The sequence below is a fragment of the Sitophilus oryzae genome, unplaced genomic scaffold, assembly GCF_002938485.1.
Source record: "Sitophilus oryzae breed Bouriz unplaced genomic scaffold, Soryzae_2.0 scaffold_179_pilon_pilon, whole genome shotgun sequence".
NCBI lineage: Eukaryota > Metazoa > Arthropoda > Insecta > Coleoptera > Curculionidae > Sitophilus > Sitophilus oryzae.
Window position 1 is genome coordinate 9,570,023 of NW_022146501.1, and position 254,180 is coordinate 9,824,202.

Genomic DNA, 254,180 nt, shown 5'->3' on the forward strand with positions numbered 1-254,180 from the left:
GATGGAGATGAACGTGTACGGATTCATGAATGGTCACGATCACGGTCACGACACTATAGAAATGTGAGGTATGTGTGTATACATATATATATATAGGGTGGTCCTATAATAACTGTATTCCGGAAACTTCGGCGGCAAATTAAAATATAGTTCGACGATAATTTAGTTTGCAGCTTCTTTTCATCATACCTAGTAAAATCCCGTCACAACCACTACTCATAGTAAGTATACCTATGTATTTTTAAACATCATTATGATATTTAAGTCATAGGTGCCCATAATATGAGTAGCGGTATTGACGGTTTTTTGTTATGATGAAAATGTTGTGTGATATGAAAAAGCAACAAAATATATTATCGATTACAGCAACTATACCTAGTTTACATTCAGTATGCCCAATTAATATAGAACATTATACCTATGCATGATTTTAAAAATTTGCTACCATTATATTTTGATAGTTGAGTTTTTGAAATTATTTGTTAGCTTCTTAAACAAAACAGACCCATAATAATTCAAATCTTTATCATCCAAGACTTCCAAGAATTATAAAGTAATCTCATGTCAAAATTTTTTAAAATTATTGCATGCCTTAAATGTTTGCAAAGTTAACAAAAACATGTCTTTGATTACCTGCAATTAATATATTTGGTCCAATTTATCAGTTCTGCATCATATCCGAAATTCAGATTGTGTGTGACACAACGAAGAGTCAACGTGCAACGTGAACGAGAAGAAAATGGCAAGTAAAAAAAAATTGTAGTCTTAATTACTAATTGCACAGTCGTTCTCTTGAGTTCTCCTGCCTAAAATCTATATTGCCTTCCCTAAGATTTTAAATATAAATGATTGAAACTCATACAAGTTTACCACAATTTAAACTTAAGATAATTATTTAATTATTAAATTCATAATTATATTAAAATATAACACTTACGAAGTTACTAAATATTAACTATTTCTACTTAATCATACAATAATTCTGATAAAAACACTCTTGATTATTTATTTTAGAAATCGTACGGGCTATAATCATTAATATGACTATATTAACAATACTTAAATCAAAATTTATTTGAAGGAATGCTATTGTATTACAATAATTGTAAAACAAGTATGTAATAATAACTCGGAATAATTATTAAAAACTGCTCATCTTGTTATAGATGTCGGCGTCTTGTCTCTATTATTTTATTAGCCGTTTAGCTATAGTTTGATTTCAGATAATGCAGATTTTAATGTGCCATTTGTGTTTTTTTATTGGAATTATTATTTTTAGCATATTTGATATACTCTATGAAGTTATTTTTAAGTGCTCCTGTCCATTTTTCAATTATTAAAGTGCCTTTAGATACAATTAAAATTAATTAATTGGTGTATAGTATTTGTATTATGGGTTTGTTTATTTTTTATGAAATGAATTTTTTGCCTATTAAAATAAACAAAGCTTACTAAATCACTAGATAGCCATTTTTAAATACAGGATGTTAATTAAGTATCTGGCCAAACTTCAGGAGGTGATCCTTTGAATGTTTTTAAGGTAAAAAGTTCATATAAACATGTGCCCGGAAATGTATAATTTTAAAGATACAGGGGTGTCAAGGTGTTTTCTAATAGACCTATTAATATCTCAAAGATTTTGTTGTTGGCTGATTTTGTTGAAATTTCGCCATGTTGTAAAATTTAATAAGTTAGCACTAATTAAATGATAATTATTATTTACAACAATATTTAAACGATAAAAACTTATCCCAATAAATATTTGGCACCGCCTTGAATTCATTTGTTTTTACTGTTGACGGTGGAAACCATGCAAGCTTTTTCTTTGTCCTAAGTTGTTAATTAAAAAAATTAGTATCATATAAAAAATATAGGTCCTAATAGCCTAAATTTTATCAAAATATATCAGCAGATCCGATGAGACCCGAATTATTATATGTTTTGGAACTTAATGATTTAATTAATCATTCCCTTTAATGCATCCATTGTGCGCATTATCCTACGCGCCAAGAAAAAATATTGCATTAGTCTAAATTTATTATTTATGTTATTCCGCTCTTTCACGTATAATGTGCCCTCTGCTTTTCATACGGAAAGAGTTAGATTAAAATAGTCCCACTGTACCTAACAACCCATGCATGCCTTGACGCATATTCTTTTTATAAATAATATCGGCTTTCCCAGACTAATCATCCATATCCATAAAATAGTTGGCTCACACTAATAAGACCTCATTTCGGCACTAGGACGACCTTGGTCTATTCAGCTATCGACTTACGTGTTGACAAGTTGATTAGGCAGGTTATTGAACTCCATGTCGCCTCTAGCATGTCGTTTTTTCAAAGATGGGTCCCATATAAACGCGGCCAGAAGTATTTTCAATACTAATACTACACAATCATAAAACAGGTCCATATGATCAAAAATCAAAGTCAGCCGAAAACAACAAAACAAACGCGAAGAAATAATGAATAAGAAAGTAAACCAGACACCTTATCAAATCAAGAACAAATTATAAAACAATATAAACAATTAAAAACAAACAGAAAATTTTAAAATTAAATTAAATTAAAGTTCCATTTATTAATATCTATACAGTTTAGCTAAATTATTAAAAATAAAAAATAGTAAATATTTTGACAATAAACTTACGTTAAATTCCACATCGATTCAAAATAAATATGATACTACACAATCATAAAACAAGTCTATATGATCAAAAATCAGAGTCGGCCAAAAACAACAAAACAAACGCGATGAACTAAAAAATAATAAAACAGAAAAGTAAAAACAAGACACCTTGTCATATTAAGAACAAACAGTAAAACATTAAAAAAGATTTAAAAGAAAAACAAAAACAATAAAAGTTCCATTTGTTAATATATTATGAGTTTTGCTAAATCATTAACAATAATAAAAAAATTATTACAAACTTACATCAAATTTGATATCAATACAAATCCAATACAAAATCACACACTCACAAACCACCTTTCTATGATCAAAAATAAAGTCAGCCAAAAACAACTAAATAACAGCGAAGAAATAATGAATAAGAAATTAAACAAAACACCAAGAACAAATTATAAAACATTATAAACGATTAAAAACAAACAGAAAATTGAAAAAAAATAAAGCTCCATTTTTTAATATCTACAGTTTAACTAAATTATTACAAATAAGAAATAGTAATTGTTTTTGTTAACAATAAACTTACATCAAATTCCATATCGATACAAAACAAAAATACTACACAATCATAAAACAGGTCCATATGATCAAAAATCAAAGTCAGCCGAAAACAACAAAACAAACGCGAAGAAATAATGAATAAGAAAGTAAACCAGACACCTTATCAAATCAAGAACAAATTATAAAACAATATAAACAATTAAAAACAAACAGAAAATTTTAAAATTAAATTAAATTAAAGTTCCATTTTTTAATATCTATACAGTTTAGCTAAATTATTAAAAATAAAAAATAGTAAATGTTTTGACAATAAACTTACGTTAAATTCCACATCGATTCAAAATAAATATGATACTACACAATCATAAAACAAGTCTACATGATCAAAAATCAGAGTCGGTCAAAAACAACAAAACAAACGCGATGAACTAAAAAATAATAAGACAGAGAAAAGTAAAAACAAGACACCTTATCATATTAAGAACAAACAGTAAAACATTATAAAAGATTTAAAAGAAAAACAAAAACAATAAAAGTTCCATTTGTTAATATATTATGAGTTTTGCTAAATCATTAACAATAATAAAAAAATTATTACAAACTTACATCAAATTCAATATCAATACAAATCCAATACAAAATCACACACTCACAAAACTCCTTTCTATGATCAAAAATCACAGTCAGTCAAAAAAACGAAAACAAGCGCGACGAACCACGAACCAAAAGGAACCAGAACGTAAACAAGACACCTTATCGCAGCAATATAGCAGTGTAACAGCAAACTGCTCTCTTCGAACCGATGCACTTTGGTATTCGACCCGATGCGAGACACTGAGTAGTACTGAGTACTGAATTATGTGCGGTACGCGCGCGAGAAGGTCTTCTTCGTATAGGCCCGCTGCTTCATTCTAGAGATATCTTCAATAAGGGGTCATAAATGGCAAGCCGACGAGTTCGGACAGACGGAGAGCGCACAGGTTTTGTGCTATCTAGCAATAAATAAATAATTAACAACAAAAAGAATAATTTAAAAACATGATGATGAAAATCTTGTGAAAAATATGTTTCCATTATTTTACAATGTATTTTAACCCTAAACTGTTTGAATTTAATAATAATAATAGCTCCCGGTATATAGCGTTTAATGCCTTCGTATACTCTGTTTTTTTTTCTCAGGTAAGATTTCGACAGACGATGACAGAAGAAAAGCAGATGACTTCCCATACCAATCTATTTATTTTACTAAAAAAAGTTTCTAATATTTTTTTGAGTTAACTCTGGATGGGTTTAAATATAAATCCGTCATACGTCGTCTCTTGTTGTTTTTAACTAGTTTTATTGGTTTATTTCGAAGATGACAGATGCGTATGAACTCGCCTTTAGATTTTTGAGGCTTGTCAAAGTCTTGCCAAATTATAGGTTATAATTTTCTGTCAACTTATGTCAAATATCTGCGTTTTGGAAGATGATGCATTTTGATTCGTGTTATTACGTGTTTTGTGTCTTTTGAAGTCAAGTGGAGGAAAAATCGAGGAAAAATTAACTGTAGACCCAGAGCACAGTTTATGGTTAATACTCGGTGCCCAGGCAGAAAGTCTCTCTTAATATCCGCTAAATAACCGTAGTACAAATTATTTCAAGATGCTTCCAAAACCAATGCAAAAACAGGGATAGGAGTATTTGGGTTCATATCTAAACACTTTGAAACCATGGGCACCTACCTCATGGATACCCTAACGATATCCTTATAATTCTATTTCAGATGCTCAGACACATATCTAATGATTTTATCTAGTTATCTTTTCGAAAATAAATGTCTTTTAAAAATAAGCGGTTTGAGATCATGATTTTACTTTACTTGATAGAAAAAGGCGTACCGGAGAAATGTGGCAACGCCGCAACAGCACACCGTCGCATTTCTCTCACTCCGACTTAATAAGATCCCTATGCGATTTACTTCCACACATGTAAATACCGACCCAACAGTAAAAGTTGCCAGCACGGTAGAACCTACGCTAATCACTAACATCCTGTGGATATTCAAAAAGGCAAATTTAGCAACATTCACAAATTAAATATAATTGTGATGAAAAACTAACGGTTCCATTAGTTATATACAAAATTTAGATATTAGCAGAAACATGTTTCAAATTAGTGAATTCTTATCCTTTTATTTAGCCAATACTAATTTAGAACTTTTATCTGTTTAAGTCAAAGGGTATCTTCCGGCTATTTTTTCTCTTGTTCAAATATAATTATGTCGCCTTATTTCGTCAATTATATTTTATTTAATTTCCAAGAATTACCAATTTAATAGCACAGTAAATATTTTTTAAGAAATACAATGTCCAACAACGTCAAACACCAATGTCCAACAAAAATCATTTACAAACATCTTATCATACATTGGATAGAAAAAACTCGATACATTCACAAAAACACTTAAACAGATATAATAGTACACTACACATTAAACACGATACGCCTTAAGTCTATAGTGCTGTAAGCTACATTAAAGTCAGATATATCTCGACAAAAAGTCATTTAATGACTAAACCAGGTGTTATCCATTCTAACCATTAATCATTACTTTAAATATTTCTTTTTACAACCATTTAACGGTCACTTTGTAACAACTTATGGCAAAATATTTTATCAAAAGAATTCGTATTCATAGAGTGCGTGTAGAAACATAATAATACACTAGCATTACAAAATATCGAAGATTTTGTATATTTGCGTGTATAACCTTTGACTTTCTATTATTCAATAGTTAGTATTGTTTGGTATTATGCAAAGACATTATTAATGTTTTTATGCGAATTACCAAATAACAAAATTACTATAAATTGTTGTCATTTACTGACGATTTTTTTTTAATTTAATTAAATTAAATGTACACTACCTTAGAAGCAATAATTTTACTCAATATAAAAACAGCTACAACCTTCTTAAGGCAAACTGACAGTAAGTGCCATTAAAAAATTAAGAAGAGTACCAAGAAAAATCACGTCTAGGGCTTAACCTCGCCAAAATTATCATCGATTTTCATTCCCCAGCCGTCTTTGACGTCGTGTTTTTTGATACTATGGTATTTTCCTTCAACTTTAATAAGTCCCAATTTTAATAATTTTGTGGTTGAAATATTGTTTTTACTGTCGCTCCAAAGCCACTGTTTTTGTTTATTCCATGTAACCAAGGTCATAAATTTATCTATTTATCAATAGTTTACTATTAATAGAAATAGTTTTTAGGCTGTTTTGTATTGAGACATGAAGTAATATAAACAAAAGACCTCTTCCTTCAAGTGTGCATAACGGCATGAATATTTTGTTTCTTAATATTATTTTTAATTGAGGAATTCAATTCATGGTGGATGTTGATGGACGTGGAACGTATGATGGAAAAAACACGGCGTCATAGTGGCATTTGCCAATTGTATTTTTTAGACATTGTGAATGATCGTATAAACACACAAGTATGAAACAATTAAAACCACTAATTTAATCTATTAATTTCGAAGTCCTGAAATCGTGTCCTGAAAAAAGTGCAAATATTTTCAGGGCTGGTAGATCTCGATAAAAGAAGCATATTTTCTCTTTACCGTTTTTCATGTTTTTTTTCAAATAAATCCAAAATAACCAAGTTATTTTACTTTGAAAATTTCCAGAAAAAATTATTTTTTGTTTAAATTTTGAGAACCACTATAGATCTTTTCTGGGTTTTCTGTCTTGTAAATTTAATCTACTACGTATGTTGCCATATTATCAAGAAATTATGTTCTTCTTCTTTACGTGCCGTCTCTTTCATGGAGGTTGGCGATCACATTGGCAAAATCTTCACGATTCTCGGCTTTCCTCATGAGTTCTTCAAAAGTTAGATGAGTCCAATTTCTGATGTTCCTCAACCAAGATAGTTTCCGCAACCAAGATAGGTTTCTAAATATAGCACGAGGAAGCCAAGGAACAATCATGTTCATACAAAACCGGCTAGTAGAAGAACTACAGTCGGATGAGATTCTGGGAATGGTTTCGGATCTCACACCACCACTCCAACTCTTGAGGCGCACCTACAACGTCCTGTTTCCGAATAGGGACGAATGGGATAAGCTGGGAAACGGTTTATTACATGCGGAAATGTGTTGGTACACGGACGGATCCAAAAACGAAAAAGGATCTGGCGCAGGAATTTACTGCAGCAGTCCAAAGACTGAGATCTACCACAGTCTTGGAAAACACCCCACTATTTTCCAAGCTGAGCTAATATGCTATTGAAACCTGTGTGCAACTGCTGGTAGAACAGCAATACACCGGAAAAACAATATGCATATTTTCGAATAGTCAAGCCGCGCTGAAAGCACTTGAGGCAACGAAAAGCACGTCTATGACGATTCTTCATTGTAAGAAACTACTCAATATATTAGGAGATAGGAACAAAGTGTCGCTAATATGGATACCGGGACATGTCGGCCTAGAGGGAAATGAACGTGCTGATTCCCTTGCCAAAATTGGTGCAGGCTCGCCATTCGTGGGTCCAGAACCAACACAGCCTTCCTAAAAATCTCACAAGAGACAGGCTCTGTGAATGGGTTAGGGGTGCTACGTTCCGGGACTGGAATGACAGTCCCGGAATGGAACATGCCAAGAAAATCCTAGCAGGGCCATCCAAACATAGAACAGGAGAACTCCTAAAGGCCGGTAGGAATGGAGCGTGTACGCTCACTGCAGTGTACACGGGCCACTGCCGGCTGAGATCTCACCTACAGAGGATGGGACTGGTGGAAGACGCCGAATGCCGACTCTGTATGGAAGAAGACGAAACAATGAAGCACGTTATGTGTACCTGCCCCGCTGAGGGCAGGACCAGGTTTGAGATGTTTGGCAAACCCAGATACGTTTAAATTACCTATACGGAGGGTACCGCTTAAATTCCTGTCCCGATGTTAAAGGATGGCTATAGAATTTCAATGCATTTCTTACATAAGTCTATCCTTGTGTGGTAGGAGGTTTGACTAAACAAGGATGAACCTATGTCTTGAAACCATTCGACTCGATTTTCTGTCCTCCTTCAATACTGAGACATAAATTCTCTCATTGCTCTTATGGAGAGGCCGCGGTATAGGTAATTTAAACGTATTTGGGCAAACCCATATGCTAGACCTATCAGACCTAGGAGACATATTGCCCTCAGACATAACGGCCTATGTTAAAAGGCTGGGTCTTGAGAGTGAACTTTGACGCTCTCTGTATATTAGAGCTTATAGAAACTGAGCCACAATAGGCCCTCGCGGTCGCAGTGGAGGGTCCCATGGGACCCACTCTTAGTCAATACATACATACATACAAGATAGTTTCTTCCTGCCGAGACCTCTTTTTCCTTCAATTTTGCCCTTAACTATTAATTGTAAGACGTGGTATTTTTCATTTCTCAATATATGCCCTAATTACGATGTTTTTCTTATTTTTATTATATTGAGCACTTCTCTTTCTCTACCTATTCTGTTATAAACTTCGGTATTTGTGATATGGGCTGTCAATTGAATTTTAAGCATTCTTCGATATATCCATGTTTCGAACGATTCGTGGCGATTCATCTCTTGAACTTTCAGTATCCATGTTTCTGCTCCGTATAATAGGATTGACCAAACATAACACCTGACGAGCCTAGTTCTCAACTCAAGGTCCAATCTGGGGTTCTGGAAAACGTTCTTCATTTTTAAAAATGCATTTATCGCTTGTTCTGTTCTGGTTTTTATTTCCACCTCGTTGTTCAAGGTGTTAACTATCCAGGACCCAACTTGTAGACCTGTTCTAAAGTATTGCCCTCTATTTTAATAGGAATTGGTACATTTTTGTTCTTTCGAAATACCATGACTGGTTTTAGAGGAATTGATCTTCATCCCGTATTTCGTACAGGAGCATTCAAGTCGCTCTACTAAACTCTGGAGTCCAGTATCAGAGTCGGCGATAAGAACTGTGTCATCGGCAAATCTAATGTTGACTTCGCCGTTGACTTTAATGCCGCAATCTGTTGAAGAGAAAACTTGCCGAAAAATCTCCTCAGAATAAACATTAAACATCGAAGGAGACAGCACACATCCCTGTCTTACTCCTCTCTGTATATTGACTGGATTCGAATTGTCATTTTCAACATTCATGTGGGCTGTTTGTTGTCAATCAGAAGTGTAACATCTTTGCTGTCAACTCCTAAATCCCCATACTCACACACTTCGCTACTTCACTTCCTTCCTTGGTCGCGTCCCTTCGTCCAAAAATCCTATATTTGCTATGGGAAATTGTTGATTTTATGCGACTGTGTGTTTCTTCGTTCCTTCGTCAAAACGCTCCTTCGTCCGTTTACTTCCTCAAAACGCACCTTCCCCGTACAGTCGATTTTCGGACGAAGTAGCAAAGGAATTATCACGAACACAAAAAAATATTAAAATATATAAATCGATCTTGGATTTCATTCGTAGTTGATTTCTTGATTTGGCAGTACGTCTGTACTGGGTGTCCCATTTTCATGTGTTTGCAGGGTTTCTCGTTTATGAGTCGAGATACAAAGATGCGGTTTTCACATTACGATGTTACTTTTTTATGAAACTAAAGATGCTACATACAGACATGTTCTAGCTCTCGTACTATAAAATACAGGGCGAATCTGAAATTATTGCATTTTTCGATTCCCTTTGTATCTCGGTTATCTTATAACTTATTGAAAAGGTGAAAACGGTGTCCCGTACAGTTTTTCACGTAGAATGCAGTGACGTAACTAGTTCTTCGATGGAAGCTGTCTTTTTTAAATATGACTAAAACTTATATGTTTTTTAAATGCGATATTTTGTATATTATTTTATTTTCCTTGTTACGGGCTTTCTAAAATATGTACTTATTTTCATAAACGGGGTAAAAATGCATTATTTAACTTTATTACAAGTTTGAGTCATTTTTCGAAATAGACAGCTCCCAATGAAGAACTAGTTTTGTCACTGCATTCTACCTCAAAAACGACATACCAGCGGTGGGTAAGTACTCAATGGGTAGATCAAAACAAAATCGGGGTATCCGGTATTACCTGTACATTTAGATGAACAGTCTAATTTTATAAAAGGAATTTCTAACGACCGCATAGTAAATACCCGGTATAATACCAGAAATATACCAGTAATATCAGGAATATATCTACAATATTCCTAATATATATTGGTATATTCCTATTCCCGGTATTATACCGGGTATTTACTATGCGGTCGTCGGAAACTCCTTTTATAAAATTGAAACACAGATTTTATTTATCTACAAATTGAGTATTTACCCACCGCCCATCACTGACCCTTTTCACCTTTTCGATAAGGTATAAGATAATCGAGATACAAAGGTTATCGAAAAATGCAAAAATTTCTACTAATTAAAAAATAAAAAGTATAAAAGAGAGAAATAAGAAAATAAATTTGAACTAAGAAGGCTAGGATTAATCTGTGTGTAGCATATTTAGTTTCATAATAAGTAGCAAAATGATGTGAAAACGGCATCTTTATATACTCATAAACCAGAAACCCCATAAAACATACAAAAATGGGACACCCTGTACATCTAGCAATCGCCAGTCGATATAAAAATAGATATCATACACAATAGTCTTAAAAATTAAAAAAACAGAAAGGGAAAAGACAATATTGTCTTCATATTTGTGAAGAAATACATATTTATGTAATCGTAGGGACAAAAATAAAAAAATAGAAATATTGTGCATGATGCCTTTACAAAAATATCTGAAGAAATGGGGATTGACATCAACGTTTAATTAGTATGGCATATTGCATAGTTTCGTTATAAATGACATAATAAACCTTACTCTATTGTTGATTCCCCTTGTACATTCATACTGATATACCTTGTACATGATACTGAAATATTCGGATTTATTAAAAAAAATTATATTATTAAAATTCAATTTTTACTTTTGACACGACAAAGAATTGCAGTTCTATAAAATAAAAATTATGCGTTTTTCGGATTTTTCTAGATATTTCGTAATAAACATGTAGCTGCTATATTAAAAATATTTTGTGATGTGTTGTCACATAATCGACTCATTTCCAAGCATCGAAAGGACGAAGGAAGGAAACGAAGGGACGAAGGAACGAAGTGAAGTGAGGAAGGGAAGTAACGCGACGAAGGGACGAAAGAGCGAAGTGTGAGTATGGAGCTTAACTCATACAACATTTCGATAAGCCTCTCGATAAGTCTTTCGATAAGTTTTTTAACTAAAAACTCAAAAAATTTCCAAAAATGTTTACAAAAAATTCCAAATTTTTATTTTTTTTCGCGAGAAAAACCTCATAATCGTATTTCTGGGGTCGAAATATACTACCCCTAAAAATATTTGTACTTATTTAAGACAAACCCTGTATAATAGATATGTGTCATATAGTATCATACAGGAATTTTAGAAGAAACAGTGAAGTCTTAATAAAAATAACCCATCAACTTATAAGGATAAAAACTTAATTAGCTTATTTATTTAATTTAATCATTAAAATAAAGTGCACTAATTATTATAGTTAAAAATATACAGGGTTGTTCACCACATACGACACGGAGTATTGTAGCTAAACGATGAGATTTTTACAAATTGTAAGTTTGGGGTTCGTTGAAGGACTATTAGAGCTACAATTTAAAAATATTTTTACAAGATACAGAGTGTTCCAAATAAATAAAAAATATCAAAGTTGTATTTTTTTAAATGGAACACCCTGTATATTATTACATTTTTAGTTTCTACGATTAAAATAAAGGTAAATTTGATTAAGGTTTATTGCACTTAGAACTTACCGTTTTTGAAATATTTTCAATTTTGTGAAATTGCAGTAAAAACTTTAAGGCTTCATTTCTCCAAGGGTATCATAGTATTTAATACTAAATATTTACTGAAGTTTATTTACTGATCAGTTATTGTGTTGCAATAATAAAAATAATACTACCTTATACAGAGTGTCTAAAAATTTATTTTAAATAATTATTAGCTTCAAACGGCAATAACTTGTATAATTTAAATGGAACACCCTGTATATTTTACGAGAATCAGATGCACAATTTAATTGTCTATCAAATTATATTATACCATTTTTTACCTACCTCTTTAAGTTTCCGTAGAAAATGCATTTTCTTGTAATTTAGAACTTATTTATCAATATACCTTATTTAAAATAAATTTTTAGACACTCTGTATAAGGTAGTATTATTTTTATTATTGCAACACAATAACTGATCAATAAATAAACTTCATTAAATATTTAGTATTAAAAACATTGATACCCTTGGAGAAATGAAGCCTTAAAGTTTTTACTGCAATTTCACAAAATTGAAAATATTTCAAAAACGGTAAGTTCTAAGTGCAATAAACCTTAATCAAATTTACCTTTATTTTAATCGTAGAAACTAAAAATGTAATAATATACAGTGTGTTCCATTTAAAAAAATACAACTTTGATATTTTTTATTTATTTAGGACACTCTGTATTTTGTAAAAATATGTTTAAATTGTAGCTCTAATAGTCCTTCAACGAACCCAAAACTTACAATTTGTAAAAATATAATAATTTAGCTACAATACTCCGTGTCGTATGTGGTGAACAACCCTGTATATTTTTCAGAAGTGTTACATCTTTGCTGTCAACTCCTAACTCATACAACATTTCGATAAGTCTCTCGATAAGTCTTTCGATAAGTTTTTTAACTAAAAACTAAAAAAATTTCCAAAAATGTTTACAAAAAATTCCAAATTTTCATTTTTTTTTTCGCGAGAAAATCCTCATAATCGTATTTCTGGGATCGAAATATACTATCGCTAAAAATATTTGTACTTATTTAAGACAAACCCTGTATAATAGATATGTGTCATATAGTATCATACAGGAATTTTAGAAGTAACAGTGAAGTCTTAATAAAAATAACCCATCAACTTATAAGGATAAAAACTTAATTAGCTTATTTATTTAATTTAATCATTAAAATAAAGTGCACTAATTATTATAGTTAAAAATATACATTAAAGTAAACAAAATTAAATGATAACGATACGTCTGACTGAACAGTATACTCATACCAACCGTTTCAAATCGACTTCCAAAAAGAAAAAGTAAATAAATAAAAAGTAAATTCAGCAATTAAATTGGTAATTGCACTTAACCTCAGCAACATTTAACTAATATCAAGGTCAAATATTATCAAGAAGACGTATTGTAATAAGTGGTAATAATTTCTCTCGGTAGCCGAATAATGAAGTTAAAATTGGGAAGTCATTAGAGTTTTTGGAAAAGCTCATTAAATCTAATTACGATATTAAGTACGCAAGCACAAGAAAATTTAATGTATTACAATTAATCTTTGCAGCTATGTAAATAAATACTAACTAAGAAAAATAAGGAAATATAGAGGTCACTTAATATACAGGGTGGTCCGAACTGTATTCCGGAAACTTTAGCAGCATATTCTGCAGGTAAAAATAAGTAAAAAAGTTCGTATACATGTATGCTCTAAAATGATTAGTTTCGGAGATACAGGGTGTAGAAGTTTCAATTTTATTTCGATTTTTTCCAAATAATTTCTGAAGTGACGTAAATATTTGGATGAAAATTGGATTAATTTGACTACTACTTGTAGAGGGCGCCACCTACATATTTTTAACTAATTTGAGAGAAGAGTAATAAGTTTTCGTCCGTATCTGTCTAAAAATACTGAGTTAAAGAATACACGTTTGCGACTTTTTCTACGAAAAAAAGATCTCTTGGTAAAAATCGCTACGAGTAATGGTTCTCGAGATATTTTGAATCGAAATTACCAATACCTGTCATCATTGACATAAATTAAACATGCGTTGACTAAATAATTATTAGACTGAAATCATAAATTTGAAATGTTTTAGTCAAAAGTTCAACAGAAACTATTTGATCATCATTTTTTCACAGAAAATTTCACACCTCTACTTTTCAACCAATAACATGCTTTAATGTTGACTAGTTACCATGGCAACTGAAAAAATTTCCGGAAATTTTTTCGAGGCGCCACGAAACTTTAGTGGAAATTTTTTGACAGTTGAAAAGGTAAACATAAGATCTACAATCATAATGTGAATGAACTACAATGTCTATATATTGAAATATTACCCATTTGAGTTTTAGCATTTGATGTAACTAAGGTTGGTAATATTTTTATTTAAGGAAATATGTTAGATATACCTACATATGAATTTCTTCGAAATTGCCATGTTCTAAAAAATATAGTTCTGCCGCCTTTATTTAACTAAAGCTGGTATTTTTCTATTTAACGAAATATGATGGATATACACTTGATTTTGATTTTCGGTTTTATATTTTCAATTTCTTCTTTAATGACTTGTTGGTTTACTTTTCCAAATCGCGACATTTCGCTATACACTTCTTACTCTACGTACAGACGTTTTAAAACTAGTAATAGCTTAATGACAGAATCGCAAACAAAAATGACAAAACACATAATATGTCAAAAACATCAATACCTTGGCCAACTTAACAAATTGAAATTATTTTAAAATGTCATGTTGGATTAATATTTTTTTTTTTCAAATTTAGGTGTGAAATTTTCTTACCGAATACCACGCAAGCTTAAATTATTCCTGGAAATTTTCTTTCAGGCACGAATATTTAGGAAAATTATCCCTCGTCTTCGACTCGGGATAATTTTCAAAATATTCGTGCCCTCAAAAAAATTTCCGAAAATAATTTAAGCTCTTGTGATATTATAAGTGAAAATTTATGATTAATTTAAAAAAATAAAAATTTCCCAAATTTATTATTTCTAAATATAAACTATCTACTCAATGACATGTATTGACTATTTCCATTCTAAATATCTCGAGAATGGTTGCTCGTAAGGATCTTTACCAAGAGACATTTTTTACGTAAAAAATCACGGAAATGTGTATTTTTTCACTCGGTAGTTTTATACAGATACGAACGAAAAGTTATTACTCTTCAAAACAGTTAAAATACATGTAGGTGGCACCCCCTACAAATAGGAGTCATATTGACATCAAAGTCAAATTTCTCATGTCAAAAAACTCCCAGACACCAATTTTTATCCAAATATTGACGTTACTTCAGAAATTATTTGGAAAAAATCGAAATAAAAATAAAACTACTATACCCTGTATCTAAGCATTTTAAGCCATACATTTATACGAACTGTTTTACTTATTTTTATCTGCAAAATATGCTGCCGAAGTTTCCGGAATACAATTCGGACCACCCTGTATACTAACATACCATTAAATCTCGTTTTTTTATTTGAAAAAATAAAAAAGTTATAGGGGTGAGCCACTTTTGAGAAGCCCCCGGTATATCGGCACATAATAATTCTCTAAAATAAATTAAATTCGAAAATCATAAAAGTTACCATCAAGTGTTATACAGGGTTGTTCACCACATACGACACGGAGTATTGTAGCTAAACGATGAGATTTTTACAAATTGTAAGTTTTGGGTTCGATGAAGGACTATTAGAGGTACAATTTAAAAATAATTTTACAAGATACAGAGTGTCCCAAATAAGTAAAAAATATCAAAGTTGTATTTTTTTAAATGGAACACCCTGTATATTATTACATTTTTAGTTTCTACGATTAAAATAAAGGTAAATTTGATTAAGGTTTATTATACTTAAACCTTACCGTTTTTGAAATATTTTCAATTTTGTGAAATTGCAGTAAAAATTTTAAGGCTTCATTTCTCCAAGGGTATCAAAGTTTTTAATACTAAATATTTACTGAAGTTTATTTACTGATCAGTTATTGTGTTGCAATAATAAAAATAATACTACCTTATACAGAGTGTCTAAAAATTTATTTCAAATAATTATTAGCTTCAAACGGCAATAACTTGTTTAATTTAAATGGAACACCCTGTATATTTTACGAGAATCAGATGCACAATTTAATTGTCTATCAAATTATATTATACCATTTTTCTCTTTAATACCCAAATCTCTTTAAGTTTCCGTAGAAAATGCATTTTCTTGTAATTTAGAACTTATTTATCAATATACCCATGGACTATTAACATTTTAGATTATTTTTAAAGATGTACCAAATTTTTAAAGAGTACAGCTACTAATATTGTCGATATAATTCGTTTATTTCATTAAAAAATAAAAAAAAAAACTGTTTAAATATTTGTTAAAGAGGATCAATTAATATGATTCCAGTATTCAAACTACATTAACTGACTGTTTGCGTTGATTAATAATAATTGCTCCAAATACTAAAAAACTGAATTTTGTATGGGCATTAGACAGTGTGATAAAAAGTAACACCTTAAAAATGATATTTCATTTTTTAATAAATGCTTATTTATAACAACAGAGACTTTAATTTGATAACTTATTATTATATTGATTTCTGACTCAAATCCACATTTATTTATAATAATTTATTAATGAACACAATTAAGTATGTAATTAATTAGTATATGGGCGGAAACAATGGTGTCATATTTAATTAATGGTATACTCTTTTATAAAGATTTAAATAGTTTTCTTCTTTTTTGCATACAAATGGGCTAGTAATATTATCGTTTTGCTAAAAACGATAATATTACTAGTCTGTACATTTTGTACATTTGTTGCTTTAAAAACAATCTAAAATGTCAATATTCCATGGATATATTGATAAATGAGGTCTAAATTATAAGAAAATGCATTTTCTACAAAAACTTGAAGGGATAGGTAAAAAATGGTATAATACAATTTGATAGACAATTTAAGTGTGCATCTGATTCTCCTAAAATATACAGGGCATTCCATTTAAATTAAAGAAGTTATTGCCGTTTGAAGCTAATAATTATTTAAAATAAATTTTAGACACTCTGTATAAGGTAGTATTATTTTATTATTGCAACACAATAACTGATCAATAAATAAACTTCATTAAATATTTAGTATTAAAAACATTGATACCCTTGGAGAAATGAAGCTTTAAAATTTTTACTGCAATTTCACAAAATTGAAAATATTTCAAAAACGGTAAGGTTTAAGTATAATAAACCTTAATCAAATTTACCTTTATTTTAATCGTAGAAACTAAAAATGTAATAATATACAGCGTGTTCCATTTAAAAATACAACTTTGATATTTTTTATTTAGTTCGGACCACCCTGTATACTAACATACCATTAAATCTCGTTTTTTTATTTGAAAAAATAAAAAAGTTATAGGGGTGAGTCACTTTTGAGAAGCCCCCGGTATATCGGCACATAATAATTCTCTAAAATAAATTAAATCCGAAAATCATAAAAGTTACCATCGAGTGTTATATAATTTATGAAATAAGTTTATCTGTATTTAATGGATTTTGTTACTAATTTCCCGTTACTAATTTTAAGTGGACAGATTTTTTCCGAGTTTCTGTCTAGCAAATCAAAATATATTCATACTTCATAAATTTACGTGTTTTCATAATTAGGCAATTAACAATTATAAATAGAATTAAAATAAAAGATTTTCCGTGCAGGACCACACTAATCTGACTGCAAATAATAATTTTTATTTAAAATAATATTGTCTATATTTGACAACGATTCATTAATACTCATAACGTTGTTTTTCTAATAAAATACACAATATATGGAATTTTTTTGTCGGTGTGTTGAAGCTAAGTATAATTAACAAAGGAAATTAGCTGAACAACAATGATATTGTTGAAAAATGACACGTGATAATAGCAGATAAATACAGCAATTTTTTTACAAAAAGTGCCAATATTTCAAATTATGAATATGAATTTTTTGAAGGTCTTCCATTTGTGTATGTACCGAGTGATTCAGTATTTTAGTAACAAGATTTAACAGTCTAGAAAAAAGTATTTCAAGAAAACTAGCTAAAGGTTGTCGCCCACTAGACCGCGGCGCGACGCGGCGCGGCGCGATGTGGGAAATTCTTTTGTCTGCTTGCCATGTATTTAAATGGAGCAACGCACATTAGAGCGCGCAGCGTCGATGCGCGCCGCGGAGAGAGAAGTTTCTTCGGGACTAGAGAAGTCGGAAGACTTCTCTAGCAACTTTTATCCGTCTCCCGCGTTTCGGCGCGTTGCAGTGTGCGTACTCACAACGGAAATAATTTTGCATCTCGAGTCTCTTCACTGGCTTTTTGACTAGGAACTAGTGGTCCGTATCAATGGTAGAATTGCATTTTGAAAGGTAAATTAGGCAAACAGATTTTTAAAAAGGAATATGATATTTTTTTTAGTTTTCCCTCACTAGAGACAGATGGACGAAATGTTTTTCTATCAAAGATTTAATATAATTGAGGGGTGTAGAGTCACTTTTGGGACGCACCCGGTAAGACAGTACCGAGTTAAATAAATATAGTTTTCATTTTATCCACTTCCTATCACCTTCCTTGCTTCTTGCTTTAATGGAACAGATTTATGTTTTCTCTAATTTACATAATAAGACATCACTTAACCAGAAAAAAATTACAACAATCATATATTTCTTTTTCTATTATATCTGTGGAATAGATCCTGTTTTGATTAATATTAGGGGTTTTAAATGTTTGACTAAAATCAATAATGTATTATATTAATTTCAAAAATTACGTAATTTCGATTATAAAATTTCTTCTATAACATGTATTTTATTATTTTTATCCTTTTTGGACTCTAAGACGTTTTTTCTAAACTTTTATTTAAAAAAACCTGTCCTAAATCTTAATAAAATATAAAAAAGTTTAAATACGATATATTTTTAATTTAATTATAGCTTCATTAAAATAAAAAAAATACCCGGCTATGATATGGAGAGTTCAGGTGTACTTGAAAAACGAAAGACAGTGTTGTGTTTCTCGTCAGAGTCGTCAGGGAACGACCGTTACGACAGAGACAACCTATTTATCGCTCGAGTCGCACTCGTTATAACCTAAAACAATAACACAACAATAACAAGACATTGTCTGACCGCATGTTCCAGCTATTTATGAATGAGATGCTCAGTCTATATTTTATTTTAAGATTATGCAAATAACTCATTTTGAGTGAAATTATAAAAAACTTTTTTTTTGCCGATCTTAATAGCCTACCATACCTGTTGGTATGGTCGGCTAAAAATATGGTTCCAATTATCACGAGTACGCAGTCATTGTAATGCATTTCAATTAAGAGAAAAATCAATAAACTGATTAAAACAAAAATTATAATAATTGCAAAAACGGCTGTCATTATCTTACACCGAGATCAATTGTTGGTAAATGTTAATATACAGCATTCCATCTAACACTATGCAACAAACGATGCTAACAATAAAATAAATTAGTGAATCAAGGTTGAATGAGCACACAGGTGAAGAAATATTTATTCGTATATCCATATAAAACTCTTCTTCTGTAGTATGATAATTTTTTTATGTAAATAGATGAACGGAATTACTAGAATGACATGTTCAATGATGCTCTGCTGTAAAAGTAGGTATTTATTATCGATGCTAATGTTTAATAGGAAATGCCGTATAATCGAGAAAAAAAGGCGTAACGGTGACCTTTGGAATGGCCATCGATGATAATTTCTGTCGGGCCGATCCCTATATTATGTCATTTATTAATATCTGACTTCAAAAATGTTTATTTAATTTAGCAAAAAAGTAATAAGTTTATTTTGAAAAGTAGCTTCTAATGGATGAAAAATTGAATTATTAACGTGCTTAAACATATTTAGGTTTTTCTATTTAAAAATTGATTTTTGACAATTTTTTGACAAAACTTATGTTTTTTTAAACGGGATACATTAACCGGGTGCGTCTCAAAAGTGGTTTTTATTTTTTCAGATAAAAAAAAGAGATTTGGTATGTTAGTATAAGACATAAATTAGGATTGATTGACGTATTCAATTGTTTTAGGCCACTTCCTGTTTCACCGGAAATTACTACAACTTTTGATTTTTAAATAGCACCCACGGTATTTTTTTAATTTATTCGATAGAATATGAAATTCTGAATAGAATGACATATCATATGTCAATTTTTGACATTCTCGCTTAATAAAAAATCGTATTTCAAATTTCAATCTAGAGTATAGCCATGGCTATGTTAAAAACACTAATTCTTAATCAAGGAGTCTTGGAAAAATGGATTTGATGATCTAATGTTTTTAGTGTCTTGTCCTGGCCGGTTAAAAGATTGCCAAATCGTATTTTTAATCATACCTCAATTTTTAGCCGACCATACCAACAGGTATGGTAATCTCGTTTTTTATCTGATACAATAAAAAAGTTATTATAGGGGTGAGCCACTTTTGAGACGCACCCGGTATATCTTAGATTCTTTAGTTTTGTACAGTATTATATTTGTCTATTTATACTTTTAGGTGATTCCCAAAGTAGTCCATGGTACCCCAAAGTACACCAGGAGTCCATGGTACTACACAAATGTCTATCCTTAGGTCTAATCTTCACATTTTTTACGTGTTTTGATATGGTCGACATGAAGCAACAGGGGGGTCAACCGAAACCAGTAAAAAGGGGCCAGTTTGGGAAGTTCTGAACGTCTAAGGTACTAAATGATACACTTATAAAAAGCAGACATTTTGAATTTCATGATTTTGTTATTATGGTAATATCGCAAGAACATTCGTTGACCTTGTTAAATTATCTAAAAATTAAATTAAGCCACCTTATTCAATTATCTGAAAACTTATAAAAATATACAGGGTGGTCCAAACTGTATTACGGAAATTCGGCAGCATATTCTGCAGATAATATTAAGTAAAAAAGTTCGTATAAATGTATGTCCTAAAATGCCTAGTTTCGAAGATACCGGGTGTAGAAGTTTCATATTTATTTCGATTTTTTCCAAATAATTTCTGAAGTAACATCAATATATGAATGAAAATTGGTATCTGGGAGTTTTTTGACATGATAAATTTGATTTTGATGTCAATATGACTCCTATTTGTAGGGGGCGCCACCTACATGTGATTTAACTGCTTTGAAGAGTAATAGCTTTTTGTCCGTACCTGTATAAAACTACTGAGTAAAAAAATATACATTTACGAGATTTTCTACTTAAAAAAGGTCTCTTGGTAAAAATCGCTACGAGGAATGGTTCTCGAGATATTTGGAATCGAAATTATCAATACCTGTCATCATTGAGATAAATTGAATATGTTGATTAAATACTTATTAGACTAAAATCATCAATTTGAAATGTTTTTGTGCCAAAAGTTCAACAGAAACTGTTTTATCATCATTTTTTCAAATTTATCATTTCAGTGAAATAACAATAAACGGTTGCACGTAGCGATTTTTACCAAGAGACATTTTTTACGTGGAAGGTCACGGAAATGTATATTTTTTCACACAGTAGTTTTATACAGGTACGGTCAAAAAGTTATTATTCTTCAAAACAGTTAAAACACATGTAGGTGACGCCCCTTACAAATAGGAGTCATATTGATATCAAAATTAAATTTCTCACGTCAAGAAACTGTCAGACACCAATTTTCATCCAAATATTGACGTTACTTCAAAAATTATTGGGAAAAAATCGAAATAAAAATGAAAATTCTACACCCTGTTATCTGAACTTTTTTACTTATTTTTATCTGCAGAATATGCTGCCGACGTTTCCGGAAGACAGTTCGGACCACCCTGTATAATTCAAAACACACAAAAGGAGTAAAATATTTACCAAATATTTACCACTTACAATATTAGTATTCGAAAGTAATCCAATTTTTTTTGGCAAAAAGTAGTAACAATTTTATATCACAACTTTATCACAGCAGAAACGACACACACACAGACACTCAAATCACAGAGTGTTCTATACCGTTCGGCACTTAAAAACCCGTGCACCAAATACACCCGAGTAGTACCTGTCTTCGAGAAAAAGAAATCGACCTTACTTTAGTAAAAATCGTTATTATACTAGCGTGATATAACGGTGAACTGAAATCGAAACGAGGTGGTATGTCTTGAAAGGCGACAGACAAGGAACTGTCGCCTCAGAATGCAGACATTCCGAATGGGGGGCTTGAATGGTAGTAGTACTTTCTAAATCAAATTGGTACCACCTAAAGACACGGGGAGAATCACCACAGTCTGTCTCAGCACCAGAAAAAAAGGAAATAAACAAAAATGCACATTAAAATGTTCTTTGCAATTTCTTTTTATTTTAAATAGTCAAAAAAATCTACAAATTTCATTTCAAATAAGGGTAGTATCTGCCCACTTTGCTATTGTTTTAACAACATGGAAAAAAGAGTTTTTCCTTGTAGGTCCTCAAAGAATGCAAGAAATGGAAAATTTGAAAAATGTCTTTTTTAATATGCAATGCTTTTTCTGTTGGAATTGTCCGCTTTTCAAGGAAACAATAACGATTTACAGTAATGTTAGCATTCGGAGCATATAGTCTATAAAATGAATTACTTTGACCGATATTTTTTACCAACATGGCAAATATAAAATCCCTCTGTCAAAAAAGTTACTGATATTCTTTAAATTGAGTGCCTGAACGAATCAGATAGGTAACTCTTTTTACTTTCGTGAAATAGAAAAGGAAAATAATAAAACAAGTGACAGTTCTTCCTCTTCTGGCAGAAATCAACTCGAAATGACATAATTTGGGGAAAGACCAAGGGTAAGTTTATCTTTTTCTTAGGTAAACACTCAACCGTATTCCAGACAGAAATCTTCGCCATTCTACAATGTGCGAGAGAAAACAATAGAAGAGCTTATTCAGATAAGCTCATCAATATATTCTCAGACAGTCAGGCGGCACTTGGGGCGCTTATGAGCCCAAAGGTATCGTCGAGACTCGTCTGGGAATGCCTAGGTGAAATGGGAGCTCTGGCTCGAAGGAACAGAATTAAATTATTCTGGGTGCCGGACCACAGCGGCATCCAAGGCAACGAAAAAGCCGATGAGCTAGCTAGGCAAGGATCATCGGCATCCTATCTTGGTCCAGACCCAGTACTGGGAATACCCAAATGTATGGCCCGTAGTACACTAAAACTCTGGATCAGGGAAAAGCAGAATGTCCCCTGGAGAAACAGACAGGGGCACAGGCACAGCAAGGCTTTTATCCAAGGATCTAGCTCTAAAACCGCAAAAGAACTGCTAATGCTAAGCAGGAATAAATTGCGGATTACAACAGGCCTCTTGACAGGACACATAGCTGTCAAGTGTTACCTGAACAAGCTCAAACTGTATCAAGGAAGTATTTGCTGCAGACTCTGCGATAAAGAACCTGAAACAGCGGAGCACATAATATGTCACTGCGAGGCTCTGGATCGCAAGCGACACTTTATTTGGGAAAGCTAGGCTAGAACCGGAAGAACTATGCTCCCATCCTATCAAGGACCTGCATAAGTTAGTGCAGGGCACAGGGATAGGAGAATGGGTGCAGATATAGAAAGGGGACAAACACAATAGGCCTCACAGGTCGCAGTGTTTCCGGCAGAGGACGTTGTTGTGAAAAAAAACCGTTTTATTTCATATGGTTTTAATCTCATCTGTAATAATATGATCCTTAGTAAAAAAAGCTAATTGATAATACAAGAAAATTAATATCACAGAGAACATATTTAATATTAACATTTAACTACAAAAGGTACTTGAATTCTGGTTTTCTTGACTTGGGGGTAATTATATTCATTTAAGTCATTTTACTGACTTAACTTGCAGATCATCATGCTTTAAGTCAAAAATATAGACTTAAGTCATAAAAACGACTTAAATAACGTTATACTGATTTAAGTCTTTTCAAAAATGAATTGACTTGAAATAAAATGACTTAAGCCAAAGACTTAAGACTTAAATCATTTGAACTTCATGTTGAATTTGACTTAACATTTAAATCATTTTGATTTTAGAAATGACTTAAGATTACAGTTGAGGGTTGGAACCTTTGGTGTTACACAGCAAAATAAAAACACTAAATCACCACAATACACCAAAACACTTTTACTTTTACACTGGACGCGCGTTTCGCTAACCATGTTATCCAGTGTAAAAGTAAAAGTGTTTTGGTGTATTGTGGTGATTTAGTGTTTTTATTTTGCTGTGTAACACCAAAGGTCTTAAGTCATTGCTGTGTAACACACACAGTTTTTATTTTGCAATGACTTAAGACTTTGGGACGACCCCAGAAACACGATTATGAAGTGGTTTGGCAAAAAAAAATTTGAATTTTTTGGAATTTTTTTTAGTTTTTAGTTAAGAAATATAATTTGTTGATAATATGGCAACATAGGTAGTAGATTAAATTTACAAGAAAGAAAATCCAGAAAAGATCGAGTGGTTCTCAAAATTTTAGCAAAAAATTATTTTTTTTGGAAATTTTCAAAGTAAAATATCTGGGTTATTTTAGATTTATTTCAAAAACGGTAAAGAGAAAATATATTTCTTTTAAAAAAAATATTTGCACTTATTTAAGACTCAAGGTGCCCGGTGGAGTAGAGGTACAGGCTCTCATCTACCAATCTCAAGGTAGTGGGTTCGAATCCTACACCCGGCATTTCATCAGCCGACTATTTTTATTAAAATAAAAATAGTTTGGGTACCTAGGTCGACTCAGCCTTAAAAATGAGTACTTGAGATTCAAAATCCTGAGGTAATAATAGGCGGTTGAAGCGTAGAGTGCTAGCCACATTACCTTCCTTGTATACCGAACGGCTCTAGCATGGCAAACTGTACCTTGCTACTCCCAAGGCGTTAAACGCTATATACGGGAGCTATTATTATTATTATTTAAGACTCACCCTGTATATTATCTATCGTTACATCTAAATCATAAAAAGGCAGATAAAAATAATAATATAGGGAGCGTATCGTGTTAAGAAAAACCGTAACATATAAACCGTAGTGGGTATATAAATTGTACCATTAACATATACCATTGATGTAGTTAACGGCCGTTGGGTTGGGCCGAAACCCGTTTTTATTGAGAATAATAAAGATTAAAATGTCAGATTAACGCGAAATCTTCTTAAAAAGATTTCGTTATAATTTATAATTAATCTAGTGTAGGATTTTGATATTCAAATCTTCTTATCTTATAAGTATATATTTTTTATTAAAATTTATTCTTGATATTTTTACGTGCTGGATATTTAAAAATTTGAGCTTAATTTTGCTTTTTTATTTTTTTGTGAGTGGTTCACTCAAAGTTTAAGCAAAAAAAAGTTTTCACAGTAACGTAACTCGATACTCTATATACAGGGTGATCCGAACTGTATTCCGGAAACTTCGGCAGCATATTCTGCAGATAAAAATAAGTAAAAAAGTTCCTATGTCCTAAAATGCTTAATTCCTGAGATACAGGGTGTGGTTTTAGTTTCATTTTTATTTTGATTTTTTCCAAATAATTTCTGAACTAGCGTCAATATTTCGATGAAAATTGATGTCTGAGAGTTTTTTGATATGAAAAATTTGATTTTGATGTCAATATGATTCCTAATTGTAGGTGGTGTTACCTACATGTATTTTAACTGTTTTGAAGAGTAATAACTTTTCGTCCGTACCTGTATAAAACTACTGAGTAAGAAAATATACATTTTCGTGATTTTTTACGTAAAAAATGTCTCTTGGTAAAAATCGCTACGAGGAACCGTTCTCAAGATATTTAGAATGAAAATAGTCAGTACATGTCATTGACAAAAAATAAACATGTTGAGTAGATAGTAATTTGACTGAAATGATAAATTTGGGAACTTTTTATTTTTAAACGGTTTTATTTAGCTCGACCCGTACGGTATTTATTTATTTGTTTGTTTATTTGGGTCAAAATTAGAAATTGAAATTTAAGTACCTTCCTGTTGTCAGATTGATCTGAAATTTGGTACACACCTTTAGTTCCGATGACAATACAATATAGTAGTATCAATAACATTGGAAATCTAAGATGGCCGCCGGTACAAAATGGCGGATTTCATATTTTTCCACAACCCCCTCAATATGGGTATCAAATGAAAGGGCTACACTAGTAGAATACTGTGATTATGACAAAATTTAAAATCCAAGATGGACGTCGTTACAAAATGGCGTATTAGGTGAGGGCATGAGTACTCGTGTCCAGAACAGTTGTGTCCAAGATTGTGTGACGTTAGAAGGACAGATAAAAAAAATAGGTGATATTATTATTTTCTAGTTTTCAGTGCACATAAGATAAAACCGTTTAACTTAAAAGTTTTTTTACCGATTTTTTTTAAATTAATTATAAATGTTTCTTCGAAAAAATGATGATAAAACAGTTTCTGTTGAACTTTTGGTACAAAAACATTTAAAATTTATGATTTTAGTCTAATAACTATTTAGTCAACATATTAAATTTATGTCAATGATGACAGGTATTGATAATTTCGATTCCAAATTCTCGAAAACCATTGCTCATAGCGATATTCACTAAAAGACCTTTTTTACGTAGAAAACGTCGCGAATGTATATTTTTTAATCAGCAGTTTTATACAGGTACGAACGAAAAGTTATTAGTCTTCAAACCAGTTAAAAATATGTAGGTGGCGTCCTCTACAACTAGGAGTCATATTAACATCAAAATCAAATTTCTCATGTCAAAAAACTCTACCAGGTACCAATTATAATACTCTCAAAGGTACCAATTTTCATCCAAATATTAGCGTTACTTCAGATTTTATTTAAAAAAAATCGAAATAAAAATGAAACTTCTACATCCTGTATCTCAGAAACTAAGAATTTTAGGACATACATATATATGAACTTTTTACTTATTTTTTTTCTACAGAATATGCTGCTGAAGTTTCCGAAATACAATTGAGACCTCGATTTGGACCACCCTGTATACGTATGTACTAGTTGTGAGAAAACATTCAAACAGTGGAAGAATACATTAAAAATACTTAGCTAAAAGAGTGTTATATATAATAATATCTAATTTCTGCAGTTTTGTGATTTTTTCGTTTAAGACGATTTTTGGAGTACCAACATAGAGTTCGTACCAAGATGCTGAATTGGCACCAGAGCTGCAAGCTCACAGAAAAGTATTTTGTCTTTTTGATTTAAATCATTTGATTTTAAATCATTTTTTCGAAAGCTGAGTTAAGACTTAAAATTTAAGTCGTTTTCAAAATGACTTTTTTTGAGGTTTTATAATACAGGGTGAGTCTTAGATAAGTGCAAATATTTTTAGGGGTAGTATATTTCGACCCCCCAGAAACACGATTTTTTCGCGAATCTTTTTTTCAAAATTCGAAATTTTTTGGATTTTTTTTTAGTTTTTAGTTAAAACACATAATTTCTTGAAAATATGGCAACATAGGTAGCAGATTAAATTTACAAGAAAGAAAATCCAGAAAACATACAGTGGTTCTCAAAATTTTCGCAAAAAATCATTTGTTTGGAAATTTTCAAAGTAAAATGACTCAGTTATTTTGGATTTATTTGAAAAACGGTAAAGAGAAAATATGTTCCTTTTATCGAGATCTACCAGTCCCGAAAATATTTGCACTTATTTAAGCTTCACCCTGTATATGGGCAATTTATTCAGGAATTCCAAGTTGATGAATATGAAAAAAAACAAGTGATTTTGCTATGGTTTTGTGTTTTTACCACATTTTTTATATTCATAAATTCTATATATTATTACTTTAATACCATAACAACAGTACTATAAATAGATATTAATAAATAGATAATAAAATCAGATGCAAAATAACTTACCCCTTCAAATATCCCCTTATCCAAAATTCTTGAAATAAATATGATAAAACCAACTAACCCCATATCATTCACCAGCACCAAAAATCCCGAAAAAAAAACAAAAAATATAACTAAATGAAACACTTAAAAAACTAGGTATTCATAATTTCCGTAAAAAAGTAAAATTAAATTAATTTTCTCAAATAAATAAAAATAAAGGCATCTTCTTATTTACTAACTATCCATCCTAGTAGGCTAGGAATCGAAGCACGACTAACGTGTGAAAAACCGCAAAATAACCGTAAAAAATAACAAATGAAATTGCGAGTGACCATCGAACCAGTATTAACTGGAGCGACTTCTGCTAAATTATTAGTTGTAGTTCGATCACGGTACGCGATGTGCACAGCGGCAAAGATTAATTTGATGCGGGTGATGCGTTGCATCTCTTTAAAATATTGTAATAAGTTTTTATTTTAAAAAAATCACCAAGATCTCCTATAATAAATTAAAATTCTCTTCTTATTCTCTAGAGTAGAGCCGACAAATACAATGTTGCTAACGGAAGCAATTTATTATGTTAATAGAGAAGATAAGGAAAAATACAGTTGAGACTATTTTGGTATACAGGGTGGTCCGAACTATATTCCGGAAACTTCAGCAGGATATTCTACAGATAACAATAAGTAAAAATGTATGTCCTAAAATGCTTAGTTTCGAAGATACAGGGTGTAGAACTTTCATTTTTATTTCGATTTTTTCCAAATAATTTCTGAAGTAACTTCAATATTTGGATGAAAATTGGTGTCTGGAAGTTTTTTGACATGAGAAATTTGATTTTGATCACAATATGACTCCTACTTGTAGAGGGCGCCATTTGGGGACCTACATATTTTTAACTGGTTTGAAGAGTAATAAATGGTGGTTCTTCCGTACCAAACCAGTAAATGTTCTTCCAAACCAAACCAAGATGCCATCAAAAAAGTTTTAAAAATTTCAAGGATTGCTGAGTTTTTTGGAAAAAACGGACTTTTTTGAAAATCAATTTTATTTTTTCCTGGCGTTACTTTTTAGAAAATCAAAAAACTAATTGCACATTCTCATGGCTACTTTATTAGGGCTATCGGATAGTATTTTTATATTTTCAAATTAGCTGATAATTTGTGAGATACAGAGGCCGACTTAATTTTTTCAAAGACGGACCTGCATTTTTTATTCCAAGTTGAAAGGACTCGGTCTCCTGAGTACAATGATATGCCACACTTGAAACTTTTTTGTTTTAGGTACCTGAAGAATAACAAAACTATTTAATTATTATTTAAAATAATTTCAAGTCCGAACCTGGTTTTTTAAATTATTTAATCTGATTATATTCATCTCAACAATATGGATCAGCGCCAAAGACATTATAAAGATAGACCGAACATCTCATTCATAAATACTCGTTGGTAGTGTATCAAACATTCCAATGTGTCAAACAAGGACAGAAGAGACAGAGAAGTCTAAAATTTCCGACCCCGGCAACCAGGCGCATTTCGATTGTTCTAATGGCCAGTGGCGTATCGTTTTTTGGAACGAATTTTATTAGTAAAGTAAAAGTAAAGTAATTAGTAAAATTTTTACTCCATATTAATATACTACATTAACACTTTTTTCGTCAGATGAGTTTTGTTATAAGGTCTAATATAATAATACAATTAATATCCCACATATACTTATGTTGAAACGTTAATAGTTTTCGAAAATCACTCCAACGTCGATTTTCAATTTAAACTTTCAGTTACTTTTGAATATTTACAGGGTGACTCAGGCTTCCGAAACAGTTCTATATTAGGCTTGTGGTTGGTGACATTTCTTTCAATTTTTTTTCAGAATATGGAGGCATTTAGGCACATTTTTGACATTTTTGTAAACATAGGTGGCCGGAACATATTTTCAAACCAAAGTTGTAGATTTGCCATTAAATTTCCATTCCAGAAATACCTAGGGTTGCCACTTGTCCTTTTTTGAAAAGGACAGTCCTTTTTTGGAATAACTTGTCCCTTTGACTTTTTTTGACTTAAAAAGTCATTTTTATTTACGTATTTTCCCTGAGAAAATTACCTACAGCAAACAGAAATATTCTTTTCGCCCAAATTTAATTAGGAATGTTATAAAACTTACCTTATAAATAAATTTTTCTTGTTTAGAATAGGCGACATTATTTAGAACTTCCCGTTTAATCTCAAATGATAGTTTAGGTTTTAGTTTTACCTTTTTTTTTTCTTAAAAAGAGCTTTTCAAAATTAGTACCTAATTAGTAACGATTTAGTTAGTTCGCAATCGATAGCTTCCTGTGAAGTACTGTGTAATAGTTGTTTAATCTTGTATTATTAATAACTTCCTATACCTAAAATCAATATTTAATGAGAAAATTGTGTCTTTTTTTGAAAATATAAGACAAGATTTGACTTTCGGTCTTTTTCTTGTATTATGATGGCTCTGATACGAGGCAATTGCCTTTTAGTCTCGCAATAGAAGGCATTTATCATTAAAAGTATAAAATCTGTGTGCTACAGTAGATATGGGATTTCTGTCGCATAATAATGAATACCTATTACGTTTATTTACAAATCCATTACTTTTAAAGGTAGCTTCATCAGATAATCAAATTTTAGTTAAATGTCCTAATCTTCATGAACTGTATTAAGCATATGTATTGCGGTTTGAATCACCCTGTATGTTGACAAAAATATTTTGAAAATGTGCGTTACAATGGCCCCCATCTTATGTAAAAAAAAGAAATAAAAATCAAAAACCAAAAACGTAATAGGTAAAAAGCTTTTTTGGAGGCCTGGGTCACTCTCTATATAGGTATGTATAAAACTAGTAGCCTAAGAATTATTTACAGTTCGTCCCATTCTAAAAAAAGTTAAACACACCGTACAAATAACTCTAGGAAGATGTATTTGTACGGTGGTAAAAATTGTCTAAACAAGGCCGAAGGGGCAGATATAATAAAGCAATAAAATGTAAAAAAGGTCGGGTAAACACCTTTGTTTATTTGTTGAGCAAAATTCCTTTAGAATATCGTATATAATGACTAAAATACGACGCAATTTTAAGAAAAAAATGTCACTTTCTGGCTTATAATAAAGTTTCAAATGTAACGTTTATATTCAAATTTGTTATGATCTACATCAGTTAGGTAGTAATTGAGACGAATTATAATCCAATTACCGGCTACTACGTTCTTTTTTTAAGAGATCAAAATTCAACAAATATAATTAGAAATTATTTTAATTGTGAGAGGCTCCCTTGTGGGACGCCTATGTACGATTACGGCGCGGCGGAAACAATACCTACCTATGAAAAGACAAATTCGGGTAATTTGAGCTTATTTGTCCACACATTTGACACTGTCGTACCATATTGAAAATTCGCAGATTCAAAAGTACATTAAGCAAAAACAAGAACTACTGAAAAACACTGAAAAGTTCACTTCGGACTTGATTCCGACTTCAAACACACCGTAAGCTAAACGTAGTACGCTATAACGGACCATGGGCCGTCGCGAGGGGTGGTGGGACGGACGGCTCATTTCATTCTGGAAGACTAGCAGCGACGTTGCCAATAGTTCTAGACTTTTCAGCACATTAAACAGTAAACATGTCCTTTAATAGTAAATAAGTTAAAAATAAACTATTAATTTAATTAAGAAATTGAGATTTATTGATATCCGGTGAAGGTTTTAAAGTCACCTATTCTGCAAATCAAACTAAGTAGATAGGCGCAAATTTGATATGTAGCAATGTCGCCTTCTCTATCTCAGTTGGTTTTTACAGTACGTACTCAACCTCCGAATGTTTGATCGGGTTAAAATGCATAATGTGATATCTGTTCTTCCTAAATCTATGATCAGCGCTAATTAACATTGAATAAGGAAAATCTAGCCCATTGAAAGATTCAAATAAATAATATCCAGGTCAGCAATTTGAAAATATTATTTTTAACTTTTATTATTGTGAATTTGAAATCTCCGTGTGCGATCTAATAATATGCATAATATTAATCATAGTTATTATAAATAAATCAACTTCTACAAACTAGTTTCCAATGCTCTACAGGTTCGAAAGGGTTATCACCGTCCCTAATGCACAAATGTATTTTTCATTCAATCTGATTTATAGCTCTTTAAACATATCTTCTTATATTTCCGAATGCATTCTGTGCTCTGAAATGTATTGATATCACTTCAAGTAATGCCCAATAATTTTATATTATTTTATTGCATTTGATTTTCCGTATTCAATGTTTTACCTCACGTCATTGTTAAGTTTGAAAGCCTATCAATATTGTAACGATGAATAGATTAAATATTTAAAAAACCAGAGCCGGACTTGAAATTAGTTTAATTAAATTGTGTTCAAATGTCCGAAACAAAAAAAATATTAAGTGTGGCATATCATTGTACTCAGGAGACCGAGTTCTTTCAAAATCTGAAATAAAAAATGCAGGTCCGTATTTAAAAAAATCAAGTTGGCCTCTGTATCCCACAAATTATCAGATAATTTAAAAATCCAAAAATGCTATCAGTTAGCCCTAATAAAGTGGCTATGAGAATGTGCAATTAGTTTTTCGATTTTCTAAAAAGTAACGACAGGAAAAAATAAAATTGATTTTCAAAAAAATCCGTTTTTCCCAAAAAACTCACCAATCCTTGAAATTTTCAAAACTTTTTTGATGGCATCTTGGTGAACATCCCAAAGCGCAACTTTGCCCCAATTTAACCATCTTCGTATCTCTTACGGTTTCCGGGATACCAATGCTGGTACCTCGTATTTGTATACTACTACCCTGTATACTCAACATGCATGTTTATTTTTTGTCAATAATGACATTTATTGACTAAATCCATTCTAAATATCTTGAGAACGATCTTTGAGTTGAAACTGACATTTTTTACGTAAAATATCACGGAAAAGTATATTTTTTCATTTACAAATTTTATACGGGTACGGACAAAAAAAGTTATTACTCTTCTAAACAGTTAAGACACATGTAGGTGGCGCCCACAAATATGAGTCAGATTGACATCAAAATCATATTTTTCATATCAATAAAATCTCACACACCAATTTTCATGCAAATATTGACCTTACTTCAGCAATTAATTGGAAAAAATCGAAATAAAAATGAAACTTCTACACCCCCAACACTGTATCTCCGAAACTAAGCATTTTGGGACATACATTTATATGCACTTTTTTGCTTATTTTTATCTGCAGAATAAGCTGCCGAAGTTTCCGGAATACAGTTTGGACCACCCTGTATATTAATTGTAGTTCGATCACGATACGCGATGTGCACAGCGGCCAAGCTTCCATTGATGCGGGTGATGCGTCGCATGTCTTCAAAATATTATTACATCGTCCACTGACATTTCAAATTGACAATAAAAAAAATAAAAATAATATTTTTAAATTGCTAACCTGGATATTATTTATTTGAATCTTTCAATTGGCTCGATTTTCCTTATTCAATGTCAAATAGCGCTGATCAATATTGTTGCGATAAATATAATCAAATTAAATAATTTTAAAAAGCAGAGTCGGTCTTGAAATTATTTTAAATAATAATTAAATAGTTTTGTTGTTGTTAAAGTACCCAAAACAAAAAAAGTATAAGTGTGGCAAATCATTGTACTGGGGAGACCGAGTTCTTTCAAAACCTGAAATAAAAAATACAGGTCCGTATTGTCTCTCACAAATTATCAGCTAATTTGAAAATCGAAAAATACTATCAGATAGCCCCCCCCCCCTGAGAATGTGCAATTAGTTTTTTGATGTTCTATAAAGTAACGACAAGAAAAATAAAATTGATTTTCAAAAAAATCCGTTTTTTTTTTCTAAAACTCAGCAATCCTTGAGATTTTTAAAACTTTTTTGATGGCATCTTGGTGAACATGCGCTCAAAGCGCAACTTTGCCCCAATGGGCTCTTTCACTATATTTTGGAATTAGCATAATTGAATAAAACAACTAATTCTAGAATTTTCTGCTATCTCACTTTTGAAAAAGTTGAAGTCGTTCTTAAGAAAATAAATAAAAACAAAAAGCCCAGAATAAAAATTCGCACTTTATTTTTAATACGTCATACCTGGCATGTTGGAAAGCGGTAACACGGCCGCGGCCGGGCCACCATGCTGACCCACCACCTCCACACAAAGCCATTCAACCTTTTCCAATATGGCGGAGATAGAAGTTCTTTATTTGGCGCGTATTTTAAAACCTGTTTTATTTCCAAATAGACATTTTTCACACAAATGTCGGGTTAGATTACGTAATATTTCACTAATTTTTTAATATACAGGGAGTCTAAAGTTCTCCACATAAGTATGGAATTTTTTGTATTATTACTTTTATGAAAACTTCAGTTAGGTTTACGCTTAGTTTAGTTTTCTTTACTCTTTCTCTTTACATAGGGCATTATCTTTGTGGTAAAGACGTCATTCCTTTTTTTTGCATAGTTCTGCAATAAAATATTGGATATTCTAAACAAGATGGATTTAATAATAAATTCTGACGTATGTGAGGGGCAATTGTGACCTAAAAAAAGACTTACATCCAGGCCACTTATATTTTCAAATGTCAATGTTGTCAATATCTTTCTGTGATATTTTTGATGTAAAAAGCTTGATTCTTCGTAAAAAGCATTCTACAATATAATGTTAATACCTACCCTTTAATACCTATTTTTTGATTATTGTAAGTAACCATTATAAAGTACTATGCAGACTGGCGGCGAAGGCTTTTTACTGATTTAGATGTAATATCTTGATAATACTTCTAGTTCTTACCTTAAAATAATTAATAATAGAGGAGTACGACAAGCACAAAAGTTTGAAGTTCCCTATATGGAATGTCTGGTTTGGATTTTTATTACACTGTCATTTCATCACAATTTTCTGATCACAACATGCACTGATCACTAAGAACTAAACAAACGTGTTGCAGAAGCACAACAAACTAGAGATATTTTTATTCTTTACCGAGAATTAAATTCGAAGAATTCCTAGTCCCTACTTCTTTGCCAAATTCAATAGTCTCCGCCCCTTTTTACGTTTTAATTTCTGCCACCAGTTGGCAGCATCGACTTATACAGGCTCATTGACTAACTATTAATATATAAACAAGGCCCATATCATGTTGATTGGCCTTGAGTTGAGGTGGTGCTGGTCAAATCAAATCGCAATGTTGCCAGTTGTTGGCTGGCGCACGAGCACGGTTCTGCAATGTGATTGGGCGTATTTTTCATACGTTATCAATTGGCATTATTTCAAATTAAAGCAATTTTGAGAGCCTATAAAAAATTATTCAATGTCATGGAACTATTTTTTTTTGGATAAATATACTGAAAATAGTCTTCTATTTTAGATTTTATCCTTGAATTGGGTATTTTATTTTTTGTGAAAGAGCCCGAAACATGTTCGTATCTATTACGATTACCGAGATAGCAATGCTCGTACCTCGAATTTGTAGCAACCTGTATACCAAAATAATCTCAACTGTATTTTTCCTTATCTTCTATATTAACATAATAAATTGCTTCCATTAGCAACATTGTATTTGTTGGCTATACCCTATATTAATAAATTAATGCCATAAACAATGAACTATTAGAGTGGAAGTTATTATTGTGACATTTTAAAGTGATAAGTATTAGTCTAGAGCCTTGTACTGATTAAGTGTAGGATATTTTTATATCACTATAATAGAGGTAGTTAGGATGAAGTTAAATTCAAGTTTGGCTTCGTTTAAAAACTGAGTGGTATACCGGCCTATTAAAAGTATTCCAGTATCTATTTTTTTCTTCGGCTGGTTGACTATCCAGTGAGATTAGGTCTCTTATGAGCGATGATAGTGTTGACGCACTTTTATTGCTTTGATCTTACTACAGTGAGGAAAAATCTCTTTTAAATACCAATCAATAAAATAGATTAAAGGCTCTTTAGATGCAGACGTTGTTCAGAATTCAGACCATCGGATTGATAAAACTGCGAAAGAAAAAATCTCTCTTGCGCTGAGATCCGTTGATCTGGGTCAATGTCTATCGTATCACGAGGTTCTGAATTTCATTCAAAATCCACGGATAGGATGATTCGAGTTTATTTATTTCACTGTTGTCGTTTCATAGCAAACGATTAGCAGGCTTATTTATCTTTGTTAGGGAATTTTCGCCATTTTTGTTTGCAATGGAGGTGAGGAAAACTGTTATGTTGAAATAACAGTTATTTTTATTAAAAAATAACAAGTTACTGTTATTTATTATATTGTTAAACAAATACTACAAAGAAATGTGTATGCATATTTTAATTACGTTGTACTTAAACAGCCGTTAAACGGTAGCCTCCTAAAATGCCGTTAATAGATATTGTGACGTCGTTCATGTCGGCGGAAAGTAATGCCTAACCTTAAGCATTTTGCAAGAGCACCTGTGGGTCAGTGGCTGAGGCTATCGCTTCGTAAGCGAATGGTCCGAGGTTCAATTCTCACGCCGCCCATCACTTTTTTATATTTTTTTTGCTTATAAGCGTCATCTTATTGCATTGGTTTCACTCTTTTTGGTTGGATTGGTTTAGTTATTTGGCGGATTGGTTAGCGTGGTTATTTAGAGGGTGTTAATTCATTGGTTAGTTGGTTATTTGGTGGGGTTGGTTGATTTTTACTAATTTATATTTGTTTTTTATATTTTTTATCAGTGTCGAGGTTAGTTGCGTTGGTTAAGTTGGTTATTTGGAGGGGTGGATAGCGTTGGCTAGTCCTTATAAAATTCCTATATTTCATAAAGCCGTCAAGTGCGTCACATCAACGACGTCATACCTATTAACGGTATTTTAGTAAGCTACCGTTTAACGGCAGTTTAAATACAGCCTTTTAATTAATCTGTCCTCTTTATCTGCAAGTTTTTATCTATTTATGAACAATCATACAACAAAGATTCATATATGATTATTACCTCTATGACTTAATCTCTATACCGTGCTGGCAACTGTTACTTTTGGGTCGGTACTTACATGTGTGGAAGTAAATCGCATAGGCACAAATTAACTACAACAGATGCGAAAGAACACCGAATTAAGCCGGAGTCTCATGCATCCGAAATCCGATGACACGACGATCCGACGGTGCTCCTATTGGTCGAAATATTTTGACAACAATTTTTATCCGATAATTTTAACTAATCATCCGACGTCGTATAAAGTTAAATTTTGTTTAACTTTTGTACGATATCGTGTGTTTTTTAACCTCACTTTTTTTGAAAACATTTGTTTTTAAAAACAAGTTTAGTGGGAAGTGGGCAATTTCGGGATATTTGGCGAGGAAGTTATTTTTATAAGTGTTTCTCCAATAAAAATGACATGAATCTCAAGTGAATCTCTATTCAGCGCAGCAGAAAAATGTTAAAACTGTCAAATTTCGGAACGAACTTTCGGATGTATGTGACAGGCTTTTTTTATTTCACACGATAACTTCAAATTTCGGATGTCGTACCATCGGTTTCGGATGCATGAGACTCCGGCTTTACGCGTTCAGGTTTCTGGACCTTCAGAAAGAGTTCATAGACAATCCGCATCAATGTATAGTTTGGGTTATTATTTGTTTGGGTGAAAATAATCTGCACCAATATGTTATCGAGGCATATAATCTCACAGTAATTTAATAGATTGCTCGTCATATTATATCAGTTCGTAGGAGATTAGGAAAAAAAAGATATTTATAATATAAAAAATTAATTTATTTAACAAAATTTAATTAAAGATGTGACAAAATAGTTACTTTTCTATTGGTTCTATCGGACTTTTTTCGACTATATAAACCTTTATTTTTTGTAAACTTTAATGCATAAAATATTTTCAATTTAATAAATAATTTAATGATGTAAATAAGAGGAAATTTCTCACATGGGTGGTCAAATTCTATAGTTTTCATTATATCAAACAGCCTCTGAATGTTTTCAAAACTCATCAAAATTTAATATAAATATTTTTTCCATTTCCAGTAAATAAAATGAACAAATTTTTCCACTTTCATGATCAAAGGCTTTTAAATGGGTAAATAATTTCGAGTTATCCAGAGATTTGGATTCTTTTGCAAATTTTAGACAAATATCACATTGATGTATTTGAAGACCCTTTTAATTGATGTAGTCAAACATAATTTTGAGTTGAAAACATTTCGCAGAGGCTGTTTGATATAATGAAAACTATAGAATTTGACCACCCATGTGAGAAATTTCCTCTTATTCACATCATTAAATGATTTATTAGATTGAAAATATTTGATGTATTAAAGTTTACAAATATAGATTTATATAGTCGAAAAAAGTCCGATAGAACCAATAGAAAGGTACTATTTTGTCACATTTTTAATTAAATTTTGTTAAATAAATTAATTTTTTATACTATAGATATCTTTTTTTTCCTTATAACACATTTGTATCCCATTTTAAATAAGATATACAAATTACCAAAACTTAGAAATAACAGTTCAAAAGTTCAACAAAAATCCTACACCCGTTTTTAAAAAGAAACATATATAACCACGCACTATGTCATTCCAGCAAGCGAATACGACACAGCATAGATTTCCGGACTAAACGACTGGTGTATTTACACCACTCAATAGGCGTGTGGGGTTTGCCGAGCGGTTCCCGATGCAGTCGCTTTCTTTCGCATCTATTATAGGTAATTTGTGGCATAGGGATCTTATTAAGTCGGAGTGAGAGAAATGCGACCGTGTGCTGTTGCGGCGTTGCCGGTACGCCTTTCCCAATAAAATCAACGATCACAAGTAAAATCACGATCGCAAACCGCTGATTTTTAAACGACTTTTTTTTCAAAAAAGACAACTAGATAAAATCATTAGATATGTTTCTGAGCATCTGAGATGGAATTCTAAGGATATCATTAGGGTGTCCATTTTTTTTATAACGAGAAAATGTCAGTAATCGCGATAATATAAAAACTCGACTTTTTAACACATAACACGCGATAACCCAACAACTACTTTTGGATATTGAAACATTTGTTTTTATTTTGAAGATCGGATTTTTTACAAGATGATTAAATAAGAAAAATTCGATAGGCATTTTTTTCCATTCAAAATTTAAAAAAAAACATCCATTTACGTTTAGTGCATTGCAATTTTCAGCAATCGTGTAACTTTTTTATTTATAAGGATTTTGACATACTGTTTGCGAAGAAAATACATATAGCAGAAATATTAAGAAAGTTTTTGAAAAAAACTACAATCAATTATTTCTAATGGGTTTCGAGAAACCGATTTTTGAATTCAGAGTTCTAATAGCGCGACCACTGTCGAACACCAACTCAATTCTACTTTTTACCAAAAATGCAAGTGCTTGCACTACAACGACTCTTTAATAAAACAAATCAAGTATCACGAATCGTAATTAAATCGTGTAGATGTATGATGATTTAAAAAGATTTAAAAAATAGGTCAAACTTTATTTCAAAAAATATTTTCCACTGAATCAATTCATGTGTGCTATCCTGGAAACTTTTCTTTTTCATTTAAATAGAAGTTTTTATGTTTTAATTTTTAATAAAGCAACGCTGGTCATTTCAAAGGACACTGATCTGATTTTTAATATATAATCTAAATAATAAACCTTCAAAGTGAAATGTCACCATATAATACACTTCCACGTTCAAATTACAGTAACAACCCGGTATGCAGCAAAGAAAATACGAAATGCATATTATATTAGTTCAAACCGCAAAATGCAAATTCTTTTTATTTGAACAATTCCTTGCATAACTAGTCTGACAAAATGCATTAGTGAATGCACGCATACTAAATACTAAATACTACAGCATATACAACTAATCTCACATATACTTTTATTCAGTTTCGATTGCAAGGAGCTCTGGTTTTATTATTACTATATTTATTATTAAATTACACCATTATTAGATAAGTATTTATAATATTTAACCGTATAACTATGTGGTATTTATCGTTAAAAATGTGATTTTAAATTTAATCCGTTTCAAATTTAAATACTGTATAATATCCTAATATCCAGTATCCTGTTTAATAGCGTATATTTAAGACTCACCCTGTATGTATGGAGAGAAATATAAGCACAAATATTTTAACTGGTAGTATAGTTCAACCCCAGAAAAAACGCCTATGAGTTTCTTTTCGCAAAAAAAAAATTTGAAAAATCAGAATTTTTTGAAAAAAATTTTGGATTTTTTTTTTAGTTTTTGGTTATAAAAAAAATATTTCTTGATAATATGGCAACATTGGTAGTAGATTAAATTTACAAGAAAGAAAATCCAGGAAAGATCCAGTGGTTCTCAAAATTTTAGCAAAAAATCATTTTTTTTTGGAAATTGTCAAAGTAAAATAACTCCGTTAATTTGGACTTATTTGAAAAACGACAAAGAGAAAATTATGTTTATTTTATCGAGATCTACCACCCCTTAAAATACTTGCACTTATTTCTGGGACACCCTGTATATTTGTATACATTTTTTTGTCATTCTTCTGACACTTTTCTAATACATAATTCGTTATTTTTACAACTTGTATAGAATTGTATTAGATATTTGTTAGAGGATACTTGTATTCGTAAGTATATATGATCTAGGGTCGATACAAATAAACACCTAAAAATTTCTTTAGGGATAAAAAACATCTAAACTCTACGAAAAAAAAATTGGCGCCGGGAGGCACGTATAGCCGCCCATACTAAAATATGTTAATAAAAAGTTGGTAGGCAGTTCTTTTAGTTTCAATTATCTCATAAACTGCAACTTTGACTGATTTTGATGTTATTACTAATTTTGTTGCAAATATTATTCCTAAACTTAAATTGAAAACCGCATTTCGCTATCTACTGTAATTTTGAAGTTACGATTTTTTTAAATTTTTAAGGGAGGGGGGGTCCCATAAGGGGTAAGGGGGTCCCATACCCCCTTACCAACCCCCACCTCCACTAAAAACTAATAGCCAGATTCGGGTGCCACAGTATTTTTATGCCAAATCTGGTTAAAATCGGTTTAGCGGTTTTTGAGTTATCGTGTTACAGACAGACGGACAGACAGACAGACACCATGAGAAAATATTTTGTATTTAGGTCACATACTATCTATCATCTCATATAAAAATAGGAAAAATATATCACATTTTTTACGATGATGTAATTGAAATACTTTAAAGTGAAAAAAACTAACAAAACATGCAAAATAATGGGTACTTACATTTTCAATAAGTTAAACAAGACTTAAAAAACAGAATACACTCAAATAATGTACAGAAAAATTACTTTTTCTATCAAAAAATCAGAAAATTGCAATAGCGACATAACGACGTACTGCTGACATGCTACTGACAACAGAAAGTGTCGCACTGTCAACGTTGTCAGATTGAGCAGATGTAAAATAAAATAACCTAATATATATATTTTTTTTGTACATAAAATGCTGTGTCTAGATAAATATATATATGTATATGAAGAATATATAAACAAGGATATTATCTTATTCTGCTGAAATAATGTTTATATTATGTGTTCATGAGATTTATCATAATTTTGTAACGGTCCAATTCGTTTTATAGGTACTTAAAAAAATATTTATCCAGACTAGTTTCAGTATTTTGCTAATATTTTGGCAAGAATGGCAACACAGACGTAAAAAATCAAATGACAATTCTGAATTGACTGATCACAATCCATAATTTTGTCCATAATCCATTACCAAAAATAATTTATGTGAAACCTGTAGGAAACCTGTGGATTTAAAAAGAGCAATATTTATAATTTAAACAAAATATAAAGCTTAGAAACATTTCTATGAGCTTGTATCTTTGATTAAAATTTAAACAGGACTACAATCTGACAACATCCACGAGGAGCGTATGTCTGGTATCTATGAGTAAGTGCAGCAAATAGACGTCTCAAGGTAAGCCATTTAAAACAAGCCATTGCCTTATTAACTTATTATTATATACCCAAATTTTATATAAATAAACTCAAAGAAATATACAAATAATACTAATTAAAACAATAAACTAATTAATTACAAATCTTATATTTTAAATATTTTTATTGTTCCATTGTAAACCGGGCTCTCTTCTGTTGATAAACGCCAACATTACAAAATAAGAAGAAAACTTTTTGACAGTCACAAGTCGAAGTCCATTTAAAAACGATTTTAACGATTTTCTCAGCATTTGAAGACGCTAGAAAGTTTCTGAATATCTCTTATTTAATTCAGTACCGATTTAATATCATTTATTATCTATTTAGTGCAATACAATGAACAAAAACGGAATTAAACCGGTAAAATACGCCGTCCATTGGGAAACTCACCCACAAAACTTTGTTAAGAATGTTTGTGGTCTGATGGAGCACCAGAGTTTAGTGGATGTGGTTATTTGTTGTGGAAATAATACTATTCAGACTCATAAGTTTATTTTGGCAGCTAACAGTCCCTTATTCAGAGTAAGTTTTATATTTTATTTAGAAGTTTCAACAGCATAAAAATTTAGATCCTAGTAACTGGAAACCATATTCTTTTAGTAAGGCGAGAATGTCTATAATTTCTGTTACTCGTTATTTGCATTGTATATTTATTAAGTCCTTGATGTTTTTTACTTTTGTTTATAAATATTATAGGAAGAATTTGAGAAAAACCCTTCAATAGAACAGATTTTAATAAGAGGATGTGATTTTTCTGTTCTGAAAAGTGTTGTTGAAATGATGTACTGTGGGCAAACTGTAATAATGGAAGAAAACATCAAGTTTCTTGTTGCGATGGTAAAAATGCTTGAAATGAAAAATTTAGAAAACTTGTTCAAGGAGCACGCAAGTTGTGGTAAATATATTTATTATTTAAACATATATTTTATGTACAAACTCTTACTTAAAAAATTAAATTCAGGATTATTCGCCAATCACACAGTGTTGTCAGATTTAGAAAAATATAATATTTTATTCGCCATTTTGTCAAGTAACAGTACATTGTCACTCTGTAACAAAATGTACCCAGAAAGAAGGATAACATGATCTAAATACCTAATTGTTCTCAATATTTTTTGCTTTTTGTTCTAAATGTTCTTAAAATTCTAATTTTTCTTGAGAATAATAAGAAAAAATGAGAAAATTCAGGATATATTTTAAAAATGTAACTAATTACTTAATTTCTTTTCCAACCTATTTTCTTTGCACTAATTATAAACTTTCGACATTGGCTCATTCATTCCCGGGGAACTTTCTACAAAAATAATTTCTCAAACTCAACATTATAGTGTTTTAGTAACAAAATATGGAAAATTGCCAGAGAAAAGTTGTTCAACATTAAATTATTTTATATCTATAGTCTGTCCAGCAATAGGATCAATGACAGTTCTGTCTGACATTTTAATTTACAGGTAAATTGTATTCTCTGTCATATTTTAGTTGTCATTTGTCAAAATCTTCCCTACTCGTTGGACACTTACAGTTTGAAAAGTTTTTTTATTACTTTTTAAACCAGTTAGAAAATATATTGCGCCCCCTACAGGTAGGAGTCATATTGACATCGAGATCAAATTTTTCATGCCAAAAAACACCCAAACACCAATTTTGATCCAAATATCGACATTGCTAAAAAAATTATTTTGAAAAACTTGAAACGAAGCATTATAGAACATAAAATTATACGAATTTTTTACTAATTTTTATCTGCAGAATATGATGCCGAACTTTCCTGAATACAATTCGGACCACCCTGTATAATGTCGCGGTGATTAACTTCTCCCTCCCCTACAATCACCCTAAATATATATTGTATTTCATAATTCGGCTATTTTCTATAATTTTTAAACCAGCGTTACTGATAAGTTATTTATTCAATTTTTTTTTCGTAGCTGAAGAAGTATTCCTACCCAAACCTCAATTCCTAACCAAAAAACCGAAATACCCCGCCTTCACCTATCAACTCCCCACTACTACGGTTCCCCAGAACGGTTGCCTAGCATCTGTCAAAGTTCTCACTTCGGAACAGAACACCAGCGACATTGCCGTCATCGATCCCGAGGACGCAACCGCGGCCGTTGTGAGTACTGTTCAAAATGGCAACGCAGCGTTCAAACCTATCAATTTTGACGTCACGCTGCCCGATCCAGTGACGGCGGGATTTAAACAATTCCGAGGCAAAAGAACCTTAAAACAGCAGGTATTAGTGATATCAACATGAGTTTTAGTCATCCAAAATAGTTTATTTTTATTATTTTTGAGTGTTATTTTCTATCGAATAAAAGTAAAAAAATACGGAGGGTACCATTCATAGAAATATCAAAAGTTGTAGTCATTTCCGGTGAAACAGGAGTGACCGAAAAGAATTGAATGCGTCAATCAATCCTAATTTATGTCATATACTAAAATACCAAATCTCATTTTTTATTTGGAAAAATAAAAAAGTTTTAGGGGTGAGATGCACCCGGTATACCCGCACCACTTTTGAGATGCACCCGGTATAATATTTCCTAGGTGTCATTTATGGAACTCTTGTATTCTCTCGCTGCACTGAATATTTTATCTGACCGACTGACTGTTTTATCTCAGAGAAATCAGTAAGCCTAGACTCAGACTTAGTCAGACTAGTCAGACTTAAATCAAAACTTCTTCGTTATATTTTTTTGCTATACCATATTACATATTATAAATTTCTGTTAAAATGATTATACAACTCTATGTATATTTTCCTATACCGGATGCGTCTCAAAAGTGGCTCATCCTTATAACTTTTTTATTTTTTCAGACAAATAAACGAGATTTGGTATGTTAGTATATGACCTAAATTAGGATTGATTGACGTATTCAATTGTTTTCCTGTTTCACCGGAAATGACTACAACTTTTGATTTTTAAATGGCACCCTCGGTATTTTTTTCGTTTATTCGATAGAAAATGACACTCTGAATCGAATGATATATCATATGTCAACTTTTGACACATTTGCTCAAAAACAAATTGTATTTTAAATTTCAATCTAGAGTGCCATAGCTGTATTAAAAACACTAATTTTTCAATCAAGGAGCCTTGGAAAAATAGACTTAATCGTCGAATGTTTCTAGTGTCTTGTCCTGACCGGTTAAAAGATGTCTAAATCGTAGTTTTAATCATATCTCAATTTTTTCAAATGGAACGAGGGTGGCTCATTACCATATTTGGAAAAAGCATTTTTTTACGAATAATTTGATACCACACACTTGGTATTTTTAGTCAAATCGTCGTTATGAACCGCAGGTTACAATTTCAAATAAACCATATACGAAAATGTCAAAAGTTGACTATGATATGTCATTCTATTCAGACTGTCATTTTCTATCGAACAAAGTAAAAAAATACCACGAGTGCCATTTAAAGATCAAAAGTTGTAGTCATTTCCGGTGAAACAGGAAGTGACCGAAAACAATTGAATATGTCAATCAATCCTAATTTATGTCATATACTAACATACCAAATCTCGTTGTTTTATCTGAAAAAATAAAAAAGTTATAGGGGTGAGCCACTTTTGAAACGCACCCGGTATAGAAGGATGTGATTAATAAGTGATAATCATTTAAGTGATTATCGCTAGGTGGCCATATTGTAATTGTAATTTTTTGAAATATTAATTCAGAAGTCATTTCTGTCAGTTCCACAAAATATCCCGTCAATTCCTAATAATTATTATAATAAAAATGTTTAAGATAAGAAGGATATATGTACTTTATTTCGTTGTATAATCTTTTGAATACAACTCGATGTTTCGGGATTACCTAATACTTTTGCCTGACACTCAACGCGATACCGGCAACACTACTCCTCCTTCGGAGTGGTAGTGTTGCCGGGTAACGCATTTCGTGTCAGGTAAAAGTATTATTCGGTAATCCCGAAACATCTTGTAGTATTACATTCGATAATTCTGTAAAACATAGCAATATTAAAAAAGAGGAATCCGTGAATGAAAAAATATTAGTATAGGATTGGATATCCTATTACATGGCCGAATAGCCCTGGCAGCTCAGGCCGTTAAACTAAAATACTATTAAAACCTTTGAATAAGAAGACTAAGGAAGGAGCATATCAAAAATCTTAGGTACACCGCGATGGGCCTCAAATATGGCCGACTTAAATTCCGGTGTATCAATGTCGTTCTAATTTTATTTAAAAAATGTAAAACTAGGATGTAGGGTAGACGTGGGGTAGACTCAATAATTTGTTGTTTTATTTTACGTTGCGAATTAATGTTGGTAGTTATTAAAATTGTTATAAAAATATATAATTCTAATAAAAATAGATAAGTTATAATAAGTATTTATTAACACAAACATCCGATACGCTACTGAAGCAGGTAAGTCAAATTAACGTATCTAAATTCTTTGACATCTAATCTTTGACAAGTAATAAATAAAAGCTAAAATGCAAGAAAAATATATAATTTAGTTAATTTAAGTGAATTTCATAAATGATCGGTTTACTACACGTATGTATATTATATAGTCACTTACTAGCGAAAAGTTGTTCCATTATTTCACTCAATTTTTGCCGAGATCTCCCGCACGCTACACAACCAACTATTTTAGAGTCTTTTTCGATAAATCGCGATAGAGTCACTGTTAATTTAAGTTCTGCCACAATTTCCAACTAGATTTACTACCTTTATACAACTATCAGTAGTAGAATAAATAATAAATAACATAAAATCAGCTCCGTAAAGACTGACAAATCCACAAAATTTCAAATCAAATTCAAATGTGTCAAATGAATCGTCAAACAGAACTGTCAAGGATCCCCACCCTAGAGTGCTTTTTCCGCCCACCATGCATGAATACATGGATAGCATTATGCAGATTATGCTCCTTCCTTAGTCTTCTTATTCAAAGACTAAAACGTATCTAGATTTACTTATTTCACTTATATTTCTATCAACCGTCGCGTATCGTAATTTTGAATTTAGTCTCAATGTCACAAGCATAGACAAACTAACAAAAGCAAGACTTTTCAAAGGATTGAGAAAGTCGAATTATTGTTTTTGCGCTGGCCAGTTGAGTCAGAAATCATCGCGCAGTCGCACTCGTCAAACCTAACCTAAATAAAACGAAAAACGTTTTTGCCTTGAACGAACTGTTGAATTCCTGATTTTGCATTTTGTTTGGTTATTACTATTATTTTATTAGCGTACAAAACGAAAACAAATAATTTAATACATTTTACATTTATGAAGAACATAATAATTACTGTGATTATACATATTATTGTGATTACATCGCTAACGTAGACAAAACGAAGGTCCTACAAATTGACTGTAAGTTATAAGAATCTCTATCTTTTTAATCTTTTTATGATTTGAATTTTCGTGCTTTATATTTTATAATAGACTCGAAATGTTAATATTTTTGCAAATTCTTGTGAAAATGTGAAGTTTATGTTTTTGTTTTATATTTGAAAAAGTTGTATATTTTTAAGATGTTTCTTGTTGTTCCTATTATTAATATTATAACATACATAATTATTTTTTTGTACCTTTTGAAGAATGCTTTTATTTCGTTTACCATAACTGTTGTTTTTTTATCATCTTTTTTGTTATTTTAATAAGAGGAATACGTTTTCGTTTATTTAACTTTTGTTTTTATATCTGTTATATCCAGAAATTATTGTTTATTTTACCGAGATGGAAATAAATTTATTTGAGTTTAATTAACGCTTTTTAATTAAACATCCTTGTCTAAAAGGCTACTACAAAATACACAATCCATAAGTAAACCGTCCTCGTCTAAAAGGCCAGTTGACGCAAGCGCGGTAATAAACTCTTATCAAACTTGTTACCGTTTTGCAGTACAGCGTTGACGCGTCTTGCTTTTGTTAGTTTGTCTATGGTCACAAGGCACTACAAAACAATCTGTCTTGCATGTTTTACCTGTCTCGTACATACACGGAAATGCCATTGACTTTCCATTACACAAATTAAGTTAAACACCGTATATTACATGTAGAACCATAAATTTTACACCTTTTAGTAATTACACCAAGAACGACTTTTAAATTAAGTAAAATTCAACCAGAAGGTTTATAAACTATAGTAAATTAGCCCAGAACTTAATAAAATTGATACTAAAAAGATTTGAACTTAATTGAAGTGTTTGAAATAAAATTATGTTTCTTTTATTTTTCTCATTTTTTTAAAGGCTGAGCAGGCATGCGTTAAGGAAGCTCAGGCTTCTAGATTGGCCTTGGCTAGTTTGCAAAAGGAGATAGCAGTGGCACCACAGGTAAGTTCAAAACTAAAGGTCTATCTAAATCAATGAATCGTTATAGTCTGTCCAACGACAAGATCCTTGACAGTGATAGATGTGTCTGTCATTTTAATTTCAAAGTAGTTTATTTTATTTTACAAAGAAATAAGTTGGTACAAATGGAACGCATAGCAGAAAATTAATATATTTAAAATTTGACTAACAAGTGATTACTTCAAAATATTGTGAAAAAAATTGTATAAAACTGAAAAAAATGCAATCGAGTTATTTTATAAAAAAAATAGTATGTGTTAATACAAAACAAACAAGAACAAAACACCACATACCAAAAAACTATAAAAAAGAACTATCTCCTACTTTCAAGCTTCAAGAAACTTCCCGCATTTATTATTATATTTATCAATATAACTTATGTACAAATACAAATTTCTAATATTCCACAGGAATAAATAAAACAACATAAATAAAACAAACTATTTTATTAATAATAACACTTAGCAAATTTTATACCTTAAAGGTTGATTAATTAACTTTAATCTTAATTTTTTTAAACCAGTACCTTTTGACATTATTTTTCTGCAGTACTAAAATTCATTATTTACCTATCGTGTCGATATTTTACAGCTGCTCCAGTTTTTAGTATATGTTTAGTACGATCCTTGTACTATATACGAGATGCACTTATCTACGACGAGATGGTATACAAACTTTATTGATGGTAACTTTATTGATGTATAAGACTTTCTGCCTGGACATCGAATATTAACTACAGCGGCGTGCGGTCCATGGAAGCGGGGGAAGCACCGCTTCCCTAAACTTTTTAAAGATAAAAAAATAAATAGTTAAACGTTATAATACTGTTATTTTATAACAAAAGATTAATTTAATTTGTTAAAATTATTTATTTGAAACCTTACATAAACGTAGTAAATTTAATTAGCCTTTTACTGATGGATGTGCGCCTGGAATTTGTAGATATATTACGACTTTTCTTGGAACTTTAGTTTCGGAGATATAAATTTAATCGGACCTTTTTAAGAAAATTAATTTTATTTTTCAGAAACTATTTGAGACAGAGTTTACCAAAAATGCTTTTTATATCTACTAGTGGGTAAATGAATTTCTAGATATATTACAAATTTTTTTGGAATCTTAGTTTCGGAGATATTAATTTAATCGGACCTTTTTAAGAAAATTAATTTTATTTTCAGAAACTATTTGAGACAGAAGTTTACCAAAAATATACTAATTGGGTAAATGAATTTGTAGATATATTACGACTTTTCTTGGAACTTTAGTTTCGGAGATATAAATTTAATCGGACCTTTTTAAGAAAATTAATTTTATTTTAACTATTATAACTTTATGTGTTTTTGTTTGTTTAACAATTTTCGATATAATTTTAATCGAACAATGAAATTGGCCTCGGAATTTTTAAAGGTAAGTTTTTTCAAAAAATGTAAAAGTAATGTCTCGAAATAAGGTTTTTTACCGCTTCGCTTCCCCGTTTATAATTGTCACCGCACGCCGCTGATTAACTATATAGATACTGTGCTCTGGTGCTCTGGGTCTACAGTTAATTTTTCCTCCACTTGACTTCAAAACACAAAACACACGTAATAACACGAATCAAAATGCATAATTTTCCAAAACGCAGGGTATTTGACATAAGTTGACACAAAATTATAACCTATAATTTGACAAGCCTCAAAAAATCTAATGGCGAGTTCATACGCATCCGCGTCCGTTTGTCGTTCATCTTTCCGTCAAACCAATAAAATTGAAATATGATCTGCCATTTTTAAAATAAACCAATAAAACTGGTTAAAAACAACAAGAGACGACGCATGACGGCTTTATATTTAAATCCATCCATAGTTAACTTAAAAAATATTAGAAACTTTTTTTATTAAAATAAATATATTGCTATGAAAAAAAGAAAAAAAAAACAGAGTATAGTGTTATTTCCATAAAGCAATATTCTAATTATATAGAATATAGAAATACTCGTAAAGGGAAAAATGAAAGAAATAGTCAATATTAGGTACTTAGGTTGGACGCACAGGGAAAAAGCAAAAACAAGTTTAAAATTCACTCTTACCACTGGGATCTCTTTCAGGGCTGGGAGATCACGATGAAAGAAACATATTTTCTCTTTACCGTTTTTCCAAAAACAGTCGAGATATTTTACTTGGACTGTCTACTACCTCTGTTACCATATTATCAGGGTACTATATTTTTAATCTGAGAATTACATTTCCAGAAAAACTTTCGAGAAATACAAAATTTTCAAAAAAAAGTGTTCTTGGGAAATATACCATCCCTAATATACAGGGTAGCGCACCTCATTCGCCTCGGTTGATTATACGAAAACGAAAAGATGTAGAAACAAAATATTTTATTGGTATGTGGGGAGGCAATGTGCACAATTTAAAATTATTTTGAAATGTACAGGGTGTTTCAGAACCAAAGTTATATTTTTTCTTATGGAACACCCGGTATTTTATTTCATTTTTGGATTCTTGGGCCCAAAAAAGGCATTTATTATAAGTGTTAAATATGTTTAAAATCTTTAGTTTTTGAAATATTTAAAGATATTTCAATTTGCATGCAATAGAATAGACTATTAACACCTTGTACATTACTTTTCAGAATTAATTCTTATGCTGACTTTAAAGTTAGAGAAATAAACTTTACTGAAAAATGGTATTGGTTCGTTAAATTTATACAGGGCTATCAAAAGTTGCTGATCTATTTTACGGATATATTTTATATAAAATCTTCGTTATTTCAAATACAATACCCTGTGTTTTTGAATTAAAGTAGATTCAAATGCTCTTTTAAACTATATTAGGGTTTCCTATACCTATCTAGCTCAGATTTTGAATAAAAGCGATTTTTAAATAAAATTGCAATCAAGATGGCTGCTGTCGCTATGGCAATTTTCTAGTGACAGTTAGTAACTATTTTCAAAGTCGACATTAGTTTATGGACATTATTATTTATAATTTATAAGAATCTACTTAGATTTACCTACAATAGTTTAATGAATAAGTATTCATTATTTTATGAAGAAAAATAAAGCAGTATCTGCTGGTGGAACGAATGGATATGTTTCAAGTGATTTTATTTTCTGAGGAAAATTGCTTCTTGACCTCAAGAGCTTATGCTCAAAGGTATCCAAAAATAGGAATCATCCTGGTAAGCGTTCCTTTGACAAACTACTTGCCCTATTTCGCAGAGCTGAAAATGTGGTTTATAAAAAACCTGTTAGAGGCAGAAACCTGTCGTTCGAAGTGAAGAAAATTAATTTGTTGTAATTGTCTCTTTTATAGAAAATCCATATATCTACAAGTCATCGTAGAATAAATCAAAGAACTACTTCTTCGTTTTTCTTGATAGAATAATAAATACATATTTAATAAATATTATTTATTAAACTATTGTAGGTAAATTAAATAAAATTAAACTGGTATAAATTTAAATAAGTCCAGAAACTAATTTCGATTTTGAAAATAGCTACTAACTGGCAATAAAAAAACTGCCATGACGTCACTAGCCCTCTTGGTTGCCATTTTACTGAAAAATTGCTCTTTATTCAAAATTTGAGCTAGATAGGTATTGGAAACCCTAATATAGTTTGAAAGAGCATTTGAATCTGCTTCGATTTGTTATAAAAAATACAGGGTGTTGTATTTGAAATAACGAAGTTTTTATGTAAAATAAATCCTTAAATTAAATCAGCAATTTTTGATACCCCTGTATAAATTTAAGGAAGTAATAAGATTTTCCAGTAAAGTTTATTTCTTTATCTTTAAACTCAGCACAAGAATTAATTCTGAAAAGTAATGTACAGGGTGTTAATAATCTATTCTATAGTAACATGCAAATTTAAATATCTTTAAATATCTGAAAAACCAAAGATTTTCAACATATTTAACCCTTATAATAAATTTTTTTTTTGGGCCCACTAATCCAAAAATGAAATAATATACCGTGTGGTGTTCCATAAGAAAAAATATAACTTTGGTATGGATCTTAGTTCTGAAACACCCTGTATATTTCAAAATAATTTTAAATTGTGCACATTGCCTCCCCACATATACCCATAAAATATTTTGTTTCTATATCTTTCCGTTTTCGTATAATCAACCGAGGCGAATGAGGTGCGCCACCCTGTATATGGCACACACAAAAAGACTCCCTGTTGACTCTGTTTAATTTTTGGATATTCTTCACAAAAAAATACATGTTTTTGGATGTTTAAATTTTAATCAATGTTTCTATATTTCTTCTGCAGGCAAATAATTTTATCATAGAAGAAACATACGCTGAAACAACTGTCGAGAACTTTATACCACACCATGAACAAACCTATGGTGACGTGATGAACTACAGTAACAACATGCACAATAGAAGTTCTATGGAGAAGTCCATGTTTATTCCTGGGACTTTGCCTCAAAATAATTTGTCCAATCTTGGTAGGTTCACTGTAACGCAAAATGTCTCTAATAATAAAAATATCACAATTAAGGCGGGCGGCCACTGCGAGCGAAACTAAACTAAGCCAAGCGAAGATATGATTTGTAATAATCAGCTCCCATACTTTTAAACGCATCAGCGGCCACTTGAGCGAAACTAAACGAAAATATATGAACGAAGATACAAATCGTAGTTTAGTTTCGCTCGTTTTAGTTCGTGACAGGTTCCAGCGAATTTTTCGCAGCGATTATAGCAGTGACACAATACGAAAACGCAGCTAACTTAGCTGACTACTGAGCGAAAATCGTTCCCAGTGGTCGATGAAACTTATTTTCGTTTAGTTACCGTTTGTTTTTATATTCTTAGCTTAGTTTAGTTACGCTCGCAGTGGCCGCCTGTCTATATTGCAGACTTTTTTGCGGATACTGCATACAGGGTTTAAATGAATAAATGCGAAAAAATTAAAAAAGTAAAACCTGTTTTTTATACAGAGTGGTAACTGTATTCCGAAAACTTCGGCAGCATATTCTGCAGATAAAAATAAACAAAAAAGTTCGTATAAATGTATGTTCTAAAATGCTTAATTTCAGAGATACAGGGTTTAGAAGTTTCATTTGTGTTTCGATTTTTTCCAAATAATTTCTGAATTAACGTCAATAGTTGGATGAAAATTGGTGTTTGGGAGTTTTTTGACATGAGAAATTTGGTTTTGATGTCAATATGATTCCTACTTGTAGAGGGCAGCACCTACATATTTTTTTTGAAGAGTAATAATTTTTTGTCCGTACCTGTATAAAACTACTGAGTAAAAAATATACATTTAAGACATTTTTACGTAAAAAAGGTATCTTGGTAAAAATCGCTACGAGTAATGGTTCTCGAGATATTTTGAATCGAAATTATCAATACCTGTCATCATTGACATAAATTAAGCATGTTGAATAAATAGTTATTAGACTAAAATTATAAATTTGAAATGTTTTTGTGCCAAAAGTTCAACAGAAATCGTTTCATCATCACTTTTTCGAAGAAAAAATTATAATTAATTAAAAAAAAAGTTTCCAATTTTATCATTTGAGTCAAATAACTATCTACTCAACATTATTTTTGTCAATAATGACATCTATTGACTATTTCCATTCTAAATATCTTGAGAATGGTTGCTCGTAGCGAGAGACATTTTTTAAGTAGAAAATCACGAAAATGTATATTTTTTCACTTAGTAGTTTTATACAGGTACGGACGAAAAGTTATTACTCTTCAAAACAGTTAAAAACCATGTAGGTGAAGCGCCCTACCAATAGGAGTCATATTGACATCAAAATCAAATTTCTCATGTGAAAAAACTCCCAGACACCAATTTTCATCCAAATATTGATGTTAAATCAGAAATTATTTGAAAAAAATTGAAATAAAAATGAAAATTCTACACCCTGTATCTCCGAAACTAAACATTTTAAGACACACATTTACATGAACTTTTTTACTTATTTTTATCTGCAGAATATGCTGCCCAAGTTTCCGGAATACAGTTCATACCACCCTGTATATTTTCTTTTGATCGTTTGTTAATATGTTTTTTTTTTAAAGAAAATATATCTTATAATTTTTTCCATTTGTTTAATTTACACTCTGTATATGTGTTGCAAGGATTGTTACCTTTGTTACTATCACTATATTTCAATCAAATTATTTCCAGCTACCTATTCTAGTCTGATTCAGGGCGACAAAAAATCATCGTTCGCTAATGAAAAATTGAAGATGATTTTGGGCACGGACGTACCATCTAACGTAGAAATCATGTATAAAGATGCTCGCGGAAACTTTGTACCTGTCAACGAGGAAGTCTTGCAAAGTTTGGCAACCAAGGAAGGTATGGTTCTGTATCTAAGACTACTATTACACTAACCAATTTCTTTGTCAAAGATTTTATTTTGTCAAAGAATTTGACAGTGTAATATGTGTCATTGTATAAAATATTGTATTTTAAGACCAGGGCCCGAATTCTGTAACTTAGAATACGCTAAGCGCTTTTAGACGCTCAGCGTATATGACGTTAATTTTCGCTTAGCGCGCACTTAACTACCGATTTGAGTATTCTCATCTGATGCGCTTAGCGTTTTTAGCCATTGAGCTGAGCGATTTGAAAACGGCTACCTAAAGGATCGTTTTGTTTGTCGAACTGTCAGTAAAAATAGAAAAAATTGTGATTTCGTGCGTTCTCTTGCTCGCTAGTGAAAACTATTTCTTCTTCTACCAATTCCTCAATAAGTAAATGATAATTTACGACTTGGCAGCTATATAAAAACACTAAATCACCACAATACACCAAAACACTTACTTATACACTGGGCGCGCGTTTCGCTAACCATGTTAGCATCATCAGCAGATGATTATAAACTGGGTAAGTATATAAATATTGTTCAAAACATCGAAAATGCTGAGAAGGGTCTTCAACATTTCCCTCTTATAATAAGAATAATGACATCCATATAAAAATAGGTTGACATAACTCAACAATAGGTTATGAAATTCACGTAACATTGATATTTTTCATCGTCTTATCCACATTTGACTATTAGAATGGTATTAGTAAATTATCAGATATCTGAGAAATTGCGATGCTGCCAATATGTGCTCAACGCGTATCCAGAAAACGATTCGCACGACAAAAAGAATACCAAAATTGACTGCTTGGCTTTCCGCTAATCGAATACTTTCGCTTACCGCTTTGAAAGCGTAACGTTTTTATGTCAAACTTCCAGAATTCGGGCCCAGTATTATGCGGCTGCGGCATTATAGTGTGACCAACGGATCTGTAGCTACGGGGTATCGGCAGGGGAACGCAGTTGTAAACAAAACACGCCCAATTTCATTCATAAAATAGGCATGGGCGTACGGTGTTATATGAAAATAATGTGTATCATAAATATAATACTCAGATTAATAATTTTTTTCAAAAAACTTTATGCTGTTCACCAATATGTTATCGAGGCATATATTCTCACAGTAATTTAATAGATTGCTCGTCATATTTTATCAGTTCGTAGGAGATTAGGAAAAAAGATATTTATAGTATAAAAAAATTAATTTATTTAACAAAATTTAATTAAAGATGTGACAAAATAGTTACTTTTCTATTGGTTCTATCGGACTTTTTCGACTATATAAATCTTTATTTTTGTAAACTTTAATGCATAAAATATTTTCAATCTAATAAATAAATTGATGATGTAAATAAGAATTTCTCACATGGGTGGTCAAATTCTATAGTTTTATTATATCAAACAGCCTCTTAATGTTTTCTTCAGTGCAAAACTCATCAAAATTTAATATAAATAATTTTTCCATTTCCAGTAAATAAAATGAACAAATTTTTCCACTTTCATGATCAAAGGCTTTTAAATGGGTAAATAATTTCGAGTTCTCCAGAGATTCGGATTCTTTTGCAAATTTTAGACAAATATCACATTGATGTATTTGAAGACCCTTTTAATTGATGTAGTCAAACATAATTAAAGGCATTTTGAGTTGAAAACATTTCTCAGAGGCTGTTTGATATAATGCAAACTATAGAATTTGACCACCCATGTGAGAATTTTCCTCTTATTTACATCATTAAATGATTTATTACATTGAAAATATTTGATGTATTAAAGTTTACAAATAAAGATTTATATAGTCGAAAAAAGTCCGATAGAACCAATAGAAAGGTACTATTTTGTCACATTTTTAATTAAATTTTGTTAAATAAATTAATTTTATACTATAAATATCTTTTTTTTTTTCCTTATAAATAAACACATTTGTATCCCATTTTAAATAAGATATACAAATTACCAAAACTTAGAAATAACAGTTCAAAAGTTCAACAAAATCCTACACCCGTTTTTAAAAAGAAACATATAACCACGCACTATGTCATTCCAGCAAGCGAATACGACACAGCATAGGTTTCCGGACTAAACGACTGGTGTATTTACACCACTCAATAGGCGTGTGGAGTTTGCCGAGCGGTTTCCGATGCAGTCGCTTTCTTTCGCATCTGTTATAGGTAATTTGTGCTATTACACTATCAAATTTCTTTAATTCGATTTAATTTTATCAAATATTTCTTTGACAAAATAAAATCTTTGACAAAGAAATTTTATAGTGTAATACCCGCCTAAAGCAAAGATTAGGAATTTATTACTCTTTGTCTAAAGTGGTTATATTTGTGTGTTTCTGTATTATTTAACAGTGCCAGTTGTCCGTGATTTTATTTTCCGTCGTTTATATTGGATGTCATCTGTCGAAATATTCTCTGTCTCGTTGGGCAGACTATACCGTGCTGGCAACTGTTACTTTTGGATCGGTATTTACATGTGTGGAAGTAAATCGCATAGGGATCTTATTAAGTCGGAGTGAGAGAAATGCGACGGTGTGCTGTTGCGGCGTTGTCGGTACTCCTTTTCCTATCAAGTAATGTAAAATCACGATCGCAAACGGCTTATTTTTAAGACTTTTTTTTCGAAAAGGTAACTAGATAAAATCATTAGATATGTTTCTGAGCATCTGAAATGGAATTATCAGGATATATCGTTAGGGTGTTCATTTTTTTATAACGAGAAAACGTCAGTAATCGCGATAATTTAAAAACTTAACTTTTTTACGCATTACACGTCATAACTTAAGAACAACTTTAGATATTGAAGCTTTTTTTCGATAAGGTTGTTTTTTCCATTCTAAAATTTAAACAACCCGTCCATTTACTTTTAGTGCATAGCAGTTTTCAGCAATCGTGTAACTTTTTTATTTATAAAGATTTTTGCATATTGTCTGCGAAGAAAGTTTTTGAAAAACTACAATCAGTTATTTCTAATAGATTTCGAGATATCGATTTTTGAATTCAGAGTTCTAATAGCGCGACCACTGTCGAATACCAACTCCATTCCACTTATTTTTACCAAAAATGCAAGTGATTCAAACTTGCACTTAAAAATTTTCAAGCTATAGAGAAAATTACAACGACTCGTTAATAAATAAACAAATAAAGTATCACGAGACGTAATTAAATCGTGAAGCTGAACGCATGATGTACACTAGAGGTGGGAATTCTAGTTCCTTGGGAGGAACTAGTTCCTTACTTCTAGTTCCTCCAGAGGAATAGTTCCTTGAACTAGGTCTTTAGTTCACAATAGTTCCCGACTAACATTGACATCCCCCTTGCTTGCTAATGCGTTTCGTTGTCAGTTAGAACTATTCACAGTATGATCTGTATAATTTTTATAATGTACGGGAGATATAACGAGACGTGTTAAATATAAGATATTTCTTAATTTTAGGGGCCTAAAGTGAAACATTCCCATAAAATATTTAAAAAACAAACTAAAAATCAAAAACAGTATCCACGATAATTTTCTGTGGTAATTACGCCGGCTGTGGCAATAGACAAGGCCGAATCCATCGTCGTCGCCTTGTATTATATCTCGGATCTGCCGAATGAATAGATTCCCGTGAACTAGTCTTTTAATTAGTTCCTCTATGTCCGGATCCGATAACATACGGCTGGCACTCCCCACGCCTGCCTAACATCAATCGCGCTGGGCGCTGGCTGATCCATACGTAAACTAGTCTTTTATTGAGTTCCTCTAGTTCTATGCTCTAGTTCCTTTAGGTCCGGATCCGATAACATACGGCATAAGGCTGGCACTCCCCACTCCTGCCTAGCATCGATCGCGCTGGCCCGATCCGTACGTACGTAAACCATATACGTATTACTTTTTACAAATATACTCAGCCTAATCTCCAAAAAGTGAAGCCCAAACAGTGAAAGAACAATATGGAATTCTGCATAAGTCTATTTCACCCGGATATTCATTTAACTGAGCATGCCTCACCTGAAGAAGTTTTCATTGGTCGATGTTTTTAAAGGGAAGTGGTTGACTGACATTTCACCTAACCTTCAATTTTATTTATATTTTTATTATTTATAACACATTATCATGGAGTTGGAAAAATATCAAAAAATAGTTGGAAAGAATAAACTAAACAAAATCACTCTTTTACGCGCACAAATAAAAAGTAATCCAAACAGAACTAAAACAACAATCAATCGGAGTTTGGCGCAATCGCAGTTCAATCCATATCCGGGTGAAATAGACTTATGCAGTTTTAATATGGAGCTGGGTTATGTTGTCTTTTTCTTACGGCACAGAAATTGCACACGGGGTTAAATAGGGAACCCTGAGTATATTTGTAAATAATACGTATATAACGTAAACCTTAAGTCTGTATCTCTGACGTAAACTAGTCTTATTTAGTTCCTCTAGGTCCGGGTCCGATAACCTGCGACTGGCACTCCCCACTCCTACCTACCATCAGGCTACGCGCGCTGGCTGTTCCGTCGCCGTCGAATATTATTATATATCGGTAACAGTCTCGATCCCGGAATAGATCCTGAGGAACTAGTTCTTTTCATTCCGGGGTCGGAATAGTTAATTGGAATTAGTTCGTTCACGAACTACACACCTCTAATGTACACCTTTCCCTAGAACTTTAAGTATTGACAGAGGTACTGATTGGGGGATCAACCGGTCGACTGCGACAAATCTGCTATATCCCCTTCCACGTCTCTTAGCAATGTGCACAGTTTCTCGGTTTATTTCATGTTTGGCAACGTGTTTACTCTTCCCTCTTTGTTCAGTACATTATATAAACGCATTGTACTCTTCTTACATACGGAAATCTCGACCCAAGACTAACCTTTGCCAGTCCTTAGTCTGCTCATGCTTATATACAGGTATTTTCACGACAAATGCGAAAAAATCTTTAAGGGGTGATATTCCTTACAGACCTTATTTATTTATTTATTTCCTCTAATAACCAATAATTGTTCAGGCATTCAGTACCAAGTGGTGGACGAAGATGGACGAGTCAGCGAGTTACAAGAACTGCGAGTTTTAGACAAACTGATCAACAACGTACCGGAAAATCTGAGTTCGAACGAGGATATCATCGACATAACCAAGCCCAGCGTTGAGGTAGGCGATTTCTTGAAAGACACTCAAAGCGCTTTAAACGTTAAGGTATGTAACTTCACACATTGTGACACGGGCAGGAGAACGCCTTCAAATAATTTAAAGATGTAATATTTTTTTTGTTACCTCACTATGTTGTCACCATCACTCTTTAGAAGCTCTCTACATCTCTCTTTATCAGTTTCTTATTGTCCATCAAGTCCAGTTTTCACAATCTGCTCATTATAATCCTCCAAATGCCTGGTCCATACACCAACAACAAAACACATTTTTAATTTATATCTCTTAAGGATTTGTTTGTAAGTCCGGGTCCAGACCAAAGCGACAAAAAGTAAACACGATTTTGAGACAAAAACAAGACAAACTTGCGACAAATTGTCCACACCGCAAGGACAAAAGTACCGGGTGGCCAACTAAGAATGGACGCCGGCTGTATCTCTGAAATTACTTATCGTATAACTTTGGGAAAAAAATTCTAATAAGTAAATCGACCAAGAGAAATCGCTGGAAATTATTTACATGTTCAAAAAATGCCCGCTGGGGCGCGTTTCTCTAATAGCCAATCAGAAACCAGGGTTTTCTTAAAAAATATGCAGGTGAACAGATATTTTAACTATTGTATGTACTATTGTAATCATCGAGAAATTTGTAATTTTTTTGATATAGAGTATTTAGGAAGGTTAAATTTGCTTTTTATTAAAATAAGGATAACTATGGTTTGGGTTATGCGATTTAAACAAACTAGAGCTCGTTTAACAGAGCTTTTCTTCCTTAATGATCTACAGTATAAATTTTGTTTCCACAATTTTTTTCGTGGTAGCTAGAGGACGCTGTTTGACATCATAACAGATATTGCGCATTTGCGTAAAAAAAATAAATAGGAGGCTATATTTCTCTATGCTACGTTAAATAGAGCACAAAATTTCCAAAATATCAGCGCAAACCGCAACGTTCTATCTTCTCTCTAACCGAAGATATTAAGAGAACAAATCATGTTAGGCTCCCGCTTAGGATTATATAGCCTAAAAATTATAGTAGAAGGCTAGGAGACAAAAAGAGGTAAATTGGTTACGTCAAAATATCAAAACATATATTTTAATTTCATTTTACTACCTTTTAATTATTATTTACCCATGTTCGTTCTTGATTCGACCCCATAAATGAAAACCCAGACATATTGAACCGATGATCCAGCTGGCCATGGAAATATGCCGCTCCAACGTCTCTATCTACTAAAGTAAGTGGTATCCAAGAAGCTCCACACATTCATAGCTAAATAAGCGGCACCACTGCCTGAACTACACCAACTGCATTCATGCTGATGAAATTGCAACAAATGCAATTTCATTATTATGAACCCTCTAACAAAATTGGCAATTCATTTCTTAGAAATTATGGATAGTTCATTTCATTCAGATAATTAAAAAAGTCCAATCATTCGCCATCCTAGAATTCCTTCACAACCTAAACATTTACAGACCAACGGTCTTGGTGCTAAACTACTTGCATCAACGGTAGATTTGGACCAGTAGTGCATATTGTTAAGATTCGCACCTTCGTTCGGTGCTATATGAAAAGTAACCCAAACGACACAAACTTTATAATATAATAATAAATAACACAAATAACAGATAAAACACGAAAACAAGCGAAATCAAGGACGAACTTGGATTAATAACTAAATGGCGTTACATGAAATAAACCCCCAGTTTTCGACAATACGAAATTCGACCTTTTTCTGTTAAAAGCAATATGGCGGCACAAAATTCCTAGATATTTTAATAAAAATTAATGATCGTCCGACTTTCGGACATTTTAATCTGAGAACTAGTTACGTATAATTAACCAAGAAATTCGTAAAAATTAAATGGATGGATGATAATGTTACATAAACACGTTTAAATAATTATAACATTTTTTTTTTAAGAAAGCGCCCGAAATTCGGATGCATGAAATCTGAACTTAAACGTTTTGATATTTTGACGTAAACAATTTACTTCTTTTTGTTTCCTAGCCTACTACTGTAATTTTTAGAGTAAATAATGGTAAGCGGCAGTCTAACATGATTTGTTCTCTTAATAACTCCGGTTGGAGAGAAGATAGAAAGTTGCAGTTTGCGCTGATATTTTGGAAAATTTGTGCTCTATTTAACTGTGCAAAGAGAAGTATAGCCTCCTATTTAAATGTTTTACGCAAAAGCGCAATATCTATTATGATGTCAAACAGCGCCCTCTAGCTACCACGAAAAAAATTGTGGAAACAAAATTTATACTGTAGATTATTAAGCAAGAAAAGCTCTTTTAAACGAGCCCTAGTTCGTTTAAATCGCGTAACCTAAACCAGAGTTATCCTTATTTTAATAAAAGTAAGTTAAACCTTCCCCCACTACTTTATTTTATGAAATATAGTCTGTCCAACGAGAAGATCCTTGACATTGATAGATGTGTCTGTCATTTTAATTTCAAAGTAGTTATTTTATTTTACAAAGAAATAAGTTGGTACAACTGGAACGCATAGCAGGATATATTTAAAATTTGATTGACAAGATGACAAGTGATTACTTCAAAATATTGTGAAAAAAACTGTATAAAACTGAAAAAATGTAATTGAGTTATTTTATTTAAAAAACGGTATGTGTTAATACAAAACAAAAAAGAACAAGACACTACATACCAAAAAACATAAAAAAGAACCATTATTTACTTTCAAGCTTTATGAAACTACCCGCATTTATGATTATATTTATCAATATAACTTATGTACAAATACAAATTTGTAATATTCCACAGGAATAAATAAAACAACATAGGTAAATAAAACAAACTATTTTATTAATAATAACAACTACCAAATTTTATACCTTAAAAGTTGATTAATTAACTTATTAATTATTACTTATCTTAATTTTTTTAAACCAGTACCTTTTGACATTATTTTTCTGCACTACTAAAATCCATTATTTATAGCGATGGGAACTATCGAATGAATTAGACTATCGAATGGTTAATGAATGAATGATTTCAACTATCGAATGGTTTTATTCGAATAAAATCATTCATTCATTTGTAAACTAAAGCATATGTGACAACCTCGCCGTGCGACCAAATGGTTATCGTTGCGCCACGACTATCGAATGCTTTTGATAAATGAAATTTAGTATTCGTTTGATTTTTGTATGCGCCAGTGCATTATTAGTTCTTCCAAATTTTTATAACTTCGCCGTATAAATACTGTGCTATTTTTGCATTTATTAAAATAGTTAAAATACTAAAATAGTAGTTATTTTTTAATTTTATTTATTGACGATTGTGTGCATGTGCAGGTGGTCAAAATTTTTCCGAAAATTTGTGTTGTTTTCCGTAGTCCGATCTTTCAGTTATTTAATTTTATATGGTATATGGTCTATTTTTTAATGGGAAATTTTGAGAAGTAGCAATTTTTAAGAGGGATGAGATGAACTTACAATTAATTTTAAAAATACATATTTGCATTTTAGATGTTTTAATAATATGAATTAGTTGGAACTTAATAATCATATTTAAGTAATGTGGTTAAGTAAATGGGGGGTTATCGAACTCAAACTATGGGGTGAGAAAATTAAAATGAAAGTTTTACACGTGCCAATTTAAAAAAAAAGTTAACGATGTTTGTATTTTGTTTATGCTAATTCTCTAACATGTAGTTTTTTGCGAAGAAATATTTCATTTATTTTTTAAAGTAAATGCCAGTAAAAGTAAATATAATTTTTAAATAGTATATAAAAAGTAATATAAAGCACCTAATATAAATAATTTTGATTTCTAATTTTTTATTTATATTTTCCTTCCATTACACCGCTTGCTTAGAAAATTAATAAATGTTTATATTTCAGGATTTTAAAATTTGTTGTTAATATAACAAATTAGTTCTGTAATTATTATTATTTAATAAACCAACGTTGCCAAAAAAATTAGAGACTATATTATTTTTAAATAGGATCTAATATAAATAATTTTGACATCTAACTTGTTTATATTTTGCTACTACTTAAAAAAATATTTATATTAAATGATTTTAAAGTTTGTTGTTAATAGGTATCACAAATTATTACTGTTATTATTATTTATTAAACCAGTCTTTGCTTAAAAACATTAAAAATAAGTTTCCTACATCCAAAATAACAAGTATTATTGCAGTGTAACAACAGAATATTAATAAAAAATGCAGAATATATAGACATACTATCCCTAACTAACTAAAGCCAAACAATAATATTCTTTGCTAATATCAACTAATACAAAAATATGGCAACAGCGCCCTTCATAATGTATTTTCTGTGTAAATACTAGCACCTCGATAAAAAAATAATGTGTCCTTATCTATATATGACTCCGCAAAATCAAAGATGCCGGCTTCTTTCATAGCATTGCCACCGACCGCTTTCTCCGGAAAAAAAAACCTACGTCGCCGGGCGACAACTAAAATTCAGTTAATATTTTATTATAATCGATCCTGACGAATAAATGAATTTCATAAATGAATGAATTTTATAAATGAATGAATTTTATAAATGAATGAATTTTATAAATGAATGAATTTTATAAATGAATGGTTTTTGCTGCCTAATTACTAGAATACAATATTTCAAGGCAGATGACGGATCTATTCGATAATTTTTATTCGAATAGTTTTCAACGAATGTTTTCTTACTAACTATCGAATTATTCGAATGAATTGCAACTATCGAATGTTTCGATAGTATTCATTCGATAGTTCCCACTACTAATTATTTACCTATCGTGTGATGTCGATATTTTACAGCTACTCCAGTTTTTAGTATGTGTTTAGTTTGATCCTTCTACCATATACGAGATGCACTTATCTACGACGAAATGGTATACAAACTTTATCGATGGCAACTTCATTGGTGTATAAGACTTTCTGCCTGGACAGCAAGTATTAACCATAAACTGTGCTCTGGGTCTACAGTTAATTTTCACTCGATTTTTCCTCCACTTAACTTCAAAAGACACAAAACACACGTATTAATACGAATCAAAATGCATCATCTTCCAAAACGCAGGGTATTTAACAAAAGTTGACACAAAATTATAACCTACAATTTGGCAAGGCTTTGACAAGCGTCAAAAAATGACAAAAATCTAAAGGCGAGTTCATACGCATCGGCGTCCGTTTGTCGTTCATCGTTCCGTCAAACCAATAAAATTGAAATACGATCTGTCATTTTTTAAATAAACCAATAAAACTGGTTAAAAACAACAAGACACGACGTATGACGGATTTATATTTAAACCCATCCATAGATAACTTAAAAATTATTAGAAACTTTTTTTAGTAAAATAAATAGATTGGTATGGGACGTCATCTGTTTTTCTTCTGTCATCGTCTGTCGAAATCTTACCTGAGAAAAAAAACAGAGTATAGAGCAAAATACTTTATATGAAAAAAAATACAAATTTCTCGATGATTAGAATAGTAATATTTAAAATACCTGTTCACCTGCATATTTTTAAGAAAAACCCTGTTTTCTGATTTGCTCTTAGAGAAACGCCCCCTAGCGGGCATTTTTCGAACTTGAAAATAATTTCCAGCGATTTCTCTTGGTCGATTTACTCATTAGAATATTTTTCCCAAGGTTACACGACAAGTAGTTTATGAGATACAGCTGGCGTCCATTTTTAGTTGGCCACCCGGTACAACAAAGTCAAAAGTTTAGTTGTTGCGAATGAGTTTGATTAACCATGTGTGATTTCACTGGTCTCCTACTGTTGGCCGCACACGCCATCCACACTGCGCCGACAACTTGTCGTAAAATATACGAACAAAACATAGACACTTTGATCTCTACCGACACGAGACGGCACATTGAAAAGTCTCCGAGTTTTGAAACAAAACAAAAATTAGACAAAAATGTCGCAGAAATGTATTGGATTTGTCGCAATTTTGTCATAAAACATGAATGATTCTGTCTTGTTGTTTTGTCTGCTTGGTCTGGACCCGGCATAATGATCAATCTTATTCTACATAGGACGGCTTGTGCTCATTGGTTACCAAAAGCGGTAATGAAATCTCCCTATCCCAACCTATCAACATAATACCTCTGAGCGGTGAGATGCACCACAAAGCCACCATTAAAACTGACGTGGACTTTTCCCCGGACATATTTTTCGCAGATTTGGACACGGGAAATGTCCAGAACGAGATAACTATCGTTGGAGACAATTTCACGCCCCAACCGGAAACCAAGATGTCCTAAATGGTAATGTTAAATCTTATTATCTATTAGATATTATATTATTAATTGTTTAAAGTATAAATATTTTGTAATTGTTTAGAAATTTTAAATCATATTTTATAGAGAATTAATTGAATTTATTTATTGCAATTATTTGTGCAGCATTAACTCACACTTCTCGTTAACTCTATTTATTTTTTCGTTAATTTAGTTGTTTTGTATTAATTATGTTAAATATTTTAACTAAACGTGTTTTAAATGATCTCATATAGTATATTATTAGTCATTGTTAACTATAAATAAAATCTTCAGATAATAAATTTGTGACAAAATGTGACAATAGCATTTTTCCGTACATTAATAAAATATATAGGCTTGGTCTCCGCCGGTGCTGCCACCGCCGGAGAATATCGTAAATAACGAATACATCCAAATACACGGGTTTGAATGGCGAGTAAACGAAAAAAATTGTATATAATTATTCTAAAAATGTTAGAAAGTATAATATGTCGAAATTCCAAACAAAAAAATAAAAAGGTAAATATTTTGACATCTTCAGAAGGTCTAACTTGTATTATAATTTATTATTCCAGCTAAAAAAACTTTTTAGATGAGTTCAACTACGGTAGCGAGCATAGTTTTACGCACCGGATTTGCTACTGGGGTCATAATTGGGGCTATTTCGGCTATAATGACATTTTTTAAAGGTACATGATTATAATTTTAGAAGATGTTCATAAAACATTTAATCACTAGTTGAATAAAAAAAGTATACCATTAATATTACAAATTATATTTTATCTTCTCATATTATAGGCCTATTTAATTTTTTCATTATGTAGTGAGCACTTTGTTTACTCACTTGTTTCGTCGAACTGCTGGAATCCAGTTTTGCTTTTGATCATATCGGTGTGGGAAACTGTGAAGCTATAAAATGTTGTTTCGGGAGAATTTAATATCCGGGAAAGTTGAGTTAATGAATGTTATTGTACCCCACAACGCCCTAATTACGCTCTTTTTTAAGCGTTAACATTTTCTCGACAATTCTGTTAAAATTTTAAATTCGGGTTCTTTTTTACTTTTTTTTACTACCCGTAACAGCGTTACATCACACAAACCTCGTATCTGAGTGTTTTATAGTTTCAATAACTGCACTAGTAAAAAATCAATTATTATACCTAAATATTATGACAAATTTTTTTGGACACGATTTTAATATTATTTCAATGCGATCGACATACTGCGGTGGACTCTTAGGAATTCTAGTTTCTTGGGAGGAACTAGTTCCTTAGTTCTAGTTCCTCCATAGGAATAGTTCCTTGAACTAGGTCTTTAGTTCACATTAGTTCCCGACTAACATTGACATCCCCCTTGCTTGCTCATGATCTAAGAACTATAATTGCTAGTCTAAGAACTATTCATAGTATGATCTGTATAATTTTTATAATGTACGAAATATAACGATAAGTGTAATTGCGTGTGTTAAAAATATATAGGTAAGTTTTATTGCAGATAAAAACAAAAACTTAAAAGAGAACCTCAAATCAAAGTTTAAAAACTATATCACAAATCAATTGAAGCAAATAATAAAATACTTAATATTGGCACATGTGTAGGTGAAGCTAAATGATAAATATGAAGATAAAATTTCCTCTCTTATGTTACGAAAAATTGCATTTATACTCACTTCCAGCTTTTTGTTTTTGCCTAAAAATTCAGAATATCTACTTCTTTTTATTAGATATTTCTTAATTTTAAGGACCTAAAGTGAAACATTCCCATAAAATATTCTAAGAACAAACTAAAAATGAAAAACAGTGTCCATGACAATTTTCTGTGGTAATTACGCCGGCCGCGGTAATAGACAAGGCAGAATCCGTCGCGTCGTCGTTGCCTTGTATTCTAGCTCGGATCTGCGGACTGAATAGATTCCCGTGAACTAGTCTTTTAATTAGTTCCTCTCAGTCCTTTCGGTCCAGGACCGGTAACATACGGCTGGTACTCTCCACTCCCGACTTGCAACGGTCTACGATCGCGCTGGCCGATCCGTACGTAAACTAGTCTTTTATTTAGTTCCTCTAGTTCCATTCGGTCCGGGACCGATAAGATAACATACGGCTAGCACTCCCCACTCTTGCCTAGCATCGGGCTACGATCGCGCTGGCCGATAGGGCACCATCGCATATTATATATCGGTCACAGTCTCGATCCCCGGAATAGGTCCTAAGGAACTAGTTCTTTGAGATACCGGGAACTAGTTTCTTTCATTCCGGGGTGGGAATAGTTCATTGGAACTAGTTCGTTCACGAACTACACACCTCTAATCGTGAACCCACAAACAACAACGTGACTCATCACTGAATACAACCCTATTCCACTCCTGATTCCAGTGAGCCCGATTTTGACACCATGCCAGACTTAGCTGTCATGTCTTAATTTTGTTAATGGCAACACCGCACGCAAAACTGACAGGTAAAACGTTAGGTGTAGATGGAGGCTTTATAATTATTTTACTATTCTGTAGAGAAAAATAAAACAAGCAATATCTTCGTAATATTTATTGATGCATTCGTCCAAGCGTACAAAAATATAACATGTTTACACAGTAATTTAAATATTTATACAATTTTAAAATTCACAACAAACAGTAAAGTACAAGAAGTATTTCCGCTGTGGGACAAACCAAGATGACCAAACAACAGCCTTGCATTGTTACAGGTCTTTAAAACAAATTTAAGCTTTTCTTCAAACAAAATATACAAGAGAATTCTATAAACTTATTAAATAATTAAAGCAAAGCTGCCGTTTTTACATTCTATAACATTTTTTAAATCATTTTTATGTACAAAGTATCACTCATTTGCTATTTTTGATAAAATGTATTTCTTGAAATTTTTCTTATAACATAATTTTGATTATCCCTTTTTTTGTGATATATATCATCAAATATGTTATAATTTAAAGAAATAGCCCACAGAGAAATAGCATCGGACACAACAGTAATAACTGTGTAAAAACTATGTTTAGGGTCTGCTAGAAACAGATATTTTTATTTAGTTCGCTAAACAAAACGAAAAAATCAAAGATATTGCACATAATTTTGTAAAAAATTCGTCATTTTGAAAAGTAAATTTTTCAAGTGCATTGATAATAGCAAACCCTCTTTCTGTAGCAACATCAAAAACATACAACGTTAAAAAAATTAGTTGCGACATTTTGTTTTAAACTAATAATAAAAATTAAAAAAAAATATGTCTGTGGCTACAACACGTACAGTAGAGCAGCCTCAACTAATCAGACTTTTAGGTAATCATAGAGATTCGTTTTATTTTTTCTTTATTTTAGTTAAAAAAAACTCAAAAATTTTAAATCGAATTTTAGTCTTAACAAAAGTACAATATATAGATTTTTTTAGAAAACATTTAGTAGAGTATATTCTATATATTTAACATTTTATTATTAAAAATTATTGCTGAAATATACTAACCAATATTAATTAAAATTTTTGAGTTTTTTTTTCAGAAAAATATCAAACCGAAAAAAATATAATACAATCTCTACTATTGATTTCTATAAATAGATCATGCCCTGAGACACAAAAAACGAAAATATAAAAACTAGAGAACAAAAAAGATTCTTACGTATCACTAAAAAAATACAGATTAGGACAATTCAACTACAAACTAATTTTTCTTTAATAATGAGGTAGATGTTTGCGTTAAAATTAAAATAAGTATTTTCTATTTCTTTTTAACTATATACTTGCGTTACTTTAGAGCATATAAAACGCTTTTTTAGCAAAAAAGGCCACAAAAAAGTTATGGATATTGAAAAATATTTTTTTTGAAAAAATATAACAAAATTATTTAAAGCCCAAAAGTGTGTTGTGCCAATTTTTAATTTATTGTGGCAGTATTTTTTGTGACAATTTTTAATTGCCACAATGAGGAAGATGCATATATTTTATTTTTCGCCAGAAACTGTTCAATTTATTAGAATAAATAAATATGTGTAAATGCAAAAAAAAACTTTTTCTTGAAAGCAGTACCACAATTTTATAAAACGGGCCATTAAAATACTATGGACAACGAAAACGACGCCTCGCGAATTGAAACGATATTCTATTGGTCTGACGTCACCCGCCGTTCTCGTCGACGCGCGATGGCCAGCAGCAGCCAGACGTGTTCCGTTTACGTACGTATTTAGGTGGCGTACTAAGACATTTTTGTTGCTTTTAGCGTTTTTGATTGAAGGAGCTTTTTATGTTTTTTTGTGCAGTTATTATTTGTATGTGTTGTGTGTTCTGAGAATTTTTTAAGTAATGGCAGATTCCGGTTTTGTAAAAGCACAATCAGATAACTTGCCAAAAGTCGATGCTTTTATGTTGGCTGCTTTTATAAATACAAATTCCCAATTTATTGGTGCTGAATTACGAGGAAAAAAACAGAGAGGTATGTAACATTTATTCTTTGTAGTACTGAGGCATATTTAAGTATAAGTAGGTACCTATACTGTTACGAACTTTTATATAGTTATAAATATTAATGTTATAAACATTTTTCAGATCACGTAGGGAGACGTATGGAGATAATGCTGTAGGTTATGTAGAAGTGAAAAGAGACAAAAATATTTGTTTCGTACGTGGAAAAGTAACTCCAAAGCATAGCGTGAAAAAGAAAGTTTTTTTTTATATATTGGCACCCCCTTACCTTTGTTATTTTTAAAGATTGTTTTTTTTAAGAAATTATAGGAAATAAATTGTTTATCAGTAATGAAAATATTATACAAGGTGTCCCATAAGCAAACGCCAAAATTAAGTTACTTTTTAAGTGAAAAACCCTATATATTTTTGGATTCTTCGGAAATTTCTAGATATTCTAGATATTTTTCTAGATATTCTAGATAATTAGTATAACATCCTATACCTATCTTCAAATGTTTACGAAATATTGACAGTTGAAAAGCGAAAAATACCTACAATTTTCTGGACCACCTTTTTTAAGACACCCTGTATATCTACAATTAATTTTAAAAGAGAGTATATGAAAAACCATGCAACTTTTTTATTTAATGTTTTCTTCTAAAACTTGCAGTTAAGGCTGTATGTGGGTGTCAAAATATAATGAATAACCCTGTACACATTCAAATTTCATATACCTATGTAAGACAATATACATAAATATATGAACTTACATCAAAATGATCTTCACAACAATAAATCGTAAAAATAGAGGATAATTTAACGTTTTTCTTTTCATCTCTTCTCATGGCCTTGGACCATTTTTTTCTGTTTTCGCTCATCCATTACTATTTATAAATATCACTAATGACTAATTATGTATTAATTATCCCAAATAACTAAAATTTTGACTCGGATTCAACAGCGTTTAAAAGCAAACTGTGTAAAATAAACACGCGTCTGGCTCCACTGAACCAGAAGAACGGCGGGTGACGTCACAGCGGCAAGGCGCGGTAGAGAGCGTTTGCCCGGCCATTTAAATTAACAATATTTAATTATTTTATATTAGAGGCATTTCTTAACCGATATCAACGATTTTTTTTTGTTCAATTTGTAATTATATGAACTATTTTTTAAAACCATTATTTAAAAACATGCATTTTCCTCATTTGTCATGATAATTATAAAATTGCTTTATATTGTGGCAGTATTTTTCACAAAGTATAGTGGTTGTTTTTAATTGTCAGAATTCTTGTGGCTATTATTTTTAATTGTCATTAAAATGTGACAGTAATTGTCAAAAACTATTGTGGCTGTCTTCAATTGCAGTGGCAATGTTTAACAGGCATAAATTGTGGCAATATTGATCACAATTTTTTGTGGCAATGCTCAAATGTCAGAATATGATGTGGTGGTTGTTATGACAATATTTCATCACCACGACTTACTGTGGGATGTTTAAAAACGCCACAAAATTTCTTTATATTTTTGTGGCTGTCAGACGTCAAGAGACTGTCAGAGAATGTCTGTCAGAGAATCAGTCAGATATTTTTAGACTTTAAGAGTATTTTGGTAAGTTGGCGTCAAGTAATGATAATTATTGTGGCTACTTTTTAATACCACAACTTTTTTTCTAGAACAATTTCTTGCGAAATAAACGTTTCTTATGTTCTAAAGTAACCAAAAAAAATATTCGATAACACGTATTGTACAAAGGTGTGAGAAAAACAAAAAAAAGGTAACTGAAGAAGACATTTTACTACTATATATAATAGGAGGTGTGTGTGTCATGTGTATAGTTCGCGTGTACAAGTCGCCTACAGGCTTGAAAACATATTTAAATACCTTATTTAGCAACTTCACGCCATAATTCAAAAATCTCTGAAAACAACACAAAAACGAGCAAAGCCCAATAAATAGTTTATAAAAAATAACATTTAATTCATATTTTTCTTTAAAAAAATCAGATCTACGGTGAGGTATAACGGTTTTATTACAGGGTGTAAAAATATATAATGTTATTTTCTCATTGTATTTTCTACATCCTGTAATAAGTTCAATGGGATAAAATTAGTTTTTGTATTAAAAATACATTCAAAGTTTTTAAACGAATTTAATGAACATATAAATCTTTTATACGTATCATACAAATTGTTAACACTTTGTATATATTATTAACACAAAAAATTGACTATGGAAGCAAAACAACTTGTAATAAACATGTGTAACTTTCCTGATAAATTATAAAAAAATGTAAAAAACAAACCAAAATATATATTTATTTCACTGTGATATGTAGGGTTAAAAAATTCAACAAACGAAGTGATATATAAAACTCTCACATGTGTATCAACAACAATAGATAAGACATTAACTTTCAATACAGTGAACACCAAAAAATTCATAACAAATGAGATTTTTCTTATTGTCAACATAAATGTTAAGAGGACTCAATTCAACCTGTCTAATATCAAAAATACTCAATTTGACATCTGTCATGCAAACAAATATTTTTCTTTAAACAAGCAAAAATGTTTGGTTAAACTAACCTCACTTTTTACATGTTTAAAATGCAATTTTTATCCATGCTCAATTTATTCCACATAAACTTATTTTCAATCACAAAAATCCTATTTGTTATAAACTTTCTGGCGATCACTGTATACAGGGTGAGTCAAGATAAACTTCATCATCTGTCACGCCCAATATATAACCTATAGACGCTGCGTGTGGATTAAATGTATTTCTATTTTGTACAAGTAATATTTCTTGAGATTAACGGAATGTTGCATTGTTTATAAATAAATAAATAAATTATATTTACGAGGTTATGGTAAAAAAATTGGTCGATTTGTTTACGTATGTATATTGTAGAAAAACTGGATAAATATTAGAACGTTTTCGATTATTGTCAGATGAAACGTTTTTTTTATAGTAAAGGCTGGTGAATTTTATCTTGTTTATATAATTATACTGTTTAAATAGCTTACCAGTGTGAATTTAACTAACAAAAAATGGGTATAATATGAGAAGCAGCCCTTGGACTAATACTTTTCTATTAAGAAGGAATGTATTGATGAGGTAAAAGTTACTTAAATGACCCTGAAACATATGCTTAAGTATTTTCAACAGAGATGAGGGAATAAAATTAAATTTTACTTGGTGATCATTACAGACAAAAATTTCGGATGGGAAACATTACATTAGATTTTCACTATTTAATTTAAAAAAATAACTATTAAAATCAAAACTCTCTTGACCTTAAAACTTTTTGCTCAATATTCTTTTAATGATGTTGTATAATGTTCTTTTATATCTGTCATTTATATCTTGTATCTATGATATATTAAAATATGTGAAGAAAGTTTTCCTTTGTTGATAGTTTCGTAAAAAAATTAAAATACTCACTGACGGTAATGAACTACACACCAGAAATAATAATACTAATTAAAATTGAATATCTATTCTGTTCAAAGATAATATTTACATAACTGAGAGTAGAACAAACAATTAAGTTAAAAATGTATTATATAAGATTTTTATTCAAATTAAGTTTTGGTATGGTAAATAATATGGTTTGTAGAAAAGAAAATATTATGTATCATTTTCACAGTAAGTAATTAATATCAGCAGAAAGCAAATAACAAAAATTTACATAAGAAAACCCTAACCAAAACACTTTACTTTTAGAACTGGACGCTCATTTCGCTAACCATAAACATGAAGCTATAACCATCAGCTTTCATCATCTGCCGATGATGCTAAGCTGGTTAACGAAACGCGCGTCCATTGTTCAAATTAAAGTGTTTAATGGAAATTGGCGTTTTATTTTGCCAAAAAATGTTAATTTAAAAATCATTAAATAAACTAATAAAGCCAATTATACAGATTATACAGCTGAAACTTTTGGTTTTGTTTAGGTTTTGTTCTAGTTGTTTTAGATTTAATTGATTGTTTACTAATTTTGTTTTCAACTTTTAATTTTTTATTTTTACATAATTATTTATGAATTTCCAATAGTCGTTTTAAGTTAGCGCAAAAAGGCATAAAATATTGTTTCAAAATCCGATGGGCACATAAAATTTTACAGTTAAAAAAAAAGGTGGCAACTCTGAGCTTAAGGTAGCAAATATTTGCACAAAAACAAAAAAATCGTCTGATAATACCTTCAAGCCAATACATATTAAATATGGTAATAAAATACTGATAAAAGAAAAATACTAAAATAACAGAATTCCATTCATCTCTGTTGTCAAACCATTATTAGAAATCCATCATCTGATAACCGTAAAACATATAAGAAAACATAACACGTATAATTATAATAATCTTTTCTGAAAAGTGCATAATAATAATATGGGAAAATCTACTAAAGGGGAAACTAATAGATACTTTACTATTTGCTATATACAGTTACTTAGTTTATAATTATTTGAGCATTTTTAGTCTTAAATATGTTTCTTTAAACTTTCTTTTATTTTAAATAAAAATCAAAAATATTTCGCAGTGTTATTTTGATGAATTATTTATTCGAATGAGAGTATATTCAGAGTAGTGATAAAGCTAAATTAATATAAGTAATTGGTATAATAGATTGCTGATTAATATTGAAAATTAATATAATTAAGGAATCTTTGAAATAGATTTGAGAAAAGGTTAAATAATTTAGTTTTACTGCTAAAAACTAATTATTTTATTTTTCTCTTACTACCAATATGTTTTTAATTATACTAATGGCTGGCAAAGGTTAGTCTTGGGTCAAGATTTCCGTATGTAAGAACAGTACAATGCGTTTATAATGTACTGAACAAAGGGAGCCATTATTAGTAAGCACGTTGCCAAACGTATGAAATAAACCAAGAACTGTGCTCATTGCTAAGAGACGTGGAAGGGGATATAAGAGATTTGTCGCAGTTGACCAGTCGACAGTCGACCCATGTCAGTACTTAAAGTTCTAGAGAAAGGTGTACATCATGGTTCACGATTTAATTACGTCTCGTGATACTTTATTTATTTATCAACGAGTCGTTGTAATTTTTCCTATAACTTGAAAAATTTTAAGTGCGAGCTAGAAACACTTGCATTTTTGGTAAAAATAAGTGGAATTGAGCTGGTGTTCGACAGTGGTCGCGCTATTAGAACTCTGAATTCAAAATATCGATATCTCGAAATCTATTAGAAATAATTGATTGTAGGTTTTTCAAAAACTTGCTTAATATTTCTGCTGCATTTTCTTCGTAGATAGTATGTGAAAATCTTTATCAATAAAAAAATTACACGGTTGCTGAAAATTGCTATGCTCTAAAAGTAAACGGATGGGTTGTTTACAATTTTTGAATGAAAAAAAAACAACCTTATCGAATTTTTCTTATGTAAACATATTGTAAAAGATCCGATCTTCAAAATAAAAAAAAGTTTACATATCTAAAGTGGTTCTTGAGTTATGGCGTGTTACCTGTTAAAAAAGTTGAATTTTTAAATTATCGCGATTACTGACGTTTTCTCGTTATAAAAAAATGACACCTTAACGATATCCTTATAATTCCATTTCAGATGCTCAGAAACATGTCTAATGATTTTATCTAGTTATCTTTTCGAAAAAAAGTCTTTTAAAAATAAGCGGTTTGCGATCGTGATTTTACTTTACTTGATAGGGAAAGGCGTACCGGCAACGCCGCAACAGCACACCGTCGCAGTTCTCTCACTCCGACTTAATAAGATCCCTATGCGATTTACTTCCACACATGTAAATGCCGACCCAAAAGTAACAGTTGCCAACACGGTATGTGGTTCTTTTATTCATAGAATCTTTTATGATTTAAATAAGCTCTTGAAAGAAACTCATCACAGTAGGCATAGAAATGATGTTTCAGTTCATTCTTACCTACGTTTAATACATGTAGCTTTTAACAATGACATATTATATTGGTGATTTATTTGAAATCCTTGTCAAAACATTAAAAATATAGTTTTTTAGTTCGAACAACGACAATTTTTTAGTAACAAAAAACTGAATTGACATTTCTATGTTTACTATGCTGTCGTTTATATTCATAAGTATATCCAAATAAAATATATCGTTTTAAACTTAACGTGTTAAAATGACGAAGAACATAGTTTAATAAAATAAATTAATAGTTAGTTATATTACAGTTCATTATACTTTGAAATATTACATTACTTAGTTAAATTATTACAGATAACTTTATTTTAATAGTACAATAACAACTGTGGTTTCATAGTATTAGTTTTATGAGTTAGTTTAGTATAAATATCAGTTAAAACAAAGGAACTTTTACACTATATTAATTATTAAATTAAGTTACGTATTGTCTGTATCGTTGTAATGAGTTATGTTGTTCTTCAATCATTTTTTTCTTTAGAATTTACTCAAAAATTATTTTAGTCATTTTGGATTCAAATTTTCAACATGATAGGTTTGGTAGTTTCGAATGGTACTAAAAAAGAATACGTATGCCTTGATTTTTTTCACTTGCAGATTAAATTTTTCATTAATTCTATTTATTTTGGACTTTTCAATGTTTACACAAATACAAGTATTCCGTCTATATTAATTTAGCTAAAACACTAATCTGAATATACCGCATGTTTTTGAACCAAATTCTTGTCATGTCTCGAACTGTCAACGCAAAAAAAATATCAAATTATTTTCTGTTTCCTCTTAAAATAATACGAAATTAAACGAACTAAACCGATTAATGTTATTAACAATTAAATATGTACAAGGTAAATCGTTGTATCGTAGTATATTGTTTCTCATTTCATCATTAAATAATTTCTTTACTTTTGTACACTTACAGAAAAGGCACACCACACTCAACAATATTTCTTAAGTATTAATAGGCCGAGTTAGTGTTAAATCGGTGGATATGCAACCACCAGTACGCTCAGTCCTAACGAAATCAATATATTTAAAAGTAATATAATATAGCTTTAATGTATTCTTCACTTAAGGGTATTATTGACAAAACGCTACAATTTAAGTGTTTATTATGATCTATGAAAAAATGATTTTTATTAATTGTAAATAAAATATAAAAGAGCATTTTTGTACACTGTCAAAACACCTTAAAAGTAAAATATTAGGGTAGTGTATTTTTATTCTCAAAGTTATGTCGACAAGGCTTAGGGTTGAAATTAAGTAAACAGAACAATTATTGTTAGGACCTTGTGTAATGCTGGTTGTATATCTGGCGACCTAGTCACTAACCGACCCAATTGTTCAACGACTGTTAAGAAATAATAAAAAAATAATAAATATAGCGGTAAAAATATAAACAACTGATAAATAATAAATATTATGTTACTATATATGGGTATATGAAGAGAGTGCATTAAGTTAAAAAAGGAATTAAAAAAATATTGTAGGAATATCGCGGTTTTATCTTGCATTAATATTTTTATCGAAAAAAATGTTTTTATATGTGCCCAAAAAAATAAACTAGTTGTAATGAAACAAAAAAAACGAGATGCTAACGTTCTATCAAAATTTAAAGTTTATTTTTGATTTTTGTATCAAAAAAGTTATATGGAGCAGAGAATAATAAAAGACTCTAGAAACAGTAAAAAATCGTTTTCACAAAGAATTTAAAGATGATCGTTCATATCAAATATGTACGATAATAGATATATGATTTTGAACACATTTATTATAATTTTTTTAATGAATATTTGTTTCAATAAAAATAACAACCAATAAAAATCCTTTTTTTTTTCGGGCACATAAAGCAAACATTTTCTATTAGTTCGGTATTATAACAAGGAATATTGACAACAGTTCTATAGAAAATTTCGAATTCATATTTTGACAACTGCTAACAGTAATCTTTGGATACAGAGTTAATATAAAATATAATAATAAAAAAAACGTACATATATATATAGCTTTGTATATATACGTTGTGGTAACCCTTATATATACAAGAAAAGAACCTATCCGACGTACAAACGAATTACGTCGATGAATATACAGGGTGACGAATATTTAGCTGTCAAAAGGTTTATTTTCGTTTGATTATAAATTGTAGAAGGACCTAAAATTTTTTTTTTTAATTTCTATGTAAAATATTCATAATCGCACTATATTTAGAATAAAGCAAAATTAAAAATATATTCATAACTTATAATAAAATTATATTTTTTCGCCAAAATCTTTTAATGTAGAACTTATTACATCAAACTAAATTTACCATTTCAAATTAGAGAGGGTATTTTAGAAAAAATCGATATATTTTAGTTTCGTTCTTCAAAATATCTATATCAATTTAGATATATTGTCAAAAATAAAATATTCAACATTCTGTGTGAAATTTAGACATTCATTAATGAACTAGATATATACAAATAACTTCATAATATCGACTTCGATATATGGTCAACATTCCTATCAAAATAAACCCCTATTACTAATTTGTCGTGTAGTATCAAACTCATAGTGTAAAAAATCGATAATTGTAAAAACAATTATCGATATATCGATAATTTAATATATCGATATTTTTCGACATCCCTATTAAAACATCAATTTTTCACGTTTAATCGAACCAAAGACACCCTGTATATTCACGTGTGTGTCAGAACAACGAACACCATTACACTTAACATTTGTTTCCCAGACCGGAGTTGGCAGGTAAAACAAATATACTTCCCGGCTTAAAAATTGTAACTCAAAATCTGCATTCCGCCAACTCAGCTCTCGTACTTTTTGCCTCTAAACTCTAAAACCAATCTCTCTGTCATCAGTCACTCCCCAAAAGAACACTAAAATTATCATTAATAGTTTTTTCTTTTTCCTTACTTAAAGAGAATTTACTTTGCTAATTGTATATATGTTATGAAGGTCAGGTACATAATTGTATATATTATATTGTAATCGAAGTTTTTTGTTATGGGAACAAATATCTTTGAAAGGATACACTTTCTACCGTTCTAAGATAAAGAAAAGAACATGTTATTATTAGTATTTGGAACTTACAATAAGCTTTTTAAGTAGAATGTACTCATTATAACTATATTAGGGATGTACTACACGAATCGAATTTTCAAAATATCGATAGTTTAACTTTTGATACTTGCTAATTTTCTATCGATATTTTCAACGCGACACATTGCGCCGATCAATATGTTATGGTTGTATATCGATACAAATTTAACATATGTTTGATATCAGGATATTTAATAAGTGAAACAGTTCCGAGTATAGCAAATTTCTGTGCATGAAGAAAAAATATCGATAATTTAATATTTCGATATTTTTCAACATTTCTATTAAAATCACTAAAATCAATTTTTGCCTTGCTTTTCACATGATTTTATCCGAATTTTACTGCAAAACTAGAACAAATTTAATAATTTAATATCGATACTTTTCGACCATCCTATTAAAAACATTAGAATCGTTAATTTTAAATCAAAAAGCGTTTTTTTTCGTTTTTTTACTTAATGCCAATGGCACTGTTTTAAATGTCATAATAATTGTTATATATTTAAGATATGCCTGGGGCTTTTGTAAATCACTGGTATTTTCTATTGATATTTTCAATGCGACACATTGCACCATCAATATACCGTATGATCGAAAAAAACGGCGTCCAGTTGGGTTGGAAATGAACATAGTTGACATTCCCGTATAATTTTATATATAAAATGATAGCGTTCTTCATTTCATAGCCAACCCTGACGCCAGTTTTTTTCCGATCATATTGTATTATATTGTGTCTCAATACAAATTTAAAATGTTTTATTTGGGGTACTTAAATAAGCGAAACAGTTCTAGCCAATTTCTATAATATGAAGAACAAATATGGATAATTTAATATTTCGATATTTTTCAACATTTTTTCTATTAAAACTATTAAGAGTCCGGGTTTTCTTGTTTTTTTATATTGTTTTATTCGAAGTTTATTACAAATAAAGAACAAATAAAATGATTTAACAAAAATATTTTTCGACAATCCTAATATAAACATTAGAATCGTTTATTTAAAACCAAGAAGTATTTTTTACAGTGTATTTTTCTATAAATGTCTGGCTTTTCTAATCATATCTGGCTTTTATAAATAATCTTATACGAATGATTTCATTTTAAATCACTCTTTGTCTGTATTAAAAGTATCGATATTCCGAGTAACGATTTTTCACTGAATCGATTTACAACATCGAAATTATTGGCAGTATAGCACATCTCTATTTTTCAAAACGTTGGCAACACCCAAAAAAATCTTTTTTTCAAAACTCAATCAAAATTTAGTGAATTTTGATGGCTTGACTTGACTTTATGTAGAATGTTGAGAAATTTTCATGTAACTTGAACTTGCGAAAATTCTTGTATACTAAACTAGCTGAATAGTATACAAATCAGCCAATATTTATATCTATTTTAGATGAAATATGATTTTAGTTTGAATTCTTTCCAGTTAGTTTATAAACTAGTGAAGTAGGTAATTTAACGGTAAGATATACAAGGTTGAACACCCTGTACGTTAAAGATATCTGTGAATTTAAGGATTATTCTTACTTTTTTATGTTTAAAATGATATAATTTATGTGTATTCCTTTGGATCTTCTTTTGAGATAGACATTCCTTCGAGATACTAATTTTATAATATGTTCTCTTTCTTCAACTTAGAACAATAGATTTCACTCCTTGAAATCAATAACTATAATTTGCCGCCCCCTTACGCTTGAACACCCTTTTCCAGAGGGTGTGAAGCGAATCATTAAAAGGGTTCAAACAACGAAAGAGTCTCCTCAAAAAGAACCTATTGCGTAGTTGCATTATTTCGGAGTTTAAAACCAAAATTCGCGAATAATTTTTAAAGAAATCGTTTTTTCCTTAATGTTGAGCAATGTATATATTCTATGTGTATATAGTATTTATTTATTTAGAAAGTGTGGAAACCTTTGAGATGTGTGTTAAGATAGTATTTGTTGCATAACTCTATACAAGACTTTAAAATAACTAATATTTATAAAAATAAATCTATACATTAAATATAATCTTTTACATTAAATAAAAAAGTGTAGTTATTTTCTTGTCGATAAATATTAGAAAATATACTTAGATATACTTGAATGAATAGAAATGACGTCACAGTAGGAGTACAAATTTTTGACAGCGACAGCTGATTGGGAATTATTTAGCCATTGTTAAACGTTAACATCAAAAATTTAAAGTTTATAAATAAATAACAAGTATTTTAGAAAACATTTAATTTCGATGTTGGAGTTTAAATATTTGACAGGGATTTATATTTTACCACAAATAGCTGTCATTGTCAAAAGTATCAGCATTTGACATAGATAAGCTTAACCTAAAATTTTCTAAGCCTACTACGACGTTTTATATTAATTCGATGGTATATTATATTATACTACATAAAGTATTGTACTTATTTAGAAAATATTTCATAAATAATAGATAATGTTATTAATTACCAAAAAGTTGCTTCTGAATATGCATAAAAATGTTTTCTTTCTTTTTTAACTCAGAAATAATTATAAATACAAAATATTATAATCGTAATAAATTATAAATTTTGTTTATTATTAAATGGTGTTGAATATTGACATAAATATTGACAAAAAAATATAAAATTTTAAGAAATAAATCATATACCTAAATCATTTGTTTTAATGTTTCTTTTTCACTAATAAAACATATATTTAAAGAATTCAAAGTTTTGATCGATATTTAACCATATTTTGATATTCTCAAATTGATGAAGTATATTTTCTAATACTGAAATATAAATTGCCTTGATTCAAAAATTAAAAAAAAAGTTAAATCAAATTAAATAGCGTAAATACAAGTCATGCAACAAATAACAATGATTGGTTATTTAACCAAATATTCAAGAGATTTATTATAAACAGTTACTTAATTTGGATGTAACAATTTTTCTGATTGAAATCACATAGAGATTGTAGATGAATACTTTCGTTATACTGTTGTATAAGCAAATTGTTAACATTTCAGTTATTCAGATAAGATATAGAATATTTTCATTTATTTACCATTATAATTAAATGAAATCCACTTTTATATAGTAGGTACTAACTACTGTAGTGTTGTGTTTCTTCAACACTCAACACCACAGTTCCAAAACTATTTATTCTGTTCCTGTGATTCCAAAACCGTTAAAACCAGTATTAATCTACGACGTACGTGACACAATTCTGTACCAGTGGCACTAAAACTTTTTTAAAACTCGAATTAATCCAACACCTACGTGACACATCCTCAAGGTTTCCACACGAGAAACAAATCCGAATCAAAACATTATCCTATTGTAAAAATCAGTCGATGCGTTTCTTTATTCAATTTCATTAAACGTGTAAAATGCAATTACGTATGAACTACCTATGTTTATTTAAACTATTTTTTTTCCGTTTAAGGCAGCAGATGACTCGCGGTTGGTTGGTATTATAGTACTTGTTGCTCTCTTACAGTTTTTTTGTTCCCCTCCGTATACATCTAAATATTTTCGTTCTCCCCGATTATACGGAGGTGATTTTTTTTTGGAGTTTTGTAAAAACATTCACCTATATCCTGCGAACCCCATTCCTTTAACCGTTGGGCTCTAAAACTGGGGATAGTCTCCTGTGTGCCCCGTTATTGAGAGAGTCCTCCAGGATGGTAAGTTGGGTGGTGTTGGGGGAAAGCTCCCCGTTGGAGAGAATGCTCGCGCCTTCGTCCTGAATGGACGAGGGTTTGGGCTTGACAGCGTGGTCGAGAAGGTGGAGGAAGTCGTAGAACTTGGATGGCTTCACGCTGTTGGAGTTGGAGTCTTCCACGTAGTGCCTGAGGAGGGGTTCGGATTTGTTCTTGGCCATTTTGCCTCTACTTTCATAAGCGTAATACTGGAAAAAAGGACAAAAGTTGTTAGTACCACAGATTATAATCTTTGTTTTTTCTTTATTGTTTTTCGTGGTTCCAATTTTCGGAATCGGGCACTAGTTAGGTTACTAGTTTGCGCACATAGCACGCCCACTTATGGCCTCTAAAATTGTGCACAGCGCCTGACCGGCACAGTTATTAGAGAGATATCGGAGAACCGAATAGCGTCATCCAGTATTTACGCGTACCTTATCATGGTTACGAGATGCGCGAGTCAATTTTTAACGCAACACCCGCTAATAACGTTACCGCCTGACGTAATTTGCGGATCAATTACACCAAGCGCTCTTTCTAAATAACCTCTGATAACGTTTAAAAATTGCTTAAATGGGCATGTGCGGGTATTTGACAACCGGAGCGAGATCTTTTATTTTAGGTTATGTTTGAATTGTTTTGAATTATTGCTTTAGTTTTATTAGGTAATTTGATATTTAAGTAGCTTGGATTAGTTTTAATTAAATAAATATGGCCCAAAATATGGATTCCACCTCTTCCAATACTAAAGAACCTATAAAGAGTCTTAGGTTTACAGCAGATGACGACTTAGCCCTTCTAAGAGAATTTGTTGCTTGTTGCCCTATACCCACTGGCAGACGTTGAACAATAAAGCACTGGAAATAAGCACTTTAGCTCTTTAGTTAAAGTTAAAATACCTAGTAAACAAAACAATTTCAAAGTTAGGTTAAGTTTAAATAGCGGACGCGACGCGATCAGAATTCTTTCCGATCCGATAACTATAAATGAAGAGAGTTAATACCACCTCACGTAAAGGAAATAACACCTGGCCTTATTAACGTCCATGCACGCTATTCGGTTTAGCGATATCTCTCTATTACGCTGTTTATTGTTATTTTACGCGAGTTTATTTTTGCGCACAGGAAATTTGACTCGTTTGCACATCGTCATAAAAAACAATTTTCGTACCACGAATTAGGGACAAGATTTTTATCTGTATACTTATAGGATACCTAAACTGTGTTAGTACTGTCGGTTTGTACCGGGTGTTCCGCTAAGTATAGCTGACGGCTATATCTCGGAAAGTATTAAGCTTAATTTTCATGCGTCCATTATCCGGCGATACGATATTAATTTTATTGGGGAAATTTAAAGACTTCGATTGGTTAGAAAATTAGGCAGTTTTTAAATTTATTGCATTTTCATGCCTCCGTTCATCGGACATATGATTTGCTTGTGATTGGTGTCATTTTATATTTTCGTTTCCATAACGATTTCGCTGTTTTACTTATAGTCTAAGAGCTAGCAACGTTTTCGAGAGAGAATTTTAAGAAAGCTGGTTCTTTAATATATCTTTTGCTACGCTCTCCTGAACAGAGTGCGGACCGTCTGGCTGCCGATAGACGTTGCGTTCACTACTGCGCATCATATCTGTATTCAACATCTGTTCGCTACTGCGCATCGCATATTCGCCCAGTATTTCAGGAACTAAGGAGACTAGAACAAACCTATGTGTAGCATATTTAGTTTCATAAAAAAGTTGCAAAGTAATGTGAAAATTGCATCATTGTATCTCTACTCATAAACGAGAAATCCAATAAAACATACGAAAATGGAATATCCCGTGCAGATGTGATGCACAGTAGTGAACCGCAGTTGTCTACCGGCAGCCAGACAGCTCGCACTTTGGTCGGGAGACCATAGCAAAAGATATACTAAAGAACCAACTTTCTTCAAATTCTCGTTTTCCCGACGGTGCTAGCTCTTGTACTATTATATTTTTATTATGGTTAGATTAAACTTGTCAAAACGTCCGTTATTGTCTATGATTATCGTACGATCTTTCTCTGTTGAGGAACTGGACGGTGCTAACTCTTGTACTATTATATTTTTATTAAGGTTAGATTAAACTTGTCAAAACGTCCGTTATCGTCTATGATTATCGTACGATCTTTCTCTGTTGAGGAACTGGAGTAAAAAATTCGGATAAAAAGTGGCGAATAAGAATGACCAATCAGAGCGCCGTCGGACCATCATATCAACGAATAACGGACGCGTGAAAATCAAGCTTTAAGCCGGAGTCTCATGCATCCGAAATCCGATGGTACGACATCCGAAATTTGAAGTTATCCTGTGAAATAAAAAAAGCCTGTCACATACATCCGAAAGTTCGTTCCGAAATTTGACAGTTTTGACATTTAGACCTGTCATTCCTATCAACAGTATCAACATTATTACATGTATTATTGGAGAAAAACTTATAAAAATAACTTCCTCGCCAAATATCCCGAAATTGCTCACTTCCCACTAAACTTGTTTTTAAAAACCAATGTTTTCAAAAAAAGTGAGGTTAAAAAACACGATATCGTATAAAAGTTAAACAAAATTTAACTTTATACGACGTCGTAAGATTAGTTAAAAATATCCGATAAAAATTGGTGTCAAAATATTTCGACCAATAGGAGCACCGTCGGATCGTATCGGATTTCGGAGGCATGAGATTCCGGCTTTAGGCTAGAGCCTGCGGAAAAAAATTAGGACTAAATAGGCCATGAGAAATTGCTGAAAATTATTTTTAAGTTTGTAGAACAGCTGCTAAAGGGCGCAACTGCTATGGCAAATAAGAAAATGAAATTTTTAGAAAATTTTGCCTACACAAGGGGTACTATAAATAATAGCATAGTCATTTTCTAAGTCCGTATGTAAACTAAGAGATTTTCACTACCGAATAATAAAGAACAACAATGAAATGTTAAGAAAAAAACTTACCTGTGGATTCTCTGTTATATGAACGTTTCCATTAAGAACGGCACCGTTCATATGGGTACGTTTGTTGTTAGTCCCGTTCACGTGACCATTTGGGAAATCATTGGCACCCTGTGAATCAGAAGACTAGATAATACAATTAGTTATTTACCTTTTATACAAATTACTTGGCCTAAAATGATCAACAGCTAGAATTTTAGACCATAGTAGACAGTAAATTATTTAACTCGAAACATTTATCACAAACAAATTGTATAGGAATAAGACATAATATATACATAAGACCTGCATAGCCTATTTTTTATTCCTAAAAAATAAAATACCTTGGTATCCAAATGATCTGGTGTGATAGGAGGAATATGTGAGGTTTGTTCTTCAGGTACTAATTGTTCGATTTCGTGTTCGGTTGCGGTACACGGCTGTTCCATTCTGTAATCAAATTAAAAAGAGTAAATAATAAGTTAAAATCTTTGGTAAGTGAAAAAAAAACAGTTAAAGTTATAAAAATATAAAGCAAGAATACTGCAACAGTCAAGCATACTGTCAACCATCTATAGTTCAATGATTAGGGACAAACCCAAAAATGGAATAAAATACTACATACATACTATAATAAAACTGTATGAAAACAATATTTTTTCTTTTATTCAGTTTTTACAAAAAAGTTGCAGAATACACAATAACAAAAAAAACTGATATGTATCATGCGATAATTGTCATAGCGGTAAATCTGCTTAACATATGCAAAGAGACTTGTTGTGTCAGTCGTCGTGATAGAATCGTATGTCCGATGGCTGACAGTTTGAGAAATTTTTAGTAATCAATTAGTGTTTTCAGAAGATTTAACAGTGAAAGTGATTATAGTATTCATAAGAATTATATTTAGTGAATATTTTCATGTTTCACGTTGTCACGGAGGTATGGAGACCATATGCAGCCGAATGCTGCCAGCGTGAGAGGATAAAAAACTTGATTTGAAAGCTTGTGTATTGATTGCTATGTATAAAGAAGGAAAATAATAAAAATGTTAACTGATTTTTGTAAAAAAATATTACAGTTCATGTGAGTCCCGTGCTTGAGAAAAGAAGAAGAACATATGTAAAATGTGGGGTTAGGTGACAAAATATCGAAAAAACTCATCAAAATCTTAAGTTAAAAGTTGTGCAGATATTATGATATTACATCTTTGTAAGTTGCAAATTATAAATACAAGGACTATAGGAAAATATCAATTTTTTACTTATATTTTCGAAGGTTTTAAAAAATTGTGCTTTTTCCAAAAGTCGAAATTCTTAGCTCTGTTATCTATGACCATTATCAAGGTACTTACCTCACTTGAACAGTTCCAACGTGCGGCATGTAATGCGCAACCGCAGGGCGATAGTTGCTGGAAACGGCCAAGCGTTCCCTCGCCACCGCTCTTCTCTTTATACAACGCCTGCGCAGCAAGATGAACGCTATACAACACCAGATGCAGATCAGTGCCAATACAACACCCAATATGATACCTAGAAGAAAGATAGTTTTTTAAATATGCTCAGATTTGACTGTATACGTTTTAGCTAAATACATACATTTTAACAACATTTAAACGAACAATTTAAATATAATTTGTAGAAAATTAAAACAATATTTCTTTTAATTTGAATTAAGCCAGGCTCTATTTTTACTCATACTATGGAGTGTAGAGATGAGGAGAAATATCTCTTATGGGACTTTATTTGAAAAAGTGATCACAAAAATGGGAAGAATAAGGGTTCACCAAATAGCCACAGTGGCGCTAATGACGCATAAATCTAAAAAATAAAAAGTAACCATAGATAAGAGAATAAAAGTAACATAACCAAACATTACCCAAAAAAGCTTTGTTTTTATTTTTTAGAATGTAAAACAATTATTTTTATATATTGAGTCTATTGCTGCTGAATAAAAATCGATAATTTATTTCATGTGATATGAAAATAAAATTTATATTTTTTTGAAACCCGCGCCTTTTGGTTAAATATTTATCTCTTTTGAACCATTTCCAGTTCTAAAAATTTTCTGCGCATATTTTAAATTTTAGGTTTTTGCTACAGCAGCACCATCTTTGGTCTTCCCTTTTTAATGACCATTTTTAATGCACAAAGATATCTCTCCTCACCTCTACACTCTATAACTCGTACCAACTTATGTATATTAAAGAAAAATTAGGTGAGATGAACTATTATACAGGGTGGTCCAAGCTGTATTCCGGAAACTTCGGCAGCATATTTTGCAGATTTTGATGTCAATATGACTCTTATTTGTAGGGGGCACCACAAAGATATGTTTTTACTGTTTTGAAGAGTAATAACTTTTCGTTCGTACCTATATAAAACTACTGAGTGAAAAAATACACATTTCCGTGATTTTTTATGTAAAAATGTCTCTTGGTAAAAATCGCTACGAGCAACCGTTCTCAAGATATTAATGGAAATAGGCAATACATCTCATTACTGACAAAAAAAATAAACATTATGTTGAGTAGATAGTTATTTGATTGAAATGATTTGGAAACTTTTTATTTTTTTAAATTAATCAAACTTTTTTTCGAAATAACGATAAAACAGTTTCTGTTGAACTTTTGACACAAAAACATTTCAAACTTATGATTTTAGTCTAATAACTATTTAGTTATTTTTAACTTATGTCAATGATGACAGGTATTGATAATTTCGATTTCAAATATCTCGAGAACCATTACTAGTAGAGATTTTTGTTTACCAAGAGACGTTTTTTAAAGCTCATGCTATTTAGAGAATCAATTTAAAAAATGGAAAAAATATTTATAGAGAACGTTGTGCGTAACCTTCAATGAGGGTTGTATCATGATCCTAAAGGTTCACGAATGTTCGCGAACGTTTCCTCTTCACGAATAGGAACGTTTTGTATATTATAACACTACTAATGAGAATAAAACTTTGAAAATTTATGCCTTACCGACTTTTCTGTTATGTAAAGCTTCGTCTTGTTCAACCTCACTGGCTTTATTTGGTATGTCCAACCTAGTGACCAACGGCTGACCAACTCCAAAATCGTTGACAGCCCTGACCATCACCAAATATGTATGCTGAGTGGACAGGTTTGTCAGTAAAGTCGACCAAATCTCTACAAAATAGTAATATTACAGAGTGAGTTTGACGTTAGTACTTTTTGAAGTATTTTTCTAAGAATATAAAATATATTACCTCCGTTTTCGTCAGAGTCTTTCCAACAAAACTGTGACTTTCCATGACTAATGGAAACGTTGTATTCGATCAGGTTTTCCAGTGACAGGTTGGGATCGATCGTGTACGATATGACGTAGCTCTTTAAATTTCCGTAGTGGTTCTTTGGTGGTCGCCAATAAACACACGCAGCCGAAGAATTTATAGTTTTGTACTCTAGATCTTCTACTAAAGAAGGCACTGCAAACAAAAAAAAAACAACGCTAACTAAAGATGTATATTAATTATCGACAACTGATATAAATTATCATATTATCAGTGACAAAAATGAAGGCAACTTTGTATATAGGGTGTTTCAAAACAAATGCGAAAACCTTAAAGGGGCTATTCCTTGTTTAAAATAAAAAGTACTTTGATAAAGTACAGGGGTCAAAGGTTATTTGTTAGGAAGATATTACAGAAATGGCTGAAAAATAAAGTTTTTATAATAAATTTGGAGTTATTTTGAAACTTTTTAACCTATGGTATTTTTCTCAGTAAACTTACTGGTTGAAAAGTAAAAAATATAATGTAAATCTTTATATGTTTGAAAATATTTATTTTAATAAAAAAATCTAGCTGACTGCTGTCTCTTACTAGCGTTGTTCATATTACTTTATTTGACATTCTCAGTTAATTTAAATGCAATATATTGTGGTCAATTTAAACAAAAAATATTTTTAAGGATTATTTTGCAGATTTACATTTTAGTTAATTCTAAAATATGTTGTTTGTAAGAAAATTTAACATGTTTGAGGCAAGAAATCACTCCTTTGGTGTTTTTGGTGATATGTTTTAAACACCAAGTATAATCCGAACATTGGACTACAGAATACTTAATTATCATATATCGTCAGTGAAACGTGATAACCTGCTAACTCCATTTTTTACGTTAATAAGTTTTTTTATACCATTAGAAAGACAAAAAAATACTCTATAAGTAGGGAAAGCAAATACATTTTTTCCTATTAAAGAAAATTTGCAATTTTAACTCAATAATATCTGCTAACTCCCAGTGATCTGAAATAGCCACCGAAATGCTGCTAAGTCCTTAATTTCCGTTACGACCACGCTAAAGCAAACACACGGATTCTTACTCGTATATTTCTTTAGGACAGTACTTCGATCCAGGGTCGCACTAGGCCAAAGGGGCCCGGGTGGCAATGTAAGAAGGGGCCCATGTGGATTTTTTTTGCCTATTTTTTCGCCTTACGTTTTGGTCAATTTTTCCCTATTATATACAGGGTGAGCCTTAAATAAATGCAAATATTTTGAGGGGTAGTATATTTCGACCCAAGAAACACGATTATGAGGGTTTTTGGGCGAAATTTTTTTTCTTGAAAATTTGAAATTTAAAAAAAAAATTGAATTTTTTTTAATTTTTAGTTTAAAAACATACTTTGTTTGTAATATGGCAACATAGGTAGTAGATTAAATTTACAAGAAAGAAAATCCAATGATTCTCAAAATTATAGCAAAAAATTGGAAATTTTAAAAGTGAAATAACTCCATTGTTTTGGATTTATTTGAAAAAACCGTAAAGACAAAATATTATGCTTCTTTTAACGAGATTTACCAGCCCTGAAAATATTTGCACTTATTTAAGATACACCCTGTATAGAAATCAGGGAACCACCCAAATGCAAGGTAAACCAATGCAATGCAAATGCCATAATGCAATGCAAAAGCAAATATTGTTAAGAATAAATAAAGAACTATAGAGGGGGCCCGGGAAGGCTGGGGCCCCCCTATCGTAGTTATATATATAATATGGCCAGTTCGACCCTGTGTCGATCTGTTCTGTAAATACGGGGTATCCGTAAAGGGTAAGGGAAAAACAATATTCTCCATATACGAACAATTCATCGGCGTGCTATAAATAGTTTAAATAACATTGCTTACTTGTACAAGAATTTCCATAATACCTAATCAGTTTAATTTTTTTCAACGTTTTTCCACGTAAATGATACATAATTTTTATAAAAATTAAAAAAATAAGGAAAAAAGTAATACAAATTTAATAAAATCACGCACTGTTTTCCAAGCTCGGTCTACTACCGTTGTATAAAAATTAGGATAAGCATGGAAGGATTCTATCATATCTTCTAAGAATTATAAGTTTAATTTTTAAATGATTTTCATATTCATTAAATCCAAAATGCTGCTCTTTAAAAATGCATTAAAAAGTTATTCGTTTTTGGACTTGTATGTTTTGCTTCTAGACCGACGATATTACAAATATATGGTTATGAATATCATGTTTTTTAAATTTAATTGATTATTTCTAAATCTGTTTGGGTAATATTCAATTCCATTTTCAAAATTTCAAACAATAAAGGTTGCTATCTCCAGAAATATATTTTTATTTCTTATTTCTGCAAGACGAATATCTGCTATCTCCCTATTGTGTCTGAAAAAAATGATGTAACACGAAATATTGAGTTATATTGTTTCCCAGCAAATAAAATTCTTATCTCTTTATCATATTAACGCATGAAAATACTTCCTACATGTGTACATATTTTTTGTACCGTTTTTAGCTCTCCTGTAAAATTAGGAATAATGGAGTTAGCAGTTTATCACATTTCACCGACGATATAAGGTAATGAATGCTTTTAGTTGTAAGTTGTAATCCACAATAATACACTTACAAATAATCAATATGACGGGTAAAGGGAAAAAACAGAAAGATGTCACAAAACTGACTTTTACAAAGAAAACTGATTTGATGTTGTCAAATATAACGTTAAAGAAAAAAAACTATATGCGTTATTATTCGGATATCGTTTATTATATTCAATTAAAATTTAGCATGTATTTGAGACTTAGTCTCAACACAGATTAAGTTGATTACTACTAACCTAACCTTACCCTTCATATATGTGTGATAAAAACATGTTTTTTTTTTTCAATTTATTTTATCAATAATAACTGAGTATTATTCATAAAAATAAGTTACTTACCGTCAGCAAGTGTGTGAATTTTTAGCGAATTGGATATAGCACCGGAAACATTATTGGCATCGTGGGCTCTAACTTTGAACAGGTAGTCCGTATTTGGTGTCAGTTTTGAAACAGAGAATTTCGGAGAGTAACTGTAACAAAATAAACTACAGGGAATGACAATAATCAAATGACAGATTCTTTTTATTTTACTATACGCTTGGTGCATTTCAGTTGATTTCAAAAAATTCCGACCGCGGCGCTGTATACGGCAGAAATCAGAAATGTTCGCTATGTATTTCACGCCGTCCCGGTTACAGTTTATGTTGATCGCATTAAAATAATATTGAAATCGTGGTTTTGTCATAATATATAAGTATTTTAGTTTTTTGTTAGTGCAGTTATTGAGACTATAAAACACTCAGGTATGAGTTTTATGTGATGTAACACTGTTTCGGGAAGTAAAAAATAACTGAAAAAGAATCCGAACTAGACGTCGCGTCGTGTTGTGAAAATTTCAAATGTTAACGCGTAAAGGAGAGCGTAATTAGGGCGTTGTTGGGTGCAATAACATTCAATAACTCAACTTTCCCGGATATTCAACTCTCCCAAAACAACATTTTATAGCTTCACAGTTTCTCACACCGATTTGATCAAAAGCAAAAATGGATTCAAGCAGTTCGACGAAACAAGTGAGTAAACAAAGTGTCCGTTACATAATCAAATAATTAAATAGACCTACTGTGAGAGAATAAAATATAATTTGCAATATTAATGGTATACTTTTTTTAATCAACTAGTGATTAAATGTTTTATAAACATCTTCTAAAATTATAAGTATGTGCCTTTAAAAAATTTCGTTATAGCCGAAATACCCTATTATAACCCCACTAGCAAAACCGGTGATTAAAACTAGGCTCGCTACCATAGTTGAATTCATCTAAAAAGTTTTTTTAGCTGGAATAATAAATTATAATACAAGTTAGACTTTCTGAAGATATCAAAATATTAACTTTTTTACTTTTATTTTTAGAATTTTCACAAATAAATACTTCCTAACGCTTTTAGAATAATTATAAATTGTATAATACATTTTTCGTATACTCGCTATTTAAAACCGTGTATTTGTATATACTACTTGTTTACGATATTCTACGATGATGGCAGCACCAGCGGAGAATGCACCAAGCCTATATAAAAAAAAGTTGAAAACATATTCAATAACAGGAAAAAATTGAACACACCGATTAAAAAGAATAGAAATTGAAATAGAGACAGTAATAAGGATAAGTTATCAAGAAAATTGGCGAGATTGCAAGGAGGTTTCAATATGACTTTCATTTGATCAGTAGTTTTCGATTTTTATTGTGACTTAAGTGATATTAGTAAAAATACTGGCCCACCCTGTATATTGTTCCACTCACCTTCGAATAAAATCGTCCTCTTCGCAATCCCTATTCTCTTTGGCAGGTACGTAGCACACCGTGTAGAATTTAGCACCGGCAACCCGGTCCCAGGATATCTTGGTACTGGTAGACGTGGAGGATATCTCGTGGAGGTACTTGGGGGCGCGCAGCTCGCTGGAGGTGTCCGAGGAACCGTTCTCTGCGTCCTGGAGGTCGGGGATGATGTACATGGTCCAGGAGGCGTCGCGTTGACCGATGGCGTTGTTCTCGGTGGTTACCCTGAACTGGTAGTCGGTCGAGGGTATCAGATCTGTCATGGAAAAAAAAGGATTATTTTTAATGAAAAAGAATTTTTATATGGTAATCGCAAAATATTTTCCGATGCACGTCATCAATCATATCGAAATTGACACTAAAGCATATAAACCTGACAAATAAAATGTTGACAAAAATTTTTAAATTTGTTGTATAATTTAAGATTTAAGATACAGACCAACTCTTCATTTTATTTTATAGAGCAAATGATTGTAACAGGTATTTTATTTAGATTAAAGCTGCAAAAATTAGTTTAAAGCGATTTTTATGATCGCTATGTTGTTGGTCACATTGCGCAATCAGCAATGTTCATAAATAAATGCAACAAGTTTAGATTAGAAAGCCCGTAAAAATTTTAGGTCGCGACCGTTATACGCGATCTGGCACTGCTATAGCGGTTGCTAAGAACAACCGCAAACAAAAACAGAAATAATTTTCTCTTGTCAAAGTCACTCTTCAAAAATCATAAAATCTTTCAAAATCTAAACCGCTCTCATTGAAGAAATTCCGAAAAGTGTTTATAGCGTCCATTTTCAAAGTAATTATTGCTATCTTGTGAGTTTAATTCAAGTTTTATTTACTCCAACCCGTAATAATTGTGAAAAAGTGGCATTAAAAACTTAAAAAGCTGTGCTGTGAACTGTAAAAACCATCGTGGATCGTGACAAAACATAAAGTCGCCGTCGGCTTCCAATGTTTCATAGGTATTTCATACATGTCCGTATATAAAATAAAGTTTCTTGTATGCAACACACTGTATTTTATTAATAAAATTAAAAGAAAATAGTAATAAATTTGAATAAACAATATTTGGCGATATAATTCCGGAAAAAGCCGAACCGCTGCGAAATTTTCAAAAGCTTTGGGTCGCGACCGTTGCAAGAATAGCGCCAAATTGTGTTTACATTGTCCTTATGGGCACTTTCAAATCTAAACTTGTTTCATTTATCTATGGCAATGTTGTCGTTTATTATTTGACAATTATCATGTCAGTCGTTATTTTGTATAATATTGTGTTTAATAGTTTAATCTTTGGGAGTAATTTTCGTTTTTTTTTGCCGATTTTTAGTCTTTTTTAAAAATTGTACTTTTAAGCACAAAGAGTTCTTTTAAAAACTAAATTTACGAGTTTTTGTATTGCATTTCTTGAAATTGCGCATTGAAAATATGGCAAAGCATTTAAACAGTCGAAGCAAAGAGCTTGTAGCTTTTCTGAAACTATTTTGAACGAGAACGTGACAATAAAGGTCCTTATTACCCTTGACTGCAGTCAGAGAAGTAAGTTTGATTGATAAGCACATTATACCACTTTCAAAGTTATTTCTACTTATTTCGATTTGTAGCGGGTAGCTAGTTAATAAGTAAATTAATCATTCAGATATTAATTATTAAATTAAAAATAAAACATAAAAATCTTTTTGTAATAGAATCTTAGCAATTTGTCTTGAAAAGAACGCACAGAAACAAAAATAAAATGCATAGAGACATCCCCAAGGTTATTTTAGATTATTCGTCTCTGTTTTCATTATTTTTTTAATAGAAACATTAAATTTTACTAAGTTGTCAAATATTTTCAACGCATGGTTTAATAACTGGTAAACGTATGTGACTTCAGAACTTACCTGTTACAATTAGTTTTCTTTCCATTGTTATTTCTGAAGTTATCTGCTTTTCGTCGCCCTCCCTGTACCATTCCACTACATAAGGATCTTTGGTACCGTTGCACAAAACATCAGAACTCAGCTTGTTCCATTTCAGTACCAGGGTGGTACTATTAATGACGTCAATATCCAAATTTCGAGATTCTTTTAAACCTAATAGAAAAAATACCCTCCTGTTAGAATCTGTAAGTTCAAATTCATTATTGTATCCAAAATGGTATATTTTCAATTTCACCCTGTATCTTATAAACTAAATGGGGTATTGAATATTTAAAAAACACAATATTTTATCATCAACAGCGAAAATAGGGACACACTGTACAGGTTTTCTCATAGATACGGTTTTCGTGTGTTTTACAGGGTTTCTCGTTTATGAGTAGAGGTACAAAGATGCTGTTTTCACATTACTGTGCTATTTTTTTGATATTAAACATATGCTACACACAGATTTGTCCTAGTCCTCTTAGTTCCTGAAATACAGGGCAAATTTGAAATTGTTGCATTTTTCGACTACCCTCGTATCTCTGTTAATCTATAACTTCTCGAAAAGGTGAAACTGAGTCCCGTAGAGTTTTTCACATAGAATCCAGTGACGCAACTAGTTCTTCGCTGAGAGCTGTCATTCTTGCAATATAACCCAAACTTATGTTTTTTTTAAATGGGACACCCTGTACATTATTTTTTTATTATATTTACCCTGTTATGAGCTTTCTAAAAATAGATACTTTAAACTTATTTTCATAAGCAAGGTAAAAACATGCCTTATTTAACTTTTAACATAATTGGATTTAATTGGCCGGTTTAAATTGGGTAATCAAAACATTAAAATAATTTATTCGACGTCAAATTTTGGTTATTGGCTATTCCAAGTTAGTTTCTGTGTGTGAAATTACTGCACAAGTGCATCTCTGATTGACAGCATGCTGATATAAAAGTCTGACTGACAGTAACGTAGTAACAGTAGATTGATAGTAACAGTAGTGTAAAGTAAACGCCACGAATGTTTGGGAGTGATTCATCGCTTGATGAAATTATAATCGACACGCGCGCTATCATTTTTACATTAAAAACGTAAATTTTTACCGCAGACGTAGGTTTTTAAAGCCCGGTCTAATCATCTGCCTGCGCTCCTCCTACTTATTCTAAAATGTTAGCGTGATTGACAAAGACGATACTATATCGCGTTTCTTTGATTGATTCGTTTTTGTGCGTCAGTCCATTGGTGTGCTTGCAGTGCAACCAATGGGGCATTCCATTTTATATTTATAACCAAATATATGTTTTGACAAGACTTTGACAGTTAAAACAACAAATTACAACAGATTATATATTGATTATTATATGACTTGAAACACCACGGCACTGGAATTAATTTTTATGTGACCTTGAACAGATTAGTTCACATGGTAGCGACCGATGAATCACTCCCAAACATTCGTGGCGTTTACTATAGTTTATTAACATCATGGAAAGCAAAAATATCTGGTTAAATTAAACAAAATCTACATAATATATAAAATGGCAATGTTTATCTGTGTCGTCTCTACTGAAGTAACGACTTGCTCTAGAAAGTTGCTTTTTTTACTAAAAGATAGCTAATTGGCTCTTCTAAAAACTGCCGTCGCCGGATTTTTTGTTTTTCATTTAATTAAAAAATAAAAATAAAAAGTACTTTTTTTCCTGATGTCATGGCGGATGCGCCAGGCTTCAACTAGTAAAATAATAATACTTTTTTAAACAAGGTTGATTAATGTTAAAAACTTAAATAATGAATTAAATAAAAATAATATACAGGGTATCTCATTAAAAAAAATATAAGTTTGGGTCATATTTGAAGAATAACAGCTCTCAGCGAAAAACTATTTACGTCACTGGATTCTACATGAAAAACTTTCTAGTGGACACAGTTTTCAATTTTTCAAAAATGCAATATTTAAAACGCGCCCTGTATTTCAAGAACTATGAAGACTAGGACAAATCTGTATGTAGTATCGTTGATTGAACAAATTGGGAAGATGCGCAACTTAATGAGCAAATTCGTGACAAGACTGATTTGATTTCCCCTTACGTCTCAAGTGCTGTATGGTGAAGACACCAATCGTTCTGCGGTCAACGCATAAAACACTTATTTTCTCTAATTCGGCCAGTGAAAGCATATCGAAGACGATGTGGATCTGACAGCGATATTATTGCCATATTAAAATGTGTAATATTGGTAATACGTTTGACGAAAATATCTTGGGATGAAAAATCCGCCTTTATGTATTGTAAATTTATTCGTGTTAAACGTAGAATAAACAACAAAAATAAAGATTCTCTTATAGGTACTGAATAAGTTGTATGATCAAAAAATGTCGTTTAATTGACTTGGGAAATTGATATTTACCATGATATTTTACATATAAAATAACAGCGATCTTCATTTCCAAGCCAACTCTGACGCCGTTCTTTGTTTAATCATATAATATTATATTAAATTGTTTAACAATAGAAAATCTGTATTATTAACGTACTGTACCCAAAATCCGTAAATCTACGGATTAATCAGTAGTTCTGGCAATACTGTCTCCAGCAACCACTCACTCTGGCGACTGAAAGCAGAACTACGGTACAGTATTCTTTATCCGCTGTAAGGGACTACTAGCGCGAAGCGGCGCGCGGCGCAGACCTAAACTAAATCTCGGAATTTTCAGACAGGTCCTCTGACGGTAACGCCAGCTACATCTCGGACAGGTTTTGTGCCACGAAATAGCCCATAAGGTTGCGCATCTTCTTATTTTTTCAATCAACGGTAGTATCTTTAGTTCCATAAAAAATAGCATAATAATGTGAAAACCGCATCTTTGTATCTCTACTCATAAACGAGAAACCCCATAAAACACACGAAAATGGGACACACTGTAAATATCTTCTACTTAACTGTATACAATTATGCTAAGAGCACACGCGTCTTCGAAACAGTCAAAAAAAAAAAGTCGTTAACATAACCTTATTATTCTCATTACATAATTGGCGCGATAAAAATAAGAAATAATAACACTAAAAGGAGAATAATAAACTTTTAAGAGCGCCCGCCGCCTAATGCCGGGAGAACAACAAAATTATAAAATCAAATTAAGAATATTAATGAATGAAATTAATTATAAATGAAATTTTAATGTGTTCCCTGTGCCGCTTGTTTATAATTTAATATGCCTTGCGTAGCGTATCGAAAATAAGCTTTGAAAAAATTATAATCACGGTGATTATAAGAGGCAAATAATAATCTATAAGAATTTTAATACGGTAGTTCATTAATAATTGTTGTAAATTGGTATATTACTGCAAAATTATATCAGTAATTCATGAAATTTCTCTTTCTTTTTATATCGTAAAAAATAAATTTATAAATGGCGTAAATACAGTTAGTTTGTAATACGAAATACAGGGTGTTCCATTTGAAGTAATAGAGAAGATACATTTGATTTTGACTTATTCTGTATATCAAACAACACAGCAAATTTAAATAAGCCGAATTTTGAAGAAAACACTATTATACGGTAGTTTGGATTAAAAAGTATTAAACATTACGATTTTAAGATTTTGAGGAAGCTTGATAAAGGACAAATTTAGTTTAAAAATGTCAATATTTCAAAAAGCACTCAGCAGAGAATAAATTACTTTCATAATAATAAGTAATATTTCTATAAGGCTAATAACTTTAAGCATCAGCCAAGAGAGTGCGACGGCAACAACATAGGTAAGAGGTGGTATAGACAGGAAACTACCTAACTTAACACGAAACCTCTATTTTGCACCATCTCTCCGTTTGAAAGCATACTACACTGGATGATTTCAGCGGGATTTGTGACTTTATATTAGTAAGCCGCTTCTGACAATTAGTCTCCGTTGGATTAACGCCAGCAGTGGTTACAAAAAATAACTATTTTATCTTGTAGATTTTCTTACAGTGGCGAAATACCCATAGGACTTTTTTGGAGAAATAGACATAAGTGTATGTACCTGTTTGACAGGTGATCTTGTCCGAACGATCGCTGGCATGCTTCGAATATAACCTCACGTAAAAGGTGTAATTTGTACTAGTTTTCAGGCCTTCTGTCAGCAGAAACGTTTCGGTTACAAGAAATTCAGGTCCTGCCATTTCTTCACCATCTTCTGCAAAAAATAACGCAAATAGAGCTGTTTAACCAGGTTCATTACTTATAATAGCTGTCAAATTTATTATAGAAAAATGCCTGTATTATAGATACCATTATTCAACTGAAAATAAAAATACAGCACCTACATTATTTATTAAATTTATTTACAACAAAATTAAAAACAAATAACAAAATTAAAAACTTGTTATAAAACTACTAATCTACACTACTCAAAACAATTATCGCATTTTGGGGGGGGGGGCCCCCAATAAAAGTAATTATTACACATTTCTAAATGAATGCATTTTTCTGCCTTTCTCTTATGCGTTTTTTAAAGATAATTAGGGTACGCCATGACATGTAATTTTTAGTCGGCCGACTATTTAGTTGCAAAAGTGAAAACAATACATTCTTATGGAGCCGATCGGCCCAATATTTGATTGCAACCTCAGGCTATTCACTGACAGGCAATTTTTAATCGGCCGACTATTTAGTTGCATATTTGTAACCAATATATCCTGATGGAGCCGCGTTAACATGCAATCAAATAGTCGGCCGATAGACTTCATAAGTATGTATTGTTTTTACTTTTGCAACTAAATAGTCGGCCGACTAACAGGACAGCGCGTAGGCTTGCTGCTCAAATTTCCCTTCACAGTATCCATACTATTTAAAATCGTAAGAAAGGGAATTCAAAGTGTCTTGTTTTTCAAATTAATATTTATGTTTTAGAAAATATGCGATAATTGTTTTGAGTAGTTTATATGAGTAAATAATGTATATTACAAGTTTTGTCGAAAAAAACTGATGTTGCCAAATTTAACCATACAAAAGAAAAATTTCCCGGTATTACCTATACATTTAATATATTTATAGTTTGTTTCAACATTTATAATTATATATATGCTAAGAATTTTAACGTAGTCCCTGTTAGATGTATATTTATTAATTTAACTGATTTCCTTCATTCGGACTATTAGAAAAGGTAAATATTTCCTATACATATCATCCGCTTCGGACTAGCGGCAACGTTGAGAAAATTCATCATGGCACCCCGGTTTCATCAACCTGATTGGTGGAGATTCTCGCACGTTTCGTGGCCACGCGGTAGCCATGCTCATAACGTTTTCTTATTGGTCATTTGTAACTACAATTTTAGGTCTTCCCCAAAAATAGTAGAATTATTGACTAGTATTGAAATATCCAGTGGCGGCGTTGTTATATTTTATACACAAGCTTTAAAAACATGAAATTCACCCCAGATGAAAAAAAAAATCAAAAAAATAAAAAAAACTTACAATAATGTGGTAAATATTATACAACACGCACTAAGAAACCCTTTATTTTTTTTTCATCTGTAAACAAGGTTATAACTTACTTGTAAAATACGAATATACACTGTACGCTTGGGCTGATACGTTTGGAGGACTCTTCCACGTGATACAGACTCTTTCGCTGTCAAACGGACGACATTTGACGTTTTGAGGAGGACTGGGACTTTCAGAATTGTTAATCTCCACCTGAGCAGCTGTCGAAATTTTACCAACGGAATTCACTGCAACACACTGGTATATTCCTGCAAAAATAAATTAATATAACCCATTATCAGTTTTGCTTGCCAGTACGGAGGTAATGTAATGTTTGCTAAGAGAAAAAAAAACGATTTTGATGACATCCAAAAATTAGAAAATACACAATCTATTTACCCGAATCTGTGGTAAAAGTATGACTAAACACCAATCCCGTCCACTGTTTCTTGATCCTGCCCCCGATCGTGACAGGTTGACCGTCTTTCAGCCAATAGACTCGCGGTTGGGGCACGCCCTTCGCCTGGCAGTCCAGTCGGACCGTTTTGGCGGAGGGCAGTCGTTTGGAGGTGGGCGTGGCATTGAAGAAGGGTTTCTGATGCACTTCCAGGCTGAAACGTTGCCTGGCCTGGCCGTTAGGGTTCTTGGCCACGCAGGTGTAGTTGCCGGAATCTTTGGGATGGACTTTGCGAATGGTAAGTGTGGATGAGTTGCTTATAACTGCGTTGGAGCCTGAAAAATGTGTCAAATATAGTAAAGTTCTCGAGTTTGTATAAAAATATGGACAACTATGGCCTCTAACCACTAAAACATGGTCTGCAATCTCTGATTTTGAAGTATATCCTCTGATTTTATGAGTATAACGTCCTTTAAGTTAAATTTGGTCTTTGCAGTCTCCTAATGAAAGATTTTCCATAACAACATGGTACCTGATACGCATTCTCAATTCGCAAATTGGTCTAAGGCAATCCCAATCAATTTTTGATAAAATTCATCAATTTTTGAGAAAAAAAAACATCACGCCACCTTCACGCCACTGATAGAGCCATATGACAGAAAGATCGAAACTCAACCGTGTTGTCATATTTCGTTTACCAACTGTACCCATCTCCTTTTTATTCTCATAAAAGTGTCAAACCGTGTATGATTCAATTATTATAACAAATACTAAAATTATAATAAGATGTTTCATGACTCCGTATTGCGTTACAGATAACTTACAAGAAACGGTTTATCAGATCCAAACATTGTGAGAATATAATTTTTAGAAAGCCAAAATAAAATTAAAAAAACGTCATATTTTATTAATTTCTTAGGTATCAACCAAAGGTATCAACGATATCAGAACTATATCACAAGAAAACTTAAACTAAAATAAGATATTTCATATCTTATTTTAGTAGAACAATACAACTTACAAGAAACGGTTAATCACATCCAAACATATTATGAGAATATAATTTTTAGAAGGCCAAAATAAAATGATCAACATCATATTTTTTTAATTTCTTACGTATCATAAAAACCAATATCAGAACTATATCACAAGAAAACTAAAACTAAAACAAGATATTTCATATCTTCTTTTAGTTTTAGTTCTGTGACTCTCTGTTGTGTGTTAAAATTAACTTACAAGAAACTGTTGATCATATCCAAACATATTATAACAATATAATTTTCAGCAAGCTAAAATAAAACGGCAGGCTATATTTTAATAGTTTTTTAGGTAGGTAACATAAAAAATAACGTAATAAGAAAACTAAAACTAAAATAAGATATTTCATGACTATGTAGTGTCTTAAAGTTAACCTACAAGAAACTGTTTATCATATCCAAACATATTGCGACAATATAATTTTGAGGAAGCTAAAATAAAGCGACAGCTCATGTTTTATTAATGAAGTCTATGTACATTTTATAAAACCTATCAAATTATACATGTCGGAAATTTGGAAACCACTTCCTGTTTCATTTGACAGGCATAGTTAGATAATTTTCATATAAAATCAAGAGAGTTTATTACCACAAAAATATGATGGATAAATTAATCTACTTTAAAAATCTACGGGGATTTTTAGTTATATTTTATACAAGAAGATAAAATGGTCTTCCGAAATTAATTCACTCGCGATTTCATCGTTTGTGAATTAATCTTTTCGGTCGACGATTTTTCCATAGCGAGTTACGTTTTAAAAAATATTCAGACATTATTATTTCAAGGAATTTATTACGAGTAGAAAAAATATTGTGCTGGGTTGGCTTTGATTTCTATGTAATTTGACAAATAAATAAAGCTGTCTCTTTAGATGTCAGTTTTGAGTCAATATTTTTTAATTTTATTTCGTGTCGATTGCTGATTGAAATGGAACCAGAAATGGCTCAAAACGAAATAAGTAAATTACCAACAAACATTCAGGCTGAGGCGACAAACGCCATATCCAAACTACTTCCATTTAAATCCCGAATAACTTATGAAAAGGAATATAAAAATTTTCAAAAATGGAGGCAATTAAAAAAAGTGCGAGATGGAATAAAGTTTTTAACCTATCCTCGCTGTTAAAGTATCATTTAATCTACCCTTGCGGTTAAAGTACTATTTTATCTACTATTTTTGATAGATATCAGGCAATTTTAACAGTTGCTATGGAAAGAAAATAAAATTATGCAGTGGTATTTACAAAAAATTACTTTTTATTTTGTAGATTCTATTAGCGAAAAACCTAGAACTCTTTTCGAGGAATAAAAACATTATCGGTCCAAGATGTTTATTATAATTTACCACTTCCAAACAAACCAAAAATACTCACTATTCAGCCATTGTACTGTAGGTAGGGGATAACCGGAAGCGATGCAAATAAAATCGACCGCTTCGCCATCTAGCGCCGATTTGTTGACAGATGAATTAACTAGCATAATCGTGGGAGGTATACTGTCTACGGTTAAAGGTACAACACTAATTTCTACATCTTTACTGTATTTAGTTTTCTTGAGTATAATATTTTCTGCTATGCATCTGAAAAAAATACAAAAACAAGCCTTAGAAATGAGTCTTCTTGTAATGACATGCTCTGTATAGAGCGTAGGCTACCTCTCGTATATTTCATATCAATTAAACTTTTAGTTACGTAATCAAGGACGCGATTTTTAAATTCATTGTTGCCAACCATGGACATATTCGGTGCCGTGCTGACTAATTGGAATTTTAATTTCGCTGGGGATATTCAGGTGGTAGCTCTGCTGTAAAAAAATTCAAGTTGCCGCTTTTATTTATTTATTTCCTGACATTGTCATTCGTTTTGATACTTTAGTTTTGTATTACGAGTTTTTGGTTTAAATAAATAGTGTTGTAATACTTTAAGCTTGAAAATGTTTACTAGCAGACCTTGCAGTCGAACATTGTTCTTTTTAGAACCCCTTTTAGTGCGAAGATAGCTTAATAGCCGTAAAAAATTCATCGCAACTTTATTAGAATATTTTGAACGGGAAAGCGATAGTAATGGCCCTTTATGTCCCTTAAGTGCTGTTAAGAAGGTGAGTTTTGTTGATGTAAATAATAACTGTTGATATATTTATAATTTATTTATTTTTAAATAAACAAAAATACGCGTAGCAAAAAAAGGGGCCAAAAACCCTTGCTTATATGCTTATTCTCTGCATTAATTTCATCAGACCGAAGGGAACAGCCATTCGACGACCGGTTTCGGAGATTTTTCTCCATCATCAGGCCGACTCTGCTGTAACCCTCGATATTAACGTGGTAACGTGGATGAAGCAAGCATGTTTGTCCAGTAGGCCGCTGGTTTTATTTTGGCGGTACGATCTGTGATTGTCACAGCTACCGCTAGATGGCGTAGAGCGTCTAGCTTTAAGTCGAAAAAGATATATCAAATTAATAAGTAAATTATTAAATTACATTTCAATACCGTTTGTTAAGGAATTAATCAGACGTTTAAAAAAGATATTTAGGAATGTCTTGAGAAACATTCTTAATTTCTTCCTTTTCTTTTTAAAGGCAAAAAAATAGGAACTCACCTATAATTTCCTGTATCGGAAAGCTTGGTATTTCTTATTAATAAGGAGCCATCAGGCAAAGGAACATATCTGAAAAGAACCAAGAAAAGAGGCATTTATTACAGAAATCAATAGAAAATTAAGGAAAAATACCTATTTTAATAAAAAAAAAACAGAAAAACTAGAAAGTCATAAAAATTATAAAAAATAAATCCAAAAAAGAACAACTAAACAGTAAATACTAAATACATAGCATATAGAGTAAATTATAAAGCTTACCGTTTGTCTTTTGGTAGAGGTAGTTGGTTGAACTCCCACTGGATTTCAGCGGGAGGCGTCGAATGAACACTGCAGTGAAGAAGGATGGGCTGGGTTTCGTAAATAGTGAGGTTATAGGTAAGCGCGGTCACATCTTTATCCATTGCTGCAAAATAAAAACCAAAAAAATGTTAAAATAGAATAAAATAAATTCGTATATACAGTAGGGTACACCAACATTTTTTTTCTTTTTAGTTACCGTGAAGATATCGTTAAGGATGATGAAAAAAAATTCTGGTAAAGTTTCAATCGTCTTTTTCTATTTGCCATTTAAATAACACAATGAAACATTTTTTTTTCTTTGGAATTTTATTGATCATGCTGTTTTACTGCGAAAAAATTAACAGTTACTGTGATTTATAATCACAATAACCTTATTATAGTTTGGTAACAAATAATTAATTAAAACATATAAACAAAAACACTCACTTGCCAGTCTGACCCTCGCCGTCCTCGACATCACCGCTCCCACTTCGTTCCGCGCCAAACAAGCGTACTCCCCCGCGTTGCCCCCTCCGCTGCCACCCTGTCCCGCCCTCTTACCCCCTCCAGCTACGCGCAGCAGACGCAAGGCCACGCCCCCTTCCTCCAAACGCCAGCGGGCGAGGCCTGGCGCGAAGGCGGGACCGTCTTCGGCGAACAGCGACCGGCCCTCGTACAGCCACGTGACGGAGGCGTTGCCGCGGGTGGAAACGCAGGCGCAGCGAAGAGTGACGTCGCGGTTGCGGGGCGTGACCACGTCCGAAGGCTCTTCGACGAAGCGGAGGGAGACATCGGGAGAAGGCTGTTGCTGTTGGGGGCGGACGTACGAGGGGGCGTGCTGGGGGTAGTGGTTGTCGATGGGGAGGGACGGTCTGTTGGCGCCGAGTAGAGCTGTAAAGAGAAAGAAAGTTAGGTTAAATGAGGTATTATAACATATTATTATAATTTAGTAAAGTACTTATTATAATATAGAACAGTAATTTAAAAAAATGGCATAATGACATATATGTGTATAATAATATGCCACGCGCTAAAAATCGTCAGAAAATGTCTTTTATACTCCGTTACACTCAGGAAATTTTTAGAATTTTTTGAAGTGGTGGAACAATATGAAAAAAATTAAAAACTATTTTTTTCTAAAATCTTCTGTTTTAACTAACTTATTTTTTTTAGTTTAAAAAAGGTAGGTAGAAAATATTTTTTTACTTCAAATTCACAATGATATTATTACACATTTTCAATCATATTGCTACGCAATGAATTCGAACGAAAAATTCACGTCAAGCTGACGCATTATAACGCCATCTGCTGGGATTTTCAGTTTCAGTAACTAGCAATCATATTCCTCTAAAGTTTCAATATCATTGTGAATTTGAAGTAAAAAAATATTTTCTAAGCACTTTTTAAATTAAAAAAAATATAAGTTAGCTAGAACATTTAAAAAAAAATGATTTTTAATTTTTTTCATATTATTCCACCACTTCAAAAAATTCCCGAGTGTAAAGGAGTACAAAAAACATTTTCTGATGATTTTTAGTGTGTGATATTTCACAAAGGTTAAAAAAATGAAAATTTTAATTTTCTTTCCTCCGCTAAAAATCGGCTTTTCGTTTAAGAATCATGATCATATTATTTTTTCATGTCTTAGACTTATAAGAATTAGAAAAAAAATCATCATTAATTAATTTTGAATTTTACTATAAAAATAAAGATAAAATTGAAAAAACAGTTTTTTTTGAAAAGCTCGAAAACCGTTTGAGTTAAAGAGCTAAACATTTAGGTGAATTATTTTGATTCGACAACAAATCGATCCCCTGAGTACGAGTCAAAAAAGCCGCGGGACAGATTTCCTATATTAATCCGGCTATACACTTTGGTGGTTGAAGTGCATATTGTTGCGGACCCGTGTGGACTCGGCATAACCTAACTAGCTAAAATATTCCGCCCCCATATGACCTTAATATCGCATGAAAGAATAGAAACCATAATGAATCATTCGAACATTCGAGAACCATCGAGCTCCACTGAAATGGAGTAGTACATACGAAAACATTCGAAACCTTCTCTCTGTACCTAATGATCTATGGATTATTCGAAAACATTTTAGCTGTGGGTATAAAAGCCGACGGCCGAGGCCTGAAATAGACAGAAGTAAATAGACAAGTACAGTTGTCGCGCTAAATTCAAAAATAAATTCTTTCTAGATAAATAGTTGTAATGTATATAGTTCTTTAAGGCTTTTAATCGTTATTGTTTGTTACTTAGTGTAAATAAATTGTGACTTTCTATCCACACGGAACCGACGAAAAACGTAACAATATATTGAGAAACCGCCAGTGTATTATATATCGCTATTATAGTGTTTTTGTCCTCAATAACATATTATTTTAATAATTCTTAACACTTTCAAATCAAACCCCAATTCAAAACCTGCATTTTTTTCATAAAAATACAATAAAAAGTAATGATTCGGGTAAAAAAAATTATTTAAATACTGTCTTAAAGTCAATATTAAAAAAATAACTAAACAAAGAATTCTAACATGAATATAATTGTAAGGGCCAAAATTTTTTTTTTATTTCAGGCGGTCAACTCAAATTAAAAATAAAAACCATAAAACAAATTTAAAGGGCGTAAATGTTGTATAATAAAATACAACTAATAATATAAAATAAAAATAATACTAATAGACGGTACGTTACTAATGGTAATAGCCAACTTTGATCTGGGCGCTGCAAATGGACAAATGTTGTAAAGCAACAAAAGTCTTGTATGACCTGGCTACCGAGATGACCTACCTGCAATTAAAGAGAAAAAAACATGGTGTGAGCAACAATGTTACCAGTTATTATTAAAATAAAGTGAATTTAAAATTAAACAGGTACTTAATAATGATTTATCAATAGTCCAACTTAAAAATACAAGTTTAAATAAAATAATAAAATGCCACACAAGCTAGTCACACAGACTATTAAAAAAACATGCCACAGAGGCTATCAAAACGCCACACAGGCTAAAAAATGCCACACAGGCTATCAAAGTGCCACACAGGCTATCAAAGTGCCACACAGGCTATTAAAGTGCCACACAGGCTAGTCACACAGACTATTAAAAAAACATGCCACACAGGCTATCAAAATGCCATACAGGCTAAAAACATGCCACACAGGCTAGTCACACAGACTATTAAAAAAATCCTCCAAACGCCAGCGGGCGAGGCCTGGCGCGAAGGCGGGACCGTCTTCGGCGAACAGCGACCGGCCCTCGTACAGCCACGTGACGGAGGCGTTGCCGCGGGTGGAAACGCAGGCGCAGCGAAGAGTGACGTCGCGGTTGCGGGGCGTGACCACGTCCGAAGGCTCCTCGACGAAGCGGAGGGAGACATCGGGAGAAGGCTGTTGCTGTTGGGGGCGGACGTACGAGGGGGCGTGCTGGGGGTAGTGGTTGTCGATGGGGAGGGACGGTCTGTTGGCGCCGAGAAGAGCTGTAAGGAGAAAGAAAGTTAGGTTAGATGATGTTTATATTATTATAATACAGTAAAGTACTTATTATATTATAGAAGAGTAATTAAAAAAAAGGCATAATGACATATATGTGTATAATAAAATGCCACTCACTAAAAATCGTCAGAAAATATCTTTTATACTCCTTTACACTCAGGATTTTTTTGAAGTGATGGAACAAAATAAAGAATAGACACCGTAATGATTAATTCGAACATTCGAGTTCCACTGGAATGGAGTAGTACATACGAGAACATTCGAAACCTTCTCTATGCACCTAATGATCTATGGATTATTCGAGAACTTTTTAGCTGTGTGTACAAAAGCCGACGGTCGGGGCCTGAGGACAGAAATAAATAGACGAGTACAGTTGTGGCAGTAAATTCAAAAATAAATTCTTTCTAGAAAAATAGTTATAAATAGTTTGTATATAGTTCTTTAAGGCTTTTAATCGTTATTGTTTGTTACTTGTGTAAATAAATTGTGACTTTCTATCCACACGGAACCGACGAAAAAGGTAACAATATATTGAGAAACCGCCAGTGTATTATATATCGCTATTATAGTATTTTTGTCCTCAATAACATATTATTTTAATAATTCTTAATACTTTCAAATCAAACCCCAATTCAAAACCTGCATTTTTTTCATAAAAATACAATAAAAAGTAATGATTCGATTCAAAAAAAAGTTTAAATACTGTCTTGAAGTCGATATTAAAAAAAATAACTAAACAATGAACATGATCTAACATGAATATAATAAACCTACTTATAAAAAAATCAGTGAGTCAGAGTTATGACCACGGACTAAACGCACAATTTTTCTAATTGCGCACTATTTGACACTATACCGATTTCTTCCTGACGTCAGTTGTGTATGTGTCGTGTTTAAAAACGTAGTAGAAACTAAGTTTTTATTACCCTATTTCGAAAAATGTTGCGTGCTGGTCATTTACCTTATAATAAATTTCTCAGCTGCTTTTATTTAGTTTATGTTCCGTCAGAATTATAATATTTTTACCCAGAAATTTAATTAAAATAATTAACACGATGTTAATTATTAGGGTAGGGCAGTGGCGTCCCCATGGGGGTATTTCCGGGTTAGAACGCACCAGCCCATGATGAATCATGATTTTTAGAATAAAAACATTAAAACAAAAATTTTGTATTTATATTTGTAAGATAAAAAAATATATATTTTCACTTTTTATTTTGATCTGCTCAAAAAGCGTGTTTTTTTGTTTCTGGAAAATTATTAATTTTCAATTTCGTGTAATGCAGTAGAAATAGTACACTATACCGGGTGCGTCTCAAAAGTGGCTCACCCCTATAACTTTTTTATTTCTTCAGATAAAAAAACGAGATTTGGCATGTTAGTATATGACATAAATTAGGATTAATTGACGTATTCAATTGTTTTTGGTCACTTTCTGTTTCACTGGAAATGACTTACTACAACTTTTGATTTTTAAATGGCACCCTCGGTATATTTCTACTTTATTCCATAGAAATTATTGACACTCTGAATAGAGTGACATCATATGTCAACTTTTGACATTTTCGCATATGGTTTATTTGAAATTGTAGCATGCGGTTCATAACGACAATTTGACTCGAAATACCAAGTGTGTGGTACCAAATTATTCGTAAAAAAATTCGCTTTTTACAAATATTCTAACTTGTTCCGTTTGAAAAAATTGAGATATGATTAAAAATACGATATGGGCATTTTTTAACCGACCACGAAAAGACACGAAAAACATTAGACGATCAAATCTATCTTTCCAAGGCTCCTTTAGTTTAGGGTTCCATTAGTATTGTTAACTTAGCCATGGATGGCACTCTAGATTGAAATTTAAAATACAATTTTTTTTATGCGAGAATGTCAAAAGTTGACATATGGTATGCCATTCTACTCAGAGTGTTATTCTCTATCAAATAAAGTAGGAATATACCGAGGGTGCCATTTATAAATCAAAAGTTGTAGTCGTTTCCGGTGAAATAGGAAGTGACCAAAAACAATTGAATACGTCAATCAATCTTAATTTATATCGTATACTAACATACCAAATCTCGTTTTTTTATCTGAAAAAATTAAAGTTATAGGGGTGGGCCAGTTTCGAGACGCACCCGGTATAAAATATCAGAATTCGAAGAGAAATGCATTCAGCAGTTTCAAATTTCCGAATTTAATTTTGGTATTAAATATTTTATTAAATGAAAAATTATAATCAATTCGTTTGACTAAATTTAATAAAAATTATTATTTCCGAAATATTAAATATACATATTATATTAGTTTTTTGGATCAAAGTTTACATTTATTTTAGGAACAAAATCGAATACAATCAAACATGTAATAATAATAAATTAATTAATTATAAAGTTAGTACATTTATACGTAAATTCACCTGAATTCGTATCAATATTTAACCGTCATCAAAGGCTTATATTTGTTGTGTTACTATGTCAACAAAACTTTTTTGAATCTTTAAGTGAATAATATGCACAGTACCATAGTTTTTGGCTACGAATCATAATTATAATTAATAAATATAGATAATATTAATAATACCTTTATTAATAATTATAATTATTATTAATAAGGTTTAACTCACTTATTAGTAAAAAAATAACCTAAGGTTTTTTTTTCGTTTTTAAGTAATAAGAATAGAAAAAATGCCTTTCGTATGCTGATTAAGTAAGTATTACGTTTACGAGTTACGAGTGTAAAAAACACCAAAACCAAGGAAAAGCTTGATATTCTAATAAATAACACAACACTGGAAATAGTAGACGAATATACAGGGTGGTCCGAACTGTATTTCGGAAACTTCGTCAGCATATTCAGTAGATAAAAATAAGTAAAAAAGTTCGTATAAATGTAGAAAGATTCTAAAATGCTTAGTTTCGGAGACACAGGTTGTAGAAGTTTAATATTATTATTATATTATTACAACCAAAGACATTATAAAGATAGACCGAACATCTCATTCATAAATACTCGTTGGTAGTGTATCAAACATTCCAATGTGTCAAACAAGGACAGAAGAGACGTCTAAAATTTCCGACCCCGGCAACTAGGCACATTTGGATTGTTCTAATAGCCAGTGGCGTATCGTTTTATGGAACGAATTAGTAAAGTAAAAGTAAAGTAATTAGTAAAATTTTTACTCCATATTAATATACTACATTAACACTTTTTCGTCAGATGAGTTTTGTTATAAGGTCTAATATAATAATACAATTAATATCCCACATATACTTATGTTGAATCGCTCCAACGTCGATTTTCAATTCAAACTTTCAGTTACTTCTATATAAACTTTCAGTTACTTTTGAATATTTACAGGGTGACTCAGGCTTCCGAAACAGTTCTATATTAGGTTTGTGGTTGGTGACTTTTCTTTCAATTTTTTTTTAGAATATGGAGGCAATGGTAAAGCACATTTTAGACATTTTTGTAAACATAGGCGACCGGAACACATTTTCAAACCAAAGTTGTAGATTTGCCATTAAATTTCCATTCCAGAAATACCTAGGGTTGCCACTTGTCCTTTTTTGAAAATGACAGTCCTTTTTTAGAATAACTTGTCCTTTTGATTTTTTTTGACTTAAAAAGTCATTTTTATTTACGTATTTTCCCTGAGAAAATTACCTACAGCAAACAGAAATATCCTTTTCGCCCAAATTTAATTAGGAATGTTATAAAACTTAACTTATAAATAAATTTTTCTTGTTTAGAATAGGCAACATTATTTAGAACTTCCCGTTTTATCTCAAATTATAGTTTAGGTTTTAGTTTTACCTTTTTTTTATCTTAAAAAGAACTTTTCAAAATTAATGCCTAATTAGTAACGATTTAGTTAGTTCGCAATCGATAGCTTCCTGTGAAGTACTGTATAATAGTTGTTTAATCTTGTATTATTAATAACTTCCTATACCTAAAATCAATATTTAATGAGAAAATTGTGTTTTTTTGAAAAATAAGACAAGATTTGACTCTTTTGGTCTTCTTCTTGTATTATGATGGCTCTGATACGAGGCAATTGCCTTTTAGTTTCGCAATAGAAGGCATTTATCATTAAAAGTATAAAATCTGTGTATGGGATTTCTGTGGCATAATAATGAATACCTATTACGTTTATTTAGAAATCCATTACTTTTAAAGGTAGCTCCATCAGATAATCAAATTTTAGTTAAATGTCCTAATCTTCACGAACTGTATTAAGCATATGTATTGCGGTTTGAATCACCCTGTATGTTGACAAAAATATTTTGAAAATGTGCGTTACAATGGCCCCCATCTTATGTAAAAAATTGAAATAAAAATCACAAACCAAAAACGTAATAGGTGAAAAGCTTTTTTGGAGGCCTGGGTCACTCTCTATATAGGTATGTATAAAACTAGTAGCCTAAGAATTATTTACAGTTCATCCCATTCTAAAAAAAGTTAAACACACCGTACAAATAACTCTAGGAAGATGTATTTGTACGGAGGTAAAAAATTGTCTAAATAAGGCCGAAGGGGCAGATATAAAAAAGCAATAAAATGTAAAAAAGGTCGGGTAAACACCTTTGTTTATTTGTTGAGCCAAATTAATTAGAAATTATTTTAATTGTGAGAGGCTTCCTTGTGGGACGCCTATGTACGATTACGGCGCGGCGGAAACAATGCCTACCTGTGAAAAGACAAATTCGGGTAATTTGAGCTTATTTGTCCACACATTTGACACTGTCGTACCATATTGAAAATTCGCAGATTCAAAAGTACATTAAACAAAAATAAAAACTACTGAAAAACACTGAAAAGTTCACTTCGGACTTGATTCCGACTTCAAACACACCGAAAGCTAAACGTAGTACGCTATAACGGACCATTGGCCGTCGCGAGGGTTGGTGGGACGGACGGCTCATTTCATTCTGGAAGACTAGCAGCGACGTTGCCAATAGTTCTAGATGTTTCAGCACATTAAACAATAAACATGTCCTTTAATAGTAACGCATATATCCTCTGGTTAATAACATATTATTACGCATGCTTCTTTAAAAATAAACTATTAATTTAATTAAGAAATTGAGATTTATTGATATCCGGTGAAGGTTTTAAAGTCACCTTTTCTGCAAATCAAACTAAGTAGATAGGCGCAAATTTGATATGTGGCAATGTGGCCTTCTCTATCTCAGTTGGTTTTTACAGTACGTAGTCAACCTCCGATTGTTTGATTGGGTTAAAATGCATAATGTGATATCAGTTATTCCTAAATCTATGATTACAACCTAACCAAATAATTTCTGTAATAAATAACGTCAATATTTGGATAAAAATGGGTGTCTTGGAATTTATTGACATGAGAAATTTGATTTTGGTGTCAATAAGACTCCTATTTGTAGGGGGCGCCACCTACAGGTGTTTAACTGTTTTGAATAGTAATAACTTTTCGTCCGCACCTGTATAAAACTACTGAGTAAAAAATATGCATATCCGTGACTTTCTACGTAAAAATGCTTCTTAATAAAAATCGCTACGAGCAACCGTTTTTAAGATATTTAGAATGACATGACTATTGTTACCTTATTGACAAAAAACAAACACGTTGAGTAGATGGTTATTTGACTGAAATAATAAATTTGGGATTTTTTTTTAAATAATCACAATTTTTTTGCAGAAAATAAAACAGTTTTTGTTGAACTTTTGGCTCAAAAACATAATCGTAAATGTAAATTTGTTTACTCAGTAGTTTTATACAGGTACGGACGAAAAGTTATTACTCTTCAAACCAGTTAAAAAATATGTAGGGGTCATATTGACATCAAAATCAAATTTCTTATGTAAAAAAATATCGATGTAACTTCATAAATTATTTAGAAAAAATGGAAATAAAAATGAAACTTTTACACCGTTATATTGTATCTCCGAAACTTTTTTACTTATTTTTATTTGCTGAAATTTCCGGAATACATTTCGGGCCACCCTGTATATTTCGGACATTAAAAAACAGAGTTCAAGATCTCTACTACCAGAAATCAAAAGAAGAAATAAGTTAGAATGGGGTACATATGGAAGAAAGTCAATCCTATCCAAATCTAGAATACCACTTTATCTAAAGAAGAAAACCAATATATACTACCAGTAATAACCTAAACGCATGTTTAGGTTATTACTGGTAGATGTATATTGGTTTTTTTTTTATGTACTGGTACATGTTTTGCATAAAACATGGACATTTAAAACGGACATTGTAAGGAATCTGCAGGTCGTACAACGATCGATGGAATGAAATATGTGGGGAATAATACAAGAGATACCATAAAAAATAGAGTAGATACGACAAAAGACCCAGGTAATAGATGTCATCCACAGAATCAAATCGCTCAAGTGGCAATGGGCAGAACACCTAGCAAGAAGGACGAACCAAATGGGCTACAAAAATTACAGCATGTTACCCATGTGGAATTAAGAGACATACTAAGATGAGACTATGATATATAACGTGAGTTTATTTTCCCAATAATATTTCTTTTAACATAGGTTTTAAAACGACACATATTAAGAGTTTGTGCCTGCTAAGTATTTCTGCGTCTCAAGCATGTCAAGCCATATCTGATTTTTATGGGCGTCCTGCGCTCCGATTTAGGGGTAAAAGTATTCCTAGAAAAGCGTTCAAAATCGAACGATGATTGGTCGAAACAATTCTGTTTCGAAAAAGAAAGTTTGGGAATATTACCTAATGCAGAAAAATACACATATTCCGACGCACAGTATAGTTTTGAGTGCGGTGGCGTGAATAGTGTGTCAGTTAAAGTAAAGTTAATTAGTTAGTTAGTGCAGTGATATAAGCAGAAAGCAGGGTGAGTACATCTCACCAAGTGTCGTAGTTTATTAATTAATTAGATCATGCATATTTTGATAAATATATTGATACGTTTTAGATAGATATCATTTGCGTACACATATTAATAAATATTACATTAAATAACTGCGCCGTATACATGCTAGGTCAAAATATAGAACATGAAAGTTAGATAGGGTTAGCTATTAAGTAATGCGGCGGTATGCCGATGCGGCAGCTACGTGAGCTTTGTTTAGATAGGCTATTGAATCTCTTTACTCTGTAGAGTCGGTGCTGTCTAGTCAGGAGGAGCGCAAGGATAGGCCCGTTAATGTTGCTTGGCAGGATCTGGGATCCCGTAATGTCATAGTAGCAGGACGCGATTCCTCGTAATGTCGCAACGGTGTAGGGAGTAAAATCCTGGTTATCACCGGTTTTTATATTGTGCCTCTGGGCGTAACCAGATGCGGGAGCGGGACCCCGAGAGATTCAGCCGCTGTATCCGGGTCTTCTGGTTCGTCTAGACCGTGCCACGGGGGGGCGTGGACGGGGGCAAGACAGTACGTTAGTATTTGATGAGATAAGTAAATTTGTAATCAAGAGAGAGAGAGAGATTGGATAGTTCTTTTATAAAGTACCTAATTAGTTAATATGATAGCCACGTAAGCTTTAGGTGGATTAGTGAATTTCTGTTCTCAGTAGAGTTAGTACTGCTTAGCTTGAGGAAGCGCAAGGATAGGCCCGTTAATGTTGCTTGGCAGGATCTGGGATCCCGTAATGTCATAGTAGCAGGGACGCGAATCCTCGTAATGTCGCAACGTCGCACACGGCAGGGATCTGGGATTCCGTACGCCGTGTGACAACGGACATTATTATTATGTCTGGGACGGTACCTCCGGGTCTTCAGCGGCGGGAACAGGCCCCCAGGGTCCTCGAATCTCGGGATCGATATGTTGTGTTTATTCTGTTGCCCGTGCGGCTGATTACTCTGGAGTCCGCGCCATCAGGGGGTGCGTGGGCGGAAGGCCAAGCAGTGCATTTGCATAGATATGTTTGTAAATCTTGTATTGAGAGAGACAGAGATAAATTAGTCCATCTAGTAAGATAAATAAAAATAAATAATAGGTAGTTAGGGCAAAACAATATCGGCATATAGCAGTTAAGTAGGTCGGAATTATGAACTGGACACTTATCCTCACTTTTAATTGTGACAGGTATTAAAGTACGCCTCCGCTCAGGGTCAATGCTTCAGGGATTATTTGGTGAGTCTGTGATTTATTATTTATTTGTTTTCCTGACAATATAATACTTTGAAACATTTTAATTATCCTGTCACGAGTTATGGTTTTGTTAGTTGTTTAGATTGTTTATTATTTTATAAAGAAAGTAAACAAAAAAAAATTTTACAGATATTAGGAAATCAGCAGGGATAAATTGGACCCGCATAGCCCAATCTAAAAATATGTAAGGGAGACTACACCATAATTGGAAATAGTTGAATAAGCTGAAAATGATAACGATGGTTTGGAAACAAAAACTTTTTGCGACACGGTGTATCATAAATATACGCACAATTTTAATTTCGTGCCAATTTATTTAAAACTAATTTACGCGTCGTGTTATTTTTTTCCGTGCGTGTGTCATCGCAACTATAAATCGCGAGGTGTCATCGACTCCCGTACTACAAGGTGCGTATCACATACACACACCGACAAAATCTAACTGCTAATTTGAGAATTGCGTGGTTTATCAAGGCCGATGGATGGGGCTCCTATCGGTTCACTTCCAAAAAATATCGCGATCGCTAACAACGCACTTTATTTATTATTATAGGTCTATAGTTGTAATGGTATGATCGTAACTATAGGAATCGACTTTCAATTTTCGTCATTATTTTTAAACTGGGTTAATTTGGGTGACTCGATTCCGTCTTTAAAAGGTTTTATTTTAGAAGTATACGATCGAAAAAAAAACGGCGTCAAAGACGGCTGAGAATGACGATCGATAATAATTTTGGCGAGGTAAAGCTCTAGACGTAATTTACTTGGCCATCTTGGCCCGTTTTCTTACTTACCGCTATATTACCTTAAGAAGGGTGTAATTTATTTTTATTTGAGTAAAAACTATTTTATTTTTTTTTTAATTTTAAAATTGTGTAGCTTAAATTGTCAAACATACAGCCGAGGCACAAAAAGTCATTTTTACTCCGAATAGAACGTGCTATTTTTTTTCAAACGCCACAAATAAGTTTTTAAACAATTTCAAATTTTTCCAAATAATATAAAAATATTTAAAAGTCATACCTTCTATCTAATTATATGTATATCGAGAAACTATGGTTACGCTCGTTGAATTTGACACTTTATATGTCAATTTAGTAATATATTTTCGTAGTTTTATGCCTAGGCGTTAAAATGACTTTTTTATATTGTCAATCACGTCGCAAAAATTAATACTTCTGTGACGTTTGATTTTTTTTTTTGGAATAGATTTGTAAGTCTAGAAACGTAAAACGTTCTATTCGTTTTTAATCTTTCTATAATTACTATTTTTAAAAGTTTAATGTCAACTTTTAGAACATGACGTCTAGAGATTAACCTTGACAAAATGATCATCGATTGTCATTCTCCAGCCGTCTTTGACGCCGTGTTTTATCATTATCATTGTTTCCATCTTGTTCTGTTCGCTGCATTTTTTTGCTTCTTGCCATACTGTTCTTGACTTCGCTAGCTCTTCCATTACGGTTCTGCGTCAAAACTTTCAAAATCTAAAATAGAGTGTACCAGAGGATAAAATTAGGAATGTTCGGTCCTAAGATTTCAGTGCCGGTATCCGGTACCACTATGTACCGGTCCTACAACCAGTATACCGGTCCTACAACCAGTATACCGATACTGACCGTATACACACGGTATACCGGATGGATTTAAACCGGTCTTCCGGTATCAGTACCGAAACCGGTATACCGGTCTTGCAAAAGACGATACCGATACCGGAATATTTCAAAAGTACCGGTCTTGGTACCGGTATACCGGAAGACCCAACAAGCCTAGATAAAAAAGCCCCACAGGCAAAACATTCTTTGAAACCTCGACTAAATGTTGCCAAGAATTTACCCGAAAGTTATGTGAACATATTAATGGTCTTTCTTACTGCCTAAAAAATAATTGTACCCAAAACTTGTTAAAATAAAACCAAACGATTTTCTACAAAACTATTTATTTCAAAACATAAGCTTATTTATTTCAAAACATAAGCTAACAGTAAGTAAATGACAGAGATGCTAAACATGATAATATAGAGATATAATATAACCGAAAAAAAATGGCGTTAAAAAAGACACATTATTGTCAAATTAACAATTGCATTAAGCATTTTGACGATAGAGTTTTTTTTATATTTTCAGTTTGGTGTGTAAAAAAGAGGACTTTTTCAATACGTGAGAGAAAAGAGGAGAGTACGATCAAAAAGAGGACTGTCCTCTGGAATAGAGAACGGTTGGCAACCCTAGTTTTGGCCGTCCTCTTTTTCGCTATCCTTTCGCGATTCCAGTCAAGGGCATTTCTTGCGATATTATCTTCAGGTTGTCTTAGAGTATGCCCTATCCTTCCTCATTTCCGCCATGTGGTGGTATGACAGCTGGACATAAACGACATAAGAAGGCAGTTGACAGAATTGACAGAATCTCGTCGTATTACAAGAAGAACAAGGGAAAAGATGTAACCTGGAGTGCAAATATCTGGAATGGGACTCTTCCAACGGTCTAAGACACTCCAAGAAATTTCTCAGAACTTACGACAAAAAAAAAAAGATTTTCCTTAATTTAAGTAAGAACAATCTCCGGACTGTCACGGGATTTTTAACAGTTACAACACCTCATTGAAGCTAAAAAACAACGTCAAAAACAGATTCCGCTGGGAAAATGGGGAAACACCAGAACACATCACTGAGTGAGCCGGGACGACAACCATTCGTGCCATGAACTTTGGTACGACTTATATCGGAGATGAAGAACTAACCACTGTAAAACCGTCTCAGATACTGGCTTTTGTCAAAATCCTGAGTGTATGGAAAGGGAGCACAACAGAATTGTAAGGTCGCGGTGATTAATCTCCCATACATACTACATTATACTTCTCTTCTCTTCTGGTTTACGAGGTATCTGTACTGTGCATTCTTAATATGTATATTCTTATATATGGGGACACCGTGTATACCCACAGTACTTCTCTAGTACCTCTGTACGTAAGATCGTACCGTCCATGACTGGCTTATAGTAGTGGCGCGGTTGCCTTCTGATTAGTAGTGGGAACTATCGAATGAATACTATCGAAACATTCGATAGTTGCAATTCATTCGAATAATTCGATAGTTAGTAAGAAAACATTCGTTGAAAACTATTCGAATAAAAATTATCGAATATATCCGTCATCTGCCTTGAGATATTGTATTCTAGTAATTCGGCAGCAAAAACCATTCATTTATAAAATTCATTCATTTATGAAATTCATTTATTCGTCTGGATCGATTATAATAAAATATTAACTGAATTTTAGTTGTCGCACGGCGACGTAGGTTTCTTTCCGAGAAACCCGACAGCGGTCGGTGGCAATGCTATGAAAGAAGCCGGCATCTTTGATTTTTTGCGGAGTCAGATATAGATAAGGACACATTATTTTTTTTATTGAGGTGCTAGTATTTATACAGAAAATACATTATGAAGGGCGCTGTTGCCATATTTTGGTATAAGTTGATATTAGCAAAGAATATTATTGTTTGACTTTAGTTAGTTAGGGATAGTATGTCTATATATTCTGCATTTTTTTTTATTAATATTCTGTTGTTACACTGCAATAATACTTGTTATTTTGGATGTAGGAAAATGATTTTTAATGTTTTTAAGCAAAGACTGGTTTAATAAATAATAATAACAGTAATAATTTGTTATACCTATTAACACCATAATTTAAAATCATTTAATATAAATATTTTTTTTTAAGTAGTAGCAAAATATAAACAACAAATTAGATGTCAAAATTATTTATATTAGATCCTATTTAAAAATAATATAGTCTCTAAATTTTTTGTGTGTGGCAACGTTGGTTTATTAAATAATAATAATTACAGAACTAATTTGTTTTATTAACAACAAATTTTAAAATCATGAAATATAAACATTTATTAATTTTCTAAGCATGCAGTGTAATGGAAGGAAAATATAAATAAAAAATTAGAAATCAAAATTATTTATATTAGGTGCTTTATATTACTATTTAAAAATTATATTTAGTTTTACTGGCATTTACTTTAAAAATAAATGAAATCGCAAAAAACTACATGTAAGAGAATAGCATAAACAAAATACAAACATCGTTAACTTTTTTTTTAAATTGGCACGTGTAAAACTTTTATTTTAATTTTCTCACCCCATAGTTTGAGTTCGATAACCATTTACTTAACCACATTACTTAAATATGATTATTAAGTTCAACTAATTCATATTATTAAAACATCTAAAATACAAATACGTATTTTTAAAATTAATTGTAAGTTCATCTCATCTCTCTTAAAAATTGCTACTTCTCAAAATTTCCCATTAACAAATAGACCATATATCATATAAAATTAAATAATTGAAAGATCAGACTACGGAAAGCCACACAAATTTTCGGAAAAATTTTGACCACCTGCACATGCACACAATCGTCAATAAATAAAATTAAAAAATAACTACTATTTTAGTATTTTAACTATTTTAATAAACGCAAAAATAGTACAGTATTTATACGGCTAAGTTATAAAAATTTGGAAGAACTAATAATGCCACTGACGCATACAAAAATCAAACGAATACTAAATTTCATTTATCAAAAGCATTCGATAGTCGTGGCTCAACGATAACCATTTAGTCGCACGGCGAGGTTGTCACATATGCTTTAGTATACAAATGAATGAATGATTTTATTCGAATAAAACCATTCGATAGTTGAAATCATTCATTCATTAAACATTCGATAGTCTAATTCATTCGATAGTTCCCATCGCTACTTCTGATCGCCGGGTGATTGAACCTCCTTCCGAAAATATGATTTTACGCATCGATAGATCTAATACTGAATTCCTTGGAGAACGTACCTGTAGGAGGAGAAGCGGGGGGACTATCGCAGGGATTTAGGCCTCTCTCTATTTTGTGGTAATGAGAATATTGAAACACAGTGGCGTACACAGTTGTTTCGATCAATCAATTCGCTTAGTTGTATAGCTTGTGAAATTAATATTAATTAATAATAATTATTATATAAGATCCACCCCCACCAAAAGGGGTTGGTTAGGGGGTATGGGAGGAGGTTAAAATTTTTAAAAAATCGTCACTCCAAAATTACAGTAGCTAACGAAACGCGGTTTTCAATTTAAGATTAGGAATATTTGCAACAAAATTTGTAATGACATTAAAATCTATGCGCCTCCATAGATCGATGTGACAGCTTTGGATTTTTTTTTTCCTCAAAATGTGTTTATGTGTTTATTAAGTTTAGTGATGGGTTGTTATTTAACTATCTGTTATTTTATAACAATTATTTAGAAATAACATAACGCAACCGTTACTACTTTTAAAAAACAACAGATATAAAATAACGATACGCAGAGATCGACCGTTCGTGAAACGAAGTCGGCGCTCTGCACCGCCACGAAATTCGATGCTGATCGAAGCAATTCCAAAAAACAACTAGTATCTGCATCTGCTAGTATGGATTATGGATGGAAAACATGTTATTTCGATAACCATCGATACCTCATCATACGGACATACATCAACGGACAACGGAGTGGGGAATGCGCTACGGCGCGGCGCGGCGCGGCGAACGTAGCTGCATCGGTCGATGGTCGTGTGGGGCTCGCAACAGCTTAAAAATAATGGGATATAAAAGAAACAGCTTTTTTGAAACAGTTGCGGGCATAACGCCTGGCGGTCGAGATAACAGGAGTGGGAAAGGAACGCTGCTGCATCGGTCGATTGTCGATGGAGGCTCGCAACGGGTTGGAGAATAACGCATCAATTGTTTTAGATACATTGTTATTCAACCTGTTACGAGCATAACGGGCGGAGGTCGAGATATTATGGCGCTGTATGTTTCAGTACTTACTTATTAAGGTTCAATATTTAGGTATTTATTTATTCTGAAAAATTTCCAGAATAATATTTTTAGATTTTTTAAAAATGTATATAGGGTGTTTTGAAAAATCTGGTCATTGATTAATCACGATCCTGCAGCTTAAAGCCCTTGACGTAAAAAGCTGATTTTTGGAAAACGGATTGACTTTAGGGTGTAGAGGTTCGATAAGAAGGGATTTTTCGAAACTCGAATTCTAAGAGGGTGAAACCACCCCCAAATATTAGAATATTTTTTAAAAACCGGTGAGTTTTTCGGAAAAACTCTTAAAACACGTATATTTTATTTTGTTGTTTTACATATTTTAAGATTTTTTAAAAATATATACAGGGTGTTTCATAAAATATGACCATTGAGTAATCACTATTCTGCTTAAACTGCTTGACGTTTAAAGCTGATTTTTGGCAAACGGATTGACTGTGGGGTTGAGGTTCGATAAGGAGGGGTTTCTCGAATCTCAAATTCCAAGAGGGTGAAAACGCCCCCCAAATATTATTTAAATTTGGAAATTTTGTTTAAGTGTAAACGGTGCAAGCGAAATTTTGTTTAAGTGCAAGTTTAAGTGTATTTCAGGAAAAAACTTTAACATCTACAGGGTGGCTCAAAAAGTATGAATGGATCGGGATGATTTTTTTTTAAATATACACCCTGTATATTATTGAATTTTTGGCTACCTTTCAGATCACTTTACATAATCCTAAGATATGAGTTGATAAACTCATGAGAAAAAAATGAGACGAAAAAATGAGACGAAATAATATAAAGTAAAATTTTTAATTTACATTAATTATTATAAGTTATTAGTAAAATTTAATAAAAATTTTACTTTATATTTCGATAGTTTCGGAGATCCTAAAATCAAAACTATATTAGGTACCTATCTACTTTAGATGGTCTATACTTACTTAGCTGTAAATATCGTAATCTTAAATCATACAGGGCGTTCAAAATTCTACTCCAAACTTTCTAAAACATAAAATAATTTTTATTGGCTTTTGTAAATGAAACACCCTGTATATTATTTTTATTAGATGGATAATTAAAATAATATCATTTTTTCAGAGTATTTCAAAATTTTTAACAGTTTCGCATATACTCGCGGTATATTTCATATGGCTCTTTCAACGGTAAAATACGAGAGAAATCATTGTGTGGCTTTGACAAAAATTTACTGTAAGAGGTAAGGGTGGGGAAAAGTAAGGGTGGAGGAAAAGGCAAGGGTAAGACGAAAAACAGACGATGTCACAAAACTGACTTTCGCAGAGAAAACTTTAAATTAAAAATTTAATGTTACCAAATATCATGTTGACCCGTATGAAAGTTAGAATAAATCACACATAAAAATTATTACGTTATCATTTGGACATCGTTTGTTATATTCAATTACAATTTAGGATGTGTTTGGGATAAGATATCCACAACAGATTAAGTTGATTACTTACAAATTCCTATAAAATGGATATCGTTATTTTCCCCTACCTTTTATATTATGTATGTACATATATTTTAATTTATCACAATTAATAAATATGTATTAATTGGCTGTTCCCGCCTCTGGTTTGTGGCCATTTTGCCGCAAATAAACTCATTGCTTGACGGATAGGCACGAAGAGTTTTGATAGGCAATTTCGTTGTACGAAAGACCTTGATCCTTCAATCGGTCGCCGTACGACCCGTTAGCGGAAAGTACCGCGGACGACGAGAGATCGAATTCGCAGGGAATCGCTAGTACCGGGAAGAAAAAATTAGAATTTATAGTACCGATCTGGAGTACAGGGTGTCCCATTTTGGTTGAAATCATACGGTATCTCCGTTATTTGTGAAGATAGAAGGGTGCAGTTTGCACAAACCTGTGCCACTTTTTTTGTCAAACGAAAGATGCCGTTAACAAAATTTTCATAGCTCTCTTCGTTTTCTGAGCTACAGGGTCTTTTCGAAAATTTTGCAATTTGGGACAGCCCCGTATCTCCGTTATTGTAGATGATATGGAGAAGATGAAAACTGATTCTTGTAGAACTTTTATGTAGAATACAGTGGCGTAGTCTGTTTTTCTACGAAAAAATATTTTGAAAATATGAACTAAAGTTAGGCTTTTTTTTCAAATGGAACACCCTGTATATTTATAAGTCGTATGATCCGCTTTGCTATGAGCTTCTCAAATATATATATCACTTGATATTTATTTTCAATATTTACTGCAATATTTAAAATATATCATTTATTAATAGTAGGCCGTGATAAATAACAAAATCAAAATGGTATTTACTAAAATAGACATACACATATTAAAATTTTATTTGGGATTAATATATTTTACTTTTGAATTGTTACCACTGAACCTCTGAATATATTTTCCTCTTTTTTATAACGGAATTTATTATAATGGGATGGGTTTGCAAATATCTAAAAGCTTGCATTATTAAAGCATTTTCCAGGTGTTCGATATTGTATGTTTATATATTAGTTGCCACGATATATTTCATATTTCAAAAATCCCTAAAATCAGAAATCGAGAACGGACAAATCCGGGAATCAGGGAGGTCATCATATTGGTTCCAATTCATTGATTTGAGAAATAATAATTTACCAAATTCTACTATTTTCGTTGTAAGTTAAGTTGTGAGGGGAAGCCCCATCTTGCTGAAACTATATTTCACGTAAATTAGCTAAAGGGGATATTTAAAAGTTCCAATAAGATAGCTTCCAAGATTTACAAATAGCGGTAGAGATTTAAGTTTCCCTAATATACAAAGAATTAATTAGTGGTCTCAAAAAATAAAACAAGAGACAGATAGCAATATTACTTTTAATAATTCTTTAGTTTCTTTTATTATCAATCATGGCCTACTAATAAATATGATCTTTTAATATATTTTTTTAAATATTGCATTAAATAATGAAAATAAATATAGAGTGTTATATATTTTTGAGAAGCTTATGGCAAGTCCGATCATTTAATTCATAAATATACAGGGTGTTCCATTTAAGAAAACATAACTTTAGTTTATATCTTTAAAAATATTTTTTTCGTAGAAAAATAGACTACGCCACTGTATTCTACGTAAAGAGTTCTACAATAAACAGTTTTCACCTTCTCGATAGATTTAACAGTAACAGAGATACAGGAGGTGTCCCAAATTGCAAAATTTTCAAAAAAAACCTGTAGCTCGGAAACAAAGAGAGCTATGAAAATTTTGTTTACGGCATCTTCCGTTTGACAAAAAAGTGGGACAGGTTTGTGCAAACCGCACCCTTCTATCTTCACTAATAACGGAGATACCATATGATTTCAACCAAAATGGGACACCCTGTACATTAGATAAAGTCTAATAGGGTGGGTCAAAAAAATCGACTATTTTTTTTCACTTTATACTCTGAAAAAAAGTGTGTAGTATGGCATTTCCATATCTATAGTTACTGGTATCAGTGGTTGTTATGGCGCAAATCTTCAACAGCAAAACAAACAACTAAGTGACAGTTTTGAATTTCTCGTTCGCTTTTTCGAATATATATAACATAGAAAACCAGAATGTTGTCGGAAATTTCTTATAATGAAGACTACTTTAATATTGATACTCCACCAGAACTTACAGAAGCTGCAAAAAGAGCAGAAGCCAGTTTACTTCCAGAGAAAAGTAGGAGGCAATATAAAAGCATTGAAAGTATACGAAAAATGGTGTGCCGAAAGAAATGCTAAGAATATTGCTTCGGAGACAGTCTTGATGGCATATTTTAGCGACATGGCAAGGCAGAAAAAGCCATCTAGTCTTTGGGCTACGTACAGCATGATACGGACAATGCTAGAATTAAGGGAAAAGACTAACATATCAAAATATCACAAACTCGTCGCTTTTTTAAAACACCAGAATGTAGATTTTAAGCCAAAGAAGTCTAGCATTTTTACCTTCAACAAATAAATGTATCAAAATCTCCAATTATTATTGTTAATCTTCTTGTTTATTTTTGTAGATGTTAGATAAGTATTTAATAAAGATATTACAAGAATATTTTGCTTAATTAAATGAGGCGAGAAATAAGAAAAACTGAGTAAGGGAAATGGGTGAGGAAGATGGAAGAGGGAAGAAATGTAGATAATTTGACACTTTTAAATTTTTTAAAAGTCAGTATTACATATATGTGGTTGTAAATAAAATATATTTTACGGTAAGTTTTAAAAAAAATCATTTAAAATACAAACTGATGCCCTGATGTCAAAACAGCGCCGTGTTTCGAACGATTTTACTGGTACTTTATCATAAATATCATAATTCTAAATTATACATGGTGTTCAACAAAATGTTATTTCAAAATTGTTAAAATGTCAATTATTAACACAATAGGTACTTATACTAGATGTTTTTCTCCACCATCATTAAAATTCTTGAGGCAAAATTGTTTATTAGACATGCAGCACACTTTTTGAAAACGGCAAAACATGCGGAAACGCGGCTTCTTTATGCTATTAGACGAAATAATAATAATAGACTTTTTTGCAGCGGCGCTTCGGTACTACAAAGTTGTCGGCGGAGACTTTTGAAGTACTAATCAATACTTAGAAGTAACCATTTGAATATCAATGACTTAATAAATCATTACATTCAACAATGACAGTCTTTTGTCATCGGTACTATGCGCCGAAAATATATAATTATAACTATGATCTTTATAAAAAAAAATCGGTAAAGAAACTTTTAAGTTAAACGGTTTTATCTTATGTGCACTGAAAACTAGAAAATAATAATAACAATTAGGTATTTTGAACTTCTAGTTCAGAAATATTTTAGTACTAGGCAGAATAGCTTTTGGGCATATTAGACTAAAATAAAAACGTGGGGCCCATTAACTATTGCTGTAATACTTTCTTCTATACTAAGTGTGGATTGCATCGACTTACTATAATCGTAACTGGAGATTTTGACAATCAATAACCAGCCGTGGCAGCTTCACCAGCGAACGCCGAGCTCATGATCTACCAAAGTATAAAGATATGCTTTGCCATAGGTAGGATTTCAGAGGGGCCCCACGTTTTTATTTTAGTCTAATATGCCTAAAAGCTATTCTGCCTAGTACTAAAATATTTCTGAACTAGAAGTTCAAAATACCTAATTGTTATTATTATTTTCTAGTTTTCAGTGCACATAAGATAAAACCGTTGAACTTACAAGTTTTTTAACGATTTTTTATTTTTGTTTGTTTTTTTTTTATTTATTGTTTCCATGTTGTTCCCACGAGTAATGGACATTTTAACGGTCGACCCCCCCAGAGGTTCAGTAGAGGGGCAAGGCTATAGTATACAACAAGAGGCGCCCAATCTTGAGGGGAAAACGCTTGCGACATTACATTTTTAGCCACCCTAATGCCATACAGTCCTCAGCACGTTTTAACCTATTACCTTAACTTGGGTGGTAAAGCTACCGCTAACAACGTAGGTACATCTAATCACCTATTTTTTTTATCTGTCCTTCTAACGTCACACAATCTTGGAGACAACTGTTCTGGACACGACTACTCATGCCCTCACCTAATACGCCATTTTGTAACGACGTCCATCTTGGATTTGAAATTTTGTCATAATCACAGTATTCTACTAGTGTAGCCCTTTCATTTGATATCCATATTGAGGGCATTTTGTATATGCATTTTGTACCGGCGGCCATCTTAGATTTACAATGTTATTGATATTACTATATTGTATTGTCATCGGAACTAAAGGTGTGTACCAAATTTCAGATCAATCTGACAACAGGAAGGTACTTAAATTTCAATTTCTAATTTTGACCCAAACAAATAAATAAATACCGTACGGGTCGAGCTAAATAAAACCGTTTAATAACAATAGACAAAAAACAAAACCACTAATCCAATAAAATTGTCATTTGAAAAAAATATTACGGGCAAGCTGATTTTTTTTGATGTTCTTATGTACAATTTGCGTCTAATTATTTTGTTGTAGTACAGTTTTAAAAAAACCGCCCCTATTGCTCAAAAACCGCAAGGGAAAAATTTCCGATTTTATTAATTTTACACTCAGAAGACAGTCGCTGACAAACTCTGAAAAAATCAGCTTGCCCGTAATTGTTTTTTCACTCTCTATACGCGGCGATACAATTTTACTGGATTACACAGTAACCTTTGAAATGGTAATCGATGTTTGACATAAAAATATTTAAAATTGGAGTAAAAGCATGTAAAAAAAACAATATTAAATGGAAAAAGTAAATAGTATTTAGATAACATTTATAATTCAAAAAAGTATACAGAGTGAAACCAGCTGCTTCAACTCAATTGACTGCTCAATCGTTCGTTTGGAAAGCACTGATTGCCTGATTTGCTAGCAAATTCGAATGTTTCACACTTTGGAATTTCGTGAAACAAGCTGCTTCAACTCAATGGACTGCTCAATCGTTCATTTGAAAAGCACTGATTGCCTGATTTGCTAGCAAATTCGAATGTTTCACACTTTGGAATTTCATGAAACCAGCTGCTTCAACTCAATGGACTGCTCAATCGTTCGTTTGAAAAGCACTGATTGCCTGATTTGCTAGCAAATTCGAATGTTTCACACTTTGGAATTTCGTGAAACCAGCTGCTTCAACTCAATTGGCTGCTCAATCGTTCGTTTGAAAAGCACTGATTGCCTGATTTGTTAGCAAATTCGAATGTTTCACACTTTGGAATTTCGTGAAACCAGCTGCTTCAACTCAATTGGCTGCTCAATCGTTCGTTTGAAAAGCACTGATTGCCTGATTTGCTAGCAAATTCGAATGTTTCACACTTTGGAATTTCGTGAAACAAGCTGCTTCAACTCAATGGACTGCTCAATCGTTCGTTTGAAAAGCACTGATTGCCTGATTTGTTAGCAAATTCGAATGTTTCACACTTTGGAATTTCGTGAAACCAGCTGCTTCAACTCAATTGGCTGCTCAATCGTTCGTTTGAAAAGCACTTGATTGCCTGATTTGCTAGCAAATTCGAATGTTTCACACTTTGGAATTTCGTGAAACCAGCTGCTTCAACTCAATTGGCTGCTCAATCGTTCGTTTGAAAAGCACTGATTGCCTGATTTGTTAGCAAAATTCGAATGTTTCACACTTTGGAATTTCGTGAAACCAGCTGCTTCAACTCAATTGGCTGCTCAATCGTTCGTTTGAAAAGCACTGATTGCCTGATTTGTTAGCAAATTCGAATGTTTCACACTTTAGAATTTCGTGAAACCAGCTGCTTCAACTCAATTGACTGCTCAATCGTTCGTTTGAAAAGCACTGATTGCCTGATTTGATAGCAAATTCGAATGTTTCACACTTTGGAATTTCGTGAAACCAGCTGCTTCAACTCAATTGACTGCTCAATCGTTCGTTTGAAAAGCAATGATTGCCTGATTTGTTAGCAAATGCGAATGTTTCACACTTTAGAATTTCGTGAAACCAGCTGCTTCAACTCAATTGACTGCTCAATCGTTCGTTTGAAAAGCACTGATTGCCTGATTTGATAGCAAATTCGAATGTTTCACACTTTGGAATTTCGTGAAACCAGCTGCTTCAACTCAATTGACTGCTCAATCGTTCGTTTGAAAAGCAATGATTGCCTGATTTGTTAGCAAATGCGAATGTTTCACACTTTAGAATTTCGTGAAACCAGCTGCTTCAACTCAATTGACTGCTCAATCGTTCGTTTGAAAAGCACTGATTGCCTGATTTGATAGCAAATTCGAATGTTTCACACTTTGGAATTTCGTGAAACCAGCTGCTTCAACTCAATTGACTGCTCAATCGTTCGTTTGAAAAGCAATGATTGCCTGATTTGTTAGCAAATGCGAATGTTTCACACTTTAGAATTTCGTGAAACCAGCTGCTTCAACTCAATTGACTGCTCAATCGTTCGTTTGAAAAGCACTGATTGCCTGATTTGATAGCAAATTCGAATGTTTCACACTTTGGAATTTCGTGAAACCAGCTGCTTCAACTCAATTGACTGCTCATCGTTCGTTTGAAAAGCACTGATTGCCTGATTTGCTAGCAAATCTGAATGTTTCACACTTTGAATTTCGTGAAACCAGCTGTTTCAACTCAATTCTAAAAAATAACAGAGATAAAACAACGACACGGCTAGAGATCCGGCCATAGCTCTTTAAAACGCAAAGCGAATGTTTCACACTTTGGAATTTCGTGAAACCAGCTGCTTCAACTCAATTGGCTGCTCAATCGTTCGTTTGAAAAGCACTGATTGCCTGATTTGTTAGCAAATTCGAATGTTTCACACTTTGGAATTTCGTGAAACAAGCTGCTTCAACTCAATGGACTGCTCAATCGTTCGTTTGAAAAATACTGATTGCCTGATTTGTTAGCAAATTCGAATGTTTCACACTTTGGAATTTCGTGAAACCAGCTGCTTCAACTCAATTGGCTGCTCAATCGTTCGTTTGAAAAGCACTGATTGCCTGATTTGTTAGCAAATTCGAATGTTTCACACTTTGGAATTTCGTGAAACCAGCTGATTCAACTCAATTGACTGCTCAATCGTTCTCTAATACTATCAATACTAGTGATAGCTAAAAAAACATTTAAATAACCCAATGAAAGTTGGAAAAAAAGTTAAAACACTATACATACCAAACAAATAGGCGGAAAAAATGATAGTTTTTAATAAACAATGCAGACGAATAATTACTACTATTGTATTTTAGGTTTTTATTTTTTATGTTGTTTTTAGTTAATGTCTTAATGGTCTCCACTTCAGTTATTTTGTGTTGAAATAATATTTTGAAATACAAATAAATCAGCTTAAAATGAGTATTATATTATTCTATATCCCCTTACTTTGTTCTATATCCTAAAATCGGCCCAATGCACAGCTAATAGACACATTTGTTCTATATCCAAATCTAAAATCACTAATATCTTTTAAATAAAGCTTCTAAGAGTAAAATAAATACATGTTTGATAGGTTTTTATATTACCTTTAATTTATATGTTTAATAGAACCATTTTGGTATACATATAGTGTTCACGGATATCCAGTTTAAACTTTAAACCTTGTTTTCTCAGTTTCATCGAAATGGTCTATAGAACAACCTTATTCTCTGGTGACGATATGGCAACATAGGTAGTAGATTAAATATACAAGAAAAAAAAACCAGAAAAGATCCAGTGGTTCTCAAAATTTAAGCAAAAAATCATTTTTTTTTGTAAATCTTCATCTTCAAAGTAAAATAACTTTGTTATTTTGGACTTACTTGAAAAATGGTAAAGAGAAAATATGTTTCATTTGTCGAAATCTACCAGTCCTGAAAATATTTGCACTTATTTAAGACTCGCCCTGTACAAATAGAAAAAAATCATTCGAATGTATCTTTTTATTTACAAATCGAAAAATATAAAGGCTATAAATGAGAGAATTTAATAATAAAAAAAGAGAATATCGAAACATATCAAGAGAAGATTTTTAACCTTCTTTTCATCCTGGGTAAAAAAAACATCATTTCAAATGGAAATTTAAGAAAAACAGATTGTTTTTCTTGATTTTTCCGATATTCTTTGTATGAATTTCCTTTATTTGAGGTCACCATAAAAAAAATATTCTGATATAAAATATGTATATCAAAAGATCATCGATATACAGGTATTTTTTTAATAACTTCAGATATACAGGGTGCTACAAATTCGAGGTAGGAGCATTGGTATCTCTGTAACCGTAATAGATACGAACATGGTTAAATTGGGGCAAAGTTGCTCCTTGGGATGTTCCAAGATGCCATCAAAAAAGTTTTAAAAATTTCAAGGATTGCTGAGTTTTTTGGAAAAAAAAACGGATTTTTTTGAAAATCAATTTTATTTTTTCCTGTCGTTACTTTTTAGAAAATCAAAAAACTAGGTAATTATTGGGAAAAGTGGAAATCGTCCGATTTTCACCAAAATTGGTATATACCCTATTTTGAGGTCGTAGATTACGAATCTGAACTTGTTTCCTGGCGGTCTCTTACCGTACTAATTTCTCGTATTTTTAAGGTTTTTTCGCACATATTTTGTTAGGTATTCAATAAACAATCAGGTTTTTGCTATTTTCTGTTACTTTTTTAACCAATTCTATGCATAATAGAGGAAAATTTGCTAAAATAAATTTGTAAACAATCTGAAAACGCACGCGATAAATTTAGATTTCGTTGCACTAATACAGTGGATTTGTCTAAAAAAAGGGGACTAAATGTACGTTTAAAATTGGGGCAAAGAGGGGAACTTTTTTTGAGAAGGCGCATTTGGACATTCAGACAATTTGTAAGTTCGTGTTTTACTGGTTAGTCCATAATCACGGGCAGGAGTGGATGATGGTCGAGCTGCAATTGGCGTCCGATACTGTTGTCAACTGGACAAATTTCTGCAGGGAAGCTTGCTTAATTTGTCTGGTTGATAACTCCCAAAAGGTGGGGGGCCCAGGGGTTATTGTAGAGATCGATGAATATAAGATGGGCAACGAAAATATAATATAGAGGTAGTGTAATCGACGGTCAATGGATTTTCGGAGGAATCGAACGGGAATCAAAAAAGCTCTTTTTGGTACCCGTTGAAGAACGGTCGAAGGAGCATCTGCTGGCGGTTATTCAAAAATGGGTACTACCGAGTACTACAATAATATCGGATTGCTGGAAATCGTACAACTGCTTGGCAGATGAAGGTTTCCAATATCTGACGGTAAACCACTCCCAAAATTTTGTCGATCCAGACACTGGAGCACACACGCAAAATATTGAGAGAGCATGGAGGGATCTGCGCTGAAATGTTCCTAAATATGGCCGGGCAAACGATCATTTTCCCGGTTATTTGGCAGAACATTTATTTCGGAGGAAATTTCGAACACCCAAACATCAGGAGGATATCCCCCCTCTGCCAATATGGAGCAAAACGCTTAGGTGGATTACTATGCCTCTATTTTATTGTGAGAGTGGACGATTCAATGATGATTTACAAAAAAAACAAAAAAAAACAAAAAAAACTGTACCAAAACCCAAACCAACTTAACCTTAACCAAACCCAATTTATTATTCTATCCACAACTACTCTCATATATCCTAGAAAATGGCGAGCGAAATGATCCCACCCTCATCCCTTTCCTGGCAGAAATTTGTCCCGCCTCCACGTGGCCTCTGCTGGACTGCAACTTTTTTCTATTTGACATAATTACTATTAATTAATTAAGATATCTACTTAACATACACCTCCTATTATAATGTTAAAATTAATGTAAGCTTGAATATTATATATTGATAAACTTCTTAGAAAAATGTTGTTGACGAAGTTGGACAAAACCTACATTGAATGTTGGATTATTATTGTAGTTTAATTAAATATATATTTAGTTTATTAAAAAGTATATTAAATAAAACGTATTTTATTTAAACTCCCTAATCCCCCGAAAAAATATAACACATGGCAATGTTGCAAATTTTCAGATTTCTAGATCAGGTCTAGATTATATTTGTCTCTCTCGTTGCATAGGAGAGAGAAAGAAGGGTATATGAACGGTCAAGTGTCAATCTTGTCAGTTTTGGGTGGAAATTTTCTTTGTTTATTTTATTAAGAAAAATGTTTTTCAGTAAAATTTTGGGTATTTTTCTATCCAAAATCAAGAACAGCTCTTAGATTACTACTTTATACAGCGGTAATTAAGAAAAATTCAATGTTGACATAATTTTCCGTTTTTCTGAAAAACGATAAGAGACTGCCAGGAAACAAGTTCAGATTCGTAATCTACGACCTGAAAATAGAGTGTATACCAATTTTGGTGAAAATCGGACGATTTCCACTTTTCCCAATAATTACCAAAAACTAATTGCACATTCTCATAGCCATTTTATTATTTTTATATTTTCAAATCAGCTAATAATTTGTGAGATACAGAGGCAAACTTAATTTTTTTAAATACGGACCTGCATTTTTTTTCAGGTTTTGAAAGAACTCGGTCTCCTGAGAACACAATTTATTTAAACTAATTTCAAGTCCGGCTCTGTTTTTATAATATGGAAAATCGAATGCAATAAAATAACAAAAAAATGGCGCCGGGAGGCACGTATAGCCGCCCATACTAAAATATGTTAATAATCAATTATCTCAAAAACTGCGACTTTGGCGGATTTTGATTTTATTACAAATTTTGTTGCAAATATTATTCCTAAAACTTATCTTAAATTGAAAACCGCGTTTCGATAGCTACTGTAATTTTGGAGTTGATTTTTTCAATTTTAACCCCTCATACCCCTTAACAACCCCCCCACCAAAACTAATGGTCAGATTCTCGGGTGCCACAGTATTTTTTGTGCAAAATTTAGTTAAAATAGGTTTAGCGGTTTTTGAGTTATCGTGTTACAGACGGACGAACAGACAGACAGACACCAATGAAAATATTATTTGTATTTAAGGTCATTTATTAGCCAAATAACTAATTTTGAGTGAAATTAAAAGACTTTTTTTGTCGTTAATAGCCTACCACTTTATTGGTATGGTCGGCTAATAATATAAATAAATAACATAAGGGGGGTAATGTAAAATAAATAATATAATATATATATATATATATATATATATATATATATATATATATATATATAACCATATATATATATATATATATAAGATGTTTCCATCTGATCTATTCTGAGCTGTCTGTTGATCTCTCCCCATGTTTTCCCGACCTCTTGGGCTTCCAGAGGTTACTGTTCTGTTCTTCTCCAGGTATTCCTTGGTCTTCCCCTGGCACGGCTTCCCTGTGGATTCCATTCAAGTGCCTGTCTAGCGATATCTCTGTGGGGTCTGCGCAAAATGTGCCCAATCCAGCCCCACTTTCTTTTCTTAATTTCGATATCTATTCGATTTTGTCATGTTCTTCTCCACAGTTCTTCGTTGTTAATTTGATTGGGCCAGAAAATTCTCAATATTCTTCGAAGGCACTTGTTAACAAACACCTGTAGGCGATCTATGAGACCACGCGTAACCTTCCATGTTTCGCATCTATAAAGCAAAACAGATTTGACATTGCTATTGAAGAGCTGGACTTTTTGCTATATATAGATGAGTTCCACATATGTGTAAGCATGCCAAAAGCTCTTTGTGCCTTCAAAATCCTTTCCTCTATATCTTTCTCTGTGCCCCCATCGCTGTAAACCATACTTCCCAGGTACTGAAATTCATCAACTCTTTCGATGGCTCGGTTGGAGAGGTATAGATCTTGGTTGTTGGGAGTATTTGACCTCATTTCTTTGGTTTCGCCACGTTGATTTGAAGACCGACATTATTAGCTTCCTCTTGGAGTCTAAGAAGTTTTTGAGACATATCCGAATGTGAATGGGAAAAGATGCATAGATCGTCTGCGTAATCCAGGTCTTCTAGCCTGCTTAAGAGTCCCCATTGTATCCCTAGTGGTTCTTTAAATGCTCTATTTAGTGCTACATCCAGAACGATGTTAAAGAGTAGCGGCGAAAGTATACAGCCCTGTTTTACACCTACTGCAATAGAAATTTTCTCCCCGCTTGACTTTTATGTAATACACAGCTTGTAGCATCATGATAAAGCATTTTAATCATGCGGATTGTTTTTTCGGGTATTCCTTTTTCTCTCAAAGCTTTCCAGATGGCTATGTGTTTTATAGTATCGAATGCTCTTTGAAAATCCACAAACGCCATGTATAATGGCGATCTGAACTCTTGAGATTGCTCTATTATTATTCTGAGAGTATTAATTTGGTCGATACATGATCTTTCAGGCCTAAAGCCTGCTTGTTCTTTTCTCAAAGTCGGTTCAAGGGCATCTGATATTCTTTTTTGGATGACTATAGCAATTATCTTGTTAATGGTGTTAAGTAAGGTAATGCCTCGCCAGTTTTTACACTGGGATAAGTCGCCCTTCTTGGGGAGTTTTGCAATAAGTCCTTCTTTCCACGTTGACGGGATATGTTCTGTTTCCCAACTGCTTTTTATTATTGTCTCTAGTAGCTGTACAATGTTTTCTGGGTGTATCTTAAATAGTTCAGCGGGTATATTATCAGGACCTGCCGCTTTGCCAGTTTTAAGCTGTGATAATGCTTGCTTAATTTCTTGAATCGATGGAGCACGTGTTGCGATTCTAGATTTGCAGTTTTCTGTTGGAAACGTTGGTACCTCATCAATACATTTGTTACCTGTTGAGGCTCACTAAAAAATTCTGTCCATCTGTGCAGCGCAGTCCTCTTTGAGTCCAGTATATTTCCTTCTTTATCTTTCACTGTAGGACATTCCCAATAATGTTTTTTATTAGCAAGAAAGCGTTTGGTTTGGATAAAGTGTCCTGGTGCGATAAAGTGTCATGGAATCATTTATTTCAGCTGCCATTTGAGCTTTTTCTGCAAGTTCTTCTGTCCACAAGCAGCGTTTTAGCTCTAGGGGGGGGCATTACTTGGCGTCATTTGGTAAAAGTGAAATCAACACATCTCAGCATTTACAATAAAGAATACAAAATAGTTAAATATGATTTAGGTTAACATATGATCTCGTACTATTCCCAGATTATGTAAACAAACTAAGCGTGGTCCAACACCTATGCGGCGTTGTCAATTCTAGCGCATCCACGTGAAAACTACGTGTTTCTTGCGTGATAACGCTTAAAAGGAAAACCGAAAACGCAAAAAATATAAACAAGGTCTAAGTAAGCGGTTTAAAGTCTTAGACCATAACAAATCTTTTTAAGGCGGCCGACCTCAAATCCTATCGATTTTGCGAGATTCGCGTACAAGTAATCTATTGTTACACGCAGATTTTGCGTATATGCGCAATTTTTCAAGCTGCCAGCAGAAAATATTAATATATTATTATCCCTGACACACCGATTTCCAATAGAAAAAAAAATACAGAATTCAATAACATAATAATGATGCCTGTTCACTACTTTAAACGAGTGTGATTTTGAAGAGATTTTGAATTTCTCTAAGAAAATAGAAAAATGCAAATTTTAAGATAAAAAATTTTACGTTTTTTTAAACACAGAGGGGTATGTTTTTAACCCCGTCCACACGTAACGCTTTACCTGTCAATCTTACCTGTTCAGTCATGACGTATCAAGTAATTCCCGGTTCTTTTGAGACATCAAAGAACCGGGACTCGAAATTATTAATATCTCTTGTAGTAGTGGGAACTATCGAATGAATACTATCGAAACATTCGATAGTTGCAATTCATTCGAATAATTCGATAGTAAGAAAACATTCGTTGAAAACTATTCGAATAAAAATTATCGAATAGATCCCTCATCTGCCTTGAAATATTGTATTCTAGTAATTCGGCAGCAAAAACCATTCATTTATAAAATTTATTCATTTATGAAATTCATTTATTCGTGAGGATCGATTATAATAAAATATTAACTGGATTTTAGTTGTCGCCCGGCGACGTAGGTTTCTTTCCGAGAAACCCAACAGCGGTCGGTGGCAATACTATGAAAGAAGCCGGCATCACATTATTTTTTTTATTGAGGTGCTAGTATTTACACAGAAAATACATTATGAAGGGCGCTGTTGCCATATATTGGTATTAGTTGATATTAGCAAAGAATATAATTGTTTGGCTTTAGTTAGTTAGGGATAGTATGTCTATATATTTTGCATTTTTTTTATTAATGTTCTGTTGTTAGACTGCAATAATACTTGTTATTTTGGATGTAGGAAAATGATTTTTAATGTTTTTTAAACAAAGACAGGTTTAATAAAAAATAATAATAGCAGTAATAATTTGTTATACCTATTAACAACAATATTTAAAATAATTTAATATAAATATTTTTTTACGTAGTAGCAAAATATAAACAACAAATTAGATGTCAAGACTATTTATATTAGATCCTATTTAAAAATAATATAGTCTTTAAATTTTTTGTGGCAACGTTGGTTTATTAAATAATAATAATTACAGAACTAATTTGTTATATTAACAACAAACTTTAAAATCATGAAACATAAACATTTATTAATTTTCTAAGCATGCAGTGTAATGAAAGGAAAATATAAATAAAAAATTAGAAATCAAATTATTTATATTAGGTGCTTTATATTACTATTTAAAAATTATATTTACTTTTACTGGCATTTACTTTAAAAAATAAATGAAATATTTTTTCTTCGCAAAAAACTACATGTAAGAGAATTAGCATAAACAAAATATAAACATCGTTAACTTTTTTTTTAAATTGGCACATGTAAAACTTTCATTTTAATTTTCTCACCTCATAGTTTGAGTTATTACCATTACTTAAATATGATTATTAAGTTCAACTAATTCATATTACTAAAACATCTAAAATACAAATATGTATTTTTAAAATTAATTGTAAGTTCATCTCATCTCTCTTAAAAATTGCTACTTCTCAAAATTTCCCATTAAAAAATAGACCATATACCATATAAAATTAAATAATTGAAAGATCGGACTACGGAAAACCACACAAATTTTCGGAAAAATTTTGACCACCTGCACAAGCACACAATCGTCAATAAATAAAATTAAAAAATAACTACTATTTTAGTATTTTTACTATTTTAATAAACGCAAAAATAGCACAGTATTTATACGGCGAAGTTATAAACATTTGGAAGAACTAATAATGCACTGACGCATACAAAAATCAAACGAATACTAAATTTCATTTATCAAAAGCATTCGACAGTCGTGGCTCAACGATAACTATTTAGTCGCATGGCGAGGTTGTCACATATGCTTTAGTATACAAATGAATGAATGATTTTATTCGAATAAAACCATTCGATAGTTGAAATCATTCATTCATTAACCATTCGATAGTCTAATTCATTCGATAGTTCCCATCGCTAATTAATATATTATTATCCCTGACACACCGATTTCCAATAGAAAAAAAATACAGAGTTCAATAACATAATAATGATGCCTGTTCACTATTTTAAACGAGTATGATTTTGTTCCTTCTCTAAGAAAATAGAAAAATCTAAATTTTAATATAAAAAATTTTACGTTTTTTTAAACACAGAGGGGTATGTTTTTAACCCCGTCCACACGTAAGGCTTTACCTGTCAATCTTACCTGTTCAGTCATGACGTATCAAGTAATTCCCGGTTCTTTTGAGACATCAAAGAACCGGGACTCGAAATTATTAATTCCCGGTTCTTTCGGTACTTTCGGAACTCGTTAATAATAATTAAAAGATATAGATAAGTAGTGATGCTAGCTCTTGCTGTTCTTACTTCTGAAACTATTTTGAAGTTTCTATAATGCTTATTAGCATATGAAGGCTTCCCTCGAATAAGGGGCTACGTTACAAAAGTAAGTTTTAAGTAAATGAAGAAAAACGATTTTCTACAGTTTGCGTATTGATGATCATATTCAAGTGATACTAACATCAACTTTATTAACCCCCAGATACAGGGTGGTCCATCGAAAACGTTCCGCACGGCATAACGGCCAGGGTAATTTTTTTTCAGAAAATTAAAAAACGAGTCAATTTTGTTTGTGAGGGGGACAACTTTTGCCCCAAAAATGATTGCAAAATCTTCAACCCTCTAAGCGGGGGTGTCATCCCCCAATTTTTTTGAAATGGGAAGGGGGGTCAAGTGGTACCGCAATGAAAAGGGCTTTTTATTCTCTATACTTTCCCGCTTCGTTTTTGAAAATCGGACGAGTCATTAAGAAAATATGAAGGATTGAAATTTGAAAAGTTTATTTAAACATTTATCAGAGTAAATGATAAGGATAAATTCCTTCGACCTATTTGCTGTTTTTTCTTATTATTTCTAGATGTTTACGCATTTTTTCACTTGCCACAAGGTTGAACGGTCAGGTTAGGTAGAGTGTACTTTCTTTTTGAACGGTGTAGTTAATCGGCACAACTGTCGGTACTAGGCTGAGGACAACCCCAGGGTTTTTCACGAGGTGCACACACAAAACCCTCAGAAATTGAAAGTGTGGGGTGGTATTTTTAGAAATTCTATTGTGAGTCCTTTTTTTCTTCTTGGAAATCTACCATGTGATGTGTACTTGGATTTACTGGAAAATACCATCGACCCAGCCCTAACTGACATCATAGAGAACAATCCTGGATACGTTGAAGCAGAACTAATATTTCAACAAGACGGTGCACCTCCACATTACTCTCAAAATGTGCATAATTATTTAAACAATAACTTTCCCGTTCGGTGGATAAGACGAAGGGGTGCAATTGAGTGGCCTCCCCGGTCACCCGACTTGACTCCTTTAGACTTGACTCTTTTAGACTTTTTGGACTTTTTGCAAAAAGTACTTTTCAAATTTCAATCTTTCATATTTTCAAAATGACTAGACCGATTTTTAAAAACGAAGTGGGGAAATATAGAGAATAGAGAGCCCTTTTCATTGAGACGCCACTTGACCCCCCTTCCCATTTGAAAAAAGTTCCTATAGGTTGAAGATTTTGCAATCATTTTTGGGTCAAAAGTTGTCCCCCTCACAAACAAAATTGACTGTGTTTTTGGATTTTTTGAAAAAAAAAATACCTTGGCTGTTAAGCCTTGCGGAACGTTTTCGATGAGCCACCCTGTATAAAAAGTTGCACAACACAAATAATAATAAACCAGTATTAGAGATATATGTAAGAAGTATAGAGATGCATGTTGTTCATAGATGACGGCACATTATGGGGTATTTATTACTGTAAAAGGATGAACTTGTCTACAGAGTCCCTTTTTGTGCAAAAATCCCAATATCTGAAAAATGCAACATAAACCCTTATTCGAGGGAATGCTTCAATTATTGAAATTTAAATACATTAAAGACTCGATAATCCGAAGAGCATTAATTCGGATTCCTTGCTAGTCCGGATCGGCAGTGCACTTGCATTATGTACCTTGTAATCCGGATTTCGTATGATTCGCTAATCCGAATTTGTGGTTTGAACTTGTTTTAACGCATTTTCTCGAAGCGGTAATTCATTTATATCGTAATAATTTAATGGCTGGACATGTTTAAACGTAGGTACCTAGTTCAGAATGGGGAAACGTAAACATATCACTTTGACGATAAAATAAAAAGGTGAAATATTAGATCAACTAAAAAAAAGTATTAGTGGTAAATTACTTGCCCAAAAGTATGGCGTTGGAACAACTCTTCCAGAATATTTATGGAAAAGATTTTTCCATAAATAACAAAAACATACTGCAAGTAGAGGCTGGTTTCTTAATTTTAAAAAAAGATATATGGATTAAGACATCTTAAAATCTGCGGAGAGAAATTATCCAATGATGAATCTGCTGTACCGCCAGTTATTGCTAAACTAAGGCAAGTTATAAAAGATCACGATCTCGCTCCTCGGCAAATTTATAATGCTGACGAGTCAGGACTGTTTTGGACAAGTTCTAAAAGCTATTACCTCATAAAACCTTAGTTCACAGTAACGAAGCAACGGCGCCCGGCAGAAAATCAAGCAAGGAGCGAATTACGTTTTTAGCTTGCACAACTGGTGATGGTACCCAAAAACTTCAACTTCTTATCATCAGAAAAGCAAAAAATCCAAGAGCATTCAAAAACAAAGCTTTACCTGTCGAATATATCTCTAGTGGTAACGCATGAATGACGTCTGCAATTTTTAAGGATTGGTTTCGTAATCCATTCTGCAAACAAGTAAAATCACTTTTGAAAAGTCAACGACTTCCTGAAGAAGCCTTACTGTTAATTGATAACGCGCCCAGTCACTGCTCTGAGGAGGAATTAATTAGTGAAGATGGGAAAATTTTCACTTTGTTTCTACCCCCAACCTGCACAGCTTTGATTCAACCGATGGATCAAAATGCGATCAGATTAACAAAGCTAAAATAATTCATGGTAAAAAGTTACAACGACCTCTTTAGATAAGTGTTGGCACAAACTTTTATCAGGCAATTTACCAGATTATGACCCTGATGATCTCATTCCCTTAAGCCAGTTGCAAAAGAAATTGCAGCAAGTAAAACATGGCTACCAAGACATTTTAAACATGTTGACGCAAATTGATGGAGAGATTCATACAAATGCTGAAATGAATCAATGGGTTGAAAACTCTGAAAATATCATAGAGGATGGTGATCTCGAACATAAAGTTATAGACCGACGAGACCAGCGATGAAGAAATCTATATCCAGTCAAAAAAAAACCAGCACGTTGATGCAATAAAATATTTTACACTGGGATTGCTGTGGGCTGAAGAGAATGATCTTAGTATCAACGATATTCTTGTCTTAAAAAATATACAAGCGTAAGCTATAGTTAAACATTCTTAACAGTTAATGCACTAAAACAAAGTAAAATTTCTGATTACTTTAAATAATGTAGTATGTATTTTATACTTTGGTATCTATAGGATGTATATTCGTTCTTATTCACAACGAGTTTTGTTATAGGATATACTTATTCTTACTTAAATTATATTTGTTTAAGGTTTTGCTAATAAAAATGTTTTATTTTATTGTTTTTTTTTAAATATATGTGTATAAAAACGCAAATCGCGATAATCCGGATATTTTATTAATCCGGATTAACCTGTGCTTTAATTGATCAGGATTATCGAGTCTTTAATGTATGTTATTTTATTATTTAGTATAATATTGCTGAATGTATTAGTTATATTTTTTTGTGTTATGTTTTTATAGACATTTCCATCTTTAATTGAAAATGTTAAGTTTTTTTCTAATTTAGTTAAGTTGGTTTCGAGGTTGGTTGATGTTTGATGTAATTTTTAAGCTATCTATGTGTTTCCTTTTTTGCTTGTGTTCATGTTTACTTTCCCATGACTTAATAATTTTTAGTTAAAAAAGATAATTTCTTGATAATATGGCAACATAGGTAGTAGATTAAATTTACAAGAAAGAAACCCTAGAAAAGACCCGGTGGTTCTCAAAATTTAAGCAAAAAATCATTTTTTATGTAAAACTTCAAAGTAAAATAACTCGGTTATTTTGGGCTTACTTGAAAAATGGTAAAGAGAAAATATGTTTCATTTGTCGAAATCTACCAGCCCTGAAAATATTTGCACTTATTTAAGACCTGTATAAATAGAAAAAAATCATTCGGATGTATTTTTTATTTACAAATCTAAAAATATAAAGGCTAAAGAGAAGATTTTTAGCTTTCTTTTCATCCTGGGTAAAAAAATATCATTTCAAATGGAAACTTAAGAAAAACGGTAACAGAAACCCTACTTCACATGTAACTCTTAAAATATTTCTACAAATTTCGATATAAATAATAATCAGATCCAAAATGTACCAATTTCCGTACATTTATCCGATTTCCCCAACCCTGCAAGAGGAAAAACACGACCCGAACTGCGTAGTTTCCGAAAAACTGGGCTACGAGCGGCGGAGCGGGACGCCAGGGGGACGATCCGTTTCGGCTTGGGAGCCATCGGGAGAAAAGGGGAGCGAAGAGGGGGGAAAACATCGATCGATCCGCGGAAATAGGAACGCGGAAGAGCAGGGACGACGCCACGCACACACACGCACAAACGGACGCCGTTTTCCGCATTTATTTTCTCGTAAATCTCGAGTGACACGCGACACTGGAGCGATGACAGAAGGTGGGCCGAGGAGGAGGGGGGAGAAGGCTAAAAGAGAAACATCGGAAACCTTTGGAATGAAATAAAACGGGACGTGTCTTTTTGTTCCTGTTTTTTTAAACTAGTTTTTTTAGGAGTCTATTTTGTAGGGAGATTTTTTAACGAGTCGTTATAGTACGGGGGCAAATAATATTATAATATACCTATAACTGTTTAATTTTTTCAGTTAAAAAAACGAGATTTGGTATGTTAGTATATGACATAAACAGTGCCGGATTAAGGTCCTAGGGGGCCCGGGGCTATGGGCTACCCTTGGGGCCCCCTCGGATAGTTTTAGTTTTTGAATCTGAAATTAATTTAAAATATTCCTAAGTTTTCGTAGATTTAAGAATACAGGGTGTTTCGAAACTATTGTACCAAAATCTAAAGGTTGGTAGATCTCGCCAAAATAAACGTTTTGAGATGGGATACTGATGGTCGGAAATGCGTCGTTTTCAAAATACAGGGTGATAAACTTTTAAAAAAAATCTTTTTTAATATCTATTATACCACTGTATACCACCCTACGGTACTTAAACAAAATATTATTGAATTGAATATTATTGCACCGTTTTCGCTTAAAAAAATAAAAACCATTTTCATACATGACCAAATCGCTAAAATGGTAATGTAAATTTTAATGGTAAAATTTGAAAAACGACAATTTAAGTTTTTGAATATTTGAGTTACTATGTTCATAGAAAGAAGTTTTTGGAAAATAAAAAATCTTTTTAAACTTAAATTTGCCGTTTTACAAATTTTGCCATTAAAATTTATGGCAACATTTTAGCGATTTGGTCGTGCATGAAAATGGTTTTTATTTTTTACGCGAAAATGGTGCGTCGGACAAAAAAAGTCAAGAAATAAAATATGTTGTAAATTGAATGGGAATTTAAAAATTAATATTAATTTTATTTAAAAAGTAGTGGCTTACCATCGAGCTTACCATTCAACGCAAATGGCAATAGAGACTTCAAACTCTACAGATATAAAAAGACTCAAAAGACTTTTAAAACAAGGTATCACTCCATTAAGTAACTACAGGGGTGCCCGGGGGTGCCGGACACCCCCCCCCCCCAGGTACTCCTGGGCACCCCCAAAGAGAAATCCTGAATTATGACTCTTGGCTACGTATTAATTTATGTTTTCTAATTTTGTTTAGTTGATATTAATTTGTTGTGTTCAAAAATGTGTTAATTTTTATTTTTTTAGAAAATTTGTAGGTATTTAAGTAATCTACGGGATCACGGTTTGATAACCAAGTATATGAAATTTATTGATAGAGAAATTCATGTAAACGTTTTATTCAAAAAATATGCTTTTTAAAATTATTTTTCATTTAAAAAAAAAACAAAAGCCCTAGCCCCCCCCCCTCCTGAGCTCAACAACTTTTAAGCAATAGCTACCCCGTCAAAGGGATGCAAGCAAAGAGGGTGGAAATACCAAAAAATAAGTCCCCCTGAAAAACAAAATCGACGTGTCCGAGCATTTTTCGAATTATTTATTTATAAGCAAAAAACTCGGGGTGGAAAGTATTCGGTGGACCACCCTGTATAGATATTAAAAAAGATCGATTTTTTCTTAAAAGTTTAACACCCTCTATTTTGAAAACGACTAGCTAGTATATTATTGAAAAATGTTGCCCTTAAAATGAGGCTTAAAACTCTTCAAACATCAACATCTCTCATTAATAATATTGTTTAGAAATTTTCAAAATTGGAGTAGTTCTCGAATTTTTTATATTTTATGAGCATACGGGAATTCTTTTTCATTTTTCATAAAGTTTGTTTTTAAAAAAGGAATAGTATTTTATGGCCTCTATGACGAGAGACTTTTGTTTTTCAATTCGTTTGTCTTTTTATCTTTTGTAAGCGGCCCAGAAAAAAGTAAGTATAATACCGTATGATCGAAAAAAACGGCGTCCAGTTGGCTTGGAAATGACGATCGATGACATTCCCCATATAATTTTACATATAAAATGACAGCAATCTTCATTTCATAGCCATCCCCAGCGTAATTCCCCTAGCGCTTTCGGTAATTCATCCATCCAGAAAAATTTAAAAAGAAGAAAGCCATTGTCTATGCAGCACTCTAGATATTTTTTTGGCAAAGTGTGTTGGGCCGCCCAAAATAGAAAAGAAGAAGAATCTGTTTTTGATATTATGAGAATAATATATAAGTTGTCTGTTGCAATATATTTAATAAGACTAAATATATTTCTGTTGCACTGTTGCAGGTGTTCCAGGCTGGATTTTATTTTTTTATTGTTTTTAAAATACAGTTTTAGTTACTTTTATAGTAAATTCAAGATTTATGATGATTTATAACAATATGTGACGAAAAATCGATAGTTTTTGTTTCAAATCGGTATTTTTCGTATTATATGTACATTTTCATTTAGCTAATCTCGATTTTAAATTCTCCTGATTCGGGGGCCCCTCTCAATGACGGGGCCTGGGGCTATAGCCCCCATAGCCCCCCCCTTAATCCAGGCCTGGACATAAATTAGGATTGATGACGTATTGAATTCTTTTCGGCCACTTCCTGTTTCATCGGAAATGACTACAATTTTTAATTTTTAAACCGCATCCTCGGTATTTTTTTATTTTTTTCGATAGAAAAAGACACTCTGAATAAAATGACATAATATCATATGTCAACTTTTGACATTTTCGCTTAAAACAAAATTGTTTTTTAAATTCCAATGTAGAGTGCCATGGTTGTGTTAAAAACACTAATTTATAATCAAGGTGCCTTGGAAAAATAGATTTGATCGTCTAATGTTAGTGCTTTTAGTGTTTTGTCCTGGCCGGTTAAAAGATGCCCCAAATCGTATTTTTAATCATATCTCAATTTTTTCAAATCGAACGAAGGTGGCTCACTGTATGGTGGTATATTTGAAAAAGGTATTTTTTAAGAATAATTTGATACCACACACTTGGTATTTCGAGTCAAATTATCGTTATGCATTATATATTTATGAACCGCATGTTGGAATTTCAAATAGACCATATTCGAAAATGTCAAAAGTTGATCTATGATATGTCATTCCATTCAGAGTGTCATTTTCTATCGAGTAAAAAAATACCGAGGGTGCTATTTAAAACGGCATTTCTCATTTTTTTCCTTCTTTTATGGACTAAACGATGACATAAATTCAAAATTTGAAGTTTATGAGACTTCTAGAAGTACCTAGGCTCTAGAAGCTAGACTCTTCTAGAAGTATGGCTCGGCTGTGCTGGCCTTGACAGTTTGAATTAAAACAATGGAAGTTCGAAATTATTTTAGTATCAGTAAGGTATCAATAAATGAAAATTAAATTTGTACTATTTTTAGTACATTTTCAAATTAGACCATATCCAGCACCGATTTTCTTCCGCTTTTCATTCGGCCGACGTACGAGCCTCGTTTTCCCCGGATTTTAGTGCTTTTCCTGGATATCCATCGACGCCCGGACGATAACCCCCATCTAGTTTCGGATCATTTTATGGCCATTAATAAAAAATAGCCATAAAATTGTTTCGTAATCGTGGCTCGTGGCGTTCTATTAAGACGAAAAACGCCATAAAAGGCCGATAAATTTGGAAAACTAGAGTTTTTTCTAATAATTATTTTATCCTATTAATTTGTAACGGCACAGCCTATTTTTAACCAGCCTGTCGACTTACGATCATTTGCATGGAAATCTGCGTTATCTATCGTGCCTAGATATTTACATAGACATGTACCTATTTAAGATAGACTAACCAGTATAAAATATATTGATTTGTTTCCACAGAACACAAGCAAAATGTAAAAAAACCATTTGTTTATTTTTAGTTTGATTTGACCACAAACTTAATATTACACTTTTTTCAAAACATGACAATGTCATTGGGTATTTTCAACATTGACTTTAAACAAAAGAGGGTTAAAATATAGAAATATGTAATATAAAGTAAAGAAATATACAGGGTGGGTCTTAAATAAGTGCAAATATTTTTAGGGGTAGTCGGGGTAGTAGATTTCGACCGCAGAAAAGCGTTTGAGTTTTTTTCGCGAAAATATTTTTTTTAAAATTTAGAATTTTTTAAAAACAAAATATTTATTATTTTAAAAAACATAATACATATCTTCATAATAAGGCAACATAAGTAGTAGATTAAATGTACAAGAAAGAAACCCCAAAAAAGTTCCAGTGGTTCTCAAAATTTAAGCGAAAAATCAATCTTGGTTATTTTGGACTTATTTGAAAAATGGTACAGAGAAAATATGTTTCTTTTATCGAGACCTACCAACCCTGAAAATATTTATACTTTTATTCACCCTGTATAATATAAAAGAGTGTCTCTAATATGTAATAGGTATCATAACACGAGTCATAAATAGTTGGTTTTAAAAATGACCCATTAACATTTTTAAAAAAATGATTATTTTTTAATATTTAAAATTGGAATTTGGTGTGCTATACACAACATTCTGGACAAACCTCAAACCTCACAGAAATAAGTAAAGATAGAGATGCTCGGACATATATAATTATTGATATGCAATTATTAATTGCAACAACAAATGAGAAAAAAAATATTATTGGGTTACTGAAAAATGGCTTATGCGAAATTACTTCAGCCATACAAAATAACAAAATAAAATCTGACATATCATGCCACAACTATTATGGAGGCAAATTACACAAATGCAAAAAGTAGGCTTAGGTGATAACTTAGGTCTATGTCACAAATTACCTATAACAGATGCGAAAGAAAGCGACTGCATCGGAAACCGCTCGGCAAACCCCACACGCCTATTGAGTGGTGTAAATACACCAGTCGTTTAGTCCGGAAACCTATGCTGTGTCGTATTCGCTTGCTGGAATGACATAGTGCGTGGTTATATGTTTCTTTTTAAAAACGGGTGTAGGATTTTTGTTGAACTTTTGAACTGTTATTTCTAAGTTTGGTAATTTGTATATCTTATTTAAAATGGGATACAAATGTGTTTATTTATAAGGAAAAAAAGATATTTATAGTATAAAAAATTAATTTATTTAACAAAATTTAATTAAAAATGTGACAAAATAGTACCTTTCTATTGGTTTTATCGGACTTTTTCGACTATATAAATCTTTATTTGTAAACTTTAATACATCAAATATTTTTCAATCTAATAAATCATTTAATGATGTAAATAAGAGGAAATTTCTCACATGGGTGGTCAAATTCTATAGTTTTCATTATATCAAACAGCCTCTGAGAAATGTTTTCAACTCAAAATGCCTTTAATTATGTTTGACTACATCAATTAAAAGGGTCTTCAAATACATCAATGTGATATTTGTCTAAAATTTGCAAAAGAATCCGAATCTCTGGATAACTCGAAATTATTTACCCATTTAAAATCATGAAAGTGGAAAAATTTGTTCATTTTATTTACTGGAAATGGAAAAATTATTTATATTAAATTTTGATGAGTTTTGCACTGAAGAAAACATTCAGAGGCTGTTTGATATAATGAAAACTATAGAATTTGACCACCCATGTGAGAAATTTCCTCTTATTTACATCATTAAATTATTTATTAGATTGAAAATATTTTATGCATTAAAGTTTACAAAAAATAAAGATTTATATAGTCGAAAACAGTCCGATAGAACCAATAGAAAAGTAACTATTTTGTCACATCTTTAATTAAATTTTGTTAAATAAATTAATTTTATATACTATAAATATCTTTTTTTTCCTAATCTCCTACGAACTGATATAATATGACGAGCAATCTATTAAATTACTGTGAGATTATATGCCTCGATAACATATTGGTGCAGATTATTTTCACCCAAACAAATAATAACCCAAACAATACATTGATGCGGATTGTCTATGAACTCTTTCTGAAGGTCACAGAAACCTGAACGCGTAATTCGGTGTTCTTTCGCATCTGTAGTTAATTTGTGTCTATGTACCAAGTTTCATAAATATATGGAAACTTGCAAAAATATTAGTTTTTGATTATTTTTGAAGAATAAATAAATTCCTTTACTTTTTCGTCACAATAACAAAACCAGGGAAATATAAGAAAAATATTTTTCAACGCAGCAATTCAATTTTACTCTCCAGAAATAAATAGAACTAAAATTTCTAATTTCAGACTACTTATACAAAAACAAAAATTTAAACCAACACAAAATACCTTTATAAGCTTTCTAAATTTCTACTCTATTTTTCTTCCCCCCTCCCCCCCACCAATACAAGTATAAACGAGATTAACCGTTTTAGAACAAGCATTTTTTATATATAATTTGTTGATAATATGGCAACATACATAGGTAGTAAATTAAATTTACAAGAAAGAAAATCCAGTAAAGATCCAGTGGTTCTCAAAATTTTAACAAAAAATCATTTTTTTGGGAAATTTTCAAAGTAAAATAACTCCGTTATTTTGGACTTATTTGAAAAACGATAAAGAGAAAATATGTTTCTTTTATCGAGATCTACCACCCCTTAAAATACTTGCACTTGTTTCTGGGACACCCTGTATACCATTGCAATAAGGTTGTAATCTCAAAATTTGACATTTTCAATTTTTGACAAGTATTTACGAGACAGTAAGGAATGGATAATCTCAAATGTATTTTCATATCTTTTTTTGTCAAAGAGACATTCTTTATTGCAACTGTGACCTAGCGCCTCTACATTTACCAATTTCACTGATTTCATTTCGAATGCTTTCCAGGGTCATCGTCTAGATCAAACCTGCTCCCATTGTGATCTTAGTAGTGCTCGGAGAGTCCTTTTTATATTATTAATTCGATTCAAAGGGTCGGCAGGACCCTTTGCAGAGACGATATTCGGATGCAACGCCAAATTGTAGGTTTCTTAGACAAAGAGCCGAATTTTTTTTTCGATCGTCTGGACAGTCTTTTATTTCGTTTTTTTCGGCTGTTGCTAAAATTAAATCCAAAAGGGTTTTGACGACTGGTTCTGGTTTCCAGGCGTTTTTTAGCCCTTTGGCCCTTTGTAAGACTGTATTTTTATTTTTTTACGATGTATCGGATTTGCTTTTTATTCGGACTGTAATGCTATTATTGTCAAAATAATGTACTGGCCGGTTGTATTGTGTAGTTAAAAATAAGTATATTATTCTGAGACATATACGTGTTGACAAAACGAAGATGCCCAAGAAATACAGGGTGGCGCCTCTCATACGCCGCGGAGGCTCCGAGGAGGAGGTTAGTTCTACAGGGTGTCCACAAAAAAGTTACACATCAAAGTTGGGTTTTTTGTAATGGAACACCCTATATATTAATTGATTTTCGGATATATTTAATATATATAATATTTAATAAAATAAAGGTCAGATTCATTAGAGAAGTATATGACTAAAATGTAAGGTTTTTGACATATTTAACATTTTCTAAAAATGAAGAACAATTTTTAAATGTCAATAAAAACTTCCTAAATTGGAATTTACCCGTTATAACCCAATATGATCTATTATTTAACTATTGTACTTTAAATCAAATTAAAACTTGACCCAAAAAGTTATACAGGGCGAGACAAGATTAATATGGAACATTGGTTACCTTTAAAAGCAAATTACTCTTTTATTTTAAATGGAACACCCAGTATATTATTCCAATATTCAATGGGAAATGCATGTATCTTCAAAATACTACTAAGGTTGCCTACCCCTTAGACAAAGATTTTCCTAGATATTTTTATTTTTATAATTTAGTTCTTATTTAGTGTCAGTCAATCTTTATTATTTGATAAAATCTAGGAGGCTGTGATATGTCTGACGTTACTTCAATACAGCTATCAAATTAGTTCAATTTTAATAACTAATTATCATTTTCTGTCAGTTAAATCAAAAATAATCTCAGTAAGTAATTTGCCGAAAATGGAAACTTATCCTACATCAGAGTGAACTGACATGATTCCATTAGTTGGTGAATGGAGTGTGCATATGTGCATATCGATAAGTACATACTTTTCAATAACTCAAAAGTTTTTCAATATTTTCCGGAAAATGTCAAGAAAAATATAAAAATTTCAACATTTCTTTACACAAAAAACCTTATGGGCGTCTTTCTGGGGTCGAACTATACTACCAGATAAAATACTTGCACTTATATCTGGGACACCCTGTATATTAAAAAAGTTTATTAACGGTGGTCGTATTTTTTTAATAACTATAGTATTTTACTAAATTATAAGTATTTTTAAAGCACACACGCAAAGAAAAAGACTTAACTTAATAGAGGCATTTTGAAAAAGCAACCAAATGATAAAAAAACCCTGCTGAGACTATCAAAATGTTGATCAAATAAGGCTTTAACATTTGAATTATGACCCCAAAAACAACTTGTTTCCAAAGTTCCATATTAATACATCTGGTATTATGGTATTCTGGTATATTGTCGATATTAGAATAAATTAATCGTTTCTATTTTATTTTTTCTTAGAATGATCATAATCAAGAGGGCTGCTGATACCGTGTTATAGAAATAAGGTAATTAAGGACTTATTAATGGTATTTATTATATTTTTGCTATTATCTTCGGTTTGAAAGGAGATATCAAGATGCGGTTTTCGCTGGCTTTTTAAGCTTTTATTACTCTTTACTATCATCTAAAATTACACAAACTGTTTCATTTAATGTTTTTGAAAAAACGAGCAATGTTTGTAAATTTTTAAGCCAGCGTCCCCCAGTGTCTACAATCAAATGCTTATTATTGGGTATACATAATAACAAAATATAAACACAAAAATAAGAAATTTGCTGAAGATTATGACGTCAATGTTTGTATCTAGGCAAAATTTTGTAAAAATTCCATTTTCTCATTTACCATATAGGAGTTGCGTCCTCTAGCGGTCATTCTACGAACTTAAAAACATTTGTTTCGTCTATTTATATTATTTGTCCGAGAAATTGATCTTAAGTGTCGATTAGAAAGTCCGGCAACGTCGCATAGTACTACCACAATCGCCGGTTGGGTAAGAAAGTACCGAGAGTACGCTGGGAAGGGGAGCAGGGGGGACTAGCGTATACTGTGGAATGCGTCGACTTCCTGCTGTTGATCAGCTACGAAGAATATGAAGAAGAGGAATTCCGACGTGGAGTAGTACTGGCCGCGAGCTACTAACGCCGTTTCATTTGTTTTAACATATTCGAGGCTCGATAAGTACTTTTAACTAGGTATATGCCGTCGATAATAGAGATTCTTTTCACGGTGTAAAGTTTCATTCAAAACATCGAAATTAGTAGTTTCAATTAGCGTATAGAAGTTTGTTCCTCTAGTTTTAATGTAAGCATTCAGAACATCAAAATTAGTGGTAGTAATTTTCAATTAGTAGAAAAAGGTTTTTAACTAAACTACTCAAAACAATTATTGCATATTTTCTAAACAAATATATTAATTCGAAAAACAAGACACTTTGAATTCCCTGACTTACGATTTTAATTAGTATGGATACTGTGAAGCTGTGAAGGAAAATTCGATACAATAAGCCTATGCGCTGACCTGTAATTTTTCGGGCGACTATTTAGTTGCAAAAGTGAAAACAATACACACTTATTAAGTCGATCGGCTGACTATTTGATTGCATGTGAGCGCGGCTCCATAATGATATATCGATTACAAATATGCAACTAAATAGTCGGCCGATTGAAAATTACATGTCAGCGCATAGCCAGCGCATAAATGTAATCAAATATTGGGCCGATCGGCTTCCTAAGAATGTATTGTTTTCACATTTGCAACTAAATAGTCGGCCGACTAAAAATTACATGTCAGTGCCCTAATTATCTTAAAAAAACTCACAAGAAAAAGGCAAAAAAATGCATGGCTCATTTAGAAATATGTAATAATTACTTTTATTCAAAAATGCGATAATTGTTTTGAGTAGTGTATTTCCACTAATTATACTTTAAAATTTGCGAGTAATGTCATTTTGGCCATTGATTATCATTCGCCAGGAGAAATTGGTAAACCGAATCCCCGATCCCGAATCCCGGTGTATATGTTTATCTCCGAAATCCCGAATTAAATCCCGGGATCCCGAAAATCTCGAAGAATTTAAATGTCCAATCTAAAATGATTCGACTTTATACACTTTCTCAAAGATCATATTTTATTTATACTGAGCAGAACGTCGATATCTAAATGTCATATTTCCGTCTTTGCTATATTTTTTTGCAAGAATTTTTTTTTAATAACTAAAATGTCTATTTTAATAAAGCTCTTTTCTCATTTTCTTTTTAATATACCGGGTGCCTCTCAAAAGTGGCTCCCCCTATGACTTTTTTATTTTTTCAGATAAAAAAACGAGATTTAGTATGTTAGTATATGACAAAAATTAGGATTGATTGACGTATTCAATTGTTTTTGGTCACTTCCTGTTTCACCGGAAATTACTACAACTTTTGATTTTTAAATGACACCCTCGGTATGTTTTTACTTTATTCGATAGAAAGTGACATTCTGAATAGAATGACATATCATATCATGTCAACTTTTGACATTCTCACTTAATAAAAAATTGTATTCTAAATTTCAATCTAGAGTGCCATCGCTATGTCAAAAACAATAATTCTTAATCAAGGAGCCTTGGAAAAATAGATTTGATCGTCTAATATTTTTAGTGTCTTGTCCTGGCCGGTTAGAAAATGGCCAAATCGTATTTTTAATCATATCTCAAATTTTTCAAATGGAACTAGGGTGGCTCATTAGCATATTTGGAAAAAGCATTTTTTTACGAATAATTTGATACCACACACTTGGTATTTCGAGTCAAATTTTCGTTACGAACCGCTAGCTATAATTTCCAATAAAGCATATGCGAAAATGTCAAAAGTTGACATATGATATGTCATTCTACTCAAAGTGTTATTTTCTATCAAATAAAGTAAAAAAATACCAAGGGTGCCATTTAAAAATCAAAAGTTTTAGTAATTTCCGGTGAAACAGGAAGTGACCGAAAACAATTGAATACGTCAATCAATCCCAATTTATGTTATATCCTAACATACCAAATCTCGTTTTTTTTAACTGAAAAAATAAAAAAGTTATAGAGGTGAGCCACTTTTGAGACGCACCCGGTATATAGTGCATTTTTATTAAGTACCGATTTCTTTAGATTAATTTATCATTCTGATAGTCAATCCCGGGATCACGGGATTATAGGTCCTTTTTTAGGCATAATTTTTTTTTAATTTCAAAATTAAACAACTCGGTTATTATCAATTTATTTAAGAAATGGTAAAGAGAAAATATGTTTCTTTTGGCTAGATCTATGATCTATCACCTCCCTTAAAATACTTTCACAGCATAAGCACTTATTTCTGGGACACCCTGTATATTATCGATTTTACAGGAGTCGAAAACTTCAAGATGATGAAGAAAAGCCAAAAAATTGACAAAAAAAACAAAACATTTTTTCGATACATAATTTATTTTAGCACCAGATCCAGAAACCCTCTAACAGAATCGTCAACTATTTCAATCATTGTTGACCGCTCCGTACGCGTACATGTCCTGGTTGTCTTGATATAAAAAGCTTTACCGAAGACACTGGGTATAATAGGGTCGTAGAATTCAATAAAACTAAATAAATCTAGATAAACAAATTAGTCAAATATTATGGTAAACGATCAAGTATACTGATTCGATATATTTCCCATTATTCACACTTGAGAAAACAATTCAAATTAGGTCGTGATTATTATGTTTTTTCTATGTCGTTTATCTGGTGAATTCCATGGCATCGAAAGGCCAACAAATGTCACATACCTGCATGGTACTGCGTAATAAGCGTATTTGTTTATCTCGTAATGTGTGTAGCGTTACGTTTTTTCTAAGGTACTAACTACGGTAAGTAGGTACGAACTAATCAAATCGAGTGTGGGAAATTGACACCGAATTGTGATATTTTTATTTCATTTGTAGTTTTGAATTGGAAAACCCTCATTTTACACAATATAGTTTTTTTTTCATAAATTGTAACTTATAACATTATACATAGATTTATAATATACCTAGATATTTAGGCACATAATAGAAATAAAGTAATTTATTTGTTACAGAATTAATATAAGCTACTCATCTTGGTTATGCTAACCATAAATAGTTAATAGCTCCTTTGGCACATTATTAATGGGAATTAAGATGCAATAATTTCCTCTACCTTTTATACTAAAGGCTGGCAAAGGTTAGTTTTGGGTTAGAGTTTTTCATATGTGTGAAGAAGTAAAGTAAAGATTTGAAGTTAACGTCTCCTTTTTGCTGCCAGGGTTAATCTGGACGGGGCCTACTTTTGTTTACGCGGAATCCGAACCGCGATCCTAGGCCATATCATGGCCAATGGCCTACCGACTTGGAAAGTGTCTAAGTCGACTCTTACTCACGAGATATCCGATCTCATCCGGCCTCGAACCGGCGGGAATGAGCAGTGTGTGTCAATAGATTTTACCTTTATTGGACAACAGCACAATACAGAGTTTCGAACCGGTCACCCGTCCATCCACTAGTATAGTCTTACGTCGCTGAACTTCGGTGTTCTAATGGGAACCGGTGTTTCGACGTAGCTGGGCCGTTGCCTGTATTTGAGAAGAGTACAATGCGTTTATAATGTGCTGAAAAAAGAGAGAACAGTAAACACGTTGCCAAACGTATGAAATAAACCGAGAAACTGTGCACATTGCTAAGAGACGTGGAAGGGGATTTAGCAGATTTGTCGCGGTCGACCGGTCGACCCAATCAGTACCCAAGAACGGTAAACTAATAGGATTGCTCATCCTCATAAGACGTACGTTCGCCTCTTCCCGCGCTTCAGTTGACAGTTGTGACGTCATTGTAGCCCTTGTCAAAGCCTTCGTGGCCTTGTCATGAGAGTTTGTATTATTAGTTGCCTATGGTAAACTTATAAAAATAACAGCTGAGAAATTTTGAGTTAATTATTTTGTCAATTTTAAATGTGAAAAAGGTGTCTTTAAAGTTTTTAGAGCTATGGAGTGTATAAATACGTTCATTTTGTGTTGTGGATTGTGACAAAGTGCATACTAAGTGCCCACGATTTTGTTTATTAATTATTTTAAAGCAAAATATGGAAGTACTCTAAAAAGAATGCTTGCAAAAGGTGATACACTGGGAACTGCTGTTCTTAAAAATGCATTATCCGAGTATTTAATACGATTTATACAGTTAATTTTCTATACTGCATACATATAAGGTGTTTAAATAAATAAACTAAATAATGAACGTTTTGCATTTGATAACCAATAATGCACGTGTGTGTATTATTGGTTGCCGGATAAGGACTAATAACCATGACAAGGGCTACAATGACGTCACAAAGCGAGTAGTTTTCGCATGCACCTGGCGGACACTTTTGGCTGAATGAGCAGTCCTATTAGGTTAACTGTTCTTGATCAGTACATATGTCCCTCTATAAGTACTTAAAAATTCTAGGGAAAGGTGTACCATCACGCGTAAAGCTCCACTATTTAATTACATCTCGTCATACCTACTTTACTTATTAACGAGTCGTAATTTTTCCTATAGCTTTTAAATGTTTAAGTGCAAGTTAGAAAAACTTGCATTTTTGGTAAAAATAAGTGAAGTTGAGTTGGTGTTCGACTGTGGTCGCGCTATTAGAACTCTGAATTTCAAAAATCGATATCTCATAATACTGTTGCGGACCGGTGTGGACTCGACCTAACCTAACAATATGGCCCGCCCTCGGATGACCTTAACATCGCATTAAAGAATAGACACCGTAATGATTCATTCGAAGATTCGAGAAGTATCGAGTTCTACTAGAATGGAGTAGTACATACGAGAACAATCGAAACCTTCTCTATGCACCTAACGATCTATGGACTATTCTAGTAAACTTTAACTGTAGGTATAAAAGCTGGCGGCTGTGGCCTAGAGAGGGCAGTTATAATCGAACAGAAACGGGCCAAAAGTATATCGGGCCAAAAAAATACCTGTTAAGTTTCTGTTCGATTCGTCTGTATGTGTCTTAGTGTTGGCGGTTGGAGTCGCCATGAATGTATGTAGGCATAATGTGGATTAATATATGTTTTGGTGCCTGAAAAAACGACAATAAAGTCGCGAAACGTCACAAAAACATTGTTTTCTTTCAAGCCTTCCCAAACACCCACGATTTTTTTTTCTGCACATTAACTACTGGGAACTAACAATTATCATAATTCTTAATATTTCTGCTATAGAGCGTGAGTCTCTTACGATGTTCTCTATGGGTATCTTGGAAACTACTGGAGATAGAGAGTCGGTTAAATGGGGAAAGAATTGCAGTTTTATGGGGTCATAAATATGCGCCTTTCAAATTTTTGGAAAAGTTCATGGCTTACTAGATATTTCGAAAAAAACAAATTTTGGCTATTTTAAAAATTGTCCCTAATTCCATTATAATCTATTTTAGACAAAATGTTTTCAGATAAAAGTTGTAGATAATTACATCTCTAATGAGTTTGTGTTCTCCGATTTTTTTTTTCTAAAGTCTGTCATTTTTGACATATGACACAAACATATGTTTATTTAAATGGAAACAATAGTTGGCTATGACTTAATAAAAAGCGCCATTTTTTAAGCTTTTCAACGATATAAGCTACAATATGTTTTTTTCGAAGCAATACTGAGTTATAGCCAATTCTTTTAATTTTTAAACAATTTCACTTAGTTAGCCATGGAAACAAGTTCAATTGTCGTTGCTGTCAGAAATGTCAAACTGTCACATACAAACTTTGTAAATTAAAATAACCAAAAATTGTAAATATGAATTTTTCAAATGAAGAAAAGCGTGTAGGATTATTAGTTCAACTTTTCTTGGTCATACATTTTCGAGGATAGTTACATAGGCTTTTTAGAGAACGGTTTTCAAGACATGTTAGAAAAGTTAAATTTAGAGACTCGCGCATCAATAGAGTGGTTCCAACATAACTTTTATTATGACCCCCCCCCCCATAATGAAAAAAATGCTAAAAATGATTTATATCGTACTTATTTAAACTCAAAGATAGGAAGAGTTGCATGGGCCTCCTCTCAATTGGACTCGGACTCAATTGCATGGACCTGACCTGCCTATTTTAGATTTTTTATGCAGTATATTTTTTGAATATTTTCTAAAATAACTTAAACTGTATGTAGCGATATTATTTTTTAGTTTTAATTTGTGTAATGTAAATTGTAAAGAATTGTTTAATAAAATATTCTGTGTTTTTATAAGTCATAAATTATAATAATTAAATAAATAACATAATAGAATATACCTAGCCAACTAAGTGAAATTAACCAAGAAAGACAAGAATTGGCTATAACTGAGCAATTTTTCCAAAAAAACATATTATAGCTTATATCGGTGAAAAGCTTAAAAAATGGCGCTTTTTATGAAGTCATGGCCAACTATGGTTTCCATTTAAAAAAACACAAGTTTGTGTCATATGTCAAAAATGACAGGCTTTAGAGAGAAACGGAGAACACAGTCTCATTAAGGATGTGATTATCCACAACTTTTATCTGAAAACTTTTTGTCTAAAATAGATTATAATGGAAATAGAGACCATTTTTAAAATAACCGAAATTTGTTTTTTTCGAAATATCTAGTAAGCCATGTACTTTTTCAAAAATCTGAAAGGCGCATATTTATGACCCCACGATATTGCAATTCTTTCCCCATTTAACCGAGTCTCTATCTCCAGTAGTTTCCGAGATACCCATAGAGAACATCGTAGAAAACTCACCCTGTATATTCTTCGTAGGTAGTATGTGAAAATCTTTATAAATAAAAAAGTTACACGATTGCTGAAAATTGCTATGCACTAAAGCAAATGGTTGTTAAAAATTTTTGAATGGAAAAAAACAAGCCTATCGAATTTTTCTTATTTAAACATCTTGTAAAAGATCCGATCGTCAAAATAATAAAAAAAGTTTCAATATCTAAAGTGGTAAACTTTCCTGACAACCCTCGTATATCAAATCAATTCGAACCCATCGAAATATAAACATTTTTCAACCGTTCGTGAGACAGACTTTAGCCAAACTACATTAGTGGTAAGATCCTCTCAGACACAATTCCTAAAAATCACCGTACATTATTTGACATTGAAATGAGTCCACATAAATATGTAACAAGTTTGCAAAAACTATCCGAAAAAAACATTCGATATAAAGTCACACAGGATTAATACAGTAGTTGAAATCGAGAAATGAGATAATCTAATTTTGAAAGTAGTAGACAATTATAGTGAATTACGAAATAACATAAATATTTTCTTTAAATTCTGTTTTCTTTATTGAAAACGTTGCATTACGTCTCTCTACTCGTTATCAAGTAAAAACTAAACTAAAGGCTCATAGTACAGTCAATCTGGCATCAAAAAAGGTCTAGACTCCTATCAAATTACCCCCGCTAAAAAATGGTTTCACCCAAAGACATTATAAAGCCGGGTCCAGACTATGTAACAAAATATGTTAAACATCAGGTTATACAACAAATTTGTTGTACAACTTTGTTTTATAACTTGTTATAAAATAGCAGAGCCATCCAGACTATGTAACAAAACAAAACTAAACAAAATGAGTGTACATTTTATTGCTCAAAGCAGTAGCAGCTGTAGTATTTAAAATGACCTCAAACGCATTTTTTTTCAACTTCACTGGCATTTGTTTTCAATTCTGCATCTAGTTCAGTCCATGCGTCGTGTTTTTTATTTCTGTTTTTAAAATCTATGAAGGTAGGATCCCATAATACTCGATGCTCACGAAATAACTCAATTAAATGAGTGGTAAGTTCTTTCGACCATTCCATTGCGTAAAAAAATTAACAAAAATCACTATGTGCAAAGCAAGAGTTCTGGCAATAGTAAATTCAAACGCCGCTCGTCCTGCAGTAAATGTTTAATAACACAAGTGTGGACAAGTCGCGGTGTGTTATAAAACAAAGTTTTATAACTTTCTTTGATCTTTACCGACACCTAATGGATAACATAATTTTTGCTATATAACAAGAAAACTGTTGTATAACATTGTGTTTTATAACTTTTTTACTTGAATTTCTCTAACAAGTTATAAAACTTTGTTATTTAACATGTTTTGTTACATAGTCTGGACCCGGCTTAATCCTCTAATCATTTGTACTACAAGGAGATCCATTGCAATACTTTTTGCGTAAACACAAGCCTAAAAACCAAAATCTCAATGCAGGCATGTTTAATTGTTTCTGCAACTTTGAAACGCGATTATTCGGAAACCTCTGGACATCCATAAGTAACATCTACCCCTCCTAGGGGATTAAAAGAAAAGGCTTAAAATATTCATTTAAAGTGTCCCCCTTACAAATAAAATTGACGTGTCTTTCCGATTTTTTCATATTTTTAACTGCAAGAAAGATATTAAGAGTGGGAATAAGTTTTAAAATTGACACAGTGTATATCCTCGGCAGTTTTAGAATTCAGATTAGTTCACTCTTGATGACGGTCAGTGATACGAGGCATGTTTTTTAAGTAAGTACCGTTTTGGAATTAAAAAAAAAACGTGCAAAGATATCGCAATAATTTTATTTTTACATGAAAGCCTGTACCTTAATCTACTTTTCTACATAATTTCCGTGAATATTGAGGCACTTGTCATAACGTGGCACCAGTTTTTCAATACCAATTAATTGAAATAAAAATCACGAACCAAAAACGTAATAGGTAAAAAGCTTTTTTGGAGGCCTGGGTCACTCTGTATATAGATATGTATAAAATTAGTAGCCTAAAAATTATTTACAGTTCGTCCCATTCTGACAAAAAGTTAAACACACCGTACAAATAACTCTAGGAAGAGGTATTTGTACGGTGGTAAAAAATTGTCTAAACAAGGCCGAAGGGGCAGATATAATAAAGCAGTAAAATGTAAAAAAGTTCGGGTAAACACCTTTGTTTATTTGTTGAGCAAAATTCCTTTAGAATATCTTATATAATGACCAAAATATGACGCAATTTTAAGAAAAAAAATGTCACTTTCTGGCTTATAATAACGTTTCAAATGCAACGTTTATATTCAAATTTGTTATGATCTACAACAGTTAGGTAGTAATTGAGACGAATTATAATTCAATTACCGGCTACTACGTTCTTGTTTTAATAGATCAAAATTCAACAAATATAATTAGAAATTATTTTAATTATAAGGGGCTCCCTTGTGGGACGCCTATGTACAACTACGGCGGAAATTTGTACCTACCTGTGAAAAGACAAATTCGGGTAATTTGAGCTTATTTTTCCACACACTTGACACTGTCGTATCATATTGAAAATTCGCAGATTCAAAAGTACGTTAAACAAAAACAAAAACTACTGAAAAACACTGAAAAGTTCACTTCGGACTTGATTCCGACTTCAAACACACCGTAAGCTAAACGTAGTACGCTATAACGGACCAAGGCCGTCGCGAGGGGTGGGACGGACGGCTCATTTTCATTCTGGAAGACTAGCAGCGACGTTGCCAATAGTTCTAGACGTTTCAGCACATTAAACAGTAAACATGTCCTTTAATAGTAACGCATATATCCTCTGGTTAATAACATATTATTACGCATGCTTCTTTAAAAATAAACTATTAATTTAATTAAGAAATTGAGATTTATTGATATCCGGTGAAGGTTTTAAAGTCACCTTTTCTGCAAATCAAACTAAGTAGATAGGGAGGCGCAAATTTGAGATGTGGCAATGTCGCCTTCTCTATCTCAGTTGGTTTTTACAGTACGTAGTCAACCTCCGATTGTTTGATCAGGTTAAAATGCACAATGTGATATCTGTTCTTCCTAAATCTATGGTTTCACCCAAAAAAATGCGTTTGAGTGACTTTGGCTCCCTCTAACTTTGTCCCCGTAGGTTTTAGAGGTTTATTACTTAGAGATGAAAATGTAGAGAATTTAATTCTCTTCATTTTTGTTCCATAAAATTTTCTGTGGGACCTACGGTTCAGCCAGAAAATCGAATCCAATTTTTTTTTAATTTCTCAAAAACGGTGGGGTGAAGATACAAATTTTCGAATTTAAGCTTTTCCAGTGGACCACTTAGACTGGCAAAGTATGAGAGCAGGGATAATTTAAAGGGAGTTAAAGTGCCAGAATGACTGGACTATCATTTACATTTGTCACATTTCATGGTTATCATGAAAAAACAAACGGTTTAGCTTGGAATGGAGCTAGAACGAAACCGAAACACTCTACTAACTAGACCAGAACAATCTCTTGTCTATGACCAGAACCGTTGTGCTTCCCACGTGGAAAACAACTTAAAACGGAACTCAAGAACCTGGAAGACTCTATCCGTAACCTTGAATGGGAATCCCCCAAGAACAGTTAACCTAATAGGACTGCTCATTCTGCCAAAAGTGTCTGCCAGGCGCATGCGAAAACTCCTCGCTTTGTGACGTCATTGTAGTCCTTGTCATGGTTATTAGTCCTTATCCGGCAACCAATAATACACACACATGCATTATTGGTTGCCGGATGCAAAACGTTCATTATTTAGTCTATTTATTTATACACCTTATATGAATGCAGTATAGAAAATTAACTGTATAAATCGTATTAAATACTCGGATAATGCATTTTTAAGAACCGCATTTCCAAGCATCACCTTTTGCATGCATTCTTTTTAGGGTACTTCCATATTTTGCTTTAAAATAATTAATAAACAATATCGTAGGCACTGAGTAAGCACTTTGTCACAATCCACAACACAAAATGAACGTATTTATACACTCTATAGCTCTAAAAACTTTAAAAACACCTTTTCACATTTAAAATTGACAAAATAATTAACTCAAAATTTCTCAGCTGTTATTTTTATAAGTTTACCATCGGCAACTAATAATACACACTATCATGACAAGGACAACAATGACGTTACAACTGTCAGTTGAAGAGCGGGAAGAGGCGAACGTACGTCTTATGAGGATGAGCAATCCTATTAGTTTACCGTTCTTGGGAATCCCCCAACGGTCTAAGACACTCGAAGAAGTTTCTCAGGACTTACAACCGAGAAAAATCAAAGATTTTCTTTGACTTAAGTAAGAACAGTCATCAGATTGATACGGGGTTTTTAACAGGACTCTATCTCCACAACGAACACCTCAGTAGAGAAATCACTGAGTGCGCCGAGACGACAACCATTGATGCCAAAAATGTTGGTACGACTGATATCGGAGATGGGGAACTAACCTCTGTAAAACCGTCTCAGATACTGGTTTTTGTCAAAGCCCAGAGACTCTATGATGAGTTCTAGAGAGACTCAATATACTCAAGAATGGGGGGCACAATAGATCTGTAAGGTCGAGGTGATTAACTCATCATAAAAAGTGTAAAACATATTTTAAACAGATGATAAAAGTAATTGATTTTTGATTTTTTCTCACTTCTTTTCATTTCTTATATTTTTTATCACATTCTGTGTTATTTCCTTTTATTTTACTAAATGCATTGTTTAATAGACAGCCACTTCCACAAAAGAAGCTTTTACTAACTAGATTTTATATTTAGATATTTAAATTTATCCAAATCAGTTTTTTCAAAATTTAAATTCGGGTTGCTGTTGCAGTCTTCGATGGTACAGTCAGATGGTCAACGTACTGCATTCACATACAGGGTGAATCAGGTTCGATGATAAGATTTCTGCGCAATATAATTCTTAAAAAAAAAGAAGAAATTCCTAGTGTTTAATTATGTTCCTCTAAAAAATATTTTGGATCATTCCTCCAAGATGATATTATAGTTATTAATGATACAAGTTCGATACGAACATCATAATGAAACGCGTGTAACGTTAACTTACTTACACAACTAGTTACACTAAAAAGTTCGTATCGAACCTGGATCATTCAAAATTTAATCTACGACGCGACACGAGGGACGATCCAAAGAGATTTGATTTAATTTATTATTAAATATTAATCATAAAAATTAAAATTCAAAATTATCAGGTGCCCATATTAGTCGACGCCGTGGTAACCTTGGCGTGGTGTTGATTGTTTCCATTTTGACTTTGACAACTCAATTATTGATGTTCAATTTTGTGTTAAACGTTCAGTTTTAGCAAAAAGCAAAAAATAATATTAATATGGGTTATTCTGATTCTGAAAATGTCCCTTCGGATATTGAAGGCATTGCGCAAAACGTTGTCGATTCCCTACTTCCCGACAAATCAAGACAAACGTACGAGCAAGCCTATGTAAAACTTGAAGATTGGTGTAAAGGGAAAGGAATCAAGAATAGTAGTAACGAAAAGGTTCTCCTGGCATATTTTAAACATCTTTCAAAGCATAGGAAGGCTTCATCACTTTGGGTATATTATTCCATGCTAGGTTCAGTTATATCAGTGAAGAAAAATACAGATATTAGTAAGTACGTCCATTTAATTACATTTCTAAAAAGAAAATCGGAAGGATTTGGGTCAAAAAAATCGAAAATTTTAAGAAAAGAAGACATAACTCGTTTTTTGTTGGAAGCCGATGATAAAACTTATTTCCTGACAAAAGTTTCATTGATAGTGGAACTTGCGGGAGCCTGCCGGCGCCGGCGTATCGAGTTGACAAATCTGCGGCTGCAAAATGTTAAAGATGAAGGACAATACATTCATGTCATTATTCCATTTACGAAAACAAAGATATCACGAGATTTTTTTATAACGAAAGGGAACGTTGAAGGAATAAATATGGTGGAAATGGTTCGAAGACATATAGCTATGCAGCCAAGCAACACAGAGCATACTCGAATTTTTGTGGGGTACAGAAATGGAAAATGTATTAAGCAAACCGTTGGCATTAATGCTTTAGGGAAAATGTCGTATAAAATAGCATTGTTCCTAAGTCTTCCAAATCCACAACAATACCCTAGACATTGTTTCCGTAGATTGTCTGCGTCGTTGCTTGCAGATTCAGGAGTGGATTTATTAACTGTTAAAAGACATGGTGGTTGGCGCTCTAACACAGTGGCAGAGAGTTATATAAAAAATTCCAAAGAAAAGAAGAAAAAAGTGTCATGTAATATTTTGGGTAACATTTCTGGCAATGATGGGTCTTCAACAAGTTCAAGCACTTAGGAAATAAATTTACTTTCTAAAAATTCAACTCACCTGTCATCGACTGGAATTAATTTAACTAATTGTACTGATATTATAATTAATGTTTACAATAAATAAACGTATTTAGGTACCTTTTTTTGCTTGTTTATTATTTTAAAATTTGCATGTTATTAATGAATTCATAATAGCACTAGTGCTATTATGAAAGCCATAATGACATCCAAATGACAATGTTAAATGTGTCATAATGACATTGTCGTAGATTAATTAAATTAAAAGTGACAAAAAATGTCAATGAGCCTTTTTAATCTGACTAGTTTGTTGCGTAAAAGTTTGAAGGTATTCATTAATAAAAATGCTTACATAAAAAAATTGGAAGATTGGAAGAGAAACCCAATCATATTATCTAGAATGACACTTTATCTAAAGAAAAAAACATTCGACCCCAATGCGTACTTACTATCAGTCATGACCTATGCATGGGAAACCTGGACACTTAAAATGGACCTTATAAGGAAACTGCAGGTCGCACAACGCTCGATGGAACGAAATATACTGCTAATAACCAAGACATAACGTAAAAATAGAGTGGATACGGCAAAAGACCCAGGTATTAGATGACATCCACAGAATCAAATCCCTCAAGTGGCAATGGGCAGGGCATACAACATGGTACCCCTGATGAATTAAGAGACCTAGAAGAAGACCGAACCTGATATGGGACTATGATATTAGGAAATTAGCAGGGATAGCAATAGACAACAACTTCTTTTGATAATAACGTATGGTCCCAAAGTTTTGGAAAAATTTTCATCTGGTTTAGTTAAGTAATGAAATGCATTAAGTCATGGTAATGAAATGTCATCAGTCATATCACTTCAATAAACCACCAATAAACAAAGCAAAAGGTTTTGGGTTCTGTTTTTAAAATGTCTAATAAAATTGATCTTCGTCGAGTTTATAATCTTGTTGGGCGAATGGCGAAACACGAGATATGTTATCGGGGATCGAAACTTATGCGAAATCAAAAGAATGCTTGAAGAGAATACATAAATTGCCTAAATCCGGTCGGCCGCGGGTTTTGAACCAAATAAGAGAAGGAAGACTAATAGAAGCAGCAAAACACAAAATTGGGATCTCACAGCGAAAACTCTGGCCAGGAGATTTAATATTGGAAAGACTACGGTGTTTAGACACAAATTAACTATAACAGATGCGAAAGAACACCGAATTCCGCGTTCAGGTTTCTGTAACCTTCAGAAAGAGTTCATAGACAATCCGCATCAATGTATAGTTTGGGTTATTATTTGTTTGGCTGAAAATAATCTGCACTAATATGTTATCGAGGCATATAATCTCTACAGTAATTTGTGAATTTTCATCTTATTCATATCAGTTCAGGAGATTAAGGAAAGAAACCAATTTATGAGTATAAAAAAATTAATTAATTTATTTAAACAAAATTTAATTAAAAGATGTGACAAAATGATTTACTTTCTATTGGTTCCATCGGTTTTCAAACTATAATCTTTATTTTATAACTTTTAGCCATAAAGTATTTTCCGTCTAAGCAAACCAATTTAATGATGTAAATAAGAGGAAATTTCTCACATGGTTTGGAATGAACAAATTTTTCCACTTTCATGATCAAAGGCTTTTATAGTCTGTCCAACGAGAAGATCCTTGACAGTGATAGATGTGTCTGTCATTTTAATTTCAGAGTAGTTTATTTTATTTTAAAAAGAAATAAGTTGGTATAACTGGAACGCATAGCGATATCTGTGGCGATATATTTAAAATTTGATTGACAAGATGACAAGTGATTACTTCAAAATTGTATAAAACTGAAAAAATGTAATCGAGTTATTTTATTTAATAAAAACGGTATGTGTTAATACAAAACAAACAAGAACAAGGCACTACATACCAAAAAAATATAAAAAATAACTATTATTTACTTTCAAGCTTTATGAAACTACCCGCATTTATGATTATATTTATCAATATAACTTATGTACAAATACAAATTTGTAATATTCCACAGGTATAAATAAAACAACATAGGTAAATACAACAACTATTTTATTAATAATAACACCTACCAAATTTTATACCTTAAAGGTGGATTAATTACCTTTAATCTTAATTTTTTTAAACCAGTACCTTTTGACATTATTTTTCTGCACCAGTACTAAAATCCATTATTTACCTATCGTGTGATGTCGATATTTTACAGCTACTCCAGTTTTTAGTATGTGTTTAGTTTGATCCTTATATACGAAATGCACTTATCTACGACGAAATGGTATACAAACTTTATCGATGGCAACTTCATTGGTGTATAAGACTTTCTGCCTGGGCAGCGTGTATTAACCATAAACTGTGCTCTGGGCCTACAGTTAATTTTCACTCGATTTTTCCTCCACTTGACTTCAAAAGACACAAAACACACGTAATAATACGAATCAAAATGCATCATCTTTCAAAATGCAGGGTATTTAACAAAAGTTGACACAAAATTATAACCAATAATTTGGCAAGACTTTGACAAGCGTCAAAAATGACAAAAATCTAAAGGCGAGTTCATACGCATCGGCGTCCGTTTGTCGTTCATCGTTCCGTCAAACCAATAAAATTGAAATACGATCTGTCATTTTTTAAATAAACCAATAAAACTGGTTAAAAACAACAAGACACGACGTATGACGGATTTATATTTAAACCCATCCATAGATAACTTAAAAATTATTAGAAACTTTTTTTAGTAAAATAAATAGATTGGTATGGGACGTCATCTGCTTTTCTTCTGCCATCGTCTGTCGAAATCTTACCTGAGAAAAAAAACAGAGTATAGTAGACATTTTGCATAACATTATTTGGGGAGATAATATTTGACTTTTTCAAAATTTACATGGGATATCCCCTCGGATTTCCCTTTGAATAAAAAAAAGCAGGGAAGGAGCATATATTATCATCCGACATCTTTGATGCACGCCAACTTTCAGTGATTTCTCTATACAGTTTGACTCGTATACAATGAAAATTACGAACGTTTCGTGCAATATATCGGGAATATCTCTTTCGACCAGCTTGGAATTTGTTTGGTGGCGGTATCTCGCTTCGCCTGTTGCGTTCCTAGATGCAGATAAGTCGGCCGTTTGCATTACAATGCAGCGGCACCACGGCGCGGCGTTAGGACCAACGCTCCACTGGTTAATTACGAGAACGCCCCGTATATGTACAGTTAGTCCGTTGCACAAATGGCGGATGCCGTGGCCGCATATTAAATTAGCCGGGGCTAATGGAAGAAACGACGGATTAGATTATGCTTTACAAGGTGCCTATTGGTCTATTCCAGGATATTTTTTTCCAATAGCAACTGTTAAAATTGCCTTATATCTATCAAAAATAGTAGATAGAATAGTACTTCAACCGCAAGGGTAGGTTAAACGATACTTTAACAGCGAGGATAAGTTAAAAACTTTATTTCTTCTCGCACGTTTTTTAATTGCTTCCATTTTTGAAAATGTTTTTATTCCTTTTCATAAGTTATTCGGGATTTAAATGGAAGTAGTTTGGATATGGCGTTTGTCGCCTCAGCCTGAATATCTGTTGGTAATTTACTTATTTCGTTTTGAGCCAGCAATCGACACAAAAGAGAATTTAAAAATATTGACTCAAAACTGACAACTAAAGAGACAGCTTTATTTATTTGTCAAGTTACATAGAAACCAACGCCAACCCAGCACAATATTTTTTCTTTTGTGTGTTTTCTTTTGAGTTGTAACACACAATTAAAAGAAACTTAATAAACTTATTAAATCCAGCAATTGTGGTAAATATTAACAAGATTGGTAAGTACACAAAATAACAGTCTTTTGCATTTCACCATGTATTAATTATCAAATACTTTCAAATGATGAAATTTCAATATTGGAAAAAGGATTAAAATATTCCCCAGCTGTTTTTAACAAAAAAGACATAGAATTGCTAGCAGTTAACACCGAAATCGCAGTTGGGACTTTACCTCATGCCTCAACATGTAATAAATATCGCATACTAGAAAATTTCAATAATTGTAACAAATATTTAAAAACTAACAGTAAAGAGAAAAATATCATACAGTCTATAACCAAGAAAATAAATGATAACAATTTAATAATTACAAAAGCCGATAAGGGCAACACTATAACAATTCTTACAAAAACAGAATATGATAAGAAAATAGCTGATATTTTAAATAGTGGAGATTTTACTAAAATTTCTGATCCAACATGTAATTTTCAAAAACAAATTCTTTCTATTTTAAAAAATAACAAATCTATATTACCTAATAACAATGAATACTATGCCAAAATAATGAATCCTTCACCCCCATTACTCTATGGTTTACTAAAATTACATAAAGACAATAATCCAGTTAGACCAGTCGTCTCGTACATAAATGCTCCCTCTTATAAATTATGTCAAATACTAGCTAAAACACTTCCTTCCATGATCAATTTTCAATCAAAATTTGCCATAAAGAATTCTTTTGAGTTGCTAGATAATTTGAAAAATATTGAAGTTCCACATAATGCAACACTCGTTTCTTTCGATGTCAAAAGCCTGTTCACTTCTATCCCAACCCATGAATTGTCCTCTATTATTTATGAACTAATTGATAAATCTAATCTTAATATAATAGTAAAATCAGATTTAATAACAATAATTGAAACTTGTTTAGAACAAAACTATTTTCAGTATAACAATGAAATATTTAAACAGAAAGATGGGTTACCGATGGGTTCCCCAATTTCACCGTTATTCGCAGAAATATTTATGGCAGATTTTGAAAAGAAGCTATTTAAAAACAAGAGTAGTTTAATATCAAAAATAAATTATTGGGCAAGATATGTAGATGACATTTTTTGTATTTGGTCAGGCACCGAGAGAAATTTAAACAGTTTTTTAACATTATTAAATTCAATTAACCCGAGAATACAATTACTATTGAAAAAGGTATTAATACCATCAATTTTCTTGATGTTACAATTATAAAACAGTCTAATAGATTACAATTTGATATTTACAGGAAACCCACTACCACAGACACTGTAATACATAGTCAATCACACCAATCCTGGCAAATCAAAATGTCACCCTTTCATAGTTTAATTCATAGATTAGTAATGTTTCCACTGAGCCCAGAGAATTTTAAAAAAGAGTTAAATATTATTAAACAGATCGCCATCAACAATGGATATAAGTGTTCCCTTATTGATAATATGCTAAAGAAAAAACAAAACAAAATATTAATGAAAAATTTTTAATCCGCTAATTCTAAAGACAATAACAATTATCAACCTTTAAACTACATTCCTAATTTAACTAACAAAATATCAAATAATCTCAATAAAATAGGATGTAAAACTATTAACGTAAATAAAAGAAATTTAGGTCAAATTTTATTAAATAATAAAGACAAAACTAATGTCAAAAATAAGTCGGGTGTATATAGGGTGGATTGCAATACTGTGATGCCGTGTACATAGGCCAAACAGGTAGAAATTTAGATATAAGGATTAAAGAACATGTAAAGTATATTAATAATCTCCAGCATAGTTCTGGTCTTGCAACTCATTGTATAGTAAATAATCACAAAATTAATGAAAACTCAATTAAGTTACTACACAGAGAAACAAAAGGTAGACGTTTAAATTACATTGAACAGTTAGAAATACTAAGGCTAAAAACGAAAATGTAACCAACAAGGATTTCTAAACACATTTTTTATTACCCCTATTGTAAACTCTCTGAACCCACCCCCATAGCAAATATCGTCTCCCGAAAAATCTTTTTGATCGACGATAAAATACCATTTCATCGTCTTGTATAAAAAAATAACTATTAATCATGAATTTAAATTAATAAAAATCAACTTGTTTCAACCTTATAATAACTAGAAAAATAACTGTAAAAGTTATAAAGCTATAAAAATAATAGAAGCCCTAGCGAAACAAGGTATTGGCAAAACAAATCGTTAAGAAATATAAATTAAAAATGTGTTTTGTTGTTGGCGTGTGAACCCAGGCATTTGGAGAACTATAATGAGAAGATTGTGAAAAATTTAAGTGGATTTATGTCAGCTCACGATCACATCAATTTAATCGATGTTTATACATATACCACTACCGTATACAGGGTGTTTCAAAAAACATGTGCCATCTCCCGTGGGGAGATTCCTCACGTAAAAATAAGATTTATTGTTCATATCAACATAGACCCGATTTCTGCTTTGTTTCCTAGCTAAAGGGTGTTAAATTCCTAATATTTTTTCGATTTATTATAATTTTCTTTTAGCGTTTCGAATGAAATTTTGACGGTAAAAGTTACTATAAATGCGACATATTTTAAAGCTGAAAAAGTGTCGACATATTCACCAGGGACGTACATATGGGTTATCACTGGAATATTTTTCTAAAAAAAGCACGTACGCCACTGGCTTTTTGTCTCTTGTTAGCGAAATATTGTAAGCAATTCAATGGCGCGCTCCTTGATGACATAGAGGCAATTTATTTTATTAATGTGCCTTGATCCAGGTCTAATAGCAACCTTTAAAAAATGTTAATATCATAAACTTGCGAAAATTTTAGATAAGTACTGATTGATTTCTCATCAAAAAATATGAAAAAAAATTCCTAGAAACATGGTATGAAAATGCATAGTTTTAGAGTTACAGGAAGTTAAAACGTTTTAAAATTAGTTTTTTTGTAATTATCTTAAATACCATTATTTTTTTATTTGAAATTGCTGTAGGTTGGACTAATAGTAATAATATTAAATAATAAATTAGCTGAAATATATAATTTATTAATTTCATTTTTATTTTATTAATTGTGATTTATACAATTGCGTTTATTAATATTAAGAGAAAACTTTTAATTGGCAATAAACGGCCTACACAGTTTTGATATCCAAAGATGGTGCAGGACTGTCGGGCTGAGTATTAACTCAGATAAAACCGCAGTAGTGCCATTCACCAGAAAGCGAAGTTTGAAAAACTTGAAAAGAATCCATCTAGATGGAAAGGAAATACTGCCATCACAGGAAGTGAAATATCTGGGAATAACCCTGGATAATAAACTTCTCTGGAACAGGCATATTAAGAACATTACCAGCAAAGCCACAAAGGCTCTCATGATATGCAGAAGACTGGCGGGGAATAGGTGGGGCTGAGCCCCAAAAATTTTGCGCTGGATGTATACCATGATAGTAAGACCCATGATTACATACGGAGCAGTTGCTTGGTATACAAAACTAGAGCAACGTACAGCAAGGCAAAACCTGTGCAAAGTACAGAGACTGGCATGTATCTGCATCACAGGTGCCATGAGAACATGTCCAACAGCAGCAATGGAGGTCACTTTAGACCTAACACCACTGCACATTGTCGTCGGTAGTTATGCCAATGCGATAATGATTAGAATGGTCATAGACGGAAATAGTACTGGGAGAATTTTTAGGTCAGGGGCTTGGAAAACCCTCAAAAAGAAAATTCCACTTCTCCAACTCCCAGTGGATGACATACCAAGAATTTACAACTTTGAGAAACACCTCACTGTAGTATTGAGTAATAAAAAGGATTGGGAAGGAAGAAACGCTTACTCAGCATATAAAAGACCATAACATAACGTGGTATACTGATGCTTCCAAAACCAAAGCAGGGACAGGGATAGGAGTATTTGGGCCGAAAACCAAATACTCCGAATCAATGGGCACCTACCCCAGTATCCTTCAGGCAGAAATTTGCGCTATCGAAAGATGTGTACAATTTATCTTAGATAGAAACTATCGAAAACAGAAATTGCCATCCTATCCGATAGTCAAGCAGCACTTAACGCGATCAACTCAGTAACCTTCAATTCGAAGTTGGTCAAAGAATGCCTGGAGAAGCTCAACAAATTAGGCAAAGAAAATAAAGTCCTCCTACTCTGGGTGCCTGCTCACCAAGGGATAGAAGGCAATGAATAAGCAAATGATCTAGCTAGAAAAAGAGCGAACACTCGATTAACTGGACCAGAACCGTTCTGTTTTCCAAACGGGAACCAACTGAAAGCGGAACTGAAGAATCTGGAAGACCCCATCCGTAACTTGGAATGGGTGTCCTCCAACGGTCTAAGAAACTCGAATAAGTTCCTTAGAACTTATGACCGAGAAAAATCAAAGGTTTTCCTTGATATAAGTAAAAACAATTTTCGGATTGTCACGGGGTTTCTAACAGGACACTGTCTCCTCAATGGACACCTCAGTAGGCTGAAACTGAGAAACAACGGCGAATGCAGATTTTGTGGGGAAAATGGGGAAACACCAGAACACCTTATCACTGAGTGCGCCGAGACGACGACCATTCTGCCATGAACCTTGGCCTCTGATGTCGAGGATGGAGAGCTGGCCTCTGTGGAGCCGTCTCAGATACTGGCTTTTCTTAAAGCCCTGAGACTGTATGATGAGTTATAACTCGTTATAACTCAAGAAAGGGGAACACACAATAGATCTATAAGGTCGCGGTGATTAACTCCCCTCCTAAACATTCTACATTCTACATATCCAAAGAAAGTCAGTGGCGCACATGTTTTCTTTTTGAGAAATATTCCAGTCATAACCCATAGGTATGCACGTCCGTGATGAATTTAACGACACTTTTTTAGCATTAAAATATCAAATTTAATTCGACCTAACCTCAAAATTTAATTCGACCTAACCTAACCTAACACCCTGTTGCTACGAAACAAAGCAAAATAGGACCTATGTTGATAAACCTAATTTTTACGTGAGCAATCTCCCCACGAGAGATGGCACATGTTTTTTGAAACACCCTGTATACCTACTCTACAGGGTGGTCCGAACTGTATTCCGGAAACTTCGGCACCATATTCTGCAGCTAAAAATAAGAAAAAAAGTTCGTAAATATATATCCTATAATGCAGAGTTTCGTAGATATAGGGTGTAGAAGTTTCATTTTTATTTCGATTTTTTCCAAATAATTTCTGAAGTAACGTCAATATTTGGATGACAATTGGTGTTTGGTAGTTTTTTGACATGAGAAATTTGATTTTGATGTCAATATGACTCCTGCTTGTAGAAGGAGCCACCTACATGTGTCTAAACTGTTTTGAAGAGTAATAACTTTTCGTCCGTACCTGTATAAAGGCACAAAGGCCAAGCATTCTGGGACATACATTTATACGAACTTTTTACTTAATTTTATCTGCAGAATATGGTACCGAAGTTTCCGGAATACAGTTCGGACCACCCTGTATATCTATTTATCTAATAAAATGTTATACTTTCTCTTATACCGTTTAAATACTTTTAATTATTAATTCACATTATTTTTGTTTTGTATTTTTATTGGGAATTAAATTAACATAGGACATTTTTAATTAAAAAAATGTCAGTTAGGAGATATTGCAAGACACCTACCAGTCGATATACTTTTTTGAACTAGTTTACATTAGTTTACTCTTGCAAAAATATTCAACAAAATCGATATAAACTACGTTTCTAAATTTCTTTTTTCCTAAATCATCATTAATTTTTGTACGCATTCACGCATTTCCGTGTTCAAATTAATGTTAACCATAGCAATAAGCAATAACCGAGGCAATAACACACTTTCACAATTTAGGTATTATTTTGTCTATGCGTAAAAAACTGATCGTATTGAATATCAAAACGTTCCAATTTCGGGTTTCGCTTGCTTTTAAAAATGTTTTTTCTTCATTGATAGGAGAAGTAAATCAATAAAAAATTCTTAGAAAAATATAATCATTTTCTTGGGGGGTTACATTCGTCTAAATTTAATATACCGGGTCCGTCTCAAAAGTGGCTCACCCTATAACTTTTTTATTTTTTTAGATAAAAAAACGAGATTTGGTATGTTAGTATATGACATAAATTAGGATTGATTGGGCGTATTCAATTGTTTTTGGTCACTTCCTCTTTCACCGGAAATGACTACAACTTTTGATTTTTAAAAGGCATCCTCGGTATTTTTTTTACTTTATTCGATAGAAAATAACACTCTGAATACAATGACATATCATATGTCAACTTTTGACATTCTCGCTTAATAAAAAATCGTATTTTAAAATTCAATCTAGAGTGCCATGGCTATGTTAAAAACACTCATTCTTAATCAAGGAGCCTTGGAAAAATAGATTTGATCGTCTAATGTTTTTAGTATCTTATTCTGCCCGTTAGAGAATGCTCAAATCGTATTTTTAGTCATATCTCAATTTTTTCAAATGGAATGAGGGTGGCTCATTAGCATATTCGGAAAAAGCATTTTTTTACGAATAATTTGATACCACACACTTGGTATTTCGAGTCAAATTTTCGTTACGAACCGCAAGTTATAATTTCAAATAAACCATATGCGAAAATGTCAAAAGTTGACATATGATATGTGATTCTATTCAGAGTGTTATTTTCTATCGAATAAAGTAAAAAAATACCGAGAGTATCATTTAAAAATCAAAAGTTGCAGTCATTTCCGGTGAAACAGGAAGTGACTCAATCAATCCTAATTTATGTCATATAGTAACATATCAAATCTCGTTTTTTTAACTGAAAAAATAAAAAAGTTATAGGGGTGAGCCACTCTTGAGACGCACCCGGTATATATGTATGTATTATCTATGTTGCCAAATTATCAAGATATTATGTACTAAAAATTAAGCAAAAATCATTTTTTTTTCGAAAAATACTCGGACAAATACAAAATTTCCATCTTAAACTCTTTTTTCTGTTTATACAGGATGTTCCTTAATGACATGCTAATATTTAAGATGATTCTTGGACCTATTCTAAGAAAAAACTTCATATAACTAACTATATGTCCTAAACATCTTAACTTTTCAGATACAGGGTGGTAAAATTTTCTATTTTTTTTTGAAAATATCTCTAATGATATACAGGGTGTTTCAAAAAACATGTGCCATCTCTCGTGGGGACATTCCTCACGTTTGTAAAAAAAAATATTTTTCATATCAACATAGGTCTGATTCTGCTTTATTTCGTAGCTACAGGGTGTTAAAGTCTTAAATATTTTTTTGATTTATTATAATTTTCTTCCAAGTACTTTTAGCGTTTCGAATGAAATTTTGGTAGTAACTATAAATGCAACATATTAAAGCTAAAAAAGTGTCGACATATTCACCAGTGACGTGCATACGAGTTATCACTGGAATATTTTTCTAAAAAAAGCATGTACGCCACTGACTTTTTTTCTCTTGTTAGCAAAATAGTCTAAGCAGTTTAATGCCGATTAAGTCGTCTCTTGATATTTTGTCGATTTCGGCCTACTTAATAAACGGAATTTTATTAATTTGCCTTGATCCAAGTCTAATGGTAACCTTTAAAAAAAATTAATGGGTCTTATGAATAAAAGTTAAGCAAATGCTTCTACTTAAATTTCTTGAAATAGAGTTATACAATTTGTAAACAACCAACAAAGATAGTTCTATAGAAAAAGCAATTGCTTCTCTTTATTCATCAGGCCCAATATTATTAACTTACAAAAGTTTTAAATAAGTACTCATCGATTCCTCATCAAAAAATATGAAAAAAAGTTCCTATAAACATGGGATGGAAATGCATAGTTTTAGAGTTACAGGATGTTAAAATTTTTCAAAATTAGGTTTTTTGTAATACAAATACCATTATTTTTTTATTTAAAACTGCTGTAGGTTGGACTAATAGTAATAATATTTAATAATAAATTAGGTAAAATATACAATCTATTAATTTTATTTTAATTTTAATTTTATTAATTGTGATTAATAAAATTGCGTTTATCACATCAAGATAGCTTTTAATTGGCATTAAACGACCTACACAATTTTGATATCAAATGAAAAAAGTCAGTGGTGCACATGTTTTTTTTGAACTGAACTTTTTTTTACTGACACTTTTTTAGCATTAAAATATGTAACACTTATAGTAACTTTCACCCCCAATCAATCTTTCCCTCAATCAATTTTCCTTCAATCTTTCCCTCAACGATCAGCTGTAGGAAACTATATTTGTTATTTCGAAAAATATGACCAAAATATGCTGCTTTCCGTCGTTTTATTGTAGACAATAGTTCTTAGTCCTTACACATTCTTTCCAATACTTCGAGATTTGTTTGAGAACCACTGGATCTTTTCTGGATTTTCTTTCTTGTAAATTTAATCTACTACCTATGTTGCCATATTATCAAGAAACTATTTTTTAAATAAAAACTAAAAAAAAATTGCAAAAAAAAAAAAAAATTCAACAATATTTTCAAAAAATTCCGAATTTTCCAAAAATTATTTAGAAAAAAAACCTCATAGGCGTGTTTCTGGGGTTGAACTATACTACCAGTTAAGTTAAAATACTTGCACTTATTTCTGGGACACCCTGTATATGGTTACATAGTAGCGCCGCGCCGCGCCGCCTCGCGCTTATAACCTTGAAAAATTAAAGCGTGTTATCAAATCGGCTAGTTCACAGTGAAAGCAGGCAGGCACCGTCAACCAGCGTTCATCGGCGTTCTCGCTTTTACCGGAACGAAAATTTATTTATTTCTGCTTTTGCACGCGCCGACGGCGCACAGGGGGTATTAAGAACTAAAAGTTGGCCAAAATTATGTTTTATGATTTTTTTGCTTTTTTGCTAGTAATATTAATTATTAATTAGAGGAGAGGTTGCTAATATGGAACCCCATTTTGTTTTTCCTACACAATATTTTTTCCTCTACTCTGAAACCCTTTCCACCGATCAAATAGGGCCATTCTGTGCAAAACCAAGCAATTGGATGAGGATGCTAGAACAAGAAAGTAATTTGTATATTATAGACGATATTTGAGCGAGGATGGGTGTTAATAGGGTAAAGACTATTTCCTTTAAGAATCTATTTAAATTAATGTTTTTTTTTGGCAGTGGCAAATATTGGCAAGATTTTTGTGCATATTCCAATGCTGGAGACTTTCAGCATTGAATGGATACTAATTTCCATGCGGAATATTGCCGAATAGTCTTACACCTTATAAAAATGCCACTCATTTTTTAAATATAAAACATTATAAAAAAATAGAATAGAAGGAAACGTTTCAAAATAAAAATATGGCATAAAACAGAATAGAGCCAACAAACAAAGCTGGCTCTGTATCCATCATGACAGTTATTATGAACAATTTGCAAAAAAAAGCACTACAAACAATTCCAGTATTTTTATAATCTTAGAAATATTCAGAATACACTCAAGATAATTCATACTTTTAATTGAAATATATTATTTATTTGATAGTCAACTTACGACTTAAAAAAGCTAATAACTAATAAACATGCTTACATTTAGTATTTATAGATTTGTGTTCAGTTAAGATAAAAAATGAAAATAAAAAAATATCACTTTTGGCCAGGTTTATAGACCAAATACACCTATGTCCGGCCCCGGCGAGGCGGGCGCGGCGTTTGAATATGGTTTGGTTAGGTTAGGTTAGTTAATCAGGTAAATTTCCTCTTAATTATCTACTTCCGAATCCTTCTCGCATCTCCGAAATAGCCATATACAATACACGTGATGCATATACGCAAAGTTACGCATCTGTGTATTGTTATATGGCTTTTTAGGAGATGCGAGATGCGAGCGATATTTGAAGATGCGAGTGGTCAAGAATAGGTCCCCAGAGACGGCGCTGGTTGCCGCAAAGCAGAAACCTGCCTCCACTATGTTCGTACCCTAACACCCTGCAGCTACGAAACAAAGCAGAATCGGACCTATGTTGATATGAAAAATAAATCTTATTTTTACGTGAGAAGTGAGAATCTCCCCACGAGAGATGGCACATGTTTTTTGAAACACCCTGTATATTTATAATAATTTATTTTTTTTATAAAAATAATATATTTTTGTTTACTAAAATATTTTGATTAAAAGAAAATATATGAAAGTGGGCAACGCTGTGCCGGTCAAGCTTAATCACGTGATTAAAAGTTTATTTGGTATGAACTGAATGTATATTCTTTCGGGCAGGACTGACTAGTGATGTTGGTAGCGAATATTTCCATTCGAATTTAGCAGGAAATTTCAGAAATTTCCGAAATATTCGGTCCCGAATATTCGGAAAAATCCGAATTTTGCAAGAAATTGATTTTCAAAATTCAAGACATTGAGCAAAAATTTAACGAAAGTGTATCAAGTATGCCTATTCTTAAATAAGAAGAAAAAGAATGCTTCTCCTCCTTACAAAATAGAAAACGTATGGCTCTTAAACCGATGCATTTTGCCGCGAATCTCTTGGACGCGTCTGTTTCCCGGGAGATCGAGCACCTTAACAATGAAGAATACATAATCGCTATGGAATTTATCAACAATATCACCAACAAACATCCTCAGTTTGTCAATAATAAAGAAGCCATTTTTACAGATGTAGCAAATTATTGCGCCAAATCGGGTTTATGGGCTCCCGACTACGTTTGGATGTCATTTAAAAATGTAGACTGTCTAAGTTGGTGGCAAGCAATCTGTAAAAATACTCAGTTGAAATATTTAGCTGTTGCTCTGCTGTCTTTACCAACATCATCTCCAGCCACTGAGAGAAGTTTCAGTACTTACAGTTTATCCATACTAAAAAAAGGAATCGCTTAACTACACAAAGAGCCGGCAAAATAATGTTCGTAGCTCATAACAATAAATTATATTACTACAAAAACAAAAAGTGGATATGGAGCATGATATTCAACAACATGAAACTCCTCCAGAATCACTAGAACCTGTAGAGGTAGAGGTCCATCCTTCAGAATCAGAAGCAGATGATACATCAAATATATCTGATTTGGAAATAGAAACTGACGAAGACAGTATTACTACTACCATAATAGCCTATGAAGATGGGACCAACTCGGCGCCTGAAAGTATTCCGGAATAGAATAATTCAGTTATTTGTGTTTTACATTTTTTAAATTTATATTTCGTGCTTTTTTGTTTTTTTAAGTTCATAGTCATAGTTCATGGTTTATGTACAAAGCACAAATGTTACCAAATAATTTTTGTTATGTGTTATGTTTATGACTTTTATGAGTTATGTATTGTTTATTAAAAATATAACTAATATTATGTTTATTGTTTTTTTTCCACTTACATGTTGGTATCAAATGTCTATCTAATTTATTTCTTTATTGTATCAACAAAAAATACGTAAAATTTTCTAAAATTTCACAAATTTCCGAAAGTTTCGGAAATTTCCTGCAACAATCAAAAATTTCTGAGATATTAACATCACTAGGACTGACTATACTTAAATAACAACATTGATTTGACCCCTCCGCGTATCCTCGGCCTTTACAATGCAGGGTTTAGTAAGACCCGGGAGAAATTGGGGCATCGCAGGAGGGGGCAAGGGGTGTCAGGGGGAGGGGGGACACAAATCTGAAGAGACATAGGCAACGCGGGGACGGAAGCGGGACATTGAAGTGGGGTACAACGACCCCGGTGCAACTAGAAGTTCTTGCTTGCCCTACTTGGCCCAGTGGCGGATCGATAGAATAAGGGCTCGGATGAGGAGTGGGGGGATGGGGGCTAAGTTGGAGGGGAAAGAATTGCCTTTGACAGAACCTAGGACAAAAAGATCGAAATTTTGAAACGGTGTAGGGATGTTGAAGTGTTTTACAAAAGTATTGATATTTAAAAATATACAAAATGAAATTGCATAAAATTGAAAAAAAGATTAAGATTGCTTTTTTAATAAATAAGAGTTTTTTTCTTTTTTGTTTTCTTGTTTCCCGACGCTATTTGGCAATACACGGTGTAAAAAAATAGTGTATCAAACTTCAATGTGCAATAGTACAGGGCGGGTCAAATTCGACGCTTTTAAATGGAAACACCCTTTTCTATAGGAGATAGACGAAAACTAATATCGGTGTCTGGAGCTCAATTTTCAACAAAAACATGATGGTGAAATCCGCACATCAATATCTGTTACCGTTTCGGAGTTACGGGGTGTTTTTCAAAAATGTGCATTTTTAACAAATCGCTGTAACTTTTTTGCTATGGAGTAGACGTGGGGTAGACTCAATAATTTGTTGTTTTATTTTACGTTGTGAATAAATGTTGGTAGTTATTAAAATTGTTATAAAATATATAATTCTAATAAAAATAGATAAGTTATAATAAGTATTTATTAACACAAACATCCGATACGCTAGTGAAGCAGGTAAGTCAAATTAACGTATCTAAATTCTTTGACAAGTAATAAATAAAAGCTAAAATGCAAGAAAAATATATAATTTAGTTAATTTAAGTGAATTTCATAAATGATCGGTTTACTACATGTATATTATATAGTCACTTACTAGCGAAAAGTTGTTCCATTATTTCACTCAATTTTTGCCGAGCTACCGCATGCTACACAACCAAACTATTTTAGAGTCTTTTTCGATAAATCGCGATAGTGTCACTGTTAATTTAAGTTCTGCCACAATTTCCATCTAGATTTACTACCTTTATACAACTATCAGTAGTAGAATAAATAATAAATAACATAAAAGCTCCGTAAAGACTGACAAATCCACAAAATTTCAAATCAAATTCAAATGTGTCAAATGAATCGTCAAACAGAACTGTCAAGGATCCCCACCCTAGAATGCTTTTTCCGCCCACCATGCATGAATACATGGATAGCATTATGCTCCTTCCTTAGTCTTCTTATTCAAAGTGTGCAATAGTACAGTCCAAATCCTTAACCAAATACTTTTATGATGTGATACTTTAACAATAGCAAAAATATGACGTTAATCAAAATTAATAATTACAAAGTCAAAGCATGAAATCAAAATGCTATTACCTACGCCTTTTTAAAAACGCCTTTTAACTTTTAGCATTTAGAAAAAAAATCATCCGTATTTTCATGTTTTTTTAATGTTCTCTAAAACCGTATGGAAATTTGGAAAAGTATACACGGGATTAACCATTTTAGAACAAGCAAAATTTTTTATGAAGAATGCATTTTTTCAAAATGTCAATAATAAAAAAGTGTTTCCTCTTGAAAAGACCATCCGGGGACATACTGTATGTTAAAAAGTAAAATAATCCATTTTTTATGAGAATAAGTAGTAAATAGAATAAGTATAGAGTATATCAATAGAATAAAAAAATAATAATATACTTCGGTGTCCCATTAAAAAAACATAAGAATGGGTCATATTTCGAAAATGACAGCTCTCAAAAAAAAAATAGTTACGCCACTGGATTGTACATGAAAACTTCTATGGAACTCAGTTTTTGATAATACAGGGTGCGTCTCAAAAGTAGCTCACCCCTATAACTTGTTTATTTTTTCAAATAAAAAAAGAGATTTGGTGTACAGGGTGGGTCAAATTCGACGCTTTTAAATGGAAACACCCTTTTCTATAGGAGATAGACAAAAACTAATATCGGTGTCTGGAGCTCAATTTTTGTCAAAAACATGATAGTGAAAACCGCAATTCGATATCTGTTACCGTTTCGGAGTTACGGGGTGTTTTTCAAAAATATGCATTTTTAATAAATCGCTGTAACTTTTTTGCTATGAAAAATTTTGCATTTTTATGAAAACATTTCCAAAGTACCTTTTTACGTAGAATTTAATGGTTTAAGTATAATTTTTTTAAAATTAATAATTTAAGAATTATCAACAGAAAGTTTGATTTTTTATATGGGACACCCTGTATATTTTTAATTTATTGAAAAGAAATTAAAATTACCTTTCCAAAAATATAACACACTTAATATTTTGCTCGATTCCTCTTCGAGATATAGAGTATATAAAAATTTGCCCGCTTTAAATAAGTAGGCTTTGAACGGTACCGGCTGTAATGCAAAAAAACTGAAATATATTTAACCAACATAAACATATTTAAACTATATCTAATAACAATAAAAATAAATAGCAAACCAAGACATGAGATTTTGCTACAGGTGTTCGACATATCAACCGTCTTCTGTTATGGACAGACGGGGCAGTTTTTGAACATTTCTCGCGGAATTCATTAACTCAGTGGGGGTGAAAAATATCCTCTCATAACTGCTAAGTGTGTCGAATTTTTGTCTAGATTATACTTATACTCCGCAAATATATCCATAGGATTAGATCCATGGGCACTGAGTCAGGCGGCCTCGACGGCCAACGGCTGGGATCTTGGTTAGCTATTCAATTATTCTTGAAATTGTCTGCAAAAATTTGCTGATAACTTCAGCGTTCAGAGGCGGTGCGTCGTCTTGCTGGAAAAATATGTTTTCGAGTTCCATTAAGGGCATATCATCAATAAGGGATCCAAAGCCTACTAGTTAAAAGAGGCGAACTTTTAAAAATTCTGTATTTCGAAGGGGATTATAACAAAATATCAAGTGTGCTATATTTTTGGAAAGGTAATTTTAAATTCTTTTCAGTTAATTAAAAATTAAGAGGGTGTCCCAAATAAAAAATCAATTTTTCTGTTGATAACTCTTAAATTATTAATTTTAAAAAAATTATTCTTAAACCATTAAATTCTACGTAAAAAGGTGCTTTGGAAATGTTTTCATAGAAATACAAAATTTTCCATAGCAAAAAAATTACAGCGATTTGTTAAAAATTATGAAAAACACCCCGTAACTCCGAAACGGTAACAGATATTGATGTGCGGTTTTCACCATCAGGTTTTGGTGAAAATTGAGCTCCAGACACCGTTATTAGTTTTCGTCTATCTCCTATAGAAAAGGATGTTTCCATTTAAAAGCACCGAATTTGATCCACCCTGTACATATATATTCAATTGTTTTCGGTCACTTCCTGTTTCACCGGAAATGACTGCAACTTTTAATTTTTAAATAGCATCTTCGGTATTTTTTTACTTTATTTGATAGAAAATCACCCTCTGAATAGAATGAGATATTATATGTCAACTTTTGACATTTCCGCATATGGTTTATTTGAAATTGTAACATGCGGTTCAGAACAACAATTTGACTCGAAATACCAGGTGTGTGGTACCAAATTATTCGTAAAAAATGCTTTTTCCAAAAAATATGCCAATGAGCCACTCTCGTTCTATTTGAAAAAATTGAGATATTATTAAAAATACCATTTTTAAACCTGCCAGGACAAGACACTAAAAAACTAAAAACATAAGACGATCAAATCTATTTTTCCAAAGCTCCTTGATTAAAAAGTTAGTGTTTTTAACATAGCCATATGGCACTCTAGATTGAAATTTAAAATTCAATTTTTTTTTAAGCGAGAAGTTGACATATGTGTGTCATTTTCATATCATAAGTGTCATTTTCTATCGAATAAAGTAAAAAACACCGAGGGTGTCATTTAAAAATCAAAAGTTGTAGTCATTTCCGGTGAAACAGTGACCCAAAACAATTGAATACGTCAATCAATTCCAATTTATGTCATTTTATACTAAAATACCAAATCTCGTTTTTTATTTGAAAAAATAAAAAAGTTATAAGGTCTCTATACTTTTGAGACGCACCCGGTATATAAGATGCGACATTTTCAAATACGCCCTGTATTTCAGAAAACAAGAAGGCTAGGACAAATCTGTGTGTAGGATCTTTAGTTCCATAGAAGTAAGCAAAACGATGCGAAAAGCGAAAACCGCATCTTTGTATTCATAAACAAAAAAAAAACACACAAAAATGGGACACCCTGTACACAGAGTCTAAACTCGATTTCTTATTATTAATTAATCTTAATTTTATTTCAAATGAAACACCCTGTATTTTATCATATAAATTAAAAGACGCTTAGTTAGTTTTTATTTTTTTATTCAAATTAATGGCATTTAAGAATTATTTTCATATTTTCAACTACACAAGCAAAACAAATCATACTTATTAATTTGTCAAGTAAAAAAATCATAGTGCAATTACTTAATTTGCCTTAATACACTTTTGACAATCGCCTATTAATAAAAGTATACAGGATGATAAATATTGTGTTTTATTTTAAAATAACTGATTATTAAAAAAATATCGAATTTGAGTACCTTTAGGGACTGCTTAACAATACATAAAGATGGATTCAGTTGATTTATTATAAAAAATAGGGGGTTCATATTAAATACCGTATGATCGAATAAAAACGGCGTCAGCGATGGCTATGAAATCAAGATCGCTGTCATTTTATATGTAAATTTATATTGGAAATGTCATTATCATTTCCCAGCCAATTGGACGCCGTTTTTTTCGATCATACCTGTGATCATACACGCCAATGCGGAAAAAATCTTGTCTAGTTTTGAATTACCTTGTATACATCAAGCAATTTAGAGAATTGTAATATGATTAGTTTTGAAGAAAAGGCTATTTCAACAAATAAATATTCATTCATATTCATATTTAATTAGGTAGAGAGATATATCTCAAACAGTAAAAAACTGAAAAATATTTAAGCAATATCAATAAACAGTGGCGGATACAGAGGGGGGGCCCAGGCCCCCCTAAAACCTGTAAATTGTGTTAAATATTAGGCTTTTGGGTTAAAAATGGCACCCTAAAAAGCATATTCTACATTACTTTTTATTTTGGCCCCCCCCTAAAATAAATTCCTGTATCCGCCCCTGTCAATAAACTAATAATTATTTAATAAATATAATAGGTATAAACTTATAAATCTCGCTTATAATAAATATGTATTAATAAATTTAGTACCTACAAATAGGCTGAGCTATACATAAATTTTGCTTTAATAAATACCTAAGTACCAATGGGTTTTTTATTTGAGATTGGTTTTATTTTATTTGGTTTCTTCGACTATAGTTTTTTGATAGCGATAAACACTGAATTACTTTGTCAAAGACGATATTTAAAATAAAATTTAAATCATTTTTGAAATATTTTAAACCCGTAACATTTTTAATAAAAAATAAATAAACAGTACCGGTATACTACAGTACCTCCCTATTAGGTACGTAAATACCTAAAAATAAATCGTAAACAATAATTATGATCAGAAATATATAAAAATACCAGAAATAAAACATAAAAATGACCATTTCCCACGCCAGTACCATTGATTTATGTTTTGTTTAGTAAACAAGGCGATAAATTGCACGAAAACCAGGATTTTCCTAGTCAAACCCAGCGTTCATCAACCCAAAATAATTACGCAAACACATTGTTATTGCGTATCAATTAATTAACAACAGGTATTACGCTACTTCCTGTTTGGGAGAAGCGCGCTATGTGCGTAAATCACTGGCCACACACAACATAAGCCTTACGTCGTAGATAAACACACACGGATATTCAGGTAAAAAAGCCTTGTTTTCGAGTTGACAGCTCGGTGCTTGACCGATAGAGGTCGATTTTAAGCTGGAAACGATCCGGTTCTTTGCATAGAACCCGATGGAAAGTGTTTTGAGCGAGTCGCGAGGTAAAAAACCCCGGAAATCGGACGCAACGTAACACCACACACACATAACAAACAACAACCGCCATGTTGAATAATGTATACAAAGCTGCTGCTGTTGGGCACTTGTTTTCAAACGTTACCTGAGGCTCGCTGAACGAAATATCCTACTGCAAACACAAGGCAGAGTTGAAATGTTCGCATAGCCATAAATGAGTAGTCATTTGGGAGCGGTAGACACTGGGAACGGAACGGCCGATTATAATCAGGGAAGAAAAAGCGATAAAAACGCACACGACACACGGGAATTGAGGAACGCACGCACCGCGAGGGGAAACCAGCGCGTGACGCAACTCGGAACTACACTGGCGATGTTGGCGGAACGCTGGGGAAGCGATGGAAATTGGTGGCGGCGTTGTCGGAGTTGGGAATTCTTCGGTAGGTTTGGGGAAATATTTATTGTGATATTGCGGTCAATGAATTAATAACTATTTAAGTTTATTTACGATATGTATAAAGTGATGACACACCCATAATACCCATGCTAATTGTTTTTATTGTTACATAATTCTAGATTTCTGTTTCAAAATGGAAAATCACTATGGAATAGTAATATATAGTAATAATAATACAGAGTGGCACACCCCATTCACCTCGTTATACGAAAACGGAAAAATGTAGAAACAAAATATTTTATGGGTATATGTGGGGAGGCAATGTGCATAATTTAAAATTATTTTGAAATGTACAGGGTATGTCAGAACTAAGATCCACACCAAAGTTATATTTTTTCTTATAGAACATCCCGTATTTTATTTCATATTTGGATTCTTGAGCCCAAAAAAGGCATTCAATGCGAGGGTTAAATATGTTTACAAGCTTTGGTTTTCGAGATATTTAAAGATATTTAAATATGCATGCTACAATAAAATAGATTATTAACACCTTGTACAGGGTGGTCACACACACACACACACACACACAAAATTGGTCTGTTTTAACAGAGAAAACCTATTTCCTGACTAGATAGAGCAAAACCGACATAGATGTCATGGGCTCGATTTCTGAGACACGTTTAATGGCATAAACCGCCTGTTGATATTTTCACTACCAACTGAGATACGAGGTCTTTTTGATTTTTTTACCATTTGGAAAATTCTCCATAACTTTTTTATTTCGCGGAATAATAAAATTCTGTAAAAACGTTCTTAAGGCACTTTTTTAAGCACAATCCAGTGGCGTAGTCAGATTTTTTCTATGCTTGCCCTTTTTGTTACAAATAATAAAAAATATAATTTTTTAAATAGAAATTATAGTTGGCTATGAACTTAAAAAAATGCTGGCGTTTAACCCTTTCCAACGATATAAAGTTATGGGTATCTATTTCTAAGAATGAGAGAAATATTGGGTTTTTTATCTTTGTATCGAAGTGGGCCTTAAAAAAAACAAAAAACATAACTAAAAAGACTATTTTTGGGGTGACGAATATAGTTTTCTAAAAAAAATCATCTAAGATGTTCAAACAGAGCACCACCTTGTTGAATAAACATCTTTTGCGCACAGAGTTACAGCGATATATTACAGCGAACTGGTGTGATAAGTCCAAGAGCTTGTCTAGTAGCCTTCTGCAATTCTTCTCTCGTCCCAATGATTCGTCTTTTAATTTTCCCCTTAAGAAGTCGAAAGAAGTAAAATCACAGGACCTAGCACGCTAAGATATGGGGCCCCTTGTTCCAATCCGATTCTCTCTAAATTCTCCATTTAATAGTTCACATTACCTTATCAAAAGTCTTTAATTATGCGGATAAATAATAATATAGAATATTAAATTGTGATAAAAATAATTAGGCAACTAAGTCAACACAAAATCAAGGCCCGCTTCGATACAAAGATAAAAAAACCTAATATTTCTCTCATTCTTAGAATTAAATACCCATAACTTTATATTGTTGGAAAGGGTTAAACCTCAGCATTTTTTTAAGTTCATAGCCAACTATGATTTCCATTTAAAAAATTATATTTTTTATTATATCTGACAAAAAGAGCAAGTATAGAAAAAAACTGACTACGCCACTGGATTGTGCTCAAAAAAGTGCATTAAGGACGTTTTTACAAAATTTTATTATTCCGCTATCTAGTCAGGAAATAGGGTTTCTCTGTTAAAACAGACCAATTTCGACCACCCTGTACATTACTTTTCAGAATTAATTCTTGTGCTGAGTTTAAAGGTAGAGAAATAAACTTTTCTGAAAAATGTTATTGCCTCCTTGAATTTATACAAGGGTACCAAAAATTGCTAATCTATTTTAAGGATTTATTTTATATAAAAACTTCGTTATTTCAAATGGAACACCCTGTATTTTTTACAACAAATCGAAGCAGATTCAAACGCTCTTTCAAACTATATTGAGGTTTCCTATATCTATCTAGCTCAGATTTTGAATAAAGAGCAATTTTTCAATAAAATGGCAATCAAGATGGCTGGTGTCGCCATGGCAATTTTCTAGTGACCATTATAGGAGCTATTTTCAAAATCGAAATTAGTTTATGGACTTTATTTAAATTTATACCAGTTTACTTTAGTTTTTTTTTTCAGTTCGTTTTTCTTGATAGAATAACAAATAGGTACATATTTAATAAATATTTATTTATTAAAGTTATTGTAGGTAAATTAAATAAAAGTAAACTGGTATAAATTTAAATAAATAAAGTTTATAACCTAATTTTGATTTTGAAAATTAGTAGTTGGAACTATCGAATGAATACTATCGAAACATTCGATAGTTGCAATTCATTCGAATAATTCGATAGCTAGTAAAAAAACATTCGTTGAAAACTATTCGAACAAAAATTATCGAATAGGTGCGTCATCTGTCTTGAAATATTGTATTCTAGTAATTCGGCAGCAAAAACCATTCATTTATAAAATTCATTCTTTTATGAAATTCATTTATTCGTCAGGATCGATTATAATAAAATATTAACTGGATTTTAGTTGTCGCCCGGCGACGTAGGTTTCTTTCCGAGAAACCCGACAGCGGTCGGTGGCAATGCTAGAAAGAAGCCGGCATCTTTGATTTTTTGCGGAGCCATATAAAGATAAGGACACATTATTTTTTTTATTGAGGTGCTAGTATTTACACAAAAAATACATTATGAAGGGCGCTGTTGCCATATATTGGTATTAGTTGATATTAGCAAAGAATATTATTGTTTGGCTTTAGTTAGTTAGGGATAGTATGTCTATATATTTTGCATTTTTTTATTAATATTCTGTTGTTAGGTTAGGTTAGGTTAGGTTAGATAATAAAATATTTTGGATGTAGGAAAATGATTTTTAATGTTTTTAAACAAACACTGGTTTAATAAAAATAATAATAACAGTAATAATTTGTTATACCTATTAACAACAAAATCTAAAATAATTTAATATAAACATTTTTTTTACGTAGTAGCAAAATATAAACAACAAATTAGATGTCAAAATTATTTATATTAGATCCTATTTAAAAATAATATAGTCTTTAAATTTTTTGGCATCCTTGGTTTATTAAATAATAATAATTACAGAGCTAATTTGTTATATTAACAACAAACTTTAAAATCATGAAATATAAACATTTTTTATTAATTTTCTAAGCATGCAGTGTAATGGAAGGAAAATATAAATGAAAAATTAGAAATCAAAATTATTTATATTAGGTACTTTATATTATTATTTAAAAATAATATTTACTTTTACTGGCATTTACTTTAAAAAATAAATGAAATATTTCTTCGCAAAAAACTACATGTAAGAGAATTAGCATAAACAAAATACAAACATCGTTAACTTTTTTTTTTTAATTGGCACGTGTAAAACTTCAAGTTCATCTCATCTCTCTTAAAAATTGCTACTTCTCAAAATTTCCCATTAAAAAATAGACCATATATACCATATAAAATAAAATAATTGAAAGATCGGGTTACGGAAAATCACACAAATTTTCGGAAAAATTTTGACACCTGCACACTCACAAAAACGTCAATTAAAAAAAACTACTATTTTAGTATTTTAAATATTTTAATAAACGCAAAAATAGCACAGTATTTATAAGGTGAAGTTATAAAAATTTGGAAGAACTAATAATGCACTGACACACACAAAAATCAAACGAATACTAAATTTCATTTATCAAAAGCATTCGATAGTCGTGGCTCAACTATAACCATTTAGTCGCACGGCGAGGTTGTTACATATGCTTTAGTATACAAATGAATGAATGATTTTATTCGAATAAAACCATTCGATAGTTGAAATCATTCATTCAGTAACCATTCGATACTCTAATTCATTCGATAGTTCCCATCGCTATTGAAAATAGCTCCTAATTGTCAGTAGAAACTTGCCATGACGACACTAACCCTCTTGGTTGCCATTTTATTGAAAAATGGCTCTTTATTCAAAATCTGAGCTAGATAGGTATAGGAAACCCTAATATAGTTTGAAAGAGCATTTGAATCTGCTTTGATTTGTTTAAAAATATACAGGGTGTTGCATTTGAAATACCGAAGTTTTTATATAAAATAAATCCTTAAAATAGATCAGCAATTTTTGGCACCCCTGTATAAATTTAAGAAGGCAATAACATTTTTTAGTAAAGTTTATTTCTCTAACTTAAAAAGAATTCATTCTAAAAAGTAATATACAGGGTGTTAATAATCTATGAAAGTACACTGTCATTTTATACATATGTAAATTGATGTGGGAAATGTCATCGATCGTCATTTCCCAGCCAACTGGACGCCGTTTCTTTCAATAATGCGGTACTTTCATAAATATACGGGGCCACTGGAATGAATGTTGCAGGTTTTAAATTTAATCTACTACCTATGTTGCCATATTATGAAGATATTATGTTTTTAACTAAAAATTAAAAAACTCCATTTTTTTTAAAATACCAAATTTAAAAAAAAATTGTAAAAAAAACTTATAGACGTGTTTCTGGGGTTGAAATATACTACCACTAAAAATATTTGCACTTATTTAAGACTCACCCTGTATAGGGTGTTCCATTAAAAAAAACGAAAAATTACTTTATATTTTATCAATTTTGACATGAAATTTTGACCACCCTGTACAATTTACTAGTAAAATATTTAGAATAAAGTAAGAACAAACCAACTGTAGTATATACCGAGCGTTGTTGTGATTTCATAACGTCAGTTAGTATTACTTTAATTATTACATTTATGGTGCATTTTTTTTATTTATTAATTTATTTCTGTTATTCTCAAAACCACTTTAATGATTTCCTAGGATTATGTAAAATAATCGGAAAGGACTTAAAAAAATGCAATAAAATGGAAATTACATATTCCATTTAAAAAAATTACTCGCCCGCCCACACTTTTTTGATCCCTGTACAAAATACAGGGTTAGTCTTAAATAAGTGCAAATATTTTTAGGGGTGGTATATGTCGTCTAAATTAACACGTCTAGGAGGTTTTTTCCGCAAAAAAAAATGTTGAAAATCGTGCATTTTCTTTTAAATTTTCCTGTATATTTTAGAAAAACTTTTTAGAACTGCCTTTTTAGAACACCGCAAACTTTACCACGGTATAATTTCTTAATCTCTGATTTTGCCATGATTAGGGCTTTACTCTATGGTTACGGCACTTAAAAAGGAAGCAAATACAGAAAAAATCCTGTGGCTCTCAATTTTTTTTTTAAATAATTTTTTTTTTTCAAACTTAATTAACTCGGTTATTTTGGACTTTTTTGAAAAATAAAATTTTCCAAAAGTATTTTTGGAACACCCTGTATATAATTTTTGATAAAGACAATTTCTTTTCATTAATGATATCCTTAAAACACTATTACTATTAACGCTCGTTAAATAAACAATACTTAATACAAATCGCCCATTTATCTCGGATAACACATTCCAAATCAATTCGCCCAAGATTTTTTTAAAGATTTTTAATAGGTCTGATTTGGCAACGTCGAGAAATTGTTTAGCGGGACCGCCATTCACAATTTAGCATAATACAAATCGGCGCAGCCGCCGTGAAAACTATTTTACAATTAATAGGAAAAAGAATTTGTCTATTTTACATTCGCGATATGAGAGAAACATAACACTTTCAGCTACAACTATAAGTTCAAATGTCATTTAGATTAAAATTCTTTCATGAATAATAGCTAAACAACATAATTATTTGATAGTATCTATTTTCCAATTATGTATTATAACATTATTTAATATAAAATTGTTATCTAATTTTAATTAGAAAAAAATACCTTTATTTTAAAATCCAGTTCAAACAGGCAGGTAGTATAATAAATTCTAAAATTTAAAAGAAATTAAATCATTTCAGTTTTTTATTACAACTTCCGGAATCTTAAATTTTTAAATAAAAATAAATGTGCGATATGCAACCAACGAAATAGATGAAGAATATATTTGATTTTAAAATATTTAGAAATATTGGAATTAAAATAAATAGTACAGGTAATCAAAATTTAATTAAAAGTATTAGAAATATATTATTTCTTTTTAAAAATGGTATAATTTGAAATATCAAATAAATTTTATGTACAATTTTTAACTGTTATCATTTAAAAGAGTATATTTTTTCAATAAATAAATATATGGAGTACTGAAAAACATACCCAAGGACTTTCAATAACACCAGAGGGCCAAGGATGGGCCAAGGGACCAGGGAATATTTTTTAATAATTAATTATAAAATAAATGAATCAAAACGGGAGATCAATAATTTTATCTTCTGTTTTAATGGTTGCATATATAGCTAAATAAAAGACAATAAAAATAAAGGTGTTTAAATTTATTTGCTTTGCCTTTAAAGCAAAGGGAAATAATGGCATATTATCAGAATAAAGTGTTATTAGGATTCGAGGATGATCCGATAACTGAGAAAAATAAGGGACAAGTAAATTATACCACAAATAAAATCGGAGGAGAGCCTGTAAGTAAACATAACCCAGATTTGCTTTTTTAAGTAATTTAAAATTCGAAAATGTAAACATTTAATACCTAATGTGAGGTAATAATTGTAATTTTAGTTATTATATGAGTGTACAATATACATTTAATTCATTCTGAGCCATTATCCTTAGTGTGATGTGTTCTATTTCATATTTTTAGGACTTGCCTGTGAGTATTCCCAAACTTGATAAGTTTCTTACTTGTAAGTTGTGCCAGTTGCCACTTAAGTTAGTAGTTCAAGTGTACGCACCTTTAGAAGGCTCTAGGTACCACCGTACCCTGTACTTATTCGCCTGCATTCACCCTAATTGCTGGAATCATAGTGAAAGGTAAAGATTCTCTAATACTCTTTAAAAGTCTGTATTTTTTATTTACTTTGTAGCTGGAAATGTTTCCGGGTAGAAGTAGAAGAATCTTTTGCTTTAGATACACAAAAACCCACTGCTGGAGGTATAAAATTTGAGAGTACTGATTGGTGTACTGAAGCAGACGATTGGGGAGATACAAATGATAATAATGCATTTTTGCGTAAGTTAAATAAGTTTTTTAAACATTGTTCTAGCTTGCTTTTATGTTGTATCATGTTTCAGCTGAAGAAAACTGCAATATGATCACAAATTTTATTGAAAAAAATTCAGATGACGAAGAAAGTGGTAGTTTGGAAGACTCAGTCTCTTCAAATTTGAACAGTTTATCAATTGATGAGAGAAATGCCAATAATGGCGCATACGGTAAGTGGCATAAATAAAATTCAATTAATAATAAACAAAAACAGTATTTATTAACAAAGATATGGGAGCAGTATAACAATATTAAAACAAAAAATATAACAAAGGTACTTCGAACACTGTATGATCCAGAAAAAAACAGTGACACAGTGGCCTTTAAAATGAGAATCATGATAATTTTTGTCAGATCAACCCTAGAGACTTCATTTATTAAAAATTGACATAAAAAAATTAATAGTCAACATTTTTTCAAACTATTTTAATGCTGCAAGTTTGAACCACACCCTAGTAACATACTCTATAGTTTCTGACAATGTTTTGTCAATTTTTAATAACTGACACTTCAGATTGATCCCCAGAAATTCATTGTCAATTGGCATTTCTATGCCTACTTTGATGCCATTTATTTTATATCACATGGGGAACTTGAATAAAAATAAACCAAAAAACTTAAAAATAGTATCTTTTTGCTTAGATTTAAACACAAAATATGTAACTATTTACATTGGTCATCTAAATTTTGAATCTAGACATTTTTATTGTATTTTAATAACATATGAGAGATGTTCTCGTAAGTAACAAATGTAATCATGGTTGCCGGAGTTACTCTCAACAAGTTAGTGCCCATACCTTTGTAGAATCCTCGCCAACCTTCAAACTTCCAAGTTCTCTTAACACAGTCAACAGCCCCATCATAGGAATATAGTTGATTTTGTAATCGCGCCCTTATCACTTGATAGGGATAAGTTGTTATCACTGCTACTATTTTAGATACAGCAGAAAACAGTAAATATTCTAGAGTTCCTAAAAAAAATATAGTTGATCACACTATTACAATAAAATGGCAGTCTGTGCAATTGTTTCATTGTCACCCCATAATATTATTACCTAATTTACTACTAATAGGTTTATTATAAAAATATTGATACTGATTCTTTATTTCTTCATACACCATGAATTGAACAGCCCCATGTGACACACCAAAAACTCCAGGCAAGATACCTCGATAATAACCAACGATACCTTCAGATTTGTATATTTTTGATAAACAATCTATAGTGCCGTTGTATTTTTGGTTTTCGCCAACTTGAAGACATAATCTTAAATTAAATAAAGCATAAACATAATTAAAAATACAAAATCTGTGAAAATTAACCTGGTTTTTACAACCCAGATCGGATTTGTTACAAATAAGGTAACCAAACCTGATTGACTAGCCGCTAGCAAGTGGTAACCTGGTCCTAGGGGTGTATTAACATTTCCGCCTTGTATAAAGTTCTTTATCGAGTTGTAAAACAGGAAATACAGCCCCCAAGAGGCTCCGGCACCCCAAACGTTCGGAGTTACGCCTCTGTAAAGCCCTCTGAAGCCTTCCATTCGGTAGATGGTTGAAAAGGCATTCCATATTCCTGAATATTTTGGGGTTGAATGTATACCGTCGTTTACAGCGAACCTAATCTTCACTACGTCCATAGGATGCAAAATAAGGGTTGAAGTAACTCCTGCAGTCGTGCCTGCGATCAAATGTTCGTATTTTACATGATCGGCTAATTTTAGTTCTTTCTTTGGTGGGGTTGGTTTGTTTACTAAACTGCTCATATTAGTATCCTGATGGGTACTTATTTATGTATATCTAGCACTCATGGTATTTATTTCTTAAGTTAAAATTACATTTTTATAATGATTCATTTTCAGTTTTCAATCGGTTTCGATTTTATCTTTTGAGGTTAACTTTTTGTAATCAGAAATCATTGCAGGGTTGCCAAGATTACTTTCAAGTAAATCCAGATTTTTTTTGGCACGTTTTTTATGATTTTAAATTTAAAAGGTGTGTTTTTCTATTGGAGTAAAATTAAAGCAATATTTCTATTGTATTACATTTTTCTTTAAATACTGGAGGAAATAGAGATCGTTTTTTGTGTTTGAATTGAAATTGAGATTTTTCAAATAGTAATTTTTTGCGATCTGACAACATTGGTCATGTGGATTTGACATTTCGTAATAAAATATTTGAACTCTTGAACTGAACAAAAATAATTGATTTATTTTTAACAATAATTCAGCTATTTATATTTTAATTTTAAGTGATGTAAATAACATACAAACAACAATATTTTTTATTGTAGAAGTAATTTTATGCTACAATAAAGTTAAGATTTAATATCTATTGGGTTCTGAAAGAAAAAGATGATCAAGTAGGCAGGAACATAAAAAAAATGATCTTTGATTATTTTAGTTTTTAATGAATAAAATAATTGAAATTTTTGAAATATTTATACTTATATAATATGATATTGTTTAGTGTTTATTTCTATTAATAAGGCAGTTCGAAGAATTAGTAAATTTAAGTTAGTTTCTTAAATTTTTAAAAAGCGTTTTTTTTCTCCTTAAAAAACAAATTTATGTTTTTTATTTTAAAAGTGGTTTTAGGTTATAACCATGCTGAAATTTAATGTTTCGTTTTATTTTATCAAAGAAAATGATTATTTAAGCCTTTATTTACCGTTTTCAATGGTTAAAATGCTGTAAAATTTTAAGTAAATCTATTACTGCCTTAAATAAATAGTAGATTACACTAAAATTTCACAAGTCTTCGGTAGTATAGTGGTAAGTATCCCCGCCTGTCACGCGGGAGACCCGGGTTCGATTCCCGGCCGGAGAGTAACTTTTTTATTTTTTTTTTAACTTTTTTTATTAAAAAATACATTGCCTAGGTGGTGCAGTGGGTAGACTCCACTCCCCAGGCGCTACAGCCGAGATCGAGGGCAACGAAGTGGAAGTCATCACTGTAGATACTCCCACTGTTCCAAAAGTGAATTTGGCCGCTATTTTGAATGAAGCTCCACAATTACCAGAGGCTGTTAGTAGAGAAAAAAATGTTTCGTTTTTACCGTACTTTATGTCGGTTTGGGACGAAGATGACGCATGCGTAAGTAGCAAACTTATGTTCTATTTTTTATTATTCAGGATGTCCTACAAGTGTGAATAAATTCAATTGATATAGCAAAAATACACATATTAAATCTTAAACTTTAGAAATGTATTAATTTTTGTTTGCTATTTAGTTAAAATATTACTTCCGGTTTTACCGGAACTAGATCTTAACTTTGTTATTTTAAATACAACACCCTGTATATTATTACAGTTTAAGATTCCAAGTTAAATTCTAAACATACTTTTTATATGATTTCTCTGACCTTTCTCTATGTGTAGTTTTTTCAATACTATGCCATCGAAAAAAAAAACGGCGTCAAAGACGGCTCATAATTTTGGCGAGGTCAAGCCCTAGACGCCATTTACTTGGTTCGTGCTCTTCTTTATTTTTATATTGAGTAAAAATTATTTTTAAATGGTGTAGTTTAAAATTCGAGAAAAAAGATTTTTTTGGAAATAGATTTCTGTGTCTGAAAACGTTCTATTCTTTTTTAATCTTTCTGTAATTAGTGTTAATTTTTAGACTATTTATAATATAGTAAATGACGTCTAGAGCTTGACCTCGCCAAAATTCTTACCGATTGCCATTTCTCAGCCATCTCTGATGCCGTTTTTTTTCGATCATATGATACATTTTTTAAATATCCGTTTTTGAATGCCTTTCAATTCTTAATTTGATTTATGTTGCCTTTTATTTTTGTAGATGGTTTATTTAATATGTGATATGAATTTTTAATAAATAATACAATAATACCGTATGATCGAAAAAAAATGGCGTCCAGTTGGCTTGGAAATGACAATCGATGACATTTCCCATATAATTTTACATATAAAATGACAGCGATCTTCATTACATATCCATTGCTGACGCCATTTTTATTCGATCATACGGTATAATATTAAGTATTATCCACAAAAAAAATGTGTGTCGTCCAGTTGGCTTGGAAATGACGATCATTGAAATTCCGCATATAATTTTACATACAAAATGACAGAGACTTCATTTCAAAGCCATCTCTGACGCCTTTTTTTCGATCGTATAGTATTTTGTCCAAATTTTTTCTACTATCACAATTTTTGCTTTTTTTTCTTATTGCTGGGGTGGACGAATTTTAAGAAAGAGTCATAATTTTTACGTATGCAACTTTAGTAAAATCAAAAATTGATTTTGATTTTTTTTATAATTTTTGACACATTTTATCGGAAAAGTTTGAATATCGTCAAAAATATCATAACCACTGTTAAATAACAATGCTTTATTTTTTTTTATTTAGTCAGATAATAAAAAATATATATTCTTACTTCTTGTTTCATTTTAAAAAATTGGCGCTGGAAGGCACGTATAGCCGCCCATACTAAAATATGTTTATAAAAAGTTGGTAGGCAGTTCTTTTAGTTTCAAAGTAAAGGAATTTTTCCAATTTTTTTTATCTCAAAAACTGCGACTTTGACTGATTTTGATGTTATTACAAATTTTGTTGCAAATATTATTCCTAATCTTAAATTGAAAACCGCGTTTTGCTAGCTACTGTAATTTTGGAGTTACGATTTTTAAAATTTTTTAACCCCCTCCCATACCCCCTTAGCAATCTCCCACCCTCACTAATGGCCAGATTCTCGGATGCCACAGTATTTTTGTGCCAAATTTGGTTAAAATCGGTTTAGCTGTTTTTGAGTTATCGTGTTACATACGGACAGACAGACAGACGAACATACAGACAGACAGACACCTGAAAATATTTTGTATTTAGGCCATTTATGACCCAAATAACTCATTTTGAGTGAAATTAAAAAAACTTTTTTTTGTCGATCTTAATAGCCTACCAAACCTATTGGTATGGTCGGCTAAAAAATTATGTGTGCACTATATGCGGATATTTGAAGTTAAATTTCTTACTAACAGCTATTAAATTGATGGATTTGAATGACACGTTTGAAAAAGTGTAGTTTGAAATGTTGAAAGAGTAATAAATTAAAAATATATTTTTTACTCGTAAAAAATAGCTTTTTACGTGTAACAAATAGTTTTTTTACGTGTGAAAATTAGTTTTTTACTTGTAACAAACAGTTTTATACGCGTGAAAAATAGGTTTTACGCGTGAAAAATAGGTTTTACTTGTAACAAATAGTTTTTTTACGTGTGAAAATTAGTTTTTTACTTGTAACAAACAGTTTTATACGTGTTAAAAATAGTTCTTTACGCGTAAAAAATAGTTTTTTACGCGTAAAATAGTTTTTACGCGTGAAAAATAGGTTTTTCTTGTAACAAATAGTTTTTTTACGTGTGAAAATTAGTTTTTTACTTGTAACAAACAGTTTTATACGCGTTAAAAATAGTTTTTTACGCGTAAAAAATAGTTTTTTACGCATGAAAAATAGGTTTTACAGATTTTTTTAGAAAATAGGTTTAACAAATAGTTTTTTACGTGTGAAAATTAGTTTTTTACTTGTAACAAACAGTTTTATACGTGTTAAAAATAGTTTTTTACGCGTAAAAAATAGTTTTTTACGCGTAAAATAGTTTTTACGCGTAAAATAGTTTTTACGCGTGAAAAATAGGTTTTACTTGTAACAAATAGTTTTTTTACGTGTGAAAATTAGTTTTTTACTTGTAACAAACAGTTTTATACGCGTTAAAAATGTTCTTTACGCGTAAAAAATAGTTTTTGTACGCGTGAAAAATAGGTTTTACTTGTAACAAATAGTTTTTTTACGTGTGAAAATTAGTTTTTTACTTGTAACAAACAGTTTTATACATGTTAAAAATAGTTTTTACGCGTAAAAAATAGTTTTTTACGCGTAAAATAGTTTTTACGCGTGAAAAATAGGTTTTACTTGTAACAAATAGTTTTTTTACGTGTGAAAATTAGTTTTTTACTTGTATCAAACAGTTTTATCCGCGTTAAAAATAGTTTTTTACGCGTAAAAAATAGTTTTTTACGCGTAAAAATAGTTTTTACGCGTGAAAAATAGGTTTTACTTGTAACAAATAGTTTTTTTACGTGTGAAAATTAGTTTTTACTTGTAACAAACAGTTTTACACGCGTTAAAAATGTTCTTTACGCGTAAAAAATAGTTTTTTACGCGTTAAAAATAGTTTTTACGCGTGAAAAATAGGTTTTACTTGTAACAAATAGTTTTTTTACGTGTGAAAATTGGTTTTTTACTTGTAACAAATAGTTTTATACGCGTTAAGAATAGTTTTTTACGCGTAAAAAACAGTTTTTTACGCGTAAAAACAGTTTTTACGCGTGAAAAATAGTTTTTACTTGTAACAAATAGTTTTTTACGCGTGAAAAATAGTTTTTACTTGTAACAAATATTTTTTTCCGCGTGAAAATTAGTTTTTTTACGTGTAATAAATAGTTTTATACTAATAAATAATAAATAATTTGATTCACTCTCACGAAATTTGCATTAAAATATCAATATTTTTGATAAAGACGTGGACTGCTCACAAATACACGTCGCGTCACTACGTATTTCTGAGCCGTTACCACTAGCTCGTGTGTCACGGCCGTCTCGCTATCTCGTGTGTCAGGGCCTTGAATCTTTACTTCCACCGCGCGGAAAGAAGTGTTACTTCAAAAAAGGCGATTTCTGTGTTTAATATCTCAATAGGGAGATAATGTTAACATATCGGGTTTTGCCTTAGTACCACAGATTTTCTCCTTAATTAATTTTCTGTATACACATAGGGTGATTCAAAAAAATATTTTTTTATGTTCTTGCACACAGGTTGAAAAGTTTCAATTTGACGTAAAAAGATACCGCTTAAAATTTGAGCCCTTAATATTAAGACTGCCCACATCACGTTTTTCTATTTTCCATAAGAATATCATGGTACAATTTTGTTCTGCACCTTATGAATTTTATTTTAGTAGAGAATTGAACGTTCAACAATAAAGGTCTCTTCTGATTTTTCGAGAAACCTAATAGTTTAAGAGTTATTTGAGGCCAAAGGTCAATTCATCGCAAATTTTAAGGTTTTTGATGCATTACAGCAAATTTAATGGTTTTATTGGCACAAATCACCCAAAAATTCATGTTTATCTTAAATTTAGTTGTCTCTACAAAATAATCTTTTTTATGACACATGACAGGCTAGCAATAAAATTCATGAGGTGCAGAACAACATTTTTCCATGGTATTCTTATGGAAAATGGAAAAACGTGATGTGGGCAGTCTTAATATTAATATTAAGGGCTCAAATTTTAAGGGGTATCTTTTTGCGTCAAATTGAAACTTTTGAGCCTGTTTGCAAGAATTTTTTTTTTGAATCACCCTAATACAGATTGTCTAAATATTCGGTGGACATCTTTGAATAAGAAGACTAAGGAAGGAGCATAATGCTATCCATGTATTCATGCATGGTGGGCGGAAAAGCCACCATAAAAGCTCTCTAGGGTGGGGATTCTTGACAGTTCTGTTTGACGATTCATTTGACACATTTGAATTTGATTTGAAATTTTGTGGATTTCTCAGTCTTTGCGGAGCTTATTTTATGTTATTTATTATTTATTCTACTACTGATAGTTGTATAAGGGTAGTAAATCTAGATGGAAATTGTGGCAGAACTTAAATTAACAGTGACATTATCGCGATTTATCGAAAAAGACTCTAAAATAGTTGGTTGTGTAGCGTGCGGTAGATCTCGGCAAAAATTGAGTGAAATAATGGAACAACTTTTCGCTAGTAAGTGACTATATAATATACATACGTGTAGTAAACCGATCATTTATGAAATTCACTTAAATTAACTAAATTATGTATTTTCTTGCATTTTAGCTTTTATTTACTACTTGTCAAAGATCAGATGTCAAAGAATTTTGATACGTTAATTTGACTTACCTGCTTCAGTAGCGTATCGGATGTTTGTGTTAATAAATACTTATTATAACTTATCTATTTTTATTAGAATTATATATTTTTATAACAATTTTAATAACTACCAACATTTATTCACAACGTAAAATAAAATAACAAATTATTGAGCCTACCCCACACCTACCCTACATCATAGTTTTACATTTTTTAAATAAAATTAGAACGGCACTGATAAACCGGAATTTAAGTCGGCCATATTTAAGGCCCATCGCGGTGTACCTAAGATTTTTGATATGCTCCTTCCTTAATCTTCTTATTCAAAGGTGGACATAGAACATGCATAGAACTACTACTTATTTTTGGATTCAATATAAGTTCATTGGACACAATTTACCTTTTACCTCTTAAAAAAGTGCTTAGTTTGTCCGTTAGAGGGCATGACACTTTACAAAAATAAACACATTATTTAAGATTTTTTAAGAATCGATATTCCGATTTGAATGGGATTCATCGATCAAAGTCGATTTTTATTGATTTTTTTTGGCAATTTTTAGAGTAATTCTTCTGGTTCAGTTGGCGACAATCATGTAAAAGAGCTATTGACAAATTACCAACAGGCTAATGGCGATTTTAGTGAATCAGAAGGTCACCAAAGAAGGACTAATAACAGTGGAGGTAAATTAAAACACTAATCATCAATAAATAAAATAATAACACACAAAATGACCTGATAGTGCCAAAAATTTCACACATTTTTTCTTATTTAAATCAGAAGTATAGTTTATTTAATGAGTAAACTACCTAAAAATATTCTTAATAAAATTTTATACCTATATATTTACCTAAAATATAAATATCATACAAGATACTTTTAAGATTACAGTAAAAATACAAAATTATCCAATACTGATCTCTTTAGAGCCTTAAACCTTTTTGTTCCAATATTCTATTTCATATAATTTTATTTTAGCTATTTATTCATTTTTGTTAATATTTTTTAGTATCTGGCGAGGGTGATCTTAATTTAGCAATGGAAGAATACGAGCAAGCCAAACCCGCCCATGGAGACATGAGATCTCATCATTTCATCTCGAAAATTCAATCAAATCCTGGCCAAATCCTAAGGTAAAAAGTAATTAATTTTTATATACTTACAGGGTGTTTCAAAAAACATGTACCATCTCTCGTGGAGAGATTCTTCCCGTAAAAATAAAATTTATTTTTCATATCAATATAGGTCCGATTTTGCTTTGTTTCGTAGCTACAGGGTGTTAAAGACTTAATAGGCTTTCGATTTGTTATAATTTTCTTCCAAGTACTTTTAGTGATTCGAATGAAATTTTGAGGGTAAAAGTTACTATAGGTGCTACATATTTAATGCTAAAAAAGTGTCGATAAATTCTTCAGGGACGTACATATGGGTAATCACTGGAAACAAAAAAAAACATGTGCACTACTGACTTTTTTTCTTTTGATATCGAAATTGTGTAGACCGTTTAATGTCAATTAAAAGTTATCTCTAGATATTTTGTCGAATTTGGCCTCCTTGATGAGATAAACGCAATTTTATTAATTACCGTATGTAAAATTAAAATAAAAATAAAATTAATAAATTGTATATTTTACCTAATTTATTATTAAAAATTATTACTATTAGTTCAGCCTACAGCAATTTCAAATAAAAAAATAGTGTTATTTAAGATAATTACAAAAAAAAACTAATTTTAAAAAGTTTTAACAGTTTAGTAACTCTAAAACTGCATTTGCAGAAACTGAAATGCAAACGCATTTTATAGAACTGCAAATGCATTTTATAGAAACTTTTTTTCATATTTTTTGATGAGGAATCAATGAGTAGTTATTTAAAACTTTCGCAAGTTATTGATATTAATTTTTTTTAAAGGTTGCTATTAGACTTGAATCAAGACAAATTAATAAAATGGCAGTTATCTCATCCAGGAGTCCGAAATCAACAAAAAATCAAGACACAACTTTTAATCGGCATTAAACTGCTTACACTATTTTGCTAACAAGAGAAAAAAAAGTCAGTGACGTACATGCTTTTTTTAGAAAAATATTCCAGTGATAACCCATATGCACGTCCCTGGGGAATATGTCGACACTTTTTTAGCATTAAAATATGTCACATTTATAGTAACTTTACCCTCAAAATTTCATTCAAAACGCTAAAAGGACTTGAAAGAAAATTATAATAAATGAAAAAAATATTAAGACTTTAACACCCTGTAGCTACGAAACAAAGCAGAATCGGACCTATGTTGATATAAAAAATAAATCTTATTTTTACGTGCACAATCTCCCCACGAGGGATGGCACATGTTTTTTGAAACACCCTGTATACAGTATATCCTCTGATTATCTTTACAAGAGGAAAAACTTTTTTGCTTTAACATTTTGGGAAAAATGCACTCTTTGTAAAAATTTTTGCTTGTTTTATAATTGTTAATCCCTTTTATACTTTTCAAAATTTCTTTTTTTTGAATGGTTAGAGTTTACTAAATAATGGACTTTATGCTTTATGGTAGCTTTTATTTTTTAATAGTTTTACAAGTAAAATCTACATAACTATCAATATAGGTACGATCGTGGAGGTACTCCACTATTTCTACACTCCCTTCAAGAACCCTTGAAGTACTGCCAACATTGTCAAGGAGATTTGACGTTCGAGTTTCAACTGGTACCGACGATTATATCCAAACTTTGGCTAGTTTGCGATACCACCCAGCAAACTAGGCTAGATTTTGGTACTGTGCTGGTTTATACCTGTAAGAAGAGCTGTTGGTCTAGCAATGATTATTTTAAGGAAGAAATTGTTTTTGTACAGAGGGAAAATTTGTAATGATATTTATTTTTATTTGTTTTTATGCTTTATTGATATTTGTTGTTTTGGTTTTATAGAAATATACTTTTTATTTTTCTGTTACATTATTTTATTTTAGTTTTTAGGTTCCATTGATGTAACGCTTAAAATTATATTTATTCATTTTTTAGTTGATTATTCTTTATATTAAATACGACTTTTAAGTTCATATTTTTCTGAAATATGTTAAATAAATAAGAAAAAACTTCTGATATACCGCCAAAAGCACTTTAATACCTAATTTTAGCGATATTAATACTTAAAATAAATATGGATTAGTAGTTAAATGTACGATATGATTGAAAAAAAGTGACGTCACAGTGACCTTTTAAAAATTCATTACTGATAATCTTTGTTTACTATAGTATTATTTATTAAAAATTAACATAAAAACTTGTCAACAGTTAATAGTCTAAGAGCTAGCAACGTTTTCGAGAAAGATTTTAAAACGTCTGGCTCTTTGACTATGCCTCTGGAACAGCATACTGGCTGGCTGCCGATACCCGTTGTGTTCACTACTGCGCATCGAAAGAAGATCCTATATTTTTTATTAATTTAGTCCTATAAATTCTAGTATTGAATATAAATCTAGCATGTCTCCATAGCGCAGTGCGTAGAGTTTCCGACTACGAACCGATGATTTAGAGTTCGAATCAGGTCAGGACAAAGACTTATTTATTTTATTTTCGTTCATATTCTGATAGTAAAGTATTAAATAAATCTGGCGATTAAAAAAAACAAATATTAATACTTTACTATCAGAATATAAACGAAAATAAAATAAAATGTCTTTGTCCTGGCCAGGATTCGAACTCTGAATCATCGGTTCGTGGTCGGAAACTCTACGCACTGCGCTATGGAGACATGTTCGATTTATATACAATACTAGAATTTAAAGGACTAATAAAAATATAGGATCTTCTTTCAATGCGCAGTAGAGAACGCAACGTTTACCAGGAGCCAGACGGGCCGCATGGTGTTCCAGAGAGCATAGTAATAAAAGATATATCAAAGAGCCAGACGTCTTAAAATACTTGTTTTTCCGACGTTGCTAGCTCTCCTACTATAATAAACTAGAGGAAAAAAGTAAGAATTAAAAAGTTTTAAGACAAATGAGTTATTTACACACAAATCCATTCTGTAAAAATCTTTGTTGTTGATTGTATCTGAAAACTTTTGACTTTTTCTGAATTAAATATAAAAGATTTTGACGATTTTATGGTAATTTTAATAATCGACACTAGGACCACAGCCTATTTCTTAGACAGCTAGTCGATTTCACTAGTTAGGTAGGTACGCAGAGTTTCATGTACAATGTCTCAAATAAAAAATCAATTTTTCTGTTGATAACTCTTAAATTATTAATTTAAAAAAAAATTATACTTAAACCATTAAATTCTACGTAAAAAGGTGCTTTGGAAATGTTTTCATAAAAATACAAATTTCTTCATAGCAAAAAAGTTACAGCGATTTGTTAAAAATGCACATTTTTGAAAAACACCCGGTAACTCCGAAACGGTATCAGATATCAATGTGCGGTTTTCACCATCATGTTTTTGACAAAAATTGAGCTCCAGACACCGATATTAGTTTTTGTCTATCTCCTATAGAAAAGGTTGTTTTTTTAATTTGACCCACTTTGTACATAATCTAGTAAGTCGACTGGCTGTCTAATGAAAGGGCTGTGCTAATAACGCCAGAAGGTATGCAACCAACAATACATAGAGTCCTAAGGATTTTCTGCTTCTGTTTGCTTGCTTAATTTCAGTATTTTCAACCCTAAGCATAGTTAACATAAGGACGATAATAGAATGGTATTAATCTATTATTTTATTTTCAAGGATTTAAATGCAGTTATTTCAAAAAATGATCTAGATTGGATCATTTTTTCACCAAAAAATATACGATATGAAAAAAAAACGGCGTCAATTTAGTCTAAACTAAAAATTATTATAGTTGAAGTTAAAATCTGTTTCATTATTGTTTTCAAAATATCTTTTGTCGTGATTTCGCTGACTATGATTTAATTAATGTTTATACAATACGATCGAAAAAAAAAACGGCGTCAGCGATGGCTATCAAATTAAGATCGCTGTTATTTTATATGTAAAATTATATGGGGATAATGTCATCGATCGTCATTTCCAAGTTTTCGACCCATATCAACAACTCCTACAAATACCTGGTATTATATAGGAGTTGTTGCCCATATGGGTGCCGTTTTTTTTTCGATCATTAGAGTTTGTTGTAAGTTTATTATTTATTATACTGAAAGATATCTAGGTATTTCACCATTTAAAAAGAAAAGTAAAAAATAATAGTTTTTAGGTAAAATTAATTTTTTAATCGATTTAATTCTTACCCTTAAAAATATTTTTAACACATTTTTACCATTTGATCTCAAAATATTGAGGAATCTGAATAATAGTAAAGCTATTATTATAATAGGACTATACTTTTTCGTAGTTCTCGACAAATAAGAAATCTGTGTAATTCCATAGTTAAAAAATACGTAAAATATAGAAAACTTGTAATTTTACCGCCCAAAAACACTGAAAGAACGATAATATTGTAGCGCATCAACGAATAAAAGAATAAAACACTCTTTAAAATAGTCTTGCTTATTATTTATCCCTCCTGAAAGGTTTACACTTAATCCCTTATCTTATCAGAACAGTTTTGAGTTATTTTTAGTTAACAATATCCTTCTAGAAATATCTGAAATTAACGCAAATATTTCAAATCTCCCGCATTTACGCGCAAATACCCCCAGACTTTATCACACACCTACGTTTAGGAATCGTTTCCATGGTCGAGATACGTGTATTTTCCGTATGGCATGTCCGGTATTGATGTTTTTCACCGTTCCTCCCAACGTGGACCAATCGCGATCGGCCAACTTGAGCGATTCCCACCAATCGGACGGGACATTGTTTGAATCTCGGCCAATCAGAACCGAACACGGATGAATTTATTCTGTATATTTTCCAAGTGACAGCCGAATTTTTGATCAGTCAAATTTGCTAGTGAAAGAATCGAGGAGTGTATTGAGCGCAAATTAAAGAGATTTTCGAAGTGATTATAGTATTTTTCCGTGAATACAACTGTGATTTTTTATTGTCATATATTGTAAGTATGTTTTAAGATAATTCAAACAATATTTAGTAGTGTTTTGGGGTTCTATACTTTGATTGATTTCTGAGGAATATTCTAGAACTGTTTTTCGTAATATTAGAAGAAATATGTTATTTAGAGACATACAAGTATAGTTATTTCATCGAATAGCTTGAAAATATACGAATTTCTATGTATTCTATTAAAATTTAGACTTTAAAACGTTTAATTTTAATATTTGACGTGTCATCAAATAGTCCGGCATAAGGTACAGAGAACCGTTATGTTAAATAATTAATTCCTTAAAAAGTATCCCGTTAAACGACTCAGGTGTCCTAGTTTTCTCGATTTTGTACAGTAAGTTTCTTAAAACCCAAGTAACGTACATATTCTAGCGCATTCCATATAGAACAAACTCTCCTACATATTAAATACAAATTCCTGCTTTGTTTCTTACAGATTTTATTCTAAATAAGTAGGAGTTCCAAAATGAAGTTGTGCTTCTTGTTAGGGGTTATATGTCTCACGGTTAGTGTTCTAGCTAAGGAGGACAAGAAAGACAAAGATGATGTCGGTACAGTGATTGGAATTGACTTAGGAACTACATATTCGTGGTAAGTTATTGTTAATAGTACCAAAAAACAAATAAACTTTGATTAAAATAATATAGAAAAGTTAGTAGGCTGTAACCAGAGGCTGTAACTTTGTTCAGTTCCATTTACAAAGCTGATAAAATCTATATAAATTTGACAAAATCAATATTGGTACATTTATACTAAAAACTTGAAACTGCTTCAAATAAACTGTAAATTACACTATATTTTTTTAAATCATACTATTATGTTGGATAACATAGCCATAGGTGATGAAATTTTTGTAGAAAGTAATTTTTTAGAACTTTTATTGTGGCTTTGTGGTTAACAACAAATTAAAGTTTTTTTAAACTATGAAATTGGATTATGTCTATGCTTTTTTATTTCATAAATTTGGCAAGATGTTATATAAAAATGTACTGTGTCAAAATAAGATTTTTCTTAAATTGAAACTCAAATTTTAGTTATCATTTATATTATATTTTAATCTTTATCACAGCAGATAACTGTTTAGAAAAATCTACTTTTGTAAAATTTAATTTATTTGACTTGGTATACAGGTAAAAATTTTAAGTTCAAATTATATCTATAACTTGTTCAGGGAGAGAATATATGGTTTTGACAGAAAATATCCGAAAAATACAGAAGAAACAATATACTTTTTATAGTTTTCATTGAATACAAAAACTAAGGAAGGAGCATATTATCAACAAAATTAGTGCAACAGTGGAGGTATTTTAGTATCGGAAACTTAAATTCAGATTTACCATTGGCGTTCTATTTTTTTTAAACATATTAAAATATAAAGGAGAATAAAAAATAGAAATCAGACTCAGTACTTAGCTGTTTTTTTATTAGTTATTAAATTTGTTAAAACATTATATCTTTATTAAAATACTTACATAAGTTATAATAACTATAGATCATACCAAATAAAGTTTTAGTCACGTGATTAAGCTTGAAAGGCACAGCGTTGCCAACTTTTACATATTTTCTTTTAATCAAAATATTTTCGGAAACAAAAATAAAATTAATTATAAATATATAAACAGTTATTATTTACATCAACAAAACTCACCTCCTTGACAGCACTTAAGGGCCATTACTACCGCTTTCCCTTTCAAAATATTCTAGTAAGTTTGCGATGAGTTTTTTGCAACGGCTATTAAGCTATCTTGTACACTTCGCACTAAAAGAGGTTCTAAAAAGAACAATGTTCGACTACAAGGTCTGCTAGTAAAAATTTTTTAAGTATCACAACACAATTCATTTAAATCAAAAACTGGTAATACAAAAAGTGTCAAAATGAAGGACAATGTCAGGAAAAAAATTAAATGTGGCAATTTGACATTATTGATTATAATGTCGTGTCTTTCTCTATTTGATGATTATAAAAATATTATTAGCTTCCTTTCTTAGTCTTTATATGCAATGAATTTTACTTTATCTGTCGCTCTCCGAAATTCTTTCTAGTGACAGCTGAGTAAATATATAAGTATGTATAGTTTTCATGCAAAAAATTATTGTTTTAGGACTTATTTTTTACAAATCTATTAAATAACAGAAAATATCGTTATGTTCAAAAATCTGACGATATTTTAGACAGTATAACCTGCGATGATGGTCCCATCCCTTAAAAACAGTATGACTCAATTTAGGGCTCCTATACTTTTTCATTATCTTTTGCTTCTCCGATCTCCAATTCTTTTTCTCTTTCCAGCGTGGGCGTATACAAGAACGGTCGCGTAGAAATCATCGCTAACGACCAAGGTAACCGTATCACCCCCTCGTACGTGGCCTTCACCGCTGACGGTGAGCGTCTGATCGGTGACGCCGCCAAGAATCAGCTCACCACCAACCCCGAGAACACGGTGTTCGACGCCAAGCGTTTGATAGGAAGAGACTGGAGTGATTCCGCCGTGCAACATGACGTCAAGTTCTTCCCCTTCAAGGTCATCGAGAAGAACAGCAAGCCGCACATTAAGGTGGAGACCAGCCAAGGAGAGAAGATCTTCGCTCCTGAGGAGATATCAGCTATGGTGTTAGGTAACGGTTTAGAGTTATTTAAATAATCAAACTTAAACCAACAATGTTAAACCAATAATAAATACAAGTAGTTTGACATTGGTTTTTATTAATCACATTTGAAGGAAGAACATTAATCTGGTATTACCATAGTAGAAGGAAACGAGTAGTTGCACTCTCCCAAATATTTTCTGCCAGTTTTTACAATCTGTCGAATATCGGCAGAATGCAGAGCGTTTCAGTTGAGTTCCGTCCGTCGATCTGCGAGGTTCGAGCGTTGCGTGTTGCGTCCCAGCACAGAGACGGATTGACAAAAAATGAGTGCCTTACTGTGTGCTGCTATTGGTTGTAGTAATTCAAAAAATTGTGCTTTGAGTTTTTTTTCAGTCATTTTTATGATCATGTTTGTGTTCAGGTTAATTTTCTCATGACTGATTACTACTTAATAATTTGATATTATTTTTATTTAAACCTCAATTTTTTATCGATTTTACTTTTGACAACCATCCCTTGCTTGCTATTTAATGAACTGCACCATCATTGAACAAAAATTTGCTAGTACCGAAAGTACCGAAAAAAAAGGAAATTCCGGTTCCTTAGAGGCATGGTACCGAAATTACCGGTTCCGAAAAACAGCTCCGGTTCCGGAAACGCTATAACGTACCTTAACCGTGAATTGCCCTATACAGGGCGAGTCTTAAATAAGTGCAAATATTTTTAGGGGTAGTATACTTTGGCCCCAGAAATATGAGGATTTTTCTGCGCAATTTTTTTTAAATAAAATCTGGAATTTTTTTTGTTTTTAGTTAAAAAACACAATTTCTTGATAATATGGTAACTAGGGTTCAGAACCGGAAATTCCCGGTTCTTTCGAGATATCAAAGAACCGGGACTCGAAATTATTAATTCCCGGTTCTTTCGGTACCTTCGGGACTCGTAATAACTAAAAAAATATTCTTTTGTTACATGGGAAAGTAGTGATGCTATTTCTCATTGTTCTTGCTTCTTTTCTCTTTTGAAATTTCTGTAATGTTTCTTAGCAATTATTGCAGTTTTATTATTTAGTACAATGTGTTGTTCAATGTATTAGTTATCCAATGAAAATTAAGTAACCAATATATTACTACAAAACAAACACATTAATGTTAAAATTAAACTTGTTTTAAATTAAAAAAAAATGTAGAAAATCTTTGAAATAGATAATAATATAAAAATATGTCATTATATATTTTTTCCGCATTTCTTCCCATCAGAAGATTTTCAGATACAGAAGAATTGTTGCTTACACGAAATGTGAAAATATTCTGTTTTCAAGCAAATTTTTACTCGATGATCAATTTTTTTTTATTTTATTTTTTGTAAAACTCATATTTTTCTAAATACATCTCTGTAAAACTATGGCGAGTGCTACGACTATACTTTGCCTAGTTATAGACCACGACTATACAGTTACGTCAGTGGTCACGGGATGCGAGAACAAGGTCATATAAAGTGGCAGAAAAAGAACAAAGGATTTGACAAGGAGTCAAGTTACTAATTTCTTTATACTATGGTATTACTGTAGTAGATATTGATTAAAATTAGAAAATAATTTAGTGTAGTTTTAAGTCCTCTAAGTTTACTTATTTCTCTGGGATAAAAATCAACAGCATTTTTTTTCTAACGAAGTGTGCAAATTTAAATCTGTAGAATTTTTATTATCAAAATTTAGTAAAGAAAAATATATTGATAGTTTGCTTAATTTACTATTTTTTACAGGTAAAATGAAGGAAACAGCTGAAGCTTACCTTGGTAAAAAAGTAACCCATGCTGTAGTAACTGTACCTGCTTACTTCAACGATGCTCAACGTCAAGCCACAAAGGATGCTGGTGTTATTGCAGGTAAACATCGAAAATTCAACCATTTTTTATTTATTTATTCTCATTTTTTAAAATATCTCAATGCTAAATTTTTCAATATGCACAAATAAATTTTTCAATTATTGCATATAGGTATGACTGTTATGAGAATCATCAACGAACCCACAGCAGCCGCCATTGCCTACGGTTTGGACAAAAAAGACGGTGAAAAGAACGTGTTGGTCTTCGATTTGGGCGGTGGTACTTTCGATGTATCTCTTCTTACCATCGATAATGGAGTGTTTGAAGTAGTGGCCACCAATGGAGATACTCACTTGGGAGGTGAAGATTTCGATCAGAGAGTTATGGACCACTTTATCAAATTGTACAAGAAGAAGAAGGGCAAGGACATCAGGTAAATATCCATATTTTTTCAGATTTTTCGTTTTTTTTTTTTTAATTAAAAATAGTCAATTATGGTATTTCTATATTCTAAAATTCCGGTCATAAAGTTTTATGTGCCATAACTTTATGACAACAGTATCACAGTTTCGGTAGAATGACATCATTAAATGAAACTGAACATATCGAAATTAATTATATCAAATTGTTTAACTGATATGTTCAAAAGTCAATAACTCGGAAACGGTTGGTTTGAGGTACATTGTATGTTATTCGATTTTTGTTTAGAATTGAAGGAATAAATGAAATATGCAATAATATACAGGGGGTCCTATAAAAAAAGAAACTTTGATGTACCACGACTTTACGATCGACCCTGTATATTTAAATTTATTACTCGCTAATAAAAATTTAAAAACCCTCTAACTTTTGTATTTAACTTTTTGCGATACCTCCTATATTTTTCCTAATAATCAAACCGTTTCCATACATAACCGCGACCCTGTATGTATCTGAAATGTTAATATTTCATCACTGGACAATTCCATACTTCAAAATCAATATTAGTAACTGGAAACTCAATAAATAAGCGAAAATACGGCGTTCCGATCTTACGAACCCGAACGAACAATTTTTCTTGAGTTTCTCTTTGAACTACCTATAATTGATTGAAGTGGACACACACGTTTAAAACCTACTACGTCACAATGTAAAAAGCTGCGTCTGGATACAGCTTTACACATCATGAGGTAGTAGACTTTCCTGACTACCCTCGTAGCATCATTTACGATAAATCTTCGTTCTAATAGTCTAAGAGCTAGCAATGTTTTCGAGAAAGTATTTTAAAGGTGCGTATTCACAACAAAATACTCCGAACAGACCAAACGCGCCGCTCACTCCAAACAATCTGCAACAAAACATTTTCCGGGAGCGCTCTGAACGACCTGCAACAAAACATTTTGCGCGGAGCGTTCCGCCTGTTTGCGGTGTTCGCTGCGTTCCCACCAGTAATCAGTGTGTGAATCAGTGTTAGTGTGTTTGTCGATAAGGATGCATCTGATATTACCATAGCCGCTGGTGCTTTTTTAATTATAGAGGCATTAGCGGGTAACAAAAAAGAGAAAAAAAGGAAAGGACGAAAAATGTGGGCAAGACGCTTCTTTTTACGCCGTCAATATAATATGGCCTTACTTAGTGGCCTAGATTATATGCATAAGAAGAATTTAATTAATTTAATAATTTTCTCTGCTCCACTCCATAGCTAGGTACAGTTTAAAAACATCCCAAACACAACGAACGTTCAAAACTGCCGTATCCACTGAACACCGGCCAACGAACAAATTCTTTTGAGCAAATCCCGTTTACCGACAAGCTTCGGAAAATGTTTGGGGCGTTCGGTTCGGTTCGGCGCAACGTACTGACTACACAAACTTGTTACAGCGCGCGCGGCGCGTTTGGTTCGTTCGGAGTGTTTTGTTGCAAGTGAATACCCACCTTAAGACGTCTGGTTCTTTGATATATCTTTTGCTATGCTCTCTGGAACAGCATGCGGCCCGGCCCGTCTGGCTGCCGATACCCGTTGCGTTCACTACTGCGCATCGGAAGAAGATCCTATATCTTTTTTTAATTTAGTCCTATAAATTCTAGTACTTGGTGGATAAATGAACTAGTGCGCAATAATTTGAATTAATTGGCGGGGGCGGATAGGTAGGTTCTAAATGTTTAGCCAAAACTACATAGGAATTAAAATATTCTGTAAATGTAGCGCTGCCATTTATAGGGTAAATATCGAATCTAAGCTAAGAATTGATTTTTAAAATCTTGAAAATTAGTGAAAGTTGATAAGAAAAGCGTTCATCCATATTTTTGCGTTTCCTCTAAAGAATAAATTAGTTATACTATCTACTAAAACTGATCTACAGAAACATTTGGTGACTTATACATGGTTTGTATTTGACCAAAAATACAGGGTGTATATCCCCTTTATCATCAAAAATAGGAACGTCAGCGTTTGGTTTAAAAGTACAAATATTTTGAAAATGGCCCTGATTAGAATTGATATTATTATTATTTATATTTAACTTATGTACTTCATTAATAACACTAGAAATTATCGTTTTTAAATCTTCTTGCTGCATGGAACAGGTAGTCGGATTACAAAATGGCGGTGGCATGAAATTTGCCGTTGGCATATGAACTGCCGGCGGTGGCGGCACAAACATAAAGTTGCCTCCCTGATTCCCTTCGTTATTATTGCCTCTTATAAACTGTCCAGATAATACAGAATTTGGAAAGATCCTACCTTGTATCGTTGGACTTGTGTTTGGTACCGTCGTGACTGTCGTAGTTGGTACGGGCCCCTGAGGCGTTGTGGGCGATGTTGTTATGGGATCCGAAAGAGATTGTCGATCTCGTAGATCCAAATTCATCTCAGATAAATACACGTAGTCAGTAGTTCTTCTATTGTCTATATAATACTTCACCAGCCTCTAGTTGGGCGCCAAAATGTAACAGGGGGAAATTTTGAGGGGTCGGTTTGATGAAGTAAAAGGCGATAGTTTAAGTTCCTCGTGTATTTCTCTCTCTCTCTCTCTTTTGTAACTCTTTGCTATAATGGCTAGAAAATTATATAAATGATTTGCTGATCTTAAATATTATGGATAAATCTTACCTAGCACCAAGTTAATTCATACAAAATATAATAACTAATAAGATTGGAATGTATATTTTTAAACCACAAGCTGCCGCCGTTATTTTTGGCTTTTTAAGAATAAATGTAGAAATAAATTTACTTAAATCAAGATATTTTTTAAAGGTATACCAGATTTATTTAATAAAATCGATATGAGCATCGACATCTACAAGAGGAATGTTTGAACGCATTGAATGTTAATAAGGTTTACTACATTTACACTAAATTATTCAACATGTGCAAGTTCGTTAATTTAACAACAAATAATCAGTAACCTAATCTATTCTGTATTTAGAAATAAAATAAACAAACCTGTTATTTTTAAGCTGTTTTTTAAGCTGATTTTTCGAAAATAACTATTTTAGTTTCAACTGTTATCTAAAAATAACAGTTTTGCCCATCACAAATAATTCTGGTGATTCAAAAAAAAAACAAATATTTAATACTTTATATCAGAATATAAACGAAAATAAAATAAAAAGTCTTTGCCCTGACACGGATTGGAACTCTTATTTTCGTTTATATTCTGATAGTAAAGTATTAAATAATTCTGGTGATTCAAAAAAAAACAAATATTTAATACTTTACTATCAGAATATAAACGAAAATAAAATAAAAAAAAAGTCTTTGCCCTGACACGGATTCGAACTCTGAATCCTCGGTTCGTAGTCGGAAACTCTACGCACTGCGCTATGGAGACATGTTCGATTTATATTCAATACTAGAATTTAAAGAACTAATAAAAATATAGGATCTTCTTTCAATGCGCAGCAGGAAACTCAACGTTTACCGGCAGCCAGACGGGCTGTTCTAGAGATCATAGTAAAAGATACATCAAAGAGCCAGACGTCTTAAAATACTTGTTTTTCCGATGTTGCTAGCTCTCGTACTATAAATCATGGTATTTCTCTTCCAGAAAAGACAACCGCGCCGTCCAAAAACTCCGTCGTGAAGTCGAAAAAGCGAAGAGAGCCCTCTCCGCCAGCCACCAGGTCAGGATCGAAATCGAAAGCTTCTTCGAAGGCGACGACTTCTCCGAAACCCTCACCCGAGCCAAGTTCGAGGAACTCAACATGGACCTGTTCAGGTCCACCCTGAAACCCGTCCAAAAAGTCCTGGAAGACGCCGACATGAACAAGAAGGACGTCGATGAAATTGTGCTGGTCGGAGGCTCGACTCGTATCCCCAAAGTCCAACAATTGGTTAAGGAATTCTTCAACGGTAAAGAGCCTTCAAGAGGTATCAATCCCGATGAGGCTGTTGCCTATGGTGCCGCTGTACAAGCCGGTGTGTTGAGCGGTGAACAGGATACTGATGCGATCGTCTTGTTGGACGTCAATCCTTTGACTATGGGTATCGAGACTGTCGGTGGGGTGATGACTAAGCTGATTCCAAGGAATACTGTAATTCCTACTAAGAAGTCGCAGATTTTCAGTACAGCGTCTGATAATCAGCATACTGTCACTATTCAGGTGAGTCCTAGTGATTTATTTGTTGATTGTTTATTAAATTTATAAACTAAAAAAATACATGAGGATATAATACTGCATTAGAAATTATGTTTACTAGATTCCTCTTTGTCTGTCATTTGTACAAACAATACCATTTTTAAAAAGTTAATACATTTTCAAAGTCCCTAGAAAAACGAATTCTGAATTTTTCTAAGACATGCCTTTGAGATTTTATCATCTACCCCACACTTTTAACATAATTAAAGGATATTTCTGAAAATTATCACTTTTACACATGGGCGCGCATACATATATTGTCTCTTGAGGGTTAATAACAGGGTTGGCATGATTTAAATCAAATTATTTAAATCAAGTGATTTTTTTAATTTTAATCATGTGATTTAAATAAAAAAAATTGAAACTTTATAATAAATCAAAAAATGACTGTAAAAGTTATAAAACGGTGTCCTAGAAAACTAGAGAAAATATTTCTATAACAGATAATAAATCGAAAAATAATTGTAAATGTTATAAAACTATATAAAAATATCTATTCATCAGTTTAAATATTGGACCGATTTTTCAAGTAATGTCGTGTGAATCCATTAGACCGCAGGGATTTATTTTAAAATTTATGTATAAGATTCGCTGTTCGAATACATATTATTTGCAAAGTCTAGTGCAGAACTAGGTTCTTCTAATATATAGAGACTATAGCTTCATTTCCGAGAATCTATAATCGTTGTCAGAAAACGAAATATTTTTTTTAAACGGTTGCATGTTTCCAAATTCTTACCGACATTTTGATCTGCAGTAAGTACTTTACACTTTTATATTAGATAATACCACAAACTAATTTAGAATAATACATACTAATTTCATTCTCGACTTAAGACTATTTCCGAACAATAGTGTATTGTTTTATAAGGAGTAAAAATTATACTTTCTTTGACGATGCTGTACCTTTGAAGGACCATCGTAAAGCTATTCCGCCGATACAGGGAGGCACAAAAAGTACATTTTTGCTTGGTATAGAACATACTATTTCTCTTAAAACATTACAAACATTTTTTAATCAATTTCAAACATTGCAAATATCGAGCAACAATTTGTACACTCGTTGAATTTGACATTTAATATCAATTTAATATTATAAATTTTGTGCTTAGGCGTAACAGTGCTTTACTTTTATGCCTAGGCGTTAAAATGACAAAAGTTAATATCTTTCGTTTGAAAAAAAATCCTTTTGATCTGAAGCGAGCGACTTTTTTTGCGGAATATATTGACCGATGTGGAAAAATGACACGCGCCGTAGAATTGTTAATGTGATCGGTATCAGGTAGAGTTATAAAGTTTTACCCATTTAGGATAGGACTTTAATTGGAAATAAGTACTAGTCATTTGGAAATCCGATTTAAATATTGTTTTGAATTAAAATCAAAAAAAATCTGATTTAAATAAAAAAAAATCTGATTTTTTTAATTTTTTTTAAAAATATCATGATTTTTTCCAACCCTGGTTAATAAAGACTGCGCCTTTGTGAATTTTCCACCTCCTCTACAGACTGCAATGACTGGACAGGCAACATATAAGAAATAAATAGAATAAGGAAGTAAGGGGCGTGATTTAATTTCGTTGGTGTGGACCGCTGTGGTGCGCAGTGATGCCAAATCTGAGAATTTTCCCCCAATTGACAGTACATTCTAGATTCACAATAATCTTTCTCTAGTTCATGCCCTGACACAATGTCTTTCCAAATTTGTACACTTTGCATAAAACCAATTATTAAATAAACAATAATTAACATAAACTGTGAAATGTCAGCAACTCAAATGCATGAATTTTGGACTCTTTTCTTAGTCTTTTTAATCAATGGGCATGCCAGACCAGATTATTTCCACATTATTTTTTTAAATTATTAAAAACCTTGAAACTCTTGAGCTCATGCACATACTGATTGCTACCCCTAAAAATCACATATTTCACTGGGACATCAGTATAAATTTCCAATTTATTTAAGTTACTAAAATAAGAATCTACATGTATAAGATATTTATTCTGATTTTTCTTTCCAGGTATACGAAGGTGAACGTCCCATGACCAAAGACAACCATCTCTTGGGTAAATTCGACCTTACCGGCATCCCCCCAGCACCCAGAGGAGTCCCCCAGATCGAGGTTACCTTCGAAATTGACGCCAACGGTATCCTTCAAGTATCAGCCGAAGACAAAGGCACAGGAAACAGAGAAAAGATCGTCATTACCAACGACCAAAACCGTTTAACACCCGACGACATCGACCGCATGATCAAGGACGCCGAAAAATTCGCCGACGAAGACAAAAAACTTAAGGAACGCGTCGAAGCTAGAAACGAACTGGAAAGCTACGCTTATTCCCTTAAAAATCAACTGGGAGACAAAGATAAACTTGGCAGCAAGGTTAGCGGTGACGAAAAAGCCAAAATGGAAGAAGCCATCGACGAAAAGATCAAATGGCTCGAAGAAAACCAAGACACCGACTCGGAAGAATACAAGAAACAGAAAAAAGAACTCGAAGATGTCGTACAACCCATCATTGCCAAACTGTACCAGAACACAGGAGGAGCGCCGCCACCGACATCTGCCGGCGACGAGGACGAACTAAAAGACGAGTTGTAAGGTGTCCAACGCGTCACAGAAACAAGACTGATTTAAAAAACTTTCATAGAAAATCGGACTAAATATTTTGAGTTGTTCTCTCAGTGAAAAAAAGAAGAAAAATAGTGATGTGCGTGATTGCGAGTGGTGTATGATGATCTTTTTGTATTACAGAGTTTTTTTTTTGTATCAAAATGTTAGATTATTTATTTATTTTTGAGCGTGATCGATGCAGAGGAGCTGGTTTCTCTGTGTCTTGAGGACTCTGTCTGTTGTACTTTTTATTTTACAATAAAACGGTACCTTTAAGTACAAGATAAAGATACACTTCTTGGTTTTATTTTTGGTCCTTTAGTTTACCTGACGAAAAAAAGTTGAAATATGTAACTGAGAAAAGCATATCTGTAATAGTTTAAACCTCCGGTGTATACAGGACGTGTCAAGAGTTCGCAACAAATGGAATTTTTTATATAGAGAATCAATAAAAGAAATCAGTACATTTATATTATTTCGTATATTTTTCATTTTATTGATTTTATGGAAAGCACTGTTCATTAAAATGTTGTATCCTATGTTATAGGGCTTGTTTCTCTCTACAATTTCCTGTCTCACAATGTACCGTTTGTGTCCAGGAAGGGTTCATAGTTTCATAGATGCCGATTTGCGAAAGTAATCAGAACATGTATATTATTTCGTATATTTTTCATTTTATTGATTTTATGGAAAGCACTGTTCATTAAAATGTTGTATCCTATGTTATAGGGCTTGTTTCTCTCTACAATTTCCTGTCTCACAATGTACCGTTTGTGTCCAGGAAGGGTTCATATTTTCATAGTTGTCGATTTTCGAAAGAAATCAGAACATGTATATTATTTTGTATATTTTTCATTTTATTGATTTTTTGGAAAGCACTGTTCATTAAAATGTTGTATCCTATGTTATAGGGCTTGTTTCTCTCTACAATTTCCTGTCTCACAATGTACCGTTTGTGTCCAGGAAGAAATCAGAACTAATGATTTTTTTTAATTCCTATGATTTTTTTTTAATTTTACTGTATCATAAAAGTTAAGATGTTTAGGACATTTATATATATGAAGTTTTTTTCTTAGAATGGGTCCAAGAATCACCCCCTAAAATAGTAGCATGTCATTAAGGAACACCCTCTATATAAAAATTAATAATCAACGATTTTTTAAGATTGGAAAATTTAATAAAAAAAATGGAATTTTTGAGATCAAAATTTTATAGCAAAACTATTGGGCGAAAATTATACAGAATTCTGTTTAAAAAAATGCAAAATATATATGTAAAAATATATTGCAGGAATCATCTTGTATGTCTCAAAGACATGATCTACCTTTTCCTTATCTAATTTCGGCAAAATTCTAGTTCTTTATTGGCTTCATGACTAAGAACAACATAACATTATAATTTATTAAAATAAAAAAAATCTTTTCCACAAATCCATTTATTTCACGCTTCACTTTTTACTCGCCGCTGGTGGACTGGAACCACTAACTAATTGTGGCGGTGGTACTTTCGATTCGGTACTCGAAAAGGAATCTACAAACTTCTTAACTTCTGGATTTTCTAAAACTTGGTCAACTCCTTTCTTTATATAATGCTTGGAGCATTCTGGTAGTCGTACTAGGAAAGCAAAGCTGGCTCTTACACCTCTGTTCCAATATTCTGTTGCTAGTTGTGATACATTGTCGGTTGGAGGTATTTCAGGCAACTGAAAATTTAATAAAATACTATATATAAATTCCAGAATATATAATACCAAAAGTAATTAACAAACAGTCAAAAATTATACCTCAATAGGAATTTGAGATGTCACATCTTGTATATACGGACTAACAGCTTGCTTTAGCTTTCTGTACGATTCAATACTTTCATCGCTTTTATTAAAAATACCTTGTTCCTTAATATAGTACACTGCAGTTCCAGCAATAGCGGCCTTGATTGCAAATCTACAAAATCAATTATAACTCTTTTTACGGTATTTATTAGCCTATTTCTGTTAGTACAATTTCAAAAAATTCATGCTAAGATACTTTAGAAAAATAGCTTCCATTTGGAAAAAATAAAAGCTAAAAGCTGCTCTGAAAGTTTACAAAGTTGAGCTGATGGAGCTGGTAAGCTTTTTTTTTCTACTTCATTTTCAATTGGCATGTACTTACTTGATCATTTTTTAAATTAATAAATAAATTATTGTTTTTGGGGGTGTTTGTTATGTCACCAAGGTCACTAGGCAGTCAAGGCACCCAAGGCACTTTAAAATCCTAACCTAATTAATATCTGTCAAATAATCTGACAGTACGGGTATAGGCAACTAAACATACACGAAATTAATTTGAAGTGTTTAGTTGTCCGTTAAACGGACAAATAAAATAAATTAATAGTCCGGTTATATAAAAGTAGTCTACACAATGTTGAAAAACTAGCTTCAAACTCCCATTGGAAATCAACTTTTTAAAAAAATATTAGAACTGAAAAAACGTTTAATTATATGTAACAGTATGTTGAGGGGGGGGACAAAATCCACAGCACCAGGAGAATGATATATCAAAAGTCACCTTCAAAGAACTGCTCCTGTTAGCTATCAGAACTGTTTCTACAGGATCTTTTTCTACTTGTATTTCGGCTTTTTCTACTTGCTTGCCTGCTCCATTTGTAGCAGAGCCAGATTCAGCAAATTTAAACATTTAAAGGCTTAAACATGAAAAATTATTAATGCATTATTAATTTTCAATATCCCAAAAATTAATAAATAATTTGATTCACTTTGACAAAATTTGAATTAAAATATCAATATTTTTCAGGGGCAGATACAGAAATTTATTTTAGGGAGAGCCCAAAATAAAAAGCAATGTAGAATATGCTTTTTAGGGTACCATTTTTAACCAAAAACCGGTAAAAAACCTAATATTTTACACAATTTCCAGATGTTAGGGGGGGGGGGGGCAGGGCCTATGGGCCCCCCTCTTTATTCGCCACTGATATTTTTGATAAACACGTGGACTGCTCACAAATACACGTCGCGTCACTACGTAATTTTTAAGCCGTAGGCTGTGTTTTGCTAGCTCGTGTGTCACGGACTTGAATTTTTACTCCCAGCGCGTGTCGTTACCACTTTTCGTCTCGTTAGCGCGTGTGTCACGGCCTTGAATTTTGACTCTTAGCCGGACCTTTATTCAGCTGTCTAGCGGACGACTAGCCACAGTCAATTTTGATTTGACACATACAAATGCCAAATGTCATACAATCTGCTGAAACGCCATTTTCTTTCGGATTTTTAACAATTTTAATGCTTTCTTGTGAAGTGCTTTTTAGTTTTTCATGTAAGTGATATTATTAAATTACTATTTCTATATTTTCTACAGTAGTTTAATTGATGTTTCAGCATGAGCGAGCAACCGCAAAGGTCGCGGTGTTTTTTCGACGTTTCTATCGGCGGTTTAAGTAGCGGCAGAGTCGTATTTGAACTATTTACCGATATCGTACCAAAAACTTGCGAAAATTTTAGATCTTTATGCACTGGGGAAAAAGGTTTAGGCAAAGAGACCAACAAGTCCCTTCATTATAAGGTAAGCCTTAAAATAAAGCACCAAATTCGTTTTTATATGAACCCTTTTTAGGATGTAGTGTTTCACAGAGTTGTAAAAGATTTTATAATACAAGGAGGTGATTTTTCCAATGGTAATGGTACAGGAGGCGAGAGTATCTATGGAGGAACGTTTGAAGGTACAGAAATTATTTCTGACATATCAGATACATTATTGTTTTCTTGTTTTAGATGAAAACTTCGATTTTAAACATGATCAGCCTTTATTGCTTTCGATGGCAAATAAAGGCAAAGATACTAACGGTTCCCAGTTTTTCATGTGAGTTATATCTTGGCATACCTATATAAGAATCAATTATATACTAATTTCTAACTGATTTTGTACTGAGTTTAGGTTTAGGCTGTACAAGGAATATCTTTATATAATCCAGTAATGTTTTCTTTCAGCAAACGTAAAACAATTTTTAAATTTATTTAAGATAAAATCATGATTGCTACAGAACTGTTAACATTTATTAGTGTTCACACTTGTTCTGTAGTTGGCTAGTTTTTCCAATAAGACTATAACGCTGATCATTATTTGCATTGTTATGTTATAGTACAACGCAACCGGCTCCACACCTCGACAAGTAAGTATTTTAGAAATAAGTAAAACAAGAGGAGTTCTAAAAATATATTAATTTAATAATTATTTCATTGAGAATAGGTTTGATTTTAATAATAAAAATAAACTTTTTAGTGTTCATGTGGTTTTTGGGAGAGTTATTGGTGGTGCCGATGTAGTTCGTCAAATCGAAAACTTACCAGTGGATTCCAATAGTAGACCTTTACAAGATGCAAAGATTCTGAAATGTGGAGAGCTTGTAAGACAAGTTAAAGGTAGTCTTTATTACATTTTACTGATTTATTAACAAGTTAAATATTTCCGAATATAAATTTCAGCTAAGAAGAAGAAGAAATCATCTAGCAAGGAAGAAGGCGACAATTCTGAAGATTCAGGGGTGTCGAATGATGAAGCCGACGATGACAAGAAGAAAAAGAAGAAGCATAAGAAGGATAAAAAAGAAAAGAAAACTAAGAAACATAAAGAGTAAGTTTAGTTAAAAAATTAAACAGTATATTATTAACAATATTTAATTACAGGAAAGAAGAAGGTGAACATTCAGACAAAGAGGAGGAAGAAGGTGAGGTTAAAGAACCTCATTGGTTAGTTACACTGTCTGATATTAAACCAGAAGATATACCTGAAGTTCCATCGAATAAGTTTTTAATGAGAGGTGCGCCAGATAAAGACAAGGAGAACAAAAGTTCTGATAAGAAAAGAAGTAAGTAATCAATATTTGATACTCTCTAAGAGCTCGAACTCACTGACGACCAGGTCGCAATGACCTGGGCGTTGGCTGGCCGGATGTATTGCGTTTATAGCTGCGGCCAGATGAACGACCAGTTTCAACGGAGTTGTCAGATCTAACGATTTTTTACGTTTTACCAATTAGAAAATATTGTTTCAGAAAGAATTAAGTTTCACAAATGTTAAAACTAAAAAGTGAAGTTGCTAATAAAAAATAAAAAAATAATGCATTTAAAATATTCTTGGATTTTTCGTTAATAAATCCCGGTGTGGTAAATGGGGTAAGTAAAATCTCCAACCCCGACTACACGATAACGTCGTTATTTCCATGTTTTTCAAATCCGCGATGCCTGCTATTCCATCAGTCGTTTCATATCAGAATATTCTACGTCCTACGTCTATGTAATTTAGTATGTGTAGAGTGAGACATGTAACTCGTGAGATTTTCAGCATTATATCAATAAAGGACAAAAACAGTATTGTCCCTAAAGGTGCGTCCAGACTTGGGCATTTTAGCCCGAACGAACCGAGCGCGCACGAACAAGCAGAACCTTTACAAGATGCAGAACAAATAGGCAGAACAAAAAACCTTGCGTACGCGCGACCGACAAAAGGGGAGATATTCTGTTTTTTTTGTCTACTGATATGGACTTCTACTGATGGCTCTTATCGACTTTAGAAGTAAACATATTAGGGCCATCGTAAAAAAAGGTCGTCAGACACTGGCTCTAAATATAAGCAGGTAGAAAGTTTAGCTTCCGGTTATTTCAATGTTTACAATATAAATTCCTCTTTTTTATTGTTACTAAGAATCTACAACAGTAAATACTTCTATTTTTATGAATGTTTAACTTACTTTTACTCTTATTTTTTTTTAAATAATGTACCTAGTAGAAATATAGTCTAATGGACCCTGTTTGAAAAACGATAAATTAAATAATATAATATTTAAAATACAGTTGTCCTCCTTGTACATGACTACACAATACAACTAAAAAAACTAATTTAATAAAAAAAGTGGTTGTAGAAAAACTTTAAATATGATTTTTTATTTTTTAACATCGAAACTCGAAGATATAATAACAGGTATTATACCAACCATAAATAGAGTATGTCATATAAAAATGTTTTGAATTTTCACTAGAATCGACCCTTGATAAAAAAAAAGGACTAGATTTAAGTTTCCCTTTGATCCAGTCTGTATACTATTTCTTTGGAATTTCAGCACGTGTGCAAAAACTACACTAAAACTCTATATCTTATAGAAAATAAAATATTGTGCGTTGAATTTGAGGCATTTCCGGCTAAGAAAACCGGCAACAAGCGGCAGAAAATAATATTTTAGTGCAATTTACTGGTCGCAACCAAACCAACCGACGGCCAAGACGTTAGTGTGCGCTGTATCATTTAATTTAATGGTGTTAGAGGTAGCAGCGGCCTGGCCGGTGCGACCTGGTTGTCAGTGTGTTCGAGCTCTAAGCTAAGCAGTTTAAGACAAGGTTAATAATTGATATTTCACAGGTGATAGAGATCGTGACAGAAACGACAATAATAACAGATTTCGAAGAGATAGGCCCAGTTTTAACACTTACGGCAACCGAAGAATTAGGCGGCCTATTACAACTAAGAGCGGACGTGTTATCAAAGGCAGAGGGAAGTTTGTAAGTTACTTAATCGTCCTTTTTCTATTTAAACAGGATTGTAACATACAAATACTTATTGCAGAGGTTTAGAACACCGTCTAGAAGCAGATCCAGAAGTGTCACTCCGATTCATTGGAAGAAGGAGGAGAATAGAGTGATCAAATTGTCAGATTTCGAGAAAATCGAAGCTGAAAGGAGGCAAAGGGAGGAAAGAAAAACAATGCATTCAGGTAAGAGTGTCAAAAATTAAGTAGTTCAAATGTACCAGTTGTTAAAACTTTAATTTTTTTTGAATTTGTGGTTACCTTGTGTTTTTTTGGTATGTTCTATATTAGGATTATTTGAGAAAATTACAGGCATGCTGGAATAAACATTTTTAATATCAATTTTAAAAATAATTTGTGGAAAATAGATGTTATCTGCCTATTTTGTAATTACTTTATAAACAAACCCATTATGAGTAGTGATGTAAAGGGTAATGTTACCGCGGTAATATTACCGGTAATTTTGGTAATATTACGTAATATTACCGCAAGGTTGGTAACATTGGAAATATCGCCCGTTCTACTCTTTTGTTTGTGGAAAACAAGATAGAGCTGCTTTGTTTCGCGTCGAAAAAGCTTTTTGGACACTAAGCACTCATTAAAAAGCTTAGCAGTTGATGATAGCCCAGTTATGATAGCATAGATATTTCTGATGTTCAAAAGTTTTTACCTGCTTTTTTGAAGCAATATCTACTATCACTATCTATTTCCAGCTCATAATTACAACTTACTAAATGGAGAAGAACATCCAAGAATGGTAAGTCCTGCTGATAAATAAACGGAAAAAGGAGATATCGATTTCGAAGTGATAGACTTGACCCAATTAACCAAAGAGAAAGAAGAATATGACAAGATTGAGGATGATTTACCATATTTTCCACTCTATTACATACTATAACATACGCCACTCTGACTTTGACTAGCTTAAAAGCGTACTTTACTTTTTTTAATATTTTTACAGTTTACTTTATTAATCTAAAAAAAATATTAACAAAAATTATAATTTTTTTATAAATTACCAATACGTAATATACATATTACGTAATATTACCGATTTATAAATTACCGGTAATTTTATCTCTTCTCTTCTCTTCTCTTCTCTTCTCTTCTCTTCTCTTCTCTTCTCTTCTCTTCTCTTCTCTTCTCTTCTCTTCTCTTCTCTTCTCTTCTCTTCTCTTCTCTTCTCTTCTCTTCTCTTCTCTTCTCTTTCTCTTCTCTTCTCTTCTCTTCTCTTCTCTTCTCTTCTCTTCTCTTCTCTTCTCTTCTCTCTTCTCTTCTCTTCTCTTCTCTTCTCTTCTCTTCTCTTCTCTTCTCTTCTCTTCTCTTCTCTTCTCTTCTCTTCTCTTCTCTTCTCTTCTCTTCTCTTCTCTTCTCTTCTCTCCTCTCTTCTCTTCTCTTCTCTTCTCTTCTCTTCTCTTCTCTTCTCTTCTCTTCTCTTCTCTTCTCTTCTCTTCTCTTCTCTTCTCTTCTCTTCTCTTCTCTTCTCTTCTCTTCTCTTCTCTTCTCTTCTCTTCTCTTCTCTTCTCTTCTCTTCTCTTCTCTTCTCTTCTTTTTTAATATCAACTTTAATGAATATTTGACAAATACTGCGTTTTCGATTGTTTTCAGAGGTCCACAAAAGATATCGTCAACTTTCCTCTGGAACCCCTCCCACTTCGCCTCCAAGAAGATCACAGAAAGCCGTGGATTACAACGCTCTGGATTACGAAGAAAACCAGTCTGACGACGAACAACTACCCAAGAAGCAAGTACCGAGTTTGGTACAGTATCCACTTCCTGGAGCATACAAAGAGTTTAAAGGTACGCTTTACTAAACATGCTCTTAATAAGTTTTGATACAGTTGAAAATATTACAGGCCCGGATCTGCCCGAACCTGTAGATGAGAGAAACAAAGAGGAAGAATCGCAAGTAGTTAATGAAAGGTCCGATATATTAGCGTTGGCTCTTGGCGTGCAGATTAAGGTAGGAGAGGATCCACCAAATGGAGAAATTGTGTTTAGTGGTTATGCTAAGAAACAGCAGCAGCAACAGCAAATGGCGGAAATGTTGGCCAAAGAGGTGAGTTTAGTTGATATAAACACAGACAGATTTTTAATTTAAACCTAATTCTTCTTGTTTATCTGTTATTCCTTATGTTTAAATATACTTTAGAATACCTTTAAATGAAAAAGTGTGGCTAAAAATATAATATGATCGAAAAAAAGGGCGTCAGCGAGGGCTATGAAATCGCTGTCATTACATATGTAAAATTATATGGGGAATGTCATTGATCGTCATTTCCAAGCCAACTTCAACTACAATCATTATAATATAATAATCATATAGGGCCTCTGTTAAACTTTTGTAATAGTGACAACCTAGCATTTTTCTATTTACATCTGTTTTGTATATCTTGGGTACTTTTGTTTTGTACAGTAAGGTTTGTCTATTTACCGAACGCATACGTTCGACCAAATCCGTACACATGCGGTGATTTTGTTTGAAGTACTTTTTCGTTGTTCGCTGTTACGTATAGTTCACATTTTAATTCTTTACTTATCTGGTTCCATGCGTCTAATTTTTTTAGTTTGTTTTTATAATCAATATGTGTGGGATTCCACAGGCATTCGTATAATCGGTAATAATATGTCAAATGATGACGTTTTAAGGGCTGGATAAAGACCTATGATCAAGCCGTCATAACCTATAACCAACATCGCTTGAATTTTGTTGTTAAATAATGATTAATTTTTTTCGAGCGATTTCAATAATCGAGCTTTACTTTTGGTACTAGCCTGAAATTCTCTTTAGTAGTTATGAAATTAATTTCTATTCATAATTATTTTAAGTTGATAGGTTTATCAGTTCAAATGTCCGGGCGTTTAAAATTAAATAAATACTTGGATATTTTAAGCATTATTACAAATTTGTTTGCAGGCCAATGGTCGACGGTTCAGAATGGGCCAGCCAGAAGGTCAGAAACATGAAGTACATAGAAACAGGTCTGGCGATTTTAGAGACAGACGCGGCAGAAACAAGTTTGAAGTGGAGAAGCCACAAAACAGAGATGGACGGTAAGAAATAACACATTTCAATTTTAAATCACTACTTCATATTTAATAGAGTTGAATAAAACGCTAAAGAACGATCATATCAACAAAATTTGTAGATCCCAAAGGGGTTTTAATATGGCTGATGCTAATTCCAGTTTATTAGTGACGTTCCATTATTTTTTAAAGGGTGTTAGAATATAAAGTAGGGTTAAAATCTTTGAATAAGAAGACTAAGGAAGGAGCATCTCAAAAATCTTAGGTACACCGCGATGAGCCTCAAATATGGCCGACTTAAATTCCGGTTTATCAGTGCCGTTTTAATTTTATTTAAAAAATGTAAAACTATGATATAGGGTAGACGTGGGGTAGACTCAATAATTTTTTTTTATTTTACGTTGTGAATAAATGTTGGTAGTTATTAAAATTGTTATAAAAATATAAAATTCTAATAAAAATAGAAACTTATAATAATTATTTATAACCATAAACATCCGATACGCTACTGAAGCAGATAAGTCAAATTGACATATCTAAATTCTTTGACATCTAATCTTTGACAAGTAGTAAATAAAAGCAAAAATGCAAGAAAAAATATATAATTAGTTAATTTAAGTGAATTTCATAAATGATCGGTTTACTACATGTATGTATACTAAGGGCTGGCAAAGGTTAGTCTTGGGTCGAGATTTACGTATGTAAGAAGAGTACAATGGCGTTTATAATGTACTGAACAAAGGGAGGACAGTAAACACGTTGCCAAACGTATGAAATAAACCGAGAAACTGTGCACATCGCTAAGAGACGTGGAAGGGGATATAGCAGATTTATCGTAGTTGACCGGTCGACCCAATCAATACCTCTGTCAGTACCTACTTAAAGTTCTAGGGAAAAGTGTACGTCATGCGTTCAGCTTCACGATTTAATTATGTCTCGTGATACTTAATTTGTTTGTTTATTAACGAGTTGTTGTAATTTTCCCTATAGCTTGAATTTTTTTAAGTGCAAGCTAGAAACACTTGCATTTTTGGTAAAAATAAGTGGAATTGAGTGGGTATTCGATAGTGGTCGCGCTATTAATTCAAAAATCGATATATCGAAATCTATTAGAAATAATAGATTGTAATTTTTTCAAGAACTTTGTTAATATTTCTGTTGTATTTTTTTTGTAGACAGTATGTGAAAATCTTTATCAATAAAAAAATTACACGACTGCTGAAAATTGCTATGCTCTAAAAGTAAATGGATGGATTGTTTACAATTTTTGAATGGAAAAAACAACCTTATCGAATTTTTCTTATGTAAGCATATTGTAAAATATCCGATCTTGAAAATAAAAAAAAGTTTCAATATCTAAAGTGGTTCTTGAGTTATGGCCTGTTATGTGTTAAAAAGTTGAGTTTTTTAAGAGTTTACTTTACTTGATAGGGAAAGGCGTATCGGCAACGCCGCAACAGCACACCGTCGCGCGTCGCGTCGGTCGGTCGCATTTCTCTCACTCCGACTTAATAAGATCCCTATGCGATTTACTTCCACACATGTAAATGCCGACCCAAAAGTAACAGTTGCCAGCACGGTATTATATAGTCACTTACTAGCGAAAAGTTGTTCCATTATTTCACTCGATTTTTGCCGAGATCTACCGCACGCTACACAACCAACTATTTTAGAGTCTTTTTCGATAAATCGTGATAGTGTCACTGTTAATTTAAGTTCTGCCACAATTTCCATCTAGATTTACTACCTTTATACAACTATCAGTAGTAGAATAAATAATAAATAACATAAAATAAGCTCCGTAAAGACTGACAAATCCACAAAATTTCAAATCAAATTCAAATGTGTGAAATGAATCGTCAAACAGAACTGTCAAGGATCCCCACCCTAGAGTCCTTTTTCCGCCCACCATGCATGAATACTTGGATAGCATTAATGTTCCTTCCTTAGTCTTCTTATTCAAAGGTTAAAATTGTTGGTTTTGTATTGCATTGAGTCAGTAAATGCTAATAATTATTTTTATAACTATAAATATTTTTTTTTGATAGTAATAAATCCGATAATGCATAACATATGTTATATCTCGATAATACCAAATAAACTTTTAGTCACATGATTAAGCTTGACCGGCACAGCGTTGCCCACTTTTACTTATTTTATTTTAATCAAAATATTTTAGGAAACCAAAATGAATTAATTATAAATATATAAACCGTTATCATTTACATAAACGAAACTCACCTCCTTAACAGCACTAAAGGGACATCAAGAATCATTATTATCGTTTTCCACATCTTGTACACAATTTTCGACTGCAAGGCTAGCAGACCAACCTTTGCTAGTACAACATTTTAAGCTTAAAATGTCACAATACAATTTGCTTAAATCACAAAAACTTGTCTACTAACTTGACTAAACTGTCAAAACAAATCAAAATGTCATGAAATAATTAAATAAATTTGGCAACTTCACATTTTTTACAGCAGAGCTACCACCTGAATCGTCAGCGGAAAATTTAAATTCCGGTTAGTCAGCCCGGCGCCGAATATGTTCATGGTTGGCAACACAATTAATTTAATAGTCGCGCCCTCGATGGCGAAACTAAAAGTTTATTTGGTATTGCTTATAGTTGCTTACTAGTGAAAAGTGGTTTCGTTACTATTTGTTTTTAATCTGGAAATTATCGCACGCTGCACAAGTAACAGTTTTAGAAGATCCTTTCTAAGATCCACGTTAGTATCTCTGTAATTGAAGTCTTGACACCATGTCTTTTTAGATTTATACATTGCAACCAACTTAAGAATAAATCAGAAATAATAAAAAATAATAGAATCACATAACTGAAAAAAACTGTTCAAAAAAAGTTGGAAAAAATTGACAAGAATGGGTTGCTATGATGTAGCTTCCGTCTTTAGTGTATGAATATAAAAATATTGTTTGTCTCTCCTTACTTACATTTTTATTAAGTGAGCTAGCTATTAGTGATGGGCAAAACTGTTATTTTTAGATAATAGTTGAAACTGTTATAGTTATTTATAAAAAACAGCTTAAAATAACAGCTTAAAAATAACAGGTTTCTTTATTTTATTGCTAAATATCTGAAAGAGTATGAGGCGGTCACCGCCAGGCGTATTAACGCAGTTGCAAGTTGCAACAATGACATGTTCGGTGGTAGTATTTCCAGGGTGTCAAAACAGTTCTAAATATCGATTGTTATCTAAAATACCTCTCTAAAAACGGTGGTTGTTTACAAATAAGCGCTGTTTACAAATTGCGATATAAAAAAGCCAAAATTCCGCCACTCGTCTATACGTATACATTCCGAACTACCTACACCTTGCCCCTCGATCCACGTAGATCCTGAATTGCGTAGCAGTATACAGGGTGCGTCTCACTCGACGGGCGAGAAGCTCTTAGTTATAACACAGTTTAAAGAATATAAAATATATATAATTCAATAACCACAGTTTAAATAATATAAAATATATAAAATTTATATATTTTATATTCTTTAAACTGTGGTTATAATTTTACCATTTGCGGTCAAAAAATAGCAATATAAGAAAATGTGTAGTATATTCTTCATAAGTAAACCAACTATACACTAGAGTTCGAATTAATTTTGCACTTAAACTAGCGTGTACCCGCGACTTCGTTCGTCGAATTAATAATTTGTAATGGTGATGATAAAGCAAAGCAAAAATTTCTATTAACATACAAACTGGATAAAATTTTCTCACATTTGCCAAAAATAAGCTTTAAACGTCGAGCAGTTTAAGCAGAATCGTGGTTAATCAATTACTCAACTTTTTGGAGCACCCTGTATGATTTTTTAAAAAATTTCAAAATATGTAAAAAAACAAAATAACTTATGCGTGTCCAAGCGTTTTCCCGAAAGACTAACCGTTGTTTAAATAACAAATATTGTAATAATTGAGGGGCGTTTTCACCCTCTTGGAATTTGAGATTCGAGAAATCCCTCCTTATCGAACCTCAACCCCACAGTCAATCCGTTTGCCAAAAATCAGCTTTAAACGTCAAGCAGTTTAAGCAGAATCGTGATTACTCAATGGTCATATTTTATGAAACACCCTGTATATATTTTTAAAAAATCTTAAAATATGTAAAACAACGAAATAAAATATACGTGTTTAAGAGTTTTCCTGAAAAACTCACCGGTTTTTAAATAAAAAATATTCTAATATTTGAGGGTGGTTTCACCCCCTTAGAATTCGAGTTTCGAAAAATCCCTTCTTATCGAACCTCTACACCCTAAAGTCAGTCCGTTTTCCAAAAATCAGCTTTTTACGTCAAGGGCTTTAAGCAGGATCGTGATTAATCAATGACCAGATTTTTCAAAACACCCTGTATACATTTTTAAAAAATCTTAAAATATTATTCTGAAAATTTTTCAGATAAATACCTAAATAAATTAAAATTTAATAACGTACTGAAACATACAGCGCCATAATATCTCGACCTCCGCCCGTTATGCTCGTAACAGGTTGAAAAACAATGTATTTAAAACAACTGATGCGTTATTCTCCAACCTGTTTCGAACCTCCATCGACAATCGACCGATGCAGCCAGCGTTCCTTTCCCACTCCGATTATCTCGACCGCCGCCCTGTTATGCTCGTAACAGGTTGTATTCTAAAATGACTGCTTCTCCAACCCGTTGCGAGCCTCCATCGACAATCGACCGATGCAGCAGCGTTCCTTTCCCACTCCTGTTATCTCGACCGCCAGGTGTTATGCCCGCAACTGTTTCAAAAAACCTGCTTCTTTTATATCCTATTATTTTTAAGCTGTTGCAAACCCAATACGACCACCGACGGCGTCGACCGAAGCAGCTACGTTCACCGTAGCCGTTGTCCGTTGTCTCGCCGCCTGTATCGATGGTTGACGAAATAACATGTTTTCCATCCATACTAGTTGTTTTTTGGAATTGCTTCGAGCAGCATAGAATTTCGTGGCGGTGCAGAGCGCCGACTTCGTTTTTCGTTTCACGAGCGGCCGATCTCTACGTGTTGTTATTTTATATCTGTTATTTTTTAGAAGTAGTAACGGTTGCGTTATGTTATTTCTAAATAATTGTTATAAAATAACAGATAGTTAAATAACAACCCATCACTACTAGCTATAAGAGGGCGAAGCAAAACAAATAATAGGCTTATTGTAAGTTTGAGAGAAAATTAAAATTATTAGTATTCCTTAAAACAAAGAATTCATTTGAATTAAATGTCCAAATTGGGGCTTTTTAATCTCTTTTTATTTTTATTTTTCTTTTTAGCGATTTTCAAAACTTCAGGAACGCGCAAAGAATGAACGATCGCAATAACAGAAGACCTGATCGCAATGACAGACGTCCTGTTGAAAATACAACGCGCAGTCGTATTCAGGTAGTGAAAAAGGAAAACAGAGACGATCAAAGCAGCAGGCGGAGGGACGACAGAAGACGTAGATCGGAATCTAGAGGCAGGGAGAGGAAAACAAGTACCAACGAGCAAAGGTTGGTATTAAAGAACAGACATGCTATACTTCTTTCAGATTTAATTTATACTTACCAAAATAATGGGAGTTTTCTGGTAAAAGCCATTGCGCAAACACCTCGCGCTTTTATTGGTTAAAGCTTTGTCTGCACATAACGTTTTAGTAGAAATGTATCAAGAAAAACCGTGGGTCGACGAATAAAGGTTGATTCTCACTATACCTACCATATCAGCTCCCTTCCGTTTCCCTTCCGTTTCCTTCCATACTTTTTTGGCGGACGGACTGAAGCGTATCGGAAAGAGCGTTGTCAAGTTCGTACATTTCTACCAGCTCTGTTAAAATTTTGCTGATATTTATTCATTCTTTCACCTCTTAATTAAATCTATTACCTTTTTCAAATGATACAAATTTTTAAAATAAAACTTTCGTAATGATATAAATTGTACAGAGTGTCCCACTAAGAATAGCTCTCGGCTGTATCTCGGAAAGTATTAGCCGTGGCGGTTGCGGAAAAAAATATTTATAACTAAAGAGGCTATGGGAAATTGCTGGAAATTATTTTCAAGTTTGTAGAACGACCGCTAGGGGGCGCAACTGCAACAAAAAATAAGAAAATGGAGTTTTTACACAATTTTGCCTAGATAAGGTGTACTATAAGTAACAGCTTCATAATCCTCAGTAAATTTTGAATATTTTTTGTTAGAGCCATTTTCCCCTATCTATCAAAATAAAGTGGTGGGGGAAAGTTAGATCTATTTTTATTTGAATATTAATAACTCTGGACTGGATGATCGGAATCTAACGAGCGAGGGCTCGTTTAAAAGAGCGTTTCTTACTCTATATTGTACCGTATAAACAATAATAATAAGCTTTTGAACGTAGACGCTAGGGAGCGTTTTCTTATAATTTAACAAACATTGCGCGTTTTTTCAAAAAAAAAATAAATGCAATAGTATATGTAATTTTAGCTGATGATAGTAAAGAGTAGTATAAACTTAAAAAGTCAGCGAAAACCGCATCTTGATATCTTCTTTCAAACCGAAGATATTAGCAAAATTATAATAAATACCAAAAAATAAGCCCTTAATTGCCTTATTTTTACAACACGGTATCAGTAGCCCTCTTGATTATGCCCATTCTAACCTAAAATATAATAGAAACAGTTATAGTTTATTTTAAAATCGACGACATAATACCAGATGTATTAATATCTAATAATGAAGATATTAATAATAGTGAACAAGAAACGATGATTCAGTGAAGTCATGGTAGGCTTTGGAAAAAAGTTGCTTTTGACGTAATAGTATAAACGTCAAATTGTTATTAGATCAACATTTTGATAGTCTTAGCAGCGTTTTTTATCTTTTGATTGCTTTTTTAAAATGCCAACAACTTCAACTACTTTAAATAATAAAGGCATTTTGAAAAAGCATTTAAATGATAAAAAAAAAGCGTCAATACAATAAAAATACGGAACGGATATGGAATGGAGACGGAAGGTATAGCGAGAATCAGCCTTTAAACGGACCTTTTATCTGAACTGAATTAAGACGGAATACCTAACCGTCTATGGAAGCGACGTACACAGGACTAGAATTGTAATGTAAGGCACTACTCACACGGGGATACTCTAATCCCGGAGACTAGACGACTGGGATACGGATACTTAGAGACTCGGTGACTCTAGTAGGTCTGTCATACTCATACAGTCACGATTCAATATTTGATATAGTCTGTCCAACAAGAGGATCCCTGACAGTGACAGTTATATTTGTCTATGACAGTTATATTGACTATCATTTTTTGAATGTCATCTGTCGAAATATTCTCTAACTTGCTGACAGAGTATACCTACATTTATTCTGTCATTCAATTTTATTTTCTATTTTGATTAATAATTCGTCTAGAAGTGAAGAAAGACGCAGAAGGAAATCCAGGTCCCGTTCTAGAGGGAAAACGCCAAAAAGCAGCGAAAAAAGTCCTAAAAAGAGAGATCGGGGCGAACACGACGCTGAAGCTAAGTATAAAAAACTTCTGATCCTGAGAAAGAAAATGGAATTGCTGGAGCTCAAGAAGAAAAAAGAAGAAGAACAAGTAAGTTTTGTAATTTCTATACGTGGATATATTATTTTTATATGTTCACTACATTATTTCTATAGAAATTTTTGGAAGAGAAGCAACGTAAGTTGAAAGAAGAACAGGAAATGTTGGAAAGAGCAAAGAAGGCAAAAAGAGAAGCAATAGAAAAAGAGAAACTAATGAAAACGATGAAAGTGTTGCAAGAGTTGGATCAGAAAGGTCCAACCAAGAAAAAGAAGAGGAGTTCTAGTTCTTCCTCGTCATCAAGCGACAGCGACCATCGCCCCAGAAACAGAAATGACAGGTAAATTATTTTTTTTTACTTATAAAAACATTATTGAAGTGAAACGTCTTTACGCGTGTTGGGAGTAAGAATTTAAGGCCGTGACACACGAGCTAGCGTCAGGAAAAGTGGTAACGGCACAACGGCAGTGTTGCCACAGCTACTTTATTTGGGGTAGATCTACCTATTTTCATGCATATTTTAATCGATAGGTTTGTAGCTTCTGAATAACGGTCTAGGTAAAGTATCTAGTAGGGAATGCAATCCCGCAAATGCGGGATCCCTCTGAGATTTCGTGGGATCAAAGTTGCGGGATTTACCGTGCGGGATCTGCGGGATCGACACGTTACTACTGGGTAACCGAATCGATCTCAATCAAGATCAAACCGCTTCATTCCTCTTACGGCTTGGCCATTAAAAATAAGTGAAACAAACAGGTTAGTTGTTAGATTTCTTTCTCTTTGTGGCGTATGTGCGTAAGTGAAGAAAAACGGTTAATTAGTACTTGTGGATAATTTCGTCAAATAAACTGCCGGACATAATTATCGGGACAAGCAAAATTTTAGTGTAAATTTAAAGTTGAATATCTCTTGAACTAAAAAAGATTTTGGGTTGCGGTTTGGACCAGGTTTTAGATGCATCTATTGTGATTAAGATGCTATTTGGTTTTCGAAAATATATTTAGTGAATTCTCGTAAACAGGGTGTTTTATAAGAGTGTGAAAATTTGGTTAAGAATCTTTTTTACCGCAAATTTACAATTTTTAAAAATCGAAATTTTTACCAAGTACGACTAATCTGTATTGAAATTACAAAAAACAATTTGATCAGTTTTTTATTTTTTTTTTGTTTTAAGGAAAATACGATATTTTTTCGGAAAATATGCATTTTTAGTCATACGTATTGTCTAGGGCATTCAATCCCGAAAGAAATTTTCAATCCCGGGATTTCGGGATTATAATTTTTCGATCCCGGGATCCCGGGATTGGTCCCGGGATTCACGAAAAAATTAATTACGTTGGAATTATATTATATTTTCTTTCTTTACAAATTTTTATTGAACAAAAAAAACAGTAACATAAATTAAACGTCATCCCCATTACAAAACAACATAACATATAAGTTTATTTAACAAGAAAAAACATAAAAGGAACTAAAATATACATTTTTTATTTAATTTACATAACCAATACAGCATAACACAGGATTACTAAGATACTAAAATAACAACTTATGCAGTAACAAAGATGAGGATCTAAATTTGGTTTTTTTGGTTTTTGAAAAAATTTCTTAAAAAAACAAGCCGATCAAGAGTATTATCACTCAAACTAGATCTTCATCATCTTCAAACTTGATTAAACATTCAGGGTTGTTTATAAGCGCATATTGTACTATCATGAAAGACTTGTGTACGATTTAAATTAAGGAAAAAATGTAATGATGAATCTCGAAAATCCCGGGATTAAAGAAAAGACAATCCCGGGATTCCGGGATTGAAAAAATGTCCGGGATCCCGGGAAACGGGATCCCGGGATTGAATGCCCTAGTATTGTCCTAAATGGTACACAAAGCTTTGTACATTCTGCATATGCCAAAAAATTATTGTAATAGAGTGTATCTAAAAGCAGATAACTAACACAAGTTAAAAAAAACCTCAACATCAGAATAATATTTTTATTTATAAAATAAGTAGATAAATTATAATGAAATTTAAGTTTATTTAATAATAAATATATTTTTTGAACACTCTGTACACATCGGTCCAAATTTCTCTACAGCTAGTTTTGAGATACACGCTATATCAATATATTGTGGGCCTATGCAAAATGTACAATGTCTTTTGTACCATTTAGGACCAAATGTATGACTATTGTTTACAGTCCCGCAATTTTGCGGATCCGCGAGATTGATTGCTTTAATCCCGCGGGTTTGCGGGATTCAGATTTTGGTGCGGGATTGCATTCCCTAGTATCTAGCTCAGTTGCCAGCTTAGAATTAGAATTATTAGAGTTAGTAACTCGCATTTTCATTGGAGGACACTGTACATATTTAGTTCAAACCGATAATCAACGAGAATATTCGTACAATTTAACAAAATTACTGTCTGTAAACCACTATAAATACAAATTGTTGGTTAGGTTCAAAATATTTTCTCTTCTTAATTAAATTTAAGCGTTAACATTATTAGGCATTTGCATAAAAGTGTGTATTTTCGGTTGTGTTCCACAAAATGTGCAGGCTATTGAGGAAACAGAAAATGTACAGATTACAGAATTAAATTGAAAATAATATTTATATTAAAACAGCATTATCAGTACACTTTTTCAAACATGTCCTTTAAAACCTCCAATTTAATATCTGTCTGTATGTTTTAACATGTATAAACACAAAACTAATTTATCTGACTATGATATTCTTTGTTGTTATAGGCGTAAGAGAGGTAGATCAAGGTCAAGGTCTAAAGGACGTGCCAGGCGTCGAAGCAGCAGTACTAGCAGTAGCTCCAGTTCAGACTCTTCAAGAGATCGCAAAAATTCGCGAAAAAGACGACACTAAAACTTTTTTTTTGTTTTAATAAATACGATTATTTAATGAAATATTTAGTGTCCTACCAATTGACCAGTTCAAAGTTTTTTAGTTGCTTTGCTTTAAAAAACGATTGATCTTTGATTATATTTGAAAAAATGTATAAAGATACATTAATAAATGGTACTATATTTTAAATTAATTGAAATACATTTGCTGTAAATCATATAAATATGCATTATTTCATTTGTATCATTGTTTGTTGGGTGTATTAATTTATATCATTATTTTGTGTAAATTATTTTATTGATTCTGGAGACAACAGATGACACTTTTTGTCTAGGATATCTTTAGATACAGTTAAATAGTTATTGACTATGGGATTATAATATGCATAGAGTTATCACAAAAATAAAGATACTTTGATGATAATAAGTAGTGTTTTATTGAATTAAAAAAATCATAATGAAAGATCGTTAATTTTTATATTAATGTAGTATCGTATGAAAAAAGGCATCAAACTGACTTGGAAATAACGTTCACAACATAATTTTACATATAAAATGACAGCTTCATTCCAAGCCAACTCTGACACAGTTTTTTTGTCGTATGGTATATCTAAAGAGAAACGCAGGGTTCTTACTAAAAATTTTATTCAGAATTATAAAATATACGCAGGATAATCAGAACCAAAGTGAGAACCTGTTTGTATATTATGACAGTTATTTGTTATTTGAAGGTTAGTATCAATATTAATATACAGGGTGGTCCGAACTGTATTCCGGAAACTTCGGCAACATATTCTACAGATAACAAGTAAAAAAGTTCTTATAAATGTATGTCCTAAAAATGCTTAATTTTGGAGATACAGGGTGTAGAAGTTTCATTTTTATTTCGATTTTTTTCAAATAATTTCTGAAGTAGGTAACGTCAATATTTGGATGAAAAATTGGTGTCTGGGAGTTTTTTTCATGAGAAATTTGATTTTGATGTCAATATGCGTCATATTTGTAAGGGGCGCCACCTATATGTGTTTTAAATGTTTTAAAGAGTTATAACTTTTCGTCCGTACCTGTATAAAACTACTGAGTGAAAAAAATTAAATTTGCGTGACTTTTTTTACGTAAAAAATGGTAAAAATCGCTACGAGCAACCGTTATGAAAATATTTAGAACGGAAATAGGCTATACAGAAAAAAAATAGATAGTTACTTGGGTGAAATAATAAATTTGGGAAATTTTTATTTTTTTTATATTAATCATAAATTTTTCTGCGTAAAAATGACGAAAACAGTTTCTGTTGAACTTTTGGCACAAAAACATTAAAATGTATGATTTCAGTCTAATAACTACAGTATGATCGAATAAAAACGGCGTCAGCGATGGCTATGAAACGACTATCGATGACATTTCCCATATAATTTTACATATAAAATTACAGCGATCTTTATTTCATAGCCATCGCTGACGCCATTTTTATTCGATCATACGGTATTTATATAGTCAACATGTTTAATCTATGTCAATGATGACAGGTATTGATAATTTTGATTCCAAATATCTCGAGAATCATTAGTGGTAGCGATTTTTACCCAGAGACTTTTTTTAAGTAAAAAACGTCGTAAATGTATATTTTTTTACTCAGTAGTTTTATACAGGTACCGACAAAAAGTTATTATTCATCAAACCAGTTAAAAAATATGTAGGTGGCGCCCTCTACAAGTAGGAGTCATATTGACATTAAAATCAAATTTCTCATCCAAATATTGACGTTACTACATAAATTATTTGGGAAAAATCGAAATAAAAATGAAACTTCTACACCCTGTCTCTCCAAAACTTACCACGATACTGACCTCATTACTTATACCTACTGATATATTAGAGTAGTATCTAGAATAAACAAAACAGGACAAAATATTTGGTTTCATTTACGAACATAACTGTCATATTGTTTAAAAAATCTAAAATATTAGTATAAAAGTAACTTTGAATCAGCCTTTTTAGCAACAAAAATATTATAATTTTAAGGCTTGTCCAAAACGTTTAAATAACAAACCATATGGAACTTTTTCGGAGCAGTGTGTTACCCTGTAGATATATTATAGTAATAATAATAATACATTTTGTACACCCTATATAGAATGTCATCAAGTAATTGACGTGGTAAAATATTCTACGTTCACTATCGCTTCCTGTTTTGTATGCCGTATTCTCATTAATCTTGTCAGTTCACGGTTTGTTTGGTATTTGTTGTGAGCTTATTTTAGTTTGACACGCTATTCACCCCAGAGTGTTTTTATATAGGTAGCCAGTTCCTTATTTTGTTATTTTTCTATTAAATCAATAGACAAGTACGGAAAGTCATGTTATGGGAATTGAGAATGGAAGAAAGACGAGTAGGGAAAAAGGGTAGCAGTTCAGCTATGTCGACACGAAGGTTTCCATTCGATCATTGAAGAAAGCGACGTTAGAGGAGGCGAGTGTTTGGACGGGTTACCGTTTGAAAACTTCGTCGTGTTTTTGTTCCAAGGCAAGATAGTACAAATTGTTATTATATGAAATGCATTGCTCCTTCATGTTGATTAGGGGAGGGGTGCCATGATTTCAGTATCCGAATTTGGATTTTATTGCGGATTTAACTATACAGGGTGTCCCGAATTTGTGGGTGATTAGGATGTAGGATCATTAGGATCTAGAAATTACAGTAGGGGGTCGGAACCTTTGGTGTTCTTCTTACATTGTCATAATCTATACAGAGCGTCGACTACCTCTCGCATGTACCTGTGATGTGTGTTATCAGTGTTTCACAAGTCCACAGGACCTACGGTTTATCGCCGAATCCGAACGGCACTATTTGAGAAGCTGTACAAGACAAATATACTCAAGGTGGTTTGCTATTCCTTGAGGTGGCGGCTCGCTGGTCGCTCTATTTAGATAAATAAGTATTTTTATTTAAATAAATAAAGCGCCCATACTGGCTGAGGATCGAACCCAGTACCATCCCATCTCTCGCACCGCAGATCGACACACTACTGGTTGCGCTACGGCCGGCCACTCCACCTCTCCTAGCTTTGGTGTTACACAGCAAAATCAAACACTAAATCACCACATTACACCAAAACACTTTTACTTTTAAACTGGACGCGCCTTTCGCTAACAATTTTAGCATCACCAGCGGATAATTAAAACTAAACTAATATCTACAAATTAAGCGTTTATGTATATACTCGCTCAGTTAGCTCCTAGTAGGCGTGTCAAAAACTAGCCAAGCGGGTCAAAGCCAACCGAGGGTAATAATTCATTACCGAAACTTGAGCAGTAGGAACAGAGAACTGGAAGGAATAGGGCCGTTGTCTCTGTTCATACTATCTTTACATTTTTTAATTTTGACGCTCTCATATGCATCTAATTGCCTGTACTTTGAGACTTGTTTAATTAATTTTAAATAATTAATATCTATACAATGTTCTTTATTAACAATAATATGTTCAGCAACGCAAGATTTATCCGGTCTACCATATATCCTATCTGAGCCATATTATGTTTTTTTAAATTTAGTTAATATTGATCTTCTAGGGTACCCAACATATTTCTGATTATAATCTTTACATGAAATTTCATGATTCCGACCTTTCCAGTGGAGGTTAGGTTATGAACTCTATGCGTTATAGATTATAACATTAGTGTAATGACATTTATAGTGTAAAATATATTTTTTTCCATAGCAACTGTTAAAATTGCCTTATATCTATCAAAAATAATAGATAAAATAGTACTTTAACCGCAAGGGTAGATTAAATGATACTTTAACAGCGAGGATAGGTTAAAAACTTTATTTCTTCTCGCACGTTTGTTAATTGCTTCCATTTTTGAAAATTTTTGTATTCCTTTTCATAAATTATTCGGGATTTAAATGGAAGTAGTTTGGATATGGCGTTTGTCGTCTTAGCCTGAATATCTGTTGGTAATTTACTTATTTCGTTTTGAGCCATTTCTGGCTCCAATTCAATCAGCAATCGACAGGAAAAAGAATTAAAAACTATTGACTCAAAACTGAAAACTAAAGAGACAGCTTTATTTATTTGTCAAATTACATAGAAACCAACGCCAACCCAGCACAATTAGACCGAGAGCTGGCTACATAAAATCCTTATCATCGTTACATGGCTAATTTTTTGTGTGAAGTATCCTTTTGTGTAGCCATTGTGAAATAGTCATGTCTGCCAGCGCGATCCCGGGGCTTAAAGCGGGGGCGGCCAATCGAAAGGGTGAAATTTTGACACTAGAATGTAGAATGTTTAGGAGGGGAGTTAATCACCGCGATCTTATAGATCTATTGTGTGTTCCCCTTTCTTGAGTTATAACGAGTTATAACTCATCATACAGTCTCAGGGCTTTAAGAAAAGCCAGTATCTGAGACGGCTCCACAGAGGCCAGCTCTCCATCCCCGACATCAGACGTACCAAGGTTCATGGCACGAATGGTCATCGTCTCGGCGCACTCAGTGATAAGGTGTTCTGGTGTTTCCCCATTTTCCCCACAAAATCTGCATTCGCCGATGTTTCTCAGTTTCAGCCTACTGAGGTGTTCGTTGAGGAGACAGTGTCCTGTTAGAAACCCCGTGACAATCCGAAGATTGTTTTTACTTAAATCAAGGAAAACCTTTGATTTTTCTCGGTCATAAGTTCTAAGGAACTTTTTCGAGTGTCTTAGACCGTTGGAGGACACCCATTCCAAGTTACGGATGGAGTCTTCCAGATTCTTAAGTTCCGCTTTCAGTTGGTTCCCGTTTGGAAAACAGAACGGTTCTGGTCCAGTTAGTGGAGTGTTCGCTCCTTTTCTAGCTAGATCATTTGCTTTTTCATTGCCTTCTATCCCTTGGTGAGCAAGCACCCAGAGTAGGAGGACTTTATTTTCTTTGCCTAATTTGTTGAGCTTCTCTAGGCATTCTTTGACCAACTTCGAATTGATGGTTACTGAGTTGATCGCGTTAAGTGCTGCTTGACTATCGGATAGGATGGCAATTTCCTGTTTTCGATAGTTCCTATCTAAGATAAATTGTACGCATCTTTCAATAGCACAAATTTCTGCCTGAAGGATACTGGGGTAGGTGCCCATTGGTTCGGAGTATTCAGTTTTCGGCCCAAATACTCCTATCCCTGTCCCTGCTTTGGTTTTGGAAGCATCAGTATACCACGTGATGGTATGGTCTTTTATATGCTGAGTAAGCGTTTCTTTCTTCAAATCCTTTTTATTACTCAATACTACAGTGAGGTGTTTCTCAAAGTTGTAAATTCTTGGTATGTCATCCACTGGGAGTTGGAGAAGTGGAATTTTCTTTTTGAGGGTGTTCCAAGCCTCTGACCTGAAAATTCTCCCAGTACTGTTTCCGTCAGTAACCATTCTAATCGTTGTCGCATTGGCATAACTACCGACGACAATGTGCAGTGGTGTTAGGTCTAGAATGACCTCCATTGCTGCTGTTGGACATGTTCTCATGGCACCTGTGATGCAGATACATGCCATCGCAGTCTCTGTACTTTGCACAGGTTTTGCCTTGCTGTACGTTACTCTAGTTTTGTATACCAAGCAACGGCTCCATAAATAATCATGGGTCTTACTATCATGGTATACATTCAGCGCAAAATGTTAGGGGCGCAGCCCCACCTATTTCCCGCCAGTCTTCTGCATATCATGAGAGCCTTTGTGGCTTTGCTGGTAATGTTCTTAATATGCCTGTTCCAGAGAAGTTTACTATCTGGGGTTATTCCCAGATATTTCACTTCCTGTGGTGGCAGTATTTCCTTTCCATCTAGATGGATTCTTTTCAAGTTTTTCAAACTTCGCTTTCTGGTGAATGGCACTACTGCGGTTTTATCTGAGTTAATACTCAGCCCGACAGTCCTGCACCATCTCTCAGCGATGCGGAGTCCTCTTTGGATAATATCACACAGGGTGTCTTCATGTTTCCCCCGTGCAATGATGACTATGTCATCTGCGTACCCTATGCAGTGTATTCCCGCTAGAGTTAATTCTTCCAGTAGTTCATCCACTACCAAGCTCCACAGTAGGGGGGAGGTCACTCCACCTTGCGGAGTTCCTTGCGTTGTTTTAACAACTACAGTTTTGGTATCTATCTCAGCCTCTGCTGTTCGTGTTGAGAGCATTTCCTAAAACCAGCGAATTATCGTACTGTTCACCCCTCTTGTTTCAAGAGATCGCTAGACCACCTTGTGAGGTATATTGTCAAACGCCCCTGCAATGTCCAAGAAGGCACAAAGTGCTGTTTCTTTGCTATCCAGGCTTGCCTGTATTAGCTCAGTTAACTGGTACAGAGCAGTTTCTGTGGATCTGCCCGCTCTATATGCATGCTGACTATCATGCAGTGGTTTAACCTGTAGATGATTTACTCTAATATGGTTGTCCACTACTTTCTCCATCGTTTTTAATATAAACGATGTGAGACTAATAGGCCTAAATGATTTGGGGTTAGCCCAGTCAGTTTTGCCTATTTTGGGTATGAAGATGACTTTCGCTCTTCTCCAGATGGTTGGTATATATCCCATCGCTAAGCTGCTTCTTGTAATGTTTAATAGATGGAGCGTAGCTATTTTCTGACCCTTCTTTAGAAGGGCAGGAAAAATCCCATCTATTCCTGCTGTTTTATAAGGCTGAAAGGTGTCAATAGCCCATTTCAGTTTTTGTTCTGTTATTACTAGCTTGGCCGTCTCCCAGTCTTCCCTGCGAGGATTGTGGGGTTCGGTCGGAGCTACTTGCGTATCAATAGATATGCTACCTGGAAAGTGTGTATGAAGTAGGAGCTCTCTCTTCATCTCCTTCCGTGTAGCTTCCGTCAGGTTTCTTAACTGCCATGTTGGGGATGGGCCCATTCTTGGCCATAGCTTTGAGTAGCCTAGCTGCATAAGTAGTTGAAGTGATGTTTTCGCAAAAGCATCTGAAGTCAGACCGCTTTGCCCTTCTAATCACCTTATTATACTCAGTTAATTTCTCGGCATAGAGCTGCCATTCGCCGCTATTTTGACAATAAAAATATTATAAGGTACACGAGTTATAATTGCCAAATAGCTTTTATTTATTATTAGGAAACGTGTAAAATTGTTGACAGACATTTTTCTCGTAGCTGAAATGCCGGCAGACAACGCGAAAGAGGCATAGAATTTTGACAAAAGAAAATCATCGCATACATGCATGTGGGTTGGTGGAATGTCATGTTTATTGTTAATTAATTTAAAAAGCCGTATGCAAAAGGGCAGACAAAAAAATCGTTATTGAAATAATAAAATAATATATTCGTATATTATATGATTTATCTATCCTTAAATGGATGAGGCGGCCAGCGTTCCCTGAATAAAGCGCTAGAGTAATATCGCGCTTTTGATAACTGTCTGCAGCTGATTGAGCCACGATTTTTTTGTCTGCCCTTTTGCATACGGCTTTTAAAATAAATAAATATGACATTTCACCAATCGGCCTGCAAATATGCCATAATTTTTTTCATTCTTCAAATTTCATTTTTTAATAGTTTTTAAAATTTCATGCCTCTTTGGCGTTGTCTGTCGGCATTTTAGCGACTAGAAAAATATCTATTGTCTAACTAAAAATGAATATTTTTTAAAACGTAACTCGTTATGAAAAAAAATATTGTTTTATACACGACGATAAAATTGCATTATCGTCTCCCGAAATTAATTCCGAATTAATCTTTTCGGTCGACGATAAAATACCATTTTATCGTCTTATAAAAAATAACTATGATTCACCCTGGATATGTATGAAAAATGTCAGTGCTACAATTGCTTGCAGATTTTCCAAAAAAATTGAAATTCAAATCTCTCAACACTGGTTCAGCCTGTAGTTACATCCCATATCCAGATATATCTCGTAAAGAATCTTTCTATTAGTAAAATAAAAATAAAATTGGGTTTATTAGAAACTTACACGACACCTCGTATATACATTTTATAGTAGAAGACTTGAAAATTTAATTATTACCCGCCGCGTCGTTAAAAATAATTTTGTCCCCTTTTTTCATTACTTTGTCGCACTAAAATACCTTTTGCCTAATCTAAAAATCATATTAGGCCCTTGATTATATTACTTCCTTATCACCGGAGCATGCGCAGTGCCCTTACATCCTTTACAGCTCAATACTATGGCCCTGTTTCTTAAATAAATTCATTTCCCTGGGCCTTTCCTAGACCAATTGCAGGTATAGAAAGTTTTATTTTGAGGAGTTTTCTTCTTTTCTTTCGTTTGTTTGGAGGATGAAGACTGAAGGGCTATGGAATTGTTCTTTTAGTCGATTGGAGTTTGCAAAGAAGTTTTAGAAAAGTTTATTGTTTGTATAAATTTTATTAAATGGTGTATTGTCATGGAATGAGTTGTTCAGTTGGTTAAATTATTAAAATTCCATATGATCAAGGAAACGGCGTCCAGTTGGCTTGGAAATGACGGTAGATGTCATTCCTCATATAATTATACATACAAATTAACAGCCGTCTTCATTTCCAAGCCATCTCTGACGCCGTTTTTTTTTCGATCGTATCGTCTTACATTACATATTAAGGAATATAAGTAATTTATTACTATCGAGAGATTAACTAAATCTTGAAACACTAATGAAAATTTTTCTCCGAGAAAAAAATATTTTATTTGCAACCACACCATTAATATAAGCTTAATTTATTAGTATATCATTAATAATATTTCTCAATTTTGAATTGCTTTATCGTTTAAATTAGTAGTTTATATGAATTTAGAATGAAATTATACGAAATATACTACAATACACAAATAATTTTTATATAGAGAATGGGCAAAGGCAAAAAAAAGTTTTTTGATTGTAATTTAGTAGTTAAGTAATTAATGCATACAGTATGTTGAATATTGTATGAAAAATTGTAAAACGGCGTCAGCGAGGGCTATGAAATGAAGATCGCTGTCACTTTATATGTAAAATTATATGGAAAATGTCATCGATCATCATTTCCCAGTCAACTGGACGCCTTTTTTTCGATCCTGTGGTATATGTTTGAAGTATTGTGTACGTATGAAAACTTGCACAATTTAATTGGTTATGATTTACAAATCATTTTATTGATCACATCTGAAATTGCACTTCGGTCATATTATAATAGAGCTGTAAATCTTATTTAGTTAAGTAATAGTATAATGCTTTATTAGGAGTAAAAATGATACTTTATGTGGCGAGACTGTACGTTTGACATACAGGCGGGACACAAAAAGTAATTTCTACTCCGAATAGAACGTGCTATTTTTTTTTCAAACGCCACAAATATTTTTTAAACGGTTTCAAACGTTCCAAGTAAACTAAAATACTTAAAAATAATACCTTGTAAGTAATTATATATCGATAAACCACAGGGATGGTCACATATGCAGAATGCAAGAAAACCGCCTACCAAAATCTCTGCTTTACGGTGAGCTTGTAGACAGTTAGAGGAAACCGGGTGGACAACTCAACAGGTACAAGGATATTTTTCACGAAAACTTAAAGGGAATAAATATGCAGAATGAGTGGGAAGAAGTAGCGCACAATAGACCGCAATGCAAAGAATTGAAATACGAAATACAAAGTGAATGTTCGGAGTGCGGAAGAGAGATAACATTACGTATCGGGCTTACAATCACAGAAAACCTCATGAAAGAAAACGCCTTCCGTAAATATCTTCTGATGCGTATGAAATACTCGTCAGCGAGTAATGATAGTATGTAGTATATCGAGAAACTATGGTTATGCCTGTTGAATTTGACACTTTATGTCAGTTTAATAATATATTTTCGTACTTTTGTGCTTAGGCGTAAAAGTGCTTTACTTTTATGCCTAGGCGTTAAAAGTTAAAATGACTTTTTGATATTGTCAATATTCTTTGTTTTCAATCACGTCGCAAAAATTAAAACTTTTGTGACGTTTGAAAAATTATATATTTTTTTATATTGTAATAAAGTTAAATAATTAATGCTTACAGTATGTTAGAAAAAAAATGCACAACTGGTTTGGTTATGATTTCCAAATCATTTTATAAATCACACAGCTGTAAATTTTATTTAGTTAAGTAATTTTTTTTTTCATTGTAATAAAGTTGTTAAGTAATTTTCATGCTAGGCAGTATGTTAAAAAGAAACGCACAATTTGATTAGTTAGAATTTTTAGTGATGGGAAAAACCGATTAATTTCAATAATCGAGTACTCGAGTTTCAAGTGATTGCAATAACCGAGTGATCGCTCGAGCGAAATATCACTCGTATTTAAAAATACGGTTTTTCACCCGTCGCTTGTTGTAAGCACTCGTTAACTCCAAGCAGTAAGTTGCGTGCGCAGGGCACATATTCTTTCTGTGATGAATGGCAAGTAGCAAGCGACGAGCGATTCGCTTGATCGCTTTATTTAGTTTATTTCAAAGCATTGTCGATGTAGGCCGTAAAATTTTGTCCCTCAGATATGCAACGAATAAATATATATACGGCGTCGTATAAATTTGCTACCTGCAATATGTGTAAAAAATTCGCTCGGCTTTTTATCGAGTATGTCACATTAAAATCGGATTTTAATTTATTTCATTCTAGGATCGTCGCTTGGTACTCGTCACTTGCATCGCTCGTTCATAATCGAGCTCGTTCATAATTGAAATCAATCTCGAAATTTGGCATACATTTTTGAACACTTCGTTTGTATTTTTCTTTGATGGCAGTTTTATTATTATTGTGTTCCTATTACTAAAACCAAGCATCTTAAATTAAAACTTTATATTATTTTTTTTTATATATTTTTGAATTATTTTCTTTAGAAAGGAGCAATAGTTACAAATAAAAAATAAAGATCACCTATTGAGAAGAAAAATAAACAGATCTACACCAATAGAAACTGAGAATATAAAAACAAACGTAAATTTATATTTTTATTATCCTTTCTACATTTACTATGTACATATATTTATACAAGCTCGAATAAATAAAATAAACAGGTGTAATATTAAATTCTCATTTTTATTTCCCCCAAGAAAAAGAAAAGGAAATTTGGGATATTTTTATCAAATTATCGTGAAAAAAATATTGGCTTTGTATGCTGAACACTATACATTCGACAGGACGATAAACTTTCTACAAAAGACCGTAAACTGCAACGAATAGAGGGATATAACTCCTCAAAATATACACGCTACCAAAGCAAAACTTCTCGTGTATATGTATATAGCGAGCCAAAAACTTTCCTAAAGTTTCCGAATAATTGCTTGTTACACAACTTTCATTATTACAAAGCTTTCAATTTGGGGCTGAATTTATTGAACATGTGTTTGAGATATGTTTGCTATTAAAACAACTTTAAAGTTCTAATTGCATATAAAGTAATTACATCTATTGTATATTGTAATAGAGTTGTAAAAGAAATTTATTTTTGTAGGACGTTACAAGTAATTTCATTATTTGGTTGGTTATGATTCACAAATCGTTTTATGAAAGGTGGTTTTAATCTCATGAAATGTAATTTGCATATTTTGTATACTGTAGTAGAACTTCATATTCGTGTATTATGTATGAAGATCAGTAAGTTTCTTACTTGTTGATTAAGATGTGATTTATCTTTTGCTTTACTTGAGCGGCGTCGCGGGGTCATATTATACAGGGTGTTGAGGGTGTCCCAGAAATAAGTACAGATATTTTAAGGGGTGGTAGAGCTCGATAAAAGAAACATATTTTCTCTTTCGCGTTTTTCAAATAAGTTTAAAATAACCGAGTGAAAAAATTTTGAAAATTTTCAAAAAAAAAAGATTTTTTGCTTAAATTATGAGAACCACTGGATTTTTTCTGGGTTTTCTTTCTTGTAAATTTAATCTACTACCTATGTTGCCATTGTCAAAAAATAATGTTTTTTAAATGAAAACTAAAAAAATTAACCAGTTAAAATATCTGTGCTTATTTCTTGTACACCCTGTAATAGTGAAACTTATATGCAAAAAGGAAAAAAAAAATATGATGTATGCTCTTGTACTGATGGGTACTGTACGTGTACAGAGTTTCGAGAAAGTAAAATTACTTTGTGTAATAATTATAGACGAAGTAATAATGTAGATATAAAAACATATTTGAGCATGTATTTTGTCTAAAATTCAAGTAAAAAATCGGTCACAAAATGACGAATTTTATTTAACACTTGTAAAAAGTCAAAGTACAAAAAGTATCCGTTATAGTCTTTGAATAAGAAGACTAAGGAAGGATCATATCAAAAATCTTAGGTCCACCGTGATGGGCCTCAAATATGGCCGACTTAAATTCCGGTTTATCAGGGCCGTTCTAATTTTATTTAAAAAATGTAAAACTTTGATGTAGGGTAGACGTGGGGTAGACTCAATAATTTGTTAGTTTATTTTACGTTGTAAATAAATGTTGGTAGTTATTAAAATTGTTATAAAAATATATAATTCTAATAAAAATAGAAACTTATAATAATTATTTATAACCATAAACATCCGATACGCTACTGAAGCAGGAAAGTCAAATTAACGTATCTAAATTCTTTGACATCTAATCTTTGACAAGTAGTAAATAAAAGCAAAAATGGCAAGAAAAAATATATAATTAGTTAATTTAAGTGAATTTCATAAATGATCGGTTTACTACATGTATGTATATTATATAGTCACTTACTAGCGAAAAGTTGTTCCATTATTTCACTCGATTTTTGCCGAGATCTACCGCACGCTACACAACCAACTAATTAAGAGTCTTTTTCGATAAATCGCGATAGTGTCACTGTTAATTTAAGTTCCGCCACAGTTTCCATCTAGATTTATTACCTTTATACAAGTATCAGTAGTAGAATAAATAATAAATAACATAAAATAAGCTCCGTAAAGACTGACAAATCCACAAAATTTCAAATCAAATTCAAATGTGTCAAATGAATCGTCAAACAGAACTGTCAAGGATCCCCACCCTAGAGTCCTTTTTCCGCCCACCATGCATGAATACATGGATAGCATTATGCTCCTTCCTTAGTCTTCTTATTCAAAGGTTATAGTAGTCGTGTAGACATTGTGACGTGCATTCGTCAAGTCAAATAGTTTGATGGCGTGCACATCAAGTTTAATTTATTTTTATATACAGGGTGTCCCAGGCTGAG

The 254,180-nt window shown here is 32.2% G+C and overlaps 8 protein-coding genes and 1 non-coding gene across 13 annotated transcripts in view; 5 read left to right on the plus strand and 4 right to left on the minus strand.

Moving 5' to 3' along the window:
• The window catches only part of LOC115882868, a 451,933-nt gene extending 423,772 nt beyond the window's left edge, over positions 1 to 28,161 (minus strand). The window contains exon 1 of one of the 2 annotated variants that reach the window (XM_030901116.1): positions 27,914 to 28,161. The gene's annotated coding sequence lies outside the window, so the exon portion shown is untranslated. Of the gene's footprint in view, positions 1 to 2,937; positions 2,954 to 27,913 lie in introns of those variants that run through there. The other variant, XM_030901118.1, reaches the window with a different exon arrangement.
• A 13,486-nt stretch (positions 28,162 to 41,647) lies between these two features.
• LOC115882871 lies at positions 41,648 to 66,185 on the plus strand. 2 transcript variants are annotated; one of them, XM_030901122.1, is made up of 9 exons: positions 41,648 to 41,866; positions 42,214 to 42,408; positions 42,583 to 42,781; positions 43,815 to 44,122; positions 48,119 to 48,202; positions 52,488 to 52,668; positions 54,369 to 54,542; positions 59,549 to 59,736; positions 65,717 to 66,185. In XM_030901122.1, the coding sequence occupies exons 2-9, from the start codon at positions 42,223 to 42,225 to the stop codon at positions 65,942 to 65,944; spliced, it is 1,548 nt and encodes a 515-aa protein (XP_030756982.1). In that variant the 5' UTR covers positions 41,648 to 41,866; positions 42,214 to 42,222; the 3' UTR covers positions 65,945 to 66,185. The 2 variants fall into 2 exon arrangements, with proteins under 2 accessions (XP_030756982.1, XP_030756983.1); XM_030901123.1 differs by lacking the exon at positions 41,648 to 41,866 and having other exon boundaries at positions 42,053 to 42,408; positions 59,549 to 59,691.
• Positions 66,186 to 82,065: 15,880 nt separating this feature from the next.
• Positions 82,066 to 188,229, minus strand: LOC115882661 (protogenin B-like). The gene is made up of 17 exons (XM_030900852.1): positions 188,034 to 188,229; positions 105,778 to 106,221; positions 105,310 to 105,454; positions 105,052 to 105,120; positions 103,827 to 104,032; positions 101,419 to 101,751; positions 101,091 to 101,288; positions 99,576 to 99,728; positions 95,535 to 95,726; positions 93,616 to 93,907; positions 92,213 to 92,343; positions 89,232 to 89,450; positions 88,984 to 89,151; positions 87,353 to 87,530; positions 86,346 to 86,451; positions 86,026 to 86,148; positions 82,066 to 83,264 (listed from the first exon to the last, which is right to left on the minus strand). Exons 1-17 carry the CDS (start codon positions 188,098 to 188,100, stop codon positions 82,971 to 82,973), a joined length of 3,318 nt encoding a protein of 1,105 aa, XP_030756712.1. The 5' UTR covers positions 188,101 to 188,229; the 3' UTR covers positions 82,066 to 82,970.
• Positions 188,230 to 194,667: 6,438 nt separating this feature from the next.
• LOC115882664 (programmed cell death protein 2-like) lies at positions 194,668 to 206,314 on the plus strand. Its single transcript, XM_030900856.1, has 8 exons — positions 194,668 to 194,862; positions 195,042 to 195,211; positions 195,265 to 195,410; positions 195,473 to 195,613; positions 198,325 to 198,539; positions 203,926 to 204,046; positions 204,373 to 204,496; positions 205,970 to 206,314. Exons 1-8 carry the CDS (start codon positions 194,755 to 194,757, stop codon positions 206,229 to 206,231), a joined length of 1,287 nt encoding a protein of 428 aa, XP_030756716.1. The 5' UTR covers positions 194,668 to 194,754; the 3' UTR covers positions 206,232 to 206,314.
• LOC115882665 (mitochondrial folate transporter/carrier-like) lies at positions 196,057 to 197,360 on the minus strand. Its single transcript, XM_030900857.1, has 3 exons — positions 196,767 to 197,360; positions 196,499 to 196,710; positions 196,057 to 196,414 (listed from the first exon to the last, which is right to left on the minus strand). Exons 1-3 carry the CDS (start codon positions 197,207 to 197,209, stop codon positions 196,137 to 196,139), a joined length of 933 nt encoding a protein of 310 aa, XP_030756717.1. The 5' UTR covers positions 197,210 to 197,360; the 3' UTR covers positions 196,057 to 196,136.
• On the plus strand, positions 198,201 to 198,272 carry Trnad-guc. Its single transcript has one exon. It is a non-coding gene; the product is annotated as a tRNA-Asp (tRNA).
• Positions 206,315 to 209,228: 2,914 nt separating the features above from the next.
• On the plus strand, positions 209,229 to 221,331 carry LOC115882663 (endoplasmic reticulum chaperone BiP). Its single transcript, XM_030900855.1, has 7 exons — positions 209,229 to 209,381; positions 209,826 to 209,980; positions 211,680 to 212,005; positions 213,743 to 213,865; positions 213,977 to 214,238; positions 217,834 to 218,389; positions 220,444 to 221,331. The coding sequence occupies exons 2-7, from the start codon at positions 209,856 to 209,858 to the stop codon at positions 221,023 to 221,025; spliced, it is 1,974 nt and encodes a 657-aa protein (XP_030756715.1). The 5' UTR covers positions 209,229 to 209,381; positions 209,826 to 209,855; the 3' UTR covers positions 221,026 to 221,331.
• Positions 221,332 to 222,305: 974 nt separating this feature from the next.
• On the minus strand, positions 222,306 to 223,314 carry LOC115882666 (MICOS complex subunit MIC13 homolog QIL1). Of its 2 annotated transcripts, none has more exons than XM_030900859.1 (3): positions 223,188 to 223,314; positions 222,821 to 222,977; positions 222,306 to 222,739 (listed from the first exon to the last, which is right to left on the minus strand). In XM_030900859.1, exons 1-3 carry the CDS (start codon positions 223,193 to 223,195, stop codon positions 222,485 to 222,487), a joined length of 420 nt encoding a protein of 139 aa, XP_030756719.1. In that variant the 5' UTR covers positions 223,196 to 223,314; the 3' UTR covers positions 222,306 to 222,484. The 2 variants fall into 2 exon arrangements, with proteins under 2 accessions (XP_030756719.1, XP_030756718.1); XM_030900858.1 differs by lacking the exon at positions 223,188 to 223,314 and adding an exon at positions 223,035 to 223,177.
• Positions 223,315 to 224,239: 925 nt separating this feature from the next.
• Positions 224,240 to 241,448, plus strand: LOC115882662 (peptidyl-prolyl cis-trans isomerase G). 2 transcript variants are annotated; one of them, XM_030900853.1, is made up of 17 exons: positions 224,240 to 224,348; positions 224,411 to 224,594; positions 224,646 to 224,751; positions 224,804 to 224,891; positions 225,172 to 225,201; positions 225,312 to 225,451; positions 225,515 to 225,662; positions 225,716 to 225,897; positions 227,445 to 227,584; positions 227,649 to 227,796; positions 229,219 to 229,410; positions 229,467 to 229,669; positions 230,528 to 230,664; positions 235,930 to 236,148; positions 238,037 to 238,223; positions 238,289 to 238,512; positions 240,920 to 241,448. In XM_030900853.1, exons 2-17 carry the CDS (start codon positions 224,412 to 224,414, stop codon positions 241,044 to 241,046), a joined length of 2,454 nt encoding a protein of 817 aa, XP_030756713.1. In that variant the 5' UTR covers positions 224,240 to 224,348; position 224,411; the 3' UTR covers positions 241,047 to 241,448. The 2 variants fall into 2 exon arrangements, with proteins under 2 accessions (XP_030756713.1, XP_030756714.1); XM_030900854.1 differs by having other exon boundaries at positions 238,040 to 238,223.
• The last annotated feature ends 12,732 nt before the right edge of the window (positions 241,449 to 254,180 follow it).

Coding starts and splice junctions, on each gene's coding strand:
- LOC115882871 (XM_030901122.1), top strand. CDS start 42,223: ATGAACAAAAACGGAATTAAACCGGTAAAATACGCCGTCCATTGGGAA. Junction 44,123..48,118: donor AAAGAACCTTAAAACAGCAG/GTATTAGTGATA, acceptor ATTTTTTTAAAG/GCTGAGCAGGCATGCGTTAA. Junction 48,203..52,487: donor AGATAGCAGTGGCACCACAG/GTAAGTTCAAAA, acceptor TTTCTTCTGCAG/GCAAATAATTTTATCATAGA.
- LOC115882661 (XM_030900852.1), bottom strand. CDS start 188,100: ATGGCTATGCGAACATTTCAACTCTGCCTTGTGTTTGCAGTAGGATAT. Junction 106,222..188,033: donor TTTCGTTCAGCGAGCCTCAG/GTAACGTTTGAA, acceptor TTCTCTTTACAG/CTCTACTCGGCGCCAACAGA. Junction 83,265..86,025: donor ATATAACAGAGAATCCACAG/GTAAGTTTTTTT, acceptor CCTTTTTTCCAG/TATTACGCTTATGAAAGTAG.
- LOC115882664 (XM_030900856.1), top strand. CDS start 194,755: ATGGCATATTATCAGAATAAAGTGTTATTAGGATTCGAGGATGATCCG. Junction 195,614..198,324: donor TGCCAATAATGGCGCATACG/GTAAGTGGCATA, acceptor TACATTGCCTAG/GTGGTGCAGTGGGTAGACTC. Junction 204,047..204,372: donor AAGGACTAATAACAGTGGAG/GTAAATTAAAAC, acceptor AATATTTTTTAG/TATCTGGCGAGGGTGATCTT.
- LOC115882665 (XM_030900857.1), bottom strand. CDS start 197,209: ATGAGCAGTTTAGTAAACAAACCAACCCCACCAAAGAAAGAACTAAAA. Junction 196,711..196,766: donor ATCTGGGTTGTAAAAACCAG/GTTAATTTTCAC, acceptor ATTTAATTTAAG/ATTATGTCTTCAAGTTGGCG. Junction 196,415..196,498: donor ACCTATTAGTAGTAAATTAG/GTAATAATATTA, acceptor TATTTTTTTTAG/GAACTCTAGAATATTTACTG.
- LOC115882663 (XM_030900855.1), top strand. CDS start 209,856: ATGAAGTTGTGCTTCTTGTTAGGGGTTATATGTCTCACGGTTAGTGTT. Junction 212,006..213,742: donor GATATCAGCTATGGTGTTAG/GTAACGGTTTAG, acceptor TATTTTTTACAG/GTAAAATGAAGGAAACAGCT. Junction 214,239..217,833: donor AAGAAGGGCAAGGACATCAG/GTAAATATCCAT, acceptor TTTCTCTTCCAG/AAAAGACAACCGCGCCGTCC.
- LOC115882666 (XM_030900858.1), bottom strand. CDS start 223,081: ATGGAAGCTATTTTTCTAAAGTATCTTAGCATGAATTTTTTGAAATT. Junction 222,978..223,034: donor AGCATGAATTTTTTGAAATT/GTACTAACAGAA, acceptor TTGATTTTGTAG/ATTTGCAATCAAGGCCGCTA. Junction 222,740..222,820: donor CATCTCAAATTCCTATTGAG/GTATAATTTTTG, acceptor TTAAATTTTCAG/TTGCCTGAAATACCTCCAAC.
- LOC115882662 (XM_030900853.1), top strand. CDS start 224,412: ATGAGCGAGCAACCGCAAAGGTCGCGGTGTTTTTTCGACGTTTCTATC. Junction 224,595..224,645: donor ACAAGTCCCTTCATTATAAG/GTAAGCCTTAAA, acceptor AACCCTTTTTAG/GATGTAGTGTTTCACAGAGT. Junction 227,585..227,648: donor TCAAAGGCAGAGGGAAGTTT/GTAAGTTACTTA, acceptor TACTTATTGCAG/AGGTTTAGAACACCGTCTAG.